This window comes from Dermochelys coriacea, chromosome 12, assembly GCF_009764565.3.
Source record: "Dermochelys coriacea isolate rDerCor1 chromosome 12, rDerCor1.pri.v4, whole genome shotgun sequence".
NCBI classification, from domain to species: domain Eukaryota; kingdom Metazoa; phylum Chordata; order Testudines; family Dermochelyidae; genus Dermochelys; species Dermochelys coriacea.
In genome coordinates this window covers 653150-941507 of record NC_050079.1, presented here as the reverse complement: position 1 = coordinate 941507, position 288358 = coordinate 653150, and the positions used below count along the sequence as shown (strand labels likewise).

At 48.2% G+C, this 288358-nt stretch overlaps 2 protein-coding genes and 1 long non-coding RNA gene across 13 annotated transcripts; 1 reads left to right on the top strand and 2 right to left on the bottom strand.

Moving 5' to 3' along the window:
- Nucleotides 1-88677: 88677 nt before the first annotated feature.
- On the bottom strand, nucleotides 88678-209872 carry CFDP1 (craniofacial development protein 1). Of its 6 annotated transcripts, none has more exons than XM_043495356.1 (8): nucleotides 209608-209872; nucleotides 204243-204351; nucleotides 203022-203253; nucleotides 199201-199319; nucleotides 160206-160316; nucleotides 102166-102324; nucleotides 95360-95500; nucleotides 88678-89565 (listed from the first exon to the last, which is right to left on the bottom strand). In XM_043495356.1, the coding sequence occupies exons 1-8, from the start codon at nucleotides 209669-209671 to the stop codon at nucleotides 89475-89477; spliced, it is 1026 nt and encodes a 341-aa protein (XP_043351291.1). In that variant the 5' UTR covers nucleotides 209672-209872; the 3' UTR covers nucleotides 88678-89474. The 6 variants fall into 6 exon arrangements, with proteins under 6 accessions (XP_043351291.1, XP_043351293.1, XP_038224876.1 ...); XM_043495358.1 differs by having other exon boundaries at nucleotides 209660-209872; XM_038368948.2 differs by lacking the exon at nucleotides 95360-95500 and having other exon boundaries at nucleotides 209660-209870.
- Nucleotides 209873-210913: 1041 nt separating this feature from the next.
- Nucleotides 210914-234337, top strand: TMEM170A (transmembrane protein 170A). 6 transcript variants are annotated; one of them, XM_043495365.1, is made up of 3 exons: nucleotides 210914-211049; nucleotides 224757-224858; nucleotides 229795-234337. In XM_043495365.1, the coding sequence occupies exons 2-3, from the start codon at nucleotides 224759-224761 to the stop codon at nucleotides 229923-229925; spliced, it is 231 nt and encodes a 76-aa protein (XP_043351300.1). In that variant the 5' UTR covers nucleotides 210914-211049; nucleotides 224757-224758; the 3' UTR covers nucleotides 229926-234337. The 6 variants fall into 6 exon arrangements, with proteins under 6 accessions (XP_043351300.1, XP_043351297.1, XP_038224880.1 ...); XM_043495362.1 differs by having other exon boundaries at nucleotides 210916-211049; nucleotides 224757-224927; XM_038368952.2 differs by having other exon boundaries at nucleotides 211003-211205.
- A 15239-nt stretch (nucleotides 234338-249576) lies between these two features.
- LOC122456367 lies at nucleotides 249577-258524 on the bottom strand. Its single transcript, XR_006275263.1, has 3 exons — nucleotides 258310-258524; nucleotides 253825-253827; nucleotides 249577-249587 (listed from the first exon to the last, which is right to left on the bottom strand). It is a non-coding gene; the product is annotated as an uncharacterized LOC122456367 (long non-coding RNA).
- Between the last annotated feature and the right edge of the window lie 29834 nt (nucleotides 258525-288358).

Below are 288358 nucleotides of genomic sequence, written 5' to 3'. Positions count from 1 at the left end.
TGCAGCTGCTCTGTGAATGCCACCAACAACCTTGAATTGTTTCTTTCTAGGTCCCACTGCAAGTTGGCCTCCAAGGAATTGTCATGTTCCTTGCAGCTCTGGAAATACTGCAGGTCGTGTGTCCAATGCTCACACCACTCATGATAACAGTGCAGAGCTGTGCAGGCTCCAAGCTTTTGTCAGAGAGGCAGGCAGCAAGGAGGGATTTTTGTGGGGATTTTTGAAAAAAAGTGTGAAATATTATGGGATGCCGATGAAATTATGGGATGGAGCACACTGCATTATGGATGTTGACCCAATGCTCTCAGTCATCGTTTCGGCCCCATCAGGCATCGCAAACACTTCCCCAAACACCCTGCCCTGGATGGTGGCGAGTTGCATGCTGGGATACTTACCCACAGTGCACTGCTCTCTTCAGCGGCACAAATGCTCCTAGAGATGATGCGCACTGTCGACACTAGGAGCAAAGTGTGCACATGCATAAGCGCCATAATAACCGGCGCGGCGGTACGCTGACCTAATTTAGGGTGATATAATTTGCTGGTGTAGACATGGCCAACCACTCCAGTAAGCTGTACTCTACATTGTAAGCAGCATTGGCAACCTGCTATAGGACATTTTCCAGTCTGGGGGAACCAGTGTTACAATGCACAAGTGGTTCTCAGCTTCAGCTTTTTCCATACTGGGTCCCCACTCCCACCCAGCCAGCACTATAGGAAGAGCAGAGGGATCGTGTCCCCTGACACCTGCATGTGACGCCCCTCCCAAGGTTGATATGCACAATAGAGTCTGACTGAGCCATTCACCTCCCTTTGAAGTCACTCTAATCCCCTCCCTCCTGCTATAAAACCTGTATTGACACACTCCCTGAGCAAGCAATCCTGGCCCAAGCCCCTGATAGTTTATGTCCATTTCAAGTGAGTTGTTTATCTAGGGACTTCTTCCAGCTGAACAAACAAGCCATTAATAGCTGTCAATTTACTCTGCCTTCTGCATTGCTAAGGATTCCATTTAACACCTTCCTTGGTGTTCCCTGATTTACATGTGGGCATAGCCTAATTTCATGGGGGCATAGCCTAATTCAATTGTGTAATGGAGGTACAGCCCTCGGGTTTGCAGAGCAGGAAAGACACACAGCAGGAATCATAAAAAGAAAAGGAGTACTTGTGGCACCCTAGAGACTAAGAAATTTATTAGAGCATAAGCTTTCGTGAGCTACAGCTCACTTCATCGGATGCATTTGGTGGAAAATACAGAGGAGAGATTTATATACACACACAGAGAACATGAAACAATGGGTTTATCATACACACTGTAAGGAGAGTGATCACTTAAGATAAGCCATCACCAGCAGCAGGCGAGGGAAAGGAGGAAAACCTTTCATGGTGACAAGCAAGGTAAGCTATTTCCAGAAACACTCTCCTTACAGTGTGTATGATAAACCCATTGTTTCATGTCCTCTGTGTGTGTATATCAATCTCCCCTCTGTATTTTCCACCAAATGCATCCGATGAAGTGAGCTGTAGCTCACGAAAGCTTATGCTCTAATAAATTTCTTAGTCTCTAGGGTGCCACAAGTACTCCTTTTCTTTTTGTGAATACAGACTTACACGGCTGCTACTCTGAAACCTGTCAGTAGGAATCATAAAACACAGCTACCGAAGCTGGAATGGCAGTGCACATTCATGCTCAATTAGATCCATGCAATGCATTGATCTGAGGCTGCAGCCAGTGTAGTTGGAGCTGAAGACATGTAGTTCAGGGGCTAAGAGACAAGTGAAAAAAAAACCTTGGCAAGTCAGTTCAACTCTGTGCCTCAGATTCCCCTCTCACTCCTTGCCTAGTTAGATGGTGAGCTCTCCAGGGCAGGGATCGTCTCTCACTATGTATATATCCAGGGCTAGCATCCTGGCGCCCTGATCTCAGTCGGGGCCTTAGGTGAGAATGGAATAAACAATAAATTATACAAACTTGTTTGTACAATGTTGTGGGTCGAAATCTATTCAAGTAGGTTAGAGCCACTCAGGACATTGAAAGTGATGGCTCCCAGGGAGGTCACCAACTCAGCCATGCTGCACGTACAAACCTTAGGCCATGAAGCAGAAATGCCTAGCTCTTCAGCCATGGATCTCAAAATGCTTAGCAAAGGAGGTTAGTGGGGGAAACTGAGGCACATGTGGTGATTTGCTCAAGGTCAGCCAGCAGGTCAGAGCCAGGAATTGAACCCAGCTCTCGTGAATTACCAGCTTCGCCCCATCCACTAGGCCATGCTGCCTCAGCTAGAACACCCTCTTGTGCAACATACTTCCTGGATGCAAGGGCCAGGCACAGTTCCCTTAGGAATCAGAGATAGGGTGCACTGGCCCAGGGGGCACAGGAAGCTGAAGGCAATCTGGTCTGCCAGATCACACATCCCCTGGTTGGGGACAAATTACAATTGTGCCCAGCTCAGCCAAAATGCCGATTGTTTACCAGGGAAGAAGCCAGTTGAGGAAGCAGGTTGGGTGGGGTGGAGCTGTGCTGGGCAGGGGCTGCTGGCTGGTCCAGGCAATGCGCTCTTGCTTTGGTAACTTTTAGTCCTCCGCCTGGTTCACTAGGAATTTCTCATTGGCTGCATTCACGTACATATTTTACAGCTAATGGGCCAGATACCCTGCTGGGCCAGATACCCCACTGGGGTAAATTGCTGTAGCTTCACTGTCCCCAGGTGAACTAAGCTGGACAATTAGCTGCCCTTCTATGACTGGAGAGTCCATACTAGGATGTCGGGAGATCCAATGCGGTGACAATCGGCAGCACAAACTTAGCATGAGGGTGTGGGAGACAGCCAGAGACCCACGGGGCTGTCCGCATCCAGCAGGCCCAGGAAAGGATCCACTTGTCCTGTCTGTTTCCTTCCCCCGGGGATGCTGCGCGGTGTCTCCATACACACTGCAGGGCAATGCTGTGTAACAGGGCGCCTGTTACTGTGTCTGCTCTCCAAGCCTCAAACGCAACTGATGCAGAATTCCTTCTCAAGACAAAGTGAACCATGCAGCAAGGTGGATGGAAAGAAGCCGTGTGTGTGTGTGTGTGTGTGTGTGGAAACTGTAGCTCCGACTCACAAACACATTGGAGAGAAAACAAGGCTCTTGTGAGCAAAGCACAGGGCGGGAAGGGCAATGAGACAGAAGTGTTCTGCTTAGCTGACTACTTCAATATCCCTCATGTTGCAAACGGGTTGCTTGGTGCAGGCGGGATTTCTGCTCTCTCTGGACAACGGGCTCCTGGAGAGGACACAGTCCTCATCTGTGGGAGGTGGCTGCAAAACAGATGCTGCAAAAACCCATATGATGCAACCCCTGGCCCATTGAGCTTGTCAATCCGAGGTACCCAGGCATTGTCCAGTTGAGAGTCACACTGGCAGCTGGGACCCATGGACTGTAACCTTCCTTGTGTTATTTGGAGCCCCTCTCCTTGATACAGCCATGCAGCTTGCAAGAACTACACACGCTCCCCCAGTGTGGCCTGTGGGGGAACACTGCATCTTGGGACTTGTAGTCCCTTGGGCCACATCTTTAGAGTAAAAAGATTTAGTTGCTGCAGGCCACTTTCAGCCTGCGTGCTGAAAGCACAGTCAGCCCTTTATAAGCTCATAGCCCAGCACAGCGCACTGGCAGCTGCTGGCTGGGTTCCCATGAAGACCTCTCACCCTCAGAGTACATTACGTAGCCACAAGCCATTGCAGAGAAATCACAAGCCATGGCATGACGCCCCATGGGGAGATTCCATCAGGCTGTCATCACTCCAGCTCCCTCGTGATGATCAAACTCCAGGGTCATTGCAGGTGTTTGACATGTTCCTCACTCCACATTTGCTTCTTACTCCAAAGGCCCTTGTTTCCCTGCCTAAATTCTCAGCAGCTCCCCCACCCAACTCAACCCTGTTTCCCTAAAGAGAAATGGTCCTTCTGTGCAGATCAGGTGTCCCGGTACTCTGAGTTAGAACCAGACAAGGACGTATCTACCGCTCTAAGGACACTTCTGAAGAAGGAAAGCGTCACAGCCTAGTGCGACGGGATCCTTTGCCCAGCTCTGACACCAACTCATTGAGTGACCTTGGGCAAATTGCTTCCCCACCCTGTGCCTCAGTTTCCTTCTCTGTAAAGTGAGGAGAATTCTTACTCAGCTTCGCAAAGTGCACTGAGCCCTTGGGATGAGAGGAGCCATAGCTGGTCTCATGCACACCCTTAACAGTTCATACAGATGCTGCTAACGCTACATCATACGGGTTGCAGGGGTGGGGGGAGAAGATGGGAAATTTGAGGCTAAACCAAATCTGCCCAAACGTCACCCAAACGAGGGCCTCTTTGCTGCTTCGACCAGAGCCCTGAATTCGCATTTGATGCATAGACTGAGGCTGTTCTTACAGCAGAGCAGCGCAGACCATGGAACTCCAGGTCCCAGCAGCCAGTGCTCCCCGGTGACCTGGGTGGCCGTGGACTTGGGGCTGAGACTCTCCTGCTGGCTACTGTGGAGGAGAGCGATCCAGAGGCTGCGATTGCTACGAAGCCGTGCTGGCTGGGAGCTGCCCTCCCTGTACTGCAGAAGTAAGTGGCTCCCATGCCATGGTCGGCGAGGTGGCTTTCGCCATGTGGCTCTGAATGAGGGGTGCAGAGAGTAGGAGTGAAAGGGAAGAGCTCCCACCCTGGGAAGAAGCTCTGCGCCTGGATCCCCACAGTGACGACCCTGCGCTTGTGCCTGCCCCATACCTCGTTGATTGCACCCGAGAGAACAGAGCAGGGCTCCATGGCTGGAGCGGGCACCTCGCCAGCTAACGACCTGGCACACTCCACCACAGCTCCTCCTGGGGGATCCCCAGCTGCCCCAGCCTCCAAGCAAGCACAGCACACTCCTTGCTTGGGCCTGGCCTATGAGGAGAGCAGGGCTGATTCTATGGCCCCATCATCCAGCTTTTCCCAACCCTGCCTGCTAAACCAGGCCCTCCATAGCTCGCTGATCATTCTTGTCGCTCTTCTCTGGGCTGCCGGACAATGCGGTGCGGAGAAACGGACACAGTCTCCAGAGAGCCCTCGAGGCAGGGGCTCCAGAATCAGACGTCTTTACATATGTAGGGCAAACTTGCAGCGGCAGCCTTTTTTGCAGCGGCAGCGTCAAATCTAATTTACTCTCCACTCTCCCCCCAAAGGTCTCTTTCAGCATCAGTGTGCTGCAGATGGCTCTCCACCAGTTGCATTTCCCCCGCCAGAAGCTGAATTGTAGTTTGTCTTTTCCTGCCCTCCTTTGTAATCTCCCTTCGTGTTACTTTCCTGGCCTCAATACTGAGCTCCTCCCGGCTAAGAGGAAGAAATCAACACACACAGCCCAAGAGTCTCTGACAGAGAAAGGGTGGGGAAGGGGCAGAGGAAAGGCTGTAGGAGGGGAAACAGCTATGATTTCCTAGGCGCCTTGTCAGTATCTGTGCTGCTAATTTTTCCTGTGGAGGGAGGGAGAGATCACACCCAAAAGCAAAATTTACAGCTAATTGAGAGGGCCAGACAAACTAATGAGCCCGTGTGAAACGAAGGCGGGTTTCTCTTGCCAAGCGTTTGTCATCCAGGGTAAATAAATCCCAGGGAAGCCTGTATTTCTCACTCAGGCATGGAATATTTATACCAATAACCGGCCTCATGCTGCTTCCTTCCTGTGATGTATCTGTAATACGCAATCTATAAATGTGAGCATGTTTGTTTTCCCAGGTTTCAGAGTAGCAGCCGTGTTAGTCTGTATTCGCAAAAAAAAAAGGAGTACTTGTGACACCTTAGAGACTAACAAATTTATTTGAGCATAAGCTTTCGTGAACTACAGCTCACTTCATCGGATGCATTCGGTGGAAAATACAGTGGGGAGATTTATATACACACACAGAGAACATGAAACAATGGGTTTTATCATACACACTGTAAGGTGATCACTCTCACCGAATGCATCCGATGAAGTGAGCTGTAGCTCACGAAAGCTTATGCTCAAATAAATTTGTTAGTCTCTAAGGTGCCACAAGTACTCCTTTTCTTTTTGTTTTCCCAGGCGCCAGTAAATCGTGGCAGCATCTTGCTCAGGGGCTCACAGGCTGCGTTAATCACAGCTATTGATAGAGCCAGAGCCGGCCGTACCAGGGACGCACGCAGGGCACACACGCTGGAGAAGCAGCTGCACAACAAATACTCCTCTGTGAGGCTGGCTCCCAAGGGTAGCATGGTCCAGTGGTTAAAGAACTGGCCTGGGATGCCAGGGTTCTGGGCCTGGCTTTGCCGCAGGACATTGGGCAAGTAATTTGACCTGTTTCCCCTCACAGCTGCTCTTGTGAGTGTTGTGGGGCAGAGATGGCCTCTTGCTGTGCATCAGAACAGCACCTAGCACGGCGGGGCCTGGAGCCCAATTGACTTAGACAGACTGAGTTTCGTGTGCTTGGCAATAGACTCCGTCTCTCTCCCGTGGCTAGGCTGGCATAGTTTTGGCCCAACTGTAGCAGACAGGGCTGTGAAATGTGAATACATGCGGGGAGTGGACACGCTCGGCAGGAAGGGCCATTTCATGTTGTTTTCTAGAGCAGACTTGCCCAGTGGTTCTCTATAGCCAGGTTCCCATCATGCAACGCGCCGCAGCCCCCCTCGGCAGGTGGTCTGCTGGGCCCAGCTCTCTCCAAGCTCTGGAGTATGTCAGTCCTGCCAGCCCCTGGACGCCCTGCCCACAGCCTAGGTTTGCCACCTTGAGCGGTGCTCTGGATCTCTATGGGATGACTCGCCATGAGTCGAGGAGATTGGGGCAGGGGCAGGGCTCCCATCGGCCTTTTGATTTATGGCTGACAGCTGTGACATTTCCTGTTTTCCCCTCACCCACTCTGCATCCATCCAAAGGAGATCAAAGCAGGGGGCACACACCTGGCGCTGCTGCCTGCTTTCAGCCTGACTCACTGGCCAGGTGTGTTGGAGGGGCAGGAAACAGGCTGGCTGCCAAGGGCATGCCGAAGGCGCTGACAAAGTGTTCGCATTCACCCCGTCCCTCTCTTGCATCACAGCCACCGTCCTTTCTGCTGCCACAGCTCCACAGTCCTTGCTGTTAACACAAGCAGTGGCTTGTCTGCCACCCCGTGCTGCCCATCCCCAGAAGTGGTCACAGCTGCCACCCCAGAGAAACCTCTTTACTGCCACCCTGCACCCTCCCCAGCTCAGCAACACAGCAACAGATCCCACCCACCCCCAGCTTTGGAGGGCAGTGGGAGGACTAGGCTAACTGGCAGGGATAGGCTGCCTCTCAGGACCCCTCAACTCCAAAGCCAGTGATCAAATGGTCCCCCCCATCCTGCCCCTCCCTCTGGGTCTATATCCAAGGGGAAAGCGTGTCTACACAGACCGGCGCCTGCAATCGGGGAGGTGTGTCTTCTCAGAAACCAGCCAGCGGCCTCGAGCATGGCCTGAAGCAAAGAGGTACTTCACCAGCCCCAGCGACAAATTGTACCCAGCTGACTGGTGGGGTCTCTCTGAGCTGGGCCACAGCAGCCCCAGGGTGGAAGGGAGCGGGGCCAGCCACAGGCTGTGCATGCTCTTGCCTGTCTCCTCTGTCCCCCCAGCCCAGGGCCAAAGCTTTGTGGGGTGTGAGTATTTCAGCTCCACTAAAGCAGTGACTGATGGATAGCTCTGTACATTAGTTGCCAAGGCTCCCCCGGCTCTGGGGGGCTTTCCAAAGCGGCACAGGGTTTAAGAAGTGCTAGAAATCTGCTGGCGATTCCAGCCAATAGATCCTAAGGCCAGCTGGGACCGTAGTGATCATCTAGTCTAATCCTCTGCACGGCTGCGGCCAGAGAACGGCGTATCTTGTTGTCAGGCTACAGCTGCTCTTCCTGCAAGACATACGGCGTTGACTGAAAGCCTCCAAGAGCTGGCAAAGCCAGCATGGTCCCCAGGCTCCGTGGGACTGCTTAGAGGGCAGGGGAATACTGGATTGCGTGGAATCCATGGGAAGTGGCTACCAGGATGAGCCTACAGGCCAAAACCCAGGTGGATTTGCCCCCAGTAGATCCCCACAGTGTCAGAGGCCCAACATCTCTACTCAATAAATCGCCCAGAGTTGCTAAATGGGCAGTTGCTCAGATCTGCGATAATGTCCCATTCACTGAAGGTAGGGTGGCTGGGTGCCCATCAGATCTACTGACCGAACACTCAATGTCCCGGTCCTGCATGTTGGGGAGGCGCCAGGTCATCACTCATGCCCCCACTCAGCCGGGGCCGCCTCCTACCTGTGTCAGGCTGCTGCAGCTCCCAGCCCTGGCTCTATGGGCGAGTCCCTCCTGACCTGGGCGAGGCGGTGGGAGGGGAAAAGCAGCATGTCGGGGGGAGTGGACAGGGTGGGGCCTCAGGGGAAGAGGTGGGGCGGGGCCTTGGGGGAAAGGGCTGGGCAGGGGAGGTTTCGGCTCCCACTGGAGTGTCCGTTTTTTAAATAGTACCAAGCTGGCAACGCCCCCGTAGGAGGTGCTCTCAGGAGTTCACCGAATGCTCATTCTGCTCCCATGCAGGGCTGTTTATTGGCCAGGGCCAGTCAGTGCAGGACCAGGCTATCAGGAGAGCTCACGGCCAGACTTCGTCAGCCCCCAGCCATCAGGGCCAGCTCGGCCATAGTGCTCAACCCCCAGCAGCCCCCGCTGTGACTCCCCCCGGGGCAGAGTCTCCCCCCACCCAGAGCCCCTTTGAAAAGTCAGCCACTTGTTCTGAATGGGAGCCAAGCCTCCCTTGCTGAGATGCAACCAGTGGTGGCTCGGGGGTGGGGCACAATGAGGACCCCCTAGGCACAGCGGGGAGATTCAGGCTGTGCCTCACAGCAGCAAGCAGGGTCTTTCCAACATCCCAAAGCACAGGCAAGGCCAGCTGGGGAGTTCTGAGCCATGTGCCTGTTCCCTGACCCCATGCAGCTGGAGCACCCCTTTGCAGCAATGTCTGCACAGGAGCAAACACTCACTTACCGCATCACCTCTCACCCCCCCTCTGCACCTGGGTCCCCGCCCCTCTTTCTGTTCAGCCACAGAGGCTGGCAGCACGGCAATGGTGGCCAAGGGACTGGACTTCAGAGGCTGCTGGCTCTCAAAGGGCTCCCTTTGTCTTGGAGGAGGCTCGGTCACTGAGGGGACCTTTGAAGGTGCCGTCTTGTTGGCTGAGGCCATTCATCCTCCCACGGCAGCTTTTGTTACAGCAGCGACCCAGCCCCAGTTTGGGCCCTGAGTGCGTTGACAGACGGAGCACAAATGCGGGTCTATGTCTCGACTCACATCCGTGACTCCCAGGGCTTCCTTTAATGGCTGTGCCTCAGCCATCACACGCAGAAGACAGTGGCGTTGAGAACAGAGAGAACGCTTCCCCCTGTGAGCCACTGGCTGATTGAAGACTGGGGTGGCTGATAAGTAGGGCTCTACCAAAGTCACAGCTGTGTAAAATGCATCATGGACTGTGAAATCTGATCTCTCCAGGTGACAGCTGGGCTTTTGTGTGCTTTTACCATGTACTACATAGATTTAATGGGGGAGACCAGCATTTCTCAAATTGGGGGTCCCGACCCAAAAGGGAGCTGCAGGGGAGTTGCAAGGTTATTTTAGGGGGGGTGGCGGTATTGCCACCCTTACTTTTGCGCTGCCTTTGTATCTGGGCGGCTGGAGAGCAGCAGCTGTTAGACTGGCACCCAGTTCTGAAGGCAGCGCCCCGCCAGCAGCAGCACAGAAGTAAGGGTGGCCATGCCATACTGTGCCATCCTTCTGCGCTGCTGCTAGTGGCGGCTCTGCCTTCATATCTGCCAGCAGCAGCAGTGCAAAAGTAAGGGTGGACATACTGCGATCCCCCTACAATAACCTTGTGACTCCACCCCGTAACTTGTTTTTGGGTCAGGACCCCTACAGTTGCAACACCATGAAATTTCAGATTTAAATATCTGAAATCATGAAATTTACGATTTTTAAAATCCTAGGACCATGAAATTGACTAAAATGGACCTTGAATTTTGTAGGACCCTATTTATAAGCATCAATTTCAACTGCTCAACTGAGCTTGAGAGTTAAAGTCAATAAAACACCACTGCTTTCACAGCGTCCTCTGGGCAGCTTGTGACTGAGCTCTCGGTCTGAGCCATAACCAGCCATTGATGTCAACGGGCACACTAGAAACTTCTCGGTTTGATTAGAGATGGGCAGACAGGCAGACACCCCTGGCAGGAATCCCTAACCCCATTAAAAACTATTGTCAACACTCAGTGCAAATCAAAGTGCGGCTAGGGCCCCCCATTTCTGTGGATTTCATTCCTAGAGCATCGAGTGCAGCCAGCTCTTGGGGTTGGAGACACAGGCTGGAATTGCAGAAAAACTCTGTTCGGGTGGATTAAAATGCATACTTAATGTACAGTGTGACTGAGAATCATGCTGCTGGCTTCTCAAGGCTACTCAAGGCACAGGCTCTCCCAGCCTCCCAGCCATGCAAGGCAAGGGCCATAGCTTTCAGGTGTGCTTAAAATGTAGTTCACCGACATGTCTAGTCTTTGAGCAGCAGGAGTGTATGTCCCAGCCCTACCGATACTGGCATCCTAAAGTGGCCCATACTCTCAAGTGCTTAAATCCAACCTCAGCCAGGAGCTCTAGCAATGAGACCCAGCACACGTATAACCTATGTGATAACACGGCATCACGCAGGAGAAACTGACAAGGAGTCAGCAGTGTGATGCAGTTGAGAAAAAGGCAAATATCGTTCAGGGGAGTATTAACAGGAGTGTTGTATGTGAGACAAGAGAGGTCACTGTCCTGCTCTACCTTGCACTGGAGAGGCCCCAGCTGGAGTCCTGTGTCCAGTTCTGGGCACCACACTTCCGAAACAATGTGGACAAGTTAGAGAGTCCAGAAGAGAGCAAGAAAAATGAAAAAAGGTTTAGAATACCTGCCCTGTGAGGAAAGGTTAAAAACTTGGGGATGTTTAGTCTGGAGAAAAGAAGACAGAAGGGCAACCTGATAACAGTCTTCAAACATATTAAGGGCTGTTACAGAGATTGATGATCTGTGGTTCTTCCTGGCCACTGAAGGCAGGACAAGACCTAATGGGCTTAAGCTGCAAGGGAGATGTAGGTCAGATACTATGAGAAGTTTTCTAACTCTCAGGATAGCTAAGCTCTGGACCAGGCTCCCAAGGAATGTTGTGGAATCCCCGTTGCTGGAGGGTTAAGGACAGGTTGGACAAGCCCCTGTCAGGGCTGGTCTAAGTTTCTTGGTCCTAGGTCAGTGCAGGGGACTGGACTAGATGATCTAGTGAAGTCCCTTCCAGCCCCACATTTCTATGATTCTCTGATGATCTGTGGCCCTGATCTGGGGCCCTTCGTCTAAGGCTCTTAGAGTGCTAATGCCTATCTCTGCACAAACCAGAGAGCGACCCGTCCAAGGACAGACAGCACGTTCGTGGCAGAGTGGTGAGCAGCAGTCAGGCATAGAATCATAGAATATTAGGGTTGGAAGAGACCTCAGGAGGTCATCTAGTCTAATCCCCTGCTCAAAGCAGGACCACCATCAACTAAAATCATCCCAACCAAGGCTTTGTCAAGCCGGGCCTTAAAAACCTCTAAGGAAGGAGATTCCACCACCTCCCTAGGTAACCTATTCCAGTGTTTCACCACCCTCCTAGTGAAATAGTGTTTCCTGATATCCAAGCTAAACCTCCCCCACTGCAACTTGAGACCATTGCTTCTTGTTGTGTCATCTGCCACCACTGAGAACAGCTGAGCTCCATCCATTTTGGAACCCCCCTTCAGGTAATTGAAGTCTGCTATCAAATCCCCCCTCACTCTTCTCTTCTGCAGACTAAATAACCCCAGTTCTCTCAGCCTCTCCTCACAAGTCATGTGCCCCAGCCCCCTAATCATTTTCGTTGCCCTTAGCTGGACTTTCTCCAATTTCTCCACATCCCTTCTGTAGTGCGGGGACCAAAACTGGATGCAATACTCCAGGCTGTGGCCTCACCAGTGTCAAATAGAGGGGAATAATCACTTCCCTCGATCTGCTGGCAATGCTCCTACTAATATAGCCCAATATGACATTGGCCTTCTTGGCAACAAGGGTACACTGCTGACTCATATCCAGCTTCTCGTCTACTGTAATCCCCAGGTCTTTTCTGCAGAACTGCTGCTTAGCCAGTCAGTCCCCAGCCTGTAGCGGTGCATGGGAATCTTCCATCCTAAGTGCAGGACTCTGCACTTGTGTTTGTTGAATCTCATCAGATTTCTTTTGGCCCAATCCTCCAATTTGTCTAGGTCACTCTGGACCCTATCCCTACCCTCCATTGTATCTATCTGTCCCCCCAGCTTAGTGTCCTCTGCGAACTTGCTGAGGGTGCAATCCATCCCATCATCCAGATCATTAATAAAGACGTTGAACAAAACCGGACACAGGACTGATCCCTGGGGCACTCTGCTTGATACCAGCTGCCAACTAGACATCAAGCCATTGATCACTACCCTTTGAGCCCGACGATCTAGCCAGCTTTCTATCCACCTTATAGTCCATTCATCCAATCCATACTTTTTTAACTTGCTGGCAAGAATACTGTGGGAGACCATATCAAAAGCTTTGCTAAAGCCAAGATAGATCATAGAATCATAGAATATCAGGGTTGGAAAGGACCTCAGGAGATCATCTAGTCCAACCCCCTGCTCAAAGCAGGGCCAATCCCCAATTTTTGCCCAGATCCCTAAATGGCCCCCTTGAGGATTGAACTTACAACCCTCGGTTTAACAGGCCAATGCTCAAACCATTGAGCTATCCCTCCCCCCCACCACTTTCCCCATATTCACACAGCCAGTTATCTCATCATAGAAGACAATCAGGTTGGTCAGGTATGACTTGCCCTTGGTGAATCCATGTTGACTGTTCCTGATCACCTTCCTCTCCTCCAAGTGCTTCAAAATGGATTCCTTGAGGGCCTGCTCCATAATTTTTCCGGGGACTGAAGTGAGGCTGACTGGTCTCCCATACACAGCTCTAGCCAGTAGGGTCCAGACTGCAAGGGCTCACCCCCTCTACCCCCAGTTGGAGCCAGCTTTTGCACACGGCTCAGCTGCTATTTAAGCCATAAAGTAAGGGGCAGCTTTGCAAAAGGACTCAGTGCCTGACGTGCTGAGTTCTTTTGGAACCCTGGCTGTGAACCACTCTGCCACGTGCCCAGACAGGAGGTGGCTCAAACCAAGCACCTACCTTGCCCAGTGCTGGCAGGAGCAGGAAGTCACTGCACAGTGCTGGAGCCGGCAGGAGTCCAGAGGCTCTTCTCTTTCTTGATCTGTCCAGGGGGTGCAGTGGAATGTTGTCAACTCTACCCTGATTGCCCCTTTTCAGGCCCTCCAGTCATCTCGGGGAGATGGAGCCCCATGAGCAGCAGCTAAATATAATAGAGAGCTATGGAGGGTGTATTTGTTTTCCCCCCACTGTGCTAATTCTGCTTTGTAAGAGTGAGCCCAAATAACAAATCAATTAAAGAGAAATCAACTAATCAGTGCTATAAATTTGGGGGGGGGGGTGGTTAGCATCAAATTACGTGAATGATATTGCACTGCCCAGAAGTGGAAGGATGCCATGGACTGGGAGATCTTGGTTTGATTTGCTCTTCTACAGACTAGGGACAAGCCATTTAACCTCTGTATACCTCAATCTCCCCACTGCACAATGAGGGTAAGAATATTGCCTGTCCTATCTACTGAGAGGGAGCTTTTTAAGGCAGGGACCACTAAATGTACATATAGCACCTGGCACAGTGGGGCCCTGATTATGGTAAGGGCTCTAGCCACAGCTACCACAACCACCAACACCACCACTAGAACAGCCTCCGTTTATATTGTATCAAATCTTTGGCTACACAGGACTTCATGCTTGTCTCTATTTTGCATCTTGTAGTCACTTGGAACTTCCTAGCTCCAGCAACACAGACCATTACCACTCAAGCTAACAGAGAATCTCTACGAGGTGTTAGCAAAATAAGGCCTATGCCACACAGTGGAGTAGTTCAGCGTCTATCCAGTAGAGGGCATTGTGGCACATACACGGCCAGCACATTGTGCTGCAGAGGATGATGGTACTCCAACAGGAGCACGGCTAATGGAGCATGCAGGAGTTGCGCTCCATGACTCTCATTAATGTCATCAAACAGCTTGGAGTTGTAACCCGTCAGCAGCACTCAGCTAACCAGGAAACAGACCAAAGACAGTGGCCTTGTGCTGCGGGGCCGGCTGTAGCTGCCCTCTTTGTCCTGTGTAATTGATTAAAGATGGTACAGGGCAATATCCAGACAGCACCTGGGTACAACACAGCCACCAACAAATCCACCACTTAGAAAGCAATCTTCCGAAGCCCAGAGCAGAAATAGGATTACATGGGATTGAGTCCCCTGGCAATGACCAGACAAAATAAATCCTATAAGGCTATATGGGATTTATTAGGCTGGAAATAATTAGGGTATTTCTCTTGACTGGTAGCATCACAGGACCCAACAGGGACACCACAAGGTTTTACCCTGATAGGTTTCCATGGCACTTTATGCTTTTTCATCACATAAGATTAACTGAGGCAGAATTGGGGGAAGGAACCTAGAAGATTTCGCATGAGATTAAAAGCAGGCCTGGCCCTTTAAGGTTTACCAGGATTCAGTCTGACGAAGTGGTGCATTGCTCACAAACTCCCCCGAGGACAGGGGCTGGTGGGGTTTTAAAATGTCTGTGTATAAGATTTGGCCTGGTTTTCCCCCCCCTCTCTCCATGTGTTTGCAGCCTTCAGAGGAGACACTGAACCAAGCTCATTCTGCCCTCTCCTGTAGATTCCCAGCTCTCATGGCACATTCCTAGAGTGGATCAGAAGCCCCCAGTCCTGTCTCACTCCTCTGCCGGAGTAAAAACGGAGCTCTCAGGTCCAAGGCCAGGCATATGTTGTGGGTGAGTGTTACAGCTGTGTACTTGGAGCCTAATGAAGGCTTGAAAAATCCATCTGCCAGCTCATCACTGGTGAGTGGGAAGCTTCTCCTGGTGAGGGGAGGGGTTGTCAGGGACCAGGACATGGGCAGTCCTGCCGAGTGGTCATAGCCAGAAGCAGAAGTAAGGAATCAGAGCCAAGGGTCAGAGCCGGGTTATCTGGAGAGAGACAAGGCGGAGGCTAGATTGGAGCCAGGACAGGAGCAAGGCTGGGAACAAACAGGCTCAGGAGCTAATGCAGCCACAGGCAGATGCTTTGAGCAGCCACTGAACTGCTGTGGGGTGTAAGAGCAAGTCCACTAGCTTCCTCAGCCAATCAGGCGGGGAGTCCCGCCAGTTGGGCTAGCTGTGCTCATTAGGCTGCCCGCAGACTGTAGGGCCTTATTCCTGACATGGGTCTGAGCCAGCACTGTCCTACGCTGGCTGAAATACCATCATGGCTGTTATTATTCCAGGGCACCCCAAAGCAACTGCATCTTTTACCATTGCTCATTATTTATCCATCCTCTCAAGAACCCTGGCATGAGCAGATGAAGGAGGCAGCAAATACCCGGATGGATTTTATTCCTTCATGCCCTGCTCTCCCATTTGTTTATTATTGTGAAAAATCTAGATTGTTCGGCAGCTCTGCCAGGCATTCAGTAGGTTAAAATGATCATCGCCATTATACGAGTGTGTTGAATTTGGCCCTTTGGGAGCCTTGTTTTCTGTCACTTCTGGGCTCTTTTTTCTTTGCAGCCTCTCCATGTGCACAAAGACAGGTTCTATGCGGCTCCATACGTGATCCCCAAACCCAGTGCTGTATCAAGGGCATGGACCCTGCTTGCCCCCCGTGACTGTGTAATCCAGGAAGTAAGGGCCTGGCTTTGGAAACAGGCTCTAGTCCCAGCCAAGGACTGGTGCAGTGATTTCCAGGAAGACACTGAGCCTCAGGGAAATCCATTAAAACAGCTGGTAAAACTAGAACCCAGAATTCACCCCTGCTCTGTAATGTGCAAAGAGCTTTGAGATTTATAGATGAAGGGTGTGAGGTACCAGTGGTATTAACTAACAAGTCACATGTGACACTGATCCACTAGCCCAATACGTACATGATGAAACCTCAGCCCTCCAGGCAGATGAGCCAAGTTCTGCTCTCTGTCTGTAGCTAACAGAGGAGACTTTCCCCTTAGGGTTTGCTTCCTCATCTGGCTGCTGTTTGTGCTCACACAGCTTTCCTGCTAACTCCAATCAGTCTGCCAGGAAACACCTTTCTGACACGGGCAGTCCCGAGAGAGGACAGCGAGAGAGGAAACATATGGTCCGCAGAGATCACTGGCAGCGCTGGATTTGGAAAATGAACCTGTCTCCCCCGTCCCTCCCTGCACAGGGCTGTTTTGCCAGGTGGCATCTGGGCCTCTTGAGTCATTTCAAACAAAGCACCAAAACATGAGCTGCAGGAAACGCTCCTCTGTTGTCCGAGGCAGGGGATGGCCAGGGGTCTGCTGATTGCAGAGCTGGCCTCGGGCCCTGGTGTAGCCTGGGGCTCCCAAAGGAGCGCTCAGAGACTATGGTGATGGCAGCCCACGCCAACAAGGGCAGGGTCACATAGGTGGGGGCGGGCCCATGCCGTTCCCAGGAGGACCGGAATGCTGGAGTTCTGGGGATGCAGCAGTCGCCACGCTAACTGGAGTAGCTGGTGGCACAGTCGCTGACTTATTTTTTTCCTGGTGGGTGATCCACCCCTGCTCTGCCCTGAGGCTCCGCCCCTTTCCCCGAGTCCTTGTCCTTGCTCCGCCCCTTCTCAGTCCTGCTCTGCCCCCTCCCCAAAAGCTTCCCACTTGCTGTTCTCCGCCCTCCAGTGAGCACCTGCTGCCAGCCACCAAACAGCTGATCAGCAGTCCTGCCAAATAGCTATGGCTGGTGGGTGTAAGCATTGCCTATTTATTTTCTGTGGGTGCCTGTGTCCCAGAGCGTCCACAGAGTCGGCATCTATGGCTGGTGGGGAGCTGAAGGTCAGGACTGAGGGGCATTGGCAGAGCTGTGCAGGGAACCCAGGAGTGGGATAGCATGGGCACAGCGGGTATGTCTAACATGCTGTACTCCTGCCTCCCGATTGCAATGTAGACATATTACATATTCAGTAGCTTTCCTCCAATCAACATTATTTAACATTATACATAGCCAGTTATCCATGTACCAAACTTTCATACTTTGTTTTTCATTCAGTGTTATTATAAACAGTTAACATACCACCAACATTAAACTAACACGTAGTCCTTAGTGTCTATCATTCAGCCGTTTTCCTCCTATTTTTGTATACATGTATCCATGGCTCATCCTAGATTAATCATCAATATACCCTTGATATTTATTTGAATAGGAAAGTTAGAGGGGTTACCATGCCCTTCATGGCAGCATGTTTTTATCTTTTTCAGACATGGGTTTTTAGGGGACTTTTTCTCCAAGCTTAGGTTTCCACACCATCAGGCTTGTAAATTGTTAATCAATATCACTGTCAGTAATTGGGCTCATTGCATTCTGGTGCTTTATTCTGGTGCTTTATTATCAGGGCCTAAGTAGTTATTTGGTCCCCAACACCACTTTAGAAAATATTGCTCTAAATGTCTGGCCTAAGACCGCAGCTAGAGATAGTGCCCGTGCCAGACATTCCAGGGACCCAGTCCTGTGCTAATACCTCGTAGTGCTTGGGGCATGAAAACTCTACTCAGGTCCTAGCTGGAGGACGAACCCTCCTAGCCAGAAGGTGACATGAGAATGAGGAGGCCCCCAGCACTGAAGTCCAGAGATAGCACCCCAGTGGGAGGCCGCCTGCCTCCCATGCCCCCATGAGCATCACAAGATGTGACTCTGCCTGGAGGCTCCATCTTTGGGCTCTGGTGAGCAGTGTCAGGCGCCTGATCAGCTTGAAGGTGACTACTAGCTGGCAGAAGGGAAAAGGAGCCCTGAGTCAGTTCTTCCAGATCTGGAGCCTTTTGTGCACTGTGAAGAGAGTCTAGCTACCTTTCCCACTACTTTTTGGGGGTGTCTCCCCTCAGATCACTCCACGGCTGCTACTCACAGCTTTCGCAAGCAGCAGGAGAATGACATTAACACCATTCTTGATAGGCCATTGCTTTCAGTGGTCTGAGTAACAGCCGTGAAACTGACCGAGTCTTGTTAATGTCTCTCTAGGGCTGCTTGGCAAAGCACTGAGCCCCAGCAGAGGCATGGAGCTGTCTGTCCACAGACTCAGGCAGATGGCACTGGATTGGTTCACAGCCAGAAGAGCTAGAGGAAGCAAACCCTATGGGGAAAGTCTTCTCTGTTAGCTACAGACAGAGAGCAGAACTTGGCTCATCTGCCTGGAGGGCTGAGGTTTCATCATGGACGTATTGGGCTAGTGGATCAGTGTCACATGTGACTTGTTAGTTAATACTACTGGTACCTCACACCCTCCATCTATAAATCTCAAAGCTCTTTGCACATTACAGAGCAGGGGTGAATTCTGGGTTCTAGGAAAAGTTTTACCAGCTGTTTTAATGGATTTCCCTGAGGCTTAATGTCTTCCTGGAAATCACTGCACCAGTCCTTGGCTGGGACTAGAGCCTGTTTCCAAAGCCAGGCCCTTACTTTCTGGATTACACAGTCACGGGGGGCAAGCAGGGTCCATGATACAGCACTGGGTTTGGGGATCATGTATAGAGCTGCACAGAACCTGTCTTTGTGCACATGGAGAGGCTGTGAAGAAAGAAGAGCCCAGAAGTGACAGAAAACAAGGCTCCCAAGGGGCCAAATTCAACACACTCGTGTAATGGCGATGATCATTTTAACCTACCGAATGCCTGGCAGAGCTGCCAAACAATCTAGATTTTTCACAATAATAAACAAATGGGAGAGCAGGGCATGAAGGAATAAAATCCATCCGGGTATTTGCTGCCTCCTTCATCTGCTCATGCCAGGGTTCTTGAGAGGATGGATAAATAATGAGCAATGGTAAAAGACGCAATTGTTTTGGGGTGCCCTGGAATAATAACAGCCATGATGGTATTTCAACCGGCATAGGACAGTGCTGGCCAGGCCAGGAACCTGCCCTGGAACAATCAGCTCCTAAGGCAGCATTCCATTTTCTACTTGGTCACAAGCTGCCTGGGGGACCTTGGACCCAGATCCCAAAATGTACTTTGGCATCTAACTCCTGGGGATTTCAACAGGAATTAGGCACCTTGCTACCTCTGAGGATCTAGGCCTGGGGTGCCCTGTGACTCATTCCCCATCTATACAATGGGTGCGCCCCCCTGGCCCCAGCACTCAGATTCCACCACAACAGCGGCACCATAGATGGGGGAGAGCGCCAGAGCCGGGTTGACACCAGGCTAAGCCTCACTTGCTCTTGCTTTGTGGGGGTGTTTGGAGTTTTAAGAATCACCCCTAAAGCAATGGATCCTGGGCAGCAAATTTGCCCTGATCCTGCCTGCATGCGGTTCATTGCAGGACTGGGTCCTTGGCCTTTTCCTTGTCCATAAACCACATTTCACCCTTGTCCTTCAGATTGTTTGGGTGCAGTGTCATTCAGTGGTTAGAGCTGGAGGGGCCTAAGTCGAAGCATAGCCAGCAAGCCATGGCCACTTCTCTAATACCAGTCTGAATCTTACTGACACCAATGCAATTCCATTCACTGCAGAGGAGTTAATCCTGAAATACGTCACTGTGAGATGAGAATCAGTTTTCCCATCTGAGCAGGGATGACATTTCCCCACCTGCTGGCTGGAGGGCTGTGTGGACTGAGCCCTTTATCAATGGAGCATGCTAGGCAACTCAGCGCTGTTATTATTTCACACCTAGCTATTTCTCGGGGGGCCTGTTTCTGAAGCACCGCATAACCGACTCTGGTGGATACTGAGGGAGTGATGCTGGATTTGACTTGCACAAGATCAGCCAAAGAAGCAAGCATGGCACAGGCAGGGCCTAGCCCGCCAGCGTAGGGGTAAGTGCTGAACCCTGCTAGGGGCAGACGATGAGTCTCAATCCGCAGGCCCAGGATTTACAGACTCCCCAGGCCACTGGAGTGTGGAAAGCCTGGGGCAGGAGCCTCAAGGCGCTGCCAAGCTCCTTTGGGTGGCTCAGGGAGGGTTAGTGGGCTCAGAGGAAATGGGGCCCAGGGTAGCGGGATGGGGAGTTGATAAAATGGAGGGAGGGAAGAAATCCTCAGTGCTTCATCGGCGGTGGGAGAATCCTCCCAGCAAAGCAATGCAGAATCCACTGGCTCATGCCCCTCTTGTTTCATTCATTCCCACCCACAGAAACCTGCTTCCCCATCACAGTCATGGCAAGAACAGTCCGGGGTGTTCACTGGCTCTGTGGACTCAGCCCCAGAGCGCCAAGGGCATGGGATGGGATGCCCTGGAATGGGGGAATGCAACTGTAATGCTTGGTACTGACAGAGCCACCCCAGGGTCTCAGCAACCAGGGCTGGCCCTAGATGGGATGGCGCTCCAGGTGAGGAGCATCTTTGGTGCCCCGCTCCATTGGTGTATCTTTTGAATACCTTGTTTTTTCACTGGAGCCGCTTTCACAACTTTGAGGCATGATTTCTCCCATTCCTGTAAGACGATAAATGTGCATGCTAGGCTCGGCATATCTGTGTTTATTCATGCCATGAACGATCAGTGTCGGCAGAGTTGAGGATCGCCAGGCATAAAGCAGGGTGTGATGTATCAATCTGTGGCGTGCAGTTTTTCTCACTGCTGTTTCGGTCATCATGCGAGGCTGATTCTCCTGTATCGCATCTCTCTTTTCCATGTGAGCCACATCCTTTTTTCTCATCCCTCTCCTTCACGCCGCCAGGAAAACTGGATGATTCTCCATCACTTTCCTCACATTTCCATTCCGTCAGGGAAACCTGCTAATTCTTTAGTAATAGGGCGTCCAGTGTTTACCCTTCGCTCCTCAATTTCATCTGCACTGGAACGATCGCTACTGCCTAAAGCCCGGGCTATGTTGTTCTGTTTCAGAGATTTTCCCATCAAATCTTCCCCTTGCTGCAAACTAGATTGCAGCTGAGCTTTTTATACTGAGCTCCTCAAGGCTTCTTCCGGGGCATTGTTTATTTTCTATGGGGGGAAAATGGACATTATTAGGGAGAGCAAAAGTCTGTGTTCCACAGTCTTAGAAAGTCATCAGATATTAGGTGTGAAGCATGGCCAAAGAAGTAACAGTATTTTCTTTTATATTGTTGTGTAGACAGGGGTTTGATAGATATCTCTGGCGTCTCATTAAACATGTCCTTTGTTAGTCGCTACTTACACTCTTCAAGTCCTAAAACACAAGTACGCTTACACAATACAAAAAAGGTTCACAATATCGCAGCTGGGCTCTCACTTCATTCTTATATCTCACTGACTGCCTGGTGACACCCAGCCCCTTATATAGGCCTGAGGGTCTGGCAGACAACATTCTAGGAAGTTCAAGGAAAACGTAGTTCTCACAAAGTCTGGAAGGTTCCACGAGATTCTACAAAGGCCCAGAACATTCTAGGAGGCTAGCGGAAAATGAATCCCCACATGGAATACTGGAGACTTGTTACTTCAGATATTCGATTTTCCCTTGTGTTGCTAACAAGAAAAACAGACCCCCGAGCCCGGCGGCTCCCCCCCAAGCTCGGCACCTCAGGCAGTTGCCTGGGTCACCTGCCCCTAAATCCATATCTTTCATTACCCCAGTGAAGAGGGGGTCGCCCCCCGTTGACAGCTGGGAAGCCCAGGCATGGAGCAGGGAGGTGGCTTGCCAGAGGTCAGACAGTCAGGCTGTGGCAGAGCTGTGTCTCCTGACTCCCAGTCCTGACCTAACCACCAGCCCATGCTCTCTCCCCATTCATAGATCTACTCCTACCCCATCTACCTCTCTCTCCATCTGGCCAGCCTTACAGACAATCACTGCTCCTTTTGCAGCAAACAACATGAAGGCAAGGGACAGATGGGACATAAATGTGTGGATGGAAAAGTAAGATGGCCACATAACAACCCATGCATTATGCTCTTCTGGTACGATGGGTAAACATCCTCCCCCTAAAAAGACAAAAAGTGGGGGAATGTAGTAGGAAGAGAGACTGAGACACAAGCCCTTGTATCACAGGCTTGGTATGAGGCAGGACTTGCTCACAGAATCTGGCAAGAACAGGGCTGATATTGCAGAAATACACATATCTAAGAAGTTCTAGGCACAGAGTACTTACGCAAACACATCCCGATATCAAATGGTACCAGAACATCCCGATATCAAGGATGGTACAAAAACATTTCCCGAGGATAACAGGAACACACTGACCCCTCCTAAAAGATAAGGTCAGGATGACAGTACATAATAGAGATGTTTTGATCAAACCAACATGTACAAGGTGGTGGGTAATAACAAGCCGTGGCAGGGGGCAGTAACTAACTATGTCAGATTTCAGAGTAGCAGCCGTGTTAGTCTGTATTCGCAAAAAGAAAAGCAGTATTTGTGGCACTTTAGAGACTAACAAATTTATTAGAGCATAAGCTTTCGTGAGCTACAGCTCACTTCATCGGATGCATTTCCGATGAAGTGAGCTGTAGCTCACGAAAGCTTATGCTCTAATAAATTTGTTAGTCTCTAAGGTGCCACAAGTACTGCTTTTCTAACTATGTCAGAGTTAGTTATAAAATGGAGTCTCAGAGGGAGTATCTGTCCAGCCGAGGGGGAATAGAAAGTCCCGACATTCACTGAGCTGCATCCATTGTTATGGGCACACACGTCTTAGTATCCTTGTAGAGTCTGCCAGGTGCTACTACTGTGCTTCATCAACAATAAACCTAGCGTGGCACCTTCGTACCGTAACGGATCTTGTGGTCATTGGGTGGCTTGCTTGAGGTCTGCTGTGCCAGCTGTCTGTGCAGAGCTGGGGCAGCACACAGGGAGAACACACACACACAGACAAACATCTAATCAACAGCCTAATGCCCTGTTTGCTATTTGAAACCAGTAGTGGATTAGCCACTGGGCTGATGGGGCCCCGGACAACTGGGGAGCCCGGGAAAAAAATCCATATCTGGGCAGCAGAAGCCTGGAGCCCCGGCCGCCAAGCAGGTGGAGGAAGCCCACGCACCCCCTGACCCCCATTCCCAGCAGAAGCTGCAGGACAGGGGAAGCCCCCGCATTCCTCCATCCCTGGCAGAATCCATGGGGCAGCAGGGGGAGCTCCCGTGCCCGACCCTGCACTCCAGCAGAAGTGACGGGCGGGCGAGGTGGGAAAAGAGCCAGCACCCCAACCCTGGTCCCTCGCAGAAGCATGGGGTGTGGCAGGGGAAGCCCAAGCACCCGGACCCCGCTGGAGCCCTGGGGATTGGAGGAGCTCTCACTCGCTGCTGTGGCCCCAAGGCTGTGGTAGGGGGACTAAGCTTCTCCAGTCTTGGGGCAACAGCTGGGACTTGGGGCAGAACAGAGGAAAGGGGTTGTGGGGCCACAGTAGGGGGTGCAGAATGGGGCAGGACCATGGGTAGAAAAGGGTCAGGGCCACGGGAAAAGGGGCAGAATGGGGTAGGCCCAAGGGGGGGCCTCAGACAGAAGGGACGGAACAGGGGTGAGACTGTGGACGGAAGCGCTGGGGAAGGGGTGGGACCGCAGGCAGAAGGGGTGGAATGGGGGTGGGATCACAGGCGGAAGGGGCAGAACAGGGGTGGGATTGCAGGCAGAAGGGGTGAAATGGGGGTGGGACCACAAGTGGAAGGCGTGGGGAGGGGGTGGGACCGCAGGCAAAACGGGTGGAATGAGGGTGGGATCACAGGCGGAAGGGGCGGAATGGGGGTGGGATTGCGGGCGGAAGGGGCGAAATGGGGGTGGGACCACAGGTGGAAGGGGTGGAACGGGGGTGGGATCGCAGGCGGAAGGGGCGGAACGGGGGTGGGATCACAGGTGGAAGGGGCAGAACACAGGTGGGATTGCAGGCGGAAGGGGCGGAACAGGGGTGGGAATTCAGGCAGAAGGGGCGAAATGGGGGTGGGACTGCAGGTGGAAGGCGTGGGGAGGGGGTGGGACCACAGGCGGAAGCGGCAGAATGGGGGTGCGATTACAGGCGGAAGGGGCGAAATGGGGTGGGACCGCAGACGGAAGGGGCAGAACAGGGGTGGGATCGCAGGCGGAAAGGGCGGAATGGGGGTGGGATCGCAGGTGGAAGGGCAGAACTGGGGTGAGACTGCAGGCAGAAGGGGCAGAAAGGGGGTGGGACCGCAGAAGGAAGGGGTGGAACGGGAGTGGGATCACAGGCGGAAGGAGTGGGGAGGGTGTGGGACTGCAGGCGTAAGGGGTGGAACGGGGGTGGGACTGCAGGTGGAAGGGGTGGAATGGGGTGGGACCGCAGGCAGAAAGAGTGGGGAGGGGGTGGGATCGCAGGCGGAAGGGGTGGAACAGGGGTGGGACTGCAAGTGGAAGGGGGGTGGGACCGCAGGCAGAAAGGGTGGGGAGGGGCCCCCCACTTGCTCTGGCCCAAGGCCCCAGGAAACCTTAATCCGCCTCTGTTTGAATCACTGGTGTACGTCCCTGCTGAGCTGTCTACCCAGGCCCTGGCAGCTTGCTTTGAGGAATAACTCACTTGCCTATGGGCAGTTGACACTGTGCCCTGTGACAGGCATCACCTTGAGTCCCAGCTGCTCTGGGGTAGCCTGATTCCTGGACAATGCCTTGCAAGCCTCCCCAAACCCTGTGGTGCAATGCAGCAAGCCATGTCAACCCACTTGTTACAACCTGCTGCGGCTCACCAGGAGTACATTGCTGGGGCAGCCCTCCATTAACTTCTCTCCATACTGACAACTGGCCATTTATTCCCACTCTTTGCTACCTATCGCTGAACCTATTTTAAATGCATGACAGGGCATTACCACTTAGTCTATATCAGGTTCCCTTAATAGCCTCTTGTCAGGAACGTTATCAAAAAGCTGTGAACAGTCTCCATAAATTAATGAAACCCAGCAGTTCCCCTGCAGCTGCATGGGTTAACTCGTTCTGGGAACACTCCCGGCTTACGGCTCATCTTCACTAAAGTGATGCTGTTTGTCACTGTCTCATCACACTCAGCTAGGCGAGGAGGCCTGCTGCCTTCAATTATTTTCTCCAGTACTTTTCCATGCTACCAAAGTCAGCTGGATAACCCTTGGGATAACCCCTAGAACTGTTTTACAGGTAGGGTGATACTGGCCCCTGTCTAGTCCTAAGCTGTATGAAGTGGTTATTTATTAGCATTACTGTGACTTGCCCTGCACCACTTGTCCAATCACTGATACAGCTGGTAACAGAACCCAGACACCTCCTCCTCTAACCACTAGTTCATACTCCCTCCACTCATTAACTTTACTTATGCAAAATTATCCATAAGCACGGCCATACTGGGTCAGACCAATGGTCCTGTCTTCTAACAGTGGCCAATGGCAGGTGCTTCAGAGGGAATGAACAGAACAAGGCAACTTATCGAATGATCCATCTTCTGCCGTCCAGTTCCAGCATCTGGCAGTCAGAGGTTTAGGGACATCCAGATCATGGGGTTGTGTCCCAGAGCATCTCAGCTAATAGCCATTGCTGGACCTATCCTCCATGAATGTCTCATTCTGCTTTGAACCCAGTTATACTTTTGGCCTTCACAGCATCTCCTGGCAATGAGTTCCACAGGTTGACTGTGCACTGTGTGAAGAAATACTTCCTTTTGTTTGTTTTAAACCTTCTGCCTGTTAATTTCATTGGGTGACTCCTGCTTCTCGTGTTATGAGAAGTGGAGAGTAACATTTCCTTATTCACTTTCTCCACACCAGTTATGGTTTTATAGATCTCTAGCATAGCCCCCCCCCCCACTTAGGCGTCTCTTTTCTAAGCTGACCAGTCTCTGTCTTTTTCCTCTCTCCTCATATGGAAGCAGAAGAAGAGAAGGGGACTAGTAGTCAGGACTCCTGAATTCTAGGCCTTGCTGTGATGTTTGGAGAAGAGGGATGACACTCTGGACTCCTTGGTTCTATGTGTGGCTGTATTCGCCATGTGACCTTGGTGGAGTTGTTCCCCCTCCTCTAGGTATAATGCTTCCTGCACCTGGGAGGGGGCTTGGAGGCTTAATTAGCACCTGCAAAGAGCTTCAGGTCCTGGCACAGGCACAGTATGGATGTTAGCGGTGCTGTAGGCAGGAGGATGAAAGCAGAGACCCCTCATGGCTTATCACAGGGAAAGGAGGAAGCTTGGCCTCTGAGCCGAAGAGCTGGAAGTCTGGGCCACGACTCTCTCCATGACTTCACTCCTTGGTGCTGCCAGTAGCAATGGATAACACAAAGAGAGGATGCCATCCCAGCCTTCTCCTTGTGCCCAGCAGCCAGCACTTCTCATGGCACATGTCCTTGCCACACAGGGAGGGAAGCTCTGACATATCTGCCACTCACTAGAGGCAGAGAGAGGGGGCCCTCCACTTAATTGTGTGCCCTGAATTCCTGGCCAAAGTTGGAAGATCGGAAGCTCACATACAAATGACAATGGTTGAGGACATTAACACCATGTCAAGGAGAATATTAGCCAACATAAGTGGTTGAAAGAGAAAAGATCCTTGGATTGATATCAAAGCATAGTGGATGTTATTTTCCAGGATCATGAGATTGCGAACAGGACACACCGCAGGAATGAAAATCAATAGAGGTGGGACCAAGATATATCCACTCTGTAAGTTGTGTCAGGCCCAGGATCTAACATCTGCCTGCACTTCAGAATGTGACATTGTAAGGCTAGTGATACTCTTCGGATTTGACACATTGGCCCAAGCCCTTACAAAGGACCCCATAAGAGTCCTGGCCTGGTATGATTACCACAGTGACAGAGCTTTGTGGCTGTATTTCAAAGAATACAAGGGAAGGGGCTGGCCAATCTCTTGCGTATGGCATTGTCCTTCATACCAACGTGCGACAGAATCCATTGAAAGGTCAGTGTATTGCCTCCTTCTCCAATCTTCCAAGCCAGCTTCTGAACTGCATTGGTGATGGTGTTCTGGTTTCTTTGAAAGGAACCAAGGATCAGCACCTGAGAGTCAACAAACACCACTCCTGCCTCTCTTCCTGCTGTTTACTTCTTGCAGTGTGTTGAGCATAGCTTTCATTCAGCGATATCATTCAAGTTGATCTACCCTGAACAAATGCTTTTCCTGTACTTTATTAGGCCACTGGATGTAGCCCCCACAACCACCATTCTGGAAGAATTTGTCTGAAGAACCATCAGTGTACCCATCAATCTGTTTGTCTTGTGACTGATACTGTTGGATGGTCTTTTCTGAAATTTTCCTTAGAGTAGTCAAGTTTTGTGCTCCTTCAAGCAAGGTTCCTAAAGGGAGATGTGTTTACTAAAGTAAATAGGTTCATATGGAAGAACTACTGGACATATAAGCTTCTTCATCTACTTTATCCTCCTAACATCAAAGAATCATAGAATATTAGGGTTGGCAGAGACCTCAGGAGGTCATGTAGTCCAATCCCCTGCTCAAAGCAGGACCAATCCCCAACTAAATCATCCCAGCCAGGGCTGTGTCAAGCTGGGCCTTAAAAACCTCTAAGGATGGAGATTCCACCACCTCCCTAGGTAACCCATTCCAATGCTTTTCCACCCTCCTAGTGAAACACTGTTTCCTAATATCCAACCTAGACCGCCCACACTGCAACTTGAGACCATTGCTCCTTGTTCTGTCATCTGCTACCACTGAGAATAGCCTAGCTCCATCCTCTTTGGAACCCCCCTTCAGGTAGTTGAAGGCTGCTATCAAATCTCTCCTCACTCTTCTCTTCTGTAGACTAAATAATCCCAGTTCCCTCAGCCTCTCCTCACAAATCATGTGCCCCAGCCCTCTAATCATTTTTATTGCCCTCCGCTGGACTCTCTCCAATTTGTCCACATCCCTTCTGTAGTAGGGGGACCAAAACTGGATGCAATACTCCAGGGTGGCCTCACCTGTGCCAAATAGAGGGGAATAATCACTTCCTTCAATCTGCTGGCAAAGCTCCTACTAATACAGCCCAATACGCCGTTAGCCTTCTTGGCAACAAGGGCACACTGCTGACTCATATCTAGTTTCTCGTCCACTGTAATCCCCAAGTCCTTTTCTGCAGAACTGCTGCTTAGCCAGTCGGTCCCCAGCCTGTAGCGGTGCACGGGATTCTTCCTTCCTAAGTGCAGGATTCTGCACTTGTCCTTGTTGAACCTCATCAGATTTCTCTTGGCCCAATCCTCCAATTTGTCTAGGTCACTCTGGACCCTATCCCTACCCTCCAGCATATATACCTCTCCCCTCATAGAATCAGAGAATATCAGGGTTGGAAGGGACCTCAGGAGGCATCTAGTTTAATCCCCTGCTCAAAGCAGGACCAATCCCCAACTAAATCATCCCAGCCAGGGCTTTGTCAAGCCTGACCTTAAAAATTTCTAAGGAAGGAGATTCCACCACCTCCCTAGGTAACGCATTCCAGCGTTTTACCACCCTCCTAGTGAAAAAGTTTTTCCTAATATCCAACCTAAACCTCCCCCACTGCAACTTGAGACCATTACTCCTTATTCTGTTATCTGCTACCACTGAGAACAGTCTAGATCCATCCTCTTTGGAACCCCCTCTCAGGTAGTTGAAAGCAGCTATCAAATCCCCCCCCATTCTTCTCTTTCACAGACTAAACAATCCCAGTTCCCTCAGCCTCTCCTCATAAGTCATGTGTTCCAGTCCCCTAATCATTTTTGCTGCCCTCCGCTCGACTCTCTCCAATTTTTCCACATCCTTCTTGTAGTGTGGGGCCCAAAACGGGACACAGTACTCCAGATGAGGCCTCACTAATGTTGAATAGAGGGGAACAATCACGTCCCTAGATCTGCTGGCAATGCCCCTACTTATACATCCCAAAATGCCATTGGCCTTCTTGGCAACAAGGGCACACTGCTGACTCATATCCAGCTTCTCATCCACTGTAACCCCTAGGTCCTTTTCTGCAGAACTGCTGCCTAGCCACTCGGTCCCTAGTCTGTAGCGGTGCATGGGATTCTTCCATCCTAAGTGCAGGACTCTGCACTTGTCCTTGTTGAACCTCATCAGATTTCTTTTGGCCCAATCCTCCAATTTGTCTAGGTCCCTCTGTATCCTATCCCTACCCTCCAGCGTATTTACCTCTCCTCCCAGTTTAGTGTCAATCTGCGAACTTGCTGAGGGTGCAATTCATCCCATCATCTGGATCATTAATAAAGATGTTGAACAAAACCAGCCCCAGGACTGACCCTTGGGGCACTCCACTTGATACTGGCTGCCAACTAGACATCAAGCCATTGATGACTACCCTTTGAGCCCAACAATCTAGCCAGCTTTCTATCCACCTTATAGTCCATTCATCCAATCCATACTTTTTTAACATGCTGGTAAGAATACTGTGGGAGACCTTATCAAAAGCTTTGCTAAAGTCAAGATAGATCACATCCACCACTTTCCCCATATCCACAGAGCCAGTTATCTCATCATAGAAGGAAATCAGGTTGGTCAGGCATGACTTGCCTTTGGTGACTCCATGTTGACTGTTCCTGATCACCTTCCTCTCCTCCAAGTGCTTCAAAATGGATTCCATGGTTTTTCCAGGGACTGAAATGAGGCTGACCAGTCTGTTGTTCCTTGGGTTCTCTTTCTTCCCTTTTTTAAATATGGGCACAATATTTGCCTTTTTCCAGTCGTCCTATCAAACGCTTCCATTTCTTCAGACATTCTTCAGACATTCTTCCTTTTCTTCAGATGATCATTTCAGCCTTGATTTGGTTTTCCAATTTTTGAACAGACCTGAACATTGATAACATTCAGGTAGAAAATGAAGATGATTTCCATGCTGGAATTAGCTGTTCCTTTACTACAGTTCTCCAGAAGTTGAACATCAGACTCTTGTTCACAAATTGTTGTTGGAGTGGATCTTACAGCTCCAGTTATCATGGGAAGTGCAGATGACTGCATAATGTCCATCTTGACAATGTTACCGGGAGCAGAATGTAGCCAGAAAGGGGAGGTGTATTCAAGAACTGGATGAACTATTGATCAATGTGCTGTTGTCACTGCTTATCACAGGAACCCCAATTGAGGCTGTCAATACACATAGTAGATTCAGTCTCTTCTTTGCTTTGGCCACCATCTTTCTGAGTTGTCCAAACCTCAGTTCTGTGTCTGTGGTCACTCCAAGGTAAACCAGGTTCCTCTCAATAGCAATACCTTCTCCATCCAATGCCAATTTCAGACTACAGTTGAACCTCTTGGGTAAGGAAGGTGGATTTTGGTTTTGCTGGATTCCACTGGAATTTATGTTCATTTGCACAACTAATTACAATTCTCAAGTCCTCCTTCAATGCGTCTGTTTCATGAGCTGTGATACGAAGCACAAAATCATCTGTATGTGTGTATGCAAATGATGGCACAAGAGCTGAAAGACCAGTAGGAAAAGAAGAGGATTTAAAACTGAGCCCTGGGAACTCCCATTCTGAGTGGCCTTGTCTTCGAAAAAGTACCATTTAGTCTCACTGTTATTTTCCAGTGCTGTAGGAAATCTCTTACCCAGAAGCACTCAGAATTGCTAACCACTTTAATGCCAAGACGGCAGCATAAATGGCCGGTGCCCCAATGCTGCATGCCCCTATGCTGATGTCTGGGAGTCAGAGAGGAAGGTGTAGCAGTCAGTTACGCTGGCCCTGTGCCCCCATCCCAAGTCAATCCTTGTGCACTACCATTGCATATACACATTACATCTCTAGTTGCCTACGGGTGTCAGAGTGATGCTGCTGGAGACCTCACTACAGACCGAGGAGCAAGTAGACCAAAGAACCATTGATTGTTTGGCTGTGAAATCATTATTTCCTTGGTTGTTCTCTCTGTCACTTGAACAGTATCAAAGTGCATTAAAATTTCCTGTGAATGTTGTTTAATTACTGCATCGCCACCCCCACTCATCAGCATAGGGGTGTGGAGAATTTGGATTTGCAAAAGTGGTTAGCGAGTCTGGGTGCAGAAACTTGGCTACACTAAGGAAATTTGCCCAACCTATGACACCTGCTTCTGAGAGAATGGGTGCGCTGCCTCTTTTGAAAATCAGGCCTCATTGAGATGTCTCAAGGAGGGTCTTAAAACCAGAGGCCACTAAAATCATGAGTCGCTTTGGAAAGTCTTTCCCTAAAGTCATGCAATCTTTCATGGTGAGGATTCAGACTCCTACAGGAAACAAGATCATGCCAGTCACAAGAGTACACAAAGACAAATGGTCAGTGGGATGCTCTTCCCCCTTTTACAACCGGGATCCTGTACCTGGAAGCATTAACGCAGCTCAACCACCATAAAGCTTGTAGATTTCTGTTGCAGGACTTGACTGAACCAGCGTAAGTAACAAAACAAAGCCTGATTTCATCTCCTCAGCAGTAATCAATGCAGCAGGCATGTCCGCCTGCTGCCCTCCTCCAGCACAGCCAGCAGCATCTGGGGCGCTTCATTCCCATGCAGAGATGTTCTATAGAAATAGGCTGCAGGTGACATTAACAATCTGATAGCAAACCCCAGTCAGTGGATAGCAAAGCACTGCCCTGGCAGTGGCTAGTTTCCACCGGGCCCTCTCGTTTCATCCTGGACTCATCTTGAAAAGCTCCATCTACTAAGTGGCCCTGCACCAATTTTCCACTGTATCCAATCCCATTATCACTCATGAACTCCGAACCGACTCCCTAAAACAGCATTGGCTCATTCAGCAGTTTGCACCAGAGGAGAGAAGATGGATTGCCAGCGTGACTGAATATTATAGGACCAAAACAGTGCAATGGTCCTGATTCTCTTCTCCCTCGGAGTGGTGTAAATCTGGAGAAATTCCACAGCCAGTGAATTTACAGCAGGTGAAAGTGTAACAGGAGGAGAAACTCCACCAAGGCAAACTGGCATAAATAAGAAGAGACCCAATCCCAGTGTTAGGGCTGGGTGCCACACATACACTGCACCACTTGAAATCAGTTCCTGAACCCAGTTAGTTAAAATCCGTGCTGCCCTCTGTGCGTGGACGCTCTGAAACTGGGGTAAAAGTTGCCAGTACTGATTTAGTTTAATTCATTTGGCTACTGAATGTTACCATTGATATCAGCCACTCTCAGACTGAATTCAGAGTGGTCACATGTAGGGGTTGCCCTGATCTCACTAAATGAGTTTAGTTAAAATGGTGCCATGTGTGGGTGTAGACTGAGCCTTCAAATGCAGAAATCTGTGACTATGGTTTCAGCACCACCCCCACCCAAACCCTGGATACAGCTCCTCATTAGACGCCACGTAAACAGAAAGATTCTGATCGTCAAAGGTATTTTGGTGCCCTAAATCAATTAGAGTTTTCTTTTTTGGCATCTAGCAGGGTCCAATGCTTGGCAAATAGTATCTGTGTAAGTAAGTATGTGAGATCGCCAATGTGACCAATGGGTGTCCTGCAGGGCTTGGGCACACAGAGGTTGCAAGTTCTATCTCCAGGCCAGTGGAGTTTTTCACAGCGAGGAGCTCAGATTGGAAGCACTTTGCACCACAGCTGTTCCAAGCTGTTCCAAGCACTAACGTTTCGTGCCACTGGGAATCCCACGGTGCTGGACTCAAATGCCCGTCAGTGCTTATGCAAGAGGAGAGCACTGGAGCACCGGTCTCACGGTACAGCCACTCTTCAGTTTTGTGGCCTAAAGAGATGGCACGCTCCAAACATGTCACCCGGGGAGGACAGCAGAGCAGACAACCACCCTGAGTCGTGCCTTTCAGAGCTGTTACAACCAGCGCCAATGAGCCTCCTGAGCTGGGGTAGTGGCTTTGCCACTTGGAAATGTAGCTGGGCCCTTCTGAACACAGGTGCAGTGCTTAGGGGTACCTAGAGCACTGCACTGATTGGCTAACACCTCTAGGACGCTGGAAGTGCTTGAACTGGCTAAGGCCACAGACCTATTTTCCGTGGTAACCAAGGGAGTGATACAGCGAAGGGCCCACTCCAAAACCTGGCTGGCCTGTCAGCACCACTTGGAATGGCAGGGAGGTGTTTTATGCACGGTGACAGGATTTGGAAACACAGCCAGCCTCATCAATATTCACCTGCTCCCGAGTAACTCTGTAGCGCCCCTCTGAGGACTTGTTCACAGGCCTCTGACCATCTGTCTGGGGCCTGTGGGGAGATCTCACCAGTGTTCCTGGCATTGAGTGGTTTTTGCTTTCAATGGGCTTCAAAACTGTTCACCTGGCAACCCACAGCTTGAGCCTAGTGTAGCAGGGCCGTCAGTCCGCTCCAGCTCAGAAAGGGTTAAAAGCCAGCCCTTGGAGAGGGCTGGGACTGAGAGCCAATAAGAAAAGGCTGGGAGGAAGCCAATCAGGGCCAGGCTGGGCCCTATAAAAGGGCTGTGAGCCAGGAGATGGGTCAGTCTCTTTTTAGCTTTGGAGGGAGGTGGACCTGGCTGCCTGATGGAGCAAAGGGTGCTAGAGGCTCCCTTCCCTGACTGTGGCCTGACTGGAAGGCCTGGAGAGGTACTGGGCTGCAGGGGAAGGCAGCAGGTCCAAACTACTCTTGCAAATGATGAGTAGCCATTATGCTGCAGTCTGCCCCAGTGAACAGCGGCTAGATCGGAGGTGGGCGAACTACAGCCCGTGGGAGCGTCCTACCTGGCCCCTGAGCTCCCGGCCGGGGATGCTAGCCCCTGGCCCCACCCCTGTTGTCCCCTCTTCCCTGCAGCTGTGTGGCTTGCACCTGCCCATCTCCCAGGCTTTCCAATAAGCCTGTCCTGATGCTCAGAGCAGCATGGTAAGGGGGTGGGAGTAGGGGGGGTTACTTAAGGGGTGGGAGGTCCTGGGAGGTAGTCAGGGGGCAGTCAGGAGCAGGGAGGGTTGAATGGGGGTGGGGTCCTGGGGGGGCATTTAGGGGTGGGGGATCCTGGCAGGGGGTGGTCAGGGGACAAGGAGTGGGGGGGTTGGATGGGTTGGGGATTCTGAGGGGGGCAGTCAGGGGTTGGGAAGTGAGAGGGGGGTGGGGACCAGAGACCTCCCTACCTGGCCCTCCTTGTGGTTTTTCAATCCTGATGTGGCCCTCAGGAGATGATGACTGGCAGTAGCCACTGAGGTAAGGGGGGCTTGGAGGGTTGGGGGGTTCCCCTGGGAGGGGAGACCCAGAGAGTGGGGGTCCTGTTGGGACAGAACCCTAGGGTAAGGGGCCCTGGGGTCTGGGAGGGACATGGGGGTCTGAGGCAGGTGAGCGGCCAGCAAAGGGCACTCCAAGCTGGAAGTGAGCTAATTCCCAGGGCAACCAGCAGGAGGCGCTGCACCAGTGAGTCTCACTTTGCTACACCTAGCATGAGATCTCTGAGCATAAAATCCAGCGGCCTTCAGCCTTCTGGCGCACCCCATCCTAAGGAGGGGACAAAAGCCAGGGAGAACTTCTGAAAAGTGTCCAAGCCAAGCATGCTCTAAGGAGTTGACATGGTGGCAGAGGAGAGAAGCAGTTCTGGCCACCAACTAACCAGGAGAAATTGCAGAATAAAAAGAGGAGGTTTGGAGGGGCTAAAACTTGGGGGTGTAAATATCAGGCTTAGACACTGTCTCACAGCCTTCAATATGGCACTACGCTGTGGTTAACAGATTCATGCCAAGCCAGATACTCTCAGCCAGTACTGTCTGCATCCAGCCCCGCATTGCTAGCTGAGCTAGGGGAGATCCTGAACAACGAGAGTCCACCTTGAGTTAAAGGCAGACAGGGATGGAGAATCTCCCACAAGTTGTGCCAAGGGTTAATTACTCTCCCTGTTACAAAAGTGCACGTTATTTTGAGGCTGAATTGGTCTAGCTCCACCTTCCAGAGCATCAGAAAGGGGGTGGGACCCAGAGGTCATTGCTCACCCTAATGATTGGTTAAAAAGTGATGGGGCCATGGGTGGAGAGGAGTGAGCAGGGGGTGGGGATCTTGGGGGGAAGAGGCAGTGCGAGAGGTGAGGCCTTGGGGAGAAGGGGTGGTACAAGAGGCAGGGCCATGGTTCTGGCATGTGTGCCCCCCCCTTTTAGGGCACGTCCACCACTCCAGCACTGGACACCCATACATGGCTTTAAAAACCACACCCAAGTCTGCCAAGTTATGTGTGAGCTGCTGTCAGTGAGGTACACACAGCTACCAGCCTGGCAGCATTTGTGGCATCAATCTGCAGGTCCCTCCAGCTTTATAATCTCTTCTTCCACAACTGGGAGTGCTCCTGAGATCAGTCAAGTAAGTTATGCTGCCCCCCTTCGCTCATTTCAAAGGGAAACTGCTCACCTTTGTCCAGGAGCAGGCTTCCCCGGAAACTGGCATTTGATTCAGTTCTGAAGCTCTCAGCACTGCAAACCCGAAGCCAGCAGCTTATTTGGGGTCGTGGAAACTAAAATGAATGAGCGCAAAAAAAAAAAAAATTTAGGGGGTAAGGAAATAACCAGCCAGTGTGGTTTTGGGAGCAGTGAGCTTTGGGCACAGAGCAGAGTTTTGGAAACCACGCTGGCTTCCCCATGCATGTTAATGCCATTTCAAAGGGTTTTCTGTGTGATCCAAAACGAAACAGCAACACAGGCCAAGCCCCCAGGAGCTGCTCTAGGGCAAAGGGAACAAGGCAAGGGCTGGACTGGGAAACAAAGGTCTGATTTCAACATTTAACACAAGTACACCTGGGCACAGGGGTGGACATTCTGCTCCACCCCTGCTCTGTCCCAAGGCTCCGCCCTCACTCTTCCCTACCTGAGGCCCTGCCCCTTCCCACATCTGCTTCGTCCCTCCCCCGAGGCCACACTCATGCTCTGCCTCTTCCTACCCTGGCTTTGCCCTCACCCTGACCATACCCTACCCTTGCTCCGCCTCTTCCCGCCCACTGCCAAACAGCTGATTGGCAGGTGACTGGTGGGAGCTGAGCAGCCACTGTTTTTTTTTTTCTTGTGCGTGTGCCAGCCCTGGAGCAACCACGGAATCGGTGTCTGTGCACCTGAGTTATTTGTCGACTACAGAGTTTGCAGCGAAGAAAAATGAAACCAATTCGATGGAAATCCTAATCCTCATCCACTAACATCAATGGGACGTACTCAGGGGAGTAAAGCAAGCAAGAGTAGGTTTCTCCTTTCAGCTCGGTCACACTAATATTTTGCTATTCCCTGCTCCAAAATTTTTTTAAACAATTGAGCTACAGATTTGTACCAACGGCAAACCAGGCATTGCCAACATAGGCTCCAATTCGAAGATCCCTGAGAGCTTTTAGCGTACTGATTTGGTGCTGCTTTGATGCCTTGAAGCTCTGTGCAGGTGTCGCAACAGCTCCTTTGATAAGCTGCCAACCCAAGTAGCTCAGAGCACCCTCTGTCCATTACAGGAGTGCCAGCTCCACCCTGAGCCAACTGTATCCTGGGTCAGATAGGCTAATGGACCAAGTAGCTGCTACACACTGTGCAGTAACCTGCATGGAATTTGGAGGGAGGAGCCCAGATTGCAGGAGGGAAGCATTTGGAGGAGAATCCCGGTAGTCAGTCTTCAGAGTAGCAGCCGTGTTAGTCTGTATTCGCAAAAAGAAAAGGAGTACTTGAGTCACCTTAGAGACTAACAAATTTATTTGAGCATAAGCTTTCATGAGCTACAGCTCACTTCATCAGATGCATTTGGTGGAAAATACAGAGGGGAGATTGTTTCATGTTCTCTGTGTGCGTATATCAATGGGTTTTATCATACACACTGTAAGGAGAGTGATCACTTAAAATGAGCCATCACCAGCAGCATGGGGGGAGGGAGGAAAACCTTTCATGGTGACAAGCAACTGCTGGAAATAGCCTACCTTAACAAGAATATCTGAGGAACAGTGGAGGGTGGGGTGGGGGGAGAAATAACATGGGGAAATAGTTTTACTTTGTGTAATGACTCATCCATTCCCAGTCTCTATTCAAGCCTAAGTTAATTGTATCCAGTCTGCAAATTAATTCCAATTCAGCAGTCTCTTGTTGGAGTCTGTTTTTGAAGTTTTTTTTGTTGAAGGATAGCCACCCTCAGGTCTATAATCGAGTAACCAGAGAGATTGAAGTGTTCTCCAATTGGTTTTTGAATGTTATAATTCTTGACGTCTGATTTGTGTCCATTTATTCTTTTACGTAGAGACTGTCCAGTTTGGCCAATGTACATGGCAGAGGGGCATTGCTGGCACATGATGGCATATATCACATTGGTAGATGTGCAGGTGAACGAGCCTCTGATAGTGTGGCTGATGTGATTAGGCCCTATGATGGTGTCCCCTGAATAGATATGTGGACAGAGTTGGCAACGGGCTTTGTTGCAAGGATAGGTTCCTGGGTTAGTGGTTTTGGTGTGTGGTTGCTGGTGAGTATTTGCTTCAGGTTGAGAGGCTGTCTGTAGGCAAGGACTGGCCTGTCTCCCAAGATCTGTGAGAGTGATGGGTCGTCCTTCAGGATAGGTTGTAGATCCTTGATGATGCGTTGGAGAGGTTTTAGTTGGGGGCTGAAGGTGATGGCTAGTGGCGTTCTGTTATTTTCTTTGTTGGGCCTGTCCTGTAGTAGGTGACTTCTGGGTACTCTTCTGGCTCTGTCAATCTGTTTCTTCACTTCAGCAGGTGGGTATTGTAGTTGTAGGAATGCATGACAGATCTTGTAGGTGTTTGTCTCTGTCTGAGGGGTTGGAGCAAATGCGGTTACATCGTAGAGCTTGGCTGTAGACAATGGATCGTGTGGTATGATCTGGATGAAAGCTAGAGGCATGTAGGTAGGAATAGCGGTCAGTAGGTTTCCGATAAAGGGTGGTGATTATGTGACCATCGCTTATTAGCACCATAGTGTCCAGGAAGTGGATCTCTTGTGTGGACTGGTCCAGGCTGAGGTTGATGGTGGGATGGAAATTGTTGAAATCCTCGTGGAATTCCTCAAGGGCTTTTCCATGGGTCCAGATGATGAAGATGTCATCAATGTAGCGCAAGTAGAGTAGGGGCATTAGGGGACGAGAGCTGAGGAAGCATTGTTCTAAGTCAGCCATAAAAATATTGGCATACTGTGGGGCCATGCGGGTACCCATTGCAGTGCCGCTGATTTGAAGGTATACATTGTCCCCAAATGTGAAATAGTTATGGTGAGGACAAAGTCACAAAGTTCAGCCACCAGGTTAGCTGTGACATTATCAGGGATAGTATTCCTGACGGCTTGTGTGTCAGTCTGTGTGCACATGGCTTAGGGTTGCTGACTGTCTAGGTTTTCCCAGGATCGTCTGTTTTGAGGTAGCTGATCTGGGAAGTGTGTCATGGTGCTCAGGGAACAGCGGCAACTGTTCTACAGGCTCAGAATCATCCTGGGTTTTGTACGTTACAGATCACAACAGCTGTAAGTGCACAGCACTGCCTAAAACCCTATTTGTAACCTGAATTTGGGATTCCCTCACTCCTGTGGCTGCCTGAATATGACACACGCTAGGGAGAAATGAGCGCAAAGGAGAAACATGCAAGACAGCTCCCTGTAACCATGCAACAGAGATTTCAGGCCTGAGTCTCGATGCACTGATCCAGATCTGCACTTCCCAAGGTTAGGGGAGTCTGGATCCAGGTTGTGATGCTGCACCCCATAATGCTTATGCTTATGAATGTAAATATGACCTCCCAGGACTCTCTGCCCCTAACTGCCCCCCGGGACACCACTCCCTATCCAACCCCCCCGCTCCCTATCTCCTAACTCTGCCCCCCATAAACCTCCACCCCATCCAACTGCCCCTGACTACCCCTCGGGACCTCCTGCCCCTTAACCAACCTCCACACCCCCTTATCATGCCACTCAGTGGCAGAACAGGCTTTGGTGGGCGGGTGCAAGCCGTGCTGCCCATGTAGCTGTGGGGAAGGGGGGGACGGCAGGGAAGGGGCCGAGGGCTAGCCTCTCTGGCCAAGAATTCAGGGGCCAGGCAGGACAGTCCCGCAGGCCGGATGTGGCCCATGGGCCATAGTTTGCCCTCCTGGCTTGGGGGTCTCACAGGACATGTGACCATGTCACCTGGTATTGGAATCCATCTTAAACCTGGGGCTTTTCCATTTAGAAGGAGGGGTGGGGACCCAAAGAGACAAAAGATTCCCACCTTGTGCCAAAGCTATATAAGGGGGTGGGACAGAACAAAGGGGGCTGCAGTCATGATAAATCCCCTCACTACCACCTGAGCTGGAACAAGGACTGTACCGGGGAAAGGATTGGGCCCAGACTAGAAGGAGGCTAGTCTGTCAAAGACGGTTATTGGAACATCTCTGAGGGTGAGATTTACCTGCATTTAGTTTCCTACTCTATTAGGCCTCGATGTGCATATTTTGTTTGGTAATTTACTTTGTTCTGTCTATTACTTGGAACCACTTAAATCCTACTTTTTGTATTTAATAAAATCATTTATTAATTAACCCAGAGCAAGTATTAATTCCTGGGGGAGTAAACAGCTGTGCATATCTCTCTATCAGTGTTATAGAGGGTGAACAATTTGAGTTTATCCTGTATAAGCTTTATACAGAGTAAAATGGATTTATTTGGGGTTTGGATCCCATTGGGGTATCTGAGTGCTGGAGACAGGAGCACTTCTTAAGCTGTTTTCAGTTAAGCCTGCAGCTTGTGTGGGACGTGGTTCAGACTTGGATCTGTGTTTGCAGCAGGCAAGCGTGTCCGGCTCAAACAAGGCAAGGGACTGAAGTCCCAAGCTCGCAGGGAAAATGGGCTCAGAGGTAGTCTAGGCACATCAGGTGGCAGCCCAAAGGGGTTTCTGTGATCCAAACTTTCACAAAGGGATTTAGTTCAGCTCATCATAGATGGGAGCCAAGTCACAAAGGGCTTTATCCTGCAGCGGGGCCGAGTGCTACCCAAGAGGTTTCTCCCATTGAAGTGAATGGGAACTGAAATGCCCAGCACCTTGCAGGATTGGGCCAAAATTTTGGATCTGGATTCACATTCAGTCCAGGGTTTTGGTCTGGGCAGCAGCATCCAGGTAAGCTGTCCCAGTGCCATACCCCATGCTGCAAGGGCGATCTCCATAGCAAAGGAGGGCAGAGGCAGCAACAGAAGGGCTAGGAACCAGCAGCAGTGTCTTTTAATCCTGTTTTCTGGTGACGCAATTGCTCCTTTCACATTGAGTCTGTGTGGGGCGACATGGAAAAATTTGAGTTACTGAAACTCCCAGGTGCGGCTGATGAGAATGAATCAAGGGAACTGCTTCTAGCTTATGCTCTGCTAGGGAATTAAGTGACACCCATCCAGTAATTTTATCACACAGTCTGTACTGAGCAACATTCCACTTGAAATCTCTTACCTCAGACTCTTGCCTCGTTCTGTTTGGCAGGTGTCAATTGGCACCAGCAGCCCATTTCTCCCAGGGGAGCTGGAATAAGCAGGCTGGTTTTGATGAAACAAGAGCAATCAGTTATCAAGGCACTTAACCAGGATCTGAAAGTGAGGAAAGTAGCCAGCCAGTCAGGCAGCGGCACAGACAGCTGCAGTGGCACAGGAGCCAGCAAACAGAGCTGTCAACAGGGGAGTTTGAGGGGGAGTTTGTATTGTGGTGCTTGTTTGGGGTTTGTTTTTGCTGTGGGGGGTGGGTTTTGGTGTGGCTTCTGTTGCCCAGATTAACAGGATTTAGGTGGAAAGGCTATGACAGATACGGAGGCAGCAGTGGGAGTGACTCCTGTAGTGGAAGACACAATGAGGATGACTGGATGTAGAAGCTGTGGTATGTACATGATCCTGGAGGGGGGACCTGGTAAGAGTTTTTTCTGCATGAAATGCCGTCTGATGGAGGAAAAGATCAGAGGTTTGGAGATGCAGGTGGAAAGTCTGGTTGAGTTTAGGAAGGGGTTTGAGCAGATGATGGAGCAAAGACATGAGGTATCTGAAGGGAAAAGCTCAGACTTGCAGATGGAAGCAGGGCTGGGGAATTTTGAGGGGAGACTGGGTGAGGAAAGTGGTCAGTGGAAGCATGTGACTAAGAGAACCAGGCAGAGGAAAAGACGGGCTAGTGAAGGAGAAATAGAGCTTAGGAACAGGTTTGCAGAGTCGGAAAATGAAGAAGGGGCTCAGCAGGTAGTTGCTGAAGGTGGAAGGGCAAGGGAGAAGAGAGGCTAGTCCTATAGGAAAAGGGGAAGAGTCAAGGGAGACTACACCAAATATGAGCCCAAGGAGGATATAGGATGGGTTGAAGAGGATTATAAGGGAAAACAGGAATGGAAAGAACTTGCAGCCAGAGGGAACAGGGGAGAGACTGGAGAATAGCACCATCACCAGGAAAAGGAAGGTCTATGTAATCGGGGACTCTTTATTGAGAAGAATAGATAAGCCTGTAACTAGAGCTGATCCAGAGAATAGAAGGGTGTGCTGTCTTCCAGGTGCTAAGATACGGGATGTAGACCTGAGGTTGAAAAGGATCCTAAAGGGAGTGGGAAAGAATCCCCTAATTATCCTTCATGTGGGAACAAATGATACAGCTAGATTCTCGCTGGAAAGTATTAAGGGAGACTGCTAGGCTGGGGAAGAGGCTTAAGGAAATTGAGGCTCAGGTGATCTTTAGTGGGATCCTGCCTGTTCCTAGAGAAGGGCAACAAAGATGTGACAAGACTATGACTGTCAACCTGCTGGGAGAGCAATACAGCGGTGCATAGACAATCCAGGAAGTTTTTGGAAAGCGTAGGGGACAATTTCCTGGTGCAAGTGCTAGGGGAGCCAACTAGGGGGAGCGCTTTTCTCGACCTGCTGCTCACAAACCGGGTAGAATTAGTGGGGGAAGCAAAAGTGGATGGGAATCTGGGAGGCAGTGACCATGAGTTGGTTGAGTTCAGGATCCTGACGCAGGGAAGAAAGGTAAGCAGCAGGATACGGACCCTGGACTTCAGGAAAGCAGACTTTGACTCCCTCAGGGAACAGATGGCCAGGATCCCCTGGGGGACTAACATGAAAGGGAAGGGAGTCCAGGAGAGCTGGCTGTATTTCAAGGAATCCCTGTTGAGGTTACAGGGACAAACCATCCCGATGAGTCGAAAGAATAGTAAATATGGCAGGCGACCAGCTTGGCTTAATGGTGAAATCCTAGCGGATCTTAAACATAAAAAAGAAGCTTACAAGAAGTGGAAGGTTGGACATATGACCAGGGAAGAGTATGAAAATATTGCTCGGGCATGTAGGAAAGATATCAGGAGGGCCAAATCGCACCTGGAGCTGCAGCTAGCAAGAGATGTCAAGAGTAACAAGAAGGGTTTCTTCAGGTATGTTGGCAACAAGAAGAAAGCCAAGGAAAGTGTGGGCCCCTTACTGAATGAGGGAGGCAAGCTAGTGACAGAGGATGTGGAAAAAGCTAATGTACTCAATGCTTTTTTTGCCTCTGTTTTCACTAACAAGGTCAGCTCCCAGACTGCTGTGCTGGGCAACACAAAATGGGGAAGAGATGGCCAGCCCTCTGTAGAGATAGAGGTGGTTAGGGACTATTTAGAAAAGCTGGACGTGCACAAGTCCATGGGGCCGGACGAATTGCATCCGAGAGTGCTGAGGGAATTGGCGGCTGTGATTGCAGAGCCCTTGGCCATTATCTTTGAAAACTCGTGGTGAACGGGGGAAGTCCCGGATGACTGGAAAAAGGCTAATGTAGTGCCCATCTTTAAAAAAGGGAAGAAGGAGGATCCTGGGAACTACAGGCCGGTCAGCCTCACCTCAGTCCCTGGAAAAATCATGGAGCAGGTCCTCAAAGAATCAATCCTGAAGCACTTAGAGGAGAGGAAAGTGATCAGGAACAGTCAGCATGGATTCACCAAGGGAAGGTCATGCCTGACTAATCTAATCGCCTTTTATGATGAGATTACTGGTTCTGTGGATGAAGGGAAAGCAGTGGATGTATTGTTTCTTGACTTTAGCAAAGCTTTTGACACGGTCTCCCACAGCATTCTTGTCAGCAAGTTAAGGAAGTATGGGCTGGATGAATGCACTATAAGGTGGGTAGAAAGCTGGCTAGATTGTCGGGCTCAACGGGTAGTGATCAATGGCTCCATGTCTAGTTGGCAGCCGGTGTCAAGTGGAGTGCCCCAGGGGTCGGTCCTGGGGCCCGTTTTGTTCAATATCTTCATAAATGATCTGGAGGATGGTGTGGATTGCACTCTCAGCAAATTTGCGGATGATACTAAACTGGGAGGAGTGGTAGATACGCTGGAGGGGAGGGATAGGATACAGAAGGACCTAGACAAATTGGAGGATTGGGCCAAAAGAAATCTAATGAGGTTCAATAAGGATAAGTGCAGGGTCCTGCACTTAGGATGGAAGAATCCAATGCACCGCTACAGACTAGGGACCGAATGGCTCGGCAGCAGTTCTGCGGAAAAGGACCTAGGGGTGACAGTGGACGAGAAGCTGGATATGAGTCAGCAGTGTGCCCTTGTTGCCAAGAAGGCCAATGGCATTTTGGGATGTATAAGTAGGGGCATAGCGAGCAGATCGAGGGACGTGATCGTTCCCCTCTATTCGACACTGGTGAGGCCTCATCTGGAGTACTGTGTCCAGTTTTGGGCCCCACACTACAGGAAGGATGTGGATAAATTGGAAAGAGTACAACGAAGGGCAACGAAAATGATTAGGGGTCTAGAGCACATGACTTGTGAGGAGAGGCTGAGGGAGCTGGGATTGTTTAGTCTGCAGAAGAGAAGAATGAGGGGGGATTTGATAGCTGCTTTCAACTACCTGAAAGGGGGTTTCAAAGAGGATGGCTCTAGACTGTTCTCAATGGTAGCAGATGACAGAACGAGGAGTAATGGTCTCAAGTTGCAATGGGGGAGGTTTAGATTGGATATTAGGAAAAACTTTTTCACTAAGAGGGTGGTGAAACACTGGAATGCGTTACCTAGGGAGGTGGTAGAATCTCCTTCCTTAGAGGTTTTTAAGGTCAGGCTTGACAAAGCCCTGGCTGGGATGATTTAACTGGGACTTGGTCCTGCTTTGAGCAGGGGGTTGGACTAGATGACCTTCTGGGGTCCCTTCCAACCCTGATATTCTATGATTCTATGAACAGATGGCTTAGGCAGTGGTGCTATAAGGAGGGCTTTCGGATGTATGGCCACTGGGAGGCATTCACGGACAGAGGACAGTTCTCTCGGGATGGACTTCATCTGAGTAGGGAAGGAAATAGACTTCTAGGATGGAGGCTGGCACAACTGATAAAGAGAGCTTTAAACTAGGATTTTGGGGGAGATGGTTGGGAGATGTCCAGGTAATCTCCACGCCAGATTTTAGCATTGAGAGGGAAGAAGACTAAATAATAAGTATATAAGGAGCGAGGGCGGTGTGGATACCAGTCTAATAGGTTATACTGGCTGTAGAATGACTGTGTCTAATAGGGTACAAAATGTGAGCGAGGCCAAACAGCAAAAATTAAGATATTTGTACACGAATGCAAGGAGCCTAGGTAACAAAATGGAGGAACTAGAGCTACTGGTGCAGGAAGTGAAACCAGATATTATAGGGATAACAGAAACATGGTGGAATAGTAGTCATGACTGGACTACAGGTATTGAAGGGTATGTGCTGTTTAGGAAAGACAGAAACAAAGGTAAAGGTGGTGGAGTAGCATTGTATGTCAATGATGAAGTAGAATGTAAAGAAATAAGAAGCGATGCAATGGATAAGACAGAGTCTGTCTGGGCAAAAATTACATTGGGGAAGAAAACTAGTAGAGCCTCTCCTACGATAGTGCTTGGGGTGTGCTATAGACCGCCGGGATCTAATTTGGATATGGATAGAGCCCTTTTTAATGTTTTTAATAAAGTAAATACTAATGGAAACTGCATGATCATGGGAGACTTTAACTTCCCAGATATAGACTGGAGGACCAGTGCTAGTAATAATAATAGGGCTCGGATTTTCTTAGATGTGATAGCTGATGGATTCCTTCATCGAGTAGTTGCTGAACCGACTAGAGGGGATGCCATTTTAGATTTGGTTTTGGTGAGTAGCGAGGACCTCATAGAAGAAATGGTTGTAGGGGATAATCTTGGTTCAAGTGATCATGAGCTAATTCAGTTCAAACTGAACGGAAGGATTAACAAAAATAAATCTGCAATTAGGGCTTTTGATTTCAAAAGGGCTGACTTTCAAAAATTAAGGAAGTTAGTTAGGGAAGTGGATTGGACTGAAGAACTTATGGATCTAAAGGTAGAGGAGGCCTGGGATTACTTTAAATCAAACCTGCAGAAGCTATCGGAAGCCTGTATCCCAAGAAAGGGGAAAACATTCATAGGCAGGAGTTGTAGATCAAGCTGGATGAGCAAGCATCTTGGAGAGGTGATTAAGAAGAAGCAGAAAGTATACAGGGAGTGGAAGATGGGAGGGATCAGCAAGGAAAGCTACGTTATTGAGGTCAGAACATGTAGGGATAAAGTGAGAGAGGCTAAAAGTCAAGGAGAGTTGGGCCTTGCAAAGGGAATTAAAACCAATAGTAAAAGGTTCTATAGCCATATAAATAGAAAACTAAGAAAGATGAAGTGGGGCCACTAAACACTGAGCATGGAGTGGAGGTTAAGGATAATCTAGGCATGGCCCAATATCTAAACAAATACTTTGCCTCAGTCTTTAATAAGGCTAAAGAGGATCTTGGGGATAATGGTAGCATGACAAATGGGAATGAGGATATTGAGGTAGATATTACCATATCTGAGGTAGAAGTGAAACTGAAACAGCTTAATGGGACTAAATGGGGGGCCCCAGATAATCTTCATCCAAGAATATTAAAGGAATTGGCACCTGAAATTGCAAGCCCATTAGCAAGAATTTTTAATGAATCTGTAAACTCAGGAGTAGTACCGAATGATTGGAGAATTGCTAATATAGTTCCCATTTTTAAGAAAGGAAAAAAGTGATCCGGGTAACTACAGGCCAGTTAGTTTGCCATCTGTAGTATGCAAGGTCCTGGAAAAAATTTTGAAGGAGAAATTAGTTAAGGATATTGAAGTCAATGGTAAATAGGACAAAATACAACATGGTTTTACAAAAGGTAGATCGTGCCAAACCAACCTGATTTCCTTCTTTGAGAAAATAACAGATTTTTTTAGACAAAGGAAATGCAGTGGGTCTAATTTACCTAGATTTCAGTAAGGCGTTTGATACCATGCCACATGGGGAATTATTAGTTAAATTGGAGAAGATGGGGATCAATATGAACATCAAAAGGTGGATAAGGAATTGGTTAAAGGGGAGACTGCAACGGGTCCTACTGAAAGGCGAACTGTCAGGTTGGAGGGAGGTTACCAGTGGAGTTCCTCAGGGATCGGCTTTGGGACCAATCTTATTTAATCTTTTTATTACTGACCTCGGCACAAAAAGTAGGAGTGTGCTAATAAAGTTTGCAGATGATACAAAGCTGGGAGGTATTGCTAATTCGGAGAAGGATCGGGATATTACACAGGAGGATCTGGATGACCTTGTAAACTGGAGTAATAGTAATAGGATGCAATTTAATAGTGAGAAGTGTAAGGTTATGCATTTAGGGATTAATAACAAGAATTTTAGTTATAAATTGGGGACGCATCAATTAGAAGTAACGGAAGAGGAGAAGGACCTTGGAGTATTGGTTGATCATAGGATGACTATGAGCTGCCAATGTGATATGGCTGTGAAAAAAGCTAATGCGGTTTTGGGATGCATCAGGAGAGGCATTTCCAGTAGGGATAAGGAGGTTTTGGTACCATTATACAAGGCACTGGTGAGACCTCACCTAGAATACTGTGTGCAGTTCTGGTCTCCCATGTTTAAAAAGGATGAATTCAAGCTGGAGCAGGTACAGAGAAGGGCTACTAGGATGATCCGAGGAATGGAAACCTTGTCTTATGAAAGGAGACTTAAGGAGCTTGGCTTCTTTAGCCTAACTAAAAGAAGGTTGAGGGGAGATATGATTGCTCTCTCTAAATATATCAGAGGGATAAATACAGGAGAGGGAGAGGAATTATTTCAGCTCAGCACCAATGTGGACACAAGAACAAATGGGTATAAACTTGCCACCAGGAAGTTTAGACTTGAAATTAGATGAAGGTTTCTAACCATCAGAGGAGTGAAGTTTTGGAATAGCCTTCCAAGGGAAGCAGTGGGGGCAAAAGATCTTTCTGGTTTTAAGATTCTACTCGATAAGTTTATGGAGGAGATGGTATGATGGGATAATGGGATTTTGGTAAGTAATTGATCTTTAAATATTCAGGGTAAATAGGCCAAATCCCCTGAGATGGGATATTAGATGGATGGGATCTGAGTTACCCAGGAAAGAATTTTCTGTAGTATGTGGCTGGTGAATCTTGCCCATATGCTCAGGGTTTAGCTGATTGCCATATTTGGGGTCGGGAAGGAATTTTCTTCCAGGGCAGATTGGAGAGGCCCTGGAGGTTTTTTGCCTTCCTCTGTAGCGTGGGGCATGGTTGACTTGAGGGAGGCTTCTCTGCTCCTTGAAGTCTTTGAACCATGATTTAAGGACTTCAATAGCTTAGACATGGGTGAGGTTTTTCATAGGAGTGGGTGGGTGAGATTCTGTGGCCTGCGCTGTGCAGGAGGTCGGACTAGATGATCAGAATGGTCCCTTCTGACCTTAGTATCTATGAATCTTGCTTACCGGACGTGATCTGAACCCAGTCCTTGAATTATTTCGGGAGGCCTTTTCATTTGAACTAATTGAGTCCGGCTCCCTTTTGCACCTTTGCCTAACCTACAGTGAGTATTCTAGGCTATTGTGCCACATCATAAGCTTTCATGTTTTACAGCTTAAATCATCTGCGTCACTCTCCTCTGAAATGAGAGCTGCTATGCATTTCCCAGGCAGTGCAGGATCACCAATAAAACAAAGGAATTCCCAAAGATAAGAGAATTATAGCATCATAGAATATTGGGGTTGGAAGAGACCTCAGGAGGTATCTAGTCCAACCCCCTGCTCAAAGCAGGACCAACACCAACTAAATCATCCCAGCTAGGGCTTTGTCAGGAGACATCAGGAGGAAGCTGTTTGCTCCATGCCTTTGCTAAGGATGTTACTTTCGTTTTCTCCAGGCAGGTGCAGAACTTTGGGTCAATGTTCACAAGCGGGACAGAGGCTGATTGGGGTCAGGATCCCTTGGCTTAGCTGACATGCCTAAAAACCAAGCTGCTGTCCTCAGGGCAGGACTTCACACCACAAGGATCAGAACAAAAATGGCAACTCCAGGGGAGCCAACAAACCATCCTTGTGCCTGGGGGTAACTCGTTCAGGCAGGATGCGGCCAGGAGTGTGGACTTGTCACTCTACCGTGAGATTGGCTCAGCTGGAGAGTGTCTAGGTGAGATTAATATGAACAAGAAGGTCACTGCACACAAATCAACCCTACAGGAAATGGAAGCTTGACAAAGGCTTGCAAAGCCCTGGCTGGGATGATTTAGTTGGGGATTGGTCCTGCTTTGAGCAGGGGGTTGGACTAGATGACCACCTGAGGTGCCTTCCAACCCTGATATTCTATGAGGCAAGAGGTTAAGGGTCTGGAAAATGCAACCTTGGGCACTGAATATGTAACAGTGCTGCTCAGAGAGAACAAAGTGCTGCAGAGCAGAGGGAAGGGGAGGAAGGCAGGAGGGCCTGAATCCAGCCTCCTCCAAGGGTCAGAACCTGGCAGTGCCAGGCTACTTTTCCATCTGGCTGACAGGCTTCACGGCATTGACTTTGCACAAGGCTTTCCCTTGTTTGGGAGATCCCTGCGCTGCGCAGGATGGGCCAAGGTGCATTCCACCAGAACAGAGTACCTGGTATGGCACCAAGCTGAGCCCCTCAGGAGCTGGCACCAGCAGCACTTTGGAAATGCGGCTGAGTTACTTGGGTGCCAGGCTGTGTGCGGCTTACACCTGTGGGAACCACATCGGCTCTTGCCACTTTTATTCCAAAACCGGAGGGTTTAAAGTTTTTTACACTTTGACATGTGAGGTCGGCACTTTGTAATTATAAACCGTTAACTTTAACTTTTTGGATCTCAACGGCTATTGTTGTTAAATACTTATTGGCACTGACACTCCCCACCCCCATAATTTCCTGGAAGTGCAAAAATTTAAATAGATAAAAATGGGAACAAAAATGCTCAAAACCCAGAATTTTGCACAACTGTGACAATTTAGTTTGATTAAAAAAGGGCTTAATATAAAAATTGATAGTTTTTACTGAAAATATCCAAAGAAGTGAATTCTGCAGAGCCAGTGTTTGGTCCCCACAGGCCTGGCCCCTGGGTGACTGCTCCCTGTGCCTGCCCTCCCTCCCCAACTCAAGATTCCCCTGACATGTGGACATGGGGGGAAAACTACAGAGTGAAACCAGCCAGAGGCTCTGGCCAGGAGAGGCAGAAGCAACCAGAGCAGGGACTGCTGCACATTCGGGAGCTGTCTACTGTGTCGATTTGATTTTCTTTACCCTGTGCTCATTAGCTGTTTGCGCCAACCATGCTCTTTGTCCCCGCTTCCTTCCAGCTCTGTCTACGCTGGAGCTGGCTCAGACTAGTGCACTACATCTAGCGGTGTCACTGCGGCAACGCAAGCAGGGGCTAGCTGCCACACAGGTGTACCTCAGGCAGGGTTGTACTCAGAGCAACTAGATCCTCCCACTGTGGCTACACTCAATCAGAGCTGGCACAGGTAAGAACAGAACATAAGAACGGCCATACTGGGTCAGACCAAAGGTCCATCCAGCCCAGTATCCTGTCTTCCAACAGTGGCCAATGCCAGGTGCCCCAGAGGGAGTGAACCTAACAGGTAATGATCAAGTGATCTCTCTCCTGCCATCCATCTCCACCCTCTGACAAACAGGCTAAGGACACCATTCCTTGCCCACCCTGCCTAATAGCCATTAATGGACTTAACCTCCATGAATTTATCCAGCTGTCTTTTAAACCCCGTTATAGTCCTAGCCTTCACAACCTCCTCAGGCAAGGAGTTCCACAGGTTGACTGTGCGCTGTGTGAAGAAGAACTTCTTTTTATTTGTTTTAAACCTGCTGCACATTAATTTCATTTGGTGGCCCCTCGTTCTTATATTATGGGAACAAGTAAATAACTTTTCCATATTCACTTTCTCCACACCACTCGGTTTTTATACACCATTCCCCTCTTAGTCTCCTCTTTTCCAAGCTGAAAAGTCCTAGCCTCTTTAATCTCCCCTCATATGGGACCCGTTCCAAACCCCTAATCATTTTAGTTGCCCTTTTCTGAACCTTTTCTAATGCCAGTATATCTTTTTTGAGATGAGGAGACCACATCTGTACACAGTATTCAAGGTGGGCATACCATGGATTTATATAAGGGCAATAAGATATTCTCCATCTTATTCTCTATCCCTTTTTTAATGATTCCTAACATCCTGTTAGCTTTTTTGACTGCCATTGCACACTGTGTGGATGTCTTCAGAGAACTATCCACGATGACGCCAAGATCTCTTTCCTGATTAGTTGCAGCTAAATTAGCCCCCATCATATTGTATGTATAGTTGGGGTTATTTTTTCCAATGTCCATTACTTTACATTTATCCACATTAAATTTCATTTGCCATTTTGTTGCCTAATCACTTAGTTTGATGAGATCTTTTTGAAGTTCTTCAGTCTGCTTTGCTCTTGACTATCTTGAGCAGTTGAGTATCATCTGCAAACTTTGCCACCTCCCTGTTTACCCCTTTCTCCAGATCATTTATGAATAAGTTGAACAGGATTGGTCCTAGGACTGACCCTTGGGGAACACCACTCGTTACCCCTCTCTATTCTGAAAATTTACCATTTATTCCCTGTCTTTTAATCACTTCTCAATCCATAAAAGGATCTTCCCTCCAGCTGGGAACTGCAGCTTCAGCGTAGACACAGCCAGTCTCTTCAGCTTTGCTCCACTCTGTCCCTTTTCTCCCCTGCCCTGTCCCTTCCTCTTTCCCATTTCACTGATCCCCTCCTAGCTAACCCCCTTCCCCACCCAGAAAAACCATGGCACTAACCCAATATTTGTTGCCCTCTCATTGTTTGCTCTGCTGGTGTGTTCTACCCTTCCCCTACCCTGTCTGTCTCCCCAGTATTTGGACGCCTGATAGGATTGGTTACTTTTTATTACTGTAACATGGGTCTCTGAGCATGAATCCAGGGATAATGAGAGTGGCAGGGCCAGATCTGCAGCTGGCTGAAATCAGCAGAGCCCCATGGATGTCATTTTGCTCAATTGACTTCCTTGGAGTGACAGCAGCTGAAGAGCCGGCTTGTAGGTTTGCTGAGCTGAGGATCGGTGCATCTGCAAGAAGCTGAACCCCCCTTTTCTTTGAAAAGGCATAGCGCTTTGTTACAGCCTGCCAACTGAGGCCAGCCGGTGTGTCATAAACAGCTGAAAATAAAAAGCAGGAGCTGGGAATGCCCTGAGAGGAGAAGCTCCCACAGAAGATGGAGCGCTTTCTGATGCTCCATTTGATTATCTAAAGGGCTGGCGTGCGTGGGGAGCTTTTACAGGCCTGCAGCTGCATGTTGCAGTGGTGATCAAAGCTGCTCCAGGCTGTAAGACAATTTGCCAAAGTGCAGGCAGGAAGGCGTGCAAGCGCACACATACACACATGCGCAAACCAGAAAATGCTTAAGGCTAGAAAAGAAGGAAGAGATGGACACTTCCTGGCTGCCAATTCAAATCAATGCCAAGTACCCAGAGGCTGCAGATCAGTCCAACCTCTGCAGGTGTCTATATCAAGAGAGAGCTGGAGAAGGATGTAATAAGGGCAAGGAAATTACTCCAGTGACCTTCAGGGCTACCTCACTAACACGGCAACCTCTGCTGAGCAGGCGAGCTTGGGGATTTTTCGGAAAGGGAAGCCAGCTGGAAAGGTGCCCTGCAAAGGAGGGAAACTGCACTGCCACCCATCTTTGGAGTTGTTTGATGCATGGTACAGAGAGTGTCTCTCTTGCTTAGCGCAGGCACAACAACCCCAGACAGGTGCGTGCCCAAGGGAAAGGGCAACTCTGCATTGCAGACTCTGTAAAAACGGCCCCTTCTTACTCTGCACATCTGCTCCCTACGAGTAGCAGAGTTGGAGCTGATTAGTTTGCTGATGGAGATGCATCCTCCTGCTTGGTATCTCAGGAGCTCTGCGGACTGGCCTGGCCACGGGGAAGGAGCCAGAGCCTGGCCCTGTGGGCCGGCCTGGCCACAGGGGAGGGAGCCAGAGCTTGTGCAGGTTCACACATTACCAACAGAACCATTGGAGTCTGTTTGCAGACTCTCTACTACTGATGCTATCTGAGAAGGGACAAGTCCAGCCTGACTCTCAGATCCCAGCTGAGTCTGCAGGGCTGGTGGCTATGTAAAAGGCATCTTTTTATTTGCAGACTGAGCCTGTTTCCTCTAGAGTCACCGAGAGATGACGAAACCCACCAGTCTTCTAGCAGAGAAGCACGGCGCCTTCGGGATCCACCCTGCACATGAGGAGCATTCTGGCCCCAATGCAGCACAGCCTATTGGAAGCCAGTGCAACTATTCACCTGCTTAAAGTTAAGCACATGCTGTGGTGCTTTGCTGGATCAGGGCCAGAATGCTCAGGATCAAGCCCCTGCCTGCTAGGTGCTGCTGACAATTGGGTGGAGCTTCTGGGAGGATCAAGACATCAGCATTTTTCAGTCTGGTCCAATAGGAGTACTTAAAGTTTACTGGGCCCTGAAATCGTAGGGAGTTGGGGCAAAGACCATGTGTGACCTGCTCTGCTGAGATTCATCCCAGCTCACAGTGTGAGTGTTACCGGTTCTGTCTGGTGCCCTCAGCAGGCTAATCGGATGGGAATTGCAGCAAATCCAAATTTCACAAAAATCTGTCATATTTGTCCCTAACGGTTCCTTTGCCCAGCAAAGTCTGAGAGGTCCCTTTGAGTCCCTTCCAGCTGCTGCCATCCTCAGGCAATCCCCAACCTCTACAAAATGCCAATGAGAGAATATCAAATGTAAAAAGTTAGTGACATCAGCTGAGGACCTTGGCACAGCCAGGGACATGCCATCTCAGCTCATCCAAAGTATTTGGGTGCCTGGGGGAGGACTGGGGCCAAAGTGTCTCGTAGATTTGGCTGGGGAAAAAAACTAGCTGGAGGTGCCTATGATGAGCCTGTGTGTAAATGTTACATCATTAACATTCAGGACCTGCCTCCAGCGATGTCTCAAAGGAGATGATGCCCATAATGGGAAATCAGGCCCTTTTCATTCCTCTCTTATGCCCTCCCGCCCCAGCAGCTGGACTCCTCACCAGCTCCCAGATGTTGATGCTTTGGACACAAGGGCTGCAGGCTCACAGCTGGTGGCTAGTGTGGTTCCAGTTTGGGGGAGGAGGGAGGGCTGGCTTATGGCCCTCCAGAGTGGCTGTGCTAAGATGCTACAGAGACATTTCCCAAGGCGCATAAGGGAGTGAGGAGCCCAATTCCTATTGTGAGGCACTCTTAAAATGGGACATAGGTTCCTAAACCACTTGGGTCCCTTTGGAAACCTCACCTGTGTAGCCTCGCCCCTGAGGTGTGGCTCCGCCTCTTCGCTGGTGCTTGCTACTTGAAGCAGCTTCTTCCCTCTTTTTGCATGGGTTGGGGCCTGGGTGATGCCTGGTGCCTCTACCCAGATGATTCCTCACTATGCCCGAGACACATGGACCCTGTCCCTTGAGAAAATGAAACATGGTGCCACGGAGTGTAAATCCCCGCACGCACGAAACTATCAACTATGTCAATACAGCCCAAAATAATATAACAAGGGAGGGCGCAGGTAAATAGGATCTGGGGAAGGAGTGGGTTATGGTTAACTCACAAGGACTAACGCATCAACAGGTGGCATGCTGAGGTTGAGTCTGGAGCCAGGGGCTGGGTCACATACCCCAAAAAGGATCTCCCTATGGAGTCTTCACCCCTGATCTGCCATTCTGTGGGGGCTGAGTAGCCCTGGCTCATCACTGGACCAGCAAACTGCTTCTCTAGATCAGCCCATTTAGAAGTGTCCCTATTGGCCTCAGCAGGAGCCCCAGGAGCTCAGCCAGTAGCTCCACCCCGGGTTTACATGAACTAAAAATCAGTCCCATGCTCCTGGGAGCAGACAGGTGGCACTGCTCCCTGGGCTGCCCCTGACTGCTTCCTTCTGGCCGCCTGCTGCATTGCAGGGGAGAAATAAAAGTAGCACTGGCTCCTTTATTGCCAAGTTTCCCACCAGCCTGTGGGAGCCCCAGGAAAAGCAGGGTAGAAGCTGGACTGGCTCTGCCTCAGCCTAGGGCAGCCCTGAACGAAGGACAGGTCCCCTCACATAGCCACCCAGAGCAGGAAAAAGAGAAGCTGAGAATCCATAGCAGTTACAGTTTCCATAGTCTACACCCTAGACCAGCCTGGTGGCTACTCTAATTTGCACCATCGGACAGGATTTTTAAGGTCTTGTATCTGGGAAACCTCCAGGGCCAGGAAAACCTCCCATAACCCTTTGGGAAGGAATGCTTCCCAGAGGCATACAGCACAAGTTCCTTTCCTCAGTGGTTTGCGAGCTCTCATACTTAACGTGTTCCCTGCATCTTCCAGACTAGTGATGGGCACAGCTGGGAGGGGTCCCCTGTAACAGAAAAAGTCCCTCCCACAGCTATAAAAGCCTGGCTGCGATGGCTGAATGCAGGGGTTTTTAAAGTGTGGCCCAGGAATGGTTTTTAACAGTACCCCTGGAAGAACAGCTGTATTCTGCTGGGGAACAAAGCGCTCATTTCTTTGCTTGTTTATTTTGGATGTGCTCTGCTGTCACAATGTTGGCTACATGTCATGGCCTGTCCTGGCACCTTCCAGGAACCAGTGGACCGTCTTCAGAACCAGCCCCTCCCTCCATGTGCCTTGTCCCACCCAAATCTGGCTTGCTCAATCCTGCAAGCCGGCAAAGGTTCTGCTGCTTCACATCCTCCCTCTCCTCTACATCCCCCGCAATCACAGCACCAGCATTTCATAGTGTGTGTGAACTCGATACAGCTCCCACAAAGCTCTAACCTGACTTGATTAAAAGGAGTGTTTGTTCTCCCCACGGGTGTGACACAAACACACTTGGCAAATGCACCATCGTATCTAGTGTGCTGGAAAAAACGGATTAAAAAAGTATCAGTTCTAGAGCAATCCCCCTGCCCCTGTATGTTTATATGCCTCCACCACAGCTTCTGCTCCACCCCAAGGCCTGGATCAGCCCCTCTTTGGCCCTGGGATTCATAGGTTGGTCACAGAGGCTATTCTTACCTCTGGCCAAATGGGGTGTATGCTGTGGAGTGACTGTCCAACCAGACAGTGGATAGAGCAGGGTAGCCAGGAATTCTTAGTTCTGTTGCCATTTTAGGGAGATGAGTGTGATCTAGTGGTTAGAGCAGTGGGTTAGGTCCAGGAGTCCTGGGTTCCAGTCCTATTCCTATGAGGGGAGTGTTGCCTAGTGGTGGTTTCATTCACAACATGCAAAGTTGGTTGCAGTTTAAGTCAAATTGATGAAGCCCTGTGCACTGCTGTCCATGTGGCTGAGTTGCTTCCAGCCCAACTCCCTGTGTTCCCTGTTCCACTGGTGTCCCCTCCATAACAGTGACTCTAGAGAGCGTTGGCCCTCTGCCTCCAGCTTCACTGGTCAGGATGCAGTTTTTAAAGCTGGGGACTGGAAGCAGGACTCCAGGAAAGGACTATGGTCAAGTGGTTAAAGCATAGGGTTGGGAGCCAGCATTTTTGGCTCAGGGAGAGGAGTGTGGTCTAGTGGTCAGATCAGGGGAACAGATAGGCAGGACTGGTGGATTCTGTCCCCAACCCTGATCCAAATTTGCTGAGTGATTTGGCACTGAATCTCAAGCTGACAGGAGGTCTGCCCGCTAGCAATCACTGGAACATGTGTGCTCACCGAGACACAAGATGCTCCCGGTTTCCTTGCCAGCTCTCTCCCGCACCAGATGCCTTGACAAGCAGATTGGGACCAGCATTGTATAATCACGGGGCTGACTCACAGGCTCTCTGCAGCTGCCGGAAGGTGGCTCTCAGCAATGGCCTCTCCCAGCCATGGTCAGCCTGCGGCCCTTTGCAGTTTTCTCGCCCTCCGAATGCAGCAGGGGATGCCGTTCAGTCATCGAGAGCTGCAGCTGCACTGCCAGTGACATGCGTGAGGGATACTGAAAAGCCAGGGAGTGAAGGACAGGCAACAGAGTAAAAACGCAGCAGTAAGGCCCAGCAGGCGGGGCTGGGCCTCAGGCATCCTGGGTTCTAGGCTTGACGCTACCATGGCCTGCGGGGTGACCTTGGGTGAGTCCCATCCCCGTCCACCCTGTCTCTCACTCTGTGCCTGTGCCATCCACCCACCTTGCCTGAGCTGCGGGCATTCGCATTGCTAACATCCATCCAACGGGGTGCTCAGGCAGCCCCAAGGTGTCTGCATGCTTCACCCTCCAGGATTTTCATTGGGAGTGAGGCACTGGAATAGCTTGGAGGCTCTGGGCCTCAGATCAGATGAGGAGATTGACCTAGGAACCCCTGTTGAACAGCAGAGAGCAAGGGTGGAGCCTGGCACCACACCTCTCCAGGTGGACTCAAACGCATTGATGCTATGGTCAGTGTGTGAGCGCCTGCCCTAGGGCTCTTCATTCACCAAGAGGCAGATGCCTGATCTCAACGCTGGAGTCAGTGGCCGCAGTAGGGGTGGGGGCTGACCGAGCCCCCAGGCCCAGCCTGAGATCTGGATCTGGAACTCGGCCCTCGCGGCGCATTCAGAAGGGAGCTAGAATCCTCTCACACCCACACCACCTCTATTGCTTGGCCTGCTCCATTTTTCCAACGTGTCTGGCCCTTGGCTCTGGGCCTAGGCTCCACAATGCCCTAGCCCCAGTGCAACCACTTCCCACTCCAGCCCCTGCTGAGGCCAGCGAGAGATCTGTCACCGGGAGCAGGACTGGGCCCTTCACGTGCCCCCAGGGAAAGCTGCCCCCAGCAAATGGCAGGGAGAACATGTGTTGGGGTTGGTTGTTCTATCCACCCATGCAAGCGCCTGTCCCTCTCCTCCTCTTGAGTTTGTAACAATGTGGGGCTCTCGCTCCCTCCCCTAGGCCAACAGCCTCTCACAGATTGGCTTTTGCTGGCTACATCACACTTGGAGGATGACATTCACCTATTCCTCTTCCCAGGCCCCCTCGTCCTTGGGACGGGCTCATCCAGACTGGGGCCAGTGGTCAGCCTTCTCCATGTAAGGTATCAGAGAAAAGTGGGGGGCACTCATCAGCCACGGGTTTCCCTTTTTCAAGCACAGCAGGTAAGAAGAGTCTAGGAACAGGAGGTCTGCCACAATGGATCAAACCACCAGGCTATAAATCCCAGCATCCTGCTGCCACTGGCTGTCAGCACCTGCTGCACATCCCAGGGCTGCGTGGCGTGAACCCTGGTCTGTTTTCAAAGCAACTGAACAGTAAGTCCCCGCTGCTTTCTACTGGCGTCTCTCCCACTAGTCGGAGGCTGCTCAGGTGCTAGGCCTTCTGGGGACAAAGCCATCCCTGCTGCAGCCCCATGTCTCCTGGCCATCACACCCATGGGCAGATCATCACATGGATCATCACATGGGGAGCAAATCCCCTTTGACTCAGGAGAGGTGGCAGCTGGGGGCTGTGGCCCGACCTGTCATGGAGGGTCAAATTGCTCATCATCCTGGAGTGAGTCTCTTATGTTTAAGACATTCCCTGGCAGTCCTGAGCTAAGAAGCCCGACTGCACCACTTTTATGGCACTGGACCCCACAGGCTAGGATCCCTCAGGAGCCCAGGGCTTCATCTCTAGCCTGGTATTCCCAGACGATCTTTGGGATTAGCTACTGCACAGAGGGGCACTGCTCAGCTTGGGTTGTAGGGAAAGAAGGGAACGGGGCATCTTATGGAGCACCGCTAGCCTGGGCTGATGGGAGCAACAGACGGCACCCCAAGCCATCACGGTGCAGAGCACAGGCCTGAGCCGCCACGTTTATACTTTGTTTTTCTAGAGGGTCAAGTTGCTTCCAAGGTTTCAAAATTTCCACGTTTGCTTAGTGAGCTTTAACAAAAAACAAAACAAAAAAAAAAGTTGAGGCATTTCTGGCAACCAAAGCTGGAACTGCAGCACGGAGGTTTCTGTCCAGGGCCCAGAGCCTGATCCTCTGAACAGGGAGAATCTGGAATCTTTTTCCAAGGGATGTGGTGCATTGTCCCTCACTCAGAGTCTTGAAATGGAGCCTGGACATTTGTCTAAGAGAGCCGCTCCGGTCCAGCCACAGGTTGTTGGATGGAGTGCAGGCACCGCTGGCTGTTCTGTGGCTTGTGTTACGCGGGAGGCCAGACTGGATGATAACAATGGTCCCTTCTGGCCTTCAGCTCTGAAATCCTTAAATATGGATGTGAGTAACACATGTAGCAACCGTGGGCAGATCCCCACAGGGTTCAAAATTGTCTGAAACAGCCACAGAACAGCTATGACCAAGAGGTTTATCTAACCTTCCCCTGGCACAGAAAGGTGACGGGTCCACACCCGGCTTCTGTTGGCCACGCTTCTCCTCCCAGCTCTTTCCGAGCGGGCCACGGGAAGTTTTGGTATGGCCCTGCTGGCTACCACAGTCCTGGGGCATTATTCTATACCTGACACTACCCCTATGCTCCCAGCCAGGGGTATGAGCAAGCCCTGGCTTTGGACAGCTGGGGGCTGGCAGGCCAGCTTAGATTCTGCCAGTTAAACCAGGGTAAACCTGAAGAAACATCATTGACTTCTAGGGAGTTAGTCTGAGCTTGAAGCTGCTCTGGGGTATCCATGGCAGGCCCTTGGTTCCACAACTCTTCCTCCTGATTACTCCAAGCCCCTCAGAGTCTGCTGGGAGGCCTTTTGGTCCCGTTTCCTGCTCCTAACTGCAGGAAAGTCAGAGCATTTGCAGTCAGTGACCTAGTGCAGCGGTTCTCAACGGGGGAGTGCTGGCAGTAGTATTTAGGGGGGTGCTGGAGGGGTGGGGATGGGTGTCAAGGTCCCTCACCAAAGGCTCTTACACAAAGTAAGCTGCCACAGGTTAAGAAGGAAGGTGCTCTCATGGATTGGTAACTGATTAAAAGATAGGAAAGATAGGGATGATTTAGTTGGGGATTGGTCCTGCTTTGAGCAGGGGTTTGGACTAGATGACCTCCTGAGGTCCCTTCCAACCCTGATATTCTATGAAACAAAGGGTAGCTATAAATGGTCAGTTTTCAGAATGGAGGGAGGTAAATAGTGGTGTCCCTCAGGGGTCTGTTCTGGGACCAGTTCTATTCAACATATTCATAAATGATCTGGAAAAAAGGGTAAATAGGGAGGTGGCAAAATTTGCAGATGATACAAAATTACTAAAGAGAGTTAAGACCCAGGCAGACTGCAAAGAGCTACAAAAGGATCTCTCAAAACTGGGTGACTAGGCAACAAAATGGCAGATTAAATGTAATGTTGACAAATGCAAAGTGATGCACATTGAAAAGCATAATCCCAACTGTACATATTGTGATGAACTCAGACGAGAAGGATAAGAGAGTAGTCCTATTGGGATCCAGGAAGTGGGCAGGCAGAAGCCCGCCAACTGCTAAAGGACCCCCTCCCCCGCCTAAGAGGAGTGTCCATGGGACCTGGAAACCAAATAATTTTGGGGGACAACTAATGAAATAACAGGGACAAGAGTGTGGTCAAATGAAGGGAACCTGATGGGGACACCGAGCAGAAAACCCCGGACAGTGCCCACTGCTCCTCTAAGGAGTCAAGGGAGCCAGTGGATGCTGCGCAGAGGAACTCTGCCCGGATGCATGAGCAGGCGGAGGATTGGAACTAGGCCCCACAGTCACAGGAGACCCCCCGTTGGCCAACCTCCTCTCCCTGGTTTTGTAGATGGCCCTTTTAGCCAGGGCTAGGAGGAGGTTGATCAGGAGGTCCCGTGACTTTGTGGGGCCACGGATAGGGAGTGCATATATAAGAAGGTGAGAGGGAAAAGTGCAACTAAAAACATAAGAGGATATCTAAGAGGAGCTGGAATAGGGGCTGCAACCTGGCACACTCTAGGTAAACGTACACCAGTCTCCCTCACGCTGCAGAAGGGGCAGGTGTCTGGGACGGGGGTAAACCACGCCAAGTACATGCCCGTGCTCACAGCTCTGTGAAGGACCTGCCAACTGATATCCCAAGTGGGTCCCAGGACCAGGGTGGCATATAAGCTGGCTCACCAGGGCTCCTCACCCTCCAGAGGTGGCAGGAGGTCCTACCACTTTGCGTCGGGGCGGGACACGAGGGTGAGGATGTGAAGGGTGTGGAGCATGAGCGTGTAGAGAAGTTTCCTCGTCACGGTCTGGAAATGAACTGGCTGCAAATCGTGCAGCCAGCTCATGGTGAAGGGGTGGCGGGGGGGGGAGTCGGGTCCACGGGGCAGGGGTCCGATGAAAAAGTATGGAGGCCTTGGGGTGGAGGGTGGGCGGGGGGTGCCCTCTTGCAGGACCCGGTTGAGCTAGGCCCGAGTAGTGGACAGTAAAGTGGCCCTCACCTCCTGAGGTACGTACCGGGGAGTACGTGGCCTAGAGAGCCCCACGCACTAAGCGAACATCAGGGGATCCAGCCAGTCTCCCCAGTCGTAGTCCAGGAGGTCTCTGACTCTGGTGACTTCTGCCAGGACCAACCTCTGGTGCACCGAGCGGGAATCTGGCCACCTGCACATGGAGCTGGGGTTGCGTAGCAGGGGTTCTGTGAGGAGATCTGCCCCCTCAGTGGTTGCCACAGTCCTGGTCACTGAGAACAGTTTCCAGGTCCGGAGGAAGTCCTGGTAGAAGACTGGCAGGCCAGAGAGGTCTTGCGGAAGACCTCTCGGATAGAGATAAAGGAGCTGCCGGTCATATTGGAGCCCTCTGAAGCGGCGCAGGAAGGCGTGCACCAGTACGCTCCACGCCGGACTACCTGCACCATAAAGGAGCCTCTGCAGGCCCTGCCCGCCCTCCTCCAGGGGCAGGTGAAAAACCCCTGCAGAGAGCCAGTACAGTCCTGGCCAGAAGAACTCCAGAATTGAAGTCCAGAGGTTGGCCAGGAAGCCGGGGCCAGGACCAGGGTGTTGAGCCCATACCAGAGCATATACAGGACTAGCTGATTGAGCACCAGTGCTCTCCCTCGGAGGGAGAAGAACCAGAGTAGTTCTGTCCATCTCCAGAGCCGCTCTGTCACCCTGTCCTGTAAACCATAGAATATCAAGGTTGGAAGGGACCTCAGGAGGTCATCTAGTCCAACCCCCTGCTCAAAGCAGGACCAATCCCCAATATTTGCCCCAGATCCCTAAATGGCCCCCTCAAGGATTGAACTCACAACCCTGGGTTTAGCAGGCCAATGCTCAAACTACTGAGCTATCCCTCCCCCCACCACTGAGCTATCCCTCCCCCCTGCCAGTTCTCTGGCAGGGACGGATGTGTGGCAGAAAGGTAAATGCCAAGATAGAGCAGTGGACCCGCACTCCACCGGATGGCCTGAAGTGTGGGTGGGAGGGAGATCGCCTGCCACCCATCCCCAACCACCAGCCAGAGCTCTTGTCCCAGTTGACCCGGGCAGAGGAGGTTGCTGAGTAGATAGCCTGGCAGGCCTCCACCCTCACCAACTTGCCCGGGTCCTGGACCACGAGGAGCACGTCGTCAGCATACGCCGACAGGACCGGCTGCAGCTCCGGCTCTCACAGCACCAACCCCGTCAACCTCTGACTGAGGAGAAGGGCTCAATTGCCAGAGCATACAGCTGGCCCACAAGGAGGCATCCCTGCTGTACTCCCCGCCCAAAGCTGACCTGTTCAGTCAGTGTCCAGTTGAGCTTGACCAGACACTCTGCGGAGATGTATAGCACCTGGAGAAAGCCCACAAACTAGGGTCAGAAGCCTAATGCTCACAGAGTGCCCAGGAGATACTTGTGGTCCACCCTGTCGAATGCCTTCACCCTTCTGTCCCTGGATCAGGAGAACAACAGACCATCCCTACACCCACGTTCCAGGAGATCCTGGACCAGATGGTATGGCCCGGGACGGTGTAGGTCTGGTCTGGACTGGGTGGACCATGTCTGCTAGCACGGACTCCAGCCATAGCGAGATGGCCTTTGCTATGACTTTGTAGTCCATGCTGAGGAGCGAGACGGGATGCCAATTCCGTAAGTTGCGGAGGTCCCCCTTCTTCGGCAATAAGGCGAGAATGGCTCGCCTGCACGAAAGAGGGAGGACCCTACTTTGCAAGGACTTGGCCCAGACGGTAACTAGGTCCGGGCTGAGGATGTCCCAGGACACGTGGTAGAACTCCACGGTCAGCCCGTCCATGTCCGGAGATTTATTGGTGGGCATGTGGCAGAGGGCTTCCGAGAACTCGGCCAGAGTGAGAGGCAGCTCTAGCCGGTCTCGGTCGCCCATGCTGACCATCAGGCGTCTGTCCCAGAGCACTCTGCAAGCGTTAGGATTGTTTGGATCCGGGGGGAAAAGACCTGTGTAGAAGGCCCTAGCCCTCTCGCACATCTCCACCGGATCCATGAGGGGGGTGCCGTCCTCTGCCAGGAGGCAGATGACATGCTTTTTGAAACCCCTCCTTTTCTCCAGGGCATAGAAGAAGTGGGAGCTGCAATCTGTCTCCCAAAGGAGGCGGATGTGGGATCGAATGAAGGCTTCCTGGGCCTGATGGTCCTCGAGGGACCGGAGCTCCTCCCACTTCTCCGCATGCTCCGCAGAGGGATGGATCCTCGGGGCTGGTGGCCAGATGCCTCTCCAGCTTTAAAACCTCCCGTTCGAACTGCCCTATCGCCGCATCCCTCTGTCGGCTGGCACCTCAGGTGCCGTCATGGCAGAATAGCCTGGCGCGCACCTTTCCCAGGTCCCACCACCACCACGCCAAGGGAAAGGCACGCCGCTGCCCTTGCTAGGCCAGCCAGAACTCCCGGAAGGATGCCACAAAGCCCACATCCTCCAACAAGCTGTTATTAAAGTGCCAATAGGCCGGCACCAGCCTCTCTGCGCAGACAGAGGCCATCATAGTCGCTAGATGGTGATCCGAAAACGGGGCCGGCCAGATGCTGAAGGAGTGGGCCTGTGAAAGATGGAAGCATGACAGGTAGATGCGGTCCAACTGGGATGGCGCAACAGATGGGCCTCCACCTGGACAAAGGTGAAAGTTAAGACACCATCTGAGTGGTGGTCGCACCAGATGTCAACCAGGAAGTGGTGTTCGACTATCTCCCAGAGAACGTTTGCAGCAGCCGGGCACTGCTCGGTCCCCGAGTGGTCCCGCTCCTCTAGGGTGGCGTTAAAGTCCCCACCCAGGACCAGGCATTTGTGAGGATCCAAGGTGCCGAGGAAAGCAGGTGCCTGCTGATAGAAATGCAGCCACTCCGGGCCCTATGTTGGGGCATAGATGTTAATGAGGTTGACCTCAAGCCCCTCCATACGGGCCCAGAGGTGCAGCAGGCAGCCCGGCACAGCCTCGGTGACCCCCAGCACCTCGGGCCATAGGTCGGGGGACAACAGGGTCGCCACTCCAGCTGTACAAACTGTGAGATGGCGAAAGTAGACCCTGTCCCCCCACTCCAGATGCCAGCTATCTTCGGCGTCCGGATCCGTATGGGTCTCCTGCAAGAAAACTACACAGTACCCCCCTTCCCAAAGGAAGGAGAGCACCTTGCAACTGCGGAGACCTGTCCTACAGCCTGGGGTGTTTAATGTTGCGAAGATGATGGATGCCATGAGGAGAGCTGGGGGGAATACTTGCTGGCAGGGATGCTCACGGCCCCCATTGGACTGCACAGCAAACCCTGACCTACCCCGAAGGTAAGCAAGGAGGCCTGATGGTAAGCTGCAGTGCCCTGCTTCCCAGTCCTTTTACCCTCCCCCATGAGGGGCCCTCATGGCCTGGAGGATTTGACGAAGATCTCCCCATCGCTGGAGAGTGAGCTGCATCTTGTTGCGGGAGCCACGGACGTCTTTGAGAAACTCCCACAGCTCTTCCCGCAGTGTATGCGGGGGCAGGGTCACTGGCCCCCGGCCGTCCTCCGGTGGGGCCCCTGGCACAGCCCCATGGCCCACTGAGACGGGTAAGCAAGGGGCGGACCCCCAACGTGGCGCCTGATGGGCCAGCGCCACATGGCCCACCTCAGACCCCGGCTCAGTAGGGGGCGGTGGAGGGAAGATAGCAGCCCCTAGCGGGTCGGGATAGGGAAACATGAAGGCTGCTCCCTGGGGGTCATCTGCTGGAAAGGGGAAGGAGACAGCCCCGGGGATGGCAATAGCATCACAGGAGGTGGAGGGGATAGGGACGGGGCCGGCATCAGGGACAGGGTTGGGGTCAGGAGTAGGGGCAGGGAGAGGGGCAAAGATCCTGGGCCCCAGTAGCCACACCGGTTGGGCTCAGGGGAGTGGGAAGGGGGCCCTCAGTGATGCTGGGCTCAGACTCCATGGCAGGTATGGCAGGCATGGCATCAGGAGGTGGATAATCTTCAGTGGGGCCCTCGCCTGGGAAGGAGGTCGGTTGCCCCGCACTAACGAGGGATGCTCCTGGTGACTCAGGTCCTGGCCGCAAGGTACTGGCCGTCACCTCAATAGGCTCGGCGGCCATTAGCAGAGTGCCACCTGTGGCTGGGACAGCGGAAGAGTCCAGGGGACCTTCGGAGGCAGGAGCGGAAGCAGCGGTTATGGGGAGGGAGTATAGGGAAAGGGGGACTGGGGTGAGGTCACTCATATTGAGGCCCACTGGCAGAGGGTTGTCCCCCCCGGGTGACTGGGGTCAGACTCAGGGCCTCGATCTCTATAGATAGATGGAGGGGAGATCACCTCCCACCACCCCAGGGTCCTCTCCGACAGCGCCTGAAGCGAAGCTCTCCTCGGGGCTCGCTGGGGCCTTAGGTATCAAAGGGGCATGAGGGGCTCCATCAGGGGCCTCCGTGAGAAGGGACTCCAGTGGAGGGCCAGTGCCACCCTCCGGTGCTGCCACGTCTTCCCCAGCCGACACCGGTGGATGGAACACACCCATGAGCAAAGCGGAAGGCTTGGTGTTGGTGCCCCCTTCCTGGTTTTACGGGGGGCCTCCGCATCATAGAATCATAGAATCATAGAATATCAGGGTTGGAAGGGACCCCAGAAGGTCATCTAGTCCAACCCCCTGCTCAAAGCAGGACCAAGTCCCAGTTAAATCATCCCAGCTAGGGCTTTGTCAAGCCTGACCTTAAAAACCTCTAAGGAAGGAGATTCTACCACCTCCCTAGGTAACGCATTCCAGTGTTTCACCACCCTCTTAGTGAAAAAGTTTTTCCTAATATCCAATCTAAACCTCCCCCATTGCAACTTGAGACCATTACTCCTCGTTCTGTCATCTGCTACCATTGAGAACAGTCTAGAGCCATCCTCTTTGAAACCCCCTTTCAGGTAGTTGAAAGCAGCTATCAAATCCCCCCTCATTCTTCTCTTCTGCAGACTAAACAATCCCAGCTCCCTCAGCCTCTCCTCATAAGTCATGTGCTCTAGACCCCTAATCATTTTCGTTGCCCTTCGTTGTACTCTTTCCAATTTATCCACATCCTTCCTGTAGTGTGGGGCCCAAAACTGGACACAGTACTCCAGATGAGGCCTCACCAGTGTCGAATAGAGGGGAACGATCACGTCCCTCGATCTGCTCGCTATGCCCCTACTTATACAACCCAAAATGCCATTGGCCTTCTTGGCAACAAGGGCACACTGCTGACTCATATCCAGCTTCTCGTCCACTGTCACCCCTAGGTCCTTTTCCGCAGAACTGCTGCCGAGCCATTCGGTCCCTAGTCTGTAGCGGTGCATTGGATTCTTCCATCCTAAGTGCAGGACCCTGCATTTATCCTTATTGAACCTCATTAGATTTCTTTTGGCCCAATCCTCCAATTTGTCTAGGTCCTTCTGTATCCTATCCCTCCCCTCCAGCGTATCTACCACTCCTCCCAGTTTAGTATCATCCGCAAATTTGCTGAGAGTGCAATCCACACCATCCTCCAGATCATTTATCCAGATCATCATCAGATGGGAGGAGCAGAGCTCGAGCCTTCCGCTTGCTCCGCTTCCCTTGCACTAGGGCCCAGCCCTCCATGGCATCATCTGTGGGCTGGCTAACAGGGGTCGGGTCAGGGGCGATGACTCAGGGACTCGGGGGGCCAACGGTGGGGCAGCACGAGGGAGGGAAGATTCCCCCTGGGGCGGGCCCTCTCCTATGCCCAGCGGTGTCCCTGTCGCACCCTCCTCCACAGGTCCCGCCAGATTGCAAGCAGCGGGGGCGGGGCTCTCCCGCTCGTCTGGGCATAGTGGGGGAGGTGGCCCTAGGGCCCGAGCGGGAGAAGTGATGGGCTGAGAAGCAGGAGGGGCGGCTCCGGCACCGGGCAGCCAGGGGCGCTGGCGATGATGGGGCCGGTGCCCTGCCGGGGCTCGGGAGTCCCGGACGTTCCTCCTTGCTGGGCCAAGGGGCAGTGCCTCCGGACGTGCCCCATCGCCCGGCAGAGGTAGCACTGGGCCTCCCCCGTGGAATAATGCACCCAGTAATGGGCCCCCTGGTAGGGGACCAGGAATGACCCCTCGAGAACCTCTCTGCCACGCGCCGCCGGCGGCAGTTGAAGCTGCACTTGCCGGCGGAACGAGAGGCCGTGACGGAGGGTGGGGTCTTTGCAGCCCAACGGGAGAGGGCTGATGACAGAGATGGGCTTCCCCAGGGTAGAGAGGACAGGTATCAGGACGGCATTGGGGAGGGACAGAGGTCAGGACCACGCAGACGCCCACATCCTCCAGCGGCTCCAGGGGGATGAACACTCCCCCACCACCAGACCCTTCTCCACTGTCTCCTGGATGCCAAGAAGAACACAACCTCTCTGTACATTTTGGAGGCCGCCACAATGGCCGTGGGCCCCACCACCCTTGCCAACGCCCACACGTAGGTCTCCACGTGGGGCGACGCGGGCACCAGGAGGCAACGGATGCCGTGCTTCCTGGTCAAGGTTGGGAAGGGGCCCTGGTTGCTATAGATGGTAGTGGAGGCGGTGGGCAGGAGAGATGATGTAGCAGCAGGTGGGGGGCTGCCGCCACCTGGGCTTACCCCCTGGGGGCCGGGGGAGGGACACCTGCAGAGCTGGTGGAGGGAGCAATGGGGAAGGACACTGTGGCAGTGGTGGGGCCGTTGCAGTGGGGGCAGCCATGGAGGGCCTAGTCTTCTTGGTGGGGCTCTTACCCCTTTTTTTGCCCTTGCCCTTCCCGCCGGCTGGGGGGCTCCCCCAGAGTCAGAGGGGGCGAGGGACGTGGCAGCAGCGGTCGTCACCCCATTGCCTGCTGCTGCCAGCACCCCAGTGGGGGCAATAGCAGGTGGTTCAGCAGCGGCGGTTGAGGTAGAGGCTAGGGAGGGTGTCGGGGGGGCAGGCCAGGGAGGGGTGGTGGGGTCTGCCCAAGGGGTCCCACTCACCATGTCTCCTGCCATAACGAGCAGGAGGAAGGGGAAGAAGGGCAAAACACCAGAGAGAGAGGAGGGGAAAGGGGAGGCAGGTCGAGCACTCCTCCCCACTAGGCTGCAGTCAGGGGAGGAGGGTGCTGCAAGGGGTGGGGCTATCAAGGACTTGCGGGGGCGTTCAATCACTGACTCAGGATGGGATTCCAGCTCCTCTAGCTGCACTAGGGGAGGGAAGGTTATAACAACATTAGGGGGATGCAGGGATACCAGGGTCAATTCAAACAGGAGGGGGGGCACAAGAGGGGGCATGGGCATATGAGGGGAGGGGCTAATCAGGGCAAGGGGGGCTGCAGGGGGAGTGGAACAACCAGGCTGGGAGTGGGGCAGAAGAACCAAGTGGCTAGCTTCAGGGCTGGGGTGGGACAAACAAAAGCTGCAGTGGGAGAAGGGTGATGCAGACAAACAAACTGGGGCTAGAGAGGGGTTGGGGCAGAAAAGGGGGGGAATTAAGGGCCGCAAAGGGAGAGGGGGAGACTGCTGCAATGGTGTGGGGGGCAGTCCAAGGGGGGGCACGTGCGCCCACATGAGCTTGCACAAAAAGTCAATGTTTGGGCTGGCTGCTGCAGGCCCCAATGGTGGAAACGGGTATGGCAAGCCAGGCAAGCAGCTGAATCCCAGAGACAGGAGCTTGATGCAGATAGTAAGCAGCCAGTGGAGGTGGTAGAGGGGGCAACAGTGGTGGTGGGGGTTGGGGGGACGCAGATGGGGCAGGCTCCACACCACACCTACTATGTCCCCACAAACAGTCAAAATTCTGACCACAAGAGCACAGTTCGAAAGCTACTCAGTCCTTGATGGCCCTCTCCACACTGTCTGCAGAGTCTCTGTGCACTTCCCCAGCAGCAAGAAGGTCCTCTTTGTCTTCTCCCTCCTCTAGGCTCCAGCAGCTCCTGGGCAGCAAGGACAGCAGCAACTCCAGGTGGTCAGGCAGGAAGGAAGGACTCCTCACAGATGGTAGTGGTGTCCACAGCAGTAGTAACAGCTAGGGCTGGAGCAAGGGTCCCTCACTCCCCTCCTCTGGGAGACAGGTCAGCAGCCCCCCAAGGGGCTGCAGCAGGAACAGCAACAACCAAGAGTTGGGGAAGGGGAGGGTCCAGCAGTCAGCCAGGCAGCAGAGGGGGGCAGTCTGGCCCAACTAGAGCAGGAACAGGAGCAGTCCCCTTCCTCCAGGCCAGAGTGGTAAGACAGGGAGATCAGCCACAGAAGGAGCAGGTCCCTAGATAGCCAAACAAAGGCTATTTCAGGCCAATCAAGGCACCTGACGCCAATTTAATCAGTTAAGGTCGTTAGGCTAATGCTGGCACCTGACCTCAATTAACTGGCAAAGGGTCAGTTAAGGCTGTTAGGCTAATGAAGACAGCTGGAACCAATTAAGGTCCTACTCATACTGCTTAAAAACTCTCCTTTCCAGCTTTTTCTCTCTCTTGAGAGAAGCCTAGATGAAGGGAGCTGGAGGAGAGGAAGCATTGCTGAATCCTGAGGTAAGGGTAAAGCTTGGGAAAAGGGGACCCCAGGGAAGTGGCCCAGGGAATTGAAGCAGCATCATTGGTGAAGGGAAAAGCTGCCAACAGCTGCTACCATTAGGGTCCCTGGGCTGGAACCCAGAGTAGAGGGTGGGCCTGGGTTCCCCCCTTCCCGCATGCTCAACAGATAGGGCTGGCTCTAGGCACCAGCAAAACAAGCAGGTGCTTGGGGTGGCACTTTTCTACCGGTGGCATTCTGGTGCTGTCCATGCTGCCCCTAGAAATGTGCCCCTGCTCCCCTGAGCACGCCGCTGCTTGGCTTCTCCCTGTTCCCTCCCAGGCTTGCTGTTTGGCAAGCAGCAAGCTTGGGAGGGAGCAGGGAGAAACGGAGTGGCGGTGCGCTCAGGGGAGCGGTAGTGGTGGAAGGGAGGTGAGCTGGGATAGGGAGTGGTTCCTCTACCCCTCCATTACTTCCTGTGCTCCCCCTACCTCTGCTCCGCCTGCTCCCCTGAATATGCTGCCTCTCCCTCGCCTGACAGGGAGGGGGGAGAAGCGGAGTGACGGCATGTTCAGGGGAGCAGGAGGAGCGGAGGTGAGGTAGGGCAGGGGGTTGTGGGGGGGAAGCCACAGGAAGCAATGGAGGTGGAATGTGGCACACCCAGGGGAGGAGGTGGGGCCAGGGATTTGGGGAAGGGGTAGAGTTGGGGTGGAGCCGGTGGGGGAGCACAAAAAAAAAAAGCAGGGGTGGCCAAAAATTTTTTTTGCTTGTGGCGGCAAAAATCCTAGAGCCGACCCTGTCTACAGAGATCCCCTTGAGAGAGGAAGCAGACTTTGGTCCCGGCAGGAGGCTACTGAGCTCTAAGGAGCAACAGAGACTGTGGATATTCCACTTTCCATGCTGGCCTGTGACAAAAGTAGCTCAATAAGCTGTGATCTTTGCTGCCATACTGAGAAATGGAGGTCATACTGAGGGTCTTAGTGAGCTTCTGAGGCCACTGAATCTACCTGGAAGCACGGGACCCACCGATACAGGCTTGGAGCTTTGCCACAATATAAAATGATGGGGGTCTAAATTAACTATTACCACTCAAGAAAGAGATCTTGGAATCATCGTGGATAATTCTCTGAAAATATCCACTCAATGTGCAGCAGCAGTCAAAAAAGCAAACAGAATGCTGGGAATAATTAAGAAAGGGATAGATAATAGGACAGAAAATATCATGTCGCCTTTATATAAATCCATGGTACGCCCTCATCTTGAATACTGCGTGCAGATGTGGTCGCCCCATCTCAAAAAAGATATATTGGAATTGGAAAAGGTTCAGAAAAGGGCAACAAAAATGATTAGGGGTATAGAATGGCTTCCGTATGAGGAGAGATTAATAAGACTGGGACTTTTCAGATTGGAAAAGAGATGGCTAAGGGGAGACTGCTACAGACTAGGGACCGAATGGCTAGGCAGCAGTTCTGCAGAAAAGGACCTAGGGGTTACAGTGGACGAGAAGCTGGATATGAGTCAAGAGTGTGCCATTGTTGCTAAGAAGGCTAACAGCATTTTGGGCTGTATAAGTAGGGTATTGCCAGCAGATCGAGGGACGATTCTAATTTTCTTAGAAATTTTTAAGGTCAGGCTTGACAAAGCCCTGGCTGGGATGATTTAGTTGGGGATTGGCCCTGCTTTGAGCAGGGGGTTAGACTAGATGACCTGAGGTCCCTTCCAACCCTGATATTCAATGATTGTATGATATGATTGAGGTCTATAAAATTACGACTGGTGTAGAGAAAGTAGATAAGGAAGTGTTGTTTACTACTTCTCATAACACAAAAACTAGGGGTCACCAAATGAAATTAATAGGCAGTAGGTTTAAAACAAATAAAAGGAAGTATTTCTTCATACAGCACACAATCTGAGGAACTCCTTGCCGGAGGATGTTGTGAAGGCCAAGACCATAACAGGGTTCAAAAAAGAACTAGATAAATTCATGGAGGATAGGTCCATCAATGGCTATTAGCCAGGATGGGCAGGGGTGATGTCCCTAGCCTCTGTTTGCCAGAAGCTGGGAATGAGCAACAGGGGATGGATCACTTGATGATTCCCTGTTCTGTTCATTCCCTCTGGGACACCTGGCACTGGCCACTAGTCTGACTCAGTAGGGCCATTCTTATGTTCTTATGTGTGTGTGCATTGGGAAGGGTATTTGGGGTGCTGGAGGAGGTATTTGGGCAGAGGTACAGGAGTTGGTACCTATGGCCTCACACCCTAGGTAGGGTGCAGTCTTTCACTCGCTGTCACGTTGGCAGGGTGGCTGGTGCAGGACTGGGACACAGTGCTAGCCTGTTAGTGTCTCCCTGTGGGGCTCGCCTCCTTCCCAGGGTCAGGAGCCAGGGCCTGGTCCTGTCACCCTTCCTCACCAGGCTCTGGGGTTCTGCAGTGGGGCAGGTGGCCCGGCCTAGAGACACTTGGTGGTTCAGCTAACCTGGCGGGGCAGGCAGGATCCGGCAGATGCAGGGGAGGGACCAATTGGGGCTTGGAGATGGCTCTTTCTGAGCTACAACAAGCAAGGAAAAATCCCGGACATTTCCCATTGAAAAGTCCTCCCTGGTGCAGATCGGCAGACCAAAAGAGAGGTGATGTCCAGGTAACCCAATCCCGGTGCAACCTTCAGCTGAAGGTGTGTGTTAATGGGAGCTGAAGCCACGCCGGCTTGTTCCATACACAAGAAATGATTATTGACCTGCTTAAATGAGCAAACAGAACAAAGTGGCAGATTGAAATGTTTGATTCTCCTGTGGCAGGCTCCTTGCTGGCTTAGCTGAAAAAGCACCTGGACCCTCTCATCCTGCACCCTCTTCAGGGGTACGCTGGCTTTGTGGGGGGCAGCAAACTGAGCCCCCTGCTGCCTCACCAGTGGGTGCTTTCCCCTCCCCAGACACTTGTGCACGTGGGCACTGGGAGGGCTCCTTGGTGTTTCCTGCTGGCCTTACAGAATCCTTGAGGTCTAGAGGCTACCAAGGCTTCCCCCACGTGATCCTGCCAGGGTTGGGGAGGGGAATCAGCTCCTCTGGGCTGCCACGGCCCGTTGAGATGGGGACAGTTGGGCCATGGCCTGAGACCAGTCGCTCTAAGCCAGGGGTGGCCAACCTGAGCCTGAGAAGGAGCTAAAATTTACCAATGTACATTGTCAAAAGAGCCATAGTAATACATCAGCAGCCCCCCATCAGCTCCCCTCCCCACCCTGCTCCCAGCACCTCCTACCCACTGGCAGCCCCGCCAATCAGTGCCTCCCCCTCCCTCCCCACACCTCCCGATCAGCTGTTTTGTGGTGTGCAGGAGGTTCGGAGGGGGAGGAGTGAGGGCATGGCAGGCTCAGTGGAGGGTGCAGGAAGGAGTGGAGTGTGGCAGAGTCAGGGGTTGAGCAGTGAGCACCCCCCGGCACATTGGAAAGTTGGCGCTTGTAGCTCCAGCCCCGGAATCGGTGCTTATATAAGGAGCCGCATAGTAACTTCTGAAGAGCCACATGTGGCTCTGGAGACACAGGTTGGCCACCTCTGCTCTAGGCCCAAGAGCAATCAACAGGACAAGGGAGGCAGCGAGGTCTGACCTGCCAGGGCAATTTCTGCAGCTTCTCCAGAGCAGTTTACAAAGCAGAAGGCCAGGAGCTTGTGCATGCTTGGGAGACAAGAGAACTGGGTGGATTGAATGTTGGTGAGTATCTGAGTGTCTGTTGTGGGGACAGTTTGACAGTTTGACCGTGTGCTTGATTGGTTGCTTGAAAAATGTGAATTGGGAGTGCTTTGTTCCAGGTGAGCCTTGAGTGAGCCTGACTGTTATAAAAAGCCAGTCAGCTGGGAGTTCGCCCGGGGATAGCCCACTGAAGCTTGCATCTTCAGGGGACAATTTCCTGGTGCAAGTGCTAGGGGAGCCAACTAGGGGGAGCGCTTTTCTTGACCTGCTGCTCACAAACCGGGTAGAATTAGTGGGGGAAGCAAAAGTGGATGGGAATCTGGGAGGCAGTGACCATGAGTTGGTTGAGTTCAGGATCCTGACGCAGGGAAGAAAGGTAAGCAGCAGGATACGGACCCTGGACTTCAGGAAAGCAGACTTTGACTCCCTCAGGGAACAGATGGCCAGGATCCCCTGGGGGACTAACATGAAAGGGAAGGGAGTCCAGGAGAGCTGGCTGTATTTCAAGGAATCCCTGTTGAGGTTACAGGGACAAACCATCCCGATGAGTCGAAAGAATAGTAAATATGGCAGGCGACCAGCTTGGCTTAATGGTGAAATCCTAGCGGATCTTAAACATAAAAAGAAGCTTACAAGAAGTGGAAGGTTGGACATATGACCAGGGAAGAGTATAAAAATATTGCTCGGGAATGTAGGAAAGATATCAGGAGGGCCAAATTGCACCTGGAGCTGCAGCTAGCAAGAGATGTCAAGAGTAACAAGAAGGGTTTCTTCAGGTATGTTGGCAACAAGAAGAAAGCCAAGGAAAGTGTGGGCCCCTTACTGAATGAGGGAGGCAAGCTAGTGACAGAGGATGTGGAAAAAGCTAATGTACTCAATGCTTTTTTTGCCTCTGTTTTCACTAACAAGGTCAGCTCCCAGACTGCTGTGCTGGGCAACACAAAACGGGGAAGAGATGGCCAGCCCTCTGTAGAGATAGAGGTGGTTAGGGACTATTTAGAAAAGCTGGACGTGCACAAGTCCATGGGGCCGGACGAATTGCATCCGAGAGTGCTGAAGGAATTGGCGGCTGTGATTGCAGAGCCCTTGGCCATTATCTTTGAAAACTCGTGGCGAACGGGGGAAGTCCCGGATGACTGGAAAAAGGCTAATGTAGTGCCCATCTTTAAAAAAGGGAAGAAGGAGGATCCTGGGAACTACAGGCCGGTCAGCCTCACCTCAGTCCCTGGAAAAATCATGGAGCAGGTCCTCAAAGAATCAATCCTGAAGCACTTAGAGGAGAGGAAAGTGATCAGGAACAGTCAACATGGATTCACCAAGGGAAGGTCATGCCTGACTAATCTAATCGCCTTTTATGATGAGATTACTGGTTCTGTGGATGAAGGGAAAGCAGTGGATGTATTGTTTCTTGACTTTAGCAAAGCTTTTGACACGGTCTCCCACAGCATTCTTGTCAGCAAGTTAAGGAAGTATGGGCTGGATGAATGCACTATAAGGTGGGTAGAAAGCTGGCTAGATTGTCGGGCTCAACGGGTAGTGATCAATGGCTCCATGTCTAGTTGGCAGCCGGTGTCAAGTGGAGTGCCCCAGGGGTCGGTCCTGGGGCCCGTTTTGTTCAATATCTTCATAAATGATCTGGAGGATGGTGTGGATTGCACTCTCAGCAAATTTGCGGATGATACTAAACTGGGAGGAGTGGTAGATACGCTGGAGGGGAGGGATAGGATACAGAAGGACCTAGACAAATTGGAGGATTGGGCCAAAAGAAATCTAATGAGGTTCAATAAGGATAAATGCAGGGTCCTGCACTTAGGATGGAAGAATCCAATGCACCGCTACAGACTAGGGACCGAATGGCTCGGCAGCAGTTCTGCGGAAAAGGACCTAGGGGTGACAGTGGACGAGAAGCTGGATATGAGTCAGCAGTGTGCCCTTGTTGCCAAGAAGGCCAATGGCATTTTGGGTTGTATAAGTAGGGGCATAGCGAGCAGATCGAGGGACGTGATCGTTCCCCTCTATTCGACACTGGTGAGGCCTCATCTGGAGTACTGTGTCCAGTTTTGGGCCCCACACTACAGGAAGGATGTGGATAAATTGGAAAGAGTACAACGAAGGGCAACAAAAATGATTAGGGGTCTAGAGCACATGACTTATGAGGAGAGGCTGAGGGAGCTGGGATTGTTTAGTCTGCAGAAGAGAAGAATGAGGGGGGATTTGATAGCTGCTTTCAACTACCTGAAAGGGGGTTTCAAAGAGGATGGCTCTAGACTGTTCTCAATGGTAGCAGATGACAGAACGAGGAGTAATGGTCTCAAGTTGCAATGGGGGAGGTTTAGATTGGATATTAGGAAAAACTTTTTCACTAAGAGGGTGGTGAAACACTGGAATGCGTTACCTAGGGAGGTGGTAGAATCTCCTTCCTTAGAGGTTTTTAAGGTCAGGCTTGACAAAGCCCTGGCTGGGATGATTTAACTGGGACTTGGTCCTGCTTTGAGCAGGGGGTTGGACTAGATGACCTTCTGGGGTCCCTTCCAACCCTGATATTCTATGATTCTATGATTCTATGATTCTTGCTGACTTCTCTGAGTAGTTACTACAACTCCTGAGGAAGTTCATAGAAGGAAGGTAATATGGATAGGGAGCGTTCATCTTTTGTGACCTGCACTGGATGTGCCATGTTTGTCTTTCTTCCACAGGACAGAAGCAACTTTGTCTGTACAAAGTGCAAGCTGGTCTCCATATTGGAAGAGAAGGTTCAAGGTCTGGAGCAACAGGTATCGACCCTGCATTGCATAAGAGAAACTGAAGATTTCCTGGACAGATGTCAGGATATGCTTCTACAGACACAACGTTCTGAAGATTCAGAGCAGGCTGCACTGCGGGGACAGGAGGATGGTGAAGAAATTTGGCAGCATGTGACCTTCAGAAGAAGAAAGGGGAGCGTCCATGTACCAGCAGCGCAGATACAGGTAAGTAACCATTTTCATGATCTTTCCACAGGTACTGATGTGGAGAGTGGACTAGATGACACATCTGAGGGAAGGGAACAGAAGGAGACTGCCGATTGGAAGGCATGAGATGCACTGTCCTAGAGTTGGGGGTTCCACAACCACTGCTCCCAAGAGAAGAAAGCGGATGGTGGTGGTTGGGCACTCTCTCCTCAGGGGGACTGAGTCATCTATCTGCCTCCCTGACCAGGAAACCCGAGAAATCTGCTGCTTGCCAGGAGCTAGGATTCACGATGTGATGGAGAGACTGCCGAGACTCATCAAGCCCTCGGATTGCTACGCCTTCCTGCTTCTCCACGTGGGCACCAATGATACTGCCAAGAATGACCTTAAGAGGATCACTGCAGACTATGTGGCTCTGGGAAGAAGGATAAAGGAGTTAGAAGTGCAAGTGGTCTTCTTGTCCTTCCTCTCCGTGGAAGGAAAAGGCCTGGGTTGAGACCGTTGAGTCATGGAAGTCAACGAATGGCTACGCAGGTGGTGTTGGAGAGAAGGCTTTGGATTCTTTGACCATCGGATGGTGTTCCAAGGAGAAGTGCTAGGCAGAGACGAGCTCCACCTAACGAAGAGATGGAAGAGCATCTTCGCAAGCAGGCTGGCTAACCTAGTGAGGAGGGCTTTAAACTAGGTTCACCAGGGGAAGGAGACCAAAGCCCTGAGGTAAGTGGGATACTGGGAGGAAGCACAAGCAGAAGCGCACAAGAGGGCAGGGCTCCTGCCTCATACTGAGAAAGAGGGACGATCAGCAAGTTATCTCAAGTGCCTATACACAAATGCAAAGAGCCTGGGAAACAAGCAGGGAGAACTGGAAGTCCTGACACAGTCAAGGAATTATGATGTGATTTGGAATAACAGACCTGGTGGGATAACTCACATGACTGGAGCACTGTCATGGATATAAACTGTTCAAGAAGGACAGGCAGGGGGAGTTTGACTGCTCAGAGCTCAAGTATGAAACTGCAGAAAAACCTCAGAGTCTCTGGATTAAGTTTAGAAGTGTGAGCAAGAAGGGTGATGTTGTGGTGGGAGTCTGCTATAGACCACCAGACCAGGGGGATTAGGTGGACGAGGCTTTCTTCAGGCAACTCACAGAAGTTACTAGATCACAGGCCCTGGTTCTCATGGGAGATTTCAGTCACCCTGATATCTGCTGGGAGAGCAATACAGCAGTGCACAGAAAATCCAGGAAGTTTTTGGAACGTGTAGGGGACAATTTCCTGGTGCAAGTGCTGGAGGAACCAACCAGGGCCAGAGCTCTTCTTGACCTGCTGCTCACAAACTGGGAAGAATTAGTAGAGGAAGCAAAAGTGGATGGGAACCTGGGAGGCAGTGACCATGAGATGGTCGAGGTCAGGATCCTAACACAGGGAAGAAAGGAGAGCAGCAGAATATGGAATCTGGACTTTAGAAAAGCAGACTTTGACTCCCTCAGGGAACTGATCGGCAGGATCCCCTGGGAGAATAACATGAGGGGGAAAGGAGTCCAGGAGAGTTGGCTGTATTTTAAAGAATCCTTATTGAGGTTACAGGGACAAACCATCCCGATGTGTAGAAAGAATAGCAAATATGGCAGGTGACCAGCTTGGCTTAACAGTGGAAATCCTTGCTGATATTAAACACAAAAAAGAAGCTCACAAGAAGTGGAAAATTGGACAAATGACCAGGGAAGAGTATAAAAATATTGCTCGGGCATGCAGGAGTGAAATCAGGAAGGCCAAATAACACCTGGAGTTGCAGCTAGCAAGAGATATTAAGAGTAACAAGAAGGGTTTTTTCAGGTATATTAGCAACGAGAAGAAAGTCAAGGAAAGTGTGGGCCCCTTACTGAATAAGGGAGGCAACATAGTGACAGAGGATGTGGAAAAAGCTAATGTACTCAATGCTTTTTTTTGCCTCCGTCTTCACTAACAAGGTCAGCTCCGAGACTACTGCACTGGGCAGCCCAGCATGGGGAGGAGGTGACCAGCCCTCTGTGGAGAAAAGTGGTTCGGGACTATTTAGAAAAGCTGGACGAGCACAAATCCATGGGGCTGGATGTGCTGCATCTGAGAGTGCTAAAGAAGTTGGCGGATGTGATTGCAGAGCCATTGGCCATTATCTTTGAAAACTCATGGCGATCGGGGAAAGTCCCAGATGACTGGAAAAAGGCTAATGTAGTGCCCATCTTTAAAAAAGGGAAGAAGGAGGATCCTGGGAACTACAGGCCAGTCAGCCTCTCCTCAGTCCCTGGAAAAACCATGGAGCAGGTCCTTATGGAATCAATTCTGAAGCACTTAGAGGAGAGGAAAGTGATCAGGAACAGTCAGCATGGATTCACCAAGGGCAAATCATGCCTGACTAATTTTAATTGCCTTCTATGACGAAATAACTGGCTCTGTGGATGAGGGGAAAGCAGTGGACGTGTTGTTCCTTGACTTTAGCAAAGCTTTTGACACGTCTCCAACCGTATTCTTGCCAGCAAGTTAAAGAAGTATGGGCTGGATGAATGGACTATAAAGTGGATAGAAAGTTGGCTAGATTGTCAGGCTCAACGGGTAATGACCAACGGCTCCCTGTCTAGCTGGCAGCTGGTATCAAGTGAAGTGTCCCAAGGGGCAGGCCTTGGGCCAGTTTTGTTCAATATCTTCACAAATGATCTAGAGGATGGTGTGGATTGCACCCTCAGCAAGTTTGCAGATGACACTAAACTGGGAGGAGAGGTAGATATGCTGGAGGGTAGGGATAGGACCTAGATAAATTAGGATTGGGCCAAAAGAAATCTGATGAGGTTCAACAAGGACAAGTGCAAAGTCCTGCACTTAGGACGGAAGAATCCCATGCACCGCTACAGACTAGGGACCAAATGGCTTGACAGCAGTTCTGCAGAAAAGGACCTAGGGGTTACAGTGGATGAGAAGCTGGATATGAGTCAGCAGTGTGCCCTTGTTACCAAGAAGGCCAACGGCATTTTGGGATGTATAAGTGGGGGCATTGCCAGCAGATCGAGGCACGTGATCGTTCCCCTCAATTCGACATTGGTGAGGCCTCATCTGGAGTACTGTGTCCAGTTTTGGGCCCCACACTACAAGAAGGATGTGGAAAAATTGGAAAACGTCCAGCGGAGGGCAACAAAAATGATTAGGGGACTGGAACACATGACTTATGAGGAGAGGCTGAGGGAACTGGGATTGTTTAGTCTGCAGAAGAGAAGAATGAGGGGGAATTTGATAGCTGCTTTCAACTATCTGAAAGGGGGTTCCGAAGAGGATGGATCTAGACTGTTCTCAGTGGTAGCAGATGACAGAACAAGGAGTAATGGTCTCAAGTTGCAGTGGGGAAGGTTTAGGTTGGGTTTTAAGAAAAACTTTTTCACTAGGCGGGTGGTGAAGCACTGGAATGGGTTACCTAGGGAGGTGGTGGAATCTCCTTCCTTAGAAATTTTTAAGGTCAGGCTTGACAAAGCCCTGGCTGGGATGATTTAGTTGGGGATTGGTCCTGCTTTGAGCAGGGGGTTGGACTAGATGACCTCCTGAGGTTCCTTCCAACTCTGATATTCTATGAATGGGGCAGGGCTCTGAAGAGGAGTGTGCCCGAGCTCCAGCAGGGCTGGCCTAGAAGTGGCTAGCATCGGTCTCTTTTCAGCAATGAGCAGGCACCTTCATCTCTTTTGACAGGGTTACTGGCCAAGTGCATTGGGGGAAGCAGGAGATGTGTTGTATCTTCATGTTAGTATGGCTTTTGACAAGGTCCCACATGACATTCTCACAAGAAAACATGGTCCAGAGGAAATGACTATAACTGTACTATACACAATGCGTTGAAAGACTGTACTCAGAGTAGTACTCAATGGTTTGCTGTCAAATGGGGAGAGAGTATCTGGTGAGGTCCTGCAGTAGCCTGTCCTGGGTCTGGTACTAGTCAACATGTTCATTAATAACTTAGATAACTGATTTCAGAGTAGCAGCCGTGTTAGTCTGTATTCGCAAAAAGAAAAGGAGTACTTGTGGCACCTTAGAGACTAACAAATTTATTAGAGCATAAGCTTTCGTGAGCTACAGCTCACTTCATCGGATGCATTTGGTGGAAAAAACAGAGGGGAGATGTATATACACACACAGAGAACATGAAACAATGGGTTTATCATACACACTGTAAGGAGAGTGATCACTTAAGATAAGCCATCACCAGCAGCAGGGGGGGGAAGGAGGAAAACCTTTCATGGTGACAAGCAGGTAGGCTAATTCCAGCAGTTAACAAGAATATCAGAGGAACAGTGGGGGGTGGGGTGGGAGGGAGAAATACCATGGGGAAATAGTTTTACTTTGTGTAATGACTCATCCATTCCCAGTCTCTATTCAAGCCTAAGTTAATTGTATCCAGTTTGCAAATTAATTCCAATTCAGCAGTCTCTCGTTGGAGTCTGTTTTTGAAGCTTTTTTGTTGAAGTATAGCCACTCTTAGGTCTGTGATCGAGTGACCAGAGAGATTGAAGTGTTCGCCAACTGGTTTTTGAATGTTATAATTCTTGACGTCTGATTTGTGTCCATTCATTCTTTTACGTAGAGACTGTCCAGTTTGGCCAATGTACATGGCAGAGGGGCATTGCTGGCACATGATGGCATATATCACATTGGTAGATGCGCAGGTGAACGAGCCTCTGATAGTGTGGCTGATGTGATTAGGCCCTATGATGGTATCCCCTGAATAGATATGTGGACAGAGTTGGCAACGGGCTTTGTTGCAAGGATAGGTTCCTGGGTTGGTGGTTCTGTTGTGTGGTGTGTGGTTGCTGGTGAGTATTTGCTTCAGATTGGGGGGCTGTCTGTAAGCAAGGACTGGTCTGTCTCCCAAGATCTGAGAGAGCGATGGCTCGTCCTTCAGGATAGGTTGTAGATCCTTGATGATGCGTTGGAGGGGTTTTAGTTGGGGGCTGAAGGTGATGGCTAGTGGCGTTCTGTTGTTTTCTTTGTTGGGCCTGTCCTGTAGTAGGTGACTTCTGGGTACTCTTCTGGCTCTGTCAATCTGTTTCTTCACTTCAGCAGGTGGGTACTGTAGTTGTAGGAATGCATGATAGAGATCTTGTAGGTGTTTGTCTCTGTCTGAGGGGTTGGAGCAAATGCAGTTATATCGTAGCGCTTGGCTGTAGACAATGGATCGAGTGGTATGATCTGGATGAAAGCTAGAGGCATGTAGGTAGGAATAGCGGTCAGTAGGTTTCCGATATAGGGTGGTGTTTATGTGACCATCGCTTATTAGCACCGTAGTGTCCAGGAAGTGGATCTCTTGTGTGGACTGGTCCAGGCTGAGGTTGATGGTGGGATGGAAATTGTTGAAATCATGGTGGAATTCCTCAAGAGCTTCTTTTCCATGGGACTTTGTGACTTTGTCCTGACCCATAACTATTTCACATTTGGTGACAATGTATACCTTCAAATCAGCGGCACTGCGATGGGTACCCGCATGGCCCCACAGTATGCCAACATTTTTATGGCTGACTTAGAACAACGCTTCCTCAGCTCTCGTTCCCTAATGCCCCTACTCTACTTGCGCTACATTGATGACATCTTCATCATCTGGACCCATGGAAAAGAAGCTCTTGAGGAATTGCACCATGATTTCAACAATTTCCATCCCACCATCAACCTCAGCCTGGACCAGTCCACACAAGAGATCCACTTCCTGGACACTACGGTGCTAATAAGCGATGGTCACATAAACACCACCCTATATCGGAAACCTACTGACCGCTATTCCTACCTACATGCCTCTAGCTTTCATCCAGATCATACCACTCGATCCATTGTCTACAGCCAAGCGCTACGATATAACCGCATTTGCTCCAACCCCTCAGACAGAGACAAACACCTACAAGATCTCTATCATGCATTCCTACAACTACAGTACCCACCTGCTGAAGTGAAGAAACAGATTGACAGAGCCAGAAGAGTACCCAGAAGTCACCTACTACAGGACAGGCCCAACAAAGAAAACAACAGAACGCCACTAGCCATCACCTTCAGCCCCCAACTAAAACCTCTCCAACGCATCATCAAGGATCTACAACCTATCCTGAAGGACGAGCCATCGCTCTCTCAGATCTTGGGAGACAGACCAGTCCTTGCTTACAGACAGCCCCCCAATCTGAAGCAAATACTCACCAGCAACCACACACCACACAACAGAACCACTAACCCAGGAACCTATCCTTGCAACAAAGCCCGTTGCCAACTCTGTCCACATATCTATTCAGGGGATACCATCATAGGGCCTAATCACATCAGCCACACTATCAGAGGCTCGTTCACCTGCGCATCTACCAATGTGATATATGCCATCATGTGCCAGCAATGCCCCTCTGCCATGTACATTGGCCAAACTGGACAGTCTCTACGTAAAAGAATGAATGGACACAAATCAGACGTCAAGAATTATAACATTCAAAAACCAGTTGGCGAACACTTCAATCTCTCTGGTCACTCGATCACAGACCTAAGAGTGGCTATACTTCAACAAAAAAGCTTCAAAAACAGACTCCAACGAGAGACTGCTGAATTGGAATTAATTTGCAAACTGGATACAATTAACTTAGGCTTGAATAGAGACTGGGAATGGATGAGTCATTACACAAAGTAAAACTATTTCCCCATGGTATTTCTCCCGCCCGCCCCACCCCCCACTGTTCCTCTGATATTCTTGTTAACTGCTGGAATTAGCCTACCTGCTTGTCACCATGAAAGGTTTTCCTCCTTCCCCCCCCTGCTGTTGGTGATGGCTTATCTTAAGTGATCACTCTCCTTACAGTGTGTATGATAAACCCATTGTTTCATGTTCTCTGTGTGTGTGTGTATATAAATCTCCCCTCTGTTTTTTCCACCAAATGCATCCGATGAAGTGAGCTGTAGCTCACGAAAGCTTATGCTCTAATAAATTTGTTAGTCTCTAAGGTGCCACAAGTACTCCTTTTCTTTTTAGATAACTGAGTGGAGAGAGTGCTTATCAAATTTGCAGATGACACCACACTGGGAGGGGTCACCAGCACTTTGGACAATGGGATTAGAATTCAAAATGGCCTTGACAAATTGAAGAATTGGTCTGAAATCACCAAGATGGAAATTCAATAGTGGCAAGTTCAAAGTACTGCACTTAAAGGGAAAAATCTAATGTACAACTACACCCAGGGGAATAACTGGGGAGGCAGCAGAACTGCTGCAAAAGCTCGGGGGGGGGTGTCTAGTGGCTCACAAATGAAATATGAGATGTGAAGCATCTGCAAAAAAGGCTCCTATCCTTCTAGGGTGTATAAACAAGTGTGTTGTATGTAAGGCACAGGAGGGGAGTGTCCCACTCAGCACTGGAGAGGCTTCAGAAAGAGCACTATGTTCAATTCTGAGTTAGGGAAGATGTCGACCAATTGGAAAGAGTCCAGAAGAAAACAAAAATGATCAAAGATGTAGAGACCCTAACCTGTGAGGAAAGGTTAAAACCCCTTTCCTTGATCAGTTTGGGACTACGATGGATGTAATGCTCACCTGACCCTGAAGGGGGGGGCAAAGTCAAGGGGGAAGAAAGAAAATGATAAAAGGGAGAGACATTTGCCATGCTTTTCCTCTCTCTTCCACCTCCATCTACAGACACCACCACCAAGTGACAAGCACTGATCAATGGGGAGAGTCTGGCTGAAGGGCAACCAGCCAGCCTGTGGTGAGAAGCATCTAATTTATAAGGGCAATGAAAGTGTTAAGATCAGCTTAGAATGCGTTTTGGTTTTATTTCATTTGACCAAATCTGACTTGTTATGCTTTGACTTATAATCACTTAAAATCTCTTTGTAGTTAATAAATCTGTTTTTGTTCTACCTGAAGCAGTTTGTTTGGTTTGAAGCATGTCAGAGACTCCCCTTGAGATAACAAGCCAAGTACATATCAATTTCTTTCTTAAATTGATGAACTCATATAAGCTTGCAGAGTCTAGCAGGCATAACTGGATACTGCAAGACGGAGGTTCCTAGGATTGTGTCTGGCAGCAGCTGGCCAAAAGTGCTCACTCACGTAGCTGGGAGCAGCTTACATGCCAGAGGCTGTGTGTGAACAGCCCGGGAGTGGGGGCTCTCACAGCAGAGAAAGATAAGGCTGGCTCCCAGAGTTGAGGATTGGAGTGACCTAGCAGATCACCGGTCCAGATAGCACCAGGAGAATGTCACAGGCATCCCACCAGCCCTGAGTGTGGAGGTACCTGTGCCACATTCAAAGGGCACTGCACACCTTGGAGCTCCCACACGGTTCAGCACGGTTGGCTTGATGGATAGGTGTGGCAGCCACAAGTGACAAATCGTGCCAAGCTGAAAGTCTCGGGAGAGCTGGTACGGAGAGCCAGGATGCAGAGCAAAAAACCACCTCCAATAGCGAAGAAGATGCTCATGGACGGCCACTCTCTTGCCGGCTGCCAGAGAAGCTGTCAGTGCCTGAGATGCTGAAGATGTGGCCAATGTGATATGGCATGAAAAAAGCTAATGCTATCTTGGGATGCATAAGGCGAGGTATTTTGAGTAGAGATAAGGAGGTGTTAGTACTCTTATACAAGGCACTGGTGAGACCTCATCTGGAATACTGTGTGCAGTTCTGGTCTCCCATGTTTAAGGACGATGAATTCAAACTGGAACAGGTGCAGAGAAGGGCTAGTAGGGTGATCAGAGGAATGGAAAACCTGTCTTATGAAAGGAGACTCAAAGAGCTAAGCTTGTTTAGCCTAACCAAAAGAAGGTTGAAGGGAGATATGATTGCTCCCTATAAATATATCAGAGGGATAAATACCACAGAGGGAGAAGAATAATTTAAGCTCAGTACCAATGTGGACACAAGAACAAATGGATATAAACTGGCCATCAGGCAGTTTAGACTTGAAATTAGATGAGGGTTTCTAAGCATCAGAGGAGTGAAGTTCTGGAACAACCTTCTAAGGGAAGCAGTGGGGGGCAAAAGACATATCTGGCTTCAAGACTAAGCTTGATAAGTTTATGGAAGGGATGATATGATGGGATCAATTAATTAACCTAATTTTTGTATCTTCAACTATTAGTGGTAGATATGCCCAATGGCCTGTGATGGGATGTTAGAGGGGGAGGGAGCTGAGTTACTACAGAGAATTCTTTCCTGGGTATCTGGCTGGTGAGTCTTGCCCGTATGCTCAGGGTTCAGCTGATTGCCATATTTGGGGTTGGGAAGGAATTTTCCTCCAGGGCAGATTGGAAGAGGCCCTGGGTTTTTTTTGCCTTCCTCTGCAGCATGAGGTACGGGTCCCTTGCTGGAGGATTCTCTGCACCTCAAAGTCTTTAAACCACGATTTGAGGACTTCAATAGCTCAGACATAGGTTAGATGTTTGTTACAGGTGTGGGTGGGTGAGATTCTGTGGCCTGCATTGTGCAGGAGGTCAGACTAGATTATCCTAATGGTCCCTTCTGACCTTAAAGTCTGTGATTCTATATGACAACCTTAGTAGGATTTGATGAAGGCAGATCACAAATGTGTTCTGAATCTGCTGGGAACTAGACCCTGAAAGATGAGACAGTTGACATGAGCAGCTCTTGGCTTGGCAGTTCAGGGCTGCAAGGCCAGACTTAAGACTGTTTTTGACTCTCTCTCCATCCCTCCTTTTAAGGACAGTGAGGACTAGTGGTGCAAGCACAGGCTGGGAGGAGCCCAGTACTCCTTTGTTCTAACCTCAGCTCTGGCACTTCGTTAGTGTGTGGCCTTGCACAAATCATGTAACTACTTTGTGACTCAGTTTCTCCAAACTGGCCTAATACTACTTAACGATCTGCCTCGCATGGGGTTATTAGACAGCAAATGCTCACCAGTGCTTTGAAAACAGACCATGTTAAAGGAGTGCTAAGCATTAGTCAGAGGGATGCATCAGAGTCAGATTGCCGAGGCATAATTTAGCGCATGACCAACTTGTGCACATGCAACTGCCAACTCTGGCCAAAGCCAGGCAACCTCCTTTGCTGCTGGCAGCATCCCAGATCCTTCAGCAGGGCCCGTCAGCCTGAAAGGGCTACTTTCCTTCAGTTCAAGTAGCTGTGACCCGTTTGGCTAGGAGACAGTCTCTGTCTACATCTCAGCAGAGACCAATTTCCCTCTTTTCAGGTGAAAACTAAGACCCGAGGGCTGTTCTGATGTTCCCAGCACAGGAGCCAGCCCTGTACTGTAGTCCCAGTACACACATGCCCTCTTCCCCCCAGAGATATGGAATATGGCCAGAATTTCAGCGGTGAGTATATACCATTCCTAGGGACATGTTTTCACACCCAACCTCCCATCCACACAATGTCCTTGTGATAAATTGCAGCACCATAGCATTATACCACTCCCAGGGACACGTTTTTGTGCATGCACGTACATGCACACACACTAAATTGCAGCACCATAGAATAAATAGTCAAGTCTCTTTGGCCCTCTCTACTCACTGATTCCCCACACATGGTCTGAGGGTATGGCTACCCTAGAAATGCTACAGTGGCACAGCTGCAGCTTATACACTTCCCTACAGGAAGAGCTCCTCCCTCACTCTAGTCAATCCATCTCTCCGAGTAGCAGGAGCTAGGCTGATCGATGGAATGCTTCCGTCAACCCAGCACTGTCTACACTAGGGCTCAGGTCAGCTTAACTACGTCTCTCAGGGGTGTAAAATTTTCACATCCATACGTGATGCAGCTGGGTCAACGTATGTTTTAAGTGTTGATCAGCCCTTAGCCTAATGTCCCACACCTCGGAGCAGCTTCAAACTGCTGCTTTGGAAATGAAATAGCCTGCCACAAACATTCCCTCCTCCTCTTTCCCTCAGAATTCCCCACCCCTCAAAAGACAGTGGCCGCAGAACAGCTGACACTCAATCTGGGGACGGTGATAGCTTTGCCAGACCTCAAAATGTCCTGGCATTCAAGTCTCTGAATTCTCCCCTCTATGGGACCAGAACCAAGAGTTCTCCAGGACTGGAAAAGCAGGGAGCCTTCAGATTTGGCAGCAGGCCCAGTACTAACTGAGGGCAGAGATAGGAGGTCATGGGATTTGCGGGGGGGGGGGTCGTCTGTTTAGAAGGTTTTATGGTTCCCTCTGCATTCTGTACCATAGAACGCATAGTCATAAAGGTTTCTGGCTTTACAGGTGGCGGGACAGAAAAAATAATCCCAAGAACAAGTCTGACAACTCTACACAGCATTGCCATCCATGCAGTTTTTTGGTAGCTGCTGGCAGGTGGGATATCCAGGGGCAGGGCTGCGTGACATGGGATCAAGGTGTTACTGGCTCTAGTCTGGGATGGCTTGCCCTGCCTATGGCCCCCTGCTCACCACACACCATGCCAACCTGCATTCCCAGAGGCAGGATCTGGGAAAGCACTCAGCACTGGCCGAGCCTTGCTCCCACTTGCTCTGGGGGAGGGGAGTTAGGCCAAGACAGAGTGCTTTTGAAAACCCCTCCCTCCGTATGCACAGCCTCTGCAAGGACCACTGTTACACTCCTTTGATGGCTTCTCCTGAGCTCTGCTCCTTGATCCAGTTCTGATCCCCTTCAAAGAGCTACTGGTTTGACTTCCAACGAAGGGAATGGAGCAGGATAATTGGTCAGAAATATGTGCAGCTTTTCCAATTTTCCCCTCCCAAACACATCAGGGCTGAAGTGAATCCCACTCTGCAGCATTGATCTCAGCAGTGATCAGCTATACAAATGAGTGAATGCTTTCTACCACTGGAGAGGAGCTCAAACTCTCTGCCCCTTTCGAATGGTCAAATGCTTTTGCCTCCACCACTGGCAAACCAGGGCATTGGCCCCTCGCAGCACCAGTTCTTATAGCCCGAGCTATGATTTAGAGATCATTTGTAGAACTTTATTCATTACATTGTTCTTCCTCTCTCGACACTGGTGCAGTTAAACTCAGGGCATCAAGAAGCTTGAGTTACAGGGGGAGGGGTGTGAAAATAGCACCCCAAACTCTTCAGACCATTTACAGAAAAATTATATGGCGTAAGCAACATGCAAGATGGTGCAGGATGCTATAGAGTCTATCGGCACAAACCCAGGATGGCTGCATTACTGAGGGGCATAAAGCCAGGAGTGAGCTATGTGAGCCATTCATAACGACTGTGGATCAAATGATTATGCCATAAGACAACATAGTCTGTATAGGACTTGTATGAAACAGGAAAGAGAGCCTAGAAATCTAGCAAAGGTACTTCACTGGGCCCTCTTATGCAGCAGCTGAGCATCTCACACCTCCCTGAGGTAGGGCAGCGCTGTCATTGCTATTCTTCAGATGGGAAACCGGAGCAGAGAGAGACTAAGGGTATGTCTACACAGGGCTCTGTCATGGGTTTAAGCACAAGCCACACCTTCCATCCACACACAAATCTGTCTGACTGGGGTCAGCAAGCAGCAGGACCAACGCTAGGGGGCTGGGTCTGAGCCCACACCCTGCTGTGACTCAGGTCCAAGCCCTGTCATTTTGAAGTGTGGACACAGTTCAAGCCACACATCTGAGTCAGAAGGTCTGCACCGTATAGACACGTTAGTGCAGCTGTGAGACCTGGGGCTAGCAACTGTAAACCCAGGTTTACAGTGCAGTGTGGACGCACATGCTCAGTCTTGGAAACACCGACTCCAGAAGTCCTGGGTTTACAATGCAGTGTAGATGTACCCTCAATGACTTATTCCAGGGCACACAGGAAGGCTGTAGCAGAGCAGAGAACTGAACCCAGGTCCCCTGAACCCTAGATTAGCACCATAACCGCTGAGCTGTCCTTCCCCTCAATATTAGAGTCCCATGTGTGCAGACAGCATGCCACTAATCTTACAGCTGAGACACTGCAGTGGGACCCAGCAGAACTGGGTTCACTCCAGACTCCTTGTTGCACCTTTCACCAGCTCCCCACCTCTGAAATGGCGTCTGTCTCATCTGCTTCGAATGTAAGCTGCTTGGGGCAAGGACTGCGTCTCCCTAAGCGTATGGAGTGCCCAGCCTGGGACAGAAATGACGAGACACATGCCAAACACACAAGTGCAGGGACTGAATCCTTTATTAGTATGACCGACTGGATGCGAGCCCTCCTCCACCTGCCGCCTGCTGTTGCTCTCACCTTCCTGGGGAGACTGAATGGAAACCAGACAGGGAGATTTTCTTGTATAAAAAAAATAAAATCACAAGAACACCCAGACCGGTCAGAGTTGTGTGGAGGAAGGCCCAGCACGGAGGGGCTGGGGACCCAGCTGGGTCCACAAGAAGAGTGGAGCGAAGGGCTACAATCCGAATTCCACAGCCCGGAGCACCCTCGAAGAGAGGCTTCGACAGCAAAACTGCTGGGGCATCAGCAGGAGTCCAGTTTGTGCTCAGCGCGTGGGGTGAACCTTGATCCCCTCATCCACTTTTCCAGGCTGCTGAGCGCTGGTGCCCCGCAACAACCCACAGGCAGGGCAAGGCCTTGTCTTTAGGCAGGAGGCGGCCAGCTCTGGCAGCCCATGCCTGCTCCATCTGATTGCTCCCACTGTCAGCAGCATAAGGGGCTGGGAGAGGGACACTGCCCAGGGCTTTCATGGGGACTGGCGCTCAGAGAGTTCCCATCAGGATCATGCCAGTACAGATATGCTACTGCCATCAGCTAGGCAATACACCCCCAAAGTGCCCCCACCTGCTGACAAACCCCCTCCCTGCCTTTACAGTAAAAGGAAAAACCCCACAGGATATACAGGTTGAGTCTTGGAGAGAAAAACTGTTTCTGCGTCTTGTTTTCAGCAGCTGCCAGCTGCCGGCCGGTTCCTGGATACAAAGGGAGGAGCAAGATGCCCTCGTGCCAGTCTCATGGCTTTGTCTTGCTCAGTCTGATGTCACGCTCGATTTCAAACTGCCTGTGATCCACACGTTCCAGAAACGCTTTCCTGTCGATGTACCTGTAGGAGAGAGGGAGGCCGAGAGAAGCAGGGTCAGCACAGACTTGTCCTGGAAGGACCCCAGGCTTGGAGCCTGCAATTTGGAACGCTGCCTTGACTGAAAGGTCCTGGGAGAATTCCAGAGCAACTCCCACATGTCCCCAAGTGGCCAAAGCGAACAGCTGGGGGCGAGCAGTGTACACTACATGACAAACCCTCCTGTCTGTCTTTACCCAGCCTCCATTACTGAGCACCTCACAATCTGTCCAGGACTTCCCTCACACCTCCCCCCGCCGGGGATGCAGGGCAGGGCTGTTCTCCCCATTGTACAGAGGGGGAACTCAAGCACAGCCAGACTAAGTGACTTGCCCAAGGTTGCCCAGGCAATCTGTGGCTGAGCAGGTAACAGACCCCAGTCCACCAACCTAGTGCCCTAACCACACCCCGCTCCTCCAGATTATTTCCCCGTCTCCCGAAGCTCTCACAGAAGTGCCTGAGAACACTGCGGGGCAGAGAGACAATGTCTGCAAAGCACTTTGCCATTTGTTAATGAGCTGCAGCTGTATTATAATACACTCTGCCACAAGCCGTACTACAGCTAGCCTGGGGGTTGCACTACTCATTAGCCTATCGCTGGAGCAAAATGGGAGCTGTAATCGACTCATCATGCTCGTTTGCCTTTTGTTCCACTGTGGAACACGTTCAGCACTCAGCACGAGGTCACTGCACTCAGCATGGGGATGCCACAACAAGCCCAAGCCTCAGGGCCACAGAGGAGTGGGTTTGCTTGGGTCCTCTCACATCGCCCCCCGGATAGGCCTGGCCCACACAGCGGGCAGAGAGTGCTCACCACCTGCAGAAAGACAAGCTCCAAAGCCACGGCAAAAGTTGCAGCTGAGCCAGCCACAGGGCAGTGCGGGAATAAATATCCCAAGGTTTTGCCCGGTTTAGAAGCTATTGGCTGGCTGAGCTGGCTCTGTCAGTCTTCTTCCCAGGGCAGCTGGCCAGCAAGCAGAGCAGCACAGCTGGCATCCTGGGTGGCAGTGAAGACAGGGACTGAATGGGCTACAGAGGCTGAGCCATTCACTTGCCCCGAGGATGGTCCCGCCAGGACAGGAGGTGGCTTGTTGGCAGAGGGCTGGGAAGCTCACTCTGCTGCTGCCCCGGCTGTGCCTGCTTTCAGACTGCAGGGACACTTGGCTGGCAGCCTCCTTTCACAAGCACTCAAGTTGCGATAAGAGATTTCTCTCCCCTCTTGCAGTGACTGGCCAGCATCAGACCTTCCCACTCAGAAGGTTCGGTGAGCAGCTTCCTCCAAGCGCAGTGCTATCTGGCCTGCCAGCAAGCCTGCACATTCAGGGACGTGTCTTTGCCCCTTCCAGCCCTGCCCCAAAGACACCTGAGGCTATCCTACATGGGTCTGTACCCTGATGGCAGACACGGGTCAGATCTGGGTAAATGCTGCCGAGGGGTAGTGGCTCACCATGCTAGTCCTGGTCTCTCCCCTAGAGGGACCTGCCCGCAAAGCCTGCTTCAGTTCACAAGTCCCAGTAGTTGGGTTGCCTCTCCCAAGTTCCTGTTTCTCACCAGTCACAAGCTCCCACTCAGCTTGATCCTCCTCACAGTGTCCGCTTAGCCAAGGCCTGGCCCAGCAGGGGCGGGGGCTGTGAATCAGGGGTGAGGTGCAAGGCATAGCTCACTGGGTGGGGGTGGCCACCCATGCTGGGTGCTGCAGACTACGAACGGGGATGCACTGCAATGGAGTGTGAGAAATCTTGAAAAGAGCACCTGGGCACTGTCCCCACCCTATGCCACTGGCACTAGTCCTTTGCTTCCGAGAGAACAAACTTCCAAGCACAGCAAACAATTCCACGGGGTGAAGCTGGGACAGCTCAGAGTAAAGGGAACCCAGGGGCACCCGAGAGTGAGCCATTCTGCCATGACAGAGCTTAACTGCTAAAGAGCAAGGTCAGAGGGCCTTGTGGATCAAGTGCCTGCGAATGCTCCAGTAGGCAGGAAGAATGGCACAGCAGCAGCAGCAGCACCAGCACCAGTGAGAACTTCTGCTGAGTCAGGCTGGCCCTGGGGCAAGGGGCAGGAATGGTACCAGCCAAGGGGTTAGCCAGACGACATGGACCAGAGCTGAGCAAGTCAAGGGGAGCAGGCCCAGTGCAATTCTAGGAGCTTGTTGGACTCTCCCCTGACTGCTGCCCATGGCTCTGGCATGCACCCTCTCACCTGAGAGCTGAACAACAGTCACCGAGCGGACCAGCCGTGGCTTGTGAAAGAGGTCTATGGGGCCCAAGAGTTGTCTGGCTGTGAACAGAAACTAGAGGCACTTGTAGACCAACCACGCACACTGGTGCCCACAGCCCACACCCCAACACAGGCACGCCTGGGAGTCAGCGTGGCATACTGGCATCTGTACTGAGACACCTGGATGAGGGGCCACATTTGCAGAGGCAGCTCAGTGGGCTTCACTTCCCCTAAACCACCTCTGGAAAATCAGCTCTATCCAGGTGCCTAACTTGAGAGCCCCGTGCCTGGAAATTCTGGTGGCAGTGAGGTCTTCCGGCTTAGACATGAACAAACTACCCCTCCCAACCTCCTTGTGAGGTGGGGTTCGGGTTACCCCTTGCTGCCATAGGGTAATGGATACAGAGCAAGGTCCCGCAAGAGTGGAGATTCACACTCAGAACATCCTGGTTCCTGGTCATGTACCCAGCCAGCTCCACCTCCTGTGATGTGCAACGCCCCCCTTAGGGGGAATGTGCCAGTCCACAACAAAGCATTTGATCTGCCTGACTTGGCAGCTCAACGAGAGGCATCGGCTGGGCTTGTTCAAATCTGCGTTCTCCACCAGGCTCCTCGCGCTTATCTGCATCTCCTTCCCCCTCCTCTAACGTATGTGGGAAATGACCAGGCACGAGGCTGGGACTCAACAGATCTGAGCCTCTGCCACAGGCTCCCGGCATGGCCTTTGGTGAGTGCCAGGCTAGCCAGGGTGGTGGCTGAGACAGACCCTGGGACAGGTCCAGGCTGGGGCAGTCTGTCAGAACTACAGGCAGCTGGAAATTCTCCCAGCACGGCAGTTCTGTCGAGCAGACTGGAGTGGCTGCTTTTATTAGGAGTCTAGAGACCTGCCTCAGGGTCACCTGCTTAGGTGGTGGACTGGCTGGACCCTGGTTGACTGGCATGGCCTATCTCACCCCAGGGAGCCACTGAGGCCCAGCTGCTTACAGGCTCCTAACTCGTGTGATTCGGTTCCCCATCGGCACAACGGGGCAAACCCTGCTGCCTTTCTCCCTGGCTTTCTCGGCTGGCCTGGTTAGTTGTAAGCCTAGCTATGAATCCAGCCTGGCGTATCTGAACACCTCCCAGCCAGTAACGGATGAAAGGCAGGGCAGCACTAGCCCCATTCACAGCTACGGAGGCCCAGGTAGCCTTGCCCCAGGTTACAGAGAGGCGGTGGCTGAACTGGGCACTGAACCCAGGTCTCCCGCTCCAGTGCCCTACCTCGACAACCCGTTTGTTCCCCAACTGTATGCTGACACTAGTCCAAGGGGTTCCCCATCTCATCAGGGGCCTTGCTGTAATAAAATAAAGCATAACAAAATGCAGAGCACAAAGGATGCTGGGAACTTTTCCCCTCCCCAGACTGATGAAACTGCTCACCTGCAGCATGGAAGGTTTGCTGGAGATTATCTTCTAGCTTCTTCGCTTTGCCCTGGGGCTGTGGGGAGAAGCTCAGGAGAGCTCCAGAGAACATGGCTGCAGAGGCACTGAGGCCACATGAGCTTGGGGTTTTGTAGAAAGCTTCGAGCAACAGAACAAGTCACAGCAGCAGTTTGCGCGTGGCACTAGGAGCCCTTGGAAGTCCGGCCTTCACATCTAGGAGCATTTCATTGTGTTTTTAATACTGGGGTACCAATGAAAAACAGCTCCAATGGAAATGGGGGAATGCCTATTTGTTACATTTCACAAACACCGGGCTGGCTGCGGGCCAGGACAGTGCTCTGCACCCAGCCTCAGAGATCCTTGAGGACTCACCCCTCTTGGGACGGGAAGCTTTTGAGTTGTTCAGCATCCACCCCTCTACTCGACGGAGATGTGTGAATGTTAGGCAGTCCCATCCTGCCCATGAGCAATGATGCCAGGCTGCTCCTGGCAAGGGGCTAGATTCGGGGGTGATGAATGGTGGTGTAAATGATATCCAATGGCAGTGGGTCACAACAAGGGCACAGGAAATGAAGTAATACAATCTGCACTGACAGGAGGAGGCATGGGCTTTGGTTAAGGCACTGCACTGGACTAAAGAGATGCGAGTTCAACCTTTGCTCTCTCTGTGCCTCAGTTTCCCATCTCCACACTGGGAATAACAGCACCTCCCTTCCTCGCAGAGCTGTGGGGAGGAGAAATCCGTTGGTGCTTGTGGGGCTGACGGCACTGACCTCCTTTGCAAAGCACTTTGAGATCCGCTGGTGAACAGTGCTCGATAAAAGCTAGTGGTTATTAATTATTCCTGGGAGGAGCTTGGATACTGCGATGTCGAGGGGCACAGGAAAAAAATCTGGCATTTTGAGAGAGAGTAAAACCAGGGTCAGTTAGAGTGGGGAGGAGACAGAGTTAGGGGTGTGGCTTCATCTGATCCCTTCTGCTTTTCTGATTGGGTTTGATCACAGTGCTCCTGACTGGTTTCAGAGTAGGAGCCGTGTCAGTCTGTATTTGCAAAAAGAAAAGGAGTACTTGTGGCACCTTAGAGACTAACAAATTTATTTGAGCATAAGCTTTCGTAAACTACAGCTCACTTCATCGGATGCATTCAGTGGAAGTCTCATCTCTCTGGTAACCTTCAGGCAGCTGTGGGAATGATTCAGGTATGTCTACACGGCAGTGTAAACTGGTGGGACCTGGGCTTGTGGACTCATTGTTTTCAACCCCGCAACTGAGCATCCACACTGCGTTGTAAATCTGGGTTTACAATTGCTGCCCCAGGTCTCACGGCCGTGCTAACGCATCCACGCAACACCTTCTGACTCAGGCCTTGAGCTTTGTCCATAATGCAGAATGACAGGGCTCCGACTCACCTGCCAGTGGCATCCTGGGACCCTAGTCCTGAGTGTGTGCTGACCTGAATCAAACTGATCTGAGGGTGGCTCGAAGCGGGGCTTGGTCTCAAACCAGAGTCAAAGCCCAGGCTTGGTGCGCAGTGCAGACATACCCTTAGTCTTGGTAAACATGGTTCCCATAAAGTCTGGCGACTCACCCCTCCCTCAGTATTGCAATTTATACTGGGGGAAGCACATCTACACCACACTCATAGATCAGGGGCTCACTGTGCCAGCACCGTGTAGACCCAGGAAAATACTCCCTACTCCAGGCAGCTTGCAACCCAATGACAGCCCTGCAGCACAGCAATCATCCTTCCAGCCAGGAAGGACTGGTGGGGATTCCTTTTAGAGTCAGCCAACATGGCTGCTGTTAGCTCACTGCTAGGCTAAGGCTCAGCAATGCGCCAAGTCCCTTCCACTCAGGGGCCATGACTCAGACTGAAAACATAACCCAGGTGCAGAGCATGTCACAGCTGCTGGGCCAGCTCCAGGCCGGGTGACATCAGCATCACGCTGCATGACCTTAGTCAATGTATCGAACACTCTGCCCTGCCCAGCCCAGCAGGGCTCACCAGAGGTGGGTGCTGGGGAGGTGCCTTTTCAGAACGCTGCACATGAACAGATGACTGATGGCATTTTCTGTACCCAATTTGGCTGATGGCAGGTGCTAATCAGAGCATGGCGTTGATTTCGCACGCACTCACCTATCAGCCTGCTTACAGTACAGGCATGTAGGGATTAAAGAACCAGCACCAGGGACAGAACGATGCCATCCCTCCTGAATGTAGAACGGCTCCGGTCTTCTGTCGTTATCAGATCCCAAATGTAGCTTGTGGAGGTAACTCCTTACAAGAACCACAATAAAGGCACGTCATTTTGTGCCACAAAAGCTATGTCTACACAGCAGCGGGGAGGGGTAATTCCCAGTGTGGGTAGACAGATGTACTAGCTCTCCCTGGGCTAGCTCCTAAAAACAGCAGTGTGGCCGCAGGGCTAGCTGCTTCAGTACAACCCCATTCAAGATCCTAGGCACATAAATCGAAAGCAGCCTGTGAGGAGTCAAAAAGGGAGTTCACTAAACTGAGTGACAAGCAACAAAATGGCAGATGACATTCAATGTTGATAAATGCAAACTAATGCACACTGGGAAACATAATCCCAACTATACGTATAAAATGATGGGGTCTAAATTAGCTGAAAGAGATCTTGAAGTCATTGTGGATAGTTCTCTGAAAACATCCACTCAATGTGTAGTGGCAGTCAAAAAAGCGAACAGAATATTAGGAGCTGTTAAAAAAGGGATAAATAAGTCAGAAAATATCACATTGCCTCAATATAAATCCATGGTATGCCCACATCTTGAATACTGTGTGTGGTTCTAGTCACCCTATCTCAAAAAAGATATATTGGAATTGGAAAAGATTCAGAGAAGGGCAACAGAAATGATGAGGGGTGTGGAACAGCTTCCATATGAGGAGAGATTAATAAGACTGGGACTTTTCAGCTTGGAAGAGAGACGACTAAGGGGGGATATGCTAGAGGTCTATAAAATCATGACGGGTGTGGAGAAAGTGAACAAGTGTTATTTATTCTTTCACACAACACAAGAACTAGGGGCCACCAAATGAAATTAATAGGCAGCAGGTTTAAAACAATGAAAGGAAGTATTTCTTCACACAACGCACAGTCACCCTGTGGAACTCTTTGCCAGAGGATGTTGTGAAGGCCAAGATTATAACAGGGTTCAACAAAGAACTAGATAAGTTCATGGAGGATAGATCCATCAATGGCTATTAGCCAGGATGGGCAGGGATGGCGTCCCTAGCCTCTGTTTGCCAGAAGCTGGGAATGGGCAACAGGGGATGGATCACTTGATGATTCCCTGTTCTGTTCATTCCCTCTGGGGCACCTCATCAGTGCCTAATAGAGGGGAATAATCACTTCCCTCGATCTGCTAGCAATGCTCCTACTAATGCAGCCCAATATGCTGTTAGCCTTCTTGGCAACAAGGGCACACTGCTAACTCATATCCAACTTCTTGACAATTGTAATCCCCAGGTCCTTTTCTGGAGAACTGCTGCTTAGCCAGTCAGTCCCCAGCCTGTAGTGGTGCATGGGATTCTTTCTTCCTAAGTGCAGGACTCTGCACTTGTGTTTGTTGAATCTCATCGGATTTCTTTTGGCCCAATCCTCCAATTTCTCTAGGTCACTCTGGATCCTATCCTGACCCTCCAGTGTATCTACCTCTCCCCCCATCTGTGAACTTGCTGAGGGTGCAATTCATCCCATCATCCGGATCATTAATAAAGATGTTGAAAAAACTGGCCCCAGGACCGACCCCTTGGGTACTCTGCTGATAGCAGCTGCCAACTAGACATCGAGCCGTTGATCACTACCCGTTGAGCCTGACAATCTAGCCAGCTTTCTATCCACCTTATAGTCCATTCATCCAATCCATACTTTTTTAACTTGCTTGCAAGAATACTGTGGGAGACCATATCAAAAGCTTTGCTAAAATCAAGATAGATCACATCCACCACTTTCCCCATATCCACAGAGCCAGTTATCTCATCATAGAAGACAGTCAGGTTGGTCAGGCATGATTTGCCCTTGGTGAATCCATGCTGACTGTTCCTGATCACCCTCCTCTCCTCCAAGTGCTTCAAAATGGTTTCCTTGAGGACCTGGTCCATGATTTTTGCAGGGACTGAGGTAAGGCTGACCCGTCTGTAGTTCCCCGGGTTTTCCTTCTTTCCTTTTTTAAAGATGGGCACTATATTTGCCTTTTTCCAATTGTCCATGACCTCCCCCGATCATTACAAGTTTTCAAAGATAATGGTCAATGGCTCTGCAATCACATCAGCCAATTCCCCCTCAGCACCCTCGGATGCATTAGATCTGGAACCACGGACTTGTACATGTGCAGCTTTTCTAAATAGTCTTTAACCTGTTCGTTCACCACTAAGGGCTGTTCACCTCCTTCCCATACTGTGTTGCCCAGGACAGCGGTGTGGGAGCTGACCTTGTCTGTGAAGACTTAGGCAAAAAAAGAATTGAATACTTCAGCTTTTTCCACATCCTCTGTCACTAGGTTCCCTCTCCCATTCAGTGAGGGTCCCACACTTTCCCTGACCTTATTCTTGTTGCTAACATACCTGTAGAAACCCTTCTTGCTACCCTTCACATCCCTTGCTAGCTGCAACTCCAGTTGTGTTTTGGCCTTCCTGATCACACCCCTGCATGCTCGAGCAATATTTTGATACTTCTCCCTAATCATCTGTCCAAGTTTCCACATCTTGTAAGCTTCTTTTTTGTGTTAAAGCTCACTGAAGATTTCACTGTTAAGCCAAGTTGGTCGCCTGCCATATTTGCTATTCTTTCTGCACACCGGAATGGTTTGTTCCTGCGCCCTCAATAAGGCTTCTTTAAAAAATAGCCAGCTTTCCTGGACTCCTTTCCCCCTCATATTGGCCTATTCCTTCTTGTGCAGCAGCAGGATTGATTAGGACAGTACAAACAGTTTCACCCATGCACACCTAATGAAAGCTATGGGGCTGTGCATGGGTCACTCAGCGCAGCAGTAGCCCCGAGAACCCTTTGGGAAGAGTCAGCCCAGCCTGACTCCGATTCTGGACTGAGTTTGCACGGCTGGCAACAAGGACAAAAAAAAAAAAAAAAAAAAAAAAAAGCCAACGTGTTGCCTGTAAACGGAGCATGTCTGATCTGGAGTCCCTGAGAGATGAACATGGAACCCCACACACCCATTTGTCCACAGCCGCTTTTCGGAGCATATGCATGCAAAACAAGAAACTACAGGAACTAACAGCTCCCAGCCTGCCACAGTGCAAGTTGGGCAAAGACCTCAGAGCAGGAATTCAATGAGAAATAGTGCTGGAAACTCACAACGACATGGAATTACTCATGCTAGGGAAGGGTTGTTTTTTTAAAAAATAACCTACATTGCCCAATTCATTATTCTCTAAAAATAACCTGCAATAATGGAAGTGGGGTAACCATGAGCTATCTCAGATAAAGGCACATTTGCTGTAAAAGAAGTCTCTGCTAATGAGGAGAGCTGATAGTTCCCTTTGGGAAGATTTTATTGGCACTTTGGGTCCCCTGCCAGTCACTTGCAATCACACAGTGTGACAGCCCCCGTTTTGCCTGGGACACAGAGAGGAGGAGAGATCTAGTGCAGATCCCCTGCTGGAGTTGCCCTACATAATGTGGCACAGTTAAGAAGCTGTGCCACATGTTCAAATTTATAAAATATGATAGAGCGACAGATTTACAGAAAAAGGGATGTCTCCTCCCCTGCTCCGTCTCAATGTCTCCTTTTCAAAAGCAGGACAGGCCCTGAGGATCTGACAGAATCTGGGTTGCACACAAACCCACATTCTATTGCTGATGAAAAATAAACTCGCGATTGAAAATTGATGACGAGGCAAGGAAAGAGACAAGGGCAGGTTAGACGTAGCCAGAGGGTACCACTTGTCCCCTTTAGCTTTGGGATTACAGCAAGCCATGCTGCGGAGGGCAGAATGAACTGTGTTATGAAAGGAAGGAAACTGCAATTCCATCACTCAGCCAGGACAAGAGTGCTGATGGAGCAACTTCTAACAGCTTGAGAAAGCAAGCGAAGGCCCAAGGAGCTGCCCTGAGATGTGAATGGTGACTTTGGCAAGGTTATTATTTTTTTTTTAAAAGGAAGAATTTCTTCTCCCTGGCCATAAGACATACAATTACTATTTCTATAGAGTCTCGGGTTTGCCTGGTGCTTAACAATCTGGGCCTTGGATTGCCATGGGTGACTGAATGCTTTCCTAATCAGGTGGAACCCATCTTCAGTTACACAGAGAGATCTGCAGAGCCTGCCCATGTGACAAATGGCAGCAGAAAGATTAGTAAAAGACATGTGAAACATGGTTCATCAGCGCTAGGCAGGCACCAGGTACAGGCACCATTCCTCATCCTAATAGTTCTTGTTTGGATTTTTATAATGAGCTGTGCCAATTACTATCCACTGAATTGTGGACAAAGGTCACTTGACAAATATCTGAGGGGAGGGAGAGGATAGTAAAAGAAAAAGTGGCTCATAGAAAGTGGCTGGGTCGCAAAAGCAGCCAATGACAGTGGTGTTTGTGTGATCTTGTGGTGCCAGGCTAACAGCTGCAGTTTCACTCCCTTCCCACCCCTATCATTTACTAGTAGCTTTGGCTCACTTATGTGCTTGGACTCCCTGCCTTTCTGCCTTGGAGGTGGATGTGATTAAAGGTGAGCTGGGTCATCTGGTGACCCCCTGATATTACGCATTTGACTAGTATTGATTTTTTTAAAAGAAGAGTCTTGTGTTTTCATGGCACCACGTTTCTCTTCTGTGTAATGACAAAGCCACCGGCTGATAGCTCAGTGGACCTGAGATCTGCTTGAGCAGTTAATAAACAAGGCTAGTCAAGCTTGCAGATACTCTTAAAGTTGCTACTCTGATTCGCTCATCTTTCCTATGCACTGATCTCTTCTCCAGTCTTTAAAGACTACTGTGTCAATGCCACTAGAGAGGTTTGCCAGCGGTGAGTGAAGTCTATGGATATTCATTAACAATGAATGGCCCTGTACATGGGCCAGAACAAGAAATCAGAACTTTCCAAGGAAGCGGGACATTTTCAGTTTGTAACTTCAGTTCAGATGTAATCAGGACCAAGCAATTAAAGACGCTGAAGGATCTTCATGATTTCCTGTAAGATTCTGTATCCGCATGCTGCTAAACTAGTATATTTAATGCAATGATTCTGAAACAGCAGGAGCCCTGTTCAGCCCAGATGTAAGAAGGTGCAGGGTCACTGCAGTCAGTGGAGCTGAGCTGCACCCACATACACCAAGGATGCATTTTTAGGTCAGAAGAATGTCTAAGGGTTGGTAGAAGGTTCCAGAGCCTTTCATTTTATGCCATTGGTTTGAATACAACCCAGATCAATAGCAGCCTAAAGTCCTGATGGCTGCCCAGTTGTCCATGTGAAATGAATTCTCAGGTGGGTTGTTAGTCCAGCTCCTGGTAAAAAAGTGTCCACCACTTGGACACCACCATTTTAAGCAACTGGCACCACTAGAGGCAGCTACAGAGAGCTCAAAGGCTGATGGGCATGGAGATTCAATTACCCTCTATATCCTCTTGAAGGCAAGACCCTGCTAAGCCAAGGAAGGGATGCTGGTGGGACTTTGTATGGAGGAAGCTGGCACTACTTGTCATCTACCCATTCTGGGGAGCAGAGCCCATCAGAGAGCAGAGGGCTCTGGCACAGCCTTGCTTGCAGATATCTGTCACTCCTGGTGATGCTGACATATGCCATCTGAACTGTAAGCCTTCCTCAGAGGGGCTTTTCCCCAGAGAAGAAGTCCAGCTCTGTGCACTAATGGAGTTCGCTATGTTGAGATGTTTTGTCAGGTCTTGCACAAAAGCCCATTTCCCATCCTGGTTTAACATCACCAGAGCCTGATAAATGAGCATTTTAATCTGGAGGACCAGATCCACAGCTGGTGTAAATCAACGCAGCTCCTTTGACTTGCTGTGGCTTGATGGAGTGCCACCCACCCACCCTCCCACCCCCACCCTGCTCTATTGGCACCCACCTGTCTATTCTGGAAAGGCCAACAGGGCAGATCTAATAGGATGAGTGGTATGTTAGAGGCCAGGCAGCAAAGAGAAAAGACAAGGATAATAAAATATCCATTTGAAACAGAAAATCAGATTTGTGGAGCCCTGAGACTGCAAGGTCTCCTGCAGGCAAAGCGTAAGAACAGCTTAACATAGGGTTACATTTTATGAGCAGTCCACTAAACTGGGGAGATTTTCCCATAGACTAGAGAAGCACTTGTGGTAGGGAAGCCACATCTGATCTTATTTGCCTTCCCCATGGCGTGCGTTATGAACTGTTTTATCTAGAACACGGCTACTTACTTTTATGATGCCTCCATTAACTGCACTGGAGTGAGCACTGCTAGACACACACAATCAATACCCAACACTGTCATAAACGGCAATGCGCTCTGACAGCTGTTCTGTATTTGTATGCGTCTGTACTGAAGAGGAAAGCCTGAGGAGCCTGTATGGTGCCCCTGAGTGACGTTAAGAAGGGGAAAAAATGTGCCTATGAAAGTGGGATATTTTAGGGCAAGCTGTACAGGGGGCCACCATCTTTTGTCAGTAGATTGCTGGACTGGCTACTCAAAGAACCTGGTCAAGCTGCATTTACCACCCTAACAGGAGCCATGCCAGCCAGAGTCCATAAGGGTGGGCCTGAAAATCCTGCTGATGGCTTAGGGGACTGTGGGAGTGCTCAGGACACCCAGACATCCTTCAACAGTCTATCCCCAGGACCCTTAGAGAGAGATCAGCTGCTGGGCTCTCAACTGCCACCTAGTGCTTTGGAGTTCAGTTGCTTCTCTGCAGGAAGTGATGGGTTTCCTGGGTGCTTGACAGATCCTGACTGCTACTAAATAAAGTCCGTCTTACCCTTCTTTCCCTCGGTTGTGGATGGCCAGATCCTCCCCGATCCCCTCCTCCTCCTTGAAGTTCTCCCAGTCCAGTTTGGATTTCTCCAGCGTGCTCATCTTTTGCTTTTTGGAGCCAATCATTCCCAGGAGGCTGCTTATGCCAGTTGGCCTCTTCACCCTGATAGAGACGACGAAGCAGACACTCATTATTTACTGGGAGAAGATGTCATTTCCACCTCAAATGAAAACAGAGATGAGAAATGCTGTGTGTGAACCAGGTGGTCATGGCTAAGGAGAACGGTTTCCTTTGCTCAGATCAACCCCTGCGCCAGAGACACTCCAGCCAACAAGCCACATTTCCTTGGAGCCTCTCATCCCATGCAGATCTGATGGGCAGAAGCTCTTTGAGGTGAAAAAATTCTGTGTTTGCCCTGCAAGCTCACAATCCACTGCGAACAGGAAAGGGGGGGGGGAAGAGGGAAAGGGGCATGGCTCCATACCCTGCTTTAAGCATCTAACGGTATCAGCCACTGCTTCAGGAGACAACCTGGGGCAGACACAGAGCTTAAGACTCCCCTCTAAAACATGAATAAATGAAAAAGCAGGGTCTGCTGGTTTGTGAGGAGAAGGGGAGAGAGAAAAACATGGAGACTGGGATGCCCTTTGAGGCTTCCACAGCAGCGGCACTCACAGTGGCATGAATCATATCAGCCATAGCCACCTCTGCAGTGAAGTGAGGAGGCTGCTGGCCACATAAGTATAACAAACGGGAAGCATGATATAACTAGGAAGGAGCAGCTGGCCAGTTCCCTGTAAACCAGTGATCTCCTGTGTGCCTTCTTGTGGCCTCGTAGCAGCCCTGCAAGTGGTCCCTCGCCTCAGTTTCCTTGTGAGACCCCAGTAAGTCCATGGAAGCAGATCTAGTCCATCAACATAGTTTATTAACAATACATAGTGCAGATAGTCCCAAAGTATAATCCATATCACCCCAGTGCAAGCAGTCCTTGTTCTCACCATACTCCAAGGTCTTCCATCACAACTAGGCTCTTTATGCATCCTATTCCACCCCAGCCTTTCCTTCTAGGTGCAACCCCACTTTCCCTTGCAGGAACTCCTGCAGCCTCTCTGCTGGGAGAGCATCTTTACCAGGGAAAAAAGAAAAGGAGTACTTGTGGCACCTTAGAGACTAACAAATTTATTAGAGCATAAGCTTTCGTGAGCTACAGCTCACTTCATCGGATGCATTTGAGCTGTAGCTCACGAAAGCTTATGCTCTAATAAATTTGTTAGTAAATGCATCCGATGAAGTGAGCTGTAGCTCACGAAAGCTTATGCTCTAATAAATTTGTTAGTTTCTAAGGTGCCACAAGTACTCCTTTTCTTTTTGCGAATACAGACTAACACGGCTGCTACTCTGAAATCTTTTACCAGGGAAGCATCCCTCCGCCCCAACCCTCTCACGGTTATTCTGGGCCAGCTCTCCAACAAGGAGACATCAGCTGGTGAGCTCCTCTGCTGCTCCCCCTTCCTTCAGATCTCTCTGGGCCCCTCCAGCTCAGAGCCAGCCAGCATCTACCTCTGATGCTGCTCCAGTCCTGGCTCTCTGCTTGAGGACATCAGTCAGCAAACCCCTCTTGCTGCTCCCCTGCCTTCAGCCTTCTCCCAGGAGCGGTCTTGTCTCTCTGGTAGCTCTCATCCCCTGCCTGCCCTTTTTATAACCCCCCAGGTGCTGCCCTGCCCTCTTAATTGGCCCAACTTTTCTACTGAACCCACTTTAGGAGAGATCTTTGTGCTGCTGCATCCTCAGTGATTTGAAGAAGCCCATCAAGCCCTAGCAAGTTTTTAAAAGCACAGCATTGCCCTGACAAAGAGAGTCAATGGGGAATTACACTCTGCGTCAGAACACAGTGCAATCCTTCCTGCTCACCTGAGACATGGTTGGCTGAGGCAGGTTAGTTCACTGGACGCCTGTGGAAGGGGGGAGGTTTCGAGGACTCGGGTGAAGGCAGATGAATCCATGTTATGAAGCATGGAGCCGCAGTGGTTTTGTTAAAGTCCCGTTATAATTATAGACCTGTTTTCCATGTGTTTTTCACCAGCTCCCTCCCAGCACAAGACCTTTCCAACCCCACACGAAGTGTTTTGTGGGCTACCCCTTCTCCTTCCCACGTGCAAAGGGAGCACAAGATAAAACAAAGGACTTGGGAAGCAGCACAGGTGTGTACATTTTCACCCTAGACCAATGCAGCTCTATCCTACGGCCTCTTTCATAACTCTGAAAGTCCCTCCACCATGGGCCATCTCCCAGCTCACCAGGACTTTCCTACAAGCACCTAATGGAGCATACCAGCATGGGATTCTGTTGAGCCACATTCAGTTCAGGCTCTAGGGTGGGGTTTTGATACCAAGGTGATGGGCACCTTACATCCCCCACAAAGCACACTCAGACTCCTCTCCACCTCCTGCAGCAGAGAGAACACTGCATCCCTCCCCAGCACCTTCAATCAAAGATGTCTAGGCGTGGCTAGACAGTCGCTGTGTACGTCTCCCAGACCCACTGTGATGGAGGTTTTTCTCCTGTTTTCACACAGGGCAGAACTGACACCCAGAGAGATTCAGTGATTTTCCCAAGGTCACCAAGGGAACCTGTGCCAGAGCCAGGCACAGAACCTCCCCCTGGCCCTGTGCTGTTCTGTACCCACAAGAGCCTCTGGAAGTTAGTTTACCTGGAGATTTACTGGTAAAAGTGCTCGTTTGTAACTGCACTCTAAACCTTCAGGGGAAGGTATGGGCCAAGTCCCCATTTTTAAAGAGAAAACACTTCAATCAAGTAATTCTGGGGGTTAGTTTTGTAATGGTCTAGGTAGCGAGAGAGCTGTAACAGGCAGGAGCGCAGTGCTGCTCAGGCACAAGAGAGGACATCCCACCCTCAGTTCCCAGTTTGCTGAGGACGGCAGGCTGCACAATTCAAGCCCTCTGAGAAGACCCATTTACCTCACTGTTGCATGGGATGGTAGACACAAGACTCTTGGGGAAATGCAAGGGATCAAGGGCTTTGCAGAGTCCCAACCACAAGAAAACCCAACCCCAAACTGCCAGATTAACCCCTTTCCTGCTGGCTGCTTGTGGAGAGGAAGGAAGGCTTTGGGGGCATCCCATATTGATGGTCTATACAGGGACATTGGCAATCAAAAGCGAAGGGGAGCAACAGGATGGCACTTTGCTCCACATTGCAACTACGTCAAGCGGCACCGCAGAGGCCGTGTGTATTATCAGACCTTAGACCTGCTGCTACGCTCCTCTCTAGCCCTCCACTGAACTAGTGTCTGCAATGTTATTCCCTCGCAGTGCAGTCGAGGAAGCTGCGCTCCTGGCCTCCACCCACCACAGCGCTTGCCAATGGCACCGACCAGTTTAATGAAGTGCAGTCACTTGCCTTTCCTCCCACCCAGCTTTCACAGAGCAGGCTTGTCCCAGTAATTGCTACAGAACGCAGTCACCTCTGCGGGAGCCTGGGCAAAGAGGGGCTCTGTCCCCTGGCTCTCCCACAGGGGCAGATACGCCAGGCGATGGCAGAGCCAGCCTGCCTGGGATTAGCGGAACAAGCAGGAAATCCCTAAATATGGGGGGGAAAGGTGGGTGAGGCGAAGAACAAGGTCATTTTGCAAGGAGAAGGGTGCAGAGGGATTAATAAATAGAAATATTTGTGCCTAGCAGGGGCTGCTGTGAAGCTGAATAGTTTCCTTAACTGCAGGAAATGGTTCTCATTAGACCCCAACCACAGCTGGGCAAGCTATGCAGCCAGTAAATACTTTCTCTGTCCTAAATGGAAGATTCTTACCCAATGCATTGCAGACCAGCAAGCCCACCCCCTCTTGTCCCAGGACAACGCGCCTGCGTGTGAGAGAAAAGAGAGAAGTTGTGTAGAAATCCTCAGTTCTGGCTCGCAGCCTAGAAGCTAGCGCCGGTTCTCGGCCGGCGACGTCTCTGAATCTGCCTCTTACAAACAGAGTGCTGGGGCCTCAGTCGCCCCGGGGACAGAGCATGAGTGGGGCATTACTCACCATAGGGCAGCCGCTCCCCGCACAACAATGTGGGACGGCAAGGTTACCTTCTCAGAGAAAAGCCCTGTTTTCCCAGTCCTGGGCCAGGAACTTGCTGAAATGAACCAAGCTGGGGTTGCTCCAGCTTGGACAATGACTAATCACAAAGGCAATGGCAGGCTGAGCCCAGCTGGATGCAAGGGGCTCTGCGACTCATTCACAGTGCAGGCTGCAAGTAACAATGCCACTCATGATGCAACATCCCAGTGCTACCCGCAGCGATGGCTGACACAGATCATTGGCAAAGAGGACACACTGATTGCTGATTGGGTTTAATAAAATAAACTCCCCATTTCATCTCCCATTCCCCTTGGCTTCCCCACTCAGGCTTACCTGCCACCTGGTCCTCTCCTCTCCTGGAGATTCTTGCCTGATGGTGGGTCCAGTGCTATCAGCAGCTCCAGGCTCCTCTTTCACGGCCACTCTGGCTGGTGGCTGGCCGTTCTACTCCCACAAGTGGCTCGAGGTACCAATATCTGAGAGCAGCTTCCATAGCCTTTTCTCCTCGTCTTGTGGGGGGAGGACCTGGATTTTGGTAAGCGGGCATCTCAGTGGGCTTCCAGATGAGGTGGTTGATACTACTGAGGACTGGCTCTTTGCTTGGTGAAGGGGTGAAGGAGAAGGATGGGGAGGCCATCAGCCAGTATTTGCATTGACTGTAGTTTTAATTCTCTTCCCAGGCACTGACGGCCTTAGTTTAGGTGGATTTTTATGTATTTAAGTCTAATTAAATACTTTTTCTAGTTCAGATTAGCAGTGCCCCAGCCTCACCATCTGAGGGCTGAGCAATGGCCAGTGTGAAAGAGCGAAGTCTCCGTGCAGGTCTAGTTTTGCTAAATTCACCTTGAGCAGAGGGCAGGGTAGAAGGGCCACATGAGGGCTCTCTCCTCTTACCCAGAATGGAGGCCCAGGGAGCCCTTGGATGGCACGGTGTGGAGCTGTGTGCACTGCCGCTGCCCAGCCTGTGCCCACTGGCTGGGCAGACAGAGGTAGTCGGTCTCCAGACCTGCCACCCAGCACCTTTGCCCAGCCCTGAATTCCTCCAAGAGCTGCAGCCACTGAAATGGATTGTTTGATCATACGCTTGGGGAGCGGTGGGGTCAGGATCGTTTTAACATGTCACAGGGGCAGGGCAGCGGCTCCAGGCCAACGTTCAAGAGTTTCCCTTAAATTTATTAAATGTCTAAGTCCCATCACAAAGAGTTGGCAACTGCTTCCCACGCGCCACTGCCCGACTCACACTAATATACCAGCTTTGTCTGTAGGAACGTCACAGGACCCTCTGCCAGCTTTCCCTAAAGAGGGTGAGAGACATGTTATTACAACAGACATGGGGGCTCCCCTGCAGCTCAGCTGGGACTGGCCTGTGTTTTTCGAGCTGAAGCCCATCTTCCAGTGGGGGGTGGGGGGTTGGGATTTCCAGCAAGTGTGTCCATTTCTGGCAGCTCAGGGATTTGGTTACACCATCAGACTTCAAGAGGAAATGTGTGCTCACCATCAGATGATGGGAATAGACACAAATGGCTCCTACCGAGCAGGTCAGTGAGTTGAGAAGCTCTCAGGAAAGCAGGACAGGGATTTTGAGGCCCCGAAACACGAGTCACATTGGCTTTCTAAAAAAACCTAGAGCGAGAGTTAGGAGTGTCTTTGTGCTCCCTGGAAGCTGAAAGAAAGGGAATATGAATGGACACACTCACTGTCCTTGGTGTAAGCACAAAGCATGCTGAGAGTCTTGCGACAGCTTGTCAGGGCATCACCTGCCAAAGCAATTTCTTCAGGTGTGCGGAGCACAGCCCCAGTGAACACTACAGTGGGGAGGCAGCAGCAGTTACTTCCTGCCTGAGAGGGTTGTGTGTGGGGGGAAATGACAGTTCGAACAGTCGCTATATTTCTTCAGTCAAGAGGCAGCCAGGCAGCTCTGTAGGGGAGGCAGAGGAAGCACTGGAAAGGGAGCTGTCACCTTTAAAGGGAAAACCAAGTTGTCTTGGATTTGCTTCTCCTCTGCTCCCAAGCCCCCAGGGCAGTGGGCCGAATCTGTCTGCTCTCACAGCACCAAATCATCATCCTCAGAGCATCAATTTGGCTTTCCGATAAGCAGCACAGGTGCAAGGGAACAGTTATCCAGCAGCCTGGTTCTCACCTCCTCTGCCTGCATGGCTCTCTACAGAAACCCCTCCAGATTCACCACTCCGCATACGAAGCAAAAAATCTATGCATCCTGGAGAGCCACCTCTCTTACCTCCCAGAGCCACACTGCCACCCCCTCCCAGTGCCTGCCACTAGAACCAGACACTTTCCTTTCCTCCCACCCTATTAAAGCCCTCCCAGAGCCAATCACTTAGGCACCCACCAGAGTGCTCCCCTACAGCCAGCCACTCAATAAGTGCCTCCAGGAGCTCCCTGCACCCGGCACCTCCCCTTGGCAGTACACAGGGCACGCTTCGGCTCAGCTCTCTCACTGGTACAAAGAGACGTAGCTTCATTAAAGCCAACTGGTGGCAATGGAGATAGGCTGATTTTCACCAGCTGAGGATCTGGCCTCTCACATTCTGCACTTAGGATGGAAGAATCCCATGCACCACTACAGTCTGGGGACTGACTGGCTAAGCAGCAGTTCTCCAGAAAAGGACCTGGGGATTACAGTGAATGAGAAGCTGGATATGAGTCAGCAGTGTGCCCTTATTGCCAAGGAGGCCAAAGGCATATTGGGCTGTATTAGTAGGAGCATTGCCAGCAGATGGAGGGAAGTGATTATTCCCCTCTATTAGGCACTGGTGAGGCCACATCTGGAATATTGCGTCCAGTTTTGGGGTCCCCCACTACAAAAAGGATGTGGACAAATTGGAGAGAGTCCAGCGGAGGGCAACGAAAATGATCAGGGGGCCGGGGCACATGACTTATGAGGAGAGGCTGAGGGAACTGGGGTTATTTAGTCTTCAGAAGAGAAGAGTGAGGGGTGATTTGGTAGCAGCCTTCAACTAGTTGAAGGGGGGTTCCAAAGAGGATGAAGCTCAGTTCTTCTCAGTAGTGGCAGATGACAGAACAAGGAGCAATGGTCTCAAGTTGCAGTGGGGGAGGTCTAGGTTGGATATTAGGAAACACTATTTCACTAGGAGGGTGGTGAAGCACTGGAATGCGTTACCTAGGGAGGTGGTGGAATCTCCATCCTTAGAGGTTTTTAAGGCCCATCTTGACAAAGGCCTGGCTGGGATGATTTAGTTGGGTGGGTCCTGCTTTGAGCAGGGGGTTGGACTAGATGACCTCCCAAGGTCTCTTCCAACCCTAATCTTCTATGATCAAACCCTGCCCTACACAACCCTGGCACAAGTGTCTTTGTGCTCCCTGGAAGCTGAAAGAAAGGGAGTATGAATGGACACACTCACTGTCCTTGGTGTAAGCTTTGCACATCCCACACCAATTCAAGCTCCGATGCACCCCATAGCAGCGAGGGTGCAGCAGAAAGGTGCCAGGCCACCGTGGCAAAGCACTGGCTTTTACCGCTCTGCGAGCTGCCTTGTAGCAGTCTCCCCAACCAACAGGTGCAAAGAGTCCTTCTCTGCCGGGATGGGAAATCCCCACGCGCTGCCCTGGTGATGTATCGAGCCCGTCAGGTGCAGCTCTAGACTGCGTTCCCAGACCAAAGTGATAAGCGCGTTGTACGTGCGCTAACCCAGAGGCTCATAGAGACAGACAAAACTGGCTGGCATTTCTTTTCCCTGCTTGGCATTGTTTCCCAAACTGGCAATGGCTGGGGGCGGGAGGAGGGGTTAGCACATTCTCTGACCAGCAGGTGTTTAAAAAGCCCCAAACCCAACCAACGTGCCCTTAAGCTGTGGGTGGAGATGGAACACTTCAGAGGGAAATTGAGATAAAAGGGAGAGGGTGGATGCAGTTACACAGTTGGCAGGTTTTAAACAAGTTTATTTTGGAACCCAGACTGTAGGATGAAGGGGACGCCGGCCAAGCATGGCAGCAAGGAAAGGATCAGTCAGGGCAGCGTAGCGAGAGGAAAACCCTGCCAGGTCAGATATCTGTGCCTTTCCACACACACTGCTTGCCCAGGTGGGAGCAGCTGTCGAGTGTTTATACCCTGACAGCGCCGACAGATCAAGTCAAGGAACATGCTCAGAACCCAGTGGGTACAATTCTGTGCCTGTAATCCCACCAACAGAGTAACTTTACTTCTACTGAAAGTCCAGTGGGGTCTCTGGACTGATGTATTTCCCATTGACAAGCCTGCATTGCCAACAGGACAGTGCCCTCCAAAGCAGCATGGTAGAGCACTGGATCGAGGGAAAATTGCCACCTAGTGACTCATCAGCTCCTCCTGCCGTCTCAGTGCACTCCTCCAGTGCACTCCTCCAACGTCTTTCATGCAAGAGCTGACCTGACCTGGTTAGTTTAGGGGATAATCCGGGATCACAGCACAAGGCGGGATAGCTGCAGGCCAAAATGAATGTTTAAGTCAGACAGCTATTGGGGCAAGAGAGGCCATAACCTCCCTGAAGTGTGGGGAAGTCCCCTGCACCAATTAAGGAGAAGGGGAGACATTTGCCTTGCCGCCCAGGTGTGTCGTGTCTGCACACCCACACATTTGCATTCAGCTCCATTACTTTAATAGTCCCCCTGTCTATTAGCAGCCTTCTACTTTTATGGCATCAGCCATGAAGGGCTCATCTACCACTCCTCCCACAAGCCAATCACCAACAGCACCTTTTGATCCCATCAAAAAGTGCTTCGGGTGATGCACAATCACCTGAACAATTCAACAGCAGTGGCAAAGGCCAAGCAGTACTTGAAAAACAGTTATGTATTTGGGAGCAGGTGTTTTTAGAGTAACATAATTTGCTTGTCTGATTACCAAGATGCCAGACAGTCGACTGGTCATTTGAGTATGCTGTTATCTCGGGGCGGGGGGGGGGGGAGGCATGACTCTAAACACCTGGGCTCAGAGCTCAGTTGACTTCAAAGGATCAGCACTGACTTATTGAAGATCTGGCCTTTGCACACTAAGAATTCAAGAGAAAAAGGAATTTACATTGCTTCTGTCACAGTTCAGGGCAACCTCTATTGCTCCCCTCATGGTCCAGCATGGTCCCGGCTCCTCAGCTGTCAGCTCTCTAGGGCAGAGACCCGTGTCTCTCTCCCTCCTGAATGGGGTTTTTCAAGGCTGCACAATTCCCTGCCTACACTGTGAGCTCTGCAGCAAGCTAGACAACCTTCTGCTGTCTGCGCTTTGCTTTCTCCTCAGAGACTACAAACAGCACAATTGCCTAGAGTTACAAGTTTCCACACAGCTCTTTCTAAAGCAAGCACATTTGTTTGTCAGCACTGCACAGAAAACACATTTAAAACAATAAAAGAACCTACACACATGCTAATAAACTCACTAGAGATCATCCCAACTCCAACAAAGGCAGGTGAACAGTCCTTCCAACCCCACCATGGGATTTTTCTGTGATTACAAGTTCATAACAGCTTTTAGAACAAACACACCCATTCATAGATTAGCCTTTCCTTCATACAGCCGGGGGCAATCAGCGAGACAATGTTTCTCTCCTCAGGCGTAGCTTCAAAAGTTTGAGTCCAGGTGAGAATTTGCATTTGCCCCAGGTTTTTTCTAGGAAACCCACTTACCGTTGTTTGTCTCAAAAGTTTCTTCTCATCTGGCACATTGTTTAAAAGCATGCTTTGAAGCTCACAATACTTCCTAAGGTTTCCAGTGGCCAGATCTCTCCCCTAGAGGAGTTACACAAAATCCCACAATAACACATGAACTTTCCATTTAGAATACAATGGACTCCAAAGCTATTTAAACTTAATTCATTTGCATCTCCCAAAGACACTGCAGGAAATTGCTGGATGTGTCTTAGCTGCTATAAAGAGACACTTAATTTTGACTACTGCAACCACAGCCATGCTACTCCCCATGCAAGTCCTGGCTCCATCAAAATCAGTAGCAAACCTCCGACTGAATTTAACCCAACGTGAGCCTTGCTATTTACTTTTTTTAAAATTGTCTCCTTTCCCCCTGTTCTGCTAATGATATCAGCCTCGGTGAGTTCTGTGTGAGACATTGGAGCCTATCTCCACGTTGCGCCCCCACACATGCTCACCCCATCAGAACCACCTGCCACTATCACAACACACTCAGGATGGGAGCTGGCCAAGACAATTTCCTCATTTATTTGATAGGTCTGTGTGGTTTGTTTTTAAGGAGGAGATATTGAAAAGTAAAGGGCAGTTCTGACTTTTGATGGGACTTGGGCACTGAACTGTCCTATGCTCAAGAAAACGTCCTCTTACATCCACTGTGCTATGCACATACTGATAATTAACTGTACAGTCTTGTTACTGTCCTCTCTTCCTCCCTGCCCCACTCCCATCCCCCATTTTTATCTCTCTTCCATCATGTAATTTACTAGACTGAAAACTCTTTGAGCCAGGGACTTATTTTAAGCATCTGCATGCTGCCAGGCTCACTTTTTCGGCACTCAATGAATAAAAAAAGGTTACATTTAATTTTTTTTAAGACTATAATAGGCAATGTGCTAGGTACTGTGCAGGCATATGGGAAAACATGGCTGCTGTGCTCCAAAGAGGTTGCAATTGAAAAAGACAAAAAGGAGCAGGACATGGATGCAGTGTCCAAGCCTAGCGACCAGAGCAAGGTGGATAAAAATGGAAGATATTTTTTAAAGTATTTTTTTAATTTGAATCAGATTTTTTTTGTTTTGTTATTTCAATTAGAATCAGTTTTTCTTTTTTAAAATAAACCTATTTAAAATGAAATCTGAATTTAACAGAAAAATGTTAAGACCTAAACTTATTATAATTCGGTTGTATATCTGAAACGTGTTTTGATCAGAGATGTTTATGTATTCAAAACATTTAAGGTTGTTATATTTCATAAAAACAAACTGTATATGCTGTTTTGTGTGTTTCTTTAAATTCCAGTTACCATCCTAATGCAGCTTGACACAAACCATAGCAAAAAGTTAATTATCTAGTAAAAAAGCAATATCTCATTCACCATTTTCTAACGTGCTAAAAATGCACAATTAATAAGAATCTGAAAATATTAAGTTATATCATGTGATGAAGTGAAAATGTTCTTAATGTTTTCTCCAAATACTGTGTGGGTGCCTCAGTTTCCCCTATGCCTTTCTTAAGTATGTTGGTGGTGGGATAAGGGTGTGTGATTTTTGCAGAGCAGTAGGCCGATGTGATGCTGTCTGCACAGAGAATGGCTGACCCCCTGTCTCCTGACTGGCTTCGTATGGAGTAGTTCCAAAGCATCGCCCGGTGACTCCGTGACATATCATTACCTAAATAAGTCTACATAGTTATAGTGAACCCTTCGAGGAAGCAAACAGATGTACCAAATATAGCGTAAAAGCTCTACTTACTTGTAAATCAACATGTTTTAATGAGAGTGTACACCTTTCTTTAGAAAAAAACTGAAGCACAAATGGAAAAGTTGATTTAAAAAATTGATGATTTAAATTGCTTTGATTTAAATCAATCCACCCTGGCATGGGGACTGAATGGCACATACCGTGGAAATGCCAGGAGGGATTCTGGGTATGAGATATGTACAATTCTATTTTATACGTGTATGTGTTTGTACAGAGCTTTGCATAATGGGGTCCAACCTGGTCAAGGCTGCTAGGGACTACTGCAATATATTGAACAGTGGTGACACACTGTGCAGGCATACATACCCATCTCCCCAGACGTTGTCAGTTATTGAGTGAATGCTCCTCTCCAAATGAATAATGATGGTAACAAAAATGAATGTGCAATGCTGAAAACCCTAGTGGATTACCAGTCTCAGAGAAAGAAATATTTGCATAACCATCAAAACCACACAGACTTTTCCCCTTGGGTTAAATCTCACCAGGGTTCTTAAAAGAAGTACAAAAATAGCAGTCTAAACAGTGATTAGTACAGAGAACTGGGGAATCAATATCTCCCCACCACTCCTTCCCAAATCCTGGAACCTGTCACTCTGCGAGGAAGAGAGCTTAGATCTTTCACCATCATTACAATAATAAAGGGGCTGCCAGAAGGTGGCTGTGACAGGTGGACTGCTACACCTGGAGAGCCCAGTGGCCAGGCTTCGGACATGACATGTGGGCTTCATCGACACAGAGACCCAAGGAAGGACATGACAGGCCAAGCGCAAGGCTATCATTGACATGGTGAGGACTGCTCGAGGCAGTGGCAGAGCTTGCTAGTGGCACAGTCAGAGCTGGATGTATTTTTGTCTAAGTCAAGTCAGCAGGGAATAAAGATTTGCTACAGGAAGACAAAATGTCATTCCAACTTCCTGGTGGTAGCGATTGACAGAAGGTCAAACTCTGCCACGCTAAGATTCGGACTTGTATTTTACTGCTATATTTATATATTAATCCAGTGCAGGGGATTTACATGGTACTTTTCAAGATATACAATGCACCCTAGCTATTCCATAGTTCTTTTCTCCTGTGATCTCAAACCACTTCACCAAGGGGGATAAACAGCATGATCCCCATTGACATGATGGGGTAACTGAGGCAGAGAGGGGTAAACTACTGTGTTTTTCATTAGTAGATCTCAAAGTGCTTTAAAAAGGAGGTCAGCATCATCACCCTCAATTTACAGATGGGGAAACTGAGGCAGAGAGCAGCAACATGACTTGCCAAAGGTCACATAGAAAGCAAATGGCAGAGATCCCTGGTCTCACTCCCAGTCCAGTGATCCCTATGAGCACAGACGACCGTTCAAGCTTTATAAACACTTTACAGAAGTCCCCCTCCATCTTTGATTTGCCTTTCGGAAGCACGGTTCTGGAAAGCTACGTGGCAAACACATAGCTCAAACTTCAGCCATAGTTGGGGGTGGGAAGGCATTTTCCCCAGATCAGATTGGCAGAGACCTGGGGGGTTTTCTCCTTCCTCTGCAGCATGGGACACAGGCCACTTGCTGGGTTGAACTACAGTAAATGATGGATTCTCTGCACTAGAAGCCTTTGAATCATGATTTGAAGACTTCAGCAACTCAGCTAGAGGTTAGGGGCCTATTACATGAGCGGGTGGGTGAGGTCCTGTGGCCTGCAACGCGAAGGAGGTCAGAGTAGATGATCATGATGGTCCCTTCTGACCTTAAAGTCTGTGAGTCTCTGACCCGCAAGTTTCCTTTCTCAGCAGGAAAACCTCATCAGGGAATGGATGGGAGTTTCCTGCCCAGCTCAGAATGTTTTGGGAGGAGACTGCTGCCATGGAGAGCGCACTTCCTGCCAGCAGGACAAAGGAAAATATTTCCCTGGAGCCTTTTAAAAATAGTTGCTAAGGGCTTGTCTACACGGTCAAAGTGCCCCAGCACAGTTAAACCCTTGTGTGGACACAGCTAAAGTGGCAAGAAGGTGCTCCCAACGGTGTAGGGGAACAAGTTATCCTGGTAACAGGCCCTTTTATACCAGTATAACTGCATCCACACTAGAGGCACCATACTGGTATAATTATATTGGTGCAAAATCACCCCCGCCTTTAAGCTTTGTCTACACTGCCACTTTACAGAGCTGAAACTTTCTCGCTCAGGGGTGTGAAAAAACATCCCCCTGAGCGATGCAAGTTTCAGCGCTGTAAAGTGTCAGTGTAGACAGTGCTGGTAGATACTCCTCTTGTGGGGGTGTTTTTTTTTACAATGCTGGGAGAGCTGCTGTGACTACACAGCCACATTAAAGTGCTGCCACAGCAGTGCTTTAACACTTGTAGGGTAGACATACCCTCAGTTCCACCAGTACAAAAACTGCACATAGGCCAGGCCCAATTCTGGCTCCTTTACAGGAGGGTGCGTGAGGCTGTTATAACCTAAGTTCTTACTGCAAAGTAGGCAGGTGGCCAGCTGGGCCAAAGAGAAACCCAGCTCAAGTCTGGGATAGAGATTTTCCTGTGTGGATGAAAGATGGGATAAGGGGCAACAGCTAGCAAACGAATTCACAGAGCAGCCCAGCTTCATATGCGGCTAAGAACGATGGGATACCCCATCAGTCATCAATCATAGCCCACAAGCTAGTCCAGAGACACTGTGGATGTGTTTCAGAGTAGCAGCCGTGTTAGTCTGTATTCGCAAAAAGAAAAGGAGTACTTGTGGCACCTTAGAGACTAACAAATTTATTTGAGCATAAGCTTTCGTGAGGTGCTGTCGACATCATGAATAGGTCGGAATATGAACAAGAGGCTACTAGGCAGCTCTCCAACCCCACTTTCTACAAGCCATTACCCTCTGATCCCACTGAGGGTTACCAAAAGAAACTACACCATTTGCTCAAGAAACTCCCTGAAAAAGCACAAGAACAAATCTGCACAGACACACCCCTAGAACCCCGACCTGGGGTATTCTATCTGCTACCCAAGATCCATAAACCTGGAAATCCTGGATGCCCCATCATCTCAGGCATTGGCACCCTGACAGCAGGATTGTCTGGCTATGTAGACTCCCTCCTCACGCCCTACGCTACCAGCACTTCCAGCTATCTTTGAGACACCACTGTCTTCCTGAGGAAACTACAATCATCGGTGATCTTCTTAAAAACACCATCCTGGCCACTATGGATGTCAAAGCCCTCTACACCAACATTCCACACAAAGATGGGCTACAAGCCGTCAAGAACTGTATCCCCGATAATGTCACGGCAAACCTGGTGGCTGAACTTTGTGACTTTGTCCTCACCCATAACTATTTCACATTTGGGGACAATGTATACCTTCAAATCAGCGGCACTGCGATGGGTACCCGCATGGCCCCACAGTATGCCAACATTTTTATGGCTGACTTAGAACAATGCTTCCTCAGTTCTCGTCCCCTAATGCCCCTACTCTACTTGCGCTACATTGATGACATTTTCATCATCTGGACCCATGGAAAAGAAGCCCTTAAAGAATTCCACCATGATTTCAACAATTTCCATCCCACCATCAACCTCAGCCTGGACCAGTCCACACAAGAGATCCACTTCCTGGACACTATGGTGCTAATGAGCGATGGTCACATAAAAACCACCCTATATCGGAAACCTACTGACTGCTATTCCTACCTACATGCCTCCAGCTTTCACCCAGATCACACCACACAATCCATGGTCTACAGGCAAGCTCTACAATACAACCGCATTTGCTCCAACCCCTCAGACAGAAACAAACACCTACAAGATTTCTATCAAGCATTCTTACAACTACAACACCCACTTGCTGAAGTGAAGAAACAGATTGACAGAGCCAGAAGAGTACCCAGAAGTCACCTACTACAGGACAGGCCCAACAAAGAAAATAACAGAATGCCCCTAGCCATCACCTTCAGCCCCCAACTAAAATCTCTCCAACGCATCATCAAGGATCTACAACCTATCCTGAAGGATGAACCATCACTCTCACAGATCTTGGGAAACAGGCCAGTCCTTGCTTACAGACAGCCCCCCAACCTGAAGCAAATACTCACCAGCAACCACACACCACACAACAGAACCACTAACCCAGGAACCTATCCTTGCAACAAAGCCCATTGCCAACTGTGTCCACATATCTATTCAGGGGACACCATCATAGGGCCTAATCACATCAGCCACACTATCAGAGGCTCGTTCACCTGCGCATCTACCAATGTGATATATGCCATCATGTGCCAGCAATGCCCCTCTGCCATGTACATTGGCCAAACTGGACAGTCTCTATGTAAAAGAATAAATGGACACAAATCAGATGTCAAGAATTATAACATTCAAAAACCAGTCGTAGAACACTTCAATCTCTCTGGTCACTCAATTACAGACCTAAGAGGGGACAAAAAAACTTTAAAAACCGACTCCAAAAAGAGACTGCTGAATTGGAATTAATTTGCAAACTGGATACAATTAACTTAGGCTTGAATAGAGACTGGGAGTGGATAGGTCATTACACAAAGTGAAACTATTTCCCCATTTTATTTCCCCCCCCCAACCTCCCACTGTTCCTCAGACTTTCTTGTCAACTGTTGGAAATGGCCCACCTTGATTATCACCACTAAAGGTTTTCTTGCCCCCCCGCCCCCCCCGGCTGGTAATAGCTCATCTTAAGTGATCACTCTCCTTACAGTGTGTATGATAAACCCATTGTTTCATGTTCTCTGTGTGTGTATATAAATCTCCCCACTGTATTTTCCACTAAATGCATCCGATGAAGTGAGCTGTAGCTCAAATACATTTGTTAGTCTCTAAGGTGCCACAAGTACTCCTTTTCTTTTTACTGTGGATGTGGTTACAAGAATCTGGCCTGGGTAGGGCTTGCAGTGGGGACACCTCACCGGGCTAGGCTAGCCCAGGCTAACTCTGCAGTGAAGACATACTCTGATTGGCAGAGATTTCTAAAGCAGTCACAGCAGGCAAGCTAACTATATTATAACGATTGGGCATGCACATCAATGGGGATTTAAGTGAAACAGCCCTGGCTTTTGATACTGTGAGGACAGCAATGATTCCAACCCACTACTAACCACCTATTCCTCCTCTCACACCTGACCACGGGTTCTAGGGTCTGCCCTGTACACACCGCTGCACACCTTTAACTAAATCAGTGAAACATCACACCTTTACTTGTATCAATGCAACTTCTGGGTGGACAGAAAATAAATAAATAAAAGGGAAATAAATAATCCTCTGATTTATTATGTTATATGCAAAGATGGGGTGAGGTTGAACATTGGTGTACCCACAACCTTTATATTTTTGTGATGTATTTAAAACATTTATAAAAATAAACTGTGAAAAAAACAACCCTCTAAATTAATGGCACATGTCAAATAGAAGTGCTGAATTTCATTGCTTTCACCATTCGTGGGATAATTTCACCATCAAGGTGTTTTTCTTCCTTTTAGTCTGTAAACTCTGTGGGTTGGTCAACCCATCAGTTTTGTACTGATTTAACTATACCAGTTTAGAAAACGGATACAGTTAGATCAGACCCCCAGTATGGATGTATAAAGGTGCTTGCATTGACATATTAAGACACTAAGCTATCTGTAAAAAGAAAAGGAGTACTTGTGGCACCTTAGAGACTAACAAATTTATTAGAGCATAAGCTTTCGTGAGCTACAGCTCACTTCATCGGAAATGCATCCGATGAAGTGAGCTGTAGCTCACGAAAGCTTATGCTCTAATAAATTTGTTAGTCTCTAAGGTGCCACAAGTACTCCTTTTCTTTTTGCGAATACAGACTAACACGGCTGCTGCTCTGAAACCTAAGCTATCTGTGTAAGCACCTTCATATGGCTATAACTTTGTTCATGCTAGTGGGTGTTCTGAATTAACTAGATCCGTTTCTAAACTAACATAGTTAAATCAGTACAAAAACTTGTGTTTACACAATGGGTCAGACAACTGGTATTCTTACATGGCTGTCCATGTAAGACTGGCATACCAATGGCAGATAGAAAAAAAGGACAGATTCAGTGGTATTTTGTTGCCTGTAAAGCTGAGTGAATTATCAATTTTTTGGCAAGGGGGAAGGGGAACCGAAATATTAAAAAAAAATTTTTTTTTGTTCAGTTTGAGCTGTAATTGCATTGTTTGGGTTTTTTTTCTCACTGTAATGTAATTCTCGCACACCCAAAATTTCACTGTAGGTTGAACAAATGTTTTATTTGACCCGAAAACCAATCAATCAATCATTGTGTTTCATTTCCAGGTGTTTGTTTCCCTTTGTTTGGGTTTTTAATATAAATCTAGCTAAAGTTTAAGAGAACACATTTTGAAATGAAAAGTCAACATGTTTTATTTTGAAATGGTCAAAACGCACCTCCTCAACTTTAAAAACAAATCATTTTTTGGGCTGAAACCATTTGCCAAATTCCCAAAGAGTTTCTGTGCCCCACAAAATGCATTTTTGGAAATTTTATTATTTGCTGAAAAAACTTCCTCTGGCTCTAATTATATGGTCCAATCTGGTATATATACCACAAGGTAGCAGTGGACTCTGTTAGTGTCTCAGCTAAATTCAGCTCAGTAACATTGGTAACAATTTTGAGTAACATCCTTCAGTGACGTCTATAACTAGGCATGGAAATAAACGAGACTCGACTTTCAAAGCTACTAAGCACTCAGCTCCTGCTGACCAGTGGAGTTTGGTCAAATGTTTAAAATCAAATCACCAGCCACCACAGCTCTAGGCTGAGATTAAGCCTGGAACAGGATTTACTTAAAAGGAATTTGCCTGAGAAAGGTAGGAGTAGCTGTAATCATCTGCACAAAATTACTCCACTATGCTACCTTAAAAACATCTACATTCCTTCCTGCCAAACTATTCAGATTTTAATTGCTAATTGAGTTTATTAAAAAAAAAATTGCTGGCACACAGAACAGAAATTCTTCCTCTCTTTTCATGGAGGCAAACTTCATCCCCTTTTGTTTAATAGCAGCTCCTTTGTTTAGAATTCCAGTTCTAAGCAGCCTTGAAGTATTCCAGGAATGGCTCGGTTACGATATCCCCTCCAGACTGATGCCTTGACTCATTTCTAGCCAGCCGAGAAGCTGCTTCAAATTGCGTATAAAAAGTAACGGTAATGGAATTGTTCCAAGACTAAAGGGATTTCAAAGTGAGTGACTTTGGATGATAAAGCAACTGGTGCAATTCCCACACTGTTTTTTTTTTAGTCCTGTGTGCCTTGCGGTAGTATAACTGCATGGAGGTTGTAACATCCTACTCAGCCGATCCTGAGAACACGCCCTACGCTCATCTTCCAGCAAACGCGTGCCAGGCTTCATCAGTGTGCCCACGTAAAATGACAGAGGTGGTCTGCAAAAAGAAAAGGAGTACTTGTGGCACCTTAGAGACTAACAAATTTATTTGAGCATAAGTTTTCGTGAGCTACAGCTCACTTCATCGGATGCAAGTGGTCTGATAGATGCCTGAGCTTCAATTTTGATCAGCTTCCCACTGTGTCAGTTTAATGCCGTACTCTGATCAAAATGAGACAAGAGAGCCAAGATGGGGGCAGGGCAGAAAGGGACGGAAAGAACAATGCAGTGCTGATAGGCTTGTAAATGTTCAGATTCAAAACAAAACATGCTGCTTCCCATCAGCAGATGTTTGCAAAGTCCAGCAAAAAAAGGAGAACTAGAAGAGAAAGACCGCCCAGAATTAAAGCAGGACTCTCCAGCCTAGCACAACTGTATCTCTACAACAAGAAATAAGTGAGGGTTTCTTGAAACCCAATGGACCAATTGCTTTGCCATTCCATGGAAAGACAAATCGTGCAGACTGCACACAATCTAGTGTCAGCTAGTGGTGAGCTTGCGCTGGCAGCATGTGGGACTTTGGGGGCTGATAAACTTTTGTACATTGCTACATGCAGACATAAAACCTGAATTGGGAGTCAAAAATGCTTAACTGCTTTGGGGGCGGGGAGTACATCACCACTGCGGACATGAGAATTTAATTTTCTTTTACAAGACGGTTCCATTCAAAGATTAAGAAATTGCCAAATGGGATACACCCTAATATTTGAGGGGTGGATGTAAGCAGGAAAAGCCCTAAAGCTCCAAAAAGGTATAAAACAACACAGTCCAACTCGAAAGAAAGAAAGAAGTCAGGGCTAGCTACTGAAAGCGTCTTATAGGAGAAAGTGTATAGTGGGGCCAAACTTCCAGCTCCTTGCTAGCTGCAGTGCTATCAACTTTCTTATTTTATCACGAGCCTCATGATACCTGGTATTCTTCTGGAAGCCCCAGCTTCTGGAGTCATGCGATTAGGAGAAACTCTTGGCTTGCATTTGTTTTTGAAAGTGAATTTCTAAGCCTCATGGTTGGGGAGAAAGGTCCTGTTCTCAAGCCTGAGTGCTCCCCAAAGGCTCCCAAATCAGAAAGCAGAGAAAAAAGCTTTTTTAAAAATTTTTAAATTTAAACCAATTTTTTTTAAAAAGTATAGAAACATAGAATATCAGGGTTGGAAGGGACCTCAGGAGGTCATCTAGTCTAACCCCCTGCTCAAAGCAGGACCAATCCCAAACTAAATCATCCCAGCCAAGACTTTGTCAAGCCTGATCTTAAAAACTTCAAAGGAAGAAGATTCCACCACCTCCCTAGGTAACGCATTCCCAGTGCTTCACCACCCTCCTATGAAAAAGTTTTTCCCAATATCCAACTTAAACCTCTCACACGGCAACTTCAGACCATTACTCCTCATTCTGTCATGTGCTACCACTGAGAACACTCTAGATCCATCCTCTTTGGAACCCCCCTTCAGGTAGTTGAAAGCAGCTATCAAATCCCCCCTCATTCTTCTCTTCCACAGACTAAACAATCCCAGTTCCCTCAGCCTCTCCTCATAAGTCATGTGTTCCAGCCCCCTAATCATTTTTGTTGTTCTCCGCTGGACGCTTTCCAATTTTTCCACATCCTTCTTGTAGTGTGGGGCCCAAAACTGGACACAGTACTCCGGATGAGGCCTCACCAATGTCGAATAGAGGGGAACGATCACGTCCCTCAATCTGCCGGCAATGCCCCTTACTTATACAGCCCAAAATGCCATTGGCCTTCTTGGTAACAAGGGTACACTGTTGACTCATATCCAGCTTCTCGTACACTGTAATCCCTAGGTCCTTTTCTGCAGAACTGCTGCCTAGCCATTCGGTCCCTAGTCTGTAGCAGTGCATGGGATTCTTCCGTCCTAAGTGCAGGACTCTCAGCTTGTCCTTGTTGAACCATATCAGATTTCTTTTGATCCAGTCCTCTAATTTGTCTAGGTCCCTCTTATTCTATCCCTACCCTCCAGCATATCACCACTCCTCCCAGTTTAGTGTCATCTGCAAACTTGTTGAGGGTGCAGTCCACGCCATTCTCCAGATCATTAATGAAGATATTGAACAAGACCAGCCCCAGGACCAACCCTTGGGGCACTCCGCTTGATACCAGCTGCCAACTAGACATGGAGCCATTGATCATTACCTGTTGAGCCCGACAATCTAGCCAGCTTTCTATCCACTGTGACAAAGTTCCTGCTCTACCTTGGTGGGTCTTGCGCTTATTGGAGGATTTGCTCACCTTACAGCTTCACGGCAGCCCTCAGCTTGGCCTTTTTTCTGAACCCACAGTCCAAGTCGACGACTCCTGTGTCTGACCAGGAGTTGGGAGGATTTGGGGGGAACCCGGGCCCGCCCTCTACTCTGGGTTCCAGCCCAGGGCCCTGTGGAATGCAGCTGTCTAGAGAGCCTCCTGGAACAGCTCTGCGACAGCTACAACTCCCTGGGCTACTTCCCCATGGCCTCCTCCCAACACCTTCTTTACCCTCACCATAGGACCTTCCTCCTGGTGTCTGATAATACTTGTACACCTCAGTCCTCCAACAATCGGCGTTCTCACTCTCAGCTCCTAGTGCCTCTTGCTCCCAGCTCCTCACACGCACACCACAAACTGACGTGAGCTTCTTTTTAAAACCCAGGAGCCCTGATTAGTCTACCTTAATTGATTCTACCAGCTTCTTGATTGGCTGCAGGCGTTCTAATCAGTCTGTCTTAATTTTCTCCAGAAGGTTCCTGATTGTTCTGGAACCTTCCCTGTTACCTTACCCAGGGAAAAGGGACCTACTTAGCCTGGGGCTAATATATCTGCCTTCTATTACTCTCCTATAGCCATCTGGCCCGAACCTGTCACACCACCTTATAGTCCATTCATCCAGCCCATACTTCTTTAACTTGCTGGCAAGAATACTGTGGAAGACCATGTCAAAATCTTTGCTAAAGTCAAGGAATAACACGTCCACTGCTTTCCCCTCATCCACAGAGCCAGTTATCTCGTCATAGAAGGCAATTAGATTAGTCAGGCATGACTTGCCCTTGGTGAATCCATGCTGACTGTTCCTGATCACTTTCTTCTCCTCCAAGTGCTTCAGAATTGATTCCTTGAGGACCTGCTCCATGATTTCTCCAGGGACTGAGGTGAGGCTGACTGGCCTGTAGTTCCCCGGGTTCTCCTTCTTCCCTTTTTTAAGGATTGGCACTACATTAGCTTTTTTCCAGTCATCTGGGACCTCCCCCAATCGCCGTGAGTTTTCAAAGATAATGGCCAATGGCTCTGCAATCAAATCCACCAACTCCTTTAGCACCCTCGGATGCAGCGCATCCGGCCCCATGGACTTGGCTCGCCCGAACCACTTCTTTCTCCACAGAGGGCTGGTCACCTCCTCCCCATGCTGTACTGTCCAGTGCAGTAGTTTGGGAGCTGACCTTGTTCATGAAGACAGAGGCAAAAAAAGCATCGAGTACATTAGCTTTTTCCACATCCTCTGTCACGAAGTTGCATCCCTCATTCAGTATGGGCCCACACTTTCCTTGACTTTCTTCTTGTTGCTAACATACCTGAAGAAACCCTTCTTGTTACTCTTAACATCTCTTGCTAGTAGTAATTTTAAGCCAAATCTCATGAATTTTTCAGGGCTTGACTCATGGTTTCTGAATGCTCGGGGTGTGCAGTCCTGGAAGTGGGTCTGTTCTCCTCCCTGGCTTGACAGCAGCTGTTCAGAAGGGTGTGTCCCTGCAGAGACCAACTGCATTGGGAATGTATTTATCGTAATTCCTCAGAGGAAGAAGATGGAAAGAACTGAGTTTTCCTTTGCCATCTGGAGGGATAGAAGTGCAGAGCTTCCCTTCCCTCACTCCCCAACAGCCAGGAAATGGCAGGCAGAAAAGGCACCAGGAACTGGCTTTTTCTTCTCCCTTCCAGCAACCAGAGGCAGCTTCCCAGTTCCCAGAGGCTGATGTGGAAGACGGAGCCACAAACATGGTGTAGGGAGAGCAACCTGGTAAGGCTCCCAGCACTGTCCAATTGCCACTAAGCCAGGGACGGCAAGAAGTGGAGCCTCTCGCGAGAGTGGTGCCCTGGAACTATTGGCAAGTGTCTCACAGCCTTTTGTACAGGTCTCTAGTGAGTGGGATGCCAGGCTTCACATCTAAGCGACCTACCAGCTAGAGCGGATAGAAAACGGCCACCATCTGACAGGGAGATGGAGATAGCGCTGCTCTTGAACTGGAGCCCCCGTCACAAAACCCTCCACCATGCTTGGGCACTTAGGAGACCTAGGGTCAACTCCCAGCTCTCCCACAAACAGCCTGTGAGAGGGTGGGCAAGGTCCCATTGGAATCAATGGGAGTTAGGTACCTAAATTGCTTGGAAGTTCTGAGTTCAGTCTCACTGCAGCGAATCTTTTAGCTCCTGTGGCAGAAATCAGTGAGGCAGGGCTGAATGGGCAGACACCCTGCTGAGGGTTTTCACGTGGGATTGTCACAGTCACACAACAAAACTTGTATCAGAAGTGCACATTTTCAATGGTGAACGTAATTGACCAGAGGAACAGCTTCCCAAGGAATGGGAAGGAGCCCCCTCAAGTCCTTCAGTGGAATTCGGATGTCTTTTGAAAACACACACTTAAGTTAAACATAATATATCGCACTCACTCCAGGAAACCTTGGGTGAAATTCTACAGCCTGTGCTATGCAGTAGCCCAGACCATATGGCCCTAACAACCCCTTATGGCCTTCACATCCCTGACCCACCCCCCTAGTGGTAGGCTCAGCAGGGTGTACGTCATGATGAAGTGGGCACTAGAGACTGAACTCCTCTTAGCCTCTGGCGGTGACTTCTGAGATTGAGACAAACTATTCCTGCTTGCACTGTGCATGCTCTGTCAAGAGATAGAAAAGTTTAGAGTCCAGAGCTGTCAATCCTGCTCCATTCCTGAAGGAAAGGAGGACTTGTGGCACCTTAGAGACTAACAAATTTATTTGAGCATAAGCTTTCATGAGCTACAGCTCACTTTGTTGGAAATGCATCCGATGAAGTGAGCTGTAGCTCACGAAAGCTTATGCTCAAATAAATTTGTTAGTCTCTAAGGTGCCACAAGTACTCCTTTTCTTTTTGCAAATACAGACTAACACGGCTGCTACTCTGAAACCTGTCATTCCTGAAGGATCACTTAAAAATAGAGGATCCCTTCAAATGGAAAGGGGAAAGAAACAGCAACGGGACAGCACCTGGGATTCGACAGGCAGAGGGATCGGGCATGGGTTTAAAACTCCCCAGGAGCTTGACTTTTCAGTGGGCCATTTTGTCCTCCCTGGGTCAGAGCCTGACTATGCAGAAAGGGAGCTGGGAATGGATGATAGCAAAGCAGCGTGTGTGGCTTGCAGCTCCTCTTCCTCCCAACAAAGCAGTGAACAGTTCCCACAGGAGACAGTTGGGAGCCAGGCTCTGCCGTTGGATGGAATGAACTCTGCTGTTGTTACATAAATAGGGGAATATGGCTTCATTTCACCAGTCTTAGCCTGGAGATGCTCTGCTCCTAGAGTCTCCAGCTGACTGCATCTGGATCTCACCTACACCTTGATGGATGCAGTCAATATCATATTAGATGTTAGACTGCATCCATCTCTTCCTTGCCTGAACTGCTGCTGGCCTTCTAATTCCATCAGTCTCCTCTAATTCCCTTCAGGAGCTAAACTCAGGGCTATGGTAATACGTGCTTGGTTAGTGGGCAGAGAACCAGCCACCCACCATTTTGTGCTTGGTGTAAAACTCCTACTTCTACAGGAGACTCTACTATAGTTTTCCTTCCACTCTCAACCCAAACCTCACATGGGAAAAAGCCCTACTCACAACAGCTGTAGGGCCTTGCAAAGCGAAGACACGTATCAATGTCAGCAGATGAGGAACTGGCACAACGGTAGAAGGCCCAAACTCATGATGATGGATGGCAGACACCGCCACGGTCCAAAACAAGAGTTGGGTTGAGTCAGTATTTGGTAGGATGCTATTCTGCTACCTCCCAGTTGAGGTAGTTTCTACAGAATCTAAGCTTTTTAAAATTGTTCTTCTAATCTTTGCTGGTGCAAAGAGCCTTCCAAATGTGGCCCTACTGCAGCACTGCCACGGGTGGAACTCACTTTATTCGTCTCAGTATGTTGATATTTATATTGTCATTGGGTTTCAGTGTTAACCGCTTCCTTTTACCACAGCAGCTACTGTGGCCTCGTGGTTAGATCTTGGGTTTATAGGTGGAGTGTAAGTAGATACGTACTTCCTATGCCCCTGGTGATAATTGTCTGGAGCAGAAAGGCGCCCAGGGACAGTTTCTCTGTGTGGCGTACACCTGCTTGGTGTCTCCTTCCAGAACCTGGATTGTGAATCTTTGACCTGCACTCCCTTCCATTTTTCTCATTTGTTGTCCCCCGAACTCAGTTGATCCCTATGTTCTTTTTTTGGCCTTTCACCTCTGAAGAGGAAGGGGGCCTTTAGGCTACCTAGAACAAAGGTATCAAATAAGCTGGAGCAGGAAGGAGGAATCTAACAGGAAGAAGAGAAGCTGTGGGTTGGATTTTGAGGTTTGGGACAGAAACCAAGCACAAGCTGGAGATCATTCATTACTCACATCCTTACCCTGCTGTTTATTTTTATTTAAAATTGTGTTGCTTCAGAAAGCTCTGTGGAAATACAGATCTCATTTCACGAAGCCTCAGTTAAACAGTTGGACTCCAACACATTTAGGTACAATACAACAGGCTGTGCTATTCTTCAAGGCAGAATAACCTGACAAGCTTGCGCAATTAGCATTGAACTAGATATTTTATGAGCTATATATTTCTCCTCCAACACTATTCTAAAGCTGCTACCATTTTTAATTTATTTATTAAAACTACTGTAGCCAGAATTTAAGCCACTTGACACAATTCATTGCAAATCAGTGGTCCCCAAACTGTGGGGCACGCACCTCTAGGGCGGCGCAGAGAAATGTTCGGGATGGGGGAGAAGCGTGCGCAGCAGGGCCGTGTCCAGCCCCCACAGAGGGCAGGAAGGGAACACCATCCAGCCCCACTCTGCCCCCAGCTCCACTCCAGCTCCGTCTCTAGTCCCAGCCGCAGGTCCGATCCCAGCCACCAGCTCCACTCTGCTCCTGGCCGTGACCCCTGGCCCCGGCTCCTGACCATGGCTCCCAGGGGACCAGGGAGAACAAAAATGTTTGGGGACCACTGCTGTAAATCAATTACTAATATTTGAAAGGAACAGAGATCATGGGGGGATGGGAACCCTGTTTGTGATTTACAAAATTATTATTGGATTGGGCATTTGTTAAAGCCAGGCGCTCTGTGTTAGCCACAGATTCTCTCCTCCCTTGTCCAGCAGTAATATTATGGATAAAAAGCCATCTGCTCCTGCAGTATCTAACCTAGAGTAACGAAACAATCATGGTGTTTGCCTCTTCGACCACTTCCACCCTGCTGCTTCAATCATTATGACACTGGTTTCTACCACGATGCGTATCAGACAACTGTAGAAAGCTGGAAGGAATCTGACCAATCTGTCCCTTCCCCATACACCCTGCCGAGGATTCACCCAGCCTCCCATGACAAGGGGCATAGGCTCACAAGGCATTCCTCACATGGGCACTCCCAGCTGACAGTGCTGCGCAGATGACAGCCGGACTGAAGGGAACAGATCCAGTTATTTCTTACCCTGGGATCCAGGTGGGGAAGGATTAAATATGCCTCGTTTTCTCAGTCAATCCTAAATTTTGTCCAGTAACCCGTGGGTGGGCACTGCAGTTACCATGCTGCTGCCCGAGTAGGTGTGGACAGCATTCCCTTTGGAGTCAGTCAGTGCTTGTCCTTGAAATGGGCAGAAGGGGTCCTTGTTCAGTAACTGGAATTCTCTCAAGAGCTGAACATGCCACCTCCAAAGCCCTGCCAAGTGCAGGAGCAGGAGACTGGAAGCTGCTTCTGCAGAGTACGCACTGGGCTAGCTTGGTACACAGTCTGTTTTTATAACACAAATGAAACTAGGGTGTTTTAGGGCTCAGATTTCAGAACTGTGTAATCCAGGGGTGAGCAAACTTTTTGGCCCGAGGGCCACATCGGGGAACAGAAATTGTATGGAGGGCCATGAATGCTTACAAAATTGGGGTGAGGGTGCGGGAGGGGGTGCGGGCTCTGGGGGGGGACTGGGGATGAGGAGTTTGAGGTGTAGGAGGGTGCTCTGGGCTGGGAGGGAGGGGTTTGGAGGGCGGGAGAGGAGATGAGGGCTGGGGCAGGAAGGGGTGCAGGCTTTGGCTGGGAGTGCGGGAGCAAGCAATCTCATTTAATAGTCAATTAGCAGAGACATGCCCCTCGGAGCTAAAGTTCACTGAAGAAAAAAAATGCAAAGGCATCGGTTTTCCCCCACTTTGGCTATTAAATCAAGACAGCGGATCCTAGTCTAGTCCAGCACTAACTGGAGAGAGAGAGAGAGAGAGAGAGAGAGAGTGTGTGTGTGTGTGTGAGAGCGCGCGCCAGCAGTTTTATTCCAATCCACAGTATAAAAATCAGCATAATCATCTTCCTGCTAATACACAATTCTGCTGACAATAGAAAGGAACTAGATAAATTACAAAACCAAAAGACAAAGCAACTTATTAAATACAAAGCACTCAACTCTTTAAGAGACCAGAACATTAAATTAATATTGGGCCAATTAAAATCGTCCCAACAGCAATCCCCATGAGGAGTCTACTACCTGAAACCTATATGCAGTCTCTGTGACAAGAAAACAAGTAACTCATGGCAGATTAGTACAGTGCTCATTCATTAGCCTCAGACAGATTGCAGGCCAGGGGAGGGGCAGGCTACCTATGCAGCCCCATGCTATTAATGAGCAATACGAGACAGAGCATACCCCCAAGTTTTACAAGTACAGAATGCTAGTGTAACCAAGAGCACGTGGGCATCTCCTCCAGTATTGCCAACCCCAAGTGTTCAAAAATTGTGAGTCAGGCTCCCAGAAAGTCATGAGTTTAGCTTAAAAAAATAATACATTTGGGTTCTTTTCATTTGCCTTCTGATTTCTGTTCCTTTACAATGCACTTGGGTCTCATTTTCCAGCTTTTCTCTGCAACCATGAGAGCTAGAAAACTGCTTTTTGTTTTTTAATGAAAACTGGGACTCTTGTTTGCCTTCCAGAGCTGGGGCTTTAAGAAAAAAAAATTACCCAACATTTTGAGACTTGGCAACATTGCTCCTGTTAGATTTTGATCATTCCTCTCTTGAAATTCAGTAGGGCAGTGGATGGCTCCAGGGATCTGTAATGAGGTACAGAAGTTATTAACTTGAGCTTGTTGGTTAGAATCCAGACCAGCTATTACCCCAGGGCAGCTGTTTGGTCACCTACATAGAAAAGTTTGGTGGAAAGATATCGCCGTGAAACACACGGTCATAACTGGCACCTTTCTGGCAGCCCTAGCAGAGAGGCCAAGGATTATGCGGATCACGGAGTCTGAATTACCCTTTTGTCCTGAGAAGTGGATGTCTCCAAGTCAGGATTGTGGCACACTGGAGGAGGTGGTGTGCAGAGGAAGTTGATTCTGTGGTTAAACAGAAGGGATGTTACACTGGCACTTTTGATCAGTACCAAAGACATGGTATGAAAACTGGATAGCAGAAGAGACAAGAAAAGGAGAAAACTGGGCAGGTAGTCACCACTAGGGTGTATGACTATGGGATGTGACAGTCAAGTTCGGCTCTTTCTGGGTTGTGCATCATCACCACAGATAAAGCGTATGTAGGCCAGATACTGTCCTTAGCAGCACCCATGTGACTCAACTGTCTCAACAGAGCTGTATAAGAATAAATCAGAACTTGGTTAAATCTGCTGATAGGTAAGTAAAAATGGAACTCTCTGACCCATAGCTGCATTGGCTTTACAGGCCTGACAAAAGTAACACAAACAAATCAAAGCAGTAAAAAACCTGCACAGATCTGACTCAACACACTACAGGGAACAGAGCTGCAGAGTAAGATTGTGCCATTAGAGTTGCCTTTCAGAGGTGAACCAGCTTTTAATGAAGCAACAGGAAAAGGTTTAACAGAAGTAAAGCTGACAGTCTCTTCTACCCAATTATTTGCCCCAAGGCATAGCTTGGAAGTGAGATCCTTACATTATGGGCAGAAAATAAGACTTCTGTTTTCTTTCCTCTCAGCAGGAAGACAGTTGAGCATTTCCTGGGTGGTCCTTGCTTAAAGTTGGCAGATGCTGCTGCACTGAATTCCTCTGAGAAATGCAGCAAAGGAGAAAGGCAGGCTGTGTCAATTTGATAGTCAGTAACCAGTTAGGTAAAAAAACAAATACGCCTACTATTTCTTATCTGATCTGCCCTCTGCAAAATGATTGAGGCCGAGTGTTTCCTTGCCTGGATGCTACTGGCTTCCTGACTCTGCATGGTGACCAAGAAAAAGGTGAGATGTCTTAAAAGAGTAAAAGATTTGAAAAAGTAGATGGGACTGAAGATGGCAGGAAGGATGAAAGCAGGTGCTGCAGGAAGAAGAGCAGTAGGGCTCCTCCCACTATGCTAACAGGTGAGCTACTAAGGCCAACAGATCCTAATCATGGATCCCCATACTAGTACCGGTACTCTAGGCTCATCATCACTCCAGCCATGGATCACTGTGCCAGGGTTGTAAAAACACAAGCAGATCCTGCCCCAAAGAGCTTGCAATCTATGTTAAATGTTGAGCTGTGCTAGGCCTCACCTCCTTCCCATTCATTCATGCTAACACTAGACAAAATGGAACATGGCTGCCACAGTCCTGTAGCCATGAACAGTGGAGGATAGAGAATAATAAGTGAATCAGAGAGGGCAGCCACTGGCTGGTATGCTGGGACAGTAGCCCTAAACACAGAAACTCTGGGCTAAGCCATTGTGAATAAGCTGGGGTGGGGGAGGGAGAATGCATTTGCTCTTTTGCAGGAAATTCTGTGATTCTGAATTTTTTTCATCTGACTTTGAAATTTCCTGCAAAACAAAATTCCAAAAACATTTTTGATTTGTGTCAATTGAAACATTTTGTTCCGATCTTGACCATTGGAAACCTTTTTTCATGTAAAGAGAATTTTGTTCCGAAACAAAAAAGCAAAATGTGCCATTCCAAAAATGGTGAAATTGGATGATTTGACATTATTGAAATGCTTTTTTTTTTTTTTTTTTTTTTGAGAGGGGAGGGTGTCCAAATCAGTATATTTCAAAACATTTTGATTTCACCAAAAAAAGCATTTTCCAAGGGGAAAAAATAACATTTCACCAAAATGTTTTTCTACCAGCTCTAATTGTAATTATCCTGCACCGGAACTGAAATAATTCACTCGACTAAAGGTCTGCTCTTCTCTTGCACCTTTCAACAGGAGCTCCAGTGTGAAGGAACTCAGCCTCACCACATCCTTATGAGGTAGACATCCTGGGGAGCCATGGGACAGGGAGGTTAAGTGACATGCAAGATCATAGAGCAAAGTCAGGGATGGAGCTGGGATGGAACATATAGAAGCTGGCTCGGAGTTCGCTTCTGAAACCACCTCCTTCTCTTTCCTTGTATCTGCTGCTATTTGGGGCATTGAGGCTGTGACAAGTGGATGGATAAAAAGATGAAAGGGAATTGTTTTTTCTTTAAGAATTGGATGGCTGGACATGCTGTCGGTGTGCCAGCACATGTAAAGAGCAGCACTGAGATGCTCCAAATGGACTTCGCATCCAAGTCTCTTTGGCTATGCAAGGGAAAGTGGGTGAAAGCCAGAGGAACAATATCAGCACCCCAAAGGTTAAACAGAGTTGGACAGGTAAGTGAAGGAGGTTTCAGATACAGGGCTTTACAATGTCTTGATTTCTGAAAGTGGGATTTTGGGCTAAAGCTTCCCTGAACCCTTTCAATAACCTGCCCTCTTTATAGAGAGGCAGGAGGTAAACCAGCAGGCCGAAAATCAGCTGTGGAAATAAGCCATTTGGCATCTGATGTAGACTGCTTCCCAGACCTGGTGGCAGCCAAAACCAGTAACCTCTCCACTGAGTGTCAGACCAATCAAGAATCCTCCTCCTCCACCCACAAAATAAGGCTCTGTTACAACACACACACACACACACACACAAAACCAACCCTCCTCACATCCCCATCACCCCACCAGCATGGGGATGAATGATTGGCATGAGGATGTTAAATATTGTTACAGACTCCACTGTAAAAGACTATGTGGGAAATGCTAGTACCCACCTCTTGAGCACACACTGGTATGAATGCAATCAGCGTGCCATTCCCCATTGCTACCATGACAACCGTTGCAAAGACAGTGTCATTGTGTATACCATGTGTCATTCTTAGAGAGGACATGCAAAAGGGTTTGTTTTTTTTAAACTGGGGTTTTGTGCCCTTTTCATGGATAAAGGCAACTGAAGAGATGTTAATTCCCCCTCCCAAAATAAGTCTCCCCCATTTCTTTCTTAGAAATACTAAGAACGTTGAGTCTAGTCCTGCTTAATTTTGCTGGAGAACTTCTTGGAGGTCTCAGTGAGCTTTATCACCTTAACAGAAGGTTGGAGTGTTGCATCTGTAACAAAGATGCCCTTTCTCCAAAATGTTTATTAGTTGTTGAGGCTAACTGCCCAAACCGAACAGAAGCAGCATTTTAAGCAGCCCTCTCAGTGGCTCAGCTTTTACCCTTTTCAGCCCTGCCAATGTCATTTCCTTAATACTGCAGTCCCTCGTCAATCTCGCAAGGCATACAAGAACTGAATTTCTGATATGATCCACAAGAAGAAATTTTTTTTTAATAAAACTTTCCAGCTTCCTCTATGCCTTGTGCAAGAAGCAGCCCAAAAAGGTAAACACCCCCCTTTTAAGGTTACCTTGGAAGCATGCAGAATACAGCATACTTAATCCCACATATGCCCCTGCTTGCTTTAGTAAAATTTAATTTACCACGAGAATGAACTACAGTATAGGTAGTCCTGTCCTATTCACTTTTAAGAAGTCAGGGATGGGAGGGAGGAAAAGAAGAAAGACCATGAGATCCACTATTCTCTTCCTCCACAGGTTTGGAGAGAGGAAAAGAAAACAGGACATTTGATATTTAAATTCTAGATCTTTTGAATGCAAAAAAAAAAAATATTACTGGAGAAGTTCAAGCAAGGGAAATGTCTTTTCAGCAATGTTGGAATAAGAGTTAGATCAGCCCTTTAAATTTATGCAGGCAGGAAATAGCTGAGGCTGAGAGTTATTTAATTGTATTGTTAATATTCTGGATAGAGGTTAATTGCTTTGCCTACCGTTCATCTGCCTTGAAGTGAGAATTAAAAGCAATGAATAGACTGACAGGTCATATAACTGGGCTGTGGCTTCTGCAGCAACTCTCTCTTCCATTTAAATGCCCTTTTCCCTCAGTTCTTATAGCAAAATTCTAAATGAGAAGAGAATTATTTCGCCCAAGATGATCCAAAAGAGATTAGTGATTTTCGGTGCCTCGGTTTTATAGTGCTGAAGTTGAGGCACCTAAAAGGCTCGAATCTCTCTCACCCACAGAAAACTGAGCCCCTTTAAGATGTCTTAAAAGTTGGCCACTGAAACCCTTTTGAAAATCTTCGGCTTAATATATTTATATGACAGTAGTATCCAGAGCCCCCAGTCAGGACTGGGAACCCACTGTGCTAGCCGCTATACATACAATACCCAAGAGGTATTGCTAGATTTTTCCAAAGATGGATTAGTGTGGTGGACTGCCTCTATCTTTTTCATAGCTAAGATTTTCTCTCTTTCAGACAGAGTAGCTTCTGTAAGAAATGAAAGCTCTTTCATGAGCTCAGCTGGCTGTGTTAACTAGTTTCTAGGCACAATGATGCCAGATGTTCCCTTGAAGAGAGAATGAAACTTTCTATATTTTTAAAAACAAACTTCATTTTATTTTATTTTTTTTTTAAAAAAGAAGGAATTTGTTGGAAGGTGCTAAGTGCTTCCCACTGACCAAGCACTTGTTAAAAGCCAGGACATAAGACTGAACAAGCAAGCTGGAAGAATGCTTTCTTGATTTAAAGACTTCAAAGGATGGTGAATCCACCGTGTCCTGTAATAAATGGTTAAGAACCCTCAGTGTTAAAATTTGCTCCTTATTTCTAGCCTGAATTTGTCTAGCTTCAGCTTCCAGCTGGATGTAGTTATGCCTTTGTTTGATAGATTAAAGAGCCCTCTACTACCAAAAATTTTCTCCCTACATAGGAACATGTGGGCCATCAAGTCACCTCTTAGGGCTTGTCTATATAAACACATGGCAGATTTTCACCCCAGCTTGCTGCAAACTACATGTTAGTATAGACAAGCCCTTATGTGAACCTTTATAATCTGAAAGCCCTTGTAACAGAATCAGGGGATCTAATGATAACATGGTTACACTCAGTAGTGCAGATGAGAACTGTGTCTATGTAACAAGGCTAAACCCGTGGCTATAAAGGCTGCAGCGGCTGTCTTCACTGCAATTAACTTAGGCTCCTACTTGGGCGTTGTCCCAACCCCTCTCCTGTCCAACCCACAATCCTCTCACCCATGGTCAGTGGTGCATTCAATCTGGCTGGCTGGCTTAGCTGATGCTTTAGCTGAATCCCAAGCGAGGCTTTCACTTGGGCTGGTGAACCACCCACTTTGTAACAAGGGTGCAGGCTAAACCACTTGAGTGCTGGCAGTCCTCCTGTGCTGTCCCACAATTCCCCTGTGTGCACAGAAGGGCAGACAAGTTCTCCTGCAATTCAACACAAAGCACCCTGGAGCATGCCCCCCAAAGTCCTAGCAACACACACAGGGGCGTGTGGCACCAGTAAAGATACTGTAACTCAGGTAGGGCCTTGCCTTGTGCACAGCTGGTCTAGGCCAACCTGGATGCCAACCACCCACGATAACTCTGCCGTGAAGATGTACCCTCAGGTTTGAGCCCAAACCATCCTTCTGTCCACACACAAATCAGTCTGACTCAGGTCAGCAAGCACTCAGGACTCGGGTCCTAGGACCAGGCTAGGGGAGTGGAGCAGAGTTCAAGTCCCACAGAGACTCCAGGCCTAGCCCTGTCATTCTGCAGGGTGGACACAGTTCAAGCCACAGATCCAAGTCAGGAGGTCTGCCTAGTGCAATATGGATGCGAGTCCTGGGTCCCATAAACCCAGGGATACACCAGTGTGGATGCTTAAATGCAGGCTTGGAAACACCGAGTCCACAAGCCCAGGTTCCCACAGATACAGGCTCAGTGTAGACACAGTCTGGTTATGGAATCACCCAGAAGCCTCAGCTGCCAGGAAGATCTAACCTCACAGGCTGCCAGTTGTCAGACTTCTGACATCTTTTTGCATGCAGCTCAAAGTGCTGGTTTGTCCTGCAAACCTCTGGATAGGCTGAAATCTTATCATTTGAGAAGCTGCCTCTCCTCCCCTCCTCTGTCTGGTGCAATGAGTAAAACCAGTAGAGATGTTCTTGCTGCCAGTCCCCAAGAGGAAACTCCAGCATTGGCAGCATAGTGTTTGCAGCAGAGGATTCTCTCCTGCAGAGCCTGTTCCCTCTGTCACCGCACTGGTGCGGGGCGGGGAGGGTCTTAGGATGCAGTGCAAGGCAGATGTTGTATAGCAATGTGGCGCTCCCTGCATGCAGACAATGGGGTTTTTGTGCAGTAAAATAGCGAGGTCTGTCCACCTTGCCTGGAGGGCCATCAGGGAACAGGGGGCGTTGGATGGGGCAGGAGTCTTGGGGGAGGGGGATCGTCAGGGGATGAGAAGCAAGGGGGGAGCGGAGGCACAGCTTCCCCTAACCGGCCCTCCGTACGATTCCCGAAACCCGATGTGGCCCTCAGGTCAAAAGGTTTGCCTGCCCCTGCTCTAGACAGCATGCTGCCTTGCAGAAGATTAAGGCTTCAAGTAATTTATTTTTCTCCTGTATGATAGGCTACAGTAAAAGCACTTTCCTATGTTAGGCTATAACTTATTTCTAACATGTGCATGTATATAAATCAAGATGACCATGCAAACACACAGAGATCAAACAGGAACACTCACTCATTTTCCATCAACAGATGTGCTGGGGGCATTTTCCAATGTAGAGAAGATGACCTTTCCTTGGTGTGCTCAGTCTGGAACAGCAGGGAGCCCTGTATGCTGAGGGAGTCTGGAGAACCACGTAAGTGCTTGCATAGGCTGCTTTGTAAGGGCTTGTCTACACTGGTAATTTACAGCGCTGCAACTTTCTCACTCAGGGGTGTAAAAACCCACACCACATAGCGCAGCAAGTTGCAGCACTGTAAAGTGCCATTGTAAAACAGTGACCCAGCGCTGGGAGCTGTTCTTTAGCACACTTTAGCATTGTCAATGTAGACTGGCCCTAAGCCTTTAGCACCCAGAAATGTTGTGATCCTGAAAGCTAGAACAATCAAGAGCTATTACCCTTTCACAAAGCACTGCTAAGTTTCTTTACATAATTAAGATTCTCTCTTTTTAAATACTCTAGGCGATAAAGACAAAAAGAAATCAAGTTAAAGGACTGAGGAGTGGCAGCTACTAAAATAGGCACTGATTTTGTTACAACAGCAATATTTTTGGCAGCAACATTTTAAACCCAACCTCACCTTCTAGGAACAGCAAAAGTGGACTAACTGGAAAGGATTGCTGAGTCAGCTCTTACTCTGGGCTTCACAATGTGCTCTGTGTTTTCCACCAAGCTAGAATCATAGCTGGGGAGAGGAGGGGAGAAATGGAGAAAGAGAGGGAATAAATCCACCAACTTTGGAGAAATCAGAATGGAACTTTGCAAAGAGCAGGCTAGAGCTGGAAAAAACTTCTGGTTTGATGAAAAGTTGGAGAAAACAAAATCAAAATATATGAGTGTGTGATAACCCTCAATGTTACCAGCAGCAGCAGAAAGAAAGGACCACTGAAATGCTTTATTGGAACATATAACAGCCTACTTTTTTTAAGTGTGAATCTCTAGGCAACTTTAACTAAGTAGTTGTTACTCATGTCTCCATAATACAAACATGTTCTATAAGTTACACACACAGATGTTGACCAATATATGCTGTCATTATAGATAGATAGATGACTCTACCAAATTCATAGTCCATTTTGGTCAATTTCATGGTCATAGGATTTTAAAAATAGTAAATGTCATGATTTCAACTATTTCAATCTGAAGTTTCATGGTGCTGTAATTTTAGGGGTCCTGACCTATAAAAGGCGTTGTGGGGAGAATCGCAGGGTTATTGAACTGAGGGGGCGGGGCAGAGGGGAGAAGAGTTGCGGTCCTGCTACTCTTACTTCTGTGCTTCTGCTGATTCTGGGAAGCTAGAGAGCAACAGCTGCTGGCCAGGAGCCCAGCTCTGAAGGCAGAGCCACTGTCAGCAGCAGCGCAGAAGTAAGGATGGCATGGTATGGTATTGCCACCGTTACTTCTGCACTGCTGCCTGCAGAGCTGGGCCCTCAGTCAGCAGCTGCCATTATCAGACTGCCAAGCTCTGAAGGCAGCAGCACAGAAGTAAGGGTTGCATGATACTTATGTACTGCTGCTGGCAGGGCACTGCCTTCAGAGTTGGGTGCCTGGCTAACAGCCACCTTTCTCCAGCTGTCCAGATCTGAAGGCAGAGCAGAGGTAAGAAAATAACCCTTTGAGCTCCATGCAACTCCATTTTGGGTCAGGACCCCCAATTTGAGAAACACTGGTCAGTGTTCCCTCTAATTTTTCCCACCCGTGTGCGGAATAAATTTTGTAATGTGCACCAATATGGAGGTGATGTGTGACACCTTCATATTGGTGCACAACAAAATTCATGTGGTGGGGCTGGGGCAAAGGGGTTTGGAGTGTAGGAAGGGGCTCAGGACTGGGGCGGAAGGTTGGGATGCAGTCATGTGAGGGCTCTGGCTGGGGATGCAGGCTATGGGGTGGGGCTTGGCATGAGGGATTTGGGGTGTAGGAGGGTGCTTCAGGTCTACGGCGGGGAGAGAGGGCTTCCCCCCAGCAGCACCTGGGAGATTTATCCATACCATATAGACGTTAGTATGCATTAAGCACAAATAGTATAGCAGTTATATATCCTAAACTGGCCTAAACCTTTACTATAATCCTGTTCTCTCATGCTAAGTAGCCCAAAGCTCCTTGCATTAGTTGAAGTAAGCTTTGGCATAAGCAGATAGAAAACTTGTCAAAATTAAAGACATTCGTTCCATGTCTTTGTACAACCTAGGGAACTACCTTCACGGACCAGTAACTAGACTGCTAGAATCCAAAACAAAGATAAGGAAGGAACAGAACAATTTAGGGAGCTGGGACAAACTGATGGGTTGGATTTTAGTGATGTGTAAAGAGATGAGTAACTTGCACAACCAACATATTATAATACTAGCTGAAATGTGCAACTTTGGGAACGTACTTTCTATGTAAGGTGAATGTAACATCGCTGCATGAGACAGCTTTCTGGAGACTGGTATTGTATAGAACCTTTTGCCTGTACTATATTATCATTGGCTTAGAGCAATAAACCTGACTGACCATGGTTATTTGGCCTCTTGAATATATTTCATAACGAATCAAAGTGTGGTCAACCAATTGACCAACACAGAGCAGGCATTTCAAGAGAAACCAGGAAGTACGAAAACTGCACACACCCCTGAGACTACTCTGGGAACAGTATAATTTTGAAGGTTTTCACGCAGGGCCTTTACTTTTAAATAAAGGACTCCACAGAGAAAGCCACTTTCTCCATCAATCGCTCAGGAAATGAATCACTGGGCTTCAGTTCAGAAGTCTAGCAACTCGCATCAGCCCTTCAGATCTTGCTTTGTTGATGCTGACACTTTATTCTTGCCGACAAATATGAAAACTAAATAAAAAGGAATGAAAAGGCTGATAATTTTCAGTGCTCATCTGTGCAGTTCAGTTTTATTTACTGCACTAGGGGATGTACATCAGTTCATCCAGAAGACTTTAAGCCTGGTTTTCTTTACTTGCATGCTTCTGGATATACGTCCTAACAAATAAAGCCCAAGTTAGGGTATTAGTTAGGTGTACTACAGGCTGCCACATCACACTAGGGAATAGGAGGACCACCTCCTTACACATCGATCTAAAATGTGCTGGAAAAACAAGCGACATGACCACAGGGGGCTTCAATTTGAGTGACATATGCTGGAAGTCTCATGCTGCCAGTAGTAAAACATGCTTGGAATTTCTAAACATTCTATAATATAATAGGACAATTTCCTAACTAAGGCCTGGTCTACACTGCGGGGGGGCGGGAGGGGGATCGATCTAAGATACGCATCTTCAGCTACAAGAATAGTGTAGCTGAAGTCAACATATCTTAGATCAACTTAGAATCACTTACTTCACGTCCTCGCGGCATGGAATCAACGGCCGCCACTCCCCTGTCTACTCTGCTTTCGCCTCTCGCCCTGGTGGAGTTCTGGAGTCGAGGGCAGAGCGATCAGGGATCAATTTATCGCATCTACACTAGACGCGATAAATCGATCCCCGATAGATCAATCACTACCTGCCGATCCGGTGGGTAGTGTAGACGTGGCCTCAAAGTGTTGCAACCAACATGGGGGAATTCTCTATTAGATCAAGTTTTGACAGATAAAGAGGAACTGATCATAGAACTAAAAATGAATGGTAGCTTAGATAACCAGTAAATATATATATATATTTGGTGCTTTGAAAAGGCTAATTTCACGCAGCTGAAAACAATTATAAGCCAAATCAGCTGGCAGAAAGAATTTAAAGAAAAATGTGAACAGAAAAATATGAATGATAATTGGGAATTGTTTATGAACAGTTTTCTAGATGCCCAAAAAGCTACAATCGAGAAAAAAAGGACCATACTGGATAAAATCTGACCAGGTTTAGAGAGGAAATGAAGGCATCGGTAAAAAATTTTTATATTTATAAAACAAATGGAAGAAAGGGGAAGTTGATAGTAATGAATATAAATCAAAATCCAGGAACTGTAGAAAATTGATAAAGGAAGCAAAGGGACACAAAGGGACCTATGGCTAGCACAGTGGAGGGAAATAGGAGAGTTTTTTAAGCATATTAGGAATAAAAATAATCCTGATAAATGTATTGGACCATTACTAGATGAAAATGGTAGAATTACCCATAATAATGCAGAAAAGGAAAAAAAAGTGTTCAATAAATATTTCTCTTCTATATTTGGGGAAAAAACAGATAATGTATTCTCATCATATGGTTATGAAAACCCTCTTTCCATTCCACTACCACCTCTGGAGGATATTAAACAGCTGCTCCTAAAGTTAGACATTTTAAAATCAGCAGGTTCAGAGAACTTGCATCCAAGAGTTTTAAAATAGCTGGCTGAGGAGATCGCAAGACTGTTAATGTTGATTTTCAATAAGTTTTGGAACAATGGGGAAATCCCAGAAGACTGGAAGAAAACTAATGTTGTACCAATATTTAAAAAGGGCAAATAGAATGACCCAGGTAATTACAGGTCTGTCAGTTTGACATTGATCCCAGGAAAGATAATGAAGCGGCTTATATTGGAATTAAAGGAGGATAATATAATTAACGCAAATCAACATGGGTTTATGAAAAATAGATCCTATCACACTTACTTAATATCTTTTCTGCTGATGAGTCTAAAAGTTTGATTGATGAAGGTAATAGTGTTGATATCTACTTAGATGTCTGTAAGGCATTTAACTTGGTACCACAAAAGATTAACAAACTGATTAACAAACTAGAACAATATTATATTAACATGGCACATTAATTGGATTAAAAACTGGCTAACTGATAGGCCTCAAAATGTTATTGTAAATGGGGAATCATTATCATGCAGGTATGTTTCTAGTGGGGTTCGGAGGGGGGGTCTGTTCTTGGCCCTACACTATTTAATATTTTTATCAAGACCTGGAAGAAAACATAAAAATTGTCACTGGTAAAGTTTTAAGATGACACAAAAATTGGGGAAGTGGTAAATAACGAAGAGGACAGGTCACTGATTCAGAGTGATCTGGACTGCCCAGTAAACTGGCGCAAGCAAATGTGTGTTTTAATGCGGTAAATGTAAATGTGTACACCTGGGAACAAAGATGGTAGACCATACTTACAGGATGGGGGAACTCTATCCTGGGAAACAATGTTTCTGAAAAAGATATGGGGATCTTTTGGATAATCAGCTGAACATGCAACAATGTGGCCAAAGGGCTAATGCAATCCTGGCCTGCATAAACAGAGGAATCTCAGGTAGGCGTAGAGAAGTTATTTTACCTCAGTATTTGGCACTGATGTGACAGTCGTTGGAATACTGTGTCCAGTTCTGGTGTCCAAAATTCAAGAAGGGTGTTGAAAAATTGGAGAGGGGTCAGAGAAGAGCCATGAGAACGATTAAAGGATTAGAATATCAGCCCTATAGCGGTAGACTCAAGGAACTTAATCTATTTTAACAAAGAGAAGGGTAAGGGGTAACTTGATTATAGTCTATAAATACCTACATGGGGAACAACTATTTAACAATGGGCTCTTCAATCTAGCAGGGAAAGATGTAACACGATCCAATGGCTAGAGGTTGAAGCTAGACAAATTCAGACTGGAAATAAGGGATACATTTTTGAGAGAGAGAGAGAAATTAACGATTGGAACAATGTACCAAAGGTTGTGGTGGATTTTCCATCACTGGCAATTTTTAAATCAAGATATGATGTTCTTTTAAAAGATCTCCTTTAGGCGTTATTTTGGGGCAGTTCTCTGGCTTTTGTTATACAGGAGGTCGGACTAGATGATCACAATGGTCCTTCTGGCTTTCAAATCTATGAATTTATTACTTTTTTAAATGGTTGATTACATATTGTGGAACACCAGATTTCCCATGGAACCTGGGTGCGCAGCACAACCGTCAGCCTGATCATAGAATATCGAGGTTGGCAGGGACCTCAGGAGGTCATCTAGTCCAACCCCCTGCTCAAAGCAGCGCCAATCCCCAACTAAATCAGAATGCCCCAATGCACATGAAGCATTATGCTACTCTGGACAGATTGCACCCCCATCCACGCTTTGTGTTTTACCAACACTTCATGTTCATAACTCTTTATTCCTGCATGCTCTGTGTTTCTAGAATTGTCACATAACACTGTATGTGCGTGTGAGCAACAGATCTGCACTTAAGGTGTGTATGAGATATCTACTCACACAACAGCATGACAGCTGATCCTTGCTACGACACTGCCCTTCACGTAGGAGGACGGGCTAGATGAATCACTCCAGAGTTCACCCCTCCACATTCAAGATGAGAAGTGTCACAGAAGAGCAGCCACTGTTCATCCTCAAACACAGAGATAGTGATTTGGAGAGAAAGTTAAACAGAGAGAAACAAAAGCAACAGGCCTTTATGAATGACACTCATAGATACAAACAAGCGACATGTGAATAAAACCTACCAGAGCAAAGCTCAAGCAGTGGGCAGTGTCCTAGGAAACCCCTGCTGTATTTATATCCCCTCCTCCATTTCTTTCTCTTAGATAGAAATGGATCCAGTTTTTGACAAAAGACATAACAAGAATCAATGGTGGGTTCTTTGAACCAGTGGGTCAAACGTCATATCACTGCAGGCATCACAAGTCTGGGCAGGCATCCCCGGCTCTACCCCCGAGATAATGCCATGGGCTGGTGCTTAGAGCTTTTCTTCACAGGACTCTGCTCCGGGGTGGGGTGCAAGGGGGGGGGGTAGGCACAGCTCCCCATTTAAAAAGATCATTTTTTAGTTGCATCTCAAAAGGCTCCAGAAATCAAATGGCAGCCCCGAGGCCCTGTGTGTATTTGGGAAAGGCAGGGTGTTTGTCCTGAGGCAGCATTACCGGCCATTTGAAACAACTTCAGACTGAGATGTTTAAAACCCAGCATAGCCAATGAGAGGGAACGTGCCAAAACTACAGTCAAGTCACCCAGGCAGTGACCTAGCTTCAAACACATTTAACGTGGCTTGGGACCATTCAGACCAGCTGGCTAGAGAGCGTCTGAGCTGCTTCAGGTCCCCTTCCAAGCACAGACAGGGCCTAATCCTGAGCTTGCTGGCAACCTCTGGCCAGCAGGGCTGCTGAGCTCCCAGGAATCCAGAGGACTCGAGGCCAGGCTCTGCTTCGCACTCTGCTTCGCTGCCCACCATCGAGTCGTACTTTGACTACAGAACAGCACACAGAGGTTTTTTGTACATGGTGCTTGGCTGTGAAATATGATGCAAACTCATAAATTCTAAATATATGGGCACCCTAAAAAAATAAGCTTTCCACACTGGCCTGATAAGCATTCACTGTAAAGCCATCAATCTGGCTTACATTGCCACGGCTACAGTTAATGGCTCTCCCCTGTAGTAAAATTATACACAACACAGGCCACATAAAGCAACCGTTGCTGCCCTGCAATGACAGCCTGTGGCTGCTGCACTGGGGGAAATCACACAGCAAACGGTTTCTACAAGCACTGAACCCTACTGAGGGTCACTTCACAGTTTCTGGGGAACCTGTGGTCTCGTCTCAGGCTCTTTGCATTAGCTGGCTCTTGAGACAGAAAAATCAGGAGACTGAATATTTGTAGTGGCTGATCTCTCACCATCCCACTCTCCTGACTGTTAGAAATCTAAGAGAGTGAAACCCCTAGAACAAGAGTGGCACACGCACAAGCAACAAACACATTTCTGCTTGGGTTTTTAAACCCAAGGCTCCTCACTCTATGCCAGCCCTCTAACTGGGGGCAGAGCACAATTTGGATTTAGGTTCACAATCCAATCAGCATCATCTTGTTGGCTCCTTATGGAACAGTTCAGATAGAATCTCACGCTCAAACAGGACATTCAGTTTGTTTATAGCCATTTGGAGGGTGCTCTACACCATGGCATTGCTTGCTGGAACATGCAGTGGCCTAGAATAACCCACCAGTCACTATGCTACTAGGATATTGGAAACTGTGCACATTTCCATCCCAGACAGGAGTTATTTGTGAACAGCAGTGGATGGACGAAGAGTCTGGGATCTAGCCAAATAGGTTATGATCGTTATGCTGGAGGTTGGGTGGCTTTCGGCAAGCGTGTCTCATCTGCAGGCAGTCACAGAGGTCGCTGAAACTGATGGATATGTTAGCTGGCTTCCACTCACCTTAAATGTGGGAACAATTAAATGTCCCTTTGTTTAGTGAGAGCTAAAACAATGGAAGCCACTGCCCAAAGACTAAATTGAATGAAAATACAGGGTCTGGGGACTGATTTTATTGCAGCTGTCTGTGTGGATGAAAAAGAAACCAAGAGCAGACGGAGAGAGTAACAGAAAGCCAAGAGAAAGCAGCCTGAAAACAGGAGAGAGAAAGCAAAGCTCTGGTAGTGAGGCCCTGAGAGAGAGATTTTGGGGTAGAGCTGGAAAGGCAGGCTTAGAGTTGTGGAGAAGGAAACTATTTCCTGTTGCTTGATCCTACTGTATTCAGAGAACCAGGACTTTGTGTACATTCTTTGTAAATAAACTGGACTGCATCAGAGACGACAGTCAATTTCTCCTCCTAGTGGAGCACCCACCTGGCCTCAAATGCTGGGTAACCATCAGGGCCAAGAGCATCTTTGTGCAATATCCTGGGTCCCTTCTCTCCAAACTTCCTCAGTGTTTTGGAACAATCAAAAAAGAATCCACCCCAGGCTTTACATTGAACCCCATACCTGTTAGGATGAGATTTCAAGGGACCTAAGTCAGTGCTGTGTGGATACCCAAGCGTTGCAGACGCGATCATTAAAGTGTACAGGGCAGCAAGGTATCACAGCTGATTTCAGGAACTCCAAGTTAACTTGGGATACAAGCCTACGTTTGAAAACAACCATGCCGACCCATTAAGAAGGCAGAACACTCCTTAAAACAGCAGCACAGTCCCAACCCAGAGCTTGCCCAGTGCTCGGGAAGCGGATACTTTTTACAGGAGTGGCTAGAGAGAGATTTGTTTGCATTGAAAGAAAAGGATGAGGACAGACCGCTCCACAGCATCATTTGCTGCCTAAGACCGAGAAGCTCATGCTAATATTCTGCTATCCCATTGGAGGTTTAGGAAAAGAGCCAGGCAGATAAACTACTCATTCCTCCAGGAGCAGAAAGAGATCCTATTCCCTGCCCTACAATCCAGCCTGGACCTATACAGAACCACCACACATCCTGATTGTACAGTGCTGGCCATGTGCAACTTCCCCTTTAAAGAATTCTCCATAGTGCTCAAATGCAACAGCAATGTAACAGGAAAGAGAGGAAACAGAAAGCAGCACTAGGCAACTCGGCCTGGCCTTTAGAGAAGGCCCAAAACGCCTGACCTATTTTTTATAAATCTATTTGCAGAGTCCATGCAATTCTCTAGAAGCGGCTTGGTTTCCAACACAAATGCTCCAGCGCTCTTTTGACTTGGGAAAGTAAGGGAGAGCGAGTGTGTGTGGAAAATCTCCCACAATGCAATGGCCAGGCACTCATGTCCAGGCCTTCCAACAAAGCACCATGCACGTGTCAGGGAGGGAAGGGAACAGGGATCTGTTCCAGCTTTCCATAGGGTTAGTCCAAAAATAGTGGGGAGGGAGAAGGGAAAAATACCATCACGGCGCTGTCTTAAAGCAACTGCAACTCAAAAAAGCAGAAGGGCCTAGACTGTATTATCCATTGACAACAGGCAGTGGAGGGATCCGATGCCCAGTCTAGTGCATCAAGCAGCAGATGGAAACCAAGACACCGTGATTTGTATTACAGCAACAACTAGAGGCCCTAACAGAGAGCAGGCCCCCAGAGTGCTAGGTGCTGTACATACTGAGAAGCAATCATTGCCCTGAAGAGCTTGCACTTCAGATAAACAGAGCAGACATAGGGTGGCAGGATGATATTATACTGCAAGTTCTGCTTATTAGCAACTCCTCAGTTGCCAGCAGAAAGTTGCTATTAAGCGGAAGTCAGGCCTGCGAGGCAGCAGCAGCTGGAGGATGAAGTGCAAGGACATGCCTTCCCCAGGTGCAGCCCTGTAAACCTACCTCTGGCCAGGGCTGCAGAGAGGAAAGGCAGTGCAGGTCTGTGCCGAGGCTTTCTATGGGGAGTGTAGGCGCGGGGGCTGCACCATACCTCTCCATGCGCTCTCGAGGGATCGGGGTTCAGCATGTCCCAGTGCTTCCTTCTCTTCGAGTGGTCCCCTGGCAGGACACAGCCCAGAAAGTGCAGGGAGAGGTACCATGCAGCTCTGGCTTCTGGGCTGCAGCCCCCCCTCGCCACTATTGCCCTGCTCACAGCCTTCCCTGCCCTTACCTCCTGTGTGGAGGCTGTGGGCAGGCAAGTTTCTGGGGCTGCAGCCCCAGATGGCACCATTAGCAGGGGCAGAGAAGCTGCAGCCAGAGGAGGCACATCACAGCTCATCTGCCCTGGCTGCAGCCCTACAAACCGGCCTGCAGGGGATGCTCTATATGTCCCAGTGCTCCCTTCCCTGATTGCAGCCTCGCAAACCTGCCTGCAGGTGGGGTCTTTCTTCCAAAAAAAGTTGTCAATATCCAAATTCCATTAACATTAAAGTCAGGATTGGAGTCCGGCAAAACGCTGTTAATACCTGGACTACTACTAAGCAGAATCTACTCTAGTCGGGCAGAAGTTTAGCACTGTACAGATGGGGAACTGAGACACAGGGATTAAGTGACCGGTCCACAGTTACCCAGGCAGTCTGTGGCAGAGCTGAGAACTGACCCAGATCTCCTGAGGCCCAATCCAGTCCCCAAACCACACGATCCATACAGAGCTCCCCTATGCACCAGCTGCTCTATCAGATTGCCTTGAACAGCTGTTCCAGACGCTGCACCGAGATGGTTGCATGATGTAAAGATGGTCATGCTGCATGTCAGCCATCATGCAATCAAGTAGTAGGATCAGTTTAAAAAGCACCCTTTTCACCCCTCTCCCAAACCAGTTTAATACCCTCCTCTTTCATGAGTTCACACCTCCACTTCCTTGAAAAGCTTCTCCGAGTTAACAGCAGTGGCAGGGACAGAGTTCCTTAAACAATGGAAAGGTTAGCCTGCCTTTAGCCAGGAGGGGGGAAATTAAAGCTTTTGGCAGAATTCCCACTGGCTTTGCATTAGGAAAGCCATGAGCTGAAATCTACAGCAGCCTTTTCGTTTCAATCTTTAACCCCTACATCGCTGCCAAACGTGTTCCAAATAGCTTCCGAAGTATTACAGCTGATCACCCATCAGAACACAAGCATCATGGCATGCTGCATACCACACCCCCAGCAGCATGGCATGGTGGAAAAGCTCCCCTCCAATCAGAGAGAGCTTCCTGTTTGGGAACCCCCTTGGCTATAGGAATAGGAGGACACATTTACTTTGCCTTTTTACACTCAGTACAGGCCTGGGGTCTCCCACCAGCCTTCCTGTAGCTTTTGGGAAAAGGGAAACCATTCACATTATTAAACTGAACCAGGGCCTGGTCCCTTGGCCATTTCATAGATGAACATAAGAATGGCCATACAGGGTCAGACCAAAGGTCCATCCAGCCCAGTATCCTGTCTTCCAACAGTGGCCAATGCCAGGTGCCCCAGAGGGAGTGAACCTAACAGGTAATGATCAAGTGATCTCTCTCCTGCCATCCATCTCCACCCTCTGACAAACAGAGGTGAGGGACACCATTCCTTACCCATCCTGGCTAATAGCAATTAATGGACTTAACCTCCATGAATTTATCCAGCTCTCTTTTAAACCCTGTGATAGTCCTGGCCTTCCTAACCTCCTCAGGCAAGGAGTTCCACAGGTTGACTGTGCGCTGTGTGAAAAAGAACTTCCTTTTATTTGTTTTAAACCTGCTGCCCATTCATTTCATTTGGTGGCCCCTCGTTCTTATATTATGGGAACAAGTAAATAACTTTTCCTTATTCACTTTCTCCACACCACTCATGATTTTAATACACCTCTACCATATCCCCCCTTAGTCTCCTCTTTTCCAAGCTGAAAAGTCCTAGCCTCTAATCTCTCCTCATATGGGACCCATTCCAACCCCCTAATCATTTTAATTGCCCTTCTCTGAACCTTTTCTAATGCCAGTATATCTTTTTTGAGATGAGGGGACCACATCTGTACACAGTATTCAAGATGTGGACGTACCATGGATTTATATAAGGGCAATAAGATATTCTCCATCTTATTCTCTATCCCTTTTTTAAATGATTCCTAACATCCCATTTGCTTTTTTGACTGCCACTGCGCACTGCGTGGACGCCTTCAGAGAACTATCCACAATGACTCCAAGATCTCTGAAATCTACCACAGGCCAGCAGTCAAGAAAGATTGGTAGCATCAGACAGCTGCTTGGAGGCTTATGTGAAGCTTGCTGGGGAGTCTCAGTCTCGGGGTCCGTGCCATGCACATCACTAACTGAACAGGCTCTTCAGCAGAGGTGCTCTGGGATAAATGAGAGACCGAATTCCCCGCTGAGTTCTAGCTGCAGGCCCCTCCAGATCAGGACTGAGGCATGCTGGCAGGGGGAAGCTTGCACCCAGGCTGTACTTGTTACCTGGCTCAATAGAGGGGCTGTTAATATGGCAACTATCCTCAGCACTAAATCTGCTTTAACGAGCAGAGCATCAGCAATTCCAGACGCTCGGCAACAGACCTGATGGGCTGAGACCCCAAAGCGCTGGGAAGAGTTTGAAAGTGCTCATTCAGCCGGATGGGAAATAAATCCCTCCGTGGTTTGGCAGAGCCGATCAGCACAGGGCGCTGGACATGTTCCAGGTGGCTTATCTCTGACACCCTGATTCTCATATAATTCTAGAACAGGGTGGGCAAACTATGGCCCATGGGCTGGATCTGGTCCCTTAGGGCTTTGGATCCAGCCTGCAAGATTGCCCCCCATGGTGCCACAGGCCCTGCGCCACTCTCAGAAGCGGCTGGCCAGACGTCCCCGGGGCTCCGGTGTGGGGGAAAGAGGACTCCATGCACTGTTCTTCCCTCCAGGCATCGCTCCCTGCAGCTCCCATTGGTCAGGAATGGGGAACTGTGGCCAATGGGAGCTTTGGGGGAGGTACCTGGAGACGTGGCAAAGGCAGCGTGTGGATCCTTGTGCCCCACCCTCCCACAGCGGCCACGTAGGGTTTTGGTCACAGCCACTTCCTGGAGTGGCGTGGCATGGCATGGCGTGGGGCCTGGGCGGGCAGGCAGGCAGGCAGGGAGCCTGCTCTGGGCTCCGGTGCGCACCACTGCCACCCTGGAGCCACTTTAGGTAAGTGGTGCTGGGCTGGAGCCCGAATCCCTCCTGCACCCCGCCCCCCAACTCCCTACCCTAAGCCCCCTGCCTGCACCATGCACCCCTCCTGTACCCCAACCCCCTGCCCTGGCCCTGTATAAAATTTCCCCACCCAGATGTGGCCCTCAGTCCAAAAAGTTTGCCCACCCCAGTTCTAGAACATCAAGGTGGACAGCTGAGAATTGTGCAATGCTTCTGGAGGTAGGGGTGTGGGGAGGGAGTGAAAACGCTGGAGTATTTCACAGAAGCTCTGGACTGGCAACATCCTGTTTCAACCTAAAGCCGGGCCAAGGAGAGCTCAAGTGAGACCCTGCCATTCTAATGATCCTCACGGCTGAACAAGAGGAGGAAATCCCCATGGTTAAAGGCAGATACAAGCTCACTCGCTAGCTCATTCTGAGGCTTTTTCTGAAAGGAAGAAGAACAATTGCACAGACTGCTGCCAAGTTAAGTGGTTATAGTTCTTAGGCATTAACTGCTGTCCCTTCTAAAGCCCTAACCAGGTTCTCTCCCCCCCCCCCCCCCCCAAGATCTGCAACCACATTTCAGACATGCTCATCCCAGAAGGAAGAGGTCAGCACTTGTAGCCAACAAGTTTCACAACTCAATCCAAGAAGCCGACTTCATTCAAAATGCCACCCGAGACAACCTGATCAGTTCCATTTTCTAAACCTATAGCCAGCAGGAGAGAGTAAAACCTTGGATGCAAATCAAACATGCAGAGAACAAGCAGACTTGACAGTGTCACCTAGCCAGTGCTCTCTATGCCAGGCTATCTACAGCCCAATGGGGAAGAGAAGGAATTTAAGACAAAGGCCATTTGGCGGAGTGCTAGATATGCTGCAGTCAAGCATGTCCCTTTATCACACTACGGCACAGCTTCTCCCTTTCTTATCCCAGTTTATATTCAGAGAGTGAGGACACGATTGATGTGGCTTCCTGTTGCCCGAAAGGCTCCCAGATGTTAACTGGAGGAAAGTAGAATGTATAACATTGTCTTCCTGTGAAGGAAATATGCACCATGTCCATAAGGAAAGAGGAACTACAAAAGCAGAACTGACTGCATCACAACCTTGGTGGGGTTTTTTTTTTTTTCGTTTTTTTCCACCAAATGCATCCGATGAAGTGAGCTGTAGCTCACGAAAGCTTATGCTCTAATAAATTTGTTAGTCAGTAAGGTGCCACAAGTACTCCTTTTCTTTTTGCGAATACAGACTAACACGGCTGCTACTCTGAAACCTTGGTGGAGAGACCCTAAGCCAGAGGTGGGCAAACTACAGCCCGCAGGACCGTCCTGCCGGGGCCCTGAGCTCCCGGCCGGGGAGGTTAGCCCCCGGCCTCTCCCCTGCTGTTCCTCCTCCCCCGCAGCCACGCAGGCAGCGCAGCTTGTGTCCGCCCACCTCCCAGGATTTCCAATAAGCCTGTCCTGCTGCTCTGAGCGGCATGGTAAGGGGGCAGGGGGAGGTTGGATAAGGGGCAGGAAGTCCTGGTGGGTATCAGGGGGCAGTTAGATGGGGCACAGGTTGGGGGGGCGGATCGATGGGGGTGGGGTCCTGGGGGGACAGTTAGGGACGGGGGTCCTGGGAGGTGGCAGTCAGGGGACAAGGAGTGGGGCGGGGGGTTGGATGGGTCAGGGGGCCTGTCAGAGGGCAGGGGTGTGGGGGTTGCACGTGTCGGTGTTTCTCAGGGGGGCAGTCAGGGGGCGGGGGCCAGGCGTTTGCAGAGGCACAACCTTCCCTACCGGCCCTCCATACCATTTTGCAATCCCGATGTGGTCCTCCAGCCAAAAAGTTTGACTGCCCCTGCCCTAAGCCATGTCAGTTTGAAACAAAGGCACTATTAGCACCCAACTGCCAGTTCCGTGCTTTAACCATTAGGCAATGCTTTCCCTCACTTCCCATTCCAATACAACGCCCAGCACGAGAAGATACAGGGAGCTCCCTCTGCATGTTTGCAAATGGTCCAGAATAAGAATACAGCCAGCTCCATTAGCAGTTGGTTTCCACAACCGATCTCAGAGAGAGAGAGAGAGAAATGCATGCGACACAGGAGATGAAAGTAGAGGAGAGCAGGCTTCTCAGAACCCCTGCTGCCTGGAGGGAAAACTGCCCCCCAACTTTCATCAGAGAACTATCAAAGGGCCCAGTTTGGAGCGGGTTGTTTGTATTTTATAAGACAGATGCTTTACAGAGTTTAAGTCCTCAAATAGCTGAGATTCCATTCTGCTGAGCTTAGACAAGACTAGGAAAAAAAACAGCTGATCCCAGTTAGCTCAGCCTGGGGAATGTGCTCAGCCAGATCAAGGCAAAGAAATACAATGAGGCACAAAGCGACCTGGGCTCTGCTAAGCCAAGACACCTCCAAAGCAAAGTTAACTCCCACCACAAACTTGCGAAAGCGGCAGTGGGGCACAGCGCCAGGGGGCCGGATTCTCATCTCACCCTGCTGTGACTCAGGCATCACTCCGTCCAAGTGGGTGGAGTTTTACCCATTCTGCACATGGGCAAGGGAGAGAAGAATGAGGATCTGTGAGCTTCCTCTTGGAGGAAGATGTTGGCTGCATTCTTTGCTTTGAGCCCAATGTACCAAACACAAAAGAAGGGAAGCAAGAGAGCTCTCCAAACTCAGAGACCCTCCTCCCCCAATTTTCCCACAGTCCTGAGAAAATGCTTAATGACAACCCCACAGTAGGAATTGGGGGGTTGGAGGAGGTGATCCTGGACAATAACCTGGTCCAGTTAGTAGAGAGTCTCAGCTAGGGCCCAATCCTGTGCAGTGCGAGCAGACTCAGCTCCCAGTGACTTCAACAGGGGGATGCTCAAGGGGTCAAGCTGCTTGGAATGCCCTAAACAGGATTGTAAGACAGCTGCACCCTTGTTTAGTCAAGCTGATGACCTGGTGGATCAAAGAGGAGTCAGTCAAGAAATCAATAGTCAGCAGAAGCTAACAAGGAATAATTAGAAAGTGCCCAGGGAGATGCAAAGAAATAATGACGATAATAAAAACAGACCAGAGACCTGTATAGAGCTCGCTCCACTGGAAAAGCCAACGCCACATTGAAAATGGTGAATCTTCCAGACCCAAGTGGAATTAATAAGAAATATGTAAAACTAGCTGTGGGGCACAAGTCACCCCTGGCAGCCTCACCTCATTATGAGAAGAAAATTATATGTCATGTACTATTTGCCTCCAGACAGTTGGCACTGGTGCAAGGAGCCAGGATTTGTCATCCTAGCTGTGAGTATACTGCCCCCTAGAGCACAGCCGGGGCACTAGGGAGAGGCACAGGCAAGGTTCTTGAAAATGTTAATGAGGACTCAGCTGTGCAATTACACAGTGCACTATTAAAAAGAAAATCAAGTCCAAGCAAGCATGAGCTCTGTGTCCTTTGTGCCGCTGTGATGGTTACAGGCAGACCGTTTTTTTCACTCCTCACCGGCAGATGAAGCTGCTGTGAAATCAGCAAAGTGTTCCAGGCAAACCATAGCATGTGGTAGCCATGAGGGACAGCATTCTTTTGCTGCTCCAGTTTTAATGGTGTAGTAGCACTGGCCTGCCTTAACCAACATCCACTCCGAAAATGGACAATCCCGTCATCCCTCCAGTGCTCAAACTGCTGCACAACCTCCGTAGCAGACTGGCAGACACCAAGATCCTGGGAACACAGGACTCTTCTACTGAGGCACCCCAGGCTCAGGTGCTAAAATGCTCCATTAAGACCAGAGGAATTATCTCCGAGCGATGAGGAGGGTTGGGTCCAATTAGCTCCAACCAGGAGGCTGGGGTGCATCTCTAGGCAGAGGAGTCCTGGAAAGAAACCTTAGGAACAGCCCAGCTTGAGGAGCAAGTTTAGCTGAGGTTTAGGGGGGTTGGGATGCAGCCCAGTCACATCCTCCCAGAAAGAGTCTCAAAACTGCTCCTCCCACTACCTTTAAGGCTGAGGAGGAAACAAAGCCCGGAAGCGCTTCTGCTGGGATGTGGCCACATGGCCCAGTGGAAGGCAGGGGAGTCAGGAAAGATCACACCTGCCTTTATGGAGGCAGGGAGGAAGTTACAAGAAAGCGTCGGGGCACAGATATTAGGGGATGATCTTTTCCAGTCTTTCGCTGAACTCCCTTGGTTTGAAGTCAATGCTATTCACATGCAATGCGATTCCAGCAGCCTGTGTGGAGGTTCCTCCAGCTTCATTTTATGTCCTCATCTTGCATACTGAAGGGCTTTTCTAAGAGCATGGAGTACTCATGCTGTAGACCACGAAGGCTCTACTGTGTCACCGAAGACAAGTAGGGACAAGCTAAACGTGCATGTTATTGACTAGACAGACTGTAACAGCTTCCCCAGTGTGAGCTCAGATGCACAGCAGTAAGAAATACTGCAGGAATAACAATGTGGCTTTTTGGCACGGCATTTTATGGCTGAGAGCCCTTGCCCAATTTTAGTGATGGCAAATAAATGGAAGGCCTTCTTTATGCTAACTGACACTTGTGGCAGTGACCGTAAATCCTAACAAACTAGCACCACAATGGTACTGCAACCAGGTAAGTGGTGTAAAGTGGTAGTCTGAAACCTTGCCAGCTAACTACTAATGAACATCGCTGGGGGCATCCATTGTGGGACATCCATTACAATTGTCTGTAATCGTAGTTCAGAAGCCAGGGCATCATTGTGGGACAACTCTAATGCATCAGGACTGCAATAAGCAAGGGGCTGAGAAGTATCAGATCTATGGGAACTAAAGAGCAGGGCTCACAAGGACTCACCTTGTCAACAAACCCTGCTGAGGCAACAAGGTTGGTTGGTTGCCTTTTAATCCTGGCTTTAATTAAAGCCAAGTGTTTAGTTTGCTCCTCTCCAGAACTGCTCCCTCTCCACCCACCGTAAACCATTGCTTTTTATAGCACGTCTGGCACGGATGTCAAGCGTGCCAGAAATACATTTTCAGCCTCAAGTGTCCCTTCCCCAGGACCAGTTAGTTACCAGGGCTTGATAACGTGGAGATGAGAACAGGATGTTTGATTTTGCTACCATTGCTTTCCTGGATTACTTCAAGCTATTTAGATAAAGGAAAATAAACAAACATGGGGCAGGCTGGCTGCGTGCAGAATCAAAACAAACTGCTTGCAGGCTGCGGGAGGAAAAGCCTACAGAGAATCCACTCTTCATTATTAGAACTGTATCTTACACTTCAGGGGTCTAAAAGTACAATCCAGTCAAAGAGCAGGTCATTTCACAACTGACATGCTCCTCTCTGGGATCATTGATCAGTTACTCTTACAGTTTCAGTTCTCTGAAGGCTCCAACGACAGAACAACTTTAATTACTGAGGATTTGTATTTCAGTAGCTTCTAGAAAAAAGAAAAGGAGTACCCGTGGCACCTTAGAGACTAACAAATTTATTAGAGCATAAGCTTTCGTGAGCTACAGCTCACTTCATCGGATGCATTTCAGGGCCCCACTGTGCTAGGTGATGTAATACACAGGGGGCAGACAGTCCCTGCCCCAAAGAGCTCACAGTGTGCTAAACAGACCAGACAAAGGGCCATGTTATCTTCAACCAGACTGCTCCTTCTCTCACACACACAGAGATGTCGTGTCAGAGCAGTCTGGAGATCCTCACTTCAGAAACATGGAGTCACTGCCCAGACACTAGCTGGGTTCAGTGTCTGGAAACTAAGGCACCTTTACATTAAGAAAATGCACTCATTCTGACTTAAAGACACAAATCAGGACTGTTAGTAATTTTCTTACCTGAAAGTACATTGGCTGGTTTCCAAACTGGGAGCAGAATTCTCTGAAGCACGTTTACCTTTGTGCTTAAAGGAAAGAGTCCCAATCGATGGTCGGAGCAAACGCACCAGGATGGATTATCCCCAGTGACATGTACAAAGAAAATCACGTACAGCAAAAGTCCACCAGGAAGCCTGCTTAGGGCAGCAGGATATTAGGATATTATAGCAGTGCACACTAGGTCTGCAAGAGGCTTGCACAGACTGACTTTGCAACAGTCTAGTGCCCTTTGATTTTTTCTGACTTGAGCTCGTTCCAAACACTGAACTAATCAAAGCCCCATAAAATTATGTATTTGCCATCATGACAGTATGCTGTAGAGTTTAGAGTGTTTGGGGGCATACACACCAGCAAAGGGGATGTCAGAAGTGCTTTTGGCTGTGTCAAGTCATTAGGCTGTGCCACAAACTGCTGATCTGCAGCTAAATTTTACTCTACAACGCCAGACCATGCATGACATGCCTCCCCTTGCTGGCATGCCACCCAACTCGTCAACCTCGGCTCATGTTTTCAGCAGGCTGTTTCTGGTCTCTTCACTCAAGTGGGCAGGGGTCTAGTGATGGGCAACTGGCCCCATTTCATTCACTTGAGAAGCAGGACGTTTTAAAGGAGTGCCCTCATTTACTCACACAATATATTTGGGTGGGGTGCTAAGACTTCTAGGGGCACATCCCATGATTCTTTGCACTGCAGTAAACTGAGTAACACTACACATTATTGCAAAGTGTATTGTGAGAGAACTTGTCTATCCTTTCTTGGCACTCAGAGGGAACTGTGGGGAGACAGTGCAGGAGGTGCTAATCTGTACCCACCCTGCACACTGCTTATGTTAACAGCTGACAAGTTGTGCTCACTTGAGCCCTGTATCTCCTGACAGGCAGCCAACTCGAGTTCAAAGCACCCACATTCTAGTGAAGGGTGCATGTGTGTGGACAGGACTCGAGTTAGAGGCAACCCTTAACCCGAGTTAACTTTGTCGTGAAGACTGCCCTACATGACAAGCACGCTACTCCATGATTCTGTCACAAGTGACAATACTAAGCTTATATACACATTCATTCCTCAAAGTCCTCATAACGGTCTATGTTTACATTTCCCCAATTTAGCTAACGGGCAAGACAATATTCAAATGGATAATTTCAGAGTGATGATCCAGCTGCAGATGCTGAAGAACTCAAGCTCTACTAGTTAATATCAGAATTAACTCACACCAAGAAACTGTCCTTTCAAACCCACTTTAAGCGGATAGAAACAACAATGTAGTGGTTTTCATTCTACCCACATTCCAATCAAACCCATTTTAGGTCTCTTCAAACACAAAGAATCATAGAATATCAGGGTTGAAAGGGACCTCAGGAGGTCATCTAGTCCAACCCCCAACTAAATCATACCAGCCAGGGTTTTGTCAAGCCTGACCTTAAAAACCGCAAAATGAAGGTTCCACCACCCCCTAGGTAATGCATTCCAGTGCTTCACCACCCTCCAATGAAAAAGTTTTTCCTAATATCCAACCTAAACCTCCCCCACGGCAACTTCAGACCATTACTCCTCATTCTGTCATGTGCTACCACTGAGAACAATCTAGATCCATCCTTTTTGGAACCCCCTTTTGGGTAGTTGAAAGCAGCTATCAAATCCCCCCCCATTCTTCTCTTCCGCAGACTGAACAATCCCAGTTCCCTCAGTCTCTTCTCACAAGTCATGTGTTCCAGTCCCCTAATCATTTTTCTTGCCCTCCGCTGGACGTTTTCCAATTTTTCCACATCCTTCTTGTAGTGTGGGGCCAAAAACTGGACACAGTACTCCAGATGAAGCTTCACCAATGTTGAATAGAGGGGAATGATCACGTCCCTCAATCGGCTGGTAATGCCCCTACTTATACAGCCCAAAATGCCATTAGCCTTCTTGGCAACAATAGCACACTGTTGACTCATATCCAGCGTCTCGTCCACTGTAATCCCTTGGTCCTTCTCTGCAGAACTGCTGCCTAGCCATTCGGTCTCTAGTCTGTAGCAGTGCATGGGATTCTTCCGTCCTAAGTGCAGGACTCTGCACTTGCCTATGTTGAACCTCATCAGATTTCTTTTGGCCCAATCCTCTAATGTCTAGGTCTCTCTGTATCCTATCCCTACCCTCCAGTGTATCTACCACTCCTCTCAGTTTAGTGTCTTGCTGAGGGTGCAGTCCACGCCATCCTCCAGATCATTAGTGAAGATATTTAACAAAACCAGCCCCAGGACTGACCCTTGGGGCACTCCGCTTGATACCGGCTGCCAACTAGACATGGAGCCATTGAACACTACCCGTTGAGCCTGACAATCTAGCCAACTTTCTATCCACCTTATAGTCCATTCATCCAGCCCATACTTTAACTTGCTGGCAAGAATACTATGGGAGACCATATCAAAAGCTTTGCTAAAGTCAAGGAATAACACATCCACTGCTTTCCCCTCACCCACAGAGCCAGTTATCTTGTCATAGAAGGCAATTAGATTAGTCAGGCATGACTTGCCCTTGGTGAATCCATGCTGACTGTTCCTGATCACTTTCTTCTCCTCCAAGTGCTTTAGAATTGATTCCTTGAGGACCTGCTTCATGATTTTTTGCAGGGACTGAGGTGAGGCTGAGTGGCCTGTAGTTCCCCGGATCTTCCTTCTTCCCTTTTTTAAAGATGGGCACTACATTAGCCTTTTTCCAGTCATCCGGGACCTCCCCCAATCGCCATGAATTTTCAAACATAATGGCCAATGGCTCTGCCATCACATCCACCAACTCCTTTAGCACCCTCGGATGCAGGCATCCAGCCCCATGGACTTGTGCTCGTCCAGCTTTTCTAATTAGTCCTGAAGCACTTCTTTCTCCACAGAGGGCTGGTCACCTCCTCCCCATGCTGTGCTGCCCAGTGCAGTGGTCTGGGAGCTGACCTTGTTCATGAAGACAGATGCAAAAAAAAAAAAAAAAGCATTGAGTACCTTAGCTTTTTCCACATCCTCTATCACGAGGTTGCCTCCCTCATTCAGTAAGGGGCCCATACTTTCCTTGACTTTCTTCTTGTTGCTAACATACCTGAAGAAACTCTTCTTGTTACTCATAACATCTCTTGCTAGCTGCAACCCTAAGTGTGATTTGGTCTTCCTGATTTTGCTCCTGCCTGAGCAATATTTTTATACTCCCTGGTCATTTGTCCAATCTTCCACTTCTTGTAAGCTTCTTTGTTGTGTTTAAGATCAGCAAGGATTTCACCATTAAGCCAAGCTGGTCGCCGGCTATATTTACTATTCTTTCTACACATCGGGATGGTTTGTTCCTGTAACCTCAATAAGGATTCTTTAAAATACAGCCAGCTCTCCTGGACTCCTTTCCCCCCATGTTATTCTCCCAGGGGATCCTGCCCATCAATTCCCTGAGGGAATCAAAGCCTGCTTTTCTGAAGTCCAGGGTACGTACCCTGCTGCTCTCCTTTTTTCCTTGTGTCAGGATCCTGAACTCGTCCATCTCATGGTCACTGCCTCCCAGGTTCCCATCCACTTTTGCTAAGAGATGGCTTAGGTCTAGAAAAAAAATCCCCAATAGAACGTGGACGCATTTCTTTTGTGCCCTAGCTAGGTAAGAAGGTTGTCCTGAGTTTTTCAAGTCATTCATAAGGACAAGCGTCACAGATCCACGGAGTCAATCTGACAGTTCCTTCAGACCTATAGTGAGAGCTGGGCTCATCCCAGAATTCTCCACTTGAGCTTGAGCAGAATCAACGCTCGGAGTAACATTCTACTCAGCCAGGTGTGGGGTCCAGAACAAAAAGATCAGTAATAGAAATATCACCTCTTGGGACAAGATGGTGTAACAACAGAATTAGAGCCTGATCCTGAGAACTACTGAGTCCTGGGAGTTGTGCATACTCAGTGCCTCTCAGAATCAGGCCTCCAGCGCTCAGTCCTGCTCCCACTGAAGTCGATGCAAAGCTTCCTTTGACTTTAACAGCATAGGCTTAGGCCTTACTCACTAAGTGGGGCTCCCTCCTCCCCAGAAACTCAGGCAATCCCTAGATTTAAAACACATGCACTCACCCAGAGACTGTCGGAAGGGAAGCAGGAGCCGCTGGCTGCGCTTTCTCCTTCTCTTGCTGCTTCAGAAAGGATTTGGCTTCTTTTGAGGCAGCATCCACTTCTTTAGTCACCCTGTGGCACAGGAGAGACAAAGCCATATGTCAAAGCAGAGACTCACACAGAATGGAAATCAAAGATCCAGCAAGGGAGCACAGGAAATAGCTGTATCAAAGGCGATCCTGGGCCACATGAATTGTGTTAATTCCCCTTCTATTAACCACTGCAGGTGGAATCAGCATGTCTTGTTGAGATCCCATTCCAGTTGCAAACCATCTGTGTTCAAGTCACAATGAAATGATAGCGAATTAGAGTTAACAGGGCTTTAAAAATTAACAGAAATGTTTATTCATTCAAACAGGCCCATCTCACCGAAAGCTACTGAATACCTCAAATGGATCACTGGAGGCAAGTCTGGTCTTTAATTGCGTGCTTGATTTCCTCATTTGCTCGTCTTCTGTAATAGCATCTCTCCCACCCACACTTCTCCCAACAATGGACTGGGCTGGCGACTACCCCATGACTGATGCTGGAGCAGGAAACATGTCTATAGAGACCATGCTCCGACTTAATGCTGAAAGCAGAAATTTGTGACAAATTTCTAGCTGCTAATTTTATTTCACACCTAGGGGATACAAAATATTGAACTTTTTTAAAATAAGTCAGTACTGCATCTGCTATGGAGAATACAAATATTAGAAAGAAAATGTCCAGAAAACCATTCTATAATGAATCATTCAAAATATCCAGCTACTTTAGCCTCCTCATTTTTGCTGCCTACCCCTAGCTATGTGTGTTTCAGGCACTCAGCTGTTCCTAATGAGATTGTCCTGTTTTGTCAAACAAAAAGCCTCACTCCCTTAAACAAAACCTAAAGCCTCTCACAACCTCCTTGCAGTTCAGCATCCACAGCTTGAAAACACCCTAAAGGAAGTGGTGTGTCTCCACGGTCAATCACTGCTCCCTTTGGACAGCTTCAGCCCCACCCACCACCAAACCTCAGCTCCATTCATTCTGTTTGTTGGATCTGCCAGCTGAGCAGACTCATTTTCAGGTCAACACAGATGCTGGTTCTTCTCCAAAAGTGACTGTGTAAAAACCTCTTCCTCTGATTCCCAAGACCTGCTCCCTGGGAAAATCCAGACCCACCGCTGCTGACCTTTTATTCCTCATAACCCTGCTGAGTCAATGCAGCTACGAAGAGCAAGCTGGAGCCTATTAGGTCCTGTAGCAGGGTGGCTACCCTGTTCCTAAAATAGAAGGGGTTAAAAGCAGCCCTGGAGAGGGCTGTGGCAGGCTGATTGGGGAAGCAGCCGCAGCTAGGTCACACCCCAATCAGGCCCCAGCTGGCCTGTATAAAAAGGCTGGGAGCCAGAGGCCCAAAGAGTCTCTTTCCGGGATGGGAGAGAGCAGGGCCTGGCTGCCTGCCTACCGGACAGGATACTGAGGATAGTGCCGTGCTGGGGAAGGAGCAGGCTGAGAGGGGTCGCTCCGGGCTGGCAATTCCCCAGTTGGGCCTGGTAGGGCTGGGTCCAAGGCCCATAGAGGTACTGGGAGGCAGAGGAAGGCAACAGGTCCGAACCCCTTGCCTATGATGAGTGGCCTTTACGCTGCAGTCTGCCCCAGGGAGCGGGGGCTTGGTGATGATTGGCAGTAGCCAGATTGAGGCAAGGTGGGGATAGTGGGTTGGGGGTTCCCTAGGAAGGGGAGACCCAGAGGCAGAGTGTGGGGTTACTGCCAGGGGGCAGTACCCCAGAGAAAGGGGCACCAGGGTCTGTGAGGGACACAGGGGCCAGAGCTGTATGGATCACCGGCCTGCAGACGGCGCTCCACAGTGGAAAGAGCTAATTCCTGGATGACCAGCAGGAGGCGCCGCTGTGTGAGTCCGGCTCCTTTACAGGTCCTTACATGGGACATGAAACAATTGCTGGCTAGACACTCAGACCTGAAGGTTATCGTGATCATCTAGCCTGACCTGCGAATTGCAGGCCACAGAACCTCACCCACCTACTTCTGTAATAGATCCATAACCTCTAGCTGAGTTATTGACATCCTCAAATCTTGATTTAAAAACTGCAAGTTACAGAGAATCCACTCTAGTTCAAATCAGCAAGTGACCCTGCCCCACACTGAAGAGAAAGGTGAAAAACCCCCCAGGGTCCCTGCCAATCTGACCTGGGGGAAAATTCCTTCCCAACCCCAAATATGGCGATCAGTTAGATCCTGAAAACATCAACAAGACCCATCAGCTAGACACCCGGGAAATAATTTTCTGTAGTAACTCAGAGCCCTTCCCACCTAATGTCCCATCTCTGGCTGCTGGGGATATTTGCTACTAGCAGTTGCAGACTGCCTACAATGCCATGCGGCCCATCTCATCATGCCATCCCCTCCATAAACTTATCAGTCTTAAAACAAGCTAGGTTTTTTGTTCCCACTACTCCTTGTGGGAGGCTGTTCTGGAACCTCACTCCTATGATGGTTAGACACTTTCATCTAATTTCAAGCCTAAAATTGTTAATGGCCATTTCCACGTTATATCTATTTGTTCTTGTGCCCATATTGGCCCTTAATTTAAATAACTCCTCTACCTCTCTGGTGTTTATGCCTCTGATGTATTTATAGAGAGCAATCATATCTCCCCTCAGCCATTGTTTGGCTATGCTAAACCAGCCAAGCTTTTTGAGTCTCCTCTAGTAAGGTAGGTTTTCTTTTCCTTGGATCATCCTAGTAGCCCTTCTTTGCACCTGTTCTAGTTTGAGTTCACCTTTCTTAAACATGGAAGCCCAGAACTGCACACAATATTCCAGGTGAGGTCTCACCAGTGCCTTGTATGATGATATCAACACTGCCCAATCTCTACTGGAAATACCTCACCTGATGCATCCTAGGACTGCGCATCACATTGATGTCTCATAGTCATCCTGTGATCAACTCATACACCCAGATCTTTCTTCTCTCTGTCACTTCCAACTGATATGTTTCCAGCTTATAGCAAAAATTCTTGTTGTTAGTCCCTAAGTGCATTCCCTTGCACTATTAAATTTCATCCCATATCTATTAGATTTTTCAAGGTCTTCCAGATCTTCTCAGATGATATTCTGATCCTCCTCCATATTGGCAATACCTCCAACTTTGCATAATCCCCAAATCTTATTAGCACTTTTAGTCCAGTTTTCATTCCAAGGTCATTTATGAAAATGTTAAATAAGACTGATCCCTGAAGAACTCCACTAATAAGCTCCCTCCAGCCTGACAGTTCCCCTTTCAGTATGACCCGTTGTAGTCTCCTCTTTAACCCATGTTCCAATCAGTTACACCAGAGCACATCAAAGGAATGCAATGAGGTTACAAAGGGGTCACTGAGATCAGAATCTTGCCTACAACTGTTTATTACAGTTGATGTGCAAGAGGAAAACCCAGCCTAACTCTCAGATCCTTGGATAAGTTTCCAAGGCTGGCAGTGAGAAAAATGCTTTAGATTTGTTGACTTAGAGACATTGACAGGGGAACAGATGAGGAATTCCCACAGTGCTGTTTATAAAGAGTCAACATTCAGCGAAAACAGCACCTTAAGGCCAGCAGGAAGCAATAAGGTGAGGGGATGAAGGAAAAAGACCTTCATCTTCCTCCCTGAAGCCCAAATATGGAGGGAAAGGAATGTTGAAAAGTAAATTAACACCTGTGCAAATTGATTCTTGCCCCAGCCTTGTTCATTCAGTGCAGAAAGGAGAAATTAGTTTCATTTAGCTTGGTCACCTGCATTTCCAATGGGCAGCAGTCATGTGGACTGAAGCCGTTTCAAAGCAAGGAATATTTACAAATGTTTGCAGATCAGATTGAAAGGGGAAAAATTAATTCAGGAAGAAACAAAATCCTTGTTACAGCAGTGTTACAATTTAGAACATCCAGAACACGCTGCCCATGCACAGCCCTCAGAGATAATGCTCATGTCGTGCCCTATTTATATACTAATGGTTATTGTACTTTTCATTAATTTCATTAGACAGAATAAACTCATCGCCTTTATGCAGCAATTAGCTGGAACTCCCCAAGGAGCCCTATCAGTGGTGGATGCCGGGCTCAGATTAAAACCATTGCAGTATCTATTTTTAAATGCACCAGCTTGAGGAAGCGGATCAATTCCCCTCACTGCTGTGCAGCCAAATTGGTTCTCGTGCATTTTGCACAAAAGTGACTGCTCCTGGCTGTTATCACCCCCACACATGCTTTCACCCAGTCCTGAAGCTTGCATCCAAGGCATAAAGACAGTGACAAACAGCCATGAGAAACATCAAAGCAACCCAAGGGATACAGAAGTTCAACAGACATGGAATGGAATTCTATGGCTCTAGGCCCCCTGCTCTCCAGTCTGCCCCAGGGGAGCTTTCTGCTGGGGAGCCAAACTAGCTGTTCAACTCCAGCAAATTTTTGGAACTTCATAGCCTTGGTCTGAGGGTGACAGCGAAGAGGGAGCAGCAGTCTGGGAATAAAGCAAGGGTTACAGGAGGAAAATTGGAACTGTGAGCATGCCACTATTAACTCTTAAAAAAAGGAGTACTTGTGGCACCTTAGAGACTAACATTTATTTGAGCATAAGCTTTTCGTTTCGAGCTACAGCTCACGAAAGCTTATGCTCAAATAAATTTGTTAGTCTCTAAGGTGCCACAAGTACTCCTTTTCTTTTTGCGAATACAGACTAACACGGCTGCTACTCTGAAACCTATTAACTCTGTATGCTCCGATCAAGAATAATGGCCCATAAGCTCTTTGGAGCAGGGACAGCATCCCGACAATATATTTGTACAGCCTTAGCATAATGAGACACTGATCCTGATTGGCCCCCCATCACTCTGGTATCTGAGCACCCCACAATCTACTGGATTTATCCTCATCTGCACCCGTGAGGCAGGTAACCCTATTACCCCATTATACAGATGAGGAATGGAGGCACAGAGAGACTAAGTGACTTTCCCAAGGTCACCCAGGCAGTCAGCAACAGAAGAGGGAAGTGAACCCGGGTCTCCCAAGTCCTAGGTTAGTGTACCTAATAGCAGCAGTGATTGCATGGGAGCGTATGGTTGTTTTGCATAGATCCTCTCCTACTGGTGCTGCCTTCAAAGACACACAATTGGGAAACAGCTCATAATATTCCGCATTTCTGGAGCTCTTTGCCTCAGGCAGTGCTCCAGCATTTAACCTCACAACCCAACTGTGCATTTGGTAAGTCTGATGCCCACTTCACTGCTGAGCGAACTGCAGCGCACAGTACGTGCCCAAGGTCACAGAGCCAGGAACAGCACCCACGAGTCCTGGCTCCCTCTGCTCTAGTCTCACCACAAGACACCATTGCCCCAAACTATTAGGAAAGAAACTGGCCAAAGAACATTATGAAGTTTAAGATTCCCAAGAAAATACCTAACTAGATTTGCTCGTGTACAATGTGACAAAGACCATACAGCAGGGATGCCCAGTGAGCACAGTCACATTAGCTGAGCTTCCATAGTTCACCCCCACCTAGCGCTAAATCTGGCAAAACTACGGCTAGGTCCCTCAACGCGAAGGCAGAATCAGTACCGAGGAGGCCCTCTGCACTTCAGTGGGAGGAGACAGGCTTGCTTCACACCTTGGCTTAGAGCAACAGGCAGTAGTGGCTGGATGTACAACAAAGCACTTTGTCTGCAATAATTTACCATTCCCTTTGGCCTGGTAACAGCTGCTCTGAATTTATTTTTAAAAAATCATTAGCCATTGCAGCACCGAGATACAGATGCAGTGCACAGCCTGTTTTGCCAGCGCCACACAGCTGGGGACAGAGACAAGCGTCAGAAAACGAGTTAAAATGAAGATAATTATCTTTGAAGATAAGTCCATCACAAGAGAGCTATACTGCCTCATAAAACGACACAAAAGCAACTCAGCAGCAATTTACGGCTGGGCCGATGCCGGCAGTGACTTTGCATCATTCCAGTGTAACTGACAAATGAAAGGTTTCAGAGTAGCAGCTATGTTAGTCTGTATTCGCAAAAAGAAAAGGAGTACTTGTGGCACCTTAGAGACTAACAAATTTATTTGAGCATAAGCTTTCGTGAGCTACAGCTCACTTCATCGGATGCATTTGGTGGAAAATACAGAGGGGAGATTTATATACACACACACACACACACACACACACAGAGAACATGAAACAAAGGGTTTTATCATGAAACAATGGGTTTGTGTATGATAAAACCCTTTGTTTCATGCTCTCTGTGTGTGTATATAAATCTCCCCTCTGTATTTTCCACCAAATGCATCCGATGAAGTGAGCTGTAGCTCACGAAAGCTTATGCTCAAATAAATTTGTTAGTCTCTAAGGTGCCACAAGTACTCCTTTTCTTTTGACAAATGAAAGAATATTAAAAGGCTTTGATGGGCACCAGCTCAGAGCATGTACATTTCATCCGTCCTCAGATCCCTGGCCAGGCGAAAGTAATAATGGAGGCCAGGTTTTCAAGAGACAATAGCTCACCATGCACTAACCTAGGCACTCCCTGCTCTGCACTGACAGAACTGAGAGCTGCTACTCCATCTGGAAGAAATCACAGTCATTACTAAAGAAAATTACAAGGCCTTTTGCTACTAAATACTTGGTAAGTAACTATTTGCCTGGCTGTTTACCAGGATCCTATTCATGCTTTCTGACCCAGGAATAAACATGAAAATAAATATATTGTCAACATTAAAATAAGTTCAGATGTGTCTCACCCACTCAGGTACCCTGTAATTTGCACACACAAATCTGCTGCCTCTCCTCATTTCTTCATAGAGATTTAATACAGTAGCCAAGTGTTGCAATGAATCTCCTCAAGAATGTACACAATATAATACAGAACATTATTGTTGTTTGTATGGCACTAGCATAAGGAAAGGCAGTGTTGCCTAGGGGATACAGCAATGGACTGGACTCAGGAGACCTGGCTTCTATTCCTGACTGCCACTGGCCTGCTGGGGACCTTATGCCAGTCACTTCCCCACTCTGTGCCTCAGTTTCCACATCTTTAAATTGGAGACGATGCTACTGACCTCTTTTGTAAAGCAATACTGATGAAAGGTTTTAAATAAGAGCTAGGTATTATTAGTGCCTGGAAACCCCCGACACAGGGCACAAGACAACTCCTTCCCCAAAGACCTTACATTCTAAGTACAGTACTAACAATATCACTAAGGGTGTCTAACATTTAAAAGTGACATATGAGATCGAGTGAATGTGAAAACTAACCTAAGTCACCTTTGTCAAACAAACACAAAGCACATTTTGCAGTGCAGTGACCTTGCTTTTGAGATGTTAAATTGTGAAACCCAGCACTTCACAAGTCTTCCAGTCATTAGTGAAGGTCTGACTACAGGGCCTGAAAAAGTTTAAGGACATTCTCCTCCTATCTGGCTAGTAGTTCTTTTGATCCAGCTTTATAAATAATATTTCGTTCATAGAGTTTAAAGCACTTCACAAAGAGACCATATTACATGTGGGGAAAATTAAGGCAAAGAAAAGGAAAGCAACTTGCCTACGGTCATAAGACAGGTGAGGTGCAGAGCTTAGAATAGAGCCCAGGACTACGGAGTCCCTATCCACTAGACCACATTGCCTCACACAACTTCACCGTGAACAGACAATACAAATACAATTTCCCTTAACGCAGCACCTCCTGTTTTTACCAGGAGCCTCATGCAGACAGACAAGCAACCCTTCCACCCAACTCTGCGTCCCCAAACTCAAAACCTAAAACCAGTATTCTAACAACGATTTCTTAATGCTTTCCACAGATCTGGTCTGGTCTACAAAGAGATTTTGTTCCACCATAGTTATACTGATACATCTTCCAATATGGATGCAGTTATACTGGTATAAATGTGCTTATTCTACAGCAACCACATTAGGGCAACTTTACCGCTCTAACTGTAGTGCTATAGTTAAAGTGGTACATTGTGTGTGTGTAGACAAGGCCTTAGAGTTACCATACAGTATGCCTTCACTGCACAGTTAACCCAGGTGGATCAGCACCCAGGTTGGCCTAGCCTGGGTGTGAGCAGCCACACTCCAGAACCTCACTGATGCTTCACTCACCCATGTGTACTGGGGGTGTATCCCAGGGTTCTCTGTGTTGAGATGCTCTATAATTCTTTCCCAGTCAACTGGGTCAATTGTGGGAGAATCTGTCTCCCCTTCAGGGGGAATTGTGGGAAAGCACTGGAGGACTATCAGAACTCAAAAAGAAAAGGAGTACTTGCGGCACCTTAGAGACTAACAAATTTATTAGAGCATAAGCTTTCGTGAGCATCCGATGAAGTGAGCTGTAGCTCACGAAAGCTTATGCTCTAATAAATTTGTTAGTCTCTAAGGTGCCACAAGTACTCCTTTGCTTTTTGCAAATACAGACTAACACGGCTGCTTCTCTGAAACCTATCAGAACTCAAGTGGTTTAGCTGCATCCTTGCTACAAAGTAGGTGGGTCCCAGCTAGGGTGACCAGATGACCCGATTTTATAGGGACAGTCATGATATTTGGGGCTTTGTCTCATATAGGCACCTATTACCTCCCACCCCGTCCTGATTTTTCACACTTGCTACCTGGTCACCCTAGTCCCAGCTCAAGTTAAAGCATAGCCTGGGTTCTAACTGATACTCCCAGCAAGGTCAGCTAATCTGGGGTTAAAGCACCTCTAAACCCAGGTGTAACAAGGAGGCTGCTACCTTAGCACCCACTTGTGGCCAGGGGTGCCTCTGCAGTGTCCTGCCTCCTGTTTCCCTTTCTTAAGGCTCCTTAAACTAACTCCACACTGTCTCTCTGCCAATCTCAGCCTTTCTGGGGTCTGGTTTCTCCATCAAGTTAACAAAGTTCTCAAAAACCATACAAAACCAAAATCTTCCACCCAGCCTTAAGCTGGGTGCTGACCCGCCTCCGCAAGGTCTGAGCAGCTGGGGAAGATGCAAAGCCTGGCTTGCTTTCCTTACCTTCTCCCAAAGGACAACAAAATGTTCAGCTGGGTGTTCTTCCCCAGCCCCAACTCCCTTCTTCAGGGACGACCGCAGGAGACCCTCTCTCCCCGCAGCTCCCCTTTAGCTCTCATCTCATTGAACTCCTGGACCCTTTACAGCCCAGTGCAGCCCGCCTTGTAAACTGGCTCCTTTGGGAGCACCTGCTCTGGTAGAGGGGTGCTGGACCTATTTCAGTCACAGGGGACCACCTCGTGACACCAGGTAAAGGTTGGTGTGTGTGGACACAAGTGGGGCTTGGGCTAATACCTGGATCAGAGCTAGGTTAACTGCAGTGAAGACATACCCATAGTTGTTGAGCAGCTGTAAAAAAGAAAAACAGACACACACACACACCCCCCACCACCATTTCCCATGCCAAGGAGCCCTTGCCTCCGCAAACGAACTGGGAAACGGGAGAAGAAAATTTTCAAATATAAATCAGGGTTTCAGAGCTATCCACTCGTGACAACAACCCTCTTAGCAACAGCAACAACTAAGCCAAACCAGCCTAGTTTCAATATTGCTTTTATAATGTTGAGTCAGTTTGGATAAAACATTGAACTTAATCTATTAAACTCTGAAGCTTAGTATTTGAATTCAATAGGAGAGAGGGGTTATAACATACTAGCTCTTCTCTGGTCCAAATTCTGGCTTCACGCACAAGTGAAACAAGTTTTGTGCTCTCCGCCTGGTCCTGGATAGATACTGGACCACATCCCACACCTTGTTACACAATCTGACCTTCTGCCCCTGGGATGCAGAGGGCCGGAAATGCAGAATGCTGCAGGTCAGGACTCAGGGCCTTTGGCAGTCATATGAAGCTCAGTCCTGGAACAGCAAGGGGATCCTTATTGAGCAGAGCTGTGTGAGAGGAAGAAAGGCACAGAACAGGTGTCCAGCACTAGAAAGGGAGGATAACATCAGGCCAGGAGAGAAGCACATGGGCAAAGCTCCATGAAGAGAGCATGCAGAGCATCTCTGCACTGCGCCTGGGTTATGACCAGCCCACCCCTTATGCTACTGGGCTCTAAATTTGCACACAAGCCTTTCCCGACACAGCTCAGCACCACAACACTGACGACACTAGCCAATGCAGCTTTCTTCAAAACAACAAAAGTGATGGGTGAACAAAGCAGCATAGGCTGAGAAGGTGTGTGCCAACACTGGGGTAGAAGGGAACTCTTTCAGTCCATCCACACCCTAACTGCAGTGCTAACCCTCCCTCCGCCCTTCTGTGCTCAGAGTGGCTCACCTGGAAAATTCCAGCTCTTTTGCCTGTCACATCTCAACAGCCAGCCCGGCTCAGGGATCCTTATCCAGCCTAAACCTGCTGGACAATCCTAATACTTCTTCCGCAATTGTCTAGCACAAATGGTGAGGGGAAAATTCGGCTAGTTATCCCTTTTTGAATAGTCCCAGCTGGGTTTGGCCTATTTTACAGGCCACCAGCTTTCTGTAAGCACTGCAGAGCAGACACTCATTTTGTTGCAGGTTTTTGTAAATCACTTTCCACCTCTCCTTTGGACTAGACAGAGAGGAAATGTTTCCCCTTCTGGATCTCACATGCCCGAGCCTAATTGCTTGGGTGCTCTCCCCAGAGCTAGCTGTACTTTAAAGAGTTAAGGGGTTCCACCCTGCAAGGTGCTAAAGCCATGGGAGTTGTGGGCGCTCAGCTCCTTGCAAGATTAGACTCCCAGGGTCAAAGTAATGGGTGTGTTGGGCCCGTGTGCTGGCTCTGCTAATGTGAAGAGGCCCAGGAACTCCCCCTGGCAGGAACAGTTGCACCCCATCCTACTTGAGGAAAGAGTGCATGGCTGAGCTAGCTCTATGCCCAGGCTATCCCTGGCTGCCTGGCCATGGCACAAAGCCACCTTTACCTCCCCCTCAGTCCCTGTGCCAAGCTCAGCACAGGGATGAACTGGCCCCTATGTCATTTCCACACGACACCCACTGCTGCTCTGAGTTAAACTTTACTCCTCGGCCCACAAAAAAAACAAAACAAAAAAAACCCCCACCAAACCCAGCTGCTCCAGCCAGTCAGAAGAGGCCAGGCCCTCGAGAGCCAAATGAGAAAGGGGCTAAACGTCTCCTTAGCCCACAAAACTTGGCCAAGATCGCAGCTGGGAAGAAGGTGGCAGGTGACCCCTGAATCACCAATCTCACATTTCTTGAAACTCCAGGCAACTCCCACCCCCCTTGTTTATATAGCTGAGAACAGTCCCGTCCTTCTTCCAGTTTTCTCACTCCCCGTGTTCCTCAAACACCAGCCATTTCCTTCCATGCCTGAAGTTGCACTGCAGTGGGAGTCTGCTTCTGTCCCACTGACAGTAACAGCTTGCATAGGCAGCTGGCCTATCCCCTCAGCACAGGATGGCCTGAGTCCCCGACCAGAGTCTGCTTCAGGCCCTCATCTCAGAGCTCAGCCTTATTCCTTCCACATAAACCTAGTGCAGTGCATCAAGCAACCTGGCCTCCTAAACCAAGGCCCCCTTGCAGGGGCCGCTCAATTCCCTACAGATTTCTACTCTACAGGCCACTTGCCTGAGAGTCATCCACAAACTGGGCTCTATCCTCCCTGGCCAAAGCTTCCAGCCAGAGGAACCCCGCTCCCAAATGTTCTGTGCCAGTCCCCCTTCTGGAAGTCCCCCTGCTCCACTGCCTGCCACAAGAGCCTCCCCACTACCGGAGCCTTCCTACTTCTCCACCCCCAACTGGACTACTTGCAGCTTTTATAATCACCTGATCCCTAGCTACCTCTCAGCTGAGACTGATCAGCTAACCAGTCACAGGTGAGGCTGGGCCCCAACTCCCCTTAAAGGGCCAGGTCCTAGGAATACCTCCCTAGCACCCATCAGACTCCCTGACTCTTCAAATCCCAGAGCTTCTCCCTTTGGACCACCTGCCAAGACTCCTCGCAAACAAAGCAATCATACACTACTGGGTTACTAGGGGACAGATTTTCAAGAGAGTTCAGCACCATGGGTTCTGAGCTGTTTGAAAAATCTGGTCTCTGTCAGACTTGGGGCAGTTGGGTGCTTTTTAGAGAATCTGGCCTGCGTTCTCAGTCTCCATGTAACTCAGCCACTGCTCCCCTATCTGTCTGACACAGAGCAGTCTTGTGCTTACGTGCAGAGATTAATCTTCAGTGATCCAGCCTGTGGGTCTTTTGTACCAACCCCTCTATAGGAAAACAAGTGGCACAGATTTGCTTAGGAGTAAATAATTCCCAAACCACGTTCTAACTCATAAACCTTTAGGACAACTGTCACCTTGAGGGCTGCTTTTCAGAATCCCATTTTCTTCTGAACAGACAAGATTTAGCTGTTGAGGCAGATGAAATTTAAGGACTACATTATTTTCATAGAATCGTAGGACTGGAAGGGACCTTGAGAGGTCATCTAGTCCAGTCCCCTGCACTCATGGCAGACTAAGTATTATCTAGACCGGGGTAGTCAATAGGTGGACTACAGGCCAAATCTGGACCACCAGATGCTTTTGAACGGAACGCAAAATCTTTTTATGTACTTTTTATCATTTTTTTTATTAATTATTATTATTATTTTCTCTGGCGTCTGGATCTTGACTATACCTTGACCAAGTAATTTAGACCTTGACAAAAAATAATTGACTACCCCAATCTAAACCATCCCTGACAGGTGTTTGTCTAATCTGCTCTTGAAAATCTCCAATGATGGAGATTCCACAACCTCCCTGGGCAATTTATTCCAGTGCTTAACCACCCTGATAGTTAGGAAGTTTTTCCTAGTGTCCGACCTAAACCTAATTTTGCCTGAATTTGCCTCTTCTTTAGGAGGGGTCTGACTCCCATGAAAAGCAGAGTTCCTATTATTGAATCATCCATAGGATTAGAGATGGAAGGCATTTAACAAGGTCAAGAGATAAAGTGGGAGAGGTACAATCTTTTATTGGACCAACTTCTGTAAATGAAAGAGAAGCTTTCGAACTTACACAGAGCTCTTCTTCATGTCTGGGAAACATACTCATAGTCACAGCTGAATACAGGGTGGAAAAGATTGTTTAGCATAAGTACCTAACACAATTCTGAAAAGCAGCCCTCGAGGTGACTGTTTTCTCAAAGGTTTATGAGTTTAGAATTTGGTTTGGGAATGACGTAACAAGGTTCTCCTCCACAGAAGTCCATCTCCTAGCCAGTGCAGGAGTACATTTCCTAGAGCTTTGGCCACGCTAGTTTGAAGTGCCCCAGGGCTTCTACCAACTTCCATTGGGAGATTATTCCTCAGCCTAACATCTCACTATCAGGAAGATTCTCTCCAGATATTCAGTTTAGATTTCATCCTTCCTATGGCCCATGACTCTTAGTTATACTCCCCAAGAAAGGACCGGTAGCAAATATTTGCAGACATGCTGTGATAAATGAAGTGAGGAGGGGCGGTAGCTCCCTTTTATGGACACCCAGCCAGTCAGTTAGCTATAAAGTCCCTCTTGGTGGCTGTTCTCTGCTTGCTTTACCCGTAAAGGGTTAACAGAGTTCCCCAGATAAAGGAAAAGGAGTGGGCTCCTCACCAAGAGAGCCGGTGGGAGGGCTAGAACTTTATAAAATGGGGAAAAACTTCCCTTTATCTGTGTGTTGTGGTTTTCCAGGAAAGAGAGGAGAGACCGAGCAGCAATGCTGTAAGAAGCTTTAAAACCAGATATAAAAAAACCATCAAATCATACTTCATACCCCTACTTAACTGAAACCCCAGATATGTAAGTAGATCAGAAATGTTTAGAAATACGTGATTAGGGTTATCTTGGTTTATTTCTTATGGCTAATGGACTCCTCTGTGCTAACCCCAGATGCTTTTGTTTTGCTTGTAACCTTTAAGCTGAACCTCAAGACAGCAATCTTGATGCTTAATTTTTGTAATTGTTTCTTTTAAGATCTAGCAAAAAGCTTAAGTTCCAAACGTATTGCTTTCCTTTTTGTTTTTAATAAATTAAACCTTTTTTAAGAACAGGATTGGATTTTTGTGTCCCTAAGATGTTTGTGTACATGTTGTTTAATTAGCTGGTGGCAACAGCTACTTTCCTTTGTTTTCTTTCTCAGCTCTTCCCCGGAGGCGGGTGAAAGGGCTTCAGGGTACCCCACAGAGAGGAATTCCCAAGTGCTCCCTCCTGGGTTCAAGGTTTTTTTTTTTGCATTTGAGTGGTGGCAGTGTTTACCAAGCCAAGGTCAGAGAAAAGCTGTAATCTTGGAAATGGCAAGTATTAATTTTTAAAATCCTTGCAGGCCCTGACCTTCTGCACTCCAAGTGCCAGAGTGGGGATTCAGCCTTGACACATGGCCCAGCTGCACCCCAACCCTCTGCCCCATCAGGGGGTTGGTGCTTACCGCAGGCAGCACCAGCTTTCAAAAGTGACCCGCACACCCCTCTGGCAGTGGCTCAGCTTGGGGGCAACGCGCGGGGCCACAGGGGCGTGCCAGCTGCTTCCCAGAGCAGTGCGCAGCAGGCAGGCAGGAAGCCACCTTAGGCTGTGTCACCACTGCCACCTTTCAGCACTAAAACTTTAGTCGTTCAGGGGTGTGAAAAAACACCCCCCAGAGCGACAAAAGTTTTAACGCTGAAAAGTGCCAGTATAGACAGCGCTTTATTACTGGGAACTGTGCTCCTGGCGATAAGCTACCACCCCTCATTCAGGATAGTTATTTTTTAATCGCTGGGAGAGCTTTTCCCTGGTGATAAAGCATGACTACGCTGGCCACATCACAGCGTTGCCGTGGCCGCGCTGTAATGTGGGCAGTCCCGCTGCGCTGCCAGCGGTGGAGGCAGCGGCTGAGGGCCCCTGGGCCCTTTTAAATCGCCTGGGGGCAGCAGTAGGGGCCGGGAGGCACGCAGGGGTGGCAGGCGGAGGAGAGACCTGGAGCTGGGCCCCCGGGCCCTGAATATTCATGGAGCCTGGGCACCACGGGCCCATACAGCTCAACACCCCTGGCCCCAACCTTTAGTTAGTTCCTTAGCCAAGCTGGGTGGATGCAGTTAGCTCTTGTAGATTTTCTTTGTAAGTCAATGCAATATGGTGCTCTCATCTTGTTACCTGGATTTGAAAGGGGGTACAATAAAAGCCACAGATTGATCAATACTCTGCTAGTCTCTCTGATTCTTCCTGTACAACAGATTTACTTTCATTATGGAAAACACCCCTCACCTGAGGGAGGGGTCTCCTGGGTCCAAAAGACCACATGTTAAAACTGTACCTTAAAACTACCAATGTCGGGACAAAGATGGTGAATGCTATGGTAACAGATGCTACATACTATAACCAAAGAGAATATTACCCAAGGGAGAACAGACTAGGCCTGGCTTTGTTTGTAAGGGGTTAATGACAGAGTGACAAGTCCAGCTTCCCTTCCCCAAGTCTCTTGTGGGAAACACAATGGTCCTCCCGGGCTTCAACGTCTGGCAGTTACTAAAATGTCATAAGCTGTTCTTTGTCCTGGGTGGAAAACCAAAGCCGCTGGATCTGTCAGCATCTATTCAGACATCAAAAGTACTTGTCTAAGCCCATAGCTGTCAGGAATGAGGAGGTGGTTTGGAGACAAGGGGAACGCATCAAAAAAGTTACAGCAAGTTTGGCTCGGATGGCCTTTGGAATAAAACCATAAAAGAGGCTGTTGGTCCCTCTGTGTATAACCCAATAGCAAAAGAGCAGCTTTGAAACATGGACAGCTCGCTCAATTCCTTATGCTTTGAGATCCATCGATACCAGGCGTGTTTCTTTACAGCCAAGCTAAGTCCAAGTGGTCACGCTATCAACTGATACTACCAAGGAAAACACCGATTCAAAAACCAAAACCTTTCCTCCACCTGCGGCCCAACTATGTTGTCCAACTGTAGCGGGGTGGATACCCGCTCTGGCTCTGACAGAGCTGAGGCCAGCCCGGGGAGAGGGCTGGGGGGAAAAGCCCAGCCGGATTCAGGGAGAAGCTGTAACTGTGGCCAGATCAATCAGGCCCAGCTGGCCCCTATAAGAGGCTGTGAGCCAGGAGCCCAGTGAGTCTCCCTCTGCCTGTAGAGGGAGAAGGGCCTGGCTGCAAGGTGCTGAGCAGGACACCTAGATTGGAGCAGGGCTGGGGAAGGGCCAGAGGGGCTGGGAACTCTGGCCTGGAAAGCCCCAGTCTACCGGTCTGACTACAGATTGAATAGGTGCAGGGTTACAAAGGGGCAGGCGGAGGCAGCAGGTCCAAAACCCCCTTGCCTGTGATGAGTGGCATACACACTGCAGTCTGACCCCAATACAAGGGGCTAAGTGGGGACTGGCAGTAGCCCAAACTGAGGCGAGGTGGGGTTAGAGGGTGGGGGTTCCCCTAGGTGGGGAGACCGAGAACCTGAGAGTATGGGGGTACTGCCGGGGGGGAGCCCTGGGTCCTGGGAGGGGCACGGGGGCTGGCGGTACGGTGGATCACCGGCTCCGCACAGGGCGCTCCGGGGCTGGACAAGCTAATTCCCAATGACTACCAGCAGAAGGCGCTGCAGGGGTGAGTCCAAACCTTTACACCAACCCTGCCCCTTTTCTGAGTTTGAGGCATAAACCACAACAGATCAACTAAATCTTGGAAGCTACTGTCCTCTTCTAAGATCTAATGCACAAGAAGAATATTTTGCATGCGCTTTGCCAGAATTGTGCTGTTCAACCCCCCAGGAGGCAAATAGTGTTGTCTTTGTTTTCCAGATGCGGAAATTGATGCACAGAAGAGCTGAAGTTATGCCATCAGTGCCTGCTAGAAGGTTCTTACACTTTCCTCTCAAACATCTGTTACTGGCCACTGTTGTAGGGATAAGATCCTCAGCCAGATGGACCCTGATCTGATTCAGTCTGGATCAGACTTAGCCAAGTGACATAACAAATCCGCAGGAGACAGGGAAAAGAACTCAGATTTCCTGACTATTCGTCTTGTACTTTAGCTGGGTTGCTGCCGTGGTCCTGAGTTTGGTATAAATACCTCTGTAGCCACAGGAGGAGATTCCTTCTCTACTACACTGAAGATGCTTTTCAAACCTCCCCTCCCCCGCCCACCCCCACCTACAATATTCCAGTGCTGACTGAAGACAAGGCACCCTCAGCAAATAAAAACACCCCACCAGAAAGAAACTGAAAGGGGAGAGATGAGGAGTAGAGTTCATCATCAAGTTCACTGTGCATGGTCATGGTGATGGGAGTCCTCACAATACCCAACACAGGTTGGAAAGATCCAGTTGACAATTCCGAAGATGTTTTGAGACTCCCTCCTTGAGGGTTACACACACACGAGATCTTTCATTTTCCTCACACTGGTTAGTTACTGGATTTGGTGATTTGACAAACTTTGCACAAACGTATGAATTCTGGGTGATATTATGAAAGGTTACTAGGAAAAGAAAGAATTGAGGGGAGTCAAGGCGGCGCCACCTCATATAGCCAGGCAAAAGGCTATGGCTGCTAGGTGTGAACGCTGCCTCCTATGGGTATTGCTAGGCAAAATTCTCTAGCTCCGGTGCATAAAATTCTCTAGCTCTAAGTGGAATATACGGCTGCATCTACTTGCAGAAGAAGCGCCAGTGAACCCCCATGCATAATGTATAGGAGCATAACTGATGCCTGCACTTAATGTCAGCTTTGGTCAATAGTTGTCAATTATTAGCTAAAATCAGACCCAACCCTCCTTCCCAGGGAAATCTCCTTATTTGTCCATATTCCCTGAAGTTTCAGAAAGGTTATCTAAACTTGCCAGGAAACCCTTTCAGAAGCTTTATGCATCTCCTCAGAGGTTTCACTTACTGAGTTCCAAAATCAATAGCTGTTTTTGAAATGGGAAAAAGCCAATATAAACTGCACAAGTCTGAGGTATCCTCTGACTTCTAAGAGCAATAACATTGCAAGGATGGACACGGCGCAGAACTGCTGCTGCTGACACGTCATAATGCCAAGATCAGTGGGTTAGGCATCAGCTGCAGCAAAGCTGTTAGTCATTTTTTTTGTTTTAAAGAGCAATACCAATACCGAAGGCATTCATTCCTGGAACCTACTTGGGGTTGGCTTCATTCCCAGGATGGCTTTAGTAAGGACCCACAATTTCTGAAAGAGAAATTATCTTTCTATCTATTTTATTTATTTTCTAATTATTTTACTATCTAGGCCAAATTTCTGGAAGTGCTATAGAAAAAGAGCTCCCAGCTTTGGGGGACGCTATGGGGAGCAGTGGGGGTAAGTGACATGTCACTGAACAACAGCTCTGACAGAGCAGGCTCCAAAGGAAATACTATTTAGCTTCGCTCTGCAGGAAGGATGGGAGCTGCAGATCCCAAAGAGACTGAGGATCAGGGCATTCCAAGTGGGGAGATCCTTAGGGCTCTTGTGAGGAATGTAGAGACCAACCCCAGGAAACACAAATAACAAGGAAGTGACTAGAATAGGCTCTTCCAGATCCCCTTCGCCAGGTTAGAGGATCTGGGATTAAAATGGACACAAGACAGATCAATCTTCTCCCATCCAGACAAAGCATCCTTAGTCACCCTAATGGTCCTCAGAGCTTACCCTACTCAAAGCTTGGCCAAGCAGACCCAGGACTTCAATCCCAATGGAAATCCATAGAGGTTCATGACCCTGCTTTTAGCAGCACTACACTCAATGCCACGGTGAGGAGCACAGTATAAATATCTAGATGGGTATCTTCCCCCCCACACACACACTTCCCACTGCCCCCACGCAGCTTTATTTCAAGGTTTTCACATGGACCATTGTGATCATCTAGTCTGACCTCCTCTATAGCACAGGGCGTAGAACTTCCTCTACAATAATTCCTAGAGCAGATTTTTTAGCAAAACATGACTGAAAAATTGTCAATGATGGAGAATCCACCATGGCCCTTGGTAAATTGTTCCAATGGTTAATTACTCTTATTTCCAGTAAACAGCAGATCTCCATCTATCAGAGCTGGATGTAGCTGTCTCCACACATCTCTTGCCATCCACCTTGAGGGAATAACTAGAGGACAATGCAGGGCATTCCAAACTCCTGTCAATTCAAAAGGAAGCCATGGGGTTTGGTTTCCAGAGGGTGACCCTTGCCTGGCTATGCACTGGGCTGCTACTAAATTGCTCAGATCAGTCCCATGAAGTAGGTTTAATAATTAAATGGTCCACTTTTGCAGGTAGGCCTTGTCAAGCCCTGAGTCCTACAACCTTTTCTGTATAAAGCAAAAGGAATTGGAGACTTTTGGACACAAAGAACAATTCTGCTAGCACTCATTTGCCCCATCATTCACTGATGTTGCAAAAGCTTTTCAGAAAAAACCCAATCTGCATGAAGATCAGCAATACACATCAGCAACTGAAGGAAAGACATCAAAGCACTGATCCCCACTTCTGAATGGTATCAAAGGACACTGTCCTTCTCTTTAAATTTGTTAGTCTCTAAGGTGCCACAAGTACTCCTTTTCTTTTTTGTCCTTCTCTTCTATTCATCCCTGCACAATACCTTGGGAATGACACACTGCGTCAAGACTCTCACCAACATCTCTGGCAAGAATTCTGAATGCTCTCTCAACTTCTCGCTACTAATAGCCTGGATTTCCAGAGGAGATTCAGAAGCCTGACTGGTATGGCAAGAAGAGGATCAACAAAATCATGTGTTCTAGCCGCAGCCTATCCTGACAGGTTTAGGAGATGCATCTGGCTGAGCTACACTGTGAGTGACCATAGAGTTGGAGGGCATCTGGCTGAGCTATATTGAGTGACCACTAAGTCGGAGGACAGGAGGGTAGCTGGACAATTACAGGTGGTTTAAACACTGGGGATGGGGAAAACACTCTAAATCCTGAAAGTCACTGCTGTAAATCCCTGCTTTAAAAAAAAAAATAGTTTCATTTTATAGCTCATGCTTGGCATTTCCCAACTCTTCCCTATAGTTGCTGGTAGAAGATAGGGGCTCAGCATGCTGTCCTGACAGACTAAGGCTACGTCTACACTTGCAGCAGTGTGTAGAGGGCCAGCTAGAATGAGTATAATCAGAAGTGTAGATGATGAGACACGGCTTAGGCGAGTTAAGTGCTCCACACATCTAGCTATATACCTTGCAGCACTCTCTGCATGCCAAGGAGCACCTCTCATGTCTACACTGCTATCTTTTAGCAGTGTAGCCCCGCACTACCAGAACCTTTCACTGTAGCAAGAAAAGGCTCTGGTGCAGGGGAGGTGGTGGGAAAGGTTCCAGCAGCTAGGAAGGAAGATTCCCTGATGCCAGAGCCTTTCCTTGCCACAGTGAAAGGCTCTAGTAGCGGGGAGCTTCAGAGCCTTTTATCACAGCGTGTAGCTACACGTATAGTTCTGTACTCTACATGCCACCCTAAGTGTAGGGACAGCCTAACGGAACCAAGAGGCAGAATTCTATCCTATGGACTTTAAAAAAAAAAAAAAAAAAAAAAAGACTACTTGTGGCACCTTAGAGACTAACAAATTTATTTGAGCATAAGCTTTCGTGAGCTACAGCTCACTTCATCGGATGCATTCGGTGGAAAATACAGTGGGGAAATTTATATACACACAGAGAACATGAAACAATGGGCTTATCATACACACTGTAAGGAGAGTGATATATGTGATAATGTGCCATGTGATATATGATATATGCTGTCTATGAATCTATGAGAGTGATCACTTAAGATGAGCTATTACCAGCAGGAAGAGGGGGGGAGGAGGAAAACCTTTTGTGGTGATAATCAAGGTGGGCCATTTCCAGCAGTTAACAAGAACATCTGAGGAACAGTGGGGGGTTGGGTGGGGGGAGAAATAACATGGGGAAATAGTTTTACTTTATGTAATGACTCATCCACTCCCAGTCTCTATTCAAGCCTAAGTTAATTGTATCCAGTTTGCAAATTAATTCCAATTCAGCAGTCTCTCCTTGGAGTCTGTTTTTGAAGCTTTTTTGTTGAAGGATAGCCACTCTCAGGTCTGTAATCATGTGACCGGAGAGATTGAAGTGTTCTCTGACTGGTTTTTGAATGTTATAATTCTTGACGTCTGATTTGTGTCCATTTATTCTTTTACGTAGAGACTGTCCAGTTTGACCAATGTACATGGCAGAGAGGCATTGCTGGCACATGACAGCATATATCACATTGACAGATGCGCAGGTGAACGAGCCTCTGATAGTGTGGCTGATATGATTAGGCCCTATGATGGTGTCCCCTGAATAGATATGTGGACAGAGTTGGCAACGGGCTTTGTTGCAAGGATAGGTTCCTGGGTTAGTAGTTCTGTTGTGTGGTGTGTGGTTGCTGGTGAGTATTTGCTTCAGGTTGAGAGGCTGTCTGTAGGCAAGGACTGGCCTGTCTCCCAAGATCTGTGAGAGTGATGGGTCATCCTTCAGGATAGGTTGTAGATCCTTGATGATGCGTTGGAGAGGTTATAGTTGGGGGCTGAAGGTGATGGCTAGGGGCGTTCTGTTATTTTCTTTGTTGGGCCTGTCCTGTAGTAGGTGACTTCTGGGTACTCTTCTGGCTCTGTCAATCTGTTTCTTCACTTCAGCAGGTGGGTATTGTAGTTGTAAGAATGCATGATAGAGATCTTGTAGGTGTTTGTCTGAGGGGTCGGAGCAAATGAGGTTATATCGTAGAGCTTGGCTGTAGACAATGGATCGTGTGGTGTGATCTGGATGAAAGCTAGAGGCATGTAGGTAGGAATAGCGGTCAGTAGGTTTCCGATACAGGGCGGTGTTTATGTGACCATCGCTTATTAGCACCGTAGTGTCCAGGAAGTGGATCTCTTGTGTGGACTGGTCCAGGTTGAGGTTGATGGTAGGATGGAAATTGTTGAAATCATGGTGGAATTATTTAAGGGCTTCTTTTCCATGGGTCCAGATGATGAAGATGTCATCAATGTAGCGCAAGTAGAGTAGGGGCATTAGGGGACGAGAACTGAGGAAGCATTGTTCTATGTCAGCCATAAAAATGTTGGCATACAGCCAAGCTCTACGATATAACCTTGCTCCAACCCCTCAGACAGAGACAAACACCTATAAGATCTCTATCATGCATTTTTACAACTACAATACCTTCAGCCCTCAACTAAAACCATCATAGGGCCTAATCACATCAGCCACACTATCAGAGGCTCGTTCACCTGTGCATCTATCAATGTGATATATGCCATCATGTGCCAGCAATGCCCCTCTGCCATGTACATTGGTCAAACTGGACAGTCTCTACGTAAAAGAATAAATGGACACAAATCAGACGTCAAGAATTATAACATTCAAAAACCAGTCGGAGAACACTTCAGTCTCTCCGGTCACACGATTACAGACTTGAGAGTGGCTATACTTCAACAAAAAAAACTTCAAAAACAGACTCCAGAGAGAGACTGCTGAATTGGAATTAATTTGCAAACTGGATACAATTAACTTAGGCTTGAATAGAGACTGGGAGTGGATGAATCATTACATAAAGTAAAACTATTTCCCCATGTTATTTCTCCCCCCACCCAACCCCCCACTGTTCCTCAGATGTTCTTGTTAACTGCTGGAAATGGCCCACCTTGATTATCACCACAAAAGGTTTTCCTCCTTCCCCCACTCCTTCCTGCTGATAACAGCTCATCTTAAGTGATCGCTCTCCTTACAGTGTGTATGATAAAACCCATTGTTTCATGTTCTCTGTGTGTGTATATACATCTCCCCACTGTATTTTCCACTGAATGCATCCGATGAAGTGAGCTGTAGCTCACGAAAGCTTATGCTCAAATAAATTTGTTAGTCTCAAAGGTGCCACAAGTCCTCCTTTTCTTTTTTGCGAATACGGCTGCTACTCTGAATCCTATGGACTGTGGCAGGGGGAGCAGAAATACTCTTGGGATCTCTCTTCACTCAGCCACCTAGCCTGGGAGGCAGAAGGGATACCACCCTATCCCAGTGCAGCAGGAGTAAAACTGCCATTACCAGAGGGAAGGCAGAGCTGAGCAGGGATGTGGTATACTGCATGGTGGCAACTAAATAACCACGCAGGCAGCAGGGAAGGTGCTTTCTAGAGGGCAGCTCTTGGCAGTAAACTAAGAGCTCTCATAGGCCAGATCCACTGTTCTGCAGCTGTTCCCTTTTGGGGAATGGCTGAAACCGGGAAGGATGAGGAGAGGAGGGCAGGAGACCAGCAAGAGTAGCTGTGAGCAGATGAATGACTCACCTCTGAGCTGGGAGGAGCTGGGGATAATCTATTCTAGCTTCCAAGCCCACAGAAGATGCAGGATAAAGACCAGAAAGAATTCAAGCAGCTTTGAGCAATTGTCATGTCCTGTATCAGAATGCGAGCTCCACTGCTGTTTAGGTCGGACCTCCCATCAAGGGGGAATAAATCTATCCTGCAGCAGTTGTGCACAGCTCTCCTAAGCAGCCTAATCAGGAAATGGGTGAAAAGTTAACAGCCTTGAGCAAGGTTGGAGCTAACCAGCAACACATCCAAGGGCTTAGCCACACACCTGTCCATAATCATCTTCACTAGTCAATGTGATTATGCACAAGTCCCATGGTTTGCTGACCTGCTTCTAGTTCCGCATCTCGGTAAGGGTCAAATACATTGGGCTTAATGCTGCAGTTCTGCAGACACAATTCCCAGCGTCAACCTCAAGACTGCACACAAGGGGCCTGCAGCATCAGGCTCAATGTGTGGTTTTATCAGAAGAGGTAAACCCTTAATGGTTCAGATCCTCAGTCGCACCATCCCCCAGGCTTTGCTTTCCCTACCACAAGTCATGGCCAAATCTGACGACCTTCACCCTCCAAAAAAACCCTCACCCATCTCTAGGGCCCCAATCCAAGTGTAACATCCCTGAAGTGAGCTGTAGCTCAAGAAAGCTTATGCTCAAATAAATTTGTTGGTCTCTAAGGTGCCACAAGTACTCCTTTTCTTTTTGTGAATACAGACTAACACGGCTGCTACTCTGAAATATTTCCTTATGGTGGACTAAAAGCTGTTAAGCCATGAGCTACTCAATCAGTGACTAAATTCATATGTACGACTGAAAGTTACGAAGACATTTATAAACAGTTCTGATTACTTACCATGTCCTAAATTCAGGGTTTGAGATTTCACCTGCCACAGGTGACAATCCCAAACTCAGCAATTAATTATTTTAAAGTTAAGTTCACAGATCTATTTGGTCACTTATCAGAACTCCTAGGCAGTTTTTAAAAAGCTTTGTATTTCACCTTTAAGACATAAATGCCTCCATCCGACCCTTCTTCCTCCCTGTATTCCTATCTTAATAAAAATACCGCTGGCCCCATTGAGAGATGCAACCTCAGCTCTGCACAGAGAGCCAGTTCTCCTCCTTGATGCAAAGAACTGACTGCATCCAGCCATGTTACATATGGTCCGGGGAACAGTGAGGTCCAGGTGCTGACACTGGCTTGCTGGGTGACCTTGAACCATGTCACTTAACCTCTCTCTGCCTCAGTTTCCACATCTATAAAAACAGGAATTACACTCCTTTAGAAAGTGCTTTGACATAGTTAGATGGAAAGCTCTGTAGAAATGCTAAGCATTTTTTCCTTTTGCATTTGCAAAACCTCCTGTCCGAAAGGGTTTTAAACACACCAGGAAGCCTTCCGTTACCCATGCTTCTAGTATACATCCACATATGTGATATTTTAATAAACTCAACAAAGGGACAATGTTAAAAAGCAGTCTCCATATGACTGGTTTTCCTGACACTGGGAGCAAAGAATCTGCACAGCAGGTGTTTTTTGCAGCTGTTTAATTAACAGGACAGCTCTTTTGGTGAAAGAGCCAGTAGGGTCAGCTTGTCCACTGCCCTAGACCACTGGTTCTCAACCTTTGTGGGCTCAGGACCCAGTTGTAAATGTTTATGGCCTGTCCTGACCCAGTAAATAGTCTGGGGGTGGAGGCCCTGGAGTGGTTTCAGTCAGATCCTGCCTCCTGGGGGGATTGGATCCTGTCCAGCACTCATCCCACAGTGGCAGCTCCTATGCTGCGGGCTTGGCTCTCCACTCTGGGTGTTGCAACCTCAGAGGTTGCAGCGCTAAGGTTTGGCCCCACCCTCCTGATTGGACTGAATTTGTGTGAATGGAGTTGTGACCTGACTCATGGAGTTGCAGGGCCACTCACTCAACTTTGGCCTACCCGGACTGCTGTCATCATGACAGCCGGGCCAAACCTGAGTAGTGCTGGGAACCCAGAGGTTGCAGTGCCTGGAGCAGGGAGGCGAGCTCAATCAGCTCTGTGGGAACTGCCACACAACCCTTTGAAACATTCCGGCAACCCAATTTTGGGTCACAACCCACAGGCTGAGAAACCCTGCCCTAGACAGTACAGTGGACATTCTAGCAGGGGGCTTAAAAACAGTGGTAAGTTTTAATGAGCTTTAATGAGCAGGCCAGCAGCCAGGGAAAAGCACTGAGGAAGTGCTTTCAGAAACATCCTGAATTAATCAGCAAATGTGCAGCTCAGGAACATCTAAGGAAGATTGTAGAGCCTCTCCTTAAATAGTGATCTTGAGTCAGTTCTGCTCCACATCTGAGCCATCTTCTGTTGTCAACTAAGTGATTCTTCAAATATTTTCTCAAATAAGAAACCACTATCCCCATTTCCACCCAGCCAAGGGCTGCAGTAAAACTGCGGCTGCAATGGGCCTCATTTCCAGAGCTCTATGGTCCTGGATTCCTGATGCAGCAGTGCCAGCAAAACTTCCAGCATCCCTGCCGCTGCAGCTGAGCAGTCAGAAAGTAAAGGCAAGTTGGGCAAGCTCCCTACACATGCATCCCTGCCAGGAGTGGATTAGATCTGAGCTTTGGGAAAAAAATAAATGCACCTCCTCACTGTGTGTCCGGATGAAAGTGTCTTTGATTCCAAACTTGGGACAAACTCAGTCGTACGGAAGTTTTTCCAAAGAGCCTCTGTCATAAATATAAAGGGAAGGGTAACCACCTTTATGTGTGCAGTAACATAAAATCCCCCCTGTCCAGAGATACAGAATCATTTACCTGTAAGGGGTTAATCAGTGTCAAGGTTCCTTCCCCACTCTGAATCTAGGGTACAGACGTGGGGACCCGCATGAAAGACCCCCTTAGCTTATTTCATAGAATCATAGAATATCAGGGTTGGAAGGGACCCCAGAAGGTCATCTAGTCCAACCCCCTGCTCAAAGCAGGACCAAGTCCCAGTTAAATCATCCCAGCCAGGGCTTTGTCAAGCCTGACCTTAAAAACCTCTAAGGAAGGAGATTCTACCACCTCCCTAGGTAACGCATTCCAGTGTTTCACCACCCTCTTAGTGAAAAAGTTTTTCCTAATATCCAATCTAAACCTCCCCCATTGCAACTTGAGACCATTACTCCTCGTTCTGTCATCTGCTACCATTGAGAACAGTCTAGAGCCATCCTCTTTGAAACCCCCTTTCAGGTAGTTGAAAGCAGCTATCAAATCCCCCCTCATTCTTCTCTTCTGCAGACTAAACAATCCCAGCTCCCTCAGCCTCTCCTCATAAGTCATGTGCTCTAGACCCCTAATCATTTTCGTTGCCCTTCGTTGTACTCTTTCCAATTTATCCACATCCTTCCTGTAGTGTGGGGCCCAAAACTGGACACAGTACTCCAGATGAGGCCTCACCAGTGTCGAATAGAGGGGAACGATCACGTCCCTCGATCTGCTCGCTATGCCCCTACTTATACATCCCAAAATGCCATTGGCCTTCTTGGCAACAAGGGCACACTGCTGACTCATATCCAGCTTCTCGTCCACTGTCACCCCTAGGTCCTTTTCCGCAGAACTGCTGCCGAGCCATTCGGTCCCTAGTCTGTAGCGGTGCATTGGATTCTTCCATCCTAAGTGCAGGACCCTGCACTTATCCTTATTGAACCTCATTAGATTTCTTTTGGCCCAATCCTCCAATTTGTCTAGGTCCTTCTGTATCCTATCCCTCCCCTCCAGCGTATCTACCACTCCTCCCAGTTTAGTATCATCCGCAAATTTGCTGAGAGTGCAATCCACACCATCCTCCAGATCATTTATGAAGATATTGAACAAAACGGGCCCCAGGACCGACCCCTGGGGCACTCCACATGACACCGGCTGCCAACTAGACATGGAGCCATTGATCACTACCCGTTGAGCCCGACAATCTAGCCAGCTTTCTACCCACCTTATAGTGCATTCATCCAGCCCATACTTCCTTAACTTGCTGACAAGAATGCTGTGGGAGACCGTGTCAAAAGCTTTGCTAAAGTCAAGAAACAATACATCCACTGCTTTCCCTTCATCCACAGAACCAGTAATCTCATCATAAAAGGCGATTAGATTAGTCAGGCATGACCTTCCCTTGGTGAATCCATGCTGACTGTTCCTGATCACTTTCCTCTCCTCTAAGTGCTTCAGGATTGATTCTTTGAGGACCTGCTCCATGATTTTTCCAGGGACTGAGGTGAGGCTGACCGGCCTGTAGTTCCCAGGATCCTCCTTCTTCCCTTTTTTAAAGATGGGCACTACATTAGCCTTTTTCCAGTCATCCGGGACTTCCCCCGTTCGCCACGAGTTTTCAAAGATAATGGCCAAGGGCTCTGCAATCACAGCCGCCAATTCCCTCAGCACTCTCGGATGCAATTCGTCCGGCCCCATGGACTTGTGCACGTCCAGCTTTTCTAAATAGTCCCTAACCACCTCTATCTCTACAGAGGGCTGGCCATCTCTTCCCCATTTTGTGTTGCCCAGCACAGCAGTCTGGGAGCTGACCTTGTTAGTGAAAACAGAGGCAAAAAAAGCATTGAGTACATTAGCTTTTTCCACATCCTCTGTCACTAGCTTGCCTCCCTCATTCAGTAAGGGGCCCACACTTTCCTTGGCTTTCTTCTTGTTGCCAACATACCTGAAGAAACCCTTCTTGTTACTCTTGACATCTCTTGCTAGCTGCAGCTCCAGGTGCGATTTGGCCCTCCTGATATCTTTCCTACATGCCCGAGCAATATTTTTATACTCTTCCCTGGTCATATGTCCAACCTTCCACTTCTTGTAAGCTTCTTTTTTATGTTTAAGATCCGCTAGGATTTCACCATTAAGCCAAGCTGGTCGCCTGCCATATTTACTATTCTTTCGACTCATCGGGATGGTTTGTCCCTGTAACCTCAACAGGGATTCCTTGAAATACAGCCAGCTCTCCTGGACTCCCTTCCCTTTCATGTTAGTCCCCCAGGGGATCCTGGCCATCTGTTCCCTGAGGGAGTCAAAGTCTGCTTTCCTGAAGTCCAGGGTCCGTATCCTGCTGCTTACCTTTCTTCCCTGCGTCAGGATCCTGAACTCAACCAACTCATGGTCACTGCCTCCCAGATTCCCATCCACTTTTGCTTCCCCCACTAATTCTACCCGGTTTGTGAGCAGCAGGTCAAGAAAAGCGCTCCCCCTAGTTGGCTCCCCTAGCACTTGCACCAGGAAATTGTCCCCTACGCTTTCCAAAAACTTCCTGGATTGTCTATGCACCGCTGTATTGCTCTCCCAGCAGATATCAGGAAAATTAAAGTCACCCATGAGAATCAGGGCATGCGATCTAGTAGCTTCCGTGAGTTGCCGGAAGAAAGCCTCATCCACCTCATCCCCCTGGTCCGGTGGTCTATAGCAGACTCCCACCATGACATCACTCTTGTTGCACACACTTCTAAACTTAATCCAGAGACACTCAGGTTTTTCCACAGTTTCGTACCGGAGCTCTGAGCAGTCATACTGCTCCCTTACATACAGTGCTACTCCCCCACCTTTTCTGCCCTGCCTGTCCTTCCTGAACAGTTTATAACCATCCATGACTGTACTCCAGTCATGTGAGTTATCCCACCAAGTCTCTGTTGGTGGGATATCTATTTCTACCAGCTAAGGTTAAAACTTCCCCAAGGCACAAAGTCTTTGCCCTTGGATTAAGTAAAACGCTGCCACCACCAAGTGTTTTAGACAAAGAAGAGGGAAAGGACCACTTGGAGTCCTATTCCCCCAAGCTCTACACCCCCTTTCCTGGGGAAGGCTTGATAATAATATCCTCACCAATTGGTACAGGTGAACACAGACCCAAACCCTTGGATCTTAAGAACAATGAAAAATCAATCAGGTTCTTAAAAGAAGAATTTTATTTAGAGAAAAGGTAAAACAATCACCTCTGTAAAATCAGGATGGTAAATACTTTACAGGGTAATCAGATTCAAAATAGAGAATCCCTCTAGGCAAAACCTTAAGTTACAAAAAGACACAAAAACAGAAATATAAATTCCCTCCAACACAGCGAATTTTACAAGCCATTAAACAATGAAAACCTAATGCATTTTCTAGCTAGATTACTTACTAACTTTACAGGAGTTGAAGAAACTTACATCCTTGATCTGTTCCCGGCAAAGGCATCACACAGGTAGACAGGAACCCTTTGTCCTTCCGCCCTCCGGATTTGAAAGTATCTTGTCCCCTCATTGGTCATTTTGGGTCAGGTGCCAGCGAGGTTACTTTAGCTTCTTAACCCTTTACAGGTGAAAGGGTTTTGCCTCTGGCCAGGAGGGATTTTAAAGCACAGTATACAGAAAGTTGGTTACCCTTCCCTTTATATTTATGACACAGTTCATTTAACCTAGTTGGCACCTGACCAGAAGGAACAATGGGAAAAGAAGATACTTTCAAGTCAGGTGGAGGGGGTTTGTTTGTGCTTTTTTTTTTTGGTTCCCTCTTGGGACAAAGAGAGAGACCAAGCAGGTAAACCAGCTCCTAAAGATCCTAAAATGATACATCTAAAATTACAGAAATTGTAAGTAATAGCAAGGAAATGCATTAGATTATCTTGTTTTAGCTTGTGAATTTTCCCTATGCTAAGAGGTAATTTTATTCCTGTTTTGTAACTGGGAAGCAGAATCAGACAGGAATCCTCTGTGTTTTAAATCTTTTTATTTACCCTGTAAAGTTATCTTCCATCCTGATTTTGCAGGTGTGATTCTTTTTCTTTTTTTAAATAAAATTCTTCTTTTAAGAACCTGATTGATTTTCAGTGTCCTAAAAATCAGGGATTTGGTCTCACCTTGTTAACCTATTGGTTGGTATACTATTCTCAAGCCTCCCTAGGAAAGGGGGTGAAAGGGCTTGGGGGGATAGGGCTCCAAGTGGCCCCTCCCTGAATGTTTGTTTAAATCACTTGGTGATGGCAGCAATACCGTCCAAGGACAAGAAAAGGAATTTGTGCCTTGGGGAAGTTTTTAACCTAAGCTGGTGGAATATAAGCTTAGGGGTTCTTTCATGCGGGTCCCCACATCTATACCCCAGAGTTCAGAGTGGGGAGGGAACCCTGACAGCTTCTCTGATGGAGCCATCTGCCAAGGAGGATGCGAGTCCCTTGGGGTAAGGGTGGGAAGAGAACTACTCAAGGGGCAATATAAATGGATTCTAATTGCATTCCACAAAGCCAACAGCGAGCACCTCCGCAAAGTTAGGAAGAGGAATCAACTGCAGGGAGCACATTGCTTAAATCTGGCCCTTGTGGTTCAAACAGAGACTCGGGCACTCATCACAAGGAAGGGGCAGCCTTGGGCAGCACTGAGCTCTTTGTCCCGCCTGTTCTGGGATTCCTCTGGATCAAGCAGGCACCATTCCTTGCTGAGGGTACAGTGACTGCTGCTGTTTATAACCTTGCAGGGAGCCACCTGGTGCATGGAATGAAGCAGGGTAGCTGCCCACTGCAATGACTGGGGACCTGCAGGATACTCATTTGTTCTTTTGATTGGCTTGTCTCATGTGGGTGTGCATTCATGGGCAGCTGGATGTGGGTGTCCACTGGGGAGCTAAGGGAGGCAGTTGTTTCGATAGCCCACATGCATGCACTATTTAAAACAAATGCGTGACTGGGAACAGGATGAGGAGTGGTGGCGGTGGTGGGGAGCCTGGAGAAGTTAAGGAGGCTGGGTGGGTGAAACTCAAAGGGATAGAGCCAAGGGTCTAGAAAGCTGGTCTCCAAAGCCTAGGCCAATCAATCCAGATCATGTCTCTAGTTGCATGGATGTCACCTCTACTGAAGGTACTTTTACAGCCCCTATCCCCATAATCTGTGAGTACCTCACAATCTCTCAATACAGTTACCCTCCTGCCCTTGTAAGGTAGGGAAGTGCCCTGCCCACTAGACAATGCTTCCTCTCTGTAATTAATGTCCTCTGAAATGAACTCTCAGATTAGTTCCCTGTTTCTGATCGTTATCAGAACTGGCTTCTGTCTGACCCCCAACCCCCCCCGCACTGCCTGGATTCTAACCTGGCCAGTGACACATTGCAGTGATAGCGTGGATCCATGGGCCAGCTCCATTCACACTAGGTCAGTTTCATTGCGATTCTGGATGAGGATCAGCTCTCTTCCAGCTGGAGACTGGTTTCTGCACCCAGTGCCCAGCAGTAATTGACAGAAAGGCCAAGAGCCGCAGAAGTTGGGGCAGCCAAACAGAACACAAGCATCCCGATAGTCTAATTACAGATTAAAGCCCCTGGCACCAGAGCACTGCTGCTTATTAATGCAGCCGCATGCCTTGCATCATGAGGCAAGTTCATAAAGCAAAGCGCTTCAAAAGGGCTTCTATCCACCCAGGTGCTGCGAGATGACACTGAACTTTCATTGAGAGGTAAAAGGGCTTTGCGAATTGCTCCCACTGTCCATGATTTACAGATCTCTGTGTGACAATTGCTCGCTACTTTGTGCCTATTGCACACAAATGAACATGAAAAGCTGACAATGAGCAGCAGAGAGTGTGTCAGAACAAGGGAATAGGTGCCAAGGAGAAATGGAAATCAGGCATCGAGGAATGATCATGAATAATTCCAAGACTGAGAGCTTCAGCTCTGAATGGCAATAGGTAAATTATTAATTTAGAAAACAGAGTAGGCCATAAACTTTGTCCTTTATTTGGCATTTTTAATATTCTGAACTTACTAAGAAGCTTCTCTTAACTAGCAAGGGTGATCCAACAGCTGACTTAGTCTAATTAGATTAATCTAATACAGAAAAGGGTAGTTTCTCCTGGGCCTGGGATCATGGAAAATCCAACATGACACAATGGGCTGGACATAGAGGTGCCTTCCCCACCCCATCCCCTAGGAAGCTTGGCGTGATTATGTATTAAACACCTTGTGTTGCAGATTAGACGTTTTTTCTCTGTACCTGTATAAGAATAAAACTAAATGGTTTCCTAGGCAGTAAGAGTTTCAAGAAAAGACCATTGAGATCTGTATCTCAAAACTATCCAGGCTTAAATCTTGATCTAAATTCTACAGTTTTCAAAAAAGGAACCATTCCCAAAATGCAGCCTCAGCCCACTTAGAAAGCAGTATAACAGACACTTTCCAGTTATCTCCCTAGGAGAAAAATCCAGTGTTTGGTTTTCAGGCCCTTTCTATAAGTTATCATTGTGCACAAACAACATCATTTTCCTTTAAAGAAAAGAACGCCCCAGCTCCCCAATCTAGCACTGTTCAGATGGGTGTTCACAGGGGTGGTTCTCAAGCCATGGTTCATGGAATCTTTACTGGCAGCCTGCAGAATGGCATATTTTGAAATGCAAGTAGCTGGGGGATTGAGGTGTCAATTACTCTGATGCCAGAATGGCTGGAGCTTCAGGCATGGTTATTCATAAAAACAGGGACAGGAGACTAGAAAGATGTTCCAAGGAGTTAAGAATCAGCTGCATGCCACTGGAACATCGCCACAAGCTATGGATGGCATTGCCCTGCTGGTCTATCTCGAGCCACCCTGAGTTTTGGGGACTTGTTGATACAGGGCTTGCTTTAAACAATATAAAGTAAGGTAACCTTGGTGGTTTGCAGGATTACACCAAGATTACACCAAATCCCCAGATTTGATTTATTCTAGAAAGAAGTCACAGTTTAACTAGTAACTGAACTCATTTCTCCGACAGACCCCTTAGAGATGAGCCCATTGCTGAAGAGTGGGAGGCTGCCAGAAAAGCAGCACCTGCAGGAAAAAGATGTCTTAAATTAACGTAGGGCATTCAGCATGTAATATTAAAAAACTGTAGCTGGAATGAGTGGATATTGATGTTTAAAGCCCTGAGCTTAGTATTTGAGCACCCTTGCTAAATTCTATTCCCCCAGGGCATGTCACTTCTTTTGACAGGCAGGAATAAAAGAATTCCTGCCCAATCCCTCCTCCTCCCCCAAATTATTATCAACAGGGTGAGGGAGGGAAATGAGAATTTTCACATCTATTTTGCAAGACCTAGCTATTGTGGTAATGGGCACCCTCCAAATGCTCAAGACAGATTTAGGGACAGATCTCATGCCTAGAGACCCTCACAACACCCTTGTCTCCCTCACAGTGTTCTCCTGCCGTTCAGCAAGAGGCTCTTTCCTGAGGGACAAGAGAAAAAAATTAAGGCTAGGATTGTCAAAGGAGAATAAGTTCACCTAATTCTGCTAGGCTCCTTCGACAATCCCTGCTTTAAAGGCATTAATGCTTAAGCACTCTTCCACCCATGGAATACTGGTGTTCTTAAGAAAACCTACAAGGTACATTTGCCTATTAATCAAAGTCCTCCTTTAAACTATACGCTTATCATACCCACCTATATGCACAAGAGACTTGAATCAGCGATAGCAATTGCAGATCCACACCCCACAGATTTCAGAAAAATTCAGTAATAGTTTCTTGGTGAGCAAACCTCTTATACCTCTAATTAGGCTGTATCCTGAATACGAGACATTTGTCTGATGTGAAGGGAGAAAAGATTACTTTGGTAACTGAGTGGGAACATGGCTCTGCAATGCTTCGTTTGGCTGAGAAGCTGCTTTATCCAAATAGCAGCGTGGGTTTTTTAACTGGCAACCTGCAGTGCCATTGATTAGTCTCTTTTCGTTTAAGAGCACAACTGCATCTGAACTTCTATTTCTCATATGTGCAGGTAAGAAATAAGCACATATCATAGAATATTAGAGTTGGAAGAGATCTCAGGAGGTCATTTAGTCCAATCCCCTGCTTAAAGCAGGACCAACACCAACTAAATCATACCAGCCAAGGCTTTGTCAAGCCAGGCCTTAAAAACCTCTAAGGATGGAGATTATACCACCTCCCTAGGTAACCCATTCCAGTGCTTCACCACCCTCCTAGAGAAATAGTATTTTCTAATATCCAACCTAGACCTCCTCCATTGCAGCCTTAGACCATTGCTCCTTGTTCTGTCATCTGCCACCACTGAGAACAGCCTAGCTCCATCCTCTTTGAAACCCCTCTTCAGGTAATTGAAGGCTGCTATCAAATCACCTCTCAATCTTCTCTTCTGAAGACTAAATAACCCCAGTTCCCTCAGCCTCTCCTCACAAGTCATGTGTTCCAATCCCTTAATCATTTTTGTTGCCCTCCGCTGGACTCTCTCCAATTTGTCCACATCCCTTCTGTAGTGGGGGGACCAAAATTGGACACAATACTCCAGGTGTGGCCTCACCAGTGCAGACAGAGCGGAATAATCACTTCCCTCGATTTGCTGGCAATGCTCCTACTAATACAGCCCAATATGCCATTGGCGTTCTTGGCAACAAGGGCACACTGCTGATTCATATCCAGCTGCTCATCCACTGTAATCCCAGGTCCTTTTCTGCAGAACTGCTGCTTAGCCCGTTGGCCCCCAGCCTGTAGCAGTGCATGGAATTCTTCCTTCCTAAGTGCAGAACTCTGCACTTGTCATTGTTGAACCTCATCAGATTTCTTTTGGCACAATCCTCCAATTTGTCTAGGTCATTCTGGACCCTATTCCTATCCTCCATTGTATCTACCTCTCCCCTCAGCTTAGTGTCATCTGCGAATTTGCTGAGGGTGCAATTCATCCCATCATCCAGATCATTAATAAAGATGTTGAACAAAACCAGTCCCAGGGGCACTCCGCTTGATACCGGCTGCCAACTAGACATTGAGCCATTGATCACTACCCATTGAGCCCAACAATCTGGCCAGCTTTCTATCCACCTTATAGTCCATTCATCCAATCCATACTTTTTTAACTTGCTGGCAAGAATACTGTAGAAAACCGTATCAAAAGCTTTGCTAAAGTCAAGATATATGCAAAGGCTCAAGTCTTAAAACAGTCCTGGAGAGAAACAATGGAACCTAGCATTTGGAGTAGAGGACTGGGAGTCAGGGCACCTAGGTTCTCTTTGTGACTCTGCAACAGATGCTTTTGGGAAGTCCCCTGCACTCCAGAATGTAGGTCAGTATCTCCATTTTATACACAGGAAAAGTGAGGCACCGCAATTGGGAGGCTTACCTCATTTTTATGAATAGCACTTTGAGATTCTTCAACAGAAGGTGCTACCTTCAGAAAATACAAGGTATCTATTATTTCAACAGCACTAATTCCATTGAGAAATAGGTCCAAGTTATGTGACTGCTTCACTGTCTTTCCATATCGCTCAATCACCCATAATTAAAAGCAATGTCATTGGGAGCAGTTTATCTATGTTTTCCTCTCCCTTCTTGGATAATACTGGGGTGTTATTGCTTGGGTTTGGTTCCCCTTGGTGGAGAATTCAATTCCATATATTTTAATTTTTCATGAGGTCAGAGATCAGCATTTTGTCTTATTACGTAGCGTGACGATTCTGTCCTGTTGCCAACATCATTATCTTTACAAGGCCATAATCCAGCCAGCCATTATTCAAGTTTCACCAACCCAGGGCAGCCAATGCTCCTCAATACTAACTTCGGGCATTACTAACATGCTTCTCACTGTGACATCTAAGCATTTAAAATAAGGAGTAAGCGTCCTCATCGTTGTCCTATGACCAAATGCCCTGCACTTCCTGACACATCATCCTGCAAAGTGGCTGAATTCCGTGGGGAAGGGGCTGGCAAGCCATTTGCCAGCATCCTCTTTGAGGGAAGGCCTAAGCAAAGTAGCGAGTTTATCCTTGTGCTCTGAAGATGGCCAACGACTAAGCTCCATAGAAGGATGTTCCATCACTGTGCACTGAGAAACCTGCCCCCATTACCATCATCCTCATCAATGCTTTAGAACAGGGACGGGCAAACTTTTTGGCCCAAGGGCCACATCGGGGTTGCAAAACGGTATGGAGGGCCAGGTAGGGAAGGCTGTGCCTTCACAAAGCCTGGCCCCTGCCCCCATCCGCCCTCTCCCACTTCCTGCCCCCCTGACTGCCCCCCCATCCAACCCCCCATTCCTTGTCCCCTAACCGCCCCCCCTGGAACCCCACCCCGTATCCAACCCTCCCTGCTCCCTGTCCCCTGACTGCCCCAACCCCTATGCACACCCCCCGCCCCTGACAGGCCCCCCGATCCATCCAACCCCCCCTGCCCCACTCCTTGTCCTGTGATCACACCCTCCCGGGACTCCCATCCCTAACTGCCCCCCCAAGACCCCACCCCCATCCAACCCCCCCTGCTCCCTGTCTCCTGGTTTCTGTTCCCCGAACCTCCTCCCCATCCAACTGCCCCCTGACTATCCCCGGGACCTCCTGCCCCTTATCCAATCCCCGCCCCCTTACCATGCCATTCAGAGTGACAGGACAGGCTTATTGGAAAGCCTGGGAGGTGGGCGGGCAAAAGCCACACTGCCTGCGCGGCTGCAAGAAAGGAGGGACAGCGGAGGAGGGACCAGGGCTAGCCTCCCCGACTGGGAGCTCAGGGACCAGGCAGGATGCGCCTGCGGGCCGTAGTTTGCCCACCTCTGATTTAGATAATGGCATAGAGAGCACACTTACAAAGTTTGTGGACAATACCAAGCTGGGAGGGGTTGCAAGTGCTTTGAAGGGTAGGATTAAAATTCAAAATGATCTGGACAAACTGGAGAAATGGTCTGAAGTAAATAGGATGAAATTCAAATAAGGACAAATGCAAAGTACTCCACTTAGGAAGGAACAATCAGTTGTACACATAAAAAATGAGAAATGACTGCCTAGGAAGGAGTACTGTAGAATGGAGTACCACAGAGTACTGGGGGTTGTAGTGGATCACAAGCAAAATGTGCGTCAACAGTGTCACACTGTTCCAACAAAAAAAAAAAAAAACAAAAAACAAAAAAAAAAAGAATAAACATCTTTCTGGGATATATTAGCAGGAGTGTTGTAAGCAAAACATGAGAAGTAATTCTTCTGCTTTACTCTGCGCTGATTAGGCCTCAACTGGAGTATTGTTTCCAGTTGTGGGCACCACATTTCGGGAAAGATGTGAACAAACTGGAAAGAGTCCAGAAAAGAGCAACAAAAAATGATTAAAGGTCTAGAAAACATGACCTGTGAGGGATGATTGAAAAGAATGGGCTTATTTAGTCTGGAGAAGAGAAGACTGAGAAGGGACAAGATAATAGTTTTCAAGTACATAAAAGGTTGATACAAGGAGGAGGGTGAAACCCTGTTCTCGTTAACCTCTGAGGACAGGACAACAAGCAATGAGCTTAATTTGCAGCACCAGGGCAGTTTAGGTTGGACATTAGGAAAAACTTCCTAATTATCAGGGTAGTTAAGCACTGGAATAAACTGATGAGGGAGGTTGTGGAATCTTCATTATTGAAAATTTTTAAGAGCAGGTTAGACAATCACTTGTCAGGGATGGTCTAGATAATACTTAACGCTGCCATGAGTGCAGGTGATTGGACTAGAAGATCTCTTGAGGCCCCTTCCAGTTCTATGATTCTATGAACTTTGTCCTAAGCTCCCTCAACTGCAGCCTACTTGCTGATCCCAGCACTCTCACAGAGATGTGAAAGGAGACACAGTCCAAGAGATAGTCAGACCTTGGCTCATGGAAGGCTTTGAAGAGAACCAGCTCATCAAAGCACACCCAGTGTAAAACAACCCACTAGTCCAGCCCCAAGTCTGTCAGCTTTATAAGGGGGTTGGCTAGCAGCAAGGTGCTACTACCCCTGTGTCTTGTCTTTAACAAGACTTAATGTGTCACCTGATCCCTCACTCTCACAGATCTTGGGAGACAGAGCAGTCCTCGCTTACAGACAGCCCCCCAACCTGAAGCAAATACTCACCAGCAATCACACAACAAAAACAGTAACCTATCCTTGCAACAAAGCCCGATGCCAATTCTGTCCACATATTTATTCAAGTGACACCATCATAGGACCTAATCACATTAGCCACGCCATCAGGGGCTTGTTCACCTGCACATCTACCAATATGCTATATGCCATCATGTGCCAGCAATGCCCCTCTGCCATGTACATTGGCCAAACTGGACAGTTTCTACGAAAAAGATAAATGGACACAAATCTGACATCAGGAATCATAACATTCAAAAACCGGTAGGAGAACACTTCAACCTTTCTGGACACTCAGTAACAGACTTAAAGTTGGCAATTTTGCAACAGAAAAGCTTCAAAAACAGACTCCAACAAGAAACTGCTGAGCTTGAATTAATATGCAAACTAGATAACATTAACTTGGGTTTGAATAGAGACTAGGAGTAGCTGGGTCATGACACATAATGAATCTATTTCCCCATGTTAAGTATCCTCACACCTTCTTGTCAACTGTCTAAATTGGCCATCTTGATTATCACTACAAAAGTTTTTTTCTTCGGCTGATAGAGCTCATCTTAATTAATTAGCCTTACTCCACCTTTTCATGTTCTTTGTATGTACATATACATAGATATATAGATAGATATAGATATATCTATCTTCTTATTATATGTTCCATTCTATGCAACTGATGAAGTGGGCTGTAGCCCACGAAAGCTTATGATCAAATAAATTTGTTAGTCTCTAAGGTGCCACAAGTACTCCTTTTTGTGGATACAGACTAACACAGCTGTTACTCTGAAATTAGAGCCACAGTGGACTGCAGTACAATTTGCATTACACTGTTCTGCACCACCAACATTTTAGCAGGAAGACAGATGTTCTAGCCATTCATTTTCCAAAGGCAACGTACAATAACTTGGACATATGAGCTCAAGGCAAACTCACCTGACCTCTTCACCTGCAAAATCAAACACTTTGGTGATTGTCACTTTTGCCATGTCTTTTGGCTTCGCTGGCTCTTTTGCTTCTTCCTGGAGTTTGCTCGAACTCTTCTCCTCTGTAGTCTGAAAAACACAGCAATAACAAATCAAAGAAACTGAATCCTGCAGTGAGACCACCTAATTATGTCAAGTGGCCTATGGACCACCCCATCAGTCAGGTGGCACTGGCTTTACAGGTCAGATCCTGGCTCCACTGGTCACTATCCAGAGCAAGTCACCCACAATAACGGCAAAGGAGATTAGTGGCTCAGCTGCCAGATTTAAATTCGCCACTTAGATTCTAACCCTCATTGCAGGGCCAGGATTGGAACCTCAAACTCTTCTGCACACCCAAGAGAAAAGCCCAAAGAATCCCAGGGCTGCCCTTTATGGGACTGAATGCAAAAATTAGCATCAGTATAAAGTTCAGAAATTAGGCAAGCATCTGGATATTCCAAATTAAGCTTTCTATTACCAAATTACACTCACCCGTCCCATAACCTTTCATCAACTAAAAGCAATGTACCAAGGTTTGCTTTTAAACATGAAAAACAGAGAAAATACATCTATACAAAATGGTTACGTTTCTGTTGCAGTAGAGCTCTTGAGAATTTTCTGATGACTGATTTCTCATCCTTATATAAACACTGGTTTTTGCATTTAATTGCCTTAGCTAATTATTATATTTTGTTTTAAAGAAGTCTCCAGATTGTTAGCTACCAGGTACTGGGTCAGCTTCTGGTCAGGCACGTCCCCCTAGTCAGGAACAACTGCAATTTACAATGGTGCACACAAATGACAACTGCAAACTTTTCAAGCACGCCTGTAACACTTGTTTTCTATCCACTGTACACGTGCCATATATTTAAAAGCAAACATGACTTTAAGAAATCCTAAACCAAGATTTCCCAAATCTAGCCCAGGCTCTACACTGAGAATTAACTGCATGTGGAACTTTCAAAGTCCAGCCATTTTTTTAGCAATGAGCCTGCAAAAAAGCAGCGATCAGAATAGTGTATTTTTTTCACCATCTTATTTTTAAAACAATCCTGAATGTAAGTGACTCAAATGCTCAACAGGCACTATTTTACCTTTGGGCAGAGGCCAAGCATGAAGATTTCAACCCAACTGGAGATATTTTTTTCTAAAAGTTATGAGCAAATTAAAACCAAGGATTATACAACTGAAGCCATTTTGGAGCCTTCAGATGCAGCTGTATTCTGAAGGGTGGCTTTGTATAAATGGCCTTGTGGGGATCAGTGTTTAGTGTCTCTCAATGACTCCAGCGCACATATGCTCAAGTTTACAAATGTTTTTTCTAGTTGCCAGCCCTGTACACTCACACTGGGATCTGAGAGTCAATCCGAGTTCCTTCCTCTCACTCACCACCACCTCTACTTAAGGTTCTGGGGGCAAACTGTGCCCTCACTGACTCCTGTTCATTCCTTTTGTCTTCAAGTACATGAAAAAGTGACATTAGGAAAATAATGTATTTTAAGGATTTTTGCATTGCAATTTAGCAGCTGAACACCAGGGGGAGCTAGCTCTGGTGTAACTGCCAAACCACTTGGATTAGTCAATTTCATTATGTTAATAGTAGTTCTAATTAGTTTCACATTGAGGTTCTTGTGCTGAAATGTTTACAATAAAGTATATCCTGACCAAAGGATCCAAGATCAATGGACTTTATAATGTTGGACTTCTGCCATGGAGAGAAGGACAGCTGGGTCAGAGACTACACAACCAAGCAGTTTATGTTAAAAAGCACCACTCTGAACAAAGGCAGTAGGGAGATTGTGATGGTGCCTCATGAAAATATGCTTATGAATATATATACACATGACTTAACTGGAATATGTTTTATGCTACATATGCCCTGTAACATACCTATGTAAAGGTTATGATCTACTGAATCTATTAATCCTATTTGTATGCATGTATCATTTTTGTATTCGACGTTATGAATACTGGCTTGATTTCTAAGCAGCCTTAGTAGAGCATTTATTTGGTCACCTTCTTGAGAAAGGACTGTGCAAATTAGGTACCCAATCAAGAAACACCTAAAGGGCAATGAATCTTGTAAGGCTCCTATCCACATAAGAAGTCTACCTGAGGACGTTCAAGGAAGCACGTGAATCATGGCTGCCACCTATAAGTTCTGAGTCAAGCATGGACAGGTAACTTGCCCATGTGACTCCAAAACTCCATTTTGGAGCTGAACTTTGCATAGCCTCTCCACCCCCAAGGATACCTGAAAGAAACTGGAACAAAGGACAGTAACTACAAGGGGTGTGAGTGATTGCTGGACCCAGACTAGAAGGAGTATAGTCTATAAAAGGAAGCTTACTGGAATTCCTCTAAGGATGAGGTTTTTATCTATATTCAGAGTTCTTACTGTATTAGACATAGACTTGTGTGTTCTGTTTTATTTTGCTTGGTAATTCACTTTATTCTGTCTGTTACTACTTGGAACCACTTAAATCTTACTTTCTGTATTTAATAAAATCACTTTTTACTTATTAATTAACCCAGAGTATGTATTAATACCTGGGGTGGGGGGTGCAAACAGCTGTGCATCTCTCTCTATCAGTGTTATAGAGGGCAAACAATGTATGAGTTTACCCTGTGTAAGCTTTATACAGGGTAAAACAGGTTTATTTGAGGTTTGGACCCCATTGGGAGTTGGGCATCTGAGTGTCAAAGACAGGAACATTTCTTAAGCTGTTTTCAGTTAAGTCTGCAGCTTTGGGGCACGTGGTTCAGACCCTGGGTCTGTGTTGGAGCAGACTGGCGTTTCTGGCTCAACAAGACAGGGTGCTGGAGTCCCAAACTGACAGGGAAAGCAGGGGCAGAAGTAGTCTTGGCACATTAGGTGGCAGCCCCAGGGGGTTTCTGTGATCAAACCCGTCACAGAAATGAGATCCCCTTTCATCCAGAGGGACAATCCAAACATGCGGCATCTTCAGGACAGTCTAGATTGCAGGGGGAAGTGAAGGATATTGATATGTTTTACAACCAGGGCCAGCTCCAGGCATCAGCTTTCCAAGCAGGTGCTTGGGGCGGCATTAAGAATGGGACAGCAGTCTGTGACCCACAGCAGCTTTTGGACACTTTTCCGGGGGGAGGAAGGGGGAGCGGCAATTCGGCGGCAGTGGCAATTTGGCGTCAACTGCTTGAGGAGGTAAAATTGGTAGAGCTGCCCCTATTTACACCCCATACTTCCCCTCCTCCTAATCTTCCTTTTATGAAATGCACACATAACCAAAGAGGAACAGTGCTGCACTAGAGGTATTCATGCAAATTACACTTGCCATTTGCAGCTATGTGCAGCCCACAGTAGGGGGAGTCAACCTGCCCAACATTTAACAGGAACCTGACAAGCCACTGGCAGCTGGCAGCTCCAGTTCCCCTCCTTCCCATGCTGGACCAGACCGTCCCATCCCACCTCTATACTGAAGGGTTTAGCTAGGACTTCACCACTCTTAGCCAGTGCAACAGGCTAGATGGAGCATCCATGCCAAAGCCAGTGAGAAGATAGGCCTTGTACCTGGTGACAGGAGCTCAATCCCATTTCTGACACCCATGCCCTACAAGGCCACATTCAGGATAGGAGGAATCCATTGTTTTGCTGTTCAACTCAACACTCAATACTAACTACAACTATTCATCACCATCTGCAGATTTTAACCCTCTGGATTTGTTAGTCTCTAAGGTGCCACAAGTACTCCTTTTCTTTTTCCCCCACTCCTTACACTAAAAACTGCCCCAGCCAGGTTTCTCCATTACCTTATTAGTCTGTGGACTGGTCAGCTGAGCAGCAGGCGGAGCTTTAGATTTCTGCCCCACATCACTGAGGAAACTGGCCCACAGAGCATCCTCTTTCTTCTTTTTCTCCTCCTCCTCCGCTCTGCTTCCTTTTACCTGCCTTAGACTGTCGGCCTCCTCACTGTCACTTTGTTGATCCTTTGATTCCTCTCTTTCCCCTGGCAGTAACAAGAGGCCTCCTCTCTCCCTTTTCCTGGGAACAGATGACAACAGAAATGCTGAGCTAGGGCAAAACCTCACCAGTGGAAACATGAGCATGGGTGAAGCAACTTAACAATTCTGTATTTACAGACTGCTGGATTCTAACCATGAGGCTTCCATTTACCTTCAAGGGGAGACACTGAGCCAGAACCCCACACTGGTCAGAAAGTTGAAGGGCAAGATTCAGAGAATCTCTTTAAATGCTCCATTATATGGCAAAAGCTGATGCTACAAAGGCTGGGAAACTTGGGTAAGGAAGTTAACGTTCTAGAGCAGTGGTTCTCAACCATGCGTACCCCTGGGAGTATGCAGAAGTATATCAACTCATCTAGAGATTTGCCTAGTTTTACAGCAGGCTACATAAAAAGCACTAGTGAAGTCAGTACTAACTAAAATTTCATACAATGACTTATTTACACAGCTCTCTATACTATACACTAAAATGTAAGTACAATATTTATATTCCAACTGATTTCTTTTATAATTATATGACAAAAATGAGGAAGTCAGCAATTTTTCAGTAATAGTGTCCTGTGACACTTTTGTATTTTTACATCTGATTTTGTAAGCAAGTAGTTTTTAAGTGAGGTGAAACTTGGGGTACAGAAGATAAATCAGCATCTTGAAAGGGGTACAGTAGTCTGGAAAGGTTGAGAGCCACTGATCTAGAGGAAAGAGCCTGGACCTGGAAGTCAGGAACTGGGCTCTATTCCTGGCTCTGACACTGGCTTACAGCATGGCCTAGGGCGAATCATCTAATCTCTGTCTCTACATCTGTCTGCAGAACAGAGATAATGCTCTTTTAGAATCTTGTCTTTGCAAGTAACCTTTAATACTAACCAAAGAGCAAAGCTTAAACTATACTGCATTTTCATAACTGAAGTGAGGGAGGGTGATTGCAGCTGATCCCAGTGGCTTAGCAATGAAGCCACTGACAGACCAATTATGATCCCATTAAGGTGGGATGGATTTGGCATTTACCTGCACACAGTGCCTTTGGAACTTTTTTTGCCTTTTTCTTTGTACGGTTTCTCCTCGTCCTCATCTTCCTTGACCAACTCGCTCACATCATCTTCACTGTACTCCTCACCTGGAACCACACAGCGGCAGAACCCACAATCACCCAAGAAACAAAGAAAACAAAGACGATTCTGCTCTTGTCACAGGAAAAAAATGGTTTCAAACAACCCATTTGCCAAATTAGAATCAAAAGTACATGGCACATCCAAGTCTTGCCAGTGGAACCTTCTCCTTGGCCTGCCCACTGAAAGCACGCTGGTGAAACAAGCTATAGGCATACTGTGTTCAAAGGCTTCCTAAGAAGTCAGGCTTCAGAGGGAAGTGCTCATGCCACTTGTTTGTCTTAACCACCTGTTAGGACTTGTCATTTAGACTCTGACATTTACTATGTTTGCACAGCACCTAGCATAATTGGGCCTCAGCCGAGTTGGCCTATGTGATAATCTATGTCCAGACACACTAAGGGGAGAACAGAAAGTTTAAATCCAAAATATAAGCCATTAAACTGACGTTGCATACTTCATCTTCATATTATATAAATACATCAAGTAAGATCTCTTATGAGAGTTTGAAAAGTTCTAACTTAATAGTCATTATTAGATACGTAAACAGACCATAGTGATGAATTTATATATTTATGTATATAGAAAACTGGACTCATAAGCTTCAGCTGCAAATCACAGCAAGGTGGTGTAGCAGTCAAGCAGGGAGGAGCACCTCCCAAACAAGTTGTTTACATTAAACCACCTGCAAATACCCATTCATTATCCAGCCCAGGAAAAGACAATGATGGACCATTTGAGTTAATGGAAAGACAATGAGACATCCCCAGGTATCATGCCAAGAGGGAATTTCCCAATCTGAATAAGCATGAGTCAATCATAATCTAAGGGCACGTCTACACTACAAAATTAAGTTGACCTAATTTACATCGGCATACAGCCGGTGCAGTAATTACATCCGCGGTGCGTGCCTATACTTTGTTCATTGTGTCGGTGGTGTATGTCAATTGTACTGTCACAGTGTGGGGCATTGTGGGATGGCTTCTGAAAGCCAGTAACAGTCGATGTAAGCAACAGTGTCTACACTGACACTGTGTCGACCTAACTACAGCAACCTGGACTCTACATCACTCGTGGAGGAGTTAAGTCAGTGGTGTGGGGCAGTTACAGCGGCGGGAGTAAAATTTTAGTGTAGATACTTCCAGAGTCAGGTTGATGTAAACTGCCTTTGTTGACCTAACTCTGTAGTGTAGACCAGACTCAGGAGAATTAAACAAAGGAAAAAGCCTTTTAAAAAGAGGCTTGGAAGGGAGGCTGATCATCTAGAAACTGAGGCACAGCTTCTCAATGGGAAGCTACCCATGAACCCGAGATCCCCCCTACAGCTTAGTGGGAGCGCCAGAAAGCTATTAAAAGACAATAGGTAACTTGTATTAGACAAGGGATTTTATCCAATAGAAAAGTATAAAGCCTGAGGGTTGCATCTATATGTTTATTTTCTTTATAACTTGTGCATGTTTGCTTTCCCTTACTAGTTCATCTTGGAGTCTGTAGGTTTTCTACTCAATAAACTTTGACTCCCTCAAGGAACCAACGGGCAGGATCCCCTGAGAGAATAACATGTGGGGGAAAGGAGTCCAGGAGAGCTGGCTATATTTTAAAGAATCCTTATTGAGGTTGCAGGAACAAACCATCCCGATGTGTAGAAAGAAGAGTAAATATGGCAGACGACCAGCTTGGCTTAACAGTGAAATCCTTGCCGATCTTAAACACAAAAAAGAAGCTTACAAGAAGTGGAAGATGGGACAAATGACCAGGGAAGAGTATAAAAATATTGCTCAGGCATGCAAGAGTGAAATCAGGAAGGCCAAATCACACTTGGAGTTGCAGCTAGCAAAGGATGTTAAGAGTAACAAGACAGGTTTCTACAGGTATGTTAGCAACAAGAAGGTGGTCAGGGAAAGTGTGGGCCCCTTACTGAATGGGGGAGGCAACCTTGTGACAGAGGATGTGGAAAAAGCTAAGGTACTCAATGCTTTTTTTGCCTCTGTCTTCACGAACAAGGTCAGCTCCCAGACTACTGAACTGGGCAGCATAGTATGGGGAGGAGGTGACCAGCCCTCTGTGGAGGAAGAAGTGGTTCGGAACTATTCAGAAAAGCTGGACGAGCACAAGTCCATGGGGCCGGAGGCATTGCATCCGAGGATGCTAAAGGAGTTGGCGGATGTGACTGCAGAGCCATTGCCTATTATGTTTGAAAACTCATGGTTACCGGGGGAGGTCCCGGATGACTGGAAAAAGGCTAATGTAGGGCCCATCTTTAAAAAAGGGGAGGAGGAGGATCCGGGGAACTACAGGCCACTCAGCCTCACCTCAGTCCCTGCAAAAAATCATGGAGCAGGTCCTCAAGGAATCAATTCTGAAGCACTTAGAGGAGAGGAAAGTGATCAAGAACAGTCAGCATGGATTCACCAAGGGCAAGTCATGCCTGACTAACTTAATTGCCTTCTATGAGGAGATAACTGGCTCTGTGGATGAGGGGAAAGCAAGTGGACGTGTTATTCCTTAACTTTAGCAAAGCTTTTGATACAGTCTCCCACAGTATTCTTGCCAGAAAGTTAAAGAAGTATGGGCTGGATGAATGGACTATAAGGTGGATAGAAAGCTGGATAGATAATCTGGCTGAAAGGGTAGCGATCAATGGCTCCATGTCTAGTTGGCAGCTGGTATCAAGCAGAGTGCCCCTAGGGTCAGTCCTGGGGCCGATTTTGTTCAAAATCTTCATTAATGATCTAGAGGATGGTGTGGATTGCACCCTCAGCAAGTCTGCAGATGACACTAGACTGAGAGGAGCGGTAGATACGCTGGAGGGTAGGGATAGGATACAGAGGGACCTAGACAAATTAAAGGATTGGGCCAAAAGAAATCTGATGAGGTTCAACAAGGACAAGTACAGAGTCCTGCACTTAGGACGGAAGAATCCCATGCACTGTTACAGACTAGGGACCGAGTGGCTAGGCGGCAGTTCTGCAGAAAAGGACCTAGGGATTACAGTGGACGAGAAGCTGGATATGAGTCAACAGTGTGCCCTTGGTTGCCAAGAAGGCCAAAGGCATTTTGGGCTGTATAAGTAGGGGCATTATCAGCTGATTGAGGGACGTGATCGTTCCTCTCTATTCAACATTGGTGAAGCTTCATCTGGAGTACTGTGTCCAGTTTTGGGCCCCACACTACAAGAAGGATGTGAAAAAATTGGAAAGCGTCCAGCGGAGAGCAACAAAAATGATTAGGGGGCTGGAACAGATGACTTATGAGGAGAGGCTGAGGGAACTGGGATTATTTAGTCTGCAGAAGAGAAGAATGAGGGGGGATTTGATAGCTGCTTTCAACTACCTGAAAGGGAGTTCCAAAGACGATGGATCTAGACTGTTCTCAGTAGTAGCAGATGACAGAACAAAGAGTAATGGTCTGAAGTTGTAGTGGGGGAGGTTTAGGTTGGATATTAGGAAAAACTTTTTCCACTAGGAGGGTGGTGAAGCACTGGAGTGGGTTACCTAGGGAGGCGGTGGAATCTCCTTCCTTAGAGGTTTTTAAGGTCAAGCTTGACAAAGCCCTGGCTGGGACGATTTAGTTGGGGATTGGTCCTGCTTTGAGCAGGGGGTTGGACTAGATACCTCCTGAGATCCCTTCCAACCCTGATATTCTATGATTCTATAAACTTTTAGTTTAATTTTATCCCATGCAGGTTCTGGTGTGCAAACTGTGTGAAGCGTATACACCAAAATGAACTGATAACTGGAGGGTTGGTTTCACTCCTTCAGAACTGATGAACCACACAGGAGAACGGTCTGAGTATCTGGTAATTAAGAACTCATGGAAGATGGATTTGGGGAGACTCCAAGCTGTTGGGGTCACCCTGCCAGAAGTAACGAGATTGGTGAGGACCAAGGTGAGACCATATGCTTGTGGTCAGGGATCTGAACCATACCGCACTGCATCAAGGCATCTCCAAATTACAGAGCAGGGGGCGACAGACATCTTACCAGTATGGATGATCCCTAAAACATCAGCTTATTTAGCGCTAGCACAATATAAATACTGATGCACATGGAGACTAGTTCACCTTGGAGTTGCTGGTGATGCTCTGCATGCTGTTTGCAGATCTCATTATTGGTGTACACCCTCACTCTGCACAATCTGAGCTTTTGCTTTTAAAAAAGTAAGTTTCTAGCCACTATGGTTGCCAAGAAATCCTTCCGGATGTGAACCAAGTGTAATGATGCAGTGATACCTGCCTGAGTCTGCAGACCAGACTGCCTCTACTGGTGCTCACAACTTCCTTGGGCAACTGCAGAATGAAACTGACTCACAGAGGCTATTCAGAATGGCCTCGGCAACAGTGAAAACTGACTAGAAACAAGCAATTTCACTCTGCAGCTGCTCTGAAGAGTTATGACCAGCAACAAAGAGAGGTGCTGAAGGCAGTAACTGGAGGACTAAAAAATCTGAGGCTGGCCCAGAACAGAGCAACAGAGTGACACGCTTTTCAGCAGCCAGGAGTCCATCTGGCCCTCCTGGGTTACTAGCAAGCGCTCTGGACCACGGTTTGAGAACGGCTGCTCTCGGGGCATGTGGCCAGCCATACCCTAAAACAGGCTGGCTGACTGAGTGGAGACACAGCTCACACCGGCCGACCTGTGTTTGTGGCAGGGCTCATGCGGCTCCTTGAACACAATGAGCTACTGGCCTCCTTTATAAAGCTCTCTGGGATCTACCCACGAGAAGGCCTGGATAAGAGATAAGTTATTGTTATTACTCCAGCAAAAGCTGCCCTCGGGCCCCTAGCGCAGCCCCCACAGCCTCCCAATGCCCCCCCCCTCCTCCTTCTGCCATCACAGCCCCCAATGCCCTAGTGCAGCCTGCCCACACCCCTCCCTCTGCCATCGTAGCCCCCAATGCCCCTCCCATCCAGTGCAGCCCCCCACCCCTCCCTCCCTCCCTCCCTCTGCCATCGTAGCCCCCAATGCCCCTCCCATCCAGTGCAGCCCCCCACCCCTCCCTCCCTCCCTCTGCCATCGTAGCCCCCAATGCCCCTCCCATCCAGCGCAGCCCCCCACCCCTCCCTCTGCCATCGTAGCCCCCAATGCCCCTCCCATCCAGCGCAGCCCCCCACCCCCCCTCTGCCATCGTAGCCCCCAATGCCCCTCCCATCCAGCGCAGCCCCCCACCCCTCCCTCTGCCATCGTAGCCCCCAATGCCCCTCCCATCCAGCGCAACCCCCACCCCTCCCTCCGCCATCGTAGCCCCCAATGCCCCTCCCCCACCAGCGCAGCCCCCCAAAGCCGGGGCGCTGTGCGCGGAGGCTCCCCGCTCCACCTGAGGGCACATAGTCCTCGTCTTCGGCGGAGGAATATTCCTCCGAGTCCGACATGCTGCGGCGCCGCCGCCGCCGGTTCCAAGTAGCCCCTCAGCACCAGAGAGACCTGGCAACGCGGGCTAGAGCGCCCTCCGCGATTCGCGCCTGAGCTACCGACTCACGGGGGTCGGCTAGAGCGCCCGCCTGTGCTCGCGGCGCCACGTATTGGGACGCTTAGAGCGCCCTCTTGCGATTGGGGACACCGTAGAGCTGGAAGGCGAGAGCCATAGAGAAATTAACCGGCCCTCACTGCGTCACGGGGCACTAGGAGGACGGAACATCCGGCGACACCAGGATGCGGAAATGGCTTTTCCGCCGGGCGGCCGCTGGCACCAATGCGTCCTAGCATGTGTTGCGCCGCCCGTCCATACAGCACGTCTGGGAGGGCTGGACTTCCGATGGGACTCGTCAGCCCTAAGAGCTGTGCGCTTTCCTGTGAGCCGGACGCCTGGGTTCTGCGCCCAGCTCCGGGAAGGGGTGGGGTCCGGTGGATCAAAGCAAGCGGCTGTGAGCCGGACGCCTGGGTTCTGCGCCCAGCTCTGTCGCTGACTCCTTCAGAGGCTATGGGCAGGTGACTTTGCCTCTCCACTCCTGTTTCCTTTGGGAATGAGGCCACTGGCCCACCTTGCTACAGGGGCCTGAGGTTGAATTCGCCACTGTCTGTGCAGCTGGCGCTCGGCAAGAGCTGCACCATTCAGACAGTCTGTTTCCAAGCCCTGATTGTACACATGCTCGTAGTCTGATCACACACACAAGGCCCCCCGCCAACTATCTCCGCTGCTACCTTTATTGCCTTAGAAACAGGTGGGCAGCTCATTGCCTGCCCTACCCTCCTCCCCGGGCAGCACTTGGGCTCAGGCTTTCAGAGCGAAGTCACCGGGCGCGGGTGGCCGGGCCGTGGGCTGAGAGGAGCGGTGAGCCTCCTGCCCCCGGCGATCCGCTCACGTCTGCGGCGGAGGGAGGCGCCGGTGAAAGCTGGAGGACCCGCGGGGGGGGGCCAGGTCTGCGGACAGTGCTTGCAGCCTGAGGCCCCACGTGGACGATCGGCTCCTGTAGCGCTGCCACCAGGCGGGGCAGGGGCCCCCTCCCCCGGCATGGAGCAGCGCCTGAGAGCCCAGAGCTGGTGCGGCGCCCTCCTCCCGCGGGGGGCGCACTTGCGCTTGCGGGAGTGTCAGGGCGGGAGGCGCGTCCCAGCGGCGTCCCACCCTCTGGGCACAGTGGGGCAATGGGCGGAGGCCCTTGTCTGTCACGGTGAGAGGCGGGACCCGACGGCCGATCCGCGGTGCGATTAGCGCACGGAGCCGTCCGTCCCGCCGGGGCGGGCTGACGGATTCCGGGAGGCCCTCGCAGGTGGGGCGCCGAGGCTGCTCCCTGCCCTTAACGGTGGCGGAATGGAGAGCCGCGAGCCGGGCGCGGGCGGGCTCCTGCAGCAGATTCTGAGCCTGCGTCTTGTACCGCGGGTGGACAATGGCACCCTGTACACCACCCCGCTGGTCAGCTTCGCAGGTACAGGGCTGGCCCGCCCCTTTCCGGGACCCCCCTTCCGCATCCCCTCCGGGACCTGCTTCCCGGCCCCGTCTTTCCAGAGCCCGACCAGCTCTATTCTCCGGCCCGATCCTTCGGGACCGCACACCTGTCCGCGCTTCATTTTCTAAGCCCGTCCCTCCGGGACCCTGAGCTCGTCCTGTGTTCCGGGCAGCCGCCGCGCCCGCCCCATCCGTTCTCCGGAGCCAGCCCCGTCTTTCAGCACGGTCTCCAGCTACGCCCCCATCCGCCCGGGACCGATCCCCCCCGCCCCCCGGCGGACGGACCTGCCCCCATCCGCCCAGGACCGCCCCCGGGCACTCCCCCTCTGTGTGTTCTGGTCACATTCGCTCTGTCTGAGCTAAGCAGTCCCAGGCTCTGGAATCACAGTTTTCATTGCTTGGCTCCAAGCCCCCCTGCCGTCTGTCCTTTAAGAAAGGGTGACCAGAACTGAGCGAATCTAATTGTGACCGTGCTGAAACCATCTGCCAGAGCCTGCCCGTAGGCCTCCTACACTTGACATCACTGATTAGGCGATGGCCACACTGGGAATCTCTTTTGTAAAAATGCCCTATAGGTAGGTACGGTTAGAGAACAGAGTTGGGGTGTCTCTCCTAGAAAGAAGTTCATCAAAGGGGTTTGCATTGCCCCTAGATTCAAGCAAAACCCTGCCAGGCCTTCAGCAAGTTTTGAAACATGGTAAATGCCTGGGAAGCAGGTGTGAGAAATGGTGACTAGAATCATAGATTATCAGGGTTGGAAGGGACCTCAGGAGGTCATCTAGTCCAACCCCCTGCTCAAAGCAGGACCAATCCCCAATTTTTGCCCCAGATCCCTAAATGGCCCCCTCAAGGATTGAACTCACAACCCTGGGTTTAGCAAGCCAAATGCTCAAACCACTGAGCTATCCTTCCCCCCTACTAAATGTTCTTGGTGACAGTAATAGGTCAAGTGCAATCAGGCAGTGACTCCAACCTTTAAAATCGATTGATTGATTGTGTCCCACACGCACCAGCCAACAAAACCATGCTTCTGTTTTAAAAGCTGTAAGTAAAAACTGCTCCCTCCCTCTCTCCCTCCCCCAGGCAAAATGAATGTAGGTACAAATAGGGGTCACTTGAATCAAAAGCTATTAGCCAGGATGGGCAGGGATGGTGTCCCTAGCCTCTGTTTGCCAGAAGCTGGGAGTGGGGGACAGGGGATGGATCACTTCATGATTCCCTGTTCTGTTCATTCCCTCTGGGGCACCAGGCATTGGCCATTGTCAGAAGACAGGATACTGGGCTAGATGGACCTTTGGTCTGACCCAGTGTGGCCGTTCTTATGTTCTTAATCCTCTTTATTATAAGTCCCCTGTGTGGATGGATATCTTTGGCAGTACAGTTGCTTCTCCAGTTTTCATGACATTTGACGCTCCATACAGAGAATGGCATTTAAAATAGAGGGACAAGTTTACAGTATGAGCAAAAACAGGCTGCAGACTTAGTGTACATACAATATCACAGTCTGATACATACAGTCTGTGTAGTTTGGAGCTTTGGAGTGAAGCCTTTTCTGATTATTACAGTATTGCTAGTTGAAGCAAGTGTAAAAAGGGGCTGCTCTTTGGTTAATTGTTGAGAGGCTGGACGCAAGGGTGGCTTTGCTTGCATTAAAAACTACTAGGAATCTCATTACAGGTTTGGTATCACTTCAGTCACAAATGCAGGTTGTGTTTTACTGAACTTCCTTTCGTTCCAGAGAACAGTGAGAGGGAACTCTATTTTGTTTACTCAGTAGGAAGGCTTTTCTAACAGCGATCTCACTGGGGAATTTAAAAAAAAAGTCTGGCTATTTCTCTAACTTCTACACTTGAGACCTCTTTTGCTGCAGTATTTAAGATGCTTTTTTACTGTGGTGCTATATTTAAATATATATATGTCTCAAGATTCAAAGATCAGAAGGGACTATTGTGATCCTCTAGTTTAACCTCCTGTATAACACAGGCCAGAGAACACCCCCCAAATAATTCCTAGAGCAGATTTTTTTTTTTTAGAAGAACATTTAATCTTGATTTAAGAATTCCGTATTATTCTGAGTACAAAATATAGAAGTGGTAAGCTTGTATGATTAGTAAACAAAACAAGGAGTTACAAGTAATGCATTTTGTTTGGACCAACTCTATTAAAATAGATAAGCTGTTGCGACTCCAACTGCATTAAATAATGCATTAACAAAGCAATAGATGCATAGCTGTAGTGGCAAATTCAATTCAGAGGTACAATTGATAACTTCTTTTTGAGGGAGAGTTAATTAATTTGTAGCGTTTTTGTTGTTTTAAAAAGATTAAGCAAGCCTTGAAAGTGCATATCCATACAGAGCTTGGTATTGTAATACAATAATAAGTAATGAGACAAAGAAGAGGTACAGCAGGAGTTCCTCATTTCAAAGGATGTTTACAAAAATGCATCCGATGAAGTGAGCTGTAGCTCACGAAAGCTTATGCTCTAATAAATTTGTTAGTCTCTAAGGTGCCACAAGTACTCCTTTTCTTTTTGCGAATACAGACTAACACGGCTGCTACTCTGAAATAACAACAGTGGTTCTCAAAGATCATCATTTTAGTCCTCTGGCAGAGCTATCAGGATGCCAGTCCCTACACTCCCCGCCCCCCAAAAAATAAAATAAAAAAAAAATTCCAGAATCTGTGGTATTAACACTTGTCACATTACAAGACTTTAAATTTCTTGCTTGGTTAACCTGTAATAACTTCTGCAGAAGTCCTTGTCAGCAAGCTTACAAGTTGAGTTCCGCTTCATCATGGGAAGAAAAACTCAATCAGTTTTTCTGCCAACTTAATTTAACTGCTTCCTAATGATGCTTGAATCCAAGCTGTTGTCCTGGAGAGAGAACTGCTTCTGAAGTATTACACTTGCACAAGAGTAAAAAGTTGCCTTCTGTTTCTAGGCATCCCTATTGCTCAGGTTCAGAGGCAGCTATTCTCTAGAAGAACAGGTGCAGAGCAGGTTTCAGAGCAGCAGCCATGTTAGTCTGTATCCGCAAAAAGAAAAGGAGTACTTGTGGCACTTTAGAGACTAGCAAATTTATTTGAGCATAAGGTTTCGTGAGCTACAGCTCACTTCATCAGAGCAGTAGTTGTCAAAGGATCAAAACAAATTGCAAGTAATAGCATAGATTGCGTATTTATACCTGCCTGTGGAAATTTCCACTACGTGCATCTGACGAAGTGGGTATTCGCCCATGAAAGCTTATGCTCCAATATCTCTGTTAGTGTATAAGGTGCCACAGGACTCTTTGCTGCTTTTATAGATTTCTTTATTACTGTACTCTACTGTTTGACTCCAGGATGTGGTTTTCAAACAGCCCGTTAGTGTTGGAAATCCAAGCTGTTAACTAATTTTCCAGTAGAAATCTAGCAGATAAATAACACAGGATCTTTATGCCATGGCACTTAGTTTTTTTTTTTTTTCCTCTCGGGGTCAGTACTAGAATTTTTTTAAAATACTCAAATAAGATTTTAAGGGTGCCCTAGCACCAAAACTTGCTTCCATGTTGACTGTCTGGGTGAATCCGTCTCATATTTAGTCAGTTTACAAATACAACTTTTCCTTAATTGCCAGTCCTGCAAACTCAGCTGGGGATATGCAAGTCAAGATGGCTTCTATCTGGATTCATTCAGCAGTACTTGCCAGGACCCCTTGGTTAAGTCTAAGGTAGAAATGAACTGGGCATGTCCCAGTTTTTTTAATAGCTTATCTGTACGTGGCATTGGATAGTTGTTTGGGCGAGTTACAGCATTTAGCTTACAGTAGTCCATGCAAGAGCTTATTTTCCCATCCGGTTCGGGAACTAGAACCACTGGAGATCCCCATGCACTGTTAGAGGGGTGGATTACACCCATCTGTAGCATGTCCTGGATTTTCCGTTCTATAGCAGTTTTGGCTTGAGGAGACACCCGGTAAGGTTGGACTTTGATTGCGTGAGCATTACCTGTGTCAATGGAGTGGTATGCCCGTTCGGTCCGTCGTGGGGTGGCTGAGATCACTGGTGCGAAGCTAGTGCACAGCTTCTTGATCTGCTGTCGCTGCATACGCCCGAGGATCATGGAGAGGTTCACCTCTTCCACGCCACCATCACTTTTGTCTTCATAGTAGACCCCTTTAGGCCACTTAGCGTCATCTCCTCTCTGGGCTATAAACTGACAAACCTTTAATTCTCTAGAATAAAAGGTCTTTAGAGAATTAACATGGTACACTTTAGGCTTTAGTGTTGAGGTGGGGAAAGCTATGAGATAATTAACAGCTCCCAGGTGCTCTTGGACTGTAAATGGCCCGTCCCACAATACTTTTATCTTATGGGCCTTGTCAAGGTTCCTTCTCCACTCTGAACTCTAAGATACAGATGTGGGGACCTGCATGAAAACCTCCTAATCTTACTTTTACCAGCTTAGGTTAAAACTTCCCCAAGGTACAAACTATTTTACCCTTTGCCCTTGGACTTCCACTGCCACCACCAAACGTTTGACTGGTTACTGGGAAAGCATTGTTTGGAAACGTCTTTCCCCCCCAAAATCCTCACCAAAACCTTGCACCCCCCCCTGCCTGGGGAAGGCTTGATAAAAATCCTCACCAATTTGCATAGGTGACCAAAGACCCAAACCCTTGGATCTTAAGAACAATAAAAAAAAAACCATTCAATTTCTTACAAGAAGAATTTTATTATAAAAAAAGATAAAAAGAATCACCTCTGTAAAATCAGGATGGTAAATACCTTACAGGGTAATTAGATTCAAAACGTAGAGAATCCCTCTAGGTAAAACCTTAAGATACAAAAAGACACAAAGACAGGAATATCCATTCCATTCAGCATAGCTTAATTTTCTCTGCTATTTAAAGAAATCATAATCTAACGCATATCTAGCTAGATTACTTACTAAGTTCTAAGACTCCATTCCTGGTATGTCCCTGGCAAAAGCATCACACAGACAGACAGATCCTTTGTTTCTCCCTCCCTCCAGCTTTGAAAGTATCTTGTCTCCTCATTGGTCACTGGGGTCAGGAGCCAGCGAGGTTATCCTAGCTTCTTAACCCTTTACAGGTGCAAGGGTTTTTCCTCTGGCCAGGAGGGATTTTAAAGGTGTTTACCCTTCCCTTTATATTTATGACAGGCCTGGAGCTCCTTCAAGACCATGACCTGGTCCCCTACTTTAAAGGAATGCTTTCTGGCATGGTTATCATACCAGGCCGTTTGCTTTTCCTGAGCATCTTTTAGGTTTCTTCTTGCAAGGGCTAAAGAGTCTCGGAGGGAGTTTTGTAGGTGGTTTACAAAGTTCAGAATGTTAGTTCCTGGAGAAGGCGTAACCCCTCCCATTGCTGCTTCACCAACTGTAATGGCCCCTTAACCTCATGGCCATTCACAAGTTTAAATAGTGAAAATCCTAAACTGGGATGTGGTACAGCCCTGTAGGCAAAGAGCAATTGCTGCAACACTAGGTTCAAATCATTGGAGTGCTCATTTACAAATTTACATATAATGGCCCCCAAAGTTCAATTAAACTTTTCCACCAGGCGATTTGTTTGATGGTGATAAGGGGTGGCAACCAAATGGTTCACCCCATGAACTTTTCAAAGGCTTTTCATGGTTCCTGCTAGGAAATTAGTTCTCGAATCCATAAGGATGTCGGAGGGACAACCTACCCTGGCAAAAATATCTGTTAAGGCCTGGAAGACACTTTTAGCCCTGGTGTTGCTTAGAGCTACTGCTTCCGGCCATCGGGTGACAAAATCCATGAAAGTTAGGATGTACTGCTTTCCTCTGGGTGTCTTTTTTGGAAAAAGACCCAGAATATTCATAGCTACTCGCTGAAATGGAACCTCAGTTATGGGGAGTGGCTCGAGAGGGGCTTTAACCTGGTCTTGGGGGTTTTCCCACTCTTTGGCATACCTCACAAGACTGGACATGGGTAGAAACATCCTTGCCCATTCCCTCCCAGTGGAAGGACCTCCCCAAATGGTCTTTGGTCCTGTTCACTCCAGCATGGCCACTAGGATGATCGTGGGCTAAGTTCAAGAGTTTGACCCGGTACTTAGTTGGAACTACCAACTGTCTCTGAGGATGCCAGTTTCCTGGTGCCCACCAGAAAGAGTTTCCTTGTATAAAAGTCCTCTGTCTACCACAAACCGGGATCGATTAGAAGAGTTGAGAGGCGGTGAGTTGCTCCGTGTCGCCGTTCAAGCTCCCTGGAGGCTTTCAATGCATTCGATGAAGTGAGCTGTAGCTCACGAAAGCCTATGCTCAAATAAATTTATTAGTCTCTAAGATGCCACAAGTACTCCTTTTCTTTTTATGGTTGGCCAAGTCTTCCCCCAGCAGCATGGGACTGGGATAATCATTATAAGCTGCAAAAGTCCACATTTCTGACCAGCCTTTATACTGGACAGGCATCTCGGCTGTAGCCAGGTCAAAAGAGTTTGACTTGAAGGACTGAATCGTCACTTGGGCCTCTGGGTTGATTAAGCTGGGGTCCACTAAGGATTGGTGGATAGCCGACACTTGTGCTTCACGTATCAGAGGGGTAGCCTTGTTAGTCTGGATCTGTAAAAGCGGCAAAGAGTTCTGTGGCACCTTATAGACTGACAGATGTATTGGAGCATAAGCTCTCATGGGTGCATCCGACAAAGTGGGTATTCACCCACGAAAGCTTATGCTCCAGTACGTCTGCTAGTCTGTAAGGTGCCACAGGACGCTTTGCCACTTGTGCTTCAGTGTCTCGCCACACGATAACCTTCTTCCCGCCCACACTCAGTTTCCCTTTGCTCCGAAGGTATTTGGGAGGCATCTGGTCCTGAGGATCTTTGGTGTGAGCCCGGTGCAATGAACTGTAATCTATTGGCGTTTTGGGGGAAGTTGGCCTTTACATGCCCCAGCTCATTACATTTAAAACATCACCCAGCTGACAGGTCACTGGGGTGGGGTGGGTTGCTGGAGAATGGTGTGGTGTGGTTTAAAAATAGCCGGAGCCTCGCGAACCAGCTGAGCGGCAGCGAACCAGCGGAGCAGCGGGGACAGCAGAGCAGCTCACAGCAGGAGTTTGCCTGGGACTGGTAAGTATCCGAGTGTGTGTGTTTGCTTGCTGAGGAAGTATCCGAGCGTGTGTTTGCTGGGAGGGAGCCTGAGTGAGTGTCTGATTGGCTGCTAGCCTGCAGGGGGCGGGCATTAGGGTGTCTGTGTGTTTGCGTCAGGGAAGCCTGGCTGTTTAAAAATAGCCGGAGCCTCGCGAACCAGCTGAGCGGCAGCGAACCAGCGGAGCAGCGGGGACAGCAGAGCAGCTCACAGCAGGAGTTTGCCTGGGACTGGTAAGTATCCGAGTGTGTGTGTTTGCTTGCTGAGGAAGTATCCGAGCGTGTGTTTGCTGGGAGGGAGCCTGAGTGAGTGTCTGATTGGCTGCTAGCCTGCAGGGGGCGGGCATTAGGGTGTCTGTGTGTTTGCGTCAGGGAAGCCTGGCTGTTTAAAAATAGCCGGAGCCTCGCGAACCAGCTGAGCGGCAGCGAACCAGCGGAGCAGCGGGGACAGCAGAGCAGCTCACAGCAGGAGTTTGCCTGGGAGTTCGCCTGGAGTGAGCCCAGTGAGGCTTACATCTTGCCAACGTCTCTGAGGAAGCTCCGTAGTAGGTAGGTGATATGGAAGGGGGGAATTCAGCTGTTGTGACCTGCACTGGATGTGCCATGTTTGTCTTTCTTCCACAGGACAGAAGCGACTTTGTCTGTACAAAGTGCAAGCTGGTCTCCATATTGGAAGAGAAGATTGAAGGTCTGGAGCAACAGGTAACGACCCTGCGTTGTATACGAGAGACTGAGGATTTTCTGGACCAAACTCAGGATAGCCTTCTAGGGGCACAAAGCTCTAAAGATGTAGAGCAGGTTACACAGAGGAGCCAAGAGGCCAGTGAAGAAGCTTGGCAACATGTGACCTCCAGAAGAGGTAAGCGGAATGTCCGGGTTCCAGTAACACAGACACAGGTAACTAACCGCTTTCATGTTCTCTCCACAGGTACCAATGCGGAGAGTGGACCAGATGATATGTCTGGGGGAGAAAGCAGAAGGAGACTCCGCTGGTTGGGAGGCATGAGATGCGATGTCCTGAGGTTGGAGGTTCCACGACCACCACTCCCAAGAGGAGAAGGCGGGTGGTGGTGGTCGGGGACTCTCTCCTCCGGGGGACTGAGTCATCTATCTGCCGCCCTGACCGGGAAAACCGAGAAGTCTGCTGCTTGCCAGGGGCTAAGATTCGTGATGTGACGGAGAGACTGCCGAGACTCATCAAGCCCTCGGATCGCTACCCCTTCCTGCTTCTCCACGTGGGCACCAATGATACTGCCAAGAATGACCTTGAGCGGATCACTGCGGACTATGTGGCTCTGGGAAGAAGGATAAAGGAGTTGGAGGCGCAAGTGGTGTTCTCGTCCATCCTCCCCGTGGAAGGAAAAGGCCTGGGTAGGGACCGTCGAATCGTGGAGGTCAACGAATGGCTACGCAGGTGGTGTCGGAGAGAAGGCTTTGGATTCTTTGACCATGGGATGGTGTTCCATGAAGGAGGAGTGCTGGGCAGAGACGGGCTCCATCTTACGAAGAGAGGGAAGAACATCTTTGCCAGCAGGCTGGCTAACCTAGTGAGGAGGGCTTTAAACTAGGTTCACCGGGGGAAGGAGACCAAAGCCCTGAGGTAAGTGGGAAAGCGGGATACCGGGAGGAAGCACAGGCAGGAATGTCTGTGAGGGGAGGGCTCCTGCCTCATACTGGGAATGAGGGGCGATCAACAGGTTATCTCAAGTGCTTATATACAAATGCACAAAGCCTTGGAAACAAGCAGGGAGAACTGGAGGTCCTGGTGATGTCAAGGAATTATGACGTGATTGGAATAACAGAGACTTGGTGGGATAACTCACATGACTGGAGTACAGTCATGGATGGTTATAAACTGTTCAGGAAGGACAGGCAGGGCAGAAAAGGTGGGGGAGTAGCACTGTATGTAAGGGAGCAGTATGACTGCTCAGAGCTCCGGTACGAAACTGTGGAAAAACCTGAGTGTCTCTGGATTAAGTTTAGAAGTGTGTGCAACAAGAGTGATGTCATGGTGGGAGTCTGCTATAGACCACCGGACCAGGGGGATGAGGTGGATGAGGCTTTCTTCCGGCAACTCACGGAAGCTACTAGATCGCATGCCCTGATTCTCATGGGTGACTTTAATTTTCCTGATATCTGCTGGGAGAGCAATACAGCGGTGCATAGACAATCCAGGAAGTTTTTGGAAAGCGTAGGGGACAATTTCCTGGTGCAAGTGCTAGGGGAGCCAACTAGGGGGAGCGCTTTTCTTGACCTGCTGCTCACAAACCGGGTAGAATTAGTGGGGGAAGCAAAAGTGGATGGGAATCTGGGAGGCAGTGACCATGAGTTGGTTGAGTTCAGGATCCTGACGCAGGGAAGAAAGGTAAGCAGCAGGATACGGACCCTGGATTTCAGGAAAGCAGACTTTGACTCCCTCAGGGAACAGATGGCCAGGATCCCCTGGGGGACTAACATGAAAGGGAAGGGAGTCCAGGAGAGCTGGCTGTATTTCAAGGAATCCCTGTTGAGGTTACAGGGACAAACCATCCCGATGAGTCGAAAGAATAGTAAATATGGCAGGCGACCAGCTTGGCTTAATGGTGAAATCCTAGCGGATCTTAAACATAAAAAAGAAGCTTACAAGAAGTGGAAGGTTGGACATATGACCAGGGAAGAGTATAAAAATATTGCTCGGGCATGTAGGAAAGATATCAGGAGGGCCAAATCGCACCTGGAGCTGCAGCTAGCAAGAGATGTCAAGAGTAACAAGAAGGGTTTCTTCAGGTATGTTGGCAACAAGAAGAAAGCCAAGGAAAGTGTGGGCCCCTTACTGAATGAGGGAGGCAAGCTAGTGACAGAGGATGTGGAAAAAGCTAATGTACTCAATGCTTTTTTTGCCTCTGTTTTCACTAACAAGGTCAGCTCCCAGACTGCTGTGCTGGGCAACACAAAATGGGGAAGAGATGGCCAGCCCTCTGTAGAGATAGAGGTGGTTAGGGACTATTTAGAAAAGCTGGACGTGCACAAGTCCATGGGGCCGGACGAATTGCATCCGAGAGTGCTGAAGGAATTGGCGGCTGTGATTGCAGAGCCCTTGGCCATTATCTTTGAAAACTCGTGGCGAACGGGGGAAGTCCCGGATGACTGGAAAAAGGCTAATGTAGTGCCCATCTTTAAAAAAGGGAAGAAGGAGGATCCTGGGAACTACAGGCCGGTCAGCCTCACCTCAGTCCCTGGAAAAATCATGGAGCAGGTCCTCAAAGAATCAATCCTGAAGCACTTAGAGGAGAGGAAAGTGATCAGGAACAGTCAGCATGGATTCACCAAGGGAAGGTCATGCCTGACTAATCTAATCGCCTTTTATGATGAGATTACTGGTTCTGTGGATGAAGGGAAAGCAGTGGATGTATTGTTTCTTGACTTTAGCAAAGCTTTTGACACGGTCTCCCACAGCATTCTTGTCAGCAAGTTAAGGAAGTATGGGCTGGATGAATGCACTATAAGGTGGGTAGAAAGCTGGCTAGATTGTCGGGCTCAACGGGTAGTGATCAATGGCTCCATGTCTAGTTGGCAGCCGGTGTCAAGTGGAGTGCCCCAGGGGTCGGTCCTGGGGCCCGTTTTGTTCAATATCTTCATAAATGATCTGGAGGATGGTGTGGATTGCACTCTCAGCAAATTTGCGGATGATACCAAACTGGGAGGAGTGGTAGATACGCTGGAGGGGAGGGATAGGATACAGAAGGACCTAGACAAATTGGAGGATTGGGCCAAAAGAAATCTAATGAGGTTCAATAAGGATAAATGCAGGGTCCTGCACTTAGGATGGAAGAATCCAATGCACCGCTACAGACTAGGGACCGAATGGCTCGGCAGCAGTTCTGCGGAAAAGGACCTAGGGGTGACAGTGGACGAGAAGCTGGATATGAGTCAGCAGTGTGCCCTTGTTGCCAAGAAGGCCAATGGCATTTTGGGATGTATAAGTAGGGGCATAGCGAGCAGATCGAGGGACGTGATCGTTCCCCTCTATTCGACACTGGTGAGGCCTCATCTGGAGTACTGTGTCCAGTTTTGGGCCCCACACTACAGGAAGGATGTGGATAAATTGGAAAGAGTACAACGAAGGGCAACGAAAATGATTAGGGGTCTAGAGCACATGACTTATGAGGAGAGGCTGAGGGAGCTGGGATTGTTTAGTCTGCAGAAGAGAAGAATGAGGGGGGATTTGATAGCTGCTTTCAACTACCTGAAAGGGGGTTTCAAAGAGGATGGCTCTAGACTGTTCTCAATGGTAGCAGATGACAGAACGAGGAGTAATGGTCTCAAGTTGCAATGGGGGAGGTTTAGATTGGATATTAGGAAAAACTTTTTCACTAAGAGGGTGGTGAAACACTGGAATGCGTTACCTAGGGAGGTGGTAGAATCTCCTTCCTTAGAGGTTTTTAAGGTCAGGCTTGACAAAGCCCTAGCTGGGATGATTTAACTGGGACTTGGTCCTGCTTTGAGCAGGGGGTTGGACTAGATGACCTTCTGGGGTCCCTTCCAACCCTGATATTCTATGATTCTATGATTCTATGATTCTATGACGATAAGGTGTCTGGAATTTTCCTTTGGGTGTAGTTGGGGCCTTGGGCTGTCCCCGGTGGTAGGGTGTGGTCTCGGGGTGTCCCTTCTGGTATCCACCCCAACCTCGACCAGGGTTGGTCCTCTTTGCTACCTCCACCCGTTTTATTCTGATTTGCCCCGCCTTTTAGACGGTCTGGGACTCCATGTATTGATCAGCATAAGAAGCAAGGCTTTTTTCCGAGTCCATTTTCTTATCCCATAAACAATGTTGTACATCATCATTGGTCATAGCCAGGAACTGCTCCTGGACAACCAAATCACACATACCTTCAAAGTTAGTTACATCCCTGCCTTTGACCCATTTATTTAACAGATCCTTTATCTGGTTTACATAAGCCACATTACTTAGTCCGGCCCGTCTCTTAAGGGCTCTAAATTTTACTTGGTAAGTTTCAGGTGTAATTTGAAATTGTTTCAAAACCAAATCCTTAAATTTACCATAGTTAAAAGCATCCTCAATAGGCATCTTGTTTAATATATCCAGAGCTCTTCCAGTTAATTTTTCTACCAATGTGGTCATCTTGTGATCGTCAGGAATTACATGGAGGGTGCACAGTCTCTCAAAAGTGAGGAAATATTCAGCAATATCACTGGATTCATCATACTGCGGACGTAGTCTCTCCCATTTGTGGATTTTTGGGGAAGTGGAGTCAGCAGCTGAAGGGTTTTGTCTCTTCAGCTGCATAACAGCCAGGTCATGCTTCCTCTCCCTTTTCCTCTCCTCCTGAGCATGCTTCTGGGCCTCCATAGTTCTCTCATGGGCAGCCTCTTTTGCCTCCCTAGCAGCTTTCTCTGGCCGTTTCTTCCTTCACCGCTCTCTTGTGGGCAGCCTCTTCTGCCTCCCTAGGAGCTTTTTTTCTGGGCACTTGTGCATCAATTTCCATCTGTCTGAGTTTCAGCTGTTTTTCATGTCCTTTTAATATCCTGAGGTTTGTGCTTCTGGTTTAAAATGATCCCACCATTGCCACCATGTCACGGTTCCCTCCCCACTCTGAATGTTAGGGTACAGATGTGGGGACCCACATGAAAGACCCCCTAAGCTTATTTCTACCAGTTTGGGAAAGTTTTTAACCTAAGGCACAAATCCTTTCTTGTCCTTGGATGGGTACTGCTGCCACTGCCAAGTGAGTTAGACAAAGATTTAGGAAAAGGACCACTTGGAATTTCTGTTCCCTAAAATATCCCCCCAAGCCCCTTCACTCCCTTTCCTGGGAGTAATACACCAACCAAATAGGGAAACCAGATTCTTAAACAGAACTTTATTATAAAGAAAAAAAAGTAAAAGAAGCACCTCTGTAAAATCAAGATGGAAGGTAACTTTACAGGGTAATTAGATTCAAAACACAGAGGATTCCCCTCTGGGCAAAACTTTAAAGTTACAAAAAAAACAAAAAACAAAACAGGGATAAACCTCCCTCTTAGCACAGGGAAAATTTACAAGCTAAAACAAAAGATAATTTAATGCATTTTTTACTATTACTTACTATTTTTGTAACATTAGATATATTATTTTAGTAGGAGCTGGATTACTTGGTTGGTCTTTTCTTTTGTCTCCTGAGAGAACACCCACAGAGCCCAAAACAAAGCCTCCCAGATGTGAAAGTTTTTTTTTTTTTTCCCACCATTGGTTCTTCTGGTCAGGTGCCAACTAGGTTAATTGAACTGGTTAACCCTTTACAGGTAAGAGAGGGATATTATGCTACCCTTAGCTGTATGTTTATGACAGAGCCTTTGGTAGCGGCTATTGTGTTCAGGTAGACAGTGAAGTATCCTGTCTGCATCAACTTTCTTTCTCCTCGCCTTGCAGAAATGTGGTATGGTGTATTCCTGTGGGCACTGGTGTCCTCTCTCTTTTTCCACATCCCTGCGGGATTACTGGCGCTCTTCACCCTCAGACATCACAAATATGGTAGGTTCATGTCTGTAAGCATCCTGTTGATGGGCATCGTGGGACCAATTTCTGCTGGAATCTTAACAAGTATGTTAGACTTTCCAAAGTACTCGTTTGACTGATGGGTGACTCTTGGTGAGAGTTCACTTCAGAAGCTTGCTGAAGTGGGATGCTATTTCTTCCCCATGAGAAAGGAACTAACATCTCAAAATAAGGGTCCTGCCCCATGTGCTTTAAGTTAGACCTTCCCATACAGTTTCTTGATGTTCTCTTTTTCTAGTGCCTTTCAGGGAGGATTTCAAAACAGGCTCAAATAGAGCACAATTAGCATTGAGCTGCATGATAAATGTGGAATCTAACTGTGGCACGTCTAGTCACTTTCAGACTTGAAATATATTTAAAATATTTTACAGTGATCTGTATGACAGGTTTCAGAGTAGCAGCTATGTTAGTCTGTATCTGCAAAAAGAACAGGAGTACTTGTGGCACTTTAGAGACTAACAAATTTATTAGAGCATAAGCTTTTGTGGGCTACAGCCCACTTCACTGGATGCATAGAATGAACATGTAGTAAGAAGATATATAGATATAGATATAGATATATAGATAGATATATATAGATATATATACATACATACCGAGAAGGTGGAAGTTGCCATACAAACTGTAAGAAGCTAATTAATTAAGATGAGCTGCTATTAGCAGGAGAAAGAAACTTTTGTAGTGATAATCAAGATGGCTCATTTAGACACTTGACAAGAAGGAGTGAGGATACTTAACATAGGGAAATAGATTCAATATGTGTAATGACCAGCCCCTCCCAGTGATCCACTTCAGAGTGTTAGTCTGTATTCGCAAAAAGAAAAGGAGTACTCGTGGCACCTTAGAGACTAACAGATTTTTTTGAGCATAAGCTTTCGTGAGCTACAGCTATTTATTTATGCTCAAATAAATTTGTTAGTCTCTAAGGTGCCACAAGTACTCCTTTTCTTTTTCCCAGTGATCTATATGTTTGCCTGAAACTGAACAAAGGATTCTGAGTTACGGGCACAAAAGATTCTGGTCTACGATGTCCCACAACTCATTGAATAAATAGTGTATCTAAAGAAGCCCCATACAATACGCCAATCAATGAGGCATTAGCAAGGTTTTATTATTACCCCATTTTACTTCTGGACTGTGATTGGTATCACATTGCAATGAATGTGTAATGTGCTATTGCTGTCCTTCATAGGATCCAGTTCCCCATTCTCTCTCTGTCTGCCGTACTCCCACCTTGTACTGGGAGTATATGTCTGTCTCAAATAAAATGTTTTGCATTTTCCCCAATGAAATCCCTTCCATTGCCCCAGGTCCTTCTATAGTATCCAGTCTCCTCTCCTGTCGGAACCTCTCTCTACTTTTCTTAACTTGAGGATGGTAAACAATGCATCCAGCACATGTCTATATGTACACCACTTATAGTAAAACCTGCTAACAGTGATCACCTGTAGGATAATAAAATCTCAATACCTCCATGTTAATTGTGGTGATGTGATGGTCTGATAGGGTGGACTGAAGGTAAAAAATCCATTAAAATCTACATACCACACAGACTATGCTGACAGCTTGTGCCACACACTCTCAAAGAAACTGCGGAACCACCTGATCAACATCCTCTACAGCAAACAGGGAAAGATTAAGAATGAGCTCTCAAAAATGGATACTCTCATAAAGAACCAACCTTCCACACAAACTTCCTCGTGGCTGGACTTTACAAAAACTAGACAAGCCATTTACAACACACACTTTGCTTCTCTACAAAAGAAAAAGGACACTAAGCTATCTAAACTACTACATGCTACAAGGGGCCACAACAGTGGTTCCCGTAACCCACCCAGCAATATTGTTAATCTATCCAACTATACTCTTAGCCCAGCAGAAGAATCTGTCCTATCTCGGGGCCTCTCCTTTTGCCCCTCCACCCCCACGAACATGATATAGTTCTGTGGTGACCTAGAATCCTATTTTTGACGTCTCCGACTCAAGGAATGTTTCCAACACACCTCTGACCAACATATTAACCCACAGAGACCTTCCTACCAACACTACAAAAAGAAGGATTCTGGGTGGACTCCTCCTGAAGGTCGAAACGGCAGCCTGGACTTCTACATCGAGTGTTTCCGCCGACGTGCATGGGCTGAAATTGTGGAAAAGCAGCATTGCTTGCCCCATAACCTCAGCCATGCAGAATACAATGCCATCCACAGCCTCAGAAACAACTCTGACATCATAATCAAAAAGGCTGACAAAGGAGATGCTGTCGTCATCATGAATAGGTCGGAATATGAACAAGAGGCTGCTAGGCAGCTCTCCAACACCACTTTCTACAAGCCATTACCCTCTGATCCCACTGAGAGTTACCAAAAGAAACTACAGCATTTGCTCAAGAAACTCCCTGAAAAAGCACAAGCACAAGAACAAATCCGCACAGACACACCCCTAGAACCCTGACCTGGGGTATTCTATCTGCTACCCAAGATCCATAAACCTGGAAATCCTGGATGCCCCATCATCTCAGGCATTGGCACCCTGACAGCAGGATTGTCTGGCTATGTAGACTCCCTCCTCACGCCCTACGTTACCAGCACTCCCAGCTATCTTCGAGACACCACTGACTTCCTGAGGAAACTACAGTCCATTGGTGATCTTCCTAAAAACACCATCCTAGCCCCTATGGATGTCGAAGCCTCTACACCAACATTCCACACAAAGATGGGCTACAAGCCGTCAGGAACAATATCCCTGATAATGTCACGGCTGAACTTTGTGACTTTGTCCTCACCCATAACTATTTCACATTTGGGGACAATGTATACCTTCAAGTCAGCGGCACTGCGATGGGTACCGGCATGGCCCCACAGTATGCCAACATTTTTATGGCTGACTTAGAACAATGCTTCCTCAGCTCTCGTCTCCTAATGCCCCTACTCTACTTGCGCTACATTGATGACATCTTCATCATCTGGACCTATGGAAAAGAAGCCCTTGAGGAATTCCACCATGATTTCAACAATTTCCATCCCACCGTCAACCTCAGCCTGGACCAGTCCACACAAGAGATCCACTTCCGGGACACTACGGTGCTAATAAGCGATGGTCACATAAACACCACCCTATATTGGAAACCTACTGACCGCTATTCCTACCTACATGCCTCTAGCTTTCATCCAGATCATACCACATGACCCATTGTCTACAACCAAGCTCTACGATATAACCGCTTTTGCTCCAATCCCTCAGACAGAGACAAACACCTACAAGATCTCTATCATGCATTCCTACAACTACAATACCCACCTGCTGAAGTGAAGAAACAGATTGACAGAGCCAGAAGAGTACCCAGAAGTCACCTACTACAGGACAGGCCCAACAAAGAAAATAACAGAACGCCCCTAGCCATCACCTTCAGCCCCCAACTATAACCTCTCCAATGCATCATCAAGGATCTACAACCTATCCTGAAGGACGACCCATCACTCTCACAGATCTTGGGAGACAGGCCAGTCCTTGCCTACAGACAGCCCCCCAATCTGAAGCAAATACTCACCAGCAACCACACACCACACAACAGAACCACCAACCCAGGAACCTATCCTTGCAACAAAGCCCATTGCCAACTCTGTCCACATATCTATTCAGGGGACACCATCATAGGGCCTAATCACATCAGCCACGCTATCAGAGGCTCGTTCACCTGCACATCTACCAATGTGATATATGCCATCATGTGCCAGCAATGCCCCTCTGCCATGTACATTGGCCAAACTGGACAGTCTCTACGTAAAAGAATAAATGGACACAAATCAGACGTCAAGAATTATAACATTCAAAAACCAGTTGGAGAACACTTCAATCTCTCTGGTCACTCGATTACAGACCTAAGAGTGGCTATCCTTCAACAAAAAAAACTTCAAAAACAGACTCCAACGAGAGACTGCTGAATTGGAATTAATTAATTTGCAAACTGGATACAATTAACTTAGGCTTGAATAGAGACTGGGAATGGATGAGTCATTACACAAAGCAAAACTATTTCCCCATGTTGTTTCTCCCCCCCCCACCCCACCCAACCCCCCACTGTTCCTCAGATATTCTTGTTAACTGCTGGAAATAGCCTACCTTGCTTGTCACCATGAAAGATTTTCCTCCTTTTCCCCCCCCTGCTGCTGGTGATGGCTTATCTTAAGTGGTCACTCTCCTTACAGTGTGTATGATAAACCCATTGTTTCATGTTCTCTGTGTGTGTGTATATAAATCTCCCCTCTGTTTTTTCCACCAAATGCATCCGATGAAGTGAGCTGTAGCTCACGAAAGCTTATGCTCTAATAAATTTGTTAGTCTCTAAGGTGCCACAAGTACTCCTTTTCTTTTTGCGAATACAGACTAACACGGCTGCTATTCTAAACCCTCCTTTGGTGGCTATTAAGTGTGGACAGGGCTATTCCATAGTTAAAACTAAATTAAAAGAACACTGACATGTCTCACTAAGAACTCTGTGCTGTTGTAGGCATTAATGAAGTGAACAGTTGGAGAAGAAAATATTGAAATCAAGACTCCAGTCTTAACTGCTGAATAAAGAGAGCATTTCTTTCCAACTACTTAGTTTTTAAAATGTACTTCAAGTGTTTGGTTTAAACAGTTGTCTGGTTATTGACTGGAGCCTTTACTTAGTCCAGGCAAAATTTTGTTTATATTGCTTTTTGCAAGCACAGTTATTTGCTAGCATGATTAGTTTCTTTTATTTAGATGTAAAACTCCAATGTATTCAGTGGTTTGGACATCTAAATAACCAAAACTGAACATACAAAAATAGACCAGACTGTGAGATTGGCCCTTGCTGTCCATTCCTTTGTATGACTAAAAGTTTCTATCTTAAACTTGCCATAGCACATTAACGCTCTTTTCTTATCAGGTGCAGCTATTGCTGGAGTTTACAGAGCTGCCGCAAAACAAATGATCCCCTTCGAAGCACTTACTCTAGGTGTGGGGCAAACGTTCTGTGTGATGGTGATTTCCTTCTCACGGATTTTAGCAACTCTATAGCATTCCACTGGAGATTTGAGTCTGAAGATCAAATCGGGAGGGGAGAAGATTTTGACTGTGTGGCAGAGGTAGTCCATGAATGTGGCAATTTTTCAATCTGTGGCAGAAAACAGCATGAGACGAAGATCCTGGACGTACCTGGAAGGTGTTATGTCTCTGGTTTTCTAAAGGCCTGGTTCTGACACTGATTTGCTAGCAGAATGATTTAAACTAGGGAAGAGATCTAATCTGAGGGGTTATGCATGCCAAATGAAGTTCTTCAACACAATGTTGGTTTGTTTAAACTTGGCTTCTCTAAAGTACAAAAGCAGGCACAGTAAAAAGGCTTGTCTTAATTTTCTTGTAGCACAGCTGTGTCCATGCTTCCCTGGAAAATAAGGGGTTAAATATTTTACAGATGCTACTGCAAGCATTATCTTCAAACCAGAATATACTGTTTGATCAGTCTTCAGTCTGTTGTAGACTTGGTTGAAACTGAAGCTAATTTATTAACATTTATTTTGTTACATTTTGGTAACATTAAGTGCCAAGGCTTTTTGGGAGGGAGAAGTCATAGGATGCGGGGGGCAGGGGGAGGGCCGGCCCCTGGGGTTAGTAGCATTTAGTATAATGTGGCAAACAATGAACTGTTGTAGCAACAGAAAGAATCCACAATGTGACATAGAGAGGTTCTGCTGTAGAAATGTTACTACTGAGTGACCTGGCCGGTACAGAGTTCAGTGAATGCTTTGACCTCTCGCTACTTTATGCTTTGTGATGAACCTTTTAAAACACTTTTTAAAGATGTGAAATGCAGTTTTTATGAGCTATATTATTTGGCCTTTCTGTTTTCCCCCCCCCCCAATGATAAGTGTTGGGTTTAGTGGGGGGGAGCAGCAAAAGGAAACCTCATTTGAGATACTTGGAAATGGAAATTACAGTGAAATTACCAGCCACCATATACCTTCTGTTAAGGCAGCAAATGCTGGTGAATGACCACTACCCCAGCAACAAGTAGTTTTAAATCATGTGTGTATCCCTCTTGATCTCCATGCCTTGAAAAAGCCTGACTTTGATTAAGCTTTTGTTAGTTCTCCCTTTAAGTACTTAAAGTATTGCCATGTTTACAATGGCATGAAGGTAACTCAAGTTTTAATTTGATGTTATAATAATCAGAGGTCCAGAGATTTAGAATTTTGCATCTGGCTTCCATGAGTCACAGCATGTGCCAGCTGTGTGTCTTAATGGGCCACTTGCACATCCTCCGTTCTTAATATCTGGGCCTAACCATCTCTGAGATGTCTCCGTAGATTGGATGCCTCCTTGGGGGATCCCAGAAAGTGCCTGGGTGATTTGTCCTTCCTTCAGTGACTAGTACTGTCAGGAAACATGATCTCTTCTGTCCTTTGTTTTGTTGTTTTTGTTTTTTAAGAAAAGGAGTTTAAACTTCTTTCACTCTCTGCCCTCTTGAGAGAAGCACTTGTGCAGTAAGGGCCCTTGTACAGCCATGTGCTTTCTGTGTTCTCTAGGGCCTGGGGACTAACCCTAAGCATTCCTTTAAGGCTATGTAGCCATCTGCAGCTTCCCCACTGTTTGTCATGGTGCCGAGGGCAATATATTTGCATTTCCAGATCCGCTTGCTACAAGGGAAGCATCAGATGTGTCCATTAGTAGGGCATCTGCTCCTCAGGAGACGCTTCTAAACATCATTTTGTTTTTTTATTGAACTTGTTTTTAATTATTTTATTGGCAAACCAGATTGCCTTTTACGTCTAAATTCCTGCTTCCTTTTAGAATAACACCCATCACTTCCTCCTAACCTAATGCCATCTACCATAAACAGCCAGAAGAGAGGTATTGCACTTTTCGCAGCATAAAGAAAATGTCCTAGCATAACTTAGATTGTCTTATATTGCCCATCAACAGTTACCTGGAGAGGCAGTTTATTATTGTTCCTAGAATCCATTTAATGCTGACTGATCTAGTTTAATCAAAAAAATACAAGCTGTGGGGTAATCTGAGAGAGGTTTTCATGTGAATGCCTAGTCTTTAGGTGGCAAAGTTTCAAATTCAATGCAACTGCTGTTGTAACACACTGAACACCAAGTAACTTGTACTAAGCACTGGGAATTCTAAATGTATCCTACATGTGTTATGCTGCATGGACAGGGCTGTCATTGTTACCCTTGTATCTATCTTTCCTAGTGGCTTAGGCTTGGGTTATTTTAGCCACCTAAGACTCCTTCCCAAGAGTCTGAAAGGAGGAAAAGCAATCTAAAATGAGCTATGTAAAAGTCACCTTGTAGCCTGTCCTCTTTCACATTTATCTCCAATATCTGCACAGCATAGCCCATGTCCTAAACACAGCTTGCTTTGCAGATGATCCTAAATTTTGTTGGGTACAAAATTCCTTTGACTATAAAAGTATTGTGCCATGGGGCTCTTGTCAGGTACACTCAATATCTTGGAATCTTTTCTTTATGGGGCCCACTAGAAACTGGCGTTCCAGACATTTGCAATGACCCCTGTGCATGTGTTCCCACCCCCATGTTTGGATTCCCTCAAGAGCAAAGATCATGCCCCATGGGAGAGCTTAGCAGAAAAGGCTTCATGATATTCTGACATGAAAGAGCTGAGAATCTGCAGGTCTCACACAAGGACAATCCAGGGGGATAAATGAAGCTGGAGAACAGGTGCCCTCATCTATACAGTCAGTTTTGTTGAACCAGCAGTCCTCAAATCCAGAGGGTTGGAGAGGACACTTTGTTGTCCTGCTGCTGACTCTTCCTGTAGGGATGTGAAGGAAGCAGTGGTGGGAGGCGGGAGCTGGTGCCAAAAAGTTCTCCTAAAAGATCTCTCAGCTCACAGGTAGCGCACTGCTGCTTTCCATTGCCACTCACTAGCAGAGGGCATCTTTGTGCTTCTGACCATTAATCACTGTGGTTTGAACTTGAATGAAACAAACTCATAATTATGAGCTAGAACAAACATGAAGATAAAATGGCTTAGAGCAGTGGATCTCAAACTTTTTTACTGATGACTCCTTTCACATAGCAAGTCTCTGAGTGCGACCCCCCCCTTATAAATTAAAAACACTTTTTTTATATATTTAACACCATGATAAATGCTGGAGGCAAAGCGGGGTTTGGGGTGGAGGTTGACAGCTTGCGATCTCCCACGTACTAACCTCGTGACCCCCTGAGGCGTCCCGACTCCCAGTTTGAGAATCCCTGGCTTAGAGCAACTGGAAGATCTAGAAGCTGTTCTATTTTCTACCTATTTAATTTCCTTAACTACCATTTATCTGTTCACCTTAAAGAGTGTGAATATGCATCTTCAGTAGGCATTGAGTGTTGAATGATTTATCTATAGTGTTTATCTGAATTTGCCCAGGTTCAGTGAATTTTTCAGGGAGCGGTCTTGTAAAGGTGACCAATCAGGTCTTATCAAATACTGAGTCCCAGGGGCAAGGCTGTTCCTATTATTTTAGTGATGGGGAAACTTCATGAGTGCTCTGCTATCTTCAGTGTTCTCTGGTCTTATTCTCCACGCTCTGTTGAAATGCAGAAGGCTACAGGGGAGACATCCTTCTCTCTCCTTTCCCACGCAATAAACCTAACCCAAAAGAAGTGCTTTTGTGCTGATGTAACAAATCCATTATTAAAAGCAATGTCTGTCTTCCACCCCCACCATCAAATGTGCTTGCTCAGTTCCTTAATGCCCTTTTAAACTTAATTAAGCAAGTAGAAGAAGCTCACAGTTAATCTTCAGCTGGTATGAATGGATGTAGTGTCACTGAAATAAATAGGGCTATGCTAGTTTACAAAAACTGAGGATCTGGCCCTCAGCCTGTACATAAAAATATTTACTGGGAGGCAGGGAGGGACTGAATCTTAAGACCCAGTGAAGACACTGTAATAACAGTTCATGCCTAGAAAGTAGCTCTTTGTCACCAACTTTTTATCATAGGTCTGTGTAGCTGTTGCATGGGGCTGTTAAAATGAGACAGGCTTGTTTGGGTGCAGTGCAGTTCCCATTGCATCATGAGGCAAAATGACCACAACTAGCAAAGAACTTGTAGAAAAATGTGAAAGCATAGGTTCTGTTGCCTGACTGTTGAAGGTGCATTTCACCCTAGTCCAGAGAGCCTGATCAAAGGCTTAAGTGAAGCAAAAAGCCTGTCAAGAGGCCTTCTGCACTGGAGTCATTTTATGCCTGGAGCAGAGGTTCATGGTCCTGCTATTCATGTGTGTGCACATACTGTGTGCTGGTTTGAACCAAATCAGCCTCCCTTTCTATCTCACTCACTGCTACAGCCAATATGAACAAATTTTGTATAACAGAATTTACTTTTACATGTTCTATTTTTCTACTGACACTTTTAATACTGGTGTAGCTGTTTACCAATAAACTCTAACCATCGCTGTGAAGCAGACCTGTGTACATCCCCTTTGTAGAGCGGTGGGAGGGTGGAGAGTGATGCTTCACATTCAGCTGTTTCCTGTTGCTTTGTCTTAGTGAGCTAATATAGATAGAGAATTAGGTGAATTTCCTAGTAAAAGTCCAATTTGTTGTCTATGGAAATCCACTCTATCTTCCCTATGCCTGGAGTCTGTTATTTCAGTAAGCTCAGCTGGATGGTGCACAGTTAATTTAGTGTCTATAACTGCTATTGTAATACTTGCTTTTCATCAGAGGCTCTCCAAACACTACACAAGGGTCAGGAAGCATTGGGGGGGGGGGGATGAACTGAGACTAAGTGATGTGCCCAAGAGCCTACCAGGTCAATGGCAGAATTGTCTCCCCTCTAACTACTAGGCAATAATTTCCCTTAAAAGAAATGTCCTCCTTGTGTCCTGAACCCATAACATGGAAGGCTTCATTGTAGGACTGAGGAGAGAGACTCAGTAACTACGATAGTTCAGACAGAGATGTTTATTCATGAGATACAGATGGGTGCTAGGGTGTCCTGTGTACACTGCTGGTGAAATCATTCCTGTAGGCCAGGCTCTCAACATGGCACAGTTCGTCCTGTCCGGTCCTCTACAATCCCATGGTGTTTCTCAAAGAGGGTGGAGAGCACCTTCAGAATTCCCTGCACACTGTCCTCCACCGTCAGCTCTGACTGCAGCATGCATACAAAAGGAGGAGAATGAAACTCCGCTCATGTTTGAAGCATCCGCCCCAGGAAAGTGGGTTCCTGGCCTCGATGGCAGTTGGCCCACACCTTCCTGTGCTTGCTGCTTCCTTCTGGGAACACAGCTAGCAAATCCAGGCTGTTGCTGGGGGGTGGGGCCAATAGTCAACTTTCTGGAAGGAAGGGGGAGCATAGATCTTGTGAAACTGTGTGTGGGGAGGTGGAAATAGGGACTGAAGGAGAAGCTGCAGCAGTTGCTGGACCTCCCAAAGTTGGAAGCTGATCAAGTTCTCATGGCCAGGTAGAGGCACAAATAAGGACAGGGGTTGAAGGGGGGAGACATATTGGGGGGGACAAAATGACATGGGGACACAGATGAGGGAGGACGGGGGATGCAGCTGGAGCACGTGGGACCCAAGGCCATCGGTGAGATGTAGACGGGGATGCTGGAAGATGGGGGGGAGAGAGGGGGGTGGGGAATGACTGGAGAGGGAGGAAGATTAATCCCATCATACTTCCAGAAGACACAAACCACATCCTCAGTTATTCCCTATCCATCTGCAAGAGTGTGGATTGCACCAGAGGGGGAAATCACAGTAGCCTTGTGCCCTGATGATCCTGGGGCCTACCAGTGAAGTGACTACACATGCTGGTTTTACTGGGACACTCCCAGCTTTCACAGTGTCCTGCAGCCCCACGAATGTCTCAGGACTCCAGAAACATCCTGGCTTCTCACTTCATTAATCAAAGTGTTTATTTTACAACTACAAAATGTTTACTCAAAAGAGGGGCGTTTACTCTGTGTTTAGCAGGAGCAAACAGTGCAGTGCGTGCAGGAAGTGTTCAGTGGCTGGAGTGCAGAGAAAAGCCAAATGAGCACAGACGTTATCAGTGCTGTTCATTTGCTCCAAGTGAATGTGAGCAGCACATGGCTGGGGATTTGATTTGGGTGATACTAAAAGTCTGAGTCTAGACAGCTTTTCCCACTAGCAAATTTTTCTTGGTGTCGGCAGCAAAGCAAAGCACCGCTCTGGTCTGAGAAATGGAAAGATAGCAATGAATGATTTGTGTCTTGCTTCTGGTACCTGGATGCCTATATGAACCTTGGGCTAAATTCTCTTATTTGCTATACAACTGCCATTAACGTCATGGGGGTGGCACAGGTATAACTAAGACAAGATTGGGTCCGTTTGACTTAGGACAGAGATGAGTGAAATTCTAGATCTCTTCAGCTGCTTTTCTTCCCTGCAAACCGAAGTAGAAGCTACAAATTCTCAGATGAAGCCCTGTGTCAGGCAGACTCTTACCTGGGTCACCAACATTGGTCCCACAACATTGATTTTATACATATCCAACATATCTGCAGGAGTGGCTGACTCCAGGGTGTTCTCTGGCATAACACCAGGTTTATTAGCAAATTCAGGCCAGATCCTCCTAGATGGGCCTCAGCTTTCTTTGCAATGGCTTGGATGCTTGCGGGGTCTGTAGCTTCTGGAGAGAGTGATGATGGGATTTATTATGAGCATGGATTGGTTCCATTCCTGATACTGTGTGAAATAAATATGGCTGAGGTTATGGTGGTTTGTGATGAAGAGAGAGAGATGTCCTCCCTTACCAGACGACCTCTCGGGAGATACTTGTAGAGCTGTGGCTGGTTTCTTCAAGCTATCAATATATCACATACAAAAAACTGCATACCAAGAAAGTTAATTAGGTTACAAAGTCAAGCCCTCAAAAGTAAGATTTGCAGCTTTACAATTGTCTGCACAACCTTAATTCTGTTCCCTGGCCCATCCAGCTGTGCGCTGAAGGAGGCATACAGCCTGTGGAAAAAATATGTGGTCATGTAATTAAGAACTGTATCATGACATAGTAGGTTGCACAAGCAATCTTAATTCTGGCATCTCCTAACTTTTGGGACCTTGATTTTTCAATCTAATTAACATTCTTTTAATGTAGTTTTTCATCTGTCATTTCCTGGGTGGGGGCATTGGGGAATGAAAAAGCTAAAAAGAAACTCTGTTAGTTGCACCTGTCACCACCCCACTTCATCCATCATGAATACAGCTTTGAATTGTGAATGCTTCAGCACAGACTTCTACCACTTGTCTACAAAACTAAATGCATTTGCTAGCTGTGGGAGAAGGTTGTTATACTGGAAGGGGATGAGTTGGTGTCATCACATTCAGGGAAGCCTGATTTGCTTTCTCTCCTCACCCTCGAAAAATCAGGGGCTCTTGCCACATGGTCTCCCAGAGAGGGAGCTGCACTAGTGCTATGTATCAGATCAGAGGGATGGTCAGTCAGGGAGCCCAGCTGGCTCCCTTCTATCCCCTCTCCACCTCACCCTTCTACAGTAGCTCAGGCATCTCCTGGTCATTTGGCTGTGAACCCCCACAGAGGGGAGATTCGGGGGGCTGACTCTGAGGAGGGAATCCCACCCCCGAATGCCCTGGCTGATAGCCACAAGACATGAGTGGAAGCAGAGAACAGATTCCAGGAGTCCAACTTGGGCTGGGACATGCCACTAATGGGCAGTTCCATGGTGATTCCAGGAACTGCAGTCAGCTGTGTCCCTTTGATCAGCAGCGGGGAGAAGCAGAGAACATGTGCTGGGCTGGTTGTAAGGGGAGAGATATAATAGGCTTGGTTTTGTCCCAAATGCTCCATTCTTTCACCAGGTGTCACTTTTGTGCTGGCAAAGGGTGCCATGGGATTTGCTAACTCACTGGTGTAGCTGGCGGTTTGCCCTGCCCATTGCCCACAAGCTGGCTCAACCATGGTACAAAGACAACTTTCAGTGATAACAGTCAAGCCTGGACCTAGCATCATCTCTGGGCTGCTTAACTCTCTGGCTTGGTACAATCAGGAGGAGTTTACCTTTGCTGCCTACGTGCAAAGCCAGATTCAGGTGGGATCACTTACTCTGCAGGGCTTTGTGTTTGTTGCTGCAGAAATAACAGCTGCCGACAGCAGGGATCTGCACTGGGTGTGGCTGAACTGGGCTGGGCTCTGACTCAGCTGTAAGTGGAGGAAAGGAAAATTGTGCTGCCCCAGGTCAGATATTTTTGGAGGAGGGGGACAGTGCAGGTTTGGATGCAAAATAAGAAAGGTTTCCCTGTAAAGAGAACAGAAGAGGGAAGGGTTGGAGCAAATCTATGCAGTGGCCACACGGGGGAGTCACAGCACAACACCTGGGTGCGCTCAGATGCACAGCCTGTAGTTTCACAAAAAGAAAAGGAGTACTTGTGGCACCTTAGAGACTAACAAATTTATTTGAGCATAAGCTTTCGTGAGCTACAGCGTACTCCTTTTCTTTTTGCGAATACAGACTAACACGGCTGCTACTCTGAAAGCAGCCTGTAGTTTGAACTGCTGTGCCATGTAGACGTAGAATCACAAAGGGCCAGTTTCTCTGCTGGTGGAAATTGGTTGGTATAAAAGCTCAACAGAGCTGGGCAAAAGGACTGTGAAGGAGAGTTAGAATGTAGGGCATTTTCAGGATGTTTGGAGAGAATATACCTAGCAGCAGTATCACAAGATTCGGACGCTTTTAAGGCAAATTTCTTGGAAGCTAAAAGATATTGCATTATGGAACCACCAAAGTATGGTCAAAACTTAGGGGAAAACATTTACAAAAAATTCAGTTTTCCCCCCATTTTTCAGAGTTTGAAGTAATCTTCCATTTTTAAAAATTTTCGTTACCTTTTCAAAAATGTTACATTTCCTTTTTTTTCCTATTTATTTCTCTGTTTTCTCTCCCCTTCCCAGCCCCTTCTTTCCTCTTTCTCAGAAGATGCAATAAAAATGACTAATATCCAGGGTTTTTTGTTTGTTTATTTTCTCCCACTCTGTAACTTTTCAAAACTTCTCTAACTTTGGAAAAGTTTGCAACAGGAAAAAGCGAACTGTAGGATTCTGGATCTTTTCAAAATGCCCTCATCTTTTAAAGGATTCCAGAGTGATCAAGTCTCAGCCTTTCCTTCTTCCACTGTAACTTTTCCAAAGTTGAAAAAAGTGGAAAAGGGAAAAAAGAGAAAAAAGAAAATTGGACACTGCCCCCCCATCCAATGTATTCATTTAGTGAGGGGGGGGGGATTAGAGCAAGGGGGAAACCTAAATATGAAATTTCCAACATGTGGGGGTTTTCAAAAACTGAAAGGAAAAATCTCATTTTGTTTCAAAATTTCCTATCAAAAATGACATTTTATTGTGAAAAGTTTGGTTTCCTAGAAATCTCCCCCCCCCCTTTTTTTGTTGTTGTTGTTGGGAATATATGAATTCTAACTCCTCAGAGAGTGCCTCAGCAAGGCTAAACCCCACTGCCCTAGGACGCTGATGCTGCTGTTACACATGTGTGATCCTCTTCATTTGAATGGCGTCACATGAGGGTAAGTGAGAGCCCACGTTGACCCTGGGTCTGGAAGTTAGTGATGCCCAGGAGCTCCAACCTGAACTCCAAATTTGCACAGGCTCCTTAGAGCACCTCCCTGCGGGTTGTGCAGCGGTTGGTACCTGATCCCAATTTGCCAGGCTGTGCAGAATATCGCAATAAACAGATATGTCCTTGGGGAGTGATGTGGAATGAGTCAGTATTTTGGACTTTAATGGGGGTGAGTTAATAAAACAACAGGGATTAAGGCTACAGAATCCTGGCCATGGGAGCCAGAGTTGCAGAAGAGCAGAGGGTGGGGGAGGGGCATCCGAGCGGCGGGGTCTGGAGGTGCTGGGATTGGCAGAGGACAGAATGTCTCTGGGATGTGGGGAGTCACCAGAGTAGATTGGCAGCACCATGTACCCACGCTGCACAAGGTGCAGGGCAGTGGAGAATCAGGCCCAACACAGAGTTGGGTAAAAGTGGAGTCAGCCCAAATCTGACCTTCTGTTGCAACAGGCGAGGTTCCCAGATTTAACAGAGCTGGGGTTTCTGGGGTGGAAGGGAATATGCAACTGCAGGCATTGTGGAAGACAGGCCCAGGCTGCCCTACGTGCCCTTTCCTGCCTCATAGGCCCAGGTGCAGGGTGCATGCTGGGGTGTGTGGAGGAGCCAGAGGTGAGCTGGGGGAGAAGGATCAAGCAGCAGCACTGTCATCCATCAGGCAGCGCAGGGGGCCTGCTGGCTGCCTATATTGCTGCATGGGCTGGTTCATCCCTGGACCAGGAGGGTACAAATGTGGCATAAAACCACCTTCCCCCACCCCTGCCCCCTTCAGTAGATCTGTGAGGTTTATATTAGTCCACAGCAAAAAACAGCACCCTGCAACCCTGAACCTCCAGCCTTGTCTAGATATGAGAGGTCAATCAACTGAATTGTCCTCTAGTGAGTAGGAAATGCCTTTGCACCCACACACAAATCTAGTGCAATCGGTGTTTCACTGGCCATCAGTCATGTCAGTGTCTCCAATAGTTTGCAGGGGTCACCTTCAGCTGATACTAGCTCAATCAGCAGAGTTCATGTGAACACATCTCCCTATCAAGATAATGCTATTGATGCAAATAGCGCCCCCGCTGTGCACCGTATACCAGTCATGTTAGAAGTAGCCTGTCTGGTCACCTTTGTGCACCCTGCTGCGGAGGGGTTATCTTGCTTGGAAGCCCCTTACTCATACAAACAGCCCATGCAGAGCTCACTTGCAAGTCATTTTCCAAGTGAGCTCCTTCTCAACTCCACCTAGACCTAGAGAGTGACACCTGCTGTGGACAGAGCACTGGACTGCGACTCAGGAAATGTGGGTTCTATCCCCAACTCTGCCACTGGCCTGCTGGGTGAACTTGTGCCCCTCTCTGTGCCTCAGTTTCCTCAGCTGTAACAGGGAGATGGATCCTGACCCTTCTTTATAAAGCCCTTTGAGATCCATTAATGAGAAAAGCTAGCTGTCACAGAGTCAACAGGCGATGCTCTGGAACTACTCTCTATGAAGCCCGTCAGGACTCTGGGGGAGCCTCCTCTCTTTGAGCATTCTGTCATCAGGGCAAGAAGCTTACACAGCTTCATCCTTCCTGGGTTTGACCTCGGAGCATTCAGCATCCCCTTCCACACCGTGTGCTTTCCTCAGTGAGTCTGCCCGGGTGGGGCTCCAGGGGAAGCCAAAGGGCCCTGCACCCAACTCCACAGTCAGCAGTGACTCAGCCAGCCGGTAAAACAGAAGGTTTATTAGTTGAGAGGTACACAGCATAGAACAGAACTTGTTAGCACAGAAATCAGTGACTCTTAGCCAAGTCCATCTCCCCACCTTTGCTCCTCCGCCTGGTCTTTGTCCTGCTTCCTGGGCAAAAAGTGTCACCTGATCACATCCCCCTCCTGGGTCTCAAGTTACAAAAGGCATTGGCCATAGCCTATGTGCAAATAACAGGGCAGAGGGCCTCAGCAAAAATCTCACACCCAATTCCCACCACCGAAGTATTGGTGCAGTACACAGGGAAACAGGTACACACAGTATTAGTATGAAGAAAAGGAGTATTTGTGGCACCTTAGAGACTAACAAATTTATTAGAGCATAAGCTTTCATGAGCCACAGCTCACTTCATCGGATGCATTTGGTGGAAAAAACAGAGGAGAGATTTATATACACACACACAGAGAACATGAAACAATGGGTGCCACAAGTACTCCTTTTCTTTTTGCGAATACAGACTAACACGGCTGCTACTCTGAAACCTGTGATTATGCAAGGCACTGAATTTAGCCGTATAGAGTGGAAATCTGTCAACTTCATGAAAAAACTCGCACAGATACAGACAGACATCATCTTCCTCTCCAAATGCAAACAGATGGACATCATACCGAAAGGACTGAAGGTAAAAAATCCATTACAATCTACATACCACACAGACTATGCTGACAGCTTGTGCCACACACTCTCAAGGAAACTGCGGAACCACCTGATCAACATCCTCTACAGCAAACAGGGAAAGATTAAGAATGAGCTCTCAAAACTGGATACTCTCATAAAGAACCAACCTTCCACACAAACTTCCTCGTGGCTGGACTTTACAAAAACTAGACAAGCCATTTACAAAACACACTTTGATTCTCTACAAAAGAAAAAGGACACTAAGCGATCTAAACTACTATATGCCACAAGGGGCCACAACAATGGTTCCCGTAACCCACCCAGCAATATTGTTAATCTATCCAACTATACTCTTAGCCCAGCGGAAGAATCTGTCCTATCTCGGGGCCTCTCCTTTTGCCCCTCCACCCTCACGAACATGATACAGTTCTGTGGTGACCTAGAATCCTATTTTCGACGTCTCAGACTCAAGGAATATTTCCAACACACCTCTGACCAACATATTAACCCACAGAGACCTTCCTGCCAACACTACAAAAAGAAGGATTCTGGGTGGACTCCTCCTGTAGGTCGAAACAGCAGCCTGGATTTCTACATAGACTGCTTCCGCCGACGTGCACGAGCTGAAATTGTGGAAAAGCAGCATCGCTTGCCCCATAACCTCAGCCATGCAGAACACAGTGCCATCCACAGCCTCAGAAACAACTCTGACATCATAATCAAAAAGGCTGACAAAGGAGGTGCTGTCGTCATCATGAATAGATCGGAGTATGAACAAGAGGCTACTAGGCAGCTTTCCAACACCACTTTCTACAAGCCATTACCCTCTGATCCCACTGAGAGTTACCAAAAGAAACTACAGCATTTGCTCAAGAAACTCCCTGAAAAAGCACAAGAACAAATCCGCACAGACACACCCCTGGAGCCCCGACCTGGGGTATTCTATCTGCTACCCAAGATCCATAAACTTGGAAATCCTGGATGCCCCATCATCTCAGGCATTGGCACCCTGACAGCAGGATTGTCTGGCTATGTAGACTCCCTCCTCAGGCCCTTCGTTACCAGCACTCCCAGCTATCTTCGAGACACCACCGATTTCCTGAGGAAACTACAGTCCATTGGTGATCTTCCTAAAAACACCATCCTAGCCACTATGGATGTAGAAGCCTCTACACCAACATTCCACACAAAGATGGACTACGAGCCGTCAGGAACAGTATCCCCGATACTGTCACGGCTAACCTGGTGGCAGAACTTTGTGACTTTGTCCTCACCCAAAACTATTTCACATTTGGTGACAATGTATACCTTCAAATCAGCGGCACTGCGATGGGTACCGGCATGGCCCCACAGTATGCCAACATTTTTATGGCTGACTTAGAACAACGCTTCCTCAGCTCTCGTCCCCTAATGCCCCTAATCTACTTGCGCTACATTGATGACATCTTCATCATCTGGACCCATGGAAAAGAAGCTCTTGAGGAATTCCACCATGATTTCAACAATTTCCATCCCACCATCAACCTCAGCCTGGACCAGTCCACACAAGAGATACACTTCCTGGACACTACGGTGCTAATAAGCGATGGTCACATAAACACCACCCTATATCGGAAACCTACTGACCGCTATTCCTACCTACATGCGTCTAGCTTTCATCCAGATCATACCACTCGATCCATTGTCTACAGCCAAGCGCTACGATATAACCGCATTTGCTCCAATCCCTCAGACAGAGACAAACACCTACAAGATCTCTATCATGCATTCCTACAACTACAATACCCACCTGCTGAAGTGAAGAAACAGATTGACAGAGCCAGAAGAGTACCCAGAAGTCACCTACTACGGGACAGGCCCAACAAAGAAAACAACAGAACGCCACTAGCCATCACCTTCAGCCCCCAACTAAAACCTCTCCAACGCATCATCAGGATCTACAACCTATCCTGAAGGACGAGCCATCGCTCTCTCAGATCTTGGGAGATAGACCAGTCCTTGCTTACAGACAGCCCCCCAATCTGAAGCAAATACTCACCAGCAACCACACACCACACAACAGAACCACTAACCCAGGAACCTATCCTTGCAACAAAGCCCGTCGCCAACTCTGTCCACATATCTATTCAGGGGACACCATCATAGGGCCTAATCACATCAGCCACACTATCAGAGGCTCGTTCACCTGCGCATCTACCAATGTGATATATGCCATCATGTGCCAGCAATGCCCCTCTGCCATGTACATTGGCCAAACTGGACAGTCTCTACGTAAAAGAATGAATGGACACAAATCAGACGTCAAGAATTATAACATTCAAAAACCAGTTGGAGAACACTTCAATCTCTCTGGTCACTCGATCACAGACCTAAGAGTGGCTATACTTCAACAAAAAAGCTTCAAAAAAGACTCCAATGAGAGACTGCTGAATTGGAATTAATTTGCAAACTGGATACAATTAACTTAGGCTTGAATAGAGACTGGGAATGGATGAGTCATTCATCCAAAGTTTCACACAAAGTAAAACTATTTCCCCATGGTATTTCTCCCCCCCACCCCACCCCCCACTGTTCCTCTGATATTCGTGTTAACTGCTGGAATTAGCCTACCTGCTTGTCACCATGAAAGGTTTTCCTCCTTCCCCCCCCCTGCTGTTGGTGATGGCTTATCTTAAGTGATCACTCTCCTTACAGTGTGTATGATAAACCCATTGTTTCATGTTCTCTGTGTGTGTGTATATAAATCTCTCCTCTGTTTTTTCCACCAAATGCATCCGATGAAGTGAGCTGTAGCTCACAAAAGCTTATGCTCTAATAAATTTGTTAGTCTCTAAGGTGCCACAAGTACTCCTTTTCTTTCTAGCAGCAGAAATAGGGCACGCAGAGAGGGTTTCTCCAGCAGACAGGGCCTGGACCACTTAGGGCTTCAGGGGTTAAATAAATTAATAGTTAAATCACTTTAAATGTCCCTGAATGTTGGTGACTGGGAGTTTTCAGCTGCAGGAGAGAGTAGCTCTTCAGCATAAAACAATAATTTGCATTTATGTAGATCTTTTATCTAATGATTGCAAAGTTCTTTAGCCGTGATAGGTGTCAGAGGGCTTTCCCTTCACCCTCTCCCCTGGTTCTTGTCACACAGACAGAAAGCGAAGACCAGAAGTCTGAAGTGTAGCCAATGTGATGTTTATTGGGGTTAGTTCCAAGCAAACATATTCATAGCTCTAAACACCGGCAGAGTCTATTTCCCAGTGTTCCGTTCCCAGCTCTGATGCTGCAGAGCGATTACCCCGTGTCCCCTTTCTCAGCTCTGATGCCACAGAGCCTTCCCTGTGTCTCTGTTCCCCCTTTCCTAGTCCCTATTCCCCCTTCCCTATTCCCACCTTCTCCTTCTTAGCAGGCGCAAATATACCTGCAGTGCACATCCCTAGTCACATCCTTTACAACTTATGGTCATGTTCCATTTTGGAGGGTTGTGAATTGGGGTCTTCGTCCCACCTTTTTTGTACCCCATTGGAGGCATAAGGAGTGAGGTTGTGCTCTGGCCAAGGCCAGGCCTTTCTTTGGCTTTTAGTGTTTCTTATTCCTCCTCCCCAACCCCCTTGCCCCTCCTAACTAGTTGCTTGACCTTGCCTTGAGATAAGAAGTTAAGGAAGTCTTCAAGTGTGCACTCATATATTGTATTCCCACCATGCCCCGTAACACTTTAGCTCTATCCCTTATGTTTTTTAATTGTACTAAAAGCCCCATCTGGTCGTGGAAAATGCAATACACAGTGTCTTTTGTTCTTTGGTCACACATATTAGTAAAAATGTATATCTATCCAAAACCAAACAGGCAAGCAGAGCTCAAAGTACTATCTCAGGCAAAACTACAGGCCTGGAGCCTACATTGACACTAATACTCCTAACAATAGGTAATTAGTCCTCAGAATTCCCCTTGGAGATACCGACGGTCAAGTCTAAATGGGAAAGTGTTCCTAGTTTTACTGGTATAGTTATAGCACTATAGCCCCCGGGTGGGTGCACTCATTCTGGAATAAGCCTGGCTTTTTCTGGGTTAGTCCAAACCCCTTCTCCAGCAACACAGGTTAAACTGAAAAAGCCACTCTCCTACCAGAAAGAAAAGGAGTACTTGTGGCACCTTAGAGACTAACAAATTTATTAGAGCATAAGCTTTCATGAGCTACAGCTCACTTCATCGGATGCATTTGGTGGAAAAAACAGAGGGGAACATCCGATGAAGTGAGCTGTAGCTCACGAAAGCTTATGCTCTAATAAATTTGTTAGTCGCTAAGGTGCCACAAGTACTCCTTTTCTTTTTGCGAATACAGACTAACACGGCTGCTACTCTGAAACCTCTCCTACCAGAATTACACTGTAACTATAACTGTATTGGTTTAAACTCAAGTTATTCTAGTATAACTCTTCTACACAGACAATCCTTAAATGTTATTGCCATCTTACAGAGGGCAAAGTAAGGCTGGGAGAGAATGAGTAACCTTGCTTCAGGCCCCATAGAAAGTCTGTGGGAGAACCCAGGAGTCCTGACTCCCAGTGAGGTGCTCTAAGCGCTTGAGGGCAGTAGCTTTATGGTACCCAAATGCAAATATCAAAGGTTTGGCTTTCAAGAAGTGCCAAACACATCAGCTGCCAGTCCAAAGCTCCTGTGAACTCTCTGATATCTCCCCTCCCTACCAGTCCCAGCCTTTGGAATGCCCTAACCCACAACCCCTAGCAAGCTCTCCGCATCCAGTCACCTCCCCACTCCTCCCCCTCTTCAAGCAGCTCAACCCCTGTTCCCCAATACTCTGCCAGCTGTGGAGATAAGAATGCAGGGGTACCGAGCTCTGGGAGCAGGGTAGGAGGGCTCAGCTGAACCTGAAATAAGGTTCCAGTTTGGGCATGGGTGAAGTTTTTTCTCAGGGTTTTCTCAGACAACTGGGTCATCTCTAAGGTTTGATTGGCCTGGTCTATAGCATCAGCTGGGACTGGGAGCATGGTTTATGTCTGACTAGAACAACAGAGGGAGGGGATTTATTGCTGGTCATCTACCTTGTGGAAGGCTGAATCTAGGTCTGGGCCAGACTTTCAGGGTTTGGCTCACGATGAATTTGCAAATGGAGCACTGCAGGTTGGGTTTGAATGAAACCCTGTGGACTCAGCTGGAAGTTTCAGTTCACTGAACTCTAAGGGAAGCCCTGTAAGACCCCAGGGGTCTAGATCCCAGGCCAGCAGTGCTGCCAGCATTTCCAGTTTGCCACATCTTGTGCTCCATGGCCTACTGTGGACAGACCATAGGAAGTCCTGCATCAAAGGTCTGGCAGGCAGCAGCCTAACATATATAAAGAGTCCAGGTAACACTGTGGGTCTTCTGTAGCTGCCAAGACTATTTCTGCTCCTTGCTGCTGAACTCCTCCTGGCTTTGACCTTAGCTTGACTTGAACTTCACCTCCTGACCCAGACCCTGGAATCTGAATCGGACTTTGATCTTTGATATCAAACCGAGCCTGGAATCTCACTATAAATTCCTCTACCACTTTCAGCCACAGGTTTGCCCCTCCTCTGACTCATGGTCATGACTGTCCTTGTTGGAATCCTGACATGCCCCGTGGCTGGGAGACCCCGGACTTTGCACTGGTTCAACTGCAAGGTCTTGCATTCAGTGTGGGAATCACCAAATGAAATTCCACAGACCTCAGTTCTGCAGGAAGTCAGGCTAGAGGATCATAATGATCCCTTCTGGCCTTACCCTCAGAATCTATGCCTCATGGGAGTGCAGGAGGCAGCCATGGGAGGGGCATGGATGGAGTCTGTCCAGAGTTGGCAGGATGAAGCCATTTAAACAGCCTTAGCCCACATCTATAAATTTATGAAGAACTTGGTCAGAGCCGACACATCAATCCCAAAGCAAAGCCTGAGAGTGTCAGGTTTAAAGTGGATCTCTTGCCCAGCATTCAGGATTCCAGTATCAGTATCACAAATGCCATATGAAGAGAGAAAAGTTAATGCTGTCAATTAATTACAATTACAATTGACTCTAGCTCTTAACTCAAAACAAATTAACTTGATTAAAAAAATTAATCAGGATTAATTGCAGTTTTAATCGCACTGTTCAACAATAATAGAATATCACTTGACAGTTATAATCAATATTTTTGGATGTTTTTCTACATTTTCAAATATGCTGGAATGGTAGTGGAAGCATGAAGGGTAATACAAATGCTTAGCATATCTGGCACAAAAATACCTTGCAACGTCAGCTACAACAGTGCCATGTTAACAGTGCCATGTGTTCTCGCTTTCAGGTGACTCTGTAAATAAAAAGTGGACAGCATTAGCTCATAAATGTAAACAAACTTGTGTGTCTTAGTGATTGTCTGAACAAGAAGTAGGACTGAGTGGATTTGTAGGCTCTATCCTATGGCCATGAGGCAGGCGGGCGGCCTGGGTGAGGTGAGGACCTCCTGTCCCAGCCTGAGGCAGCAGTGCTTCCTCATCCCCTTTTCCCGCCCAGAGTAGCAGGCAGCTGCTGTGGGAATGCACAGGGGAGGCTCTGGGGATGCTGAGCAGCTTGACGTGGCTGGCAGGGGAAAGAGATGAGGCTCCCTACTCGGTCTGCTGTTGGCCCCCGTGGCTCTGCCCTGGGTCAGCTGAGGCAGGCCAGGCTGCGGATGTGACTCAGGCTTGGGCAGCATGGCCGTGCTTCCCTGGCAAGGCATGAAGCAAGCCAAGACCTTCACACAGTCAATGGGGAAGTTGGTGGGGAGGCATATTATTAACTGTAGAAGAGCCACATGCAGCTTAGGACCCGCAGTTTGACAACCCCTGCTCTAAAGTTTTACATTGTTTTATTTTTGAGTGTAGTTATGTAAAAAAATAAAATTCTACATTTGTAAGTTACACTTTCTGCCTAAAGAGATTGCACTACTGTACTTGTGTGAAGTGAATTGAAATATATTATTACTTTTGTTAATCTTTTTACAGTGTAAATATTTGTAATCAAAAATAATATATAGTGTGCACTGTACCCTTTGTATTCTGTGTTGTCATTCAAATCAGTATATTTGAAAAAGTAGAAAACATCCAAAAATATTTAAATAAATGATATTCTATTGTTGTTTCACAGTGTGATTAAAACTGTGATTAATCACAATTATTTTTTTAAAACTCACAATTCATCATGATTAATTTTATTAATCATTTGACAGCCTTAGTAAAATCACTTCCCTATTCCCCTGTTCATACATCCATGGATCATTTTATTCCTTTTTGCCACAGCATCTAGTGGTTGGTTCTCTGCAGAGAAGCACTGAGATATGGTTCAAATGCAACTTTATTAATGGTGGATGCAAGGGATGCTGCATCAATGCTGATGACTCGGGAAAATGGTCCTGCCGAGTCTGGCGTGTTGCTGCCTCCCTCACCAAGGAACTACGTTTCCTTCCCTATTCACAAAGATTCCATCGTGTGTCTCTGAGAGCATGGACAACACCTGCAGTACCCCACTTACACTCTGATCCACAGTCAGCGGTACCTGCAAAATTGAAACCACGTTAAAAGGAGAGAATAAAACCACACTTGTCTCTATAGGGAGTAAGAGTAATGGGATGGCAGCTGCTCAAGCCAAGTTAGAAAGACCGTGCTGCTGCTGCTGTCTAAACAGGACCATGCTTTCTCCCCCAACTCAGCTCTTACAGATGGGCTTAGGAGCAGGGAGCTTAGGAGCAAGTTTCCCTTAAGGCTGCTGAAGTAACTTGCTCTGATGCCTTTGCTGCAGGAGAAGGGACTAAAATCACCATTGCAGTGCATTGGCTCTGCAGAACAAGCTGAGCACAAGCCAATCCAACTCCCATGTTGCTGCTAGCAGGCTGGCTTACAGGACAACTGAAACAGTTGCTGGTAAAAAGCACTTTATTTCCCTTCCCACAGCCATATATATACAGCACTTGTTTATTCCTTTTCTGTTGTTTATCACCCAATGTTCTCATCATTCTTATCTTTGGGTTCCATTATCTTGTGGTGGTAAAGACTCTCAGGTGCTGCTTATATCATTAGTCCTTAGTTCAGCCAAAGTTTAGTCCTCAGTCCAGCCAAAATCTTCTGGCCTTGTCCTTCAACTTGTTACCCGCAGCCCCGCCTCTTGTACTGTTCTTTTCCATTACTTGGTACACATTTCTAAAACATCTGATACTCAGCATTTCCCACATCTCCCCCTTTTTGTTTAAAAGCAGCTTGAATCATCCGTGACATTCCCCAACGCATACATTGAACTATATATAGACCACACAAACAAATTATACCAATACAGATACCAATTAATAAAAGAGTGTGCTATAATGATGTTATTCATATTTTGTTCTAATTTTGCAAGTAACTCATGAACAGAGTGAGAATGATCTGGCAAATTAACACAACACATACCCTCAAAATCTTCACATCCGTGTCCATGTGCTAATAACAAAAACTCAATTGCAGCACAATTTTGTAAAACTGCATGGCAAATGCTATCTACATCGGTTAATAACGCAATTAATATTTCAAAAATTAGATTACACTGTTTAATATTCCAACACACTAGTTTCTCTAAATTAAAAGCATTTTCCATAATAGCAACACCAGGGGCAAAAAACCCTGCAAATGGGTCAGCCTGTAGCTACCTCTCAATAGTTCACCAAAAGTTCATTAAAAAATTCACCGCGCTCCCACAAACACTCTCAACTTGCTCACAAATACACCATGTTCTCACATCTCCTCCCTTATTATTACATGACACACGAACCACCGGCTACTTGCATAGTTCCATCCAATTTTCATTCATCAGCAGGGGCGACCCAACAGGGGTATAGCGATGCATTTCACGGAACATATTGAACAAGGAGGGGAGACATTGCAAACAGCAACATAGGCAAATAAGACCAATACATATAAAAACTATAATTCCAAATAATTGCCGAAGCCACCCCAAAGAAGGCAACCACCCTGTAAGCCAATCCCAAAATCCCGCAAACCCGGTATCCTGATGGATGTGCTCAGTGAGGGAAGTTAACTCATCCAGACGCTCTTCAATGGATCGGCTATTATCCGTAAGATTAAAACAACACATATGTTTAAAAGATTCACATCCCATATGATGCTTAAGCAATAAAAAATCAATCGCAGCTCGATTATCTAAAATGGCATCTCTTAATTCCTGTTGTTCCATACTTAAAAGAGCAATTGCCTGTGATGTAGCATTAAGCGCTTTAACAGCAAAACAAGCTAATGCATTCAAAGTTTGCACCGTATAATAAGTTGCAAAGCCAGGAATGCCTGCAACGGCATTCAGCAAAGCCAAATATTCTGAGTGACTATATAAGGTAACATCGGCAGAACACGTATTTTGCAGGGCCGTGCTTCGCCGATTTCGCTGCTGATTCTTTCCGGGCAACAAAAGGGTCATTCGGCTAAGACAGCACAAGGTATTATGACTTAGATTAGCAGGAATATAACTAAAGGTTCGTGCGCCGCAGGTAAAAAACCAACCAGACGGCAAAATAATATATCCATAATTAAAAGAAACATTAACCACTCGCGCACACGTTACATTATCTGCCCCGGCTAGGTATGAGGTATGTAATGATAGGGCCCCAGGGGGCAAGGAGTAATTGGCAGGGCCCCAATTTGCCATATTCGAATACTGTGAAGACAAATTGGCATAAGCTGCAAGCATGGTGTGACTGCCAATTTCTTCGGGATGATGACATATGGGCACAAGACAAGTGCCCAGTAGTTCCCTGGCTGCCACAGAATCAGACAAACAAAAGTGTGTGACATTGGCTATCAATGCTAGACGTTCCCATAGGTTATACGTCATTTGCACGCGTAGGGGTACAAGGAGTCCCCCCTGTAACTCAAGCAATAACACTATAACAATATCGATAACCCACATCCTCATTCTGGAAATAAACAGGATATGGCCACAAGCACAACCTCCTCTGATGCTTCCCCTCCAAGCGCGGGATCTTGTTCTCCAGGCGCCGGGTTCAAGGGCAAGCGAGGTTGCTGTAGCCACGGCCGCACCCACTTAGCAGGTATCCACCGAGGACCTTCATCAAGGGAGACACAAGCATAACCCCGTCCCCAGGTTAGCAATTGTGCTGGCCCCTTCCATTGTTGAGAGGCATAATCAAACCATTTCACCTTAGGTTTCTTCTGCTCATGTTCTATCCTAATACTTCCTAGATGTCTTTGCATTGGAACATGATTGTTATCAGCACTACTAGGTTGCAACCAATTAAGGACATATACCACTTTAGCTAATCGCCCAGCTGGTGTCTGAACTACTGCATCCTGTCCAGTTTGTGCCTGCTTATCCAACATTCCTTTCAAAGTACCATGAGATCATTCAATAATGGCCTGGCCTGTCGAATTGCCTGGCACTCCTGTTTTGTGTATTATCCCCCACATTTGCAAAAAGGTTGCGGTGCGCCTGGCCACATACCCAGCTCCATTATCTGTTTTTATCGATCGGGGCACCCCTAATGCAGCAAAACATGCCTGCCAATGTTTTATCACTTCCTTACTGCCCGTGGACACGTGGGGTGTAGCCCAGATAACTCCAGAGAAGGTGTCTACTGACACATGGATGTATTTCTGCTTTCCGAATTGGTTATATTGGGTGACATCTGACTGCCATAATGTTAAAGCCTCTAGACCTCGGGGATTAACCCCGGCGGGAAAGGTGGGTGTCAACCTATTACATTCTGAGCAAGAGGCTACAATACTTCGGGTTTGGGATATAGGTAGAGAGAATTGTCGCGCTAGGGCTTTCGCTGATTGATGGAAAAATCCATGAGACAGGCGAGCTTGCTCAAACCGATTGGGTACTACCACGGATCCCACCAGTGCATCCGCCTGATCGTTGCCCGTGCTTAAGTATCCAGGCAGGCCAGTATGGCTCCTTATATGGCCTACAAAATATGGATACTTTCTTTCATTGAGTCGATGCCAAAGGCGCAAGAGTATCTGTTGCAATGCTGGATTAGGTACCTTTCCCAGCATAGCTCTCTCCAACCAGTTTACTAATCCCACGGCATATTTAGAATCGCTCATCACGTTGAGCGATTCTTGGTTCCAGTGATCAAATGCCAAAAGTATAGCTAGGAGTTCTAATATCTGTACCGACCCCACACTAATAACCTTCTTATGGGCCCAAGTATGTCCATCCCACCAGACTACCCCTGCTTTCCCTGTTCGCCCCGCCGCATCGGTAAATACTGTTATTCCTGTCACTGGATTCTCCTGTCTCATAAGGTGTTTTTCCAACTGCAACGGGGAAGAAAACAGGCGGTGGGGAGGGTAATGACAACTCAATTGTCCCTGATAATTTGCTAGGGCAACAGCAAACACAGTGTTATACATCAACAGATGTGTAATCATCGTTTTTGAAAATGGCAACAAAATCTGATGCAGATCAATTCCTGTCATTACAGTTACTCTTTTCCGTGCTTGCACTATTAGCATGGCTATTGCTTCAATTCTGGAAGTTACCGTACGCACATTTTTACACGGTGGAAATATCCATTCCAAACCGACTAGGGGGTCTTTATCCCTTGTATCCCACTGAAATAATAGCGCTTCCAATACTGCATCTAGGCTAAAGACCGCTACCACGAAGGGTAAGTTTTCCCGATATCTCCCGGAATAACCCTCCCCCACCTTCTGTCCTATTCGTTGTAATGCTTGCTTCTGTAGTACCGACAGTTGTCGTTTATCTCCAGGGGCTCTCCCCCCTTCTAATAAGGGAAGAAGAGGAGTTATATCCTGATTTGTGATGCCACAAAGGGGGCGAAGCCATTGCAGTTCACCTAGCAGTTTCTGTGCATCATACAGTGTGCGCACATGAGGAGAGATTTTCAACTGCTGGGGGCGTACGGTGCAGTCAGTGATCCGAAGTCCCAAATACAAAAAAGGGGCTTTAGTTTGAACCTTTTCTGGGGCCACAAACAGACCAGCTTCTGCTAACGTGGAGGTGATCTGTGTTATAATCATGGGTTCAAAGGCTACTGGTGCCGCAAATAAAAGATCATCCATGTAATGATATATTTTCCATTGGGGATATTTCACTCGGATTGGGCGTATTGCCCATGCAATGAAGAGCTGGCAGATGGTAGGGGAATTTTTCATTCCTTGGGGCAAAACCTTCCACTGATACCGTACGGAAGGTGCTTCGTGATTTACCATCGGAATAGAGAAAGCAAAGCGCTCTCTGTCTCTCGGGTGTAATGGAATAGTAAAATAACAATCCTTCAGGTCAATGATTAGTAATGGCCACCCCGATGGGAGCATGGATGGGGCAGGTAAACCGGGCTGTAAGGCACCCATGTCGACCATAATAGCATTAATGGCACGCAGATCTTGGAGCAAACGCCATTTTCCGGATTTCTTTAGGATAGTGAATACAAGTGTATTCCATGGACTAACTGAGGGTTCTAGATGGTCAAGACGTACTTGATCCTCTACTAGTTTTGTCAATGCGGCAAGTTTTTCTGTTGGCAGCGGCCACTGAGCAACCCAAATCGGTTCATCGGATTTCCATTCCAATGCCAGGGTTGGCTGCTCCTCAGTGGCCGCTACTAGAAAGGGGGGAGCTGATCACCACCCCCCATTGACTCAAGCAATCCCTCCCCAACAGCCAAATAGTTGTATCGACAAGGTAAGGGCGGACTGACCCCTTCAATGCATTATCAGCAGCATCAATAATGTCAATAAAAAATTCACTTAGCATGGGCTCACGCTGTCCGCCAATGCCCTGAAGAGGTGTGGTTACCGGTCGAAGTGGCCATGTCACTGGCCAACCCTGCAGGGGCAACACCGTCACATCTGCCCCAGTATCGATAAGGACCTGATGCTCGAAAGAATCACCATCTGGGCCCTTAAATTGAACTAATCTAGTGGGACGATCTTGTCCCACTGACAAAACAAATGCCGTTGTTAGTGGTGTGGGGTCTACCTGACTGGACGACCCGAAGCCTCCAGTCCCTCTTATCTGGGATGACTTCACAGGAACATTCGCACAAAAGGGTATTAATTGTGCAATTTTGGTTCCGGCCATTATTGTAATAGGCGGGCATATAGTTCGTACCATAATCCCAATGTTCCCTCTATAATCAGCATCAATTAGCCCTGGAAGCACAAAAAGCCCCTGTAAGGAGGCGGATGATCTACCTATTAACAATGCGCTTAACCCATACCCCAACGGTCCAGATGCCACCGATGGAACGAGCGTCACCCTATCATACTCTAGGGAGACGTCGGCGGCGGTGGCCAAATCAACTCCGGCACTGCCGGAAGTTGCCCCGCGGAGGCCGTCCAAGCAGCCGGCATATTGTTTGTCCTCACGCCCTGCCGGCTGGCGCTCCGCGAGGCGTTTCCCGACCCCGACAAAGGGGTCCCATTTTTTTAAACCGGGAGTGACACTCAGTAGCTTTATGACCGAATTTTTCACATCGATTACATGTCCCGGGAAATGGGGAGGGAAGTGCATTGTTGTGTGGTTGACCTCTTTTCTTGGGGCAATCCCGTTTTAAATGACCCATCTTTCCACACTGATAACACGCCCCCTCCCTTCCTCTACGCCAATTCGACTTGGAGATATTCAAGGCTACCGCCAAGGCGCGTGCATGAATCTTTGCCTTATTCTCCTCCTCCACCAAAGGAGCACAAGTGCAGGCTTCAATCATGTCGACTAGGGAGGCCGATTTTGGTAAAGTCACCAAAATCTTCTTACACGTGGGGTTAGCATTTTGAAGGGCTAAATCTACCCCCAATGCTGATCTGGCGTCTGGTGTTAAATTAGGGGCCCTATCCAATGCCGTCCTTAGGCGGTCCAAAAAGAGGGCAAAAGATTCGCCCACTCCCTGCGTGACTTTTAAATAGGGAGGTGACGGGGCGCCCAAATCAGGGAGCTCTTTGAATGCCTCCAATGGTAGAAGCTGAGACTGTTGTAATATTTGGGGTACCAATCGCGCCTGTAGCTGAGGCTCTTCAAATCGCCCCTGTCCCAACAACATGTCTATAGTTGCTACATGGAGAGGGTCGTCCTGGGGTCTATCTAAATTAAGCACTGCCGCGTGCTCAGCCTTTTTTCTCCATGAATCCTTCCATAATAATCTCTGTGTAGGTGTTAACAACATATCTGCAAATTTCTGGGCGTCAAAGGGACACATCGCTTGCCCCGAGAATATTTGTTCTAATAACGCTTGTACATACGGATTTTTCAAGCCGTACGCCACAATAGCTTTCTGAGCCTCCCTCATTAATTTCCAGTCTAACGGCACCCAAGATTTAACCCCCTCCCTTGATACCGATACCGGGAAAGTAGCCGGCATGGCATCCAAAAATTCCCCTTCAATTATAGCATCCTTTATCAATCCATGCCAGCGCTTAATTGGGTCAGGAGATCCCGCTCCTCCCCCCCCATCCCTCCAAATCACCCCCGTCCCCCGTTCTTCTTGCCCTCGTCCAATTGAAGAACACGTAGGTGGCGGAGGTTTCACTTTTGGTCGAACCGGTTGCGTAGCGGAGGCATAAATTTTGCGATATTCTTCCTCTGCTGTCGGTCGCAACTCTCCCTCGGGAGTGAGGTGCTCTGTACAACCATAATACCCACACAACCTACAAATATGGGGCAAATGTGAGGGGTCAGGTATGCCGTGCTATTGAAGCTGTTGTAGCAGATGCGATCGTGACGATCCTTGCGGTCTGTTTTCCTTTCTATCCAGCTCATCCATCATCTGTTGAGCTGCAATACCCTCCTTATATAACCACCGGATTATCTGGTCCTGCGTCAAGTTATCAAACTCTCCAGTTTTAGGCAAGTCAGTAATCCGAACGTGTCGGGGAGGGGCTGGTGGCACAACCGCGGGCGGCAATCCTGACCCCCCTTGTAACGGGTTCTTTGGATTGCCCGATGACGATTCCCCCGACACCGGCTGATCCACGGCCATCGGTTCGCCCCGATCTGAGTCGTCATCCTCCAAGGGCAATGGTACCTCACTGGGGTCTAACGGCGCCAAAGGAATCATAGGCGTTGTTTTACCAAAAAAGTCTTTCGCTCCTACCGTGAAGGCCCCTTTTGCTGATGATTCTAATGCCTCGCGTAAGGCAATACGCGCCCCTGCCTGAGCCGCTGCGGTGGTAACGGCTCGATGAACAGTCCACCAGATAGGGCTCAAGGCAGTAGCTTCTTTATTCCCGACCCCCACAGAGTCCCACAGGTCTTCCCCCAATGTTTTCCACACCGAAGAGTCAAACACATTCTTTGCATTAACCAGGAAACCCCGTCGCTTTCCCCACCGAAGCAATTTTTGCAGAGCTTCTGGGGAAAATTTTTCTCCCTGTATATTAAGCAGATTGCTTAAGACCTTAAACACGGCCTGCTCATCTGCCGATGCTGCCGCTCCCATTATGAGAGATATTCCCCGCCGGTCACCTTTCAGTGGGAGCTCCCCCCGCCTCAGTTGGGCGTCCCGGTTCCTCACCCGAACAGAGGACACCGGCAGCGGCAGTCCCTGCTATTTCTTCCTCTGTCCGTGGTACCAAATTCACAGAATTCTATCACGTCGGGGTCACCATTTGTTGCTGCTAGCAGGCTGGCTTACAGGACAACTGACACAGTTGCTGGTAAAAAGCACTTTATTTCCCTTCCCACAGCCATATATATACAGCACTTGTTTATTCCTTTTCTGTTGTTTATCACCCAATGTTCTCATCATTCTTATCTTTGGGTTCCATTGTCTTGTGGTGGTAAAGACTCTCAGGTGCTGCTTATATCATTAGTCCTTAGTTCAGCCAAAGTTTAGTCCTCAGTCCAGCCAAAATCTTCTGGCCTTGTCCTTCAACTTGTTACCCGCAGCCCCGCCTCTTGTACTGTTCTTTTCCATTACTTGGTACACATTTCTAAAACATCTGATACTCAGCATTTCCCACACTCCCATTTAAAATAATCTTAAAATAATTGAATGGCAGTTGTCTGAAATGCACCCTCTAAATGTGACCGTTTAACTGGCTAAACTGTTTCTAACATGGCTTCTTTTCCTCATCTGTTTTTTAATTATCTGTGATATGGTGAGGATCAGATTAAATATCTACCATGCCCCTAACTTCTGTGGTTATCTGAAAATGTATCAGTTATGAGTTTGTTTTCCTCTACGTGACTAATAAAATGTAATCAATACTTTTTTTTTGCCTTTGTTTTCATGAACAAGGTCAGCTCCCAGACTACTGCACTGGGCAGCACAGCGTGGGGAGGAGGTGACCAGCCCTCTGTGGAGAAAGAAGTGGTTCAGGACTATTTAGAAAAGCTGGACGAGCACAAGTCCATGGGGCCAGATGCACTGCATCTGAGAGTGCTAAAGGAGTTGGCGGATCTGATTGCAGAGCCATTGGCCATTATCTTTGAAAATTCATGGCGATCGATGGAAGTCCCAGATGACTGGAAAAAAGCTAATGTAGTGCCCATCTTTAAAAAAGGGAAGAAGGAGGATCCTGGGAACTACAGGCCACTCAGCCTCACCACAGTCCCTGCAAAAAATCATGAAGCAGGTCCTCAAGGAATCAATTCTTAAGCACTTAGAGGAGAGGAAAGTGATCAGGAACAGTCAGCATGGATTCAGCAAGGGCAAGTCATGCCTGACTAATCTAATTGCCTTCTTTGATGAGATAACTGGCTCTGTGGATGAGGGGAAAGCAGTGGACGTGTTGTTCCTTGACTTTAGCAAAGCGTTTGACATGGTCTCCCACAATATTCTTTCCAGCAAGTTAAAGAAGTATGGGCTGGATGAATGGACTATAAGGTGGATAGAAAGTTGGCTAGATTGTCGGTCTCAACGGGTAGAGATCAATGGCTCCATGTCTAGTTGGCAGCTGGTATCAAGTGGAGTGCCCCAAGGGTCGGTCCTGGGCCGGTTTTGTTCAATATCTTAATTAATGATCTGGAGGATGGTGTGGATTGCACGCTCAGCAAGTTTGCAGATGATGCTAAACTGGGAGGAGAGTTAGATACACTGGAGGGTAGGGATAGGATACAGAGGGACCTAGACAAATTAGAGGATTGGGCCAAAAGAAATCTGATGAGGTTCAACAAGGACAAGTGCAGAGTCCTGCACTTAGGATGGAAGAATCCCATGCACCGCTACAGACTAGGGACCAAATGTCTAGGCAACAGTTCTGCAGAAAAGGACCTAGGGGTTACAGTGGATGAGAAGCTAGATATGAGTCAACAGTGTGCTCTTGTTGCCAAGAAGGCCAATGGCATTTTGGGATGCATAAGTAGGGGCATTGCCAGCAGATCGAGGGACGTGATCGTTCCCCTCTATTCGACATTGGTGAGGCCTCATCTGGAGTACGGTGTCCAGTTTTGGGCCCCACACTACAAGAAGGATGTGAAAAAATTGGGAAACGTCCAGCGCAGGGCAACAAAAATGAGTAGGGGACTGGAACACATGATTTATGAGGAGAGACTGAGGGAACTGGGATTGTTTAGTCTGCGGAAGAGAAGAATGAGGGGGGATTTGATAGCTGCTTTCAACTACCTGAAAGGGGGTTCCAAAGAGCATGGAGCTAGACTGTTCTCAGTGATAGCAGATGACAGAACAAGGAGTAATGGTCTCAAGTTGCAGTGGGGGAGGTTTAGGTTGGATATTAGGAAAAACTTTTTCACTAGGAAGTGGTGAAGCACTGGAATGCATTACCTAGGGAGGTGGTGGAATCTCCTTCCTTAGAAGTTGTTAAGGTCAGGCTTGACAAAGCTCTGGCTGGGATGATTTAATTGGGCATTGGTCCTGCTTTGAGCAGGGGGTTGGACTAGATGACCCCCTGAGGTCCCTTCCAACCCTGATATTCTATGATTCTATGAGAGGTGGGGATTTCTGGATGAGCCCTAGCTGCAACATTTCCCCAACCTCCTCTCTGATGTGGTATTTCACAAAATCAGGGACCTGGTATGCAATTTGCTTAATAGGTACATGAGACTCTATATTGAAACTATGCCACAATTCACCACTTGTTGGCCATTTTGAACAATTTAAGACTTGGAATCTTAAACCAGGCCTAGGATCTTACATCAAGGATTATATGAGGTGTGACCTCTCCACTCATGCCAGAAACTGCAATCAAAACCCCTAGGTCTCCTCCAGCCTCTGCCTCTATTTCTGGAGCCTTGGTCTACTACAGCAGTGGACTTCATTGTGGAATTACCATGCTTCCTGGGGTATGTGCTAATCCGGGTTGTCATTAACCCCCTAACAAAGATGGTACATGTCATCCCATGCCAAACTGTTCCTGCCACGTGAAAGACAGCTCAGGTCTTTCTGGAAAATGTCTTCTATTACCACGGGTTAACAACAGGCATCGGTAATTTTTCCAACACTGTCAAAGTTTTGAAACGTTTCAGGCTGGAAAAGGGAAGAAAGAGAAAAAAAATCAATCCTCTCCCTCCAGGAGCAGAGCCATCCTTACCCATATGCAAAGCATGCAGCTGTTTAGGGCATCAGGAAATTTGGCACCACATTTCCTGGTGCCCTGCACAGCTATGTGCTGCTCCAGCCCCTGCTCCTGCTCTTCCCCAGGTCCCTGCCCCTGCTCTGCCCTAGCCCCGCCTCTTCCCACCCCTGTTCTGCCCCAGCTCTGCCCCCACTCCCCTGAAGATTGCAGCCAGGCCCGACCCTGCACTCACAGCGCGGGAAGTGGAATGACCCAGCCCCAGCCTGTTTCGCTCCCCTGGATCCCAGCTGTGCCGCCAGTGAGTGCTGGGGGGCGGTTCCCCCTCTCCCCAAGCCTGGAGCCAGGGGAGCAGAGCAGAGCAGCCTGGGGCCCCAGGCCTCCATGGGCGGGAGCGGGGGGCTGGCCCCAGGTCTCCATGGGGGTGGGGGCTGGCCACTTGCTGCGGGAAGGGGAGTGACCTGGCCCCAGACTGTTCCACTCCCCTAGCTCCAAGGCTTGGGAGGAGGGGGGAACTCTCCCCCAGCACTCGCCCACAGTGCAGCTGAGAGCTAGAGGAGAGGAAATGGCCATCCCCCATCCCCCACAGAGGCCTGGGGCCAGGCCCCCATTCCCCCCCCATTCTCCACCGTGGAGGCCTGGGGCCAGCCCCCTCCTTCTTCCCCCCCCTGGAGGCCGGGGCCCACATGTGTGCAGTGGTCTCAGCTCATCTTTCCATGTAGCCATGCCTACTCCACGCACCAAGCGATCCCCCACTTGGAGCGATGCCGAGCTGCCAAGGGAAAGGAGCTGTCCAGTCCTAGCTGTAGGAAATATGATGGACAGATTTCACGAATCTGTAGAAACCTATGGACAGATTTCACGATGCATGACAGAATGGGGCCATGGCCGGGATACACTGCAGTGCAGGGTCAAAGTGAAGGAGCTGCGGAACGCCTATAATAAGGCGCGGGAGGCAAACCATCACTCCGGTGCTGCACCCACGAGCTGCTGGTTCTACAAAGAGCTGGATGCGATTTTCGGGGGCGACCCCACCTCCAGGCCCCTCTGGATACTTCGGTGGCTCATGTGCTGGTCTAGAGTGGACCAAACCAGGAGGAGGAAATCTTGGAAGAGGCTGTGAAGGAGGAGGGGGACCCAGAGGCAGAGGCCAACTCAGAGGTGAGAGATGCATGCAGCCAGGAGCTCCTCTCTATCCTGGAGGCGGCTAGCCAGTCACAGCCATAGGATCTTGGCGAACCTCAAACAGGAGAGGAGGCCCCTGGTAAGTAGATTTGATTTTGAGAATCACTGAAGTGAGTTGTTGGGGGCAGGAGTGTTGCAGAAAGCAGGCTTGTGTCTGTATGATGCACATATCACCACATGCCTAGTCTGAGTGGCGGAACGGGGTACTGATTGACTCCCTCACTTCATGGGAATCTGCCTCAGAGATCTCCAGGAAACTCTCATGGAGATACTGGGCAATCTGCTGCAGCAGGTTCTTTGGCAGAGCAGCTTGGTTTCTTTCCCCATTAACGGAAAATTTCCCACGCCACTCTGCTGTGCCTGAGGGGAGGGGGAGGGTACCATTGCTGCACAAAGGCAAACTGCATAAAATTCCCTGTCACCCTCATCAACAAGATATGTTCCATAATGAACACAGTCTGTGGAAAATGTGGGGACAGGAATGATTATCAGGCCCCCCCCTACAGCTCTGACTCTCCCCAAGAGCCATGTGCCCAGTGTACAGTATGGTCCTGAACACTGATTTCCCCTGCCCCTGTGGCTGCTCACCACTTTGGGGACCTTGTGACCCATGTGTGCTTGCCTGGCATCAGCCAGTTAATGACAGGTATGTGAATGGTGGCTGTGTTTTAAATCACTGAATCAGTGTTCTGTGTGTTGCAAACAACACTGCTTCTGTAAAATGTTGCATTTTGGCTTCACAGACATGACACTGGGAGCCCAGCCCCCCTCTTTGTTATCATCGGCTGAACAGCTGCGCAGAATTAGAAACCGGCCATGAAGAACTAAGGAGGACTTCCTCCGTGATATTATGATGCACTCTGTGGCCGAAAAACAAGAGCTGAAGGAGTGGCTGGACAGCAAGAAGAGGGACCGAAAGGAGAACGTGGCACACCAGAATGAAGCCATGGAGCAGCTCTTAAACATTATGGAGCACCAAGCGGACATGCTCCAGGTGCTACTAACACTACAAACTGAGCAGCTCCGCACTCTCCCTCCTCTGCAGCCGATGGTGCAAAACTCTTTCCCATGCACCCCCCAGACACTGCCAACATACTTATCAACCTCCTGGCTCTCATCTGTACATGCTGCATTCCAATCCTGCCCCGTCACAGTCCAGCCCTGCGGACTCCCAGTACCCACTGCACTCAACACCCGTCCCTCTGCAGTTTAGCCCTGCTGAAGTACAGTACCCGCTGCACTGTAGTCCAAAGGGCAAGGCTGAATATGATCCCTGGACATACACAAATCTTTAACCATCCAGGGTCCCCACCTCTTCCTGGGACCTTCCCTTCCCCCATCATCCCCCTATCTCTTCTGGTTGTTGTTTTTTAATAAAAGAATTGTGTTGGTTTATACAGAGCCCATTAAAGCAACAGACAATTATCTAAAACCTTCATACTGCATCGTCGGCATCTATCACAGTCACCTCCTAGCATTATAAGCACTGCACTCCCGAGCATAGCAATAAATATTAGTGGCTTTCAGCTTCAGATTGCTGTCTCAAGGCATCCCTGATCCTTATGGCCCCGCAGAGCTCCCCTCTAATAGTCCTGGTCTCTGGCTGTTCAAATTCAGCCTCCAGGTACTGAGCCTGAGCAGTCCAGCCCTGATTGAAGCTTTCACCCTTCCCTTCACAAATATTATAGAGCATACAGCACTCAGCTATAAGCATAGGAATATTGTCATTGGCTAGGTCCAGCCTCCCATATAGGCAATGCCAGCAGGCCTTTAAACAGCCAAAAGCACACTCAACAGTCATTCTGCACTTGCTCAGCCTGTTGTTGAACTACTGCTTGCTGCTGTCAAGGTGCCCCGTGTATGGCTTCATAAGCCATGGCATTAAGAGGTAGGCAGGGTCTCCCAGGATCACAATGGGCATTTCAACTTCCCCTATGGTGATCTTCTGGTCTGTGAATGAAGTCTCGGATTGCAGCTTCCTGAACAGGCCAGTTTTCTGAAAGATACGTGCGTCATGCACTTTTCTGGACCAGTCTGCGTTAATGTCTGTGAAACATGGTGACCCACAAATCCCTGGAGAACATAGAGAAATACCCCTTCCAATTAATGTACTCAGTGGCTGGGGGTCTGCCAGAACTGGAATATGCATGCCCTCTATTGCCCCCTGTAGTTAGGAAAGTCCATTTGTGCAAAGACATCCACAATGTCACACACGTTGCCCACAGTCACAGTCTTTCGTAGCAGGATGCGATTAATGGCCCTGCACAATTCTGTCAACACGAGTCCAATGGTTGACTGTCCCACTCCAAAGTGGTTAGCAACTGATCAGTCTGGAGTAGCCAGCTTCCACAGTGCAATCGCCACATGGTTCTCCAATGACAGGGCAGCTCTCATTCTCGTGTCCTTGCAGTGCAGGGCTGGGCTTAGCTCATCACACAGTTCCAGGAATGTGGCTTTCCTTATCTGAAAATTCTGCAGCGACTGCTTGTCATTTCAGACGTGCATGACGATGTGATCCCACCATTCAGTGCTTGTTTCCCAAGCCCAAAAGCAGTAGTCCACTGTAGTCAGCATCTCCGTGAATGCCACAAGCAATCTCATGTCGTAGCTACTAGGCGTGGCAAGATCAATGTTGCATTCCTCTTGCCTTTGTAGTTTAAGGAATAACTTATCAGGAGTGGCATTTCCAGTAGGGATAAGGAGGTTTTAGTACCGTTATACAAGGCACTGGTGAGACCTCACCTAGAATACTGTGTGCAGTTCTGGTCTCCCATGTTTAAAAAGGATGAATTCAAACTGGAGCAGGTACAGAGAAGGGCTACTAGGATGATCCGAGGAATGGAAAACTTGTCTTATGAAAGGAGACTTAAGGAACTTGGCTTGTTTAGCCTAACTAAAAGAAGGTTGAGGGGAGATATGATTGCTCTCTCTAAATATATCAGAGGGATAAATATAGGAGAGGGAGAGGAATTATTTAAGCTCAGCACCAATGTGGACACAAGAACAAATGGGTATAAACTGGTCACCAGGAAGTTTAGACTTGAAATCAGACGAAGGTTTCTAACCATCAGAGGAGTGAAGTTTTGGAATAGCCTTCCAAGGGAAGCAGTGGGGGCAAAAGATCTATCTGGTTTTAAGATTCTACTCGATAAGTTTATGGAGGAGATGGTATGATGGGATAATGGGATTTTGGTAAGTAATTGATCTTTAAATATTCAGGGTAAATAGGCCAAATCCCCTGAGATGGGATATTGGATGGATGGGATCTGGGTTGCTATAGAGGGTTCTTTCCTGGGTGTCTGGCTGGTGGATCTTGCCCATATGCTCAGGGTTTGGCTGGTTGCCATGTTTGGGGTCGGGAAGGAATTTTCCTCCAGGGCAGATTGGAGAGGCCCTGGAGGTTTTTCGCCTTCCTCTGTAGCGTGGGGCGTGGTTGACTTGAGGGAGGCTTCTCTGCTCCTTGAAGTCTTTGAACCATGATTTGGGGACTTCAGTGGCTCAGACATGGGTGGGGTTTTTCATAGGAGTGGGTGGGTGAGATTCTGTGGCCTGCGCTGTGCAGGAGGTCGGACTAGATGATCAGAATGGTCCCTTCTGACCTTAGTATCTATGAATCTATGAAACTTCACTGACAGTCATGATGTGTTGGTCAGAGCGAGCAGTATACTGGTCAGCAGTTTGGAATCCATTCCTGCAGCCTGAAAGAGGCAGAGAGCGCAATTCACAAACCGTGGAAAGATGGTGCCAAATGCGGATGGAAGCACAGGGATTGCTGTGATGCGAAGTAATGCATGACATGGCATTGGGACAGGATCCAGGATGCCCCATGACCCCCTCCGCCTTCCCACAACTCTTAGCAGTAGAAGAGGAAGAGATGCTCTGTTGGACAGCTGCCCAGAGTGCACCGCTCTGAAGACCACTGCAAGGGCCACAAGTGTGAACATGCTATTGTGCAAGCTGGTGACAGTGTGAACACAGTACTCTCTGAGCAGTGCTGTAACTGCCGGCACTGTAACTTTGCCAGTGTAGACTTACTCTAAATATCCACAGATAAATACAAAAAGTGCTGAGTTAAAAGTGACTCAGGAAAATGGGATACATTTTTATAGTCTCTGATGTGTGATTCCCCAAGAGCCTCTGTGGTGAAAAAATATCTTCTAATTTGTTTAGCCAAGAAGGCACACGGTTTTTCACAAGCTCCCAGAACAGGGGATGTAACAGACTGAGGGTTGACATGCTTTCTTTTCTCTCTGCTTTTTTCTCTTCCCTCCTGTTTTAAAACTTTCTTGGTCATCCCTGAAAGGTGTCTGTCCCCTGTAGTAGGTAACTAGCTCTGAGGTTGTAGTTTCTCACTCTACAACTAATATTTTGTAACCTCTGTGGAATTAAAATTATTTTCCTAAAAAGGGATGTGTAGCGAGGCGGTGTGGTTCCCCGCTGCCCAGGAGAGGGCTGACCCTCTCTGGACACCAAAGTGGGTGGAGCCAGCGAATCCTGCGCCTGCCCCCCAGAGGACAAGGAGCAGGACAGGAAGTATAAAAGCCCAACCCCAGAGCTCACTAGAGGAACAACTGCTGGAGAGGCCAGACGCCTGCGGTCTAGCTCCTGGTTGGGAGACCCTGGCAATCGGCAGCAGACCCAGAGACTGGCCTGGCCTGCTGACGCTGACCAGGACCAGAGCCGAGAGGAGCTGTCAAGCCTGCCCCTCGCCAGGTACCTTGAGGATCCCATGGTGCTTGACCCCTCTGGAGGACACCGTCTGGCCGCAGGTACCTCTAGAGTGGGAGTTAGCAAGTAGCCTGGGGGCAGTCAACTCTAGTCTGGCTGCAGCACTACCAGTGCGTATGTCATTGTGTTGCAGCCAGGATCCCTACTGACTCTGCAGCGGGTCTTCTGCCACTGCTAGGCTCTGGGCTGGGATGCAGTGGAGTGGGTGGGCCTGTGTCCCCCCCCCCCCGCCACTCAGCTTGTGGATGGCCGTCTCCCCTCTCCCAGGCCCTTTGGAGGCAAGAGTCTGGACTTGCTGTTTACCTGCCTTTGCTCAGCCCTTGCCTGAGGGCCTGAGCCATTGACTCTTTGCTGCCTCGCCCAGACCCAGGGCCTGGGCCTGCTCATTATATAACAGTTGCCGAGCTCCTGTCTGAGGACCTGAGCCCATGACTCACTACTGCCTGCCAACCAGGCATGAATAACTGTTTATGTTTTGCCTCTACTGCTGTCATGGTGAGAGACTCCTGCGGTGAGGCTAATTCCCTGTCACAACTGAAAAGAAGTAGCGAGGGAGTGTGGTTCCCACCACCTGGAGAGGGACGAGCCCCAGCCAAACCCCTCTACAGGATGATTCACATCTGTTTTAACACTTCTTTATTCTGCAGTTACTAAGATTTTGTAAATTATTTAACTTTATTGATAAAGCATTAATTATCTTAAAATGATTTTTCTCTAAAAATGCATGTTAACACTTCTTTTTTAGTCTGCTATCATTCAGACTATGTTTACAGGACTTTATTTAGACATTCATTAAACATATTTTCCTCTAAAAATGAGGAGAAGGCATGAAAGTTTTATTTAATCGTATTGTTCTAAGGCACCCAATAAGTACCAATTAAATAAAAATAAAAGATTTTTCAAAAAGGCTGAGGGACTAAAAAATGCAAGAGTCCAAAAAATGAGCCCTAGAATGGGACATAAAGCAAAAAGGGAGAGTGGAAAACTTCAAATTTCCGTTATGAGAAAAGATATGGAGATAAAACTACTCTGAAATGTTCTAAAAGGAAGAAGCTGTGCTATTTACTCTGTCTCTTTGGCTATTTTTCACCAGATTAAGTATGATGGAAGGTCCTGCAAGAGTTAGATGAGTTGGGAAATGGGGGGGGGAAGACCCTGCCTACTTGAACACAAGTTGTGATGCAATCTAAGAAAGGCTTTAATAGCCGAGATTCAAACTTTATGTAGCTGCTGTTCTAACACCCTGAATACCAGGCAGCTTGTACCAAACACTGCAACTTCTAAATCTATCCTACATGTGTTATGCTGCATGCACAGGGCTGCCATTATTATCGTTGTATCCCTCTCTGGTGGTGGCTCAGGCTTGGGCTATCTTGGCCACCTCAGACTCCTTCCAAAGAAGCGAAATGGAATGAAAGGCGGTCTGAAATGAGCTTTGTATAGTCAGCTGGTATTCTGTCTCTTTTCCCACTCATCTCCATAGCCCATGTCCTAAACGTGAGTTGCTTGCATAGATGACTCTGGATTTTATTGGGTACAAAATTCATTCATCTGTAAAGTCTCAACCTCTCTTGTGCCATGGGGCTTGGGTCAGGTACACTCAATATCTTAGAATCTTTTCTTTATGGGGCCCCCTAAAACTGGCATTCCAGACATCTGCAGTGCCCCCTGTGCTTGCGTTTCCACTCCTGTGTTTGGATTCCCTCAGGAGCAAGGATCATGCTCCGACAGACGAGCTGAACAGAAAAGGCTTCATGGTATTCTGACATGAAAGAGCCGAGAATCTGCAGGTCTCACAGGAGGACAATCCGGGGGATAGATGAAACTGGAGAGCAGATCACCTCATCTATACAGCCAGTTTTGTTGAACAAAAAGTCCCGAAATCCAGAGGGGTTGGAGAAGAACCTTTGTTGTCCTGCTGCTGACTCTTCTTGTAGGGATGGCACAAGGGGGATGCTGGTGCCAAAAAGTTCCCTTAAAAGATCTCTTGGCTCCCGCTTTCCATTGCCACTTGCTAGCAGAGGGGATCATTGTGCTTTTGAAAATTAATAATTGCTGTGCTTTGGACTTGAACGAAACAAGCTCATGGTTAAGAGCTAGAACAAACATGAGGATAAAATTGTTTAGAGCAACTGGAAGACCTGGAACCTGTCCTATATAATCTCTTAAGATATTTTTTTTGTCTGTTTAGCTTGAAGAACAATCTTCAATATAGCTTGTTTGTTCAATGATTGTAGTGAATGATTGTAGTTATCTGAATTTGCTCAGGGCACAGAAGTTTTTAGGGAGCAGGCTTAGCATATAAAGGTCACCAGTCAGGCACAGGCCTGATCAAATACTGTGTCCCATGGGCAAGGCTGTTCATAGCATGCTAATGATAACAGAGCACTAGTATAGTTTCCTGCTTTCTTCAGAGTTCACAGACCTTATTCTCCACAACCTGTTGAAACAGGGGAGACACCATTCTATCCCTCCTCTCCCACATACTAAACCCAAACCAAAAGGAGCAGCTTTGAGTTGATGTAGCAAATCCTTTATTAAAAACAATGTCTCTTTCTCGCTCTGTCTTTTCCCTCCCCAACCTCATCAAATCTGCTTACTCAGCTGCTTCTTAATGTCCTATTAAAGTAAGTAAACCAGTAGAAGAATCTCACACTTAATCTTCAGCTGGTGCAAATGGGCATAGTGTCATTGACATGAATTGTGCTAAGCTAATGTACACCATCTGAGAATTTGGCCCTCAGCCAGTATATAAAAACATTTGGGGTGGGGGGGGTGGAGATGGAGGGAGGCAGTGAGAGAGAGAGGAACGCCTTAGCTGAAAGAGCTAATGTACCTAAGCTCATGAGCAGCTGAGCCCCTGAACCTTGGCACCTTGCAAAATGTGACTTCATGTTTGTCAAGGCTCCAGGAATCTCACTGGACTAGTTTGCTTCTGATTAACTTTTAAAACGATCCCAAGAGCCAGCGAAGACAGTGGAACAATCGGTCATGCCTAGGCGAAAGTAGCTCTTTGTCACCAATCTTTTATCACAGGTCTGTGCAGCTGTTGCATGGGGCTGTTAAAATGGCACATGCTTGTTTTCGTGCAGTGCAATTTCCACTGCATCATGGGGCAAAATGACCAAAACCATGAGCGGACAGGTGCCATCGACTGTCTGTTGAAGGTGCATTTAACCCTAGTCCAGGGGGCCTAATCAAAGGCGTAGGTAGAACAAAGAGACTGGCAAGAGGCCTTCTGCACTGGAGTTATTTCATATCTGGAGCACATTTTCATGGTCCTGCTGTTCATGTATGTGCACATACTGTGTGCTGGTTTGAGTCAAATCAGGCTCCCTTTGTATTTCACTAATTACTAGAGTCAATATGAACATATCTTTATATAATGGACAACAATAATGTAAAGGTACATTTTATTTTTCTACCGACACTTCTAATGCTGGTGTTGCTGTTTACCAATAAACGCTTTAAGTATCACTGTGAAGCAGCCTGTGTACTTCCTATTTGTGGAGGAGTAGGAGTGTGGATAGTGGTGCTTCATATTCGTGTATTTCATGTTTGTTTTGTTTCTTAGTAAGCTAGAAAGACAGAGAGAGAGAGAGAGAGAATTAGACTAATTTCCTTGTAAAACTACCCATGCCTGGGGTCTGTTAGTCCAATAACCTCAGCTGGATCATGCATTGTTAATTAGGTGTGTATACCTGATATTGTAATACTTTGCCTTTAATCATTTTCATCAGAGGCTCTCCAACTGCTACACAAGCGTCAGGCGGCATTAGGGGAAACTAAGACTAAGTGAAAAGGAGTACTTGTGGCACCTTAGAAACTAACAAATTCATTTGAGCATAAGCGTTTGTGAGCTACAGCTCACTTCATCGCATGCATGCAGTGGAAAATACAGTGGGGAGATTTTATATACACAGATAACATGAAACAATGGGTTTTACCATACACATTGTAATGAGAGTGATCAGGTAAGATGAGCTATTACCAGCAGGAGAGGAAAATCAAGGTGGGCCATTTCCAGCAGTTGACAAGAACGTCTGAGGAACAGTGGGAGGTGGAGGGGGGGACTAAACATGGGGAAATAGTTTTACTTTGTGTAATGACACATCCACTCTCAGTCTTTATTCAAGCCTAATGTAATGGTGTCCAGTTTGCAAATTAATTCCAATACAGCAGTCTCTCATTGGTCTAAGTGATGTGCCCAAGTGCCTTCCAAGCTAGTGGCAGAAGTATCCCCTTCTCACTACTAGGCAATGCTTTCCTTTAAAAAAGGTGTCCTGAATGCAGAATCGAAAAGGGTCCATTGCAGGAATGAGAAGAGAGACTTAGTAACAGTGCTAGTTCAGGCAGAGAAGTTTAGTCATGAGACACAGACAGGTGCTAGGGTGCCCCATGTACACTGGTGGCGAAATTATTCCTGTAGGCTGGGCTCTCACCACAGCACAGGTCTTCCTGCCCGGCCCGCTATGATCTCCTGGTGTTTCTCAGAAAGGGTGGAAAGTGACAAACTATCACTGCAGTGGCTCAAGAATATGAGTACCAATCACGGGGAAGACTTAAGAACAAGGGCACATACCCCAGATCTATACTTAGATTTCACCAACCAATTATTAATTGTAAACTCCTGTAAGAGCCATAACATTGAGTCACATACAGCCCCTTCGGTACCCAGCAGTGGCTGGAGTGCAGAGAAAAGCCAAACGAGCGCAGACGTTATAAGTGCTGTTTATTTGCTCCAGGTGAATGTGAGCAGCACTTAGCCTGACATTTAGTATCATCCAAATCAAGTCCCCTGGCCACGTCTACAACACTACAAATTACTTCGGTTGTGAATAATCTACACCCCCTAAACCATGTAAGTTATACTGACGTAAGTGTTGGTGTAGATAGAGGTATGTCAAGGGGAGAGGTTCCCCCGCCGACACAGCTACTGCCTTTCGTGGAGGCAGGAATTATTCAGCTGATGGGAGCGCTCTTTGTTGGCTTCACCAGAAGCGCTACAGCAGCACAGCGTGCCGCTGTTAATGCTGTCGTATAGACATATCCTGAGTCAAAGCAACGACATTCTGGTTTGATCGAATGGCAATATCCCAACCACTATCCCACCCTCTCGCTGCTGGGAGATGGAGCTCTGGGCACATCTCTGGAATGTCATTAACTGCTGTACCTTGGCAGTTCCCAGCTCTCCTTTCACCCAACCCAGGTGCAGCGCAATGCACAGGATCCAGTCTTCCTTGTATCTCACCGACTGGCACCTCGTGAGCATGTTCAGAGCAGTCTGGAGGTGAAGAACGTCCGGAGCAGAGGCAGCGACACGGAGGAAGACAATTAACATGAATTTATGGCACTTCGATGCTCCTTCAACAGCACATAATTGATTTGTGCTGCTGAGAAACCGTCATAATTTGTAGGCTGCACAGGCCAACTACCTCTGCCCCTTTCCCTTTCTCCTTCCTTCATAAAACAGGGAAATTAAATGCAAACTAAGGTGAATTAAAGCACTAGATAAGGCACTGTACAGTGAGGACAGTCCCAAAGCTACAGGTTACTCTGCTACATTAACTCAGCTGGGTCTTCTCTGGGTTATAGTTTTTATTCCCCAGACCCTGGCACAGAAGAATTAGTCTGAGCTGAGCATCTTCAGGTGATGGAGTTTGCTCAGGTCCCCTGCGTGCACAGGGAGGGCTGGACATTTGTCTGTGAACTGTCACAGGGGAAGATCTGAGGAGGGAATCACACCCCCCAGGTGTCCGGGCAGAGAGCCACAAAAATATGAATGGAAACTCTGATTCAGGGGACAGATTCTAGGTATCAGACTGGGGCTCAGAGCTGCTGCTAATGAGCAGTTCTTTGGTGACTTCAGGAGCTGCAGTCATAGAATCTCAGGGTTGGAAGGGATCTCAGGAGGTATCTAGTCCAACCCCCTGCTCAAAGCAGGACCAATCCCCAACTAAATCACCCCAGCCAGGGCTTTGTCAAGCCTGACCGTAAAAACCTCAAAGAAAGGAGATTCCACCACCTCCCTAGGTAACCCATTCCAGTGCTTCACCACCCTCCTAGTGAAAAAGTTTTTCCTAATATCCAACCTAAACCTCCCCCACTGCAACTTGAGACCATTACTCCTTGTTATGTCAGCTGCTACCACTGAGAACAGACTAGATCCATCCTCTTTGGAACCCCCTCTCAGGTAGTTGAAAGCCCCTATCAAATCTCCCCTCATTCTTCTCTTCTGCAGACTAACTAATCCCATTTCCCTTAGCCTCTCCTCATAAATCATGTGCTCCAGCTCCCTAATCATTTTTGTTGTCCTCCGCTGGACTCTCCAATTTTTCCACATGCTTCTTGTAGTGTGGGGCCCAAAACTGGACACAGTACTCCAGATGAGGCCTCACCTGAATAGAGGAGAATGATATTTCCCTCGATCTCCTGGCAGTGCTCCTACTTATACAGCCCAAAATGCCGATAGCCTTCTTGTCAACAAGGGCATATTGTTGAGTCATAGCTAGCTTCTCGTCCTGTAACCCCCTAGGTCCTTTTCTGCAGAAATGCTGCCTAGCCACTTTGTCCCTAGTCTGTAGCAGTGCATGGGGGGACTGACTAGCACCACAGTCAGCTGTGTCACCTGGATCAGCAGAGGGGGGAGCTGAGAACATGCGCATGGCTCTTCGTAAGAGGAGGGATGTAACATGCTGGATTCTTTCAGCAGATGGCACTTTTCGGCTGGCAGAGAGCGCTGTGAGACTTTATGACTCACTGGTGCAGCTGACAGTGGCCCATTGCCCACGACCTGGCTCAGCCATGGTACAAAGGCACCTTTCAGTGATAACAGACTAACCTGGAACTAGCACCATCTCTGGGCTGCTTAACTCTGGGGCTCTGTACAATCAGGAATTTATCTTCGACACCTACGTTGATAGGTAGAGTCAGGAGGGCTAACTTACCGTGAAAGGCCTGTGTTAAGTTGGTGTAGCTTGAACTAGGCTGGGATATGACTCAGCTGCAAGTGTAGAAAGGGAAAACTCTTTGGCTCCAGGTCAGATATCTTTGTAGGTGAGAGAAGGGATGACAGGGCAGGTTTAAGATAACAAAGGATCCTCTGGAAAGAGCACAGAGGAGGGAAGAATTGGAGCAACTCTGTGGAGAGTCCTCACAGGAGACTAGTTAGAATCATAGAACCATAGGGCTAGAAGAGGCTGCAGGGCATATCTAGTCTAAGCCCGATGCCAAGATGCTGCATTTGTTGTGTCTAAACCATCGCAGATACATGGCTATCCAGCCTCCTTTTGAAAAACTCCAGTGAAGTAGATTCCACAACCTCCCTAGGCACTTTGTTTCATTGTCCTGCTGGTCTTCCAGTTAGGAAGTTTTTCATGAGACTTAATCTAAATCTGCTGTGCTGTAGATTAATTGCCTCTTGGTCTACCCTCTGCGACAAGAGAGAACAACTTTTCTCCATCTTTTTTATGGCAGCTTTTTGAGTATTTGAAGAGAACTATCATATCCCCCCTTAATCTCCTTTTCTCCAAACGAAACATACCCAGTTCCTTCAGCCTTTGCTCCTATGGCTGCATTCCATCCCTTTGAGCATATTTGTCACTCGCCTCTGGATCCTTTCCAGTTTCTCCACATCCTTTCTTTACAATGGTGACCAAAATTGAACACAGTCCCGCAGCTGAGGCCTAACCAGCGCTGAGTAGAGCAATTCGTCACCTCCCGTGACTTGCATGCTGTGCTTCTGTTAATGCAACTACAATTTCATTTGATTTTTTTGCAACAGCATTGCATTGTTGACTCATGTTGTGGTTGTGGTTAGACTCATGCCTAAGGATCCACCACAACTCCCAGAGCCTTCTCAGCAGTGCTGCTGCCATGCCAGCTAATCCCCATTCTGTATTTGGCATTTGGTTTTTCTTCCCTAACTGTAGCAGCTTACATTTGTCATTGTTGAATTTCATTTTGTTGTCTATCGCCCAGTTCTCTAATTTATCAAGAGTTATAGCACAGCATTTTGGCTTGCACTGCTACTCATACCCCCATAGTCCAAGCAGTTAGGCTTTATAGACATAGCTTCAGAGAGGGCCAAATTCCTTGTTGGTGGAAATTGGTTGGTGTAAAAGCTCAATAGAGCTGAGTCAATTTACACCAGTAAAAAATTTAGCACAAAAAATTGTAAAGGAGATCTAGACTGTAGGGCAGAGGTGGGCAAACTACGGCCCACGGGCCGGATCCGGCCCCTCAGGGCTTTGGGTCCGGCATGTGGGATTGCCCTGCATGGTGCCGCAGGCCCTGGGCTGCTCTCAGAAGCGGCCGGCACTACGTCGCTGGGGCCCTGGGCAGAGGGCACCGTGCATTGCCCTTGCCTCCAGGCACCGCCCCCCACACCTCCCATTTGCCAGGAATGGAATTGGCCACGGAGCTAATGGGAGCTTCAGGGGAGGTAGCTGGAGGCATTTCAAGGGCAGTGTGTAGAGCCCTGTGCCCCACACTCCCCCAGGGGCTGCGCAGGGTTGTGGTGCCGGCCGCTTCCCGGAGCAGCGTGGCGTGGCTTGGGCCAGGGCAGGCAGGCAGGGAGCCTGCCCTGGCCCTGGTACGTGCCGCTGCCACCCCGGAGCCGCTTTAGGTAAGCAGCACAGAGCCAGAGCTCGAACCCGTTCTGCACCCCCCACCCCCCAACTCTGTAGCCTAAGCCCCCTGCTGCGTCCTGCACCCCAGCTCCCTGACCTGAGCCCCCTGCCACACCCTGCACTCCTCCTGCACCCCAACCCCCTGCCCCGGTCCTGCATACAATTTCCCCACCCAGATGTGGCCCTCGGCCCAAAAAGTTTGCTCACCCCTGATGTAGGGAGTTTCCAGGAGAGGGAGATGCAGAGAGAAGATATCTAGCTGCAGTTTCACAGTTGGTGAGTTTCAGAGTAGCAGCCGTGTTAGTCTGTATTCGCAAAAAGAAAAGGAGTACTTGTGGCACCTTAGAGACTAACAAATTTATTAGAGCATAAGCTTTCGTGAGCTACAGCTCACTTCATCGGATGCATTTGGTGGAAAAAACAGAGGAGAGATTTATATATACACACACACAGAGAACATGAAACAATGGGTTTATCATACACACTGTAAGGAGAGTGATCACTTAACATAAGCCATCACCAGCAGCAGGGGGGGGAAAGGAGGAAAACCTTTCATGGTGACAAGCAAGGTAGGCTAATTCCAGCAGTTAACAAGAATATCAGAGGAACAGTGGGGTGGGAGGGAGAAATACCATGGGGAAATAGTTTTACTTTGTGTAATGACTCATCCATTCCCAGTCTCTAGTCAAGCCTAAATTAATTGTATCCAGTTTGCAAATTAATTCCAATTCAGCAGTCTCTCGTTGGAGTCTGTTTTTGAAGCTTTTTTGTTGAAGGATAGCCACTCTTAGGTCTGTGATCGAGTGACCAGAGAGATTGAAGTGTTCTCCAACTGGTTTTTGAATGTTATAATTCTTGACGTCTGATTTGTGTCCATTCATTCTTTTACGTAGAGACTGTCCAGTTTGGCCAATGTACATGGCAGAGGGGCATTGCTGGCACATGATGGCATATATCACATTGGTAGATGCGCAGGTGAACGAGCCTCTGATAGTGTGGCTGATGTGATTAGGCCCCATGATGGTGTCCCCTGAATAGATATAGGTCGGAGTATGAACAAGAGGCTACTAGGCAGCTCTCCAACGCCACTTTCTACAAGCCATTACCCTCTGATCCCACTGAGAGTTACCAAAAGAAACTACAGCATTTGCTCAAGAAACTCCCTGAAAAAGCACAAGCACAAGAACAAATCCGCACAGACACACCCCTGGAGCCCCGACCTGGGGTATTCTATCTGCTACCCAAGATCCATAAACCTGGAAATCCTGGACGCCCCATCATCTCAGGCATTGGCACCCTGACAGCAGGATTGTCTGGCTATGTAGACTCCCTCCTCAGGCCCTACGTTACCAGCACTCCCAGCTATCTTCGAGACACCACTGACTTCCTGAGGAAACTACAGTCCATTGGTGATCTTCCTAAAAACACCATCCTAGCCACTATGGATGTAGAAGCCTCTACACCAACATTCCACACAAAGATGGACTACAAGCCGTCAGGAACAGTATCCCCGATACTTTCACGGCTAACCTGGTGGCTGAACTTTGTGACTTTGTCCTGACCCATAACTATTTCACATTTGGTGACAATGTATACCTTCAAATCAGCGGCACTGCGATGGGTACCCGCATGGCCCCACAGTATGCCAACATTTTTATGGCTGACTTAGAACAACGCTTCCTCAGCTCTCATCCCCTAATGCCCCTACTCTACTTGCGCTACATTGATGACATCTTTATCATCTGGACCCATGGAAAAGAAGCTCTTGAGGAATTCCACCATGATTTCAACAATTTCCGTCCCACCATCAACCTCAGCCTGGACCAGTCCACACAAGAGATCCACTTCCTGGACACTACGGTGCTAATAAGCGATGGTCACATAAACACCACCCTATATTGGAAACCTACTGACCGCTATTCCTACCTACATGCCTCTAGCTTTCATCCAGATCATACCACTCGATCCATTGTCTACAGCCAAGCGCTACGATATAACCGCATTTGCTCCAACCCCTCAGACAGAGACAAACACCTACAAGATCTCTATCATGCATTCCTACAACTACAGTACCCACCTGCTGAAGTGAAGAAACAGATTGACAGAGCCAGAAGAGTACCCAGAAGTCACCTACTACAGGACAGGCCCAACAAAGAAAACAACAGAACACCACTAGCCATCACCTTCAGCCCCCAACTAAAACCCCTCCAACGCATCATCAAGGATCTACAACCTATCCTGAAGGACGACCCATCACTCTCACAGATCTTGGGAGACAGACCAGTCCTTGCTTACAGACAGCCCCCCAATCTGAAGCAAATACTCACCAGCAACCACAGACCACACAACAGAACCACTAACCCAGGAACCTATCCTTGCAACAAAGCCCGTTGCCAACTCTGTCCACATATCTATTCAGGGGACACCATCATAGGGCCTAATCACATCAGCCACACTATCAGAGGCTCGTTCACCTTCACATCTACCAATGTGATATATGCCATCATGTGCCAGCAATGCCCCTCTGCCATGTACATTGGCCAAACTGGACAGTCTCTACGTAAAAGAATGAATGGACACAAATCAGACGTCAAGAATTATAACATTCAAAAACCAGTTGGAGAACACTTCAATCTCTCTGGTCACTCGATCACAGACCTAAGAGTGGCTATCCTTCAACAAAAAAGCTTCAAAAACAGACTCCAACGAGAGACTGCTGAATTGGAATTAATTTGCAAACTGGATACAATTAACTTAGGCTTGACTAGAGACTGGGAATGGATGAGTCATTACACAAAGTAAAACTATTTCCCCATGGTATTTCTCCCTCCCACCCCACCCCCCACTGTTCCTCTGATATTCTTGTTAACTGCTGGAATTAGCCTACCTTGCTTGTCACCATGAAAGGTTTTCCTCCTTTCCCCCCCACCTGCTGCTGGTGATGGCTTATCTTAAGTGATCACTCTCCTTACAGTGTGTATGATAAACCCATTGTTTCATGTTCTCTGTGTGTGTGTATATATAAATCTCTCCTCTGTTTTTTCCACCAAATGCATCCGATGAAGTGAGCTGTAGCTCACGAAAGCTTATGCTCTAATAAATTTGTTAGTCTCTAAGGTGCCACAAGTACTCCTTTTCTTTTTACAATTGGTGAGTGGAAACCAAACTTTTACATTCCTGGAAGATGAAAGATACTACATGATAGAACCAAAGTGACAAACATGGTCAAAAGATAAGGCCGCAGCTCAGTGGACCCTTAGCAGAGGTGGCGGCTGAAATGCCTAAGGAACACATGAACAGTTATGAACTTTTTTTTTTTTAAAAAGCCAGAATCAGAATGGGGCTAACACCCGAGCATGCCCGTCGGCGGTTCAGAGCCCTAAAGTGGAAACCGGACGTGGTATTTTTCCAACACGCCTACCACACTCTAAAAAATTGGGATGCCTGGATATCAGCAGCAAGTGTTAAATCTCTGGAAGATCTGTCTTTCCTAATGCAAATGGAGCAGTTCTTAGAGGGTGTTCCTGAGGAAATAGAAAGGTATAGCCTAGATGGGAAGCCCCAAACTGTAATCGAGATGGGGGAGATTGGAACCAAATGAGTGGAGGTGGTGGAAAAGAAAAAAACTAGTACCAGTTGGAGCGGATATCAGAAGGGGCAACACGAGGGGCAACCCTACCACTGGGGGCAGCCCAAGGCCCCACCTACATCCAAAGGAAAACCCCAAATACCTTATAGTCCCACCACACCAGTCTCCAGCAACCCACTTCACCCCAGTGACCAGTCAGCTGGGCAATGTTTTAAATGTAATGAGCTGGGGCATGTAAAGACCAAACTGCCCCAAGACCCCCAACAGACTGCAGTTCATTACACCAGAGTCACACCAAAGGTCCTCAGGCCCAGATGCCTCTCAGGTACCCTCAGAACAAAGGGAAACTGTGAGTGTGGGCGGGAAGAAGGTTATGGCGTGGAAGGACACTGGAGCACAAGTGTCGACTATCCAACAATCCTTAGTGGACCCCCAACTTAATCAACCTAGAGGCCCAACTGACGATTCAACCCTTCAAGTCAAACTCTTTTCACTTGCTTATAGCCAAGTTGCCTGTCCAGTAGAAGGGCTGGTCATAAATGTGGACTTTTGCAGTCTATGATGATTATCCCATTCTCATGCTGCTGGGGGAACACTTGGCTAACCATGTGAAGCTAGCCAAGAGGGTGGGAATAGTCACTCGCAGCCAGGCTAAGCGAGCTGTCACACCTAGCTCTGTTCCTAAGCCTTCAACCAGGGCCCCGTCTGTGTTACTAGAGACCCAGATTGAGGTGGTGGAACCAGACCCCAGGCCAACATCTGCAACAGCAGTAGTGGATCCAGTCGCAGAGACTCAGCCAGAGCCAGTCCCCAAACCAGAAGTGGCGGAGCAACCAGCACCAGAACCATTGCCAGCAGAGTCCAGCGCTTGCAACCCCGTCTACTGCTCCAATACCAGAGGGCACCACTGAGCCTGCACTGGCAGCAGCAGCAGATAACCCTACACAGGAGGCTCAGCCAGAGCCTGAAATACCAAATAGTGCACCAGCGAGAGCCGTTCACAGTCAACGAAAACAGCCACATCACCTGTATCACTTCCCGAGGGACCAAGCCCAAGCCCACAGAGTGGAACTGATGTCTCCAGCATTGAGGGAATAGTTCCAGGCCGAACAGGAAGCAGATAAAAGCCTCCAGCGAGCTTTGACGGCGGCACGGAGCAACCCACCACCTCTCAACTCTTCTAATCGAGCCTGGTTTATTGTAGAAAGAGGACTTTTATATAAGGAAACTCTTTCTGGTGGGCACCAGGAAGACTGACCTCCTCAGAAACAGTTGGTAGTTCCAACTAAGTACCGGGTAAAGCTCTTGAGCTTAGCCCATGATCATCCTACTGGCCATGCTGGGGTGAAGAGGACCAAAGACCATTTGAGGAGGTCCTTCCACTGGGAGGGAATGGGCAAGGATGTTTCTACTTATGTCCGGTCTTGTGAGGTATGCCAAAGAGTGGGAAAACCCCAAGGCCAGGTCAAAGCCCCTCTCGAGCCACTCCCCATAATTGAGGTTCCATTGCAGCGAGTAGCTGTGGATATTCTGGATCCTTTCCCGAAAAAGACACCCACGGGAAAGCAGTACATACTGACTTTCATGGACTTTGCCATCCAATGGCCGGAAGCAGTAGTTCAAGCAACACCAGGGCTAAAAGTGTGTGCCAGGCATTAACAGATATTTTTGCCAGGGTAGATTGCCCCTCTGACATCCTTATGGATTCGGGAACTAATTTCCTGGCAGGGACCATGAAAACCCTGTGGGAAGTTCATGGGGTGAACCACTTGGTTGCCACCCCTTACCACCATCAAACAAATGGCCTGGTGGAGAAGTTTCATGGAACTTTGGGGGCCATGATACGTAAATTCATAAATGAGCACTCCAACAATTGGAACCTAGTGTTGCAGCAGTTGCTCTTTGCCTACAGGGCTGTACCACATCCCAGTTTATTATAGTTGGTTAAGCAGCAATGGGAGGAGTTTACGCCTTCTTCAGGAACTAACATTCTGGACTTTGTAAACAACCTACAGAACACCCTCTGAACCTCATTAGCCCTTGCTGGAGAAAACCTAAAAGATGCTCATGAAGAGCAAAAGGCCTGATATGATAAACATGCCAGAGAATGTTCCTTTAAAATAGGAGACCAGGTCATGGTCTTGAAGGCGCTCTAGGCCCATAAAATGGAAGCGTTGTTGGAAGGGCCATTTGTGGTCCAAGAGCACCAGGAAGCTGTTAACTATCTCATAGCATCCCCTACCTCAACCTTAAAGCCTAAAGTATACCAGGTTAATTCTCTAAAGCCCTTTTATTTCAGAGAATTAAAGGTTTGTCAATTTACAGCCCAGGGAGGAGATGACACTGAGTGGCCTGAAGGTATCTACTATGAAGGAAAAAGTGATGGTGGCGTGGAAGAGGTGAACCTCTCAATGACCCTCGGACATATGGAGCTCCAGCAGATCAAGAAACTGTGCACTAGCTTTGTGCCGATATTCTCAGCCACCACAGGACAGACCTAACGGGCATACCACTCCATTGCTCACCGAATTAGAGCCCAACTGTACCGGGTGTCTCCTCAAGCCAAAATTGCTATAGAATGGGAGATCCAGGACATGTTACAGATGGGTGTAATCCGCCCCTCTAACAGCGCATGAGCATCTCCATTGGTTCTAGTTCCCAAACCGGATGGGGAAATATGCTTTTGCGTGGACTACTGTAAGCTAAATGCTGTAACTCGCCCAGACAACGATCCAATGCCACGCACAGATGAGCTTTTGGAGAAACCGGGACGTGCCCAGTTCATCTCTACCTTAGACTTAACCAAAGGGTACTGGCAAGTACTGCTGGATGAATCTGCCAAGGAAAGATCAGCCTTCATCACCCACGTAGATCTGTATGAAATTAATGTGCTCCCTTTCGGGCTGCAAAATGCACCCGCCACCTTCCAGAAACTTGTAGATAGTCTCCTAGCGGGATTGGGAGAATCTGCAGTTGCCTATCTTGACGATGTGGCCATATTTTCTGACTCATGAGCAGAACACCTGGAGCATCTCTGGAAGGTCTTCGAGCGCATACGAGAGGCAGGACTAACTCTTAAGGCTAAAAAGTGTCAAATAAGCCTAAACAGAGTGACTTACCTTGGACATCAGGTGGGTCAAGGAACTATCAACCCCCTACAGGCCAAAGTGAATGCTATCCAAAAGTGGCCTGTCCCAAAGTCAAAGAAACAAGTCCAATCCTTCTTAGGCTTGGTCAGATATTACAGGTGATTTGTACCGCAGTATGGCCAAATCGCCGCCCCACTGCCAGACCTAACCAAAAAGAAATAGTCAAATATACTTCAGTGGACTGACGAGTGTCAGAAGGCCTCTAACCAGCTTAAAGCAACACTCATGTCTGACCCTGTTCTAAGGGCCCCAGACTTTGACAAACCTTTCCTAGTAACCACAGATGCATCCAAGCATGGTGTGGAAACAGTTTTAATGCAGGAAGGACCAGATGAAGAATTCCATCCTGTCGTGTTTCTCAGCAAGAAACTGTCTGAGAGGGAAAGTGACTGGTCAATCAGTGAAAAGGAATGTTATGCCATTGTGTACGCTCTGGAAAAGCTACGCCCATACATTTGGGGACGGCGTTTCCACCTGCAAACAGACCATGCTGCGCTGAAGTGGCTTCATACCACCACGGGAAATAACAAAAAACTTCTTCGGTGGAGTTTAGCTCTCCAAGATTTTGATTTCGCTAGCCAACACATCTCAGGAGCTTCTAACAAAGTGGCTAATGCACTCTCCCATGAAAGTATCCCAGAATCAACTAGTTAAAATCGTCCTTGAGATGTGGAAAATATTGTTAGTCTTTATATAATTGGTAGTATATTTAGAGGTGCATATGTCTTATTAACTCTGTTTTCTCCTAGAGCTCCAGGAAGAAATCACAGCCAGTGTGGTACAGGCTGTCCAGCACCATCTGTGATTTGGGGGGCATGTCATAACCATACAGCTAAGGGTAGCCTAGAATTCCTCCTTACCTGTAAGGGATTAAGAAGCTCAAATAACCTGGTTGGCACCTGACCAAAAGCACCAATGGGGAAAGAAGATACTTTCAAAGCTGGTGGGGAGGCTTTGTTTTTGTGTTCTTTTGCGAAGCAGAGAAGCATCAGGTCTGAAAACTCCTTCTCCTATAAAACATGCTAACAGTCTCTTATATTACAAAAATTGTAAGTAAAAGCCAGGCAAGGTGTGTTAGATAATCTTTTGTTTTGCTTGTGAATTTTTCCTTTGCTGGAGGGAGGTTTATTCCTGTTTTTTGTAACTTTGAAACTAAGCCTAGAGGAAGTTCTGCTGTGTTTTTGAATCTTTTGTTACGCTGTAAAGTTATTTTCCATCCTGTTTTTAACGAGGTGATTTTTACCTTTTTTAAAAATAAAATCCTTCTTTTAAGAACCTGACTGATTTCTCTATTGTCCTAAGACCCATGGGTTTGGGTCTGTGATCACTTTGTAATCAATTGGTGAGGATACTATTCTCAAGCCTCCCAAGGAAAGGGGGTGTAAGGGCTTGGGGGATATTTTGAGGGAATAGGAACTCCAAGTGGTCCTTTCCCTGATTCTTTGTTAAATCCTTTGGTGGTGGCAGCGTACCCTCCAAGGGCAAAGAGTTTATGCCTTGGGGAAGTTTTAATCTAAACTGATAGAAATAAGCTTTCATGCGGGTCCCCACATATGTACCCTAGAGTTAGGAATGGGGAGGGAACCCTGACAGAGGCCCAGACCCAAACTCAGTAGCCCTTCTCCCTGTATGTCAGAGTGTTCCCACCCCACCTTTCCTTACCTTTCTGTTAGGGGATCCCAGACCCCCCAGCTCTTCTCTGGGTTCTAGACCAGGGACCCTGTGCCCAGAAGCTGAGCCCTGCTCCCTCAGACTCCTCCCTCCCTCTCTGGACTCCTTCCCACCTTGGCCTTCCTTCAGGTCCTTTCCCATAGCCCCTCCCTGGCCTGACTGTACATCTGTCTCTCTGGAGGCCTTTCCTCCCCTCTTGAGCAACCAGAGGGAGAGTAAAGTTCTCCCCTCTCTCCCTGCAGCCCCTTCTCAGCTGGGCTTCTGCCCTCAATGCCGCACCCAGCTCCTGCCCAAGCTGGAAGCAAATGGTTATATATAAAACAAAATCATCATACACATTGTAGAGCAGGGGTGGGCAACCTTTGAGAAGTGGTGTGCTAAGTCTTCTTCTTAGAGTACCCTAAGTAAACATCCTCCCTGTAAAATGACAAAAAGTGGGGGAAGGTAGTAAAATGAGGCCCTGAAATATAAACCCTTGGTATCAGAGGCCCCATATGAGACCTCAGGCCTGAGCTCAAGTAATGGTCAAGACTTTGCTGACATAAAGCAAAGTTAAGCTGTGAGTCAGAGATAGGCCCTGCTCACAGAAGCTGGCAAGGAAAGGGCTGATGTTACATAAACATATATCTGAAGTGTATTAGATACCAGAGCTATACACAAATGGTATAAGTTTCAGAGTAGCAGCCGTGTTAGTCTGTATTCGCAAAAAGAAAAGGAGTACTTGTGGCACCTTAGAGACTAACAAATTTATTAGAGCATAAGCTTTCGTGAGCTACAGATGCAGAGCTCGGATGCATTTCCGATGAAGTGAGCTGTAGCTCACAAAAGCTTATGCTCTAATAAATTTGTCAGTCTCTAAGGTGCCAAATGGTATAAGAACATTCTTATACTGTCCACATAGATAACAAGGATGGGGCAAAAGGATAGTATGATGGATAGAGTTGTTTTGCTCGAACCAACATGTACAAGGTGAGAGGCGGCACCTCACTAAGTAGAAGGGTGCTGCATAGTTACGTAAAGGGGTTGCACCTCAATACATTAGGAGCGTTATGTAACTTGTTTGTACCTGTGTATAAGAATACATCCCTGGGGCGGTGTCTCTGTCTGGTCTAGGAGGCAGTGGAAAGTCCCGCCACTGACTGAGCTGAGTCCATTGCCAGGGAGCACAAATTTGTAGTATGCCCTGTAGAGTCTATAGGGAACTATTATTGTGCTTCGTTTGACAATAAACCTGGCCGACGTTCGTTCCTACCTTACTAGAGTCTGTGGTCATTGGGGATTCTCTCGGGGTCTGCTGTGTTAGCTTTCTGCGCAGAGCTGGGGCAACACACAGAGGGAACACACACGCAGCCAACTGTTATCATCGAACAAAAGCAGAGCACCACACCAGTAGATACTAACAACAGCCACCATGGAGCTAGCAGTGAGATAGGCTGGGCAAACTACGGCCCGCAGCAGTCCTGCCCGGCCCCAGAGCTCCTGGCCGGGGAGGCTAGCCCCCGGCCCCTCCCCTGCTGTCCCCTCTCCCCCACAGCCGTGTGGGCAGTGCGGCTTGCGACCGCCCACCTCCCAGGCTTTCCAATAAGCCTGTTCTGCTGCTCTGAGAGGCATAGTAAGGGGGCCGGGGGCGGCAGGGGGGTTGGATAAGGGGCAGGAGGTTCCGGGGAGTAGTCAGAGGAGAGTTAGATGGGGCGGAGGTTCAGGGGTGGGGGTGGTCAGGAAACAGGGAGCATGGGGGGGGCGTTTGGATAGGGGGGTGGAGTCCTGGGGAGGTTTTGCCCACCCCTCAAAGTTTTTGGTTAGAGGGCCACATCAGGGTTGTGAAATGGTATTGAGGCCTGGGTAGGGAAGGCTGTGCCTCCATGAACAGCCTGGCTCCCTATCTGCCCCCTCCCACTTCCTGCTCCCTGACTGCCCCTCTCAGAACCCCCGACCCATCCAACCCCCCCTCCACTCCTTATCCCTTGACCGCCCAATCCTGGAACCCCCCCCCCGCCCCTAACCACCCCCTCCAGGATCCCACCCCATACAACCCTCCCTGTTCCCTCACTGCCCCGACCCCTAGCCACACCTCCACCCCCTGACAGGACCTCAACCTATCCAACCCCCTACCCCACTCCTTGTCCCCTGACCATCCACTCCTGGGACCCCCAGTCCTAACTGCACCCCCCCCCAGGACCCTATCCCCTATCCAACCCCCCGTGCTCCCTGTCCCCCCACTCCCGGGACTCCCCAATGCCCTGGGATACCACCTCCCCAACCTCCCCTGCTCCCTGACTCCTGACCGCTCCCCCCCGAACCTCCGCCCCATCCAACCACCTCCTGACTACCCCCTGGAACCTCCTGCCCCTTATCCAACCGCTCTTCCCCCGCCCCCTTACCATGATGCTTAGAACGGCAGGACAGGCTTATTGGAAAGCCTGGGAGGTGGGCAGGCACAAGCTGCCCTGCCGCAGGAAAGGAGGAACAGCGGGGGAGGGGCTGGGGGCTAGCCTCCCCAGCCGGGAGCTCAGGGGCCGGGCAGAACAGTCCCATGGGACAGATGTGGCCCACGGGCTGTAGTTTGCCCACCTCTGATTAATCCGAAGGGCAGGCACACCTTAGAAATCTACAGAAACAAACCAAACAAACCCAGCAGTGGGAGGAGGGTTCTTGGCAGAAGAACTGACAGGCAGGACTATGGATTGTAGAGAAAACAAACAAATGTTCCAGTGATGCCAACTTTCTTCTACGCTTTCTGTGCAACTCTCTAAAGCTCCCACCCCTTCCCCACAAGGAACATATCGGTCCTTACTACTGATCAGGAAAGGCCACAATATGTGTTGTGCGTAAATCAAACGTGCAATTGCTCACTGGCACAAGCCTTTAACCTTCACAAAGCAGAGCAAAGAGGTCAGCTTTCTATCTGCCATGGAACCCCTGGGGTGGATTTTGATCCATGCCAGATTTAAACTGGTGCCACTCCAAAGTTAATGGAGTTGCTCCTAATTTACACCTGCCCAAGTAACGGCAGAATCAAACCCTGTCTCTTTGAGCTTGCTGACTCTTGCACATTTCAGCCACAATGTTTGATGGACCCAAAGCCATGACCTGTCCTCTGGGATGCTCAGAATGGATCTGGCTGTTGTGATTTCTCTAGCTAACGCTACCCCCGGGCAGTCTTTTTCAGATTCTTCTTTCCAGTTCTCTGATCACTGTTTTCTTTCACTAACTTTGCTCCATTTCCCTTCCTACCCTTTCTAGATCTAGAAATGGGAAATCTGCAGAGACATGTAGAAAACTAAATCTGCATCTTCGGAGAAGTTTTGCCAATTTACTCTAACAGCATACAGCTGAAACTAGAGAGCACGGTAGCCCCACGAACAAGTTAGTATTGAAAGGAAAGGCTTCCGGGCAGTTTAAGAGCTTGTGATCATTAAAAATCAGACTTTCTCTGGCATAGTGACTTGTAGGAGCTGTTCAGATAGTGGACTTGTGTTTCACTGTCATTCTACCAATTTAGCTCCTGTTTATTCCAGAGATTCATGCGCTGAGTCATTTTAGCAAACATCGCATAAACATTTGTAACAAACATAAGCCTCCAGGGAAAGTAGAAAAAATTTAGTTCGGAACTCATCACAGCAAAACTCACATCAGAGGAAATGACACAGCAGATGTTAAATTGACTTTACAGAGACAGAGATTAGAGGCAGCTCCACGATCACTGTGAAAGAGCCTGTGTACATCCTCTTTGTGGAGGGATAGGAGGGTGGATATTGGTGCTTCACATTCGTGTGTTTCATGTTCCTTTTGTTTTCTTAGTGAGCTAATACAGATAGAGAATTAGACTAATTTCCTTGTTAAAACCGAATTTCTGTTGTCTTGGAAAATCTACGCTACCTACACCATGCCTGGACTCTGTTATTCAAGCAAGCTCAGCTGGATCGTGCACAGTTAATTTGGTGTCTATAGCAGCTATTGTATATAACTTTGCTTTTAATAGGTCTCATCAGAGGCTCTCCAACCGCTACACAAGGGCCAGGCAGCATTAGGGGAAACTAAAATTAAGTTATGTGCCCAAGTGCCCAGCAAGTCAGTGGCACAGCTGTCTGCCCTCTAACTACGAGGCAATGCTTTCCTTTAAAGGAGGTGTATTGAATCCATAACCCATAATCCAAAAGAGTCCTGTGAGGAGAAAGACTCAGTAACAGCGCTAGTTCAGACAGAGATGTTTATTCATGAGATGCAGATGGCTGCTGGGGTGTCCTGTGTACACTGCTGATGAAATCATTCTTGTAGGCCAGGCTCTCACCACGGCACAGTTCTTCCTGTCCAGTCCACTACGATCCCACTATGATCTCAGAGAGGGTGGAGAGCACCTTCAGAATCCCCCGCATGCTGTTATCCACCGTCAGCTCTGCCTGCAGCATACACACGAAATGGGGAGAATGAAACTCCACTCATATTCGAAGCACCCGCCCCAGGGAAGTGGGCTCCCAGCCTCGTTGGCAGCTGGCCCACACCTTCCTGTGCTCCCTTCTGGACCACAGCTAGCAAATCCAGGCTGTTGATGGGGGGGAGAGGGGGTTGGGCAGTAGTTGTCTTTCTGGAAGGAATGGAGAGCACAGATCTTGTGAACCTGTGGGGGGGGGGGCAGGGGCAGGGGGGGGATAGGGACTGGAGGAGAAGCTGCTGCTTCTGGAGGTTGGAAGCAGATTACGTTCTCGTGTCTAGGTGGAGCCACAAATAAGAACAGCAGCTAGGTGGCGCAGGAATATCGGGGAGGGAAAGGGGGGAACAATAGGACCTGAGGTCGCAGATGGGCTGGGAGGTGAGATGCTGCCTTCCTATAGTTTCCCCAGTGTGCTCAGCAAGGACAGACACCATCTCCCACAATCCCCTGGGCAAGTTCATAGTGCACCATGGCTTACAGTAGCACAAGGACGCATGGCCTATGCCCTCAGACATCTTAGAGAAGAGGTCCTCAAACTCTGGGGAATGCCCCCCTAGGGAGGCATGGGGGAATGTCCTAGAGAATGTGGCGGGGCCCGGGCCAGCCACCGAGCCCTGCCCAGCCCCCAGTTCTGTTCCTGCCCCGCCCCCAGCTGCGTCT

Bases quoted from the DNA above. Each gene is read 5' to 3' on its own strand.
- CFDP1 (XM_043495356.1), bottom strand. From the start codon at position 209,671: ATGTGCCCTCAGGTGGAGCGGGGAGCCTCCGCGCACAGCGCCCCGGCT. The intron at 203,254-204,242 runs GTAAATGCCAAA...ATCTGTTCCCAG, and splicing joins TCCAAAGGCACTGTGTGCAG to GAAAAGGGAGAGAGGAGGCC. The intron at 160,317-199,200 runs GTGAGTTTGCCT...CCTGTGCCACAG, and splicing joins TTTGCAGGTGAAGAGGTCAG to GGTGACTAAAGAAGTGGATG.
- TMEM170A (XM_038368951.2), top strand. From the start codon at position 211,091: ATGGAGAGCCGCGAGCCGGGCGCGGGCGGGCTCCTGCAGCAGATTCTG. The intron at 211,206-224,756 runs GTACAGGGCTGG...CTCGCCTTGCAG, and splicing joins CCCGCTGGTCAGCTTCGCAG to AAATGTGGTATGGTGTATTC. The intron at 224,928-229,794 runs GTATGTTAGACT...TTTTCTTATCAG, and splicing joins TTCTGCTGGAATCTTAACAA to GTGCAGCTATTGCTGGAGTT.